We start from the raw sequence: 288358 nt of genomic DNA on the forward strand, positions 1-288358 counted from the left end.
TCCAGTGTGTGGCCATCTTTGTGAGTGGCTTCAGAAGACCATTTGGTGACGGCTGAGAGGGAAATGTCAAAATGGGGATGTTAAAGTCTGCTTTTCAGATTCTATTCTGTAAAGAAGTTTGTCACCTTCTTCCACTTTACAAAACTTTGCTTTACTAGTTCCCCTTCTGTGATCCATTTTCACCACCAGCAATATTTGATCAGTATCCAATTCTCTGTACCCCACCAATCAGCATTTTTGAGAGGGGCCATTTCCCTCTCTTCCTGACAAGACACATTTTTGTTTCGGGTTTTACCGTGCACTTTTAATGGTGTTTATTTTCTTTTTCTTATTTGGATATCCATATAATTTTTTGTGATTTCTGTATCTCCCCTTTTTTTATTTAATTTTTCTGTTTTTTTACACCTTTTTATTGTTTATATTTTTTTATGACCACAGAAGATCGCTAAAAAAACACATTTTAAATTGCATGCCCCTTTCCGTATAAATTATTTTAAAGTTTTGGACATTATTGTTTTTTTTTCAACAGGGCAGGGCTACAAACAGTATTTCGGGCTATTGGTGTTTCTATTCTTTTATTTAGTTAGTTAACAAGAACTGACATCTCAGAAACACATACAAATGTACAGTCCCCAGTCATGGGAACTGATAGAGCAACTCACTAGAAATCGTATTATCCTACAGAAAGCATAAAGGAGCAATAGCTCACAAAAAATTATTAATAAAGTAAACTGAGTCAGGTGATTAAAAATGTGCAAATAGTCTTTATTAATCAATAACTCACACAAATAGTGTGGGCATAAATTACTCGTAAGTACAAAAACAGGACAAGAATAGAAGGGGTAAAGAACCAGACAGCAGTTGTCATACTGAACCTCTCATACTCATTTCAAGTGTGTGGCAATATGCCCTGAGCACACCTATAAATATATAGGTCATCCTCCAGGAAACAGGGTACAAATAGGCTAACAACCTAAATCAGTCAATATAGTAAAAAAAAAAAAAAGAAAAAAGAAACCGGTATATATAGCTAATGATACCCATAGTTACCGGAGACAAAAGTGCCGCTCATAGTGTATAAAAACGCCATTGCTTACCCTTGTGGGAGAGAGGGAACAAACAGCAGACCGTGCGGACCGAAACCCCAAATATCACCATATAATTTTTCGTGATTTCTGTATCCCCCTTTTTTTTATTTGTGTTTTTTACATCTTTTTATATTGTTTTTATTTCTAATGACCACAGATGATCGCTAAAAAAAGCATTTTAAATTGAACGCCCCTTTCTGTATAAATTATTTTAATGTTTTGGACATACTGTTTTTTTCAATGGGGCAGGGCTACATACAGTAATTCGGGCTATTGGTGTTTCTATTTTATTTATTTGTAGCTTTGTTTTATTTTATTTATTATTCCATTTATTTCATACACTGTGCCCCCATGAGGTCTTAAAACACCTTTGAGGGGACATTAAAGCATAGTAATATATTCACTTATTGTGGATTTCCTCTGTAACTGGTGATGCTATATTAGTCCTAGTTACAGTTGAAATTCAGCCTTTCCAGAGCTGAATGGGTTTCCTAGGACACGATCACTGGGTCTTAAGGAAGAATCACTGTCACTGCTTCCCAATATGTATACACAGTTCTTCTTCAACATTGTGTGTACAGAAGGCATACATGATAATACAGTGCCTTGCGAAAGTATTCGACCCCCTGGAACATTTCAACCTTTTCCTACATATCATGCTTCAAACATAAAGATACCAAATGTAAATTTTTGGTGAAGAATCAACAAGTGGGACACAATTGTGAAGCTGAATGAAATTTATTGGTTATTTTTAATTTTTGTGGAAATTCAAAAACTGAAAAGTGGGGTGTGCAATATTATTTGGCCCCTTTATCTTAATACTTGTTGCGCTACCTTTTGTTGCGATTACAGCAGCAAGTCGGTATGTCTATCAGTTTTGTACATCGAGAGTCTGAAATTTTTGCCAATTCTTCCTTGGCAAACAGCTCGAGCTCAGTGAGGTTTGATGGAGATTGTGAACAGCAGTTTTCAGCTCTTTCCACAGATTCTCGATTGGATTCCGGTCTGGACTTTGACTTGACCATTCTAACATCTGGATATGTTTATTTGTGAACCATTCCATTGTAGATTTTGCTTTATGTTTTGGATCATTGTCTTGTTGGAAGACAAATCTCCGTCCCAGTATCAGGTCCTTTGCAGACTCCAACAGGTTTTCTTCCCATCAATTTTAACTATCTTCCCTGTCCCTGCTGAAGAAAAGCAGCCCCAAACCATGATGCTGCCACCATCATGTTTGACAGTGGGGATGGTTTGTTCAGGGTGATGAGCGGTGTTGCCTTTATGCCAAACATATCATTTTCTCATTGTTGCCAAAAATTTCGATTTTGGTTTCTTCTGACCAAAGCACCTTCTTCCACATGTTTGGTGTGTCTCCCAGGTGACTTGTTGCAAACTTTAAATGATACTTTTTATGGATATCTTTGAGAAATGGCTTTCTTCTTGCCACTCTTCCATAAAGGCCAGATTTTTGCAGTGTACGACTCATTGTTGTCCTATGGACAGACTGTCCCACCTCAGCTGTAGATCTCTGCAGTTCATCCAGAGTGATCATGGGCCTCATGGCCGCATCTCTGATCAGTCTTCTCCTTGTTTGAGATAAAAGTTTAGAGGGACGGCCGGGTCTTGGTAGATTTGCAGTGGTATGATACTCCTTCCATTTCAATATGATCGCTTGCACAGTGCTCCTTGGGATGTTTAAAGTTTTGGAAATCATTTTGTATCCAAATCCGGCTTTAAACTTCTCCACAACAGTATCACGGACCTGTCTGTTTTGTTCCTTTGTCTTCATGATGCTCTCTGTGCATCAAACAGAACCCTGAGACTATCTAAGAGCAGGTGCATTTATACGGAGACTTGATTACACACAGGTGGATTATATTTATCATCATTAGTTTTTTAGGACAACATTGGATCATTCAGAGATCCACAATGAACTTCTGGAGTGAGTTTGCTGCACTGAAAGTAAAGGGGCCGAATAATATTGCTCGCCCCACTTTTCAGTTTTTGATTTTCCACAAAAATTTAAAATAACCACTAAATTTTGTTCAACTTCACAATTGTGTCCCACTTGTTGTTGATTCTTCACCAAAAATTTACATTTGGTATCTTTATGTTTGAAGCATGATATGTGGGAAAAGATTGAAAAGTTCCAGGGGGCCGAATAATTTTGCAAGGCACTGTAAATCATCTCTGTCTTCTCTGTGGGAAGAACTGCTGTCTCTGATAGCCGGCTCCCCGCCCCAGTAGCTGTTCTGTCTTGTTCAAGCTTCTTACTCTGCATTGACGCTTAAGAATGTCAGTGCACAGAAAAATGTGGACCGCCCTGGTATAAAGTCCATGGGTAGTCCAAAACTGATTAGAGGGTATACAGCTCTCTTGCTTGTGTCATGTCTATCTTATTGTATAGGAGGAACTGTTAAGAACAGACCATCAGTTTTAAAAACCCTTTCAATATGTTGATTTTCTCTCTGCAGCTTTACATTGCTTCCCTTATGTCAAGAAACGGATTCCAGTTATGTATCAGCAACACACGGATCTCAACCCCATAGAAGTTGCCATTGATGAGATGAGCAAGAAAGTTGCTGAACTCCGCCAACTATGTTCATCTACAGAAGTGGACATGATCAAGTTACAGTTAAAACTACAGGGTAGTGTTAGTGTACAGGTGAGTTGTGGTACACCGCCTTGTACTATATTTAAGGTGGAAAAATAAAAGCCATAGTATTTATTTATTTTACTCATTTATATAGCACCATTAATTCCATAACGTTTTACAGACATTATTGATACTGTCCCCGATGGGGTTCACAATCTAAATTCCCTATCAGTATGTCTTTAGAATGTGGGAGGAAACCGGAGTACCCGGAGGAAACCCACTCCTTGCAGATGTTGTCCTTGGTTAGATTTGGTGGGATCTGAACCCAGGACCCAAGCGCTGCAAGGCTACAGTGCTAACCACTGAGCCACCATGCTGCACTATAGTACATATTATGTGTGTAATTCTATTTTCTATTTCTTTGGATAAATAACATTGACAGTTTGTTGAAAATATATATTTTCTTAAAAAAAAAAAAAACTTAACGTACATTGTTGTTAATGGATGGTACAAGACTGTTCCAATTGGTATTGTAACAAATGGCATGAGTTCACAAAATATTAAGGATGGACACATCAGTAGCACATTAGATTGTAGATGGTGTTGTCAGTAACTTCACTATCAATATGTATTGTTGATTCTGTCACTTTTCCATGTATCTCTATAGGTCAATGCTGGTCCATTAGCATATGCAAGAGTCTTTTTAGATGATACAAACACAAAAAAATATGCAGACAACAAAATTAAACAGCTAAAAGAAGTTTTCAGGTAAAATATATCAGATACCAATACTGTAATGTAATACACTGCATCATTCATGTAATATTGTTCAGGAGCAGTGGAAGATTAGATATGCTATGACTGGAGGAGAGCATGATTTTCCCTTTTTTGCACTCACAATAATGATGTCAAGATTTACTTTGTTGCCCTTTAAGTTTAAAGTTCCCCATACATAGTACAGCGGGCCATTGGTGGTCCAGCCAACCATCTAATGCATATGGGGGCGCCTCTGCTCCCTTTCCAACAGGCATTTCTTGGAAAAATAATGGATTACTTTGCTCTCCTCTCCTCATAGAGAACACATGAACTCACAGCCGAGCCAAGCCTTCATGTGTATAAGGGAATCAAAAGAGACAGCTGGATAGCGATCTAGGGTATACGAGCCCCTAAAACGGGTTTTCTGGAAATAAAAAAACTAAATAACTGAAGGACATGTCATTCTAAATAAATTTCTTATCAAATCACACTTGTTTTTTTCCAGGGAGGTAACTACCATTGTACATTTAAATGTCTGACACCTTTATACACTGATTGATACCTGTTCTAGAGTGTGTATAAGACAGGTGCACGTGAGCATGTGCAGTAGAAAGTTCCACCCTCTCTCTTCATATGTATGAAGATGTGCACCCCTTGGATATTCTAGTCTAAAACTGGAGATACCATGAGTGCAGTAGTATGAAGAGGTTGCTCACACTGCTGTCCACCACGTCTATCTGATCAAATACTGGAGATCTCATGAGTGCAGTATTAAGAAATGGTTGCTCACACTGCTGTCCACCACATCTATCTGATCAAATACTGGAGATCTCATATAGATGCTGAGGTAAGGAGAGGCTGCTCACACTGCTGTCCACCCTGTCTTTCTGGTCTAGTACTGGAGAATACGGTGATATAGGTTATGTCCAGGTCACTGCAGTGGAGCTTCCTACTGCACATGTTTAGATGTTTCTGTCAATGTAATAAGGCAGTGGCCATTTTAATTCTATGATGATTACTTCCAAAGTATTGTAACTTGATGACTAAATGTATTTTGGAATTTATTTATGATGATATTTCCTTTTAGTTATTTACTTTCTTTTCACAAAGAACCCTTTTAAGAATAGACTTTTAGGCTCTAGTCACACATGCATTTTGCAGTCCAGTTTCTCTGCTATGTTCTAGGAACAGAGAAACAGAATTCATGCAGGGAGAGATCCTTTACAAATGGCACCAAAAAGGCATTAGTCACGATATCATGGCCTGTCTGGTTTTCATTAATGATGGAGACCATAATGTTATTATAGCCAATGCAGTCGGTTATGAAACTGATCCGTCCTCTGCATTAATTCAGATTCTTTGTTTCTAGAATGGAAAAGAGAAACAGAATTGCAGAACATGTGTGAATAGAACCTTGCTTCTATCAATCTGTCATCTTTTAAACGTCTTAAAGGGAACTTGACAGATGATGCGTGCTAGCCAAACCTGTGGGCAACATGTAGCCGCCACTGGGAGTATGATCACAGCCATGTATGTCTGACTCTAAAACTCTGCGGTGTTTCAGAGATAAACATACTTTTAATAGCTGCCGGGGACTGAGCCGCGCTGTGCCCTAGTTGTAGAGGTGAGTCCCCAGCATCTTCTCCATGCCCACTGACAGTGACTAACAAGTCTCTGCTATACACGCATTTCATAGTCAAACATACATGGCTGATAAAGACTGTCCACGGTTTGGGCAGCATGCATCACCTGTCAAATTCCCTTTAAGCATGTTTGTATCACTTTATTGCATCATGGAGGTTCTGGGCTCAAATGGAGTCCAGACATCATGTTCTGTTTGGGTTTTCAGTCAGTGCTTTATATTTTTTCATAGGCAATTTGTTGAAGCATGTGGCCAGGCCTTGTGTGTGAATGAAAGACTTATAAAAGAAAATCAGTTTGAATATCAGGAAGAAATGAAAGCGAACTACAGGGAGATGGTCAAAGAACTGTCTGAAATAATGCATGAGCAGGTATGTATATATTACCCTGAGTTCTCACCATGCCCTCGTGTGCGCCTCGTGCTTTGATTTATGCCGCGGCCATATTTACAATGTAGGAAGAATTTTCTAAGTCCCATACTTTATCATGTCTGGGCAGTTGACAGGAATGTTTAGAAGAGTAAGCATGGGTGATACAACAGAGCAAACCCTGTGTTGTAGCTTGTATCACAGTTATGCCTCGTTCAGTCTTTTAGACTCTCTGTTTCAATAAACTGGGCAGAATCGGAGGAGCGCCCAAATGCAGAGCGAGTGTCAGTCAGTGCCGGGGGGCGTGAGTACAGTCACTGTGCTGTATTTTCAGAGCAGTGACTGAACCAGTGCCGCCCCCGTGACTGAAGCCGGAACACTGCCGGGGAGAATAAAGGTCATTTTCTCACTGCAGCAGTCGGGTAAGTGTGGGCGCCGGGCAAGTTAGTAATGCGATTAACCTCATATCTGCAGATTAATAGCGTTATTTTTGGTGACAGATTTCCTTTAAAGAGTAACAGTCGGTTTAATTTTTTTTTCATAAATCAATAGTACACATGAAAAAAAAATTGCAAAGTTTCTCCTATCCACTAGAATGTTAATTACAGAGAGCACAAGGATTGTACACTGACCCAAGCTTTTCCCAGCATAATCAGGTCTTAAACTGGGTTAAAATTAGCCGTAGACTTAACATGTACCTTTAATCTTCCTTTACAAGACTCCCTTATACATAACTGTGTAAATGCAAGTTTCTAATCTCAAATTAAATTGAGTGGTCTGTTCTGTTGATTAGAATCATTCTCTTGTAGACCGCACTCTCCGTTTCAATAAATTGGGCAGAATAGGAGATTTAAAAAATTACCGTTGATTTAAAAAAAAAAATTCTTAAATCAGTAGTACACGTGAAAATAATAAACTTTACAATATATCTTTTTTCCCTTCACCCATGACAGCACCACCTGAGAGAGGGATCCGCCCCGCCAGGACAGGAACCTACTGAGACATAAGGGGCGGCACCTCTCCCCCGCTTCAGTTGGGTTCCTGTCCTGGAAGGAATCCCACTGTGGCGGTGCCTGTCATGGGCGAAGAAAAAGATAAGACCCAGGCCCGTCCCGGCGCGGGAAGAACAGGTAGCTTACCTGTAGCGCCGGCCGTCGGGTCCTGGAAGCGCAGTCCCCGGGGTCCCTGGGGCTCCGGGTTCGTGCGGGCGTGGATGGGATTCCGGTGGCTCCGGGAAGCCCCCACCGCGCCGCCCTCCCCTCGCGCACGCCGCATCTCGATCCCCGTGGTAGGGGAGAGACGCTGGCGTCTTCCGGCCGCTGACGTCAGCGGCGCTTGGAATGCTGGGTGCGCCGGCTGACGTCAGCAGAAGGCGACGGTGTAATGGCGCTGGGTGCGACGCCGGCCGGCTTCTGAAGCGCTGAGCCGGCGGTCGCAGGGGGGAGGGGAGGAAGACGCTCACCAGGCGGAGGCATGCAATTTAAAAGGAGGAAGACAGCTGTAGATCGGCGGTGCAAAATGGAGTCCGAGCAGGAACGTTCAGCGTCCCTGCCTCCCTCACAGCCCTCTGGCAGGAAGCATGGAAGCCATTCAAGCAGCAGTCGCCCCAGCCGCAGGTCGGGGCACTCCTCAAGGTCCAAAGAGCGCGGGTCAGGTGCTCCGAGGCAGCCTCCAAGTCCGGTACCCTTGATTACGGGTGGTGAGTGATCTTCGTGAATGTTAACAGTATATTAATAGGGGTTTTCTATTGTATGCTTCACCCTGTAGGAAAGGCCCAGAAAAGCGGGAAGCAAGAAGAAGAATAGGGATTGTGCTATATGTAAATCTCCCCTAGCAAGAGACTGGCAAAAAGATCTCTGTGCTTCGTGCATTCAGCGGACTATGGCGGAGGAAGCGCCTAGTTTCGCAGCCAATCTAATATCTGCCCTCAGGTCAGAAATGGAAGGCTCAATTAAGTCCTTATTGAAAAAAGGGAAAAAAAGCAGGAAGGATTTCCCTAGTTCCCCCTCAGATTCCGCGTCAGTATCATCTCAGGCGGAAAAATCATCCTCCTCAGATAGTGACACAGGGGGTAAGCCATGTTTCCCTGTAGAAGATACAGATGCCCTCCTAAAGGCCATTAGAACCACAATGGGCCTACAGGAAGAAAGGGCGGCTAAAACCCTAGAGGACGTCATGTTTGGGGGGCTTCAGGAGAGGAAAAAACGAACCTTTCCAATAAACGCGAAAATCCAGGCGCTTATTGAGAAGGAGTGGAAAAAGCCTGAAAAATCGGGGGCCCTTCCATCCGCCTCTAAGAGACGATACCCCTTTGAATACAAGGATACGGAGGTATGGGACAAAGTCCCAAAAATAGATGCAGCGGTGTCCAGATCTTCCAAAAGGTCGGCCCTGCCCTTGGAAGATGCAGGGGTTCTTAGAGACCCGCTGGACAAAAAAGCGGACTCATATTTGAGGCACGCATGGGAAGCGACAGCAGGAGGTCTAAAGCCGGCGATAGCGGGCACCTGCACGGCACGCTCCCTCATGATCTGGCTGCAGCAGTTAGAAGAGAAGCTGGCGTCAAGGGTCCCAAGAGAGAAGATCTTATCAGACATGTATCTCTTGCACGGGGCAGCGGCTTTTTTGGCAGATACCTCGGCGGACTCTATGCGATTGACAGCCAGAGCAGCGTCACTATCAAATGCTGCTAGACGCGCGTTATGGCTTAAGGGCTGTCCGGGTGACCTTCAGTCCAAGGCCAAATTGTGCTCTCTCCCCTGCGATGGTCGATTCCTGTTCGGCAAGAACTTGGACGATATTCTGGAGAAAGCAGGCGATAAGAAAAAAGGCTTCCCCAGATTCCCTATGGATCAGAGGAGACAGCCCTTTCGGAGGGGGAGATTCAATAGAGGGCGTCCTCCCGCTGACAGGAGAAGATGGGAGGATAAAAGAAAGAAAGAATCAGGGTTTATGTTTGGTGGAGGCACCTCCACCTCAAAAAAGTCACCACAATGACGCCGGTATTCCAGTAAGAGGGAGATTGGCACTCTTTTTCCAGGCCTGGGAAAAGATCTCCTCCAATACCTGGATTCTGAGCATCCTAAAAGAAGGCCTGAAAATCCCCTTTATTCGTCAGCCAAAACCCGTGGTCGTCATCACACCTATCAGGAAGATGACCGAAGAACAACTGGCCTTAGAAACAGAAATCCTGAGCCTGATAGACAAGCGGGTACTGTCCGAGGTGCCACGCTTACAGGAAGGAAAGGGGTTTTATTCACCCCTTTTTCTAATAAAAAAACCGGATCAGTCGTTCAGGACAATCATAAATCTCAGACGCCTCAATCTTTGGATAAGGAACCCGACCTTCAAGATGGAATCAGTGACTACGGCAGTGAAGCTGCTACATCAAGATTGCTTCATGGCCGTAGTCGATTTAAAGGATGCGTATTATCACATCCCTATCCATCCAGATTACCAGAAATACCTGAGGGTAGCGCTTTATATTCAGGGCACACTAAGGCACTTTCAGTTCAGGGCTCTTCCGTTTGGCATATCCATAGCCCCGAGGGTCTTCACCAAGGTCATAGCGGAAGTGACAGCCTTTCTCCGGATTCACGATACGGTCATAATACCATACCTGGACGATTTTCTTATAGTGGGCAGTTCAGAGGACCACTGTACAGCACAGTTGACTCAGGTGATCAACACCTTGCAAGAATTAGGGTGGATAGTCAATTTCAAAAAATCAAAATTACAACCCCTAAAGAAACAGACCTTCCTAGGATTTATACTGGACTCAGAAAGGCAAGAGTGTCTGCTCCCAGAGTTCAAGATAGAGAAGGTACAAAATCTGGCCTTGGCGGGCCGAAACCAACCATGTATGACATTAAGAAAAGCAATGTCCCTACTAGGTACCCTAACATCCTGTATTCCGGCGGTCAGGTGGGCTCAGTTTCACACCCGGCAACTCCAGGGGGAGATACTAAGAACACAAAGATCGCTAAGAGGGCGTTTGGAAGGGAAGCTGGAGATTTCCTCAAAAACCAGAGACTCTCTCAACTGGTGGTTGAACGGGACAAATCTGACCTTAGGAATACCATGGGACAGACAGGCGACAGATATAATTTTAACAGATGCAAGCTCCTCGGGGTGGGGGGCACACCTAAGGGGCCTCATAGGTCAGGGTTCCTGGACACCTCAAGAAAGGAAGGCATCCTCCAACCTGAGAGAACTGTGGGCAGTGGGCAAGGCCCTAAGCCACTTCATTCCGCTACTCCAGGGTCGAGACGTACGCATCATGTCAGACAACAAGGTAGCAGTGGCATACATCAACCACCAAGGTGGGACAAAATCACACTCCTTAATGGAAGCAGCAACAGACATTCTGAACAGTGCAGAGGAACACCTACACTCCGTGACAGCCCTACACATAAAAGGGGCAGAAAACATAGAGGCAGATTTCCTGAGTCGCAATACCCTGAGGCAAGGAGAATGGGCGCTAAACCGGTCCATTTTTCAAAAGATAATTCAGCTTTGGGGGGAACCGGTGATAGACCTCTTTGCAAACAAGCACAACAGGCAAACAGAAAGGTTCTGCTCTCTAAACCCGAGGGAAAATCCATGGGCAGTGGACTCGTTGCACATCCAGTGGAACTTCAGACTGGCTTACGCGTTCCCCCCAGTAGCTCTGATCCCAACTGTGGTAAGAAAAATCAGAAACGATCAAGCCAGGGTGATTCTAATAGCTCCATTCTGGCCAAAAAGGCCCTGGTTTGCTCTGCTACGGAAGATGTCCCTCTCCGATCCATGGGTTCTGCCAGAAATCCCGGACCTACTAGCTCAGGGTCCAATATTGCACGCTCAGGTCAAAGGATTCCATCTGACGGCGTGGAATTTGAAAGGTCGCTTTTAATGGATAGGGGGTTCTCCCCTGGGCTGGTGGCCACTCTGCTAAAAAGCAGGAAACCGGTGACTACTAACATCTACGGCAGAACATGGGATAAGTTCCTACAGTTCTTGGGTAAGCCGTTAGGAAAAGAACCCCCGATTAGGGCCATCCTAGAGTTCTTACAATCTGGGTTGCAGATGGGGTTAGCAGTAAACACACTTAAGGTTCAGGTGTCGGCACTAGGGGCGCTCTACAATTGCAAACTGGCATCAGATAGGTGGATAGCCAGATTTATTAAATCCTGCCATAGAGCTAAGCCTATTCCAATACCCAGAATAGCCCCCTGGGATTTAAACCTGGTGTTAGAAGCCCTTACAAAAGATCCGTATGAGCCATTACATCAGCTACCCCTAAAGTTCTTGACCCTAAAAACAATCCTGTTAGTAGCCCTCACATCAGCCCGCAGGATAAGCGACTTACAGGCTCTCTCAGTAAATCCTCCTTACACGCAAGTCTTTCAGGATAGGGTAGTTTTAAGAACAGACCCCAGTTATCTGCCCAAGGTAGTATCAGATTTCCATCGGGGTCAGGAAATTATCCTTCCATCCTTTTGCGAAAATCCAAAAAATCTGGGGGAGGAAAAATTCCATAGTCTGGATGTTAAAAGGGCTCTCGTAGAATATATATCTGCCACTAGCCAGTGGAGGAGGTCACAGTCCCTATTCGTAGCTTTTCAGGGTGCCAGGAAAGGCTATGGGGTTTCAAAAGGGACTATTGCTAGATGGATTAGGGAAGCCATTAGTGTAGCCTATTCAGCTAGTGTTATCCCGATTCCTGACGGCATCAAGGCTCATTCCACCAGAGCCGTGGCGACCTCCTGGGCTGAAAAGGCAGAGGTATCAATCGAACAGATTTGTAAGGCCGCTACCTGGGCCTCACCTTCAACCTTCTTTAAGCACTATAGATTAAATCTATCCTCCTCTGCTGACTTAACCTTTGGTAGAAGGGTGCTGCAAGCGGTGGTCCCTCCCTAAGGTGTTTCGAAGTCTCCAAAAATCTCTCAGGTGGTGCTGTCATGGGTGAAGGGAAAACCACCATGGTTACTTACCGGTAGCCGGTTTTTCCAGAACCCATGACAGCACCCGTACATTCCCCCCCTTTTTTCACTGTATGGGTGTGCACAATTAGTAGGGTGTTTTGAGTGTTGTGGTGTTGGATTAAACATGTAACTAACCGGGAAGTCCTCTCAATGCTCTGTAACCCAACTGAAGCGGGGGAGAGGTGCCGCCCCTTATGTCTCAGTAGGTTCCTGTCCTGGCGGGGCGGATCCCTCTCTCAGGTGGTGCTGTCATGGGTTCCGGAAAAACCGGCTACCGGTAAGTAACCATGGTGGTTTCTCCTGTAATGATCACTCTGTCTCAAAATTCTCAATTCATGGGTAATACTTGTGAGTGAGGATAGATATTCACATTATTGTCAGGAGATGACAATGTTTTGTGGAGAACTGTACTTGTCGTTTTAGGAGAACTTGCAGCAGAATGTCTGTGTCTGCATCTGGCCCCTCCCCTCTCCATATAACTTTGAGCACCAACTTTCTCTTGTCTCAGTAGCGGAAAATTCTGTCTTCACTAAATACAGATTTTACCCATGAATTTAGAGTGAAAGATCCATCCAGGAGGAGAAAGATGCAAATTTACAAGGTTTATAATTTTCATGTGTACGATTGATTTATTAAATAAAAATTTAAATGAGTTACTTTTAAAGTTATCAAACTTATCACAGCCTTTTACTTCCTCCGTGCTGATTAACATATTATAAATAATATCTTACCCAAACAGGAAAATAAAAGCTGTGTGTCTATATAAGGAATACCAGTTGGTAATGTCCTGTTATTACAGCAGCCTTAGCAATCTATTCAAGCAGACAGTCTGTGGAAGGGCAAATGACCAAAGGACATACAGTGCCTTGCAAAAGTATTCGGCAAATTTTTGGTGAAGAATCAGCATCAAGTGGAACACAATTGTAAAGTTGAATGAAATTTCTTGGTTATTTTAAATTTTTGTGGAAATGCAAAAACTGAAAAGTGGGGTTTGCAATATTATTCGGTCCCTTTACTTTCAGTGCAGCAAACTCACTCCAGAAGTTCATTGTGGATCTCTGAATTATCCAATGTTGTCCTAAATGACCAATGATGATAAATATAATCCACCTGTGTGTAATTAAGTCTCCATATAAATGCACCTGCTCTCTGATAGTCTCAGGTTGTGTGCCCATGTAGCGATTTTTAAGCGTTTTTGCCGCGATTTTCGGCGCGAAAACGCTGCGAAAACGTTTAAAAATCGTGTACAGAACGCACCCCATGCATTCCTATGGCATTCCGCACATGCTGTGCTAATGCTGCGCTTTTTTCCGCGGCGGAATCGCATCGCGGAAAAAATCGCAGCATGCTCATTCTTTTGTGCGGAATCGCAAAGAATTGCCGCGATTCTGCACCCATAGGAATGCATGAGAATCGCTTACTTCCCGCATGTGGCTATGCCCACCATGCGGGAAGTTAAGCGTCTTTATGTGCGGTTGGTACCCACGGTGTGGAGGAGAGGACACTGTCCTCCAGGCCCTGGGTGCCATACCCCTGTAAAAAAAAGAATAAAAAATCGGGGTATATTTACCTTCCGGTGTCCCACGCTGCATTCCCGGCCTAGCGTTCCCAGTAATGCCTTGCGGCAAGGCCCTGTGATGACGTAGTCTCGCGTGACTCTAGCAATCTCGTGAGATCGCTATAGCAACGCGAGACTACGTCATCACAGGTCTCGCAAGGCATTACTGGGAACACTGAGGCCCGGGATGGCAGCGCGGGACGTCGGAAGGTAAATATACCCCGATTTTTTTTTTCATTTTTTTTAGCATTTTAACATTCTATCTTTTATTATTGAGGCCGCATAGGCGGCCTCAATAGTAAAAACCTGGTCACACTTGTCAAACACTGTTTGACGAATGTGCCCAACCTGTCAATCACTTTCCAAGCGATGCTTCAAATCGCTTGGAAAGTGCTTGAATATCGCACGCGAAAATCGCGGCAAAATCGCGATCGTAAAATCGCGGTGAAATCGCGCGGAAAAAAAACGCGATTTCTGGGAAGGAGTACGGTTTTCTGTGTGCGTTTTAACACGCAACGTGGGCACATTGCCTCAATGTTCTGTTTGAAGCACAGAGAGCATCATGAAGACCAAGGAATACAACAGGCAGTTCTGTGATACTGTTGTGGAGAAGTTTAAAGCCAGATTTCGATACAAAATAATTTCCAAAACTTTAAACATCCCAAAGAGCACTGTGCAAGCGATCATATTGAAATGGAAGGAGTATCATACCATTGCAAATCTACCAAGACCTGGCCGTCCCTCTATACTTTCATCTCAAACAAGGAGAAGACTGATCAGAGATGCGGCCATGAGGCCCATGATTACTCTGGATGAACTGCAGAGATCTACAGCTGAGGCGGGACAGTCTGTCCATAGGACAGCAATCAGTCGTACACTGCACAAATCTGGCCTTTATGGAAGAGTGGCAAGAAGAAAGCCATTTCTCAAAGATATCCATGAAAAGTGTAATTTAAAGTTTGCAACAAGCCACCTGGGAGACACACCAAACATGTGGAAGAAAGTGCTCTGATCAGATAAAATCAAAATCTAACTTTTTGGCAACAATGCCAAACGATATGTTTGGCGTAAAGGCAACACAGCTTATCACCCTGAACACACCATCCCCACTGTCAAACATGGTGGTGGCAGCATCATGGTTTGGGCCTGCTTTTCTTCAGCAGGGACAGGGAAGATGGTTAAGATTGATGGGGAGATGGATGGAGCCAAATACAGAACCATTCTTGAAGAAAACCTATTGGAGTCTGCAAAAGACCTGATACTGGGACAAAGATTTGTCTTCCAACAAGTCAATGATCCCAAACATAAAGCAAAATCTACAATGGAATGGTTCACAAATAAACGTATACAGTTGTTAAAATGGTCAAGTCAAAGTCCAGACCTGAATCCAATCGAGAATCTGTGGAAAGAGCTGAAAACTGCTGTTCACAAACAATCTCCATCAAACCTCACTAAGCTCGAGCTGTTTGCCAATTAAGAATGGGCAAGAATTTCAGTCTCTCGATGTACAAAACTGATAGAGACATATCCCAAGCGACTTGCAGCTGTAATCGCAGCAAAAAGTGGCGCAGCAAAGTATTAAGCTAAAGGGGATGAATAATATTGCACTTCCCCCTTTTCAGTGTTTGAATTTCCTCAAAAATTTAAAATAACCAATACATTTTGTTTAACTTCACAATTGTGTCCCACTTGTTGTTGATTCTTCACCAAAAATTTACATTTGGTATCTTTGTTTGAAGCATGATATGTGGGAAAAGGTTGTAAAGTTCCAGGGGGCCGAATACTTTTGCAAGGCACTGTTTGTCTGTCATAAAGAGTAATTGCTTTTTTGTATTATTATGATTGACTGTCTGATCATCATGTTTCACAACTTTTTCTGTTTTTGGGCTCCTTCAATCATCACTGAATTTTCTCATACACAGACACCTAACCTATTTTGATTAGTGTTTTGGGTCAGATTTTCAGCAGTGTTTGGGCCATGTGCCAATTTTTACCATTAGCGTTTCATCATGGATGAGTTTTCTGAAGCATCACTTATTAAACAAATATGAAAATCGCATGGCACATAGATTGCACACAGATGGCATGCAAGTGCTATTCGATTTTCTGTCGCTTTATTGGAGAACACAGAAACTATGGCTTAATATGCTGCCACCTGGAGGCTGACACTAAGATTACATCTTAGAAAAAAAGGCTGACTCCTACCACCAGACCAAACCTGGGCAGTCAACAACCAGTTTTCCAGTTTAGCTTGGCGTCATTCGGAGGCAGACATGGGTCTGAGTAGCACTCCTGTCTTAGCCTTGATTATGCAGGTTAGGACCTGAACATTTTTCTCACCTGTCTCTCTCCTTCTCCAGGACAGAGTTGTATGGCGTTGAGCTCCTTTTTGTAATTTGCATCTCATGTCCCAGAGAGGTTCTTACACAATCTAAGAAAGAGCTGTGCAGCTCTACCTCTCACTTACAGCTCCATTCGGACGCCTTGTGGGTCATCCCGTTATGGTCTAGTAGAGGTCAGACTCGCATCTAGGGCTGCTATTGTTTCTCTAGTTTCAATCTCTCAATGTGCAAGGTCAGGCTAAGCTAAACCTCATGGGTCTGGCGTATATTCCTCTATTGCATAGAGCTGCTACTTAGTCTTCTGTCCACATCGCAGTATAGCTGATATCTTTGCATCTAAGGATGCAAGTCTTAGCAGAAGGATACTACAAGTGGCAGATGCTGGTATTAGTTTCACCAGTCCAAAGGTTGCTTTAGGATGTCTCATATTTCATGTGTCCCCCAATGAAGCGACCAAGAAATAATGATTTTTGGTATTCACTGTGAAATCTTTCTCGTATCCTTCATTGGGAAGCACAGCACCCTCCCTTGTTTAGGGGTTCTTAGAATTGCTCTTCCTACTGCTATTGCACCAACGGGTTGTCTGCTGCTCAGGTGTTGTCTTATAAGATGTTTTCTTCGTGTCAACATATTAACCCATGGTTCCTGTGTCCCTCAATGAATGCTATGTGAAAGATTTTACGGTGAGTACTAAAAATCTGTGACTCAGATCAAAATTTGACATGTCTCCATATTTTGGTGCTGACTATTCAGTTTGCAAAAATAAGCAGATATGTGAACAGCCCCATAGACTATAATAACTCCAAGTTCTGCCAGTGAAAAACAAGAATACACCTCATACTTGAAAAACTGACATCTGGATAAGACCCGATATGTCCTTCAAGCTCCACTAAATAATTTTGTTGCTTCCATGGAAAAAGAGCGGTTAATGGCTACCAGGCTAATCACACAATTTATTTCTTTGTAAGCACGGGATGAGGCTAGTTTCACACTTGCTTTTTTTTGCAGCGTGTTTTTCCCGCAAAAAAACGCATTGAAAAAACGCATACATAAGCATACAACTGCTGCGTTTTTTTCAAGCATTTTTATGAGCATGCATGAAAAAAACGCAGCGTTTTTATGCGTTTTTAGTGCGTTTTTACCACGTTTGCGTTTTTTTCCAACATTTTTAGGTGGCCCCTCACACTACCCAAACCATGACTTTACTAACCCTAACCCTGACCCTAACCCTGACCCTAACCCTAACCCTGACCCTAACCCTTAACCAAATCATACTTAACCCTAACCCAAACCCTAACTAACCCTAACCCTGACCCTAACCCTAACCCTGACCCTAACCCTTAACAAAACCATACTTAACCCTAATCCTGACCCTAACCCTGACCCTAACCCTTAACAAAACCATACTTAACCCTAACCCCGACCCTAACCCTGACCCTAACCCTGACCCTAACCCTTAACAAAACCATACTTAACCCTAATCCTGACCCTAACCCTTAACCAAACCATACTTAACCCTAACCCTGACCCAAACCCCAACCCTAACCCTGACCCTGACCATAACCCTAAACCCCCTTAACTAACCCTAACTCTAACCCAAACCCCTAAATTCCATGGTTAAAAAAAAAAAACGCATATGCAAAAAAACGCATACATGAGCATGCCAGTGCGCACATATGCGCATCCATAGGCTATAATGGCCATTTTTAGCGCAAAACGTGCGCATATGTGCGCATGCGCTTTTTTGCAGGGCCAAAAAATGCAACATGCGTCTGGAAAATACCAACGCACACCCCAAAAAAACGCAGCGCATGAAAATCGCATACATGCGCTTACCAGCGCGCAGGTATGCGCACCCATGTTAAATATAGGGGAAAAAACGCATGCGCAGGTATGCGTTTTTTTCCAGCGCTAAAAAACGCAAATGTGAAACCAGCCTTAGACACTTTAAATCCAGCCTGTCAGTTCTTTATTTCCCCATCAGACAAAAGTCTTGCTGTTCTTATAGAAATTAAATTTGTTGCAAATCCTGAGTTTGTCGTGGGTGACCTAATCTTTGAAAGAAGCGAATAAATCTGATGAGATGCCATAGACCAGATACATGACAACTTATGTGAGCATCATTCAGCTTTATCCTCCTCTTTCTCACCACACAATCTATATGGGATTGGCCTTTAGATAACCTTTTCCTGTGACTGAAAATAAAGTAAAATTGCAGCATAATAGTTGTTTGGAAAGGTTATCATATTCATGTGATGATGTCAATCACTGATTCGTTATCCACTAATTAGCAGAGAATGCCTGATTACGTGGTTGATATATTGAGTAACTGGCTGTTTTCTTCTTCCTTTTGTGCGCACATGAGCAGATGGGATGGTAATATAAGCTGGTTTCATTTTAATCTATGCATGTTTGCTGCTCTCATACACAAAGTACAAGCACAAATACGTCAGACCATTGTGTGATCATGCTATCAAGGCCCAAAATTCGTTGTTTTCTTAGGAGTGTGTTCACCACACAACCTATACAGGCTAAACATGGTGGTTAAATGTTAAATGTCCCATTACAAGAAAGTTTGACAGCTGGTTCTGTGTGATCACCCTTCCCTATGTATAGGGTTATGGCCAAAAGTGGTGGAACCCTTGAAATTGTTCTATAAAATGAAGTATTTCTCCCAGAAAATTATTGCACTTACACGTTTTGTTATTCACGTTTTTTTCCTTTGTGTGTGTATTGGAACAACACAAAAAAACAAGAAAAAATGGAAAATTGGACATAATTTCACACAAAACCCCCAAAACCGGCAGGACGAAACTTTATATTTTGTTGCACACCCTTTGAAATATATAACTACACTCGCTTCCTATAACAATCAACAAGCTTCTTTCTTCTCTAAACTGGAAGTTTGGACCACTTTTCTTTTAGAAACTGCTCTAGGTCTCTCACATTTGAAGGGTGCCTTCTCCCAACAGCAATTTTAAGATCTCTCCACTGGTGTTCAATGGGATTAATATCCGGACTAATTGCTGGCAATTTCAAAACTCTCCAGCGCTTTTTTTTCCATCCATTTATGGGTGCTTCTTGAAGTATGTTTGAGGCCATTGCCCTGCTGGAAGCCCCATAACTTAGGACTCACACAGCTTTCTGACACTGGGCACCATATTGAGACCCAAAATCCTTAGGTAAACTTTAGATTTCACAATGCCTTGAACATAGTCAATGCACCCAGTGCCAGAGGTAGAAAACAACCCAAAAGCCTCTTTAAACCTCCACCATATTTGACTGTAGTTACTGTGTTCTTTTATTTGGAATCCTCATTCTGTTTTTGATAGAATGACGTGCTTTACCAAAAAGCTCTATCTTGGTCTCATCTGTCCTCAAGACGCTTTCCCAGAAGGATTTTGGCTTATGTACATTTTGACAAACTGCCGTCTAGCTTTTTTTATGTCTCTATGTCAGCAGTGGGGTTCTCCTGGGTGTCCTGCCTGTAGTTTCATTTCATTCAAATAACAACGGATAGCTCGTGCTGACACTGATGCACCCTAAGCCTGCTTGACAGCTTGAATTTATTTGAAACTTGATGAGGGCTGCTTATCCATCATCCAGACTATCCTGTGTTTCAACCTCACATCAATTTTTCTCTGCTGTCCACATCCAGGGAAAATTGCTACAGTGCCATAGGTTTTAAAGTTCTTGATTATGTGGCACACATGAACAAAGGAACATCAAGATCTCTGGAGTTGGACTTGTAACCTTGAGATTGTTGCTATGTTACAACAATTTTGGTTCTCATGTCCTCAGACAGTTCTCTCCTCTTTCTATTCTCCATGCTTAGTGTGTAGCACACAATGCAAAGATTGCGACAACTTCTCCCTTTTTATCTAGTTTCATGTTGTGTGATTTTCATATTGTCCACATTTGTTACTTCCCACAAGTTTTGACAGGCCCATTTCGGGGATTTTGTGTGAATTTATGTCCAATTTGCCTTTTTTTTTTTTTTTTCCTTTTTTTTTTCCAATACACACAAAATAAGTAAAAGTGTGTATAACAAAACATGTATAAAGTGCTCTCAGTGAGAGAAACAAAATAGTGTTTCTCTCACTGAGCACTTTATATATTTATGTATTTTTTTCTACTGGCTAACACGGTACCAAACCACTTTTTTCGTTTTAACAAAACATGTCATTGCAAGAATTATATGAGAGAAATACTTCATTTTCTTGAACAATTTCAAGGGTGCCATCACTTTCGCCAATAACTGTATATCATCTGTGGATAAACTAGTGCATGTATCAGAATAATCTCTAGTTCAGAAATTACTGAGCACAGAAAAAGCTCATATTTGCAAATATAATTGCTTTCATGATTGAGCCTCCAAGAGGAAGTGGTTGGTATAGATCTATTACCTGCCTTTAGATTTGAACCTTTAATGCAGCCATTATCTTTAAACCTCTACCTCCGGACTGAAATGTGACTATACATTTCTCATGTATAGTCAATCACTCTACCTGGTGACCTCTGTTTGCTTCCACTGCCGCCTCCTTTTCAGATTGGCGTTCCTTTCCTTCTACTTAAAAGATGGCTGCCACATGGCATTGGGAGTGCAATAATAAATATAAACCATGCCTCCTCTGCCTTTCGTATCCCACAGGACAGGAGTCAGTCACTGTGCTTGCCATGCCATTTTGACAGCCATCTTTGAAGCAGGAGGAACAGAACGTCAGTCTGAGTAGAGGAATAAAGTGGAGGAAAAAGGAAGACACCAAGTAAAGTAACAATACTGGTGAAATGTACAGTCACTTTTTAGTCACAGATTGGAAGGCCACTGTAAGAATTAATTTAAGGGCATGTATATTAGCAATTGGTGGGTGGGTTATACATGCTTTAATGTTGAGAAATTTATGTTAATAAAGCTTTTTAGGCTTTGCTGAAAAGTTCTGCAATTATCAGATATTGCCAGAATTTATCAAAACTGTCTAACAGAACAGCCTTGCTGTACTTGGCAACTGTCACAACTCTGTTGTTGGGTGTCCCGGGACCAGGGGCTCCTTCCCTGTCCCTAACGCTAGGGTCACCCTAGCACACCCTGTTCCCCAGATTACTTCTGATGGTGAAGACGCTGGGGCCACGTATCTTGCCTTAGTTCCTGAATCCGCCCTCAGTCTGTACGCTTATCCACCCAGGGAAGAGGGGAGTAATAATGAACTGTAATACACCAATCAGAATTACAAGCTAATACAAACAGGGATAAAGGAAAATAACAATCACACAAATACTGTATACTCACACAAACAGGGGTAAACAGCGGGCAGTGGAGGATGGGGTAACACCAAAGTAGGAGAAAGAGAGGAGATAGTCTCAGATAAATCCACCAAACAACCACCACAAACCACCATCTCATAACCATGCAGCCTAAGCTATCTCTCTGGCAAGGAGTGCTAGCCTGGGCCCAGATTATATAGGAGATGGGAGTGGCTAACAGTGAACAGCGGAGAGCCTTAATGCAGGGAAGCTTCCAAGAGCTCGTAACTGAGCAGATTAACTGCTAAAAGACACCTGCACTGTTAAATATGAAGGTGAAGTTCTTCTAAACAGTGCAGGAGTAGGAGAAATCAGATGCTGCCGTCTTCTGGCTCCTCTGTCGCGGTAAACCCGTGACAGCAACCATTCATTAAATGTGACAACTTTGCCAGTGTTTCTAATAGACTGTTTTGATAAATGAACTAATTTTCAACATTCATAATTTCCATCTAAAGAAAAATATATAAGTTGAATACCTGTTAATGTACTGCTCATCCAGATGCAGTTCTCGGTTTCAAGTTTTCACCCTGCAGCCACAAATCTCTTTCTATTAACTAATGGCAAACAAAGATCCTAGAAAGTTACAGAACTTTTGGGTAAATGGTGATTCTTTTTTGACTGATTTACAGTGAATACTGCAAGACCTCCAGCATGCTGCTTCCTACGTTTGAGCCATTTCTTTGTGCTGATATTTTCTTTCATTCTTTTGTTTTATTTTTTTTCTGTATTTGAAATCCATAAAAATAACATTTTCACTTTTTTTTCCCTATAGATTTGGTGTGGAGAAGAGAAGATCAGTGTTATGCCGAACTCACTTCACATTTTTAACGCCATAAGTGGAACTCCTACAAGCACAACCGTACAAGGAATGACAAACTCCTCGTCTATTGCATGAAACTTCTCCTTAATGTCACATCGATGCCTCGTGTATGGCTAACTCAGGATGCTTTCCAGAGTCCATTCATCCTCTTTTAAAGCAGATAACCATTTCCATCACCACTGCTTTACTAGAGAGGTGTAGCCCGCCAAAGCGATTGTGGTGGTAGGAGGAGCAGTCATGACTTATTTTCCTCATTTGGCAATATCGACTATTTTCAACACTAAAGAGAAATTTAAAAAAAAGTTTATTGAATATTTTTGATGCTGTATAGATGAACCTGAACAAAGCCGAGGAATAGCACAGTAGGTCTAGGAATGTACAGTAAATAATACAATTGTTACACTAAAGTTTACAAGTTAGCTTTGCGACCAAGCACACTTCAGTCTTAACATAATCGATGCTCTTTTATTTTCTGCTCTTTTTAAATTGCCTTTAAAGAAAAAAAACCAAACCCTCTTTCCGGCATTACTTTTTTGTCTGACTGGAATTTTTTATTTTTTTTTTCTTCCCCTCAATCTGCCGATTTTGTGAATTCTGATTGTTTGCTAAGGATTAGGTTCCCTTGTTTGTAATATGGATTGTCTATTTTTGTCAGTGATCTTCCAGAAACATCTGATCGAAACCACACATGAAATTGAACACCGTCACCAGTCCGTCCCGCATAGATGTCACTGGCTTAGTTGGAATGTACATATTGTTAATTGATGCAGATCATTCTTTCTGTACATAAATGTGTTACATTTCTATGCATTTTTTAATGTTCATGGCTGAAAACTTTTACCGTGACAAATATTGTGCTTATTCATTTTACCTGCTATATATTTTTGTCTTTACAATTTATTCTTGTACAGAAATGAGTGCAATACAAAGATGTATTCAGTCTTTGCTATGTTAGGTTTATACACTGTTTTAAAGAAAAAAAAAAATACAACTTTTTTTTTTTTTTTGCCAAAGCAAAGAGTATGTATTGGTGGTTATGATTACTGTGGTAAATGGTGGTGTTATTTAAAGCTTTGATCATATTGTTCTTTCAAAATATTAATTTAGTAATTTTATATTGGGGAGGGGGTGAATAAAGTTTTTAATTTTATTTAACTGGAAACACTGTTCTGCTGTAATTAACATTCTGTACTACATATGTATTAAAGGAAATGGCTAATTTTTGTGTTTGTGAGGTTTTTCTATTGTTAAAAAAATGACATGTATAAAGTTGTCCGAGATTAGAAAAAAAAATACTTGCTTTTTTTTGTAAGTACTCGTGCACACGATCGATTCTCTTATCAGAGTGCTACCCGTAGTTTTCACAGATAGCACTCTTATCCGTAACGGCAAGAAAAAATTAAGTGGATGAATGGATTTGGCACACCACTCATGTGAAATGTACAAAAACCTTTGTTCCGGCATGTCAGACCGCACTAAAAACATAAACACCTGATGCGTTTCTGGCGTGTTACAAACGCCCTTACTCATCTAATATATAAAGCTCAATGTGGGTGTGTATGTATGTCCGGGATTGGCATCCGCACCGTCGCAGCTACAGCCACAAAATTTGGCACAGTCACACGTCGACCCAGAGAGCGTCATAGGCTATGTTGTGAGGCAAAATTTTAACCCTGCACGTTCCAATTTACCAAAAAGTTTTGCCCCTATCTACATAATGGGGAAAAAAGTGAAAGGAAAAGTGTTGGAGGCAAATTGACAGCTGCCAGATGTGAACAAGGGGGACTTAAAGAATGAGAGCGATGGCGCCAAACAGTATATACCATAGAGTTGCTAAGGTGGGGCCCTGACATGGGATACTCACCACACACGGGGATATGAACACACACACACAAAATGCTCCACACACTACCACGTGCTTCAACACATATACCACCCTCAGCACACATTTCACCACACATACACCAACCTCGCCACATAAAAGTCGAAACACAAAAGTCGCCACTCAAAACTCGCCACGATGTCCCAGAGCTGTTTAAAAGATGAAAAATGAGCTGTGATTGGTTGCTATCAGCAACAGTTTTCTTTGTAGACAGTTGTGGTAACTGAGGCCTATTATTCTTATCATTTCTATGGTGTTATCGTCCTTCTGTAAAGCTGGAAATAACACAATTTATTACCGTGCCAACACAGACCACCCTTTGACACAGACTGCAGGGGGAGCCCAGTATCACACAGGATAGGATTAGATACACGGCTCAGCAGTCAGTATCACACAGGATAGGATTAGATACACAGCTCAGCAGTCAGTATCACACAGGAGAGGATTAGACACATGGCTCAGCAGGCAGTATCACACAGGATAGGATTAGATACGCAGCTCATCACACAGAATAGTATTAGATACACGGCTCAGCAGTCAGTATCACACAGGATAGGATTAGATGCACGGTTTTTATGTGCAATATAATCCTTATAATTTGTTATAACTAACCACAGTTGCTTACTATGCCCAGGCAACGCCGGGCTCTTCAGCTAGTAGGATATAAAAACAACAAAATGACACAAACATTATATAAGACAAAGCACCAATCAAAAACATACATATAATTACATTAATTATGCACCAGTGGTTACAAAGTGAAAAGAGGACTGTTGTGAATTCACTTTCTAGCCTCCCTCTGGTGGTTACTGGAGGTAATGGAGCTGACCTGATTAACAGAGGATTGCCACCTGATAATGAGGACGACGATTGGAGATCTGGGGTTTCAGATTGGGATTTATGACAGCCGACTTCCTCTATCCCCGCTGGTGATTTGCTTCTGCCTCCTGAGGTCTGATGTTTCCGGCTCAGTCCCTGCATGTTCAGCTAAGTGTTCATTTGCTATCCTGTTTGCATTGATCTGGTTTTGTCTCTCAGTTTTCTGTGGGTCAGCCAGCTCCGGTTGGGGCTGTGCTGAATCACCGTCCATATGTTACTGCTTGTGCCAGTTTGTTTTTGTCCCTTATTAGATTGGCCTCTTTTTGCTCTGCTTTCAGAATATACCAGAGTGCCGATATAGTGGGCGAAGTCATGCGACTTCAGTGTTTTTTGCATCAGACGTGTTGGACTTTTGGCAGGGTTTTTGGGTGATTGCAGACAGCGTCTTTCCTGTCCTGTCTAGTCAGTGTGGGCCCCATCATTTGCTCAGTCTATTTTCCTGCCTGCATTTGTGTTTTCACCTTGTCTCACCGACAATATATGTTTGGGGGCTATCTATTCCTTTAGGGTCTGCTCTGGGGCAGTGTAGATTTCCCCTTTCTTGCTTTAGGCTTAGTTAGTTCTCTGGCTGTGCCGAGGCGTCTAGGATCATCGTAGGTACGCTCCACGGCTACTGCTAGTTGTGTGGATAGGATCAGGGGTCTGCAATCCACTTAGTTACAAACCTCTCTGGTTTTCTGTGGCTTAGCTTGGGCTTGCTCTCCTCCTTGGTGACCCATTCATAACAGAGGATTAAATAAAATTATCAATAGATATAAAAATATCAATAAATATAAAGCAAATCATTGCTTAAGTTCATACCGTTCGGGTATTTAGTATCAAGTTTTAAAATCCAAAATGCTTTGCGCATTGTCTAGAGCCTCTGTTTATTTCCTCCCCTAATCGGGTTATATACCTTCTCGAATGCAAAAAAACGCAAAACTAGAGACATCTCCTTTGTGCACATTAGCAAAATGTTTAGCAGCACCCAAGTAAGCTGCATTCCTATTGTGAATATTTGTCAAATGCTCAGCAATTGTTTTTTTTATTTTGCGTGTGGTACAACCAATATACTTCAGCCCACATAAGCTGCCACAGATACAATAAATTACATACTGTGTATCACAGTCGATAAATGATGGGATGTCATATGTGTTACCATCCAAGGACTGGAAACGCTTCGTTCTATCTAACGCATAGGTCAAAACATTGCACCTACTGCCTGCCCATCTATAAAAACCAGAAACAGACAGCAAAGACCTGGAAGTAGGAGTCTGACTCAAAAGGCTGGGGGATAACGCATTTGCTAAACTAAGGGCCCCGTCACACATAGAGACTCACCAGCGATCCCGACAACGATATCAACGTGTCAGGATCGCTGGTGAATCGCTACATGATCGCTGGTGAGCTGTCAGACAGCTTCACCAGCGATCAGCACAGCTTCGCCGAGCGCGTGGTGCTCGTTAGCGCGCTGATGCAGGGAGCTGGTAACTAACGTACACATCGGGTGTCCAAAGGCTCCCTGCATCAGCGCGCTGGTAACTAGCGTACACATCGGGTATCTAAGGGGACGCCCGTCCCTTGGATACCCGATGTGTACATTAGTTACCAGCAGATCGCTGGTCTCCCGCCTGTCACACGCAGCGATGCGTGCTGGCCAGCGGGAGACCAGCGACCAAAGAAAAGTCCAGAGGTTTCCCAGAGCGATCAGCGATACCGGCAAGGGGGCCGGTTGCTGATCGCTGTCACACACAGCGATCTCGCTGGTGAGATCGCTGTTGTATCACAAAACTTGTGACTCAGCAAGCGAGATCGCTATGTGTGACGGGGCCTTAAAACCTCTCCTTGCTACATGTCTACAACCAGTACGAATAATATGCCGCAGTTTATCATCTTGGTTTACCACTGGCAAATATTTTTTAATTATCGATACTATCTGATTATATTGTGGACTATAAGGCGTATAAAAAGTAATGATAGAATCAGAAATGGCGGAAAATGTATTAGTTTGTGTCAAAGACCTAGGTTTACTTGAGACTTTTTTTAAACGCATGTTTAACAATATGTTTGTTTTAACCTCTATCATTTAAACGCCTGCTAATTGTTTTTCTCTCCATGCAAAACAAATCCTGGTCAGAACATTGGCGTTTTGCTCTTTTAAATTCCACATATGGAATTGATTTAATAGTATGAAGGGGATGAGACGAAGATGACAGTAAAAGGGAATTGCCAGAATTATCTTTTCTATAGATAGTAGTGTGAACACGGTGTGTGATGGAATCACCTGTTAAATAAATGTCCAAAAAAGGGATCTGTGTGCTCAGTCCACTAATATTAAAAAACAAATTCAAAACATTGGAATTTAGGTATGCATGAAAAGAAGACAAATTGGATGAAGAGCCTCGCCAAATAAACAATAAGTCATCCACATATCTGCCAAGAAAAAAATATCATTACAAAAAGGATTGTAGTCAGAAAATACTGTTCTTCCCACCAAGCCATATACAAAATAGCTAATGTTAGAGAAAATTTTGAACCCATCGGGCCACCAAGGATCTGCAAAAAAATTTCAGTATTGAACATAAAAAATTGTGTTTTAACAGATACATGAGTGATTTAGTGATGAAATGCTTTAAATGGTCAGAATAATTACTGTACTAGTCTAAATGAGAAATCGCATGAACTGTTAGATGATGGGGGATAGAGGAATACAAATTAACCACATCACATGTAAAAAACTGATAATCTTTTTACATATGAAGAAAGTATTTTCAAGACCAAAAAATCGAAACTTTCCAGGGACACTAAGGATTGCAAGAACAATCTAGTTTATAACTGGAGCAAATTCATACCTCATGGTTCCTGCAAGAAATCAATTCTAAAGAATGAAGCAAGTGTTCCGAAGTCTGGGCATAAACGCAACAGATCAGTTTATTTTTTGTCATCTGAATATAACAGCTCTCAGTATGATTTAAAAAAAAAAAAAAGGAAAAAGTATTTTAAAGGAAATCTGTCACCTCAGTTTGGTGCGGTATGTAAATGAGTTGTGTCCGGTCCGATGGGCGGTGTTGTGGCTCCTTCCCTCCACCCCTCCTTGGCCGCTGTACGCAATCTTTCTTGGAATTTCCGTAGTTGGCGTCCAGATTACGCGCATGCACATTGCAATATCCTATCGTGCGTGCGCAGTATGTTTTGCTCAATTTCGGGCAAAGCCGAAAAGCATTAGTGTGCATGCGCCGGTGAACTATGTCCCGGAAGTATATCGCTGTCATTTCTGTGTTTCGGGACATAGTTCACCGGCACATGCGCACTAATGCTTTTTTACTTTGCTTGCAGTTGGGCAAAGCATACCTCGCATGCGCGCAATCTGGACGCCAACTATGGAAATTCCAAGAAAGATTGCGTAAAGCGGCCAAGATGGGGTAGAGGGAAGGAGCCACAACCCCACCCATCAGACCGGACAAAACTCACATACCGCGCCAAATTGAGGTGACAGATTTCCTTTAAGTAGGATTGTACATGTAGAGTTACAGGGATTATATGTGGATAAGATAGAATGGTTTATAATTTCACTCTGTCTATAAAACAGTTATGGTTTTGCACATTAACACAACGTTTCTTGTAGAATTTTGCCTGGTGTTTCAGCTTTTTTTTTTTTTTCTTCCAGCAAAATAAACACTGTGGCCATAGGCTGGTTGTCAAGTCAATAAGATATTGTATGTTTTGTAGGTTTTTTCATTGTTTTTTTTGTACATATAGTGCATTTAATGTATAAGTTACTGACATTTTTAACAAAAGCATCCTTGTGTAATGTTTCTTTTTTATGTTTTATAATAGATTTCTCTAGTCACCTTCCACGACAGCATAGGAGGTTGTCTCCACACCCTGGTGGGGGACAAGAAGCACAAAGGTTAAAAGCCCCTCCCACCTCCTACACGCCAATGTCTTTCCTGTTCTCCATGGGGCATGGAGAGGTTACAACATATGCTGTGGGGCCGGTGACTACAGCGTACCTTTGATTTAGCCGGGCAGTGGTGGTTGTGGGTTCGGCCCTCCTCCATTCTGCTCCTGTCGCCAGCGTCGGCCTCGGGACCTTCCCGTCCTCACATGGGGGTAAAGCGGTCCGGTGATCCCCCGGCCGGAGGCCTCCGTGAGCTCTCTGATCTTTCCTCCCTTTTTCGCACTGTTTGGCGTCCCGGAAGTGACATCATTAAAGGCGCGTGTCACTTCCGGGCCTTGCATTCCACACTAGAACGCATGCACTTCCGGTTCCAGCCTCCTGCATCCCCGGACTGCTGAATGGCGTGCTGGGCACGCTGAAGCATGCGGAAGCCTGCTGATGGACCCGGGAAGGAGGAGGGGGAACGTTCATTCGCCCTGGGGGCAGGGTTTATGACTATATAAACCTGCCTGAAGACACCTCCATGTAAGACTGATCCCCTCAGTATGGATGGTGCTTCCTGCCCTGCGCCTGCAGAGCCCAGCGCTGCCCCTGCTCCTGTTAGTCTTTTATGGGGCTTGGGTTCTGAGCAGTATAGATGGTCCCTCCACTTACTCCCTCTCTTTTAGGGAGACAAGTCTGCCCATACACTTGCCAAAAAACCTCCCAAATGTGCTATCTGCAATAGGAATCTTCCCTTCCTATGGGAGAAGAAGCTTTGTCAAGCATCCACGTACAAGGTGGTCAGAGCAGAACAACCCTCTCTCATTGAGGAAATCCATGCCCTGTTTAAGCAGGAGATTCAATCCTCCTTGGGCACCTTTATTCCTCATCTGCCACCACCATCTTTTCCAGGACCATCTATCTCAAAAAAAGCTAAAAATTGAGGTGGTGGACTCTGACTCAGAGTCCGAACACTCTTATCCCTCATCCTCTGAAAAATGGGAAGAATCTACATCCCCCAGAGTTTCATAGGTAGAAAAAACGCCTTTCCATCCCCTCAGAGTTGAAGCATAGGTTTCCCTTGGAGGGCGATTCCCCTATTTGGGATATACCGAATGTGGACATTCAGGTGACTAGAGTAGCGAAAAAGGCCGCATTCCCCTTTGAGGTTTCTTCGCAGTTAAAAGATCCAATGGATAGAAAAATAGAGAGTCTGCTGAAGAAATCCTGGGTAACGTCCACCTCAGCATTAAAATCTAATATAGCCTCCACCTGTGTGGCCAGAGCCCTCTTTTGATGGCTGGACGAGTCGGAGCATCATATATCCCAGGGTACCTCAAGGGAGTAGTTATTGGACTCTCTACCTATTCTCCAAAGGGCCATAGGCTTTCTAGCTGATGCATTTATGGAATCTATTAGGATTGCCTCCAGATCCCTAGTTCAATCTAACAGCCAGAAGTGCTCTCTGGCTCAAGATATGGAGCGGGGACGTCGTCTCGAAGGTCAAGTTGTGCTCAATCCCCTTTAAAGGTGAATGTGTTTGGCCCTGCTCTTGATAAAATTTTAGAGCAGGCCCCTGACAGGAAAAAAGCCCTTCCTGAGCAAAAACTTACCAGGAAGTGTTTTTTTCGTGCCTTCCAGTCCCAGACTCCCCAGACAAAGGGAAAAGGTAAAACTGGAAGATGGAGTTATGCTAAGGGAAGGGGGAAGAACATCCTTGTTCCTCAGCAGGTTAAACAATGACTCTGACCCAGTGGGGGCGGGGGGCTCGCAAGATTTTTTTTATCATTGGCGGCGGGCCATCTCCAACTCCCAGTGGGTCCTCAATATTATCAGGGAAGGCCTGATAGAGTTCGAGTTCTCCCCCCCCCCCCCCCCTCGAGGTCTGAAAGTCACCTCCCTTCCATCTCAGGGAGCCCAAACAATTCTGATGACAGGCCTCCAAAGATCTCCTAAGGTCAATCGCAATCTCCCCAGTGCCTCCGGAACAATGGGGAACAGGCCACTACTCCCATCTTTTCTTAGTGAAGAAACCTTCAGGGGAGGCACGCATTATCATAAACTTAAAAATTCTCAATCAGCACATCTCATACCGAAGATTCAAGACGGAGTCAGTGAAGTTGGCTATTCCCCTGATAGGCCCACATTTCCTCATGGCGACCATAGATCTCAAGGATGCCTACTTACATGTACCAGTTCATCCTTAGCACAGGAAATACCTGAGGTTTGTGGTACAGCAGAACCAGCAAGTGAAGCACTTCCAGTTCAATGTGCTCCCCTTTGGCAACTCTCCAGCGCCAAGAGTCTTTTCCAAAATAATAGCAGAAGCCATTTCTTATAACCGGAGACAAGGAGTTTGCATAGTTCCTTATCTGGACCATTTGCTAGTTGTAGGTTCCTCTGCTCAGATTCTCAGAAACCACGTAGCAAGAACTCTCGATATCCTGCAATCTCTGGGGTGGCTTCCAAATCTAAAGAAGTCTCAGCTTCAGCCCTCCAAAACAAGGAAGTTTCTTGGGGTCCTGTTAGACTCTGGGAAGCAGGTGTCCTTTCATCCAGAAGACCATCGCCTGACTATAATGGCAAAGATTGCAAGCTTCGGAAAACGAAGATCCCCCTACCCTTCGGGAAGCCATGTCTATACAAGGCTCCATGACTGCTTGCATTCAATCTATTTCCTGGGCACAAGCCCACTCCAGAGTTCTCCAGGCCCACATCCTCAGGAGTTGCAATGGGAATCTCAGCTCTCTAAACAGGAGAGTACACACTCCAGGGCATGTAAGAGCCTCCCTAGTGTGGTGGTTGAGCCCCAAAAACCTTTGCAGAGGTGTGAGTTGGTCACAGTCCCCCCTGGTTATGATAACATCCCATGCCAGCAAATGAGGCTGGGGTGCCATAGTATCTTGTACTCCCTTTCAGGGTCTCTGGGATCAGAGAATAAGCAAACACCAGGGGAGCACAAGGTTCAACAGCTTAAGGGGCATTTCAGGCCGAATGTTCTGTTGGGCTGAAAAACACCTTCTCTCCCTGACGGCGGTCCATCTAAAGGGGTCCTACAATTCTCAGGCAGATTCCCTGAGCTACCAGGATATATAGCCAGAGGAAGGGTCTTCAAGATGTTGGTGGACAGGTGGGGCCTACCAGAAATCGACTTGTTTGCGTCAGGTCAAAACACCCAGATGGAAGCTTTTTTCTCCCTGAATCCCAGGGACAACTCCAGGGGAGTGGATGCCTTTGCTCAGAAATGGAGCTTTCGGTTGTCCTATGCCTTTCCGCCAATTCCTGTGTTGGCAAACACTCTTCGGAAGATCCCGGAGGATCAAGTCCCAACCATCCTGGTGGTGGCTTCAGTATGACAGAAAAGAAGCTGGTTCAACCTCATTGTCGAGCTCCAGGGAGGAAGGTAGCAAAAAGCACCATCTTGAGTTGGATCAAGAAGGCCATATCTGAAACATACTTGGCTCAGGATATGACGCCTCCGGTCAGGGTCAAAGCCCACTCTACAAGATCCACATCAGTCTCCTGGGCAGATAGAGCAGGCGCTTCCACCGAGCAGACCTGCAGGGCTGCAACGTGGTCTTCGCTGCATACCTTCACAAAACACTATAGATTGGACTTATTGTCCAATAGGAATCTAGTCTTCCAGGCTGTGGTCCCCCCTAATGCTGTATTAGTTAGCATTCCTCCTATGCTGTCGTGGAAGTTGACTAGAGATAATAGAATTAGACTTACCGGTAATTTGGTTTCTAGGAACCTTCCACGACAGCACTAATTCCCTCCCTATGTTCCTTGGAGTATTCCTGGGAGCTTAAAGGTAACCAGGTCTATGGTGTCCGTTATAAGTCACTGGTGAGTAGGAAGTGGGAGGGGCTTTTAACCTCTTTCCACTTCCTGTACCCCATTAGGGTGTGGAGACAACCTCCTATGCTGTCGTGGAAGGTTCCTAGAAACCAAATTACCGGTAAGTCTAATTCTATTTTTTCTATATGACACGTAAAACATGCCTCAATGAAAAATTCCAAAAAAATTTGTGATGTTTTTATTAGCACTGCAAAAACTAGAAGAATAAGATTAAGACTAAGTGCACTCTTTAGGTCAAATTCATCATTTGCATTTTTTTTAATTTGCTCTTTTTTTTTTGGCTTGCGGTTTTTGCATAAAATGTATTAAAATAGCTCTCGTGGTTCATGAAATATGCGCAAAATGCTCATTAGCCTTTTTTTTGTTGTTGCATACGGTATATTGGTAAAATGTTGCAAAAAAGTGCATCAAAAAATCCAGGTGTACATAAAATCACTCCAGGAAAGACTGGGCTTGAACTACATTTCCAGCAAAAGTCTAAAAGTCACAAATGATGAATCAAGCAAAACCTCTAAACTCTGCCAATAGTGGAGAACAAAAAAAAAAAACGAGCACATAAAAAGTGACTTTCAAAAAAAGGCTTGAATGGAAAGATGACTATGGCACAAACAAAAGAAAAAGGTGCAAATGCATTGATGAGATGGTCGCCTTGTGTCCAAAAATCTTAATTGGGAGATGTTTCTAATGTATACTTTTCCTCTCTGTGCTGGAAGGATGCCTGGGCAATTCATCCATCCAGACTGTGGCCACTGTAGGAAGTGTACCTCTTGAGCATCGAGTCTGCACAAAGTTCTTTCATAAGGTTGAGATCTAAACTCCCTATATACTGCTCCACAGTGGAAATAGTTTAGCTTTCTGTCAGAGACACCGCACTGAACTTGCTCACTGAGCCAGTGCGCGTGTCCTGAGTAAAGCGAACAGTGCTCAAAGCTACCTGTGGAGCGGGTAGCAACCGAGTAGATGTGTACTTCACCCCGCAGGACCTGAAGCACGTGACTGCCAGAGGAGTGGTCTAAACTCCACAGAGCTAGGAGCTGCAAGACAATTCCTAGCAGCGTAACTGCGAGACAAAGTTACCAAGGGGCATAGACAGTGAGAATAGTCAGGACGTAGCCAATGAGTCACACACAGATAGCTGCAAGGTACAAGAGGGGCGAGCAGAGAGTAATCAGGTCACAGGCAATGGGTCATACACAGATAATAACGCAGTACAAAATCAACAGGCAAACTCACAACGGGAAACAGAATCGGGTCAGAACCATATAAACAAGCTATAGCAACAAACAGGCACACGGGGGTCCGTACACTCGGCCAAAGGCAAAAGTATAACTGGCAGGGATTGAAGCTACCCAGGGGTTTATGAAGCTCTCCCAGAACCAGAAAGAGGCCACAATCATTAACCCCAAGTGTGCAGGTCAAAACCTGCACAGAGCTCCAGACATTAACCCCCGGTGTGCAGCTCAAAAACCTGCACTGGGATCATGAGAGTACCACCCTCTCAACGGGGGGCCTCTGGACCCCCAGGCTTCCCCGGGTACTTGGCATGGAACGCCTGAACCAGATGATCTGCATGTACCGAGCGAGCAGGGACCCATGAGCGCTCTTCTGGTCCATATCCCTTCCAGTGGACTAGGTACTGCAAAGAGCGGCGCACCCGCCGAGAGTCCACAATATGTCCGGCCTCATACTCCAATTGACCCTCCACCAGCACTGGAGGAACAACAGTCTCAGAGTTCTCTTTGACAGATCCTGCTGGTTTCAACAGAGACTTATGGAACACATTAGATATTTTTAAGGAGCCGGGGAGACGCAACCTATATGCCACAGGGTTGACTATCTCCATAATCTCGTACGGACCAATGAACTTTGGTCCCAACTTAACTGATGGTACCTTTAAGTTGATGTTACGCGTGGAGAGCCAAACCTTCTCTCCCACCTGAAACATGTCTCCCGAGGCTCTCTTTTTGTCCGCAAAATATTTGTATCTCCCCTGGGCCCGAGAGATATTACGCCGGACTTCAGCCCAGAGGTTTTTTTAACCGTTGAACGGACCCCTCTGCTCCTGGACAACCGGAATCCACCCGAGAAAACTCCCCAAAATGCAGATTAAAGCCATAGTTAATCAGGAATGGGAACATGTTGGTGGACTGACTCACCCGGTTGTTAAAAGCGAATTCAGCCAACGGTAACGCATCACACCAATCCTCCTGTCTGGCGGAGGTCAGACACCTGAGAATTTGTTCCAGGGATTGATTGGTGCGTTCTGTCTGACCATTACTCTCCGGGTGATATGCCGACGAGAAGGAGAGTGAGATGCCCAATTTCATACAGAACGCCCTCCAAAATTTGGCCACAAACTGCACACCTCTGTCAGACACAACATTCAGGGGTACCCCATGCAATCGGACCACATGCTGCACAAACAATCTTGACAACGTTTCTGCTGAAGGTAATGCTGCCAAGGGAATGAAATGGGCCTGTTTAGAAAACCTATCCACCACCACCCAGATCACGGTATTGCCCCTGGAAGGTGGAAGGCCGGTAATAGGCCATGGACTCATCTTTCCATGGATTTTATCAGGAACCGGTAAAGGTATGAGTTCCCCAGCCGGTCGGTTATGCGAGCTTTTGGAACGGGCACATATGTCACAAGCAGAAACAAATTCCTTGACATCGGACCTTAATGAAGGCCACCAAAAACCCCTGGCTACTGCCTCTCTAGTGGCCGTGATACCTGGATGAGCACTCAGCCTAGAATCATGAAACTCCTGCAGAAGTCTAGGCCGCAATGAATCTGGAACAAACAGTTTATCGCTTGGCCTGGTTGTCGGAGCTAGGGCTTGAGCCCTTAGGATTTCTTGTTCCAACTCAGTTGAGACCCCCGCCACTACCACCCCTGGGGGAAGAATGGAGGACGGCGGCTCAGGGGGAGACACTGGATCAAAACTTCTGGACAGGGCATCCGCTTTAACATTTTTGGACCCCGGTCGAAAAGTAATTGAGAACTGAAATCGTGAAAAAAAAAAAGTGACCAACGGGCCTGTCTAGGAGTAAGCCTCTTGGCAGATTCAAGGTATGCCAAATTTTTGTGATCCGTGACAACCGTGATAGGGTGAGCCGCCCCTTCCAAAAAGTGCCTCCATTCCTCAAACGCCAGCTTGACTGCAAGAAGTTCTCTATTGCCTACATCATAGTTTTTCTCAGCTGAAGAGAACTTCTTGGAGAAGAAGGCACAGGGTTTGAGATTGGTAAGGGTGGCCGGACCCTGGGACAGCACAGCCCCCACCCCCACTTCAGAAGCATCCACCTCCACAATGAATGGTTTGGACGGGTCAGGTTGCACCAACACCGGGGCAGACATAAAACATTTCTTAATCGCTGAGAAGGATTCCTTAGCGAGTACAGACCAATTTTTTACATCAGCTCCCTTCTGGGTAAGATCCGTGAGTGGTTTCACCACTTCTGAGAAACCTTTAATGAATCTCCGGTAATAGTTCGCAAATCCTAAGAAGCGCTGGAGCCCCTTGAGATCTCGAGGCTGAACCCAGTCAGCGATCGCCAGCACCTTCTTAGGATCCATACGAAACCCCTCACAGGACACAATCAACCCCAAAAAAGACAGCTCCTGTACAAAAAACGAACATTTTTCCAATTTGGCGAACAATTGGTTCTCCCTGAGTCTCTGGAGAACTGTCTTTAGATGTTGCAAGTGAAATTGACTGTCCGGGGAATACACCAAAATATCATCCAAATAAATAATAACAAAACGGCCTATCAGATCAGAAAACACAACATTGATGAAATTTTGGAAAATAGCGGGTGCATTAGTTAACCCAAATGGCATTACCAGGTTCTCAAAGAGTCCTTCTGATGTGAGGAATGCCGTTTTCCACTCGTCCCCTTCCCGAACCCTTATCAGATTGTAGGCCCCCCCCAGATCTAACTTGGAGAACCATTGGGCCCCAGCTAACTGGTTACATAAGTCTGGGATGAGGGGAAGCGGGTAAGAGTTCCTAACCGTTATCTTGTTCAGTTCCCGGAAGTCGAGGCACGGCCGCAAACCACCATCTTTTTTCTTCACAAAGAAGAACCCTGCTGCCACAGGTGACACAGAAGGCCTGATATGCCCTTTGCGGAGACTCTCAGCTATGTACTCCTTCATGGCTTGGCGCTCAGGCCCAGACAAATTGAACAATCGAGCCTTAGGTAACTTGGCTCCGGGTACTAAATCAATGGCACAATCATAGGGTGTATGTGGTGGCAGCGCCTCAGCCTCACTTTCGGAAAAAACGTCTTCGAAATCTTTCAGGTACTCCGGAATACCTTCCAGATCGACAGACGACACAGACACGGATTTAACAGCGTTAACAAGATGTCCCCGGTTACCACATTTATTATTGCATCCCCATTGAGTGATTTCCCCTGTAACCCAATCAATGGTAGGATTATGGCGTTGAAGCCAAGGCATCCCCAGTACCAGTCCTGCAGGCAAATTATCTAGCACCAGACAACTTAGTTTCACCACATGAGTGGAACCCACTTTTAGAGAAAAGTTCAGACCTGCAACAGATACCATCTTGGGTAAGAGGAGATGAGTCAATTGCCACAAGTTTAACAGGATCATGAAGCCTGACTGTCCCTATCTTATTAAGAGTCATAACCTTGGTATCAATCAGGTTCACAGCCGAACCGCAGTCAATAAAAGCAGTAGTCTGAACAGGACCATAACCAAGTTCCAGTTCCACCTGCAGCACCATCTTTGCACATGAGGAAAATTGTACCTGAAGGTCTGGGTAGCCTCCTCGATTACTACCCAGACCTAGTCGTTTCCCGCCATCTTGGAGGATGACGGACAGGAGGGGCAGTCCTTCCAATGTCCAGATTTCCCACAATAGAAGCACAACTGCTTTTCCCGGCGGCGTCTTCTTTCCTTTCCCTCACAAGTGACAGCGCTCACCTCCATAGCCATAGGAAGAGTCTGGGTCTCATCTCCACTGAAGAATAAGGGCGATTCCCGTTGCATAATGCCTCTAGCCCGCAGCCTGCGATCCATGCGAACCGCTTGGACCATGGCATCCTCCAGGGAGTCAGGCGGAGGACGGAGTGCCAAAGCATCCTTCAGACGTTCACACAGGCCTCTGTGGAACAGCCCCCGAAGGGCGGCATCACTCCAGGAAATCTCCGCTGCCCAACGTCTGAATTCAGTACAGAACCATTCGGCCGAGTGCTCCCCCTGACAGACACTCATTACTTTGTCCTCAGCCAACCGCACTCTATCAGGCTCATCATAAATAAGCCCTTTAGGCTTCAAAAAATGCATCCACAGACATTCTCTCAGGGGCAGAAGAGGAAAGTGAGAATGCCCAGGCTTGTGGGGACCCCCTAAGCAGGGACATCACCACCCCCACCCTCTGTTTCTCATCCCCAGAGGAGCGGGGTCTCAAAGAAAAAAAAAAGCTTACAGCCCTCCTTAAATGCCCTGAAATCATCCTTGTTACCAGAAAATATATCTGGCAATTTAACCGGGGATTCAGGTGGGACTAAAATGACATCTCTATTCCCCACCTGCTGGAAGCCTGCGGAAAGCACCCCCTGAACTGAGTCCTCAACCCGCCGTTGGGACTGGGCCAGAGCTTGGTGTTCCAAACTAAGCTTCTGCAGTGACTGAGTCAAGCTTTTCACCTGCTCATATAAAGCACACATTGGGTCCATGCTGCAGAAGTGAGGAGAGAAAAAAAAATTGTAGGCCAGTTATAATGTCAGAGACACCGCACTGAACTTGCTCACTGAGCCAGTGCGCGTGTCCTGAGTAAAGCGAACAGTGCTCAAAGCTACCTGTGGAGCAGGCAGCAACCGAGTAGATGTGTACTTCACACCCGCAGGACCTGAAGCACGTGACTGCTAGAGGCGTGGTCTAAACTCCACAGAGCTAGGAGCTGCAAGACAATTCCTAGCAGCGTAACTGTGAGACAAAGTTACCAAGGGGCATAGACAGTGAGAATAGTCAGGACGTAGCCAATGAGTCACACACAGATAGCTGCAAGGTACAAGAGGGGCGAGCAGAGAGTAATCAGGTCACAGGCAATGGGTCATACACAGATAATAACGCAGTACAAAATCAACAGGCAAACTCACAACGGGAAACAGAATCGGGTCAGAACCATATAAACAAGCTATAGCAACAAACAGGCACACGGGGGTCAGTACACTCGGCCAAAGGCAAAAGTATAACTGGCAGGGATTGAAGCTACCCAGGGGTTTATGAAGCTCTCCCAGAACAAGAAAGAGGCCACAATCATTAACCCCAAGTGTGCAGGTCAAAACCTGCACAGAGCTCCAGACATTAACCCCCGGTGTGCAGCTCAAAAACCTGCACTGGGATCATGACACTTTCACTCTTTTTTTGTAATCAAGTAAATTTTTATTCATTTTATAACAGTTACACATGCACAAATTAGCTTTCATTCTTATACCAAATATTTAAATGTATAATCGTCCTACTTTTCCCTGAAACACACAAACCTTTTTTCATAGATGCAGAATGAGTGTAAATTTAATGCTGAATTCTTCCTTTCTGTGCTAGGTCAATTGACCAGTAGCTTTCAGGACATTCTCTATGGACCCTGTAATTGTTAGACTATATTCACATTATATTTGAGATATTTATATACCAGATTCATTAAGAAGTACAGTTCATATGAAATGGAAGATTACAGAGCCTTATCATGACATTAGTACTTTGAAGTACTCTATTACTTAAAATCCAATATAGCCCTTTGTACATGTTTACTGTGAGTAAACACTTTTCAAGATAAACCTTTATCAAAGATTTTTCGTCTCCTTGTTTGACCTGATATTGGGAAGTCTCGCAATATTTCAAGCTTTGCACCTTTTTTGTATTTTATTTGCACATTGTACAAATGTCAAAAATACATTTTTGTAAGAGCGCAATGTAGAATCATAGAATCATAGAATCACAGAGTTGGAAGGGACCTCCTGGGCCATCTGGTCCAACCCCCTGCTCAAAGCAGGATTCGCTAAATCATCCCAGTCAGATGTCTGTCCAGCCTCTGTTTGAAGACTTCCATTGAAGGAGAATTCACCACCTCTCGTGGCAGCCTGTTCCACTCATTGATCACTCTAACTGTCAAAAAGTTTTTTCTAATATCTAATCTGTGTCTCCTCCCATTCAGTTTCATCCCATTGCTTCTAGTCTTTCCTTGTGCAAATGAGAATAAAGTTGATCCTTCTACAATGTGACAGCCCTTTAGATATTTGTAGACGGCTATTAAGTCTCCTCTCAGTCTTCTCTTTTGCAAACTAAACATTCCCAAATCCTGCAACCTTTCCTCATAAGACAGGGTTTGCAGACCGGTCACCATTCTGGTCGCTCTTTTCTGAACTTGCTCCAGTTTGTTGATGTCTTTTTTAAAATGTGGTGCCCAAAACTGGACACAATATTCCAGATGAGGTCTGACCAAAGAGGAGTAGAGGGAAATAATGACTTCACGTGATCTAGACTGTATGCTTCTGTTAATACATCCTAGAATTGCATTTGCCTTTTTTGCTGCTGCATCACACTGTTGACTCATATTCAGTCTGTGATCTATTAGTATACCCAAGTCTTTTTCACATGTGCTGTCACTTAGCCCTATTCCTCCCATTCTATATATGCTTTTTTCATTTTTATTGCCCAGATGTAGTACTTTGCATTTCTCCCTGTTAAAAACCATTCTGTTAGTTGCTGCCCACTTCTCCAGTTTATTTAAATCTTTTTGAATCCTCTCTCTCTCTTCTCTAGTATTAGCTATCTCTCCTAGCTTTGTGTCATCAGCAAATTTAATCAGTTTACCCTCAATTCCTTCATCTAAATCGTTGATAAAGATGTTGAACAATACAGGGCCCAGGACAGAGCCCTGTGGTACCCCACTTGAGACATTCTTCCAACTGGATGTGCAGCCATTTACGACCACTCTTTGGGTCCGATCACTAAGCCAGTTATGAATCCACCTAACAGTTGCCTTGTCTATTCCATACTTAGTCATTTTTTCAATAAGGATTGTATGAGAGACTTTGTCAAATGCTTTGCTGAAGTCAAGATATACTATATCTACAGCATTTCCTTGATCCACCCAATCAGTGATTCCGTCATAGAAGGAAATTAAGTTAGTCTGACATGACTTATTAGTTACAAACCCATGCTGACTCTGTTTAATCACTTCATTCTTATCCAGGTATTGACATACATGTTGTTTAATAATTTGTTCAAAGATCTTTCCTGGTATAAAGTCAGACTCACCGGCCTATAGTTGCCTGGGTCCACCTTCCCCTTTTTGAAGATAGGAACAACATATGCTCTTCTCCAGTCTTCTGGCACTTCTCCTGTTCTCCAAGAATTTTCAAAGATTATGGAGAGGGGTTCAAAAATTTCTTCTGCTATCTCCTTCAGTACTCTTGGGTGTAATTCATCTGGACCTGGAGACTTGAATTCATTTAGGTTAGCTAAGTGTTTCCTCACTATCTTTCTGTTTATAGATATCCTGGATTCTTCTATTCCCTTAATAGGACAGTGAATAACAGTTGATGTTACATTTCCTTTCTGAGAGAAAACGGATGCAAAATAGGAATTTAAAAGTTCAGCCTTCTCAACATCCTGTCTTACCATTTCATCATTTTCATCCTGTAAAAATCCTATAGCATCTTTGAGTTTTCTTTTACTTTTGACATAGCCCCAAAATCCTTTATTATTGCTTTTGACATCTCTTGCAAGCCTCAATTCATTTTCAGCTTTAGCTAATCTGATTTGTGCCCTGCAGGTTCTGCAGACAGCATTATATTCTTCTTTAGATATGCCTCCCTCTTTCCATTTTATAAACATTTTTTTCTTCCTTTTTAGCATGTGCTTAAGTTCTGTGTTCATCCATCCTGGTTTCCTTAAATGCTTCCTATTCTTCCCTCTTTTCAGAATTGTTAACAACTGTGCTTTGAGAATTTCATTTTTCAAGATTTCCCATCCTTCCTGGACATTTTTGTCTTTAAGGATATCCAGCCATTGGATCCCTCCAATTCTCTTTCTGAATCCCTTAAAATCTGCCTTTCTGAAATCTAACCTTGACGTCTGAGTCTTCACAGGTCTTCCGCCTCTAGTTATCCAAAATTCTAAAATAGCATGGTCGCTACCTCCTAGGGTCCCAGCCACTTTTACCTCCTCAACCATTTCCTCCCTGTTTATAAGGATTAGATCCAAGGTAGCAGTTCCCCTTGTTTTCTCCCTTACCTTTTGGAAGATAAAGTTGTCAGCAAGAGAGGATAAGAATTTCCTTGACCTGTTAGTTTTGCCTGAGAGAGATTCCCAACAAATGTCTGGATAGTTGAAATCTCCCATGGCAATTATGTCATATTTTTTGGAGAACTTGGCCATTTGATGTATAAAGAGTTCATCCATATCTTCAGCTTGCACAGGCGGCCTGTAGTAAATGCCTACAATGGTGTCCTTTCCATTGTTCTGTCCTTGTATTCTTACCCAAAGTTTCCACAGAACTCCCGGTCTCTGAAGCTTCAATCTCTGTGCAGATATACACGTTTCTAACATACAATGCAACACCCCCTCCTCGTTTATCAAGTCTGTTTCTTGCAAATAAGTTGTATCCTTCTAGTCTTTTATTCCAATCATGTGTATTGTCCCACCAAGTTTCAGTGATTCCAATGACATCATATTTCTTTTCCTGTGTTAGTAGTTCCAATTCTCCTTGTTTGTTGCCCATGCTTTGTGCATTAGTATAGAAACATTTTAGTTTGTGATTGGTTTCTCTTTCTCCAATATTTTTATTAATTAGATTCTTTCGTCTTTGTTCTTCCTTTCCACTTCTAATAGCAGAGTTCTCAATAGCATTTGTCAGGTGTATGGCTTTTTCTGGTCTTTTGCTTCCCTTCCCATGTTGTTCTAGTTTAAAGCTCTCCTTACAAGTGTAGCAAGGCGACTTCCAAATACATGCTTTCCAGTCTTCGTAAGGTGCACCCCATCCCTAGCAAGTAGTCCATCGTATAAGTAGTTCACTCCATGATCCAGAAATCCAAATCGTTGCTGACGGCACCATCGACGTAGCCAGTTGTTCACCTGCAGAATCTTATTCCACCTCCTTGTTCCATCGCCATCCACTGGGAGGATGGAAGAGAAGACCACCTGTGCTCCCAATTCTTTCACTTTCTTGCCTAAGTCTTCAAAGTCTCTGCAGATGGTTTCCAGGTCGTTTCTTGCAGTGTCATTTGTCCCCACATGTAGTAGCAGGAATGGGTAGTCATCTGTAGGTCTGAAGAGTCCTGATATCCTGTCAGACACATCTTTAATTTTTGCACCTGGAAGACAGCACATTTCTCTTGAAGTTATATCCGGTCTGCAGGTAGCGGCCTCTGTTCCTCTCAACAGGGAATCCCCCATGACCACCACTCTCCGTTTCTTCTTCACAACATTTTTCTTTCTCCATCCAGGAGGACTCTGAAGGCGTACAAGGTTGCTGTTTGTTGGCAAAGTCTTATCCTGATGTATTTCTTCATCGTTTTCCTGCGTGAGAGCCTGGTACTGGTTTCTGAGCAGTATGGGTGCTGACTGCCTCCTGATCCTCCTGCTTCTCTGGGTCACATGTCTCCATTCCTCTGTTTCTTCAGGTGCACTTCGAATTTCTTCTCTTTCTGTAACATGAAGAGATAATTCTGCTCTGTCCAAGAACTCTTCACCTTCCTTAATGATCTTCAACGTAGCTAACCTCTCTTCGAGATTTTGCAACTTTTCCTCCAACAGGGACACAAGCTTGCATTTGTGGCATGTGAAGTTTGGCTTTTCCACTGGTAAATCTGTGAACATGTAGCAAGAAATGCAGCTCACCAAATGGCTCCTGGCCTCTTCCATCTTGAGATTTCTTAAAAATGATTAAAGATTAACCAAAATTTGCGCGCCTATCGGCACGCGGTTTCTCCGATTTCCTCTTTTCAGCTGCAACGGCCAAAACCCAGTGATCGTTGAGCTCGCGGAGACTCTTCACTTATCCCAGAAGGCACTGGGAATATGCAAATGATCTCCTCAAGACTCTTCCCCTGGTTTTCCGATTTCCTCTTTTCAGCTGCAACGGCCAAAACCCAGTGATCGATGAGCTCGCAGAGACTCTTCACTTATCCCAGAAGGCACTGGGAATATGCAAATGATCTCCTCAAGACTCTTCCCCTGGTTTTCCGATTTCCTCTTTTCAGCTGCAACGGCCAAAACCCAGTGATCGTTGAGCTCGCGGAGACTCTTCACTTATCCCAGAAGGCACTGGGAATATGCAAATGATCTCCTCAAGACTCTTCCCCTGCATTTTACAGCACTTTGGTCCATTAAGGTCAATCCGTTCCCTTTACTCACATAGTTCTATTAATTCCGCAGCACATACATTATCAACACTGTTCCAATTGGGGCTCAAAATCTAGATTCCCTATTAATAAGCCTCTGAAGTGTGGAGGGTGGTAGACCCCGAAGGACGGAAGGTATCAGCATTCTTCTCCTTCCTTCAGTGGTGGTGCAGGTTCTGCATGATCTCTGTCAAATATGTTTTGCATGAAATCAATGAAATGTCTTTCCATCTCTGACCTTCTTTTTAAAGTGCACTTTAGAGAAGAGAACCTTGCTATTACTTGCTGCAAATTGTTTGGCAACCTTGGTCTTGGAGAACGAAACAGTAGCGGAGCCATCCAGCTGTTGGAGTCGTCTTGAGCGAATTCTTTATCCATAACCCTTATAAATTCTTCATCTTCTCTTGTCTCTTGTAGGTGCCAACTTGTCCTCTCTTGTGGAATTGACCCGAGGTCGTCGTAGCAGGTGAGGGTGATGAAGAGCGACTTCTGGCATTGGGATCTCTTCCTTGCTGGACGGTATCTGATTGCACTCGACGAGTGTGGGTAGAGGTATTTCTACGGTATTTTCAAGAGACGTTACCATGAGACCCCACTGGCCCTTCTTCCAAAGACTTCTGAGATGCCGCAGCAGGTGCCTAAGATGTAGGGGTAGGCGCTTCCCTTTAAATCAAACAGATCAAAAAGTTCTAACCTTGCTAGTGATTGGTTGCCCTGATCATCCAGGATGCTATACAGCTTCACGGCCTTCTCTGGGTGACCCTTGGGATATACCTTTTAACAGGCAAATCTTCACACAAGACTTGTCCCAAAGATCTGCTCCGCAGATTTCTGTGCATGAAGAAGATACTGCGAGATGACTTGCTGCTTGACCTGTACTCTCCACGCCATGGCTTATGGTGGGAGGTGTAGGGTTAAGCTTGGATGGATGGAGCGCTTGTCGTGGTCCTTGCTGTCATACTGCATACATTTGATTGTAACCTTACAGTCCTTAGCAAGGTGTTCGGTAGAAGCACAACATCTGAAGCATACTCGAAACTTCTTTAGAAGCTCCTTGCGTCCTTGGAGTGGTTTCTTTCTGAAGCCGATACATTTCTTCACCAGATGTGGCTTCTTGGGGATGGGACACTGACGGTTTAGATTCTTGACTCTTTCCCCATTGTCGTCCATATCAGGAACCGATGCTGGTGTGGGAAGAATGTCAGTCTTTTTTTACCGATACTGGGCCTCTACATTTTTTTATCAATTTGACGTAGGCTCTCATATTTGGAAGCGGGTGAAGCTGTGCCGGTGGGTTCTCTGCATGTGAAGCTTGGGTCGGCCTTACGCTCTGCATTGTCTTTGATGAACTTGCACAAGTAGGAGAACGGAGGAAAGGACACCTGGTGTTCCTTTTTGTAACTTGTCCCTAGCGTAGTCCACCTTTCTTGCATGTTATATGGCAACTTGGCGACTTTGGGTTTCACCCCACGTGCAGTGTCCAGGTAGCTGAGGCCAGGTAGATGTGTGTCTGTCTTGGCCAGCTGGAGTTCAAACAGCAGGTCACTGAGTCCTTGCCAAATCTTTTAGGAAAATCCTGTAATTGTTTGAGCAGTGAGTCTTCTATAGCTTCAGGACTGTCGAAACCTTTCTCTAGTCTCTCCCATGCAATCATGAGACCAGCCACTGAATCGCTGATGTAAACAGATCTGAGTCTCTTGATTTGTTCTGTGGATCAAGGTCCCAGCCACCTGATCAGCAGGTCCAGCTCTTCAGCAGCAATAATGCTGATGTCACTAGTTGTGGTTTTAAAGGCACATTTCCATCCTCTGTAGTTTTTGGGTTGGTTGTCGAACCTTGTGAGACTGGTGTTGGGGATTTCTAGGCGAATCATGTATCTCGCAAAGTCGGACATGTCTGTTCTTTCTGACTTTGAGAGCACACTTGCTGGCTGAGTAGTGCTGTTAACTTTGGTTGTAGTTACTTGGTTCAGAAACATGGAAAGGTATGGAGCGGCATAAGCGTTTAACCCAGCAACAGGTTTGGTGTATACAGTCTGTCGTATGCGAGGCTGGAGCCATGCAATTGTCAAAGGTATAGTGACTTTCCATCATGTTAGGTTGCATCTAGACGTTGGCGTATGGAGTTTGCTGAGGTGCAGTGTTCAGCTGCATTTTGGAGCGTGAATAAGATTCGGGTTTGGACATTGGTTGTGCATTGGACTGACCTTGGAAGCTGCAGGCGGATCAGCGTCTTGGTGCGTTGGAGTATTGTCGGAACTGGCAGGAACGTTAGTGGTGGTCGGTGTTTCGTTGTTTTAGCTTTGTGCATAGTCTCTTGTGCGCTTAAGGGAGTCTTCTGTATCGATCTCACACAAGCTGATACTGTCCCCTTGACTCCCACAGAGCTTGTTCAAAGACCTTTAACCTTGCCATGGCTTTTGCATTTTTGCATTCCTTCTCTAGGACTTCTCTTTCCACCTTCTTACATGCAGATTCGGCATCCATCTCTGCTTTCTTGCATGCAGATTCAGCTTCCATGTCTGCCTTGCGTGCAGATTCGGCTTTCATCTCTACTTTCTTGCGTGCAGATTCAGCTTCCATGTCTACCTTCTTTTGGGCTAAGACTACTTGTACTTTCGTAGTTTCCCCTTCTGCACGCACTCTTATGAGCTGTTCGCTGAGGGTATAAAATCTTAATGCACTTGATCTGGATGAGTGCTTTGAGTACTTAGCGAACCTGGATTTGTGAGATGACACTTCTGACATCTGTGCGATTTTTGCTTTTGTTTTGTTCACAATGTCGCTCACAGTGCAGTCCCGTTCAGAATTGAGTTGTTGAAAGCTCTGAAATTCCTTTAGAGACTCCAACGTGTTTAGTCTCACCAAGACGGAGGTATAATTCTCACAAGTGTCCTTGAAAGACTGGTATGCTGAGCACAATCGTTCCAGGGCTCCCTCTGGTGGTAACTCATGAGCGCCAGGCATAGATAGGACAGTCACTTGATTCAGCACTCTTTGTCATAGGGAAGATACACTGAAATGAATTCACATTTGGCAGTTTCTAGATTGTGTTTGACCTTCCATGTAGGTTTAGTCAAGCGTTTGGATCTTTCACTGAAGGCTGAGTGAGATCCTATGTCTTTTTCTTGCTGTTGTAAATCAGGCAGAGAATTCGAGATCCTTCCTGTCTTTTCCATTGGACACAGGAATGCAAAGGTGGGGGCTGTTCTGCTCCTAGCTGCAGAGAAGCTAACATACAACGTTGCAGTTTATAAGTACCACAGGCAGTGTCTGCAGACTCTATGAAGCTGCTGTGTCTTCACAATTGGCTTGATAGATGTTCCTTTTTCTGGATTGTAAGCTGTATACTGTTCTCAGTGGCAGGCCACTCTTTCCACTATACTGACTCTAAATGGCAGTATGAGTCTGTAAATTCTTAGCCATCAATCCCTTAAACAACTGTGTGTGTTGTATTCACATGCAATGCGTCCTCAGATACTTCCATCTCGGCCACACTGACTTGATTTTTACAGGAGAAACTGAGTTGATTTTCTCTGAAATCTTGTATTTAAGCCCAATGCAGCAGGTGGAAAGAATAATCCCAAACAGAGAAGTGCACATGTATATCCAAAGATGGCTACAGCAAACTAATAATGAGAAAAAGGGAGGAGCAAAAGATAACATCATCAACTACAGGAGAGGAGCTTCTCCTTAGCAACAGCAGAATTAAATGCATAACATAAAAAATACATAAGTTGTTCCCCACAACACTAATTCATGAAAAAAATGGTACTGCTCAGTATTCCCATTGCGAATTCGGTGAATAACTAATGGAATTCCCTTATCTTGCCCTCACTAATCTCAAGCTTGGTACTGTCTTTGAAATCAGGAGCCAATTGCAGTCTCCATCAATGGTGTTTTCTTTGTTCATTAGTGTTGATTTTTTTTTTTATCTATCTTCTGTTTAATTACACTGTTACCTAGGGCGGGGACAAGGTATTTTGGTGCCCAAGGCAGAGGATGCTGACTGCACTCCCACCCTCCCCCCCACAGACCCCGATGAACCTTCAGCACCCAGGTAAAGAAATGGGTTAGAAACCTAGGTAAGAGGGCCACCACCCCACTTTTTCACTATAAAATACAAGCATAAAAAAGTGATGTACTTAGGGGGTGTTGTCCTCTCCAAACTGCACTCCCCACACACACACACTGTTCCCCTACACGGTATCATGGTGACCACACCTGCCAATAGAGTGTGATATCCACAACATCCCCCAATATACACTGATGACCACCATAGCACCCCCAATATACAGTATGATGTCCTCCACAGCCTGCTATACACTGATACCCCTCACATATCCTATATAGTACGATGTCCCCACGGCCTAGGTATAATGTCCCCCACATTCACACGTTCAGTATTTGGTTAATTTTTATTTTACATCCGCATTTGTAAGCCAAACCAGGAGTGGAACAATCGGAGGAAAAGTATAGAAACAAGTGCAGCACAGCTGCAGTTTTCACCCACTCTTTGTTTTGGCTTACAAATACTGAGGTAAAAAAAACTCACCAAATACTCAACACATGCACGTGGCCTGAGTGTGTGAGATGTAATGATACAGCTCTGATTTCCTGGTCTAAACTCCTGCATGATTAGAGAGTTTAGCTGTGTTAGGCTGCTTTTACACTTACCGTATTTTTTGGGGCCGATTTTGCGGCCCCAATAGATTCCTATGGGGCCGCAAAATCGGCCCGCAAAAATTCAATTGTGCGCCGTGTGCCGTATTTGCTTCCATGATAAAAGATCGAGCTTGCTCAATCTTGTTCATGGCGTACAGACGTGGCCCCCATTGAAAAACAATGGGGCCGCAAAAACTAACGGAAGTTTGTTTTTGCGACGCACCATGACTTCCGGTTTTGCGTATCGCCTTTTTTTCCAATACTATTTACATAGTATTGGAAAAAAAAACTGCTATCCGCAAGCTTTTTTGCAGCCCGTTATTGCGGCGGACCGTAAAAATTGCAGCGATACGGCCCGCAAAAACAGGCCGCAATAACCGTCCGCCAAAACAGCGGCAAGTGTAAAAGTAGCCTTAGATTACAAACAAGAAGTCTGGCTGGAGAGTCACTGCAGCAGAGACGAGAGTGCTATTAGAGGAGGAGAGCTGATAAAATGGTTTGTAATGTGCAACAACTAAACTAAGTTATGCTGCAATTCCCTCACATCGACTTTATCTGAATGTTGTCATCTTTGCTCTAATCTCCCGACAGTTTCTAATCATGCAGAAACTTAGACCAGGAGATAAAGTCTGTATCATAATTTCATTTTTATTTAGTAAATCGTACATTTCAATTAAGCAGCTTTGTAATATACAGTATTTTTTAAGAGAAATCTGCCTTCTCTGCAAGGAGTGACCGATCATATTCAAAATACTCATTCCTGGGTAACATCTCTATAATCTGTATTCAGTGTTTGCAACTTGTATAGGGAGAAGTACACCCCAGCAGTGAAAACTATGTAGTAATACCCACTTGGACGTCTTATTTTTTAACTCAATAGATGCCAGATACAAACAGTCGTACATGTACAGCGTGACAATTATGCCAGCTCACACTACACACCAAGCACTCTCTATGAGGCTGACACCCTGTAGTAATACTGTGGTAGTACTGATCAGTGGCAGTTAACCCAACTGATGCCGCTTTAACCCAACTGATGCCGCTATTAATTGTGACAGTGACCTTGATCGGCATAGCAGAGGGAGCTCCCTCTCTGCTCTGATCGTCACAATGTTATTGCGGTCGTGTTGTGCTGATGGTCTCCATGGTAACCCTGGCCCTAAAGATGGCCGCAGGGTCTCCCACTTACGGACGCCAGTACGTTCCTGCTGACAGTCCTCCAATATACTGTACATACGTAAAAATATACATATATTAGGCAGCTCCTCCCTCCATACCTTGTCTGATTTTTGGTTCCTAATGCAGTTTGTCTTCTAGCATCCTGTCAAGGTTCATCATTGTCTCTCTGTTGTTACTCATCCAGGTTGTTTCCTCATTTTGCTTGACCCCACTGCTACTGACTTCGGCTTTGTATTCGGAAGCTGTGCTGCCCCCCAACCTTGGACTGTATGAACACATCTGTCTTTGCCCTTTGTGATTCGTATTGGTGCCTCTGACCCTTTGGTCAGCTGCTGCAAGTCTGGTCACTACCCTGAAGTGGCACCTGGTGGCTACTCTAACGGCTCAAGCCTATCCTCGCCATCAGAGGCTCTTGTCAAGAACAGGTAGCCAATTAGTTACACCCAGCCAGTGGCCTGTCATCACACCCACCCATATACATTCTTGGCGCCTTTTTTTTTTTTTGTTTTTAAACTACAGTGTTGCTTGAAATATTGTGAACCTTACAGAATTTTCCTTATTTATTAAAAAAATTGAACTAAAACTACATCAGATTTTCACCAAACCCCTAAAATTGGAGAAAAATAATGAAATAAAAAAGGTTAAAAAAAAATAGATTTTATCATTTTCTCAGTGAAGAAATTATCCAATATTACATATCTATGAGGAGCAAAAGTAATGTGAATCTTTTAGGATTAGGTGATAATTTGATAGTGAAATTAAAGTCTGGTGTTTTCCATCAATGGGATGACAGCTATTGTTGATGTTATGTGTAAGGGGGTTGTAACTGGAGTGGTAGAACCACTGTGCCATGATCTGAGGAGAGCCTGGAGGGTCGTGACTAGGTGATCACCTAACTTTTCACTAGAGCCCCTGATGGTAGGGTGGTTAGGCTTGGCTCCCAATGAACATCAGGCGCAACTCAAGGACAGACCACGAATGCACGGCAGTTGACCCCCAAGCAGCTGGAATGGTCAAGAGGGAAAGAACAGCTGATGCAGGCAGGTGCAGACTGTTACAGCTGGCATGGCAAGTGCTGCCTGGACCGGATGATAAACAGACTGACACAGCTGGTGCAGGTGGGTCCGGCTGATACACAGGTTGGCATAGCAACTGTAGGCTGGTCCGACTGATATACAGACTGGCACAGCAGGTGCTGGCAGATCCGGCTGATGTACATACTGGCACAGCAATTGCAGGTGGATCATGCTGATGTACAGTCTGGCATGGAAGGTGATGGCAGATCTGGCTGTAACACAGACTGACGAGGAAAGTACTGGCAAGAAGGTTAGAGATGGACAGACACTAGTGGGATCTAACAGACTGGGACCTGAGAACTAGCAAGCATGTTTAGGAACAGACTAATAACATTGCACAGGCACCTCCAAGCAGGTGGAGGTGCCTTAAATTATAAGTGTCTCCCTTGGCTGGGGACACTTTAGGGCTGTGCACACAGCCCTTTTAAAAATGAGGGAGTATGTGCCCTAAGCACAGTGACAAGGGGATTCTGCATGCCATGTGTGCATCCCAGGCTGCAACAGACAAGGAAGGAGGAGGACAAACGGGATGGGGCCACTGCACTGAGTGAGCAGGCATCCCTTATGGAGGAGAGGGGCAGCATGCAGGGACGCCGGCGCTGCAACTTCTTTATTACCAAACAAATTGATGTTCCCTAATGTGTGTGTGGCGGTTCCTTAAGTTGAGGAACCATAGACAGCAGAGGCCAGAGACCACTTTACACATGGTCTGCCATCAGGAGGATGCTGAAGAACAAAAGGGTGCATTGCAGATTTGAAAGAAGAAAGCCACTGCTCACCAAAAAGAACATTGCTGGCCCTCTGAACTTGGATCACCTGGATACGTGGGAAGGCTATTGAAGCAATGTTTTGTGGATGGATGAAACCAAAATACAATTTCTTTTTTTGAATGAGAAACGTTCTGCTTGAAGAAAGAAAAATATTGCATTACAGCATATAAACCTTAAATCGTCAGTAAAACACAATAGTGGTGGTAGTATCATGGTTTGAACCTGTGTTAGTGTTTTAATAAATAGTTTAAATATTAAAGTAAAAAAGGGGGAATAAGCTCTGCTTATTGTGACAGACAGGCAGGTAAGGCCCCTCTCCCACTGCAATTTTGAAGTCCGTTAAATGTATACATTAGAAACCACCACAGACGCATTCTAACATATATTTAAACAGACACATAGACTTTTATTGAGAAAAGGATGTTAAAATTGTCACACATTTGTCCAATATTATGTTTTTTTTACTACTATGTTTTTCTGTCCTTTTTTAAAAAAAAATGTATACTAAACGTTAAGTTTTTTTAAGATTATAGTCTATATGTAATGCATTATGACGTAATGCAATATGTTTCAACAGATGTTTAGTATATGTTACATTGTCTTTCAAAGGGCTTGGCAATAAATATAGACGTGTGACCCATCATGTGATGTACAAATATAATCGGAAGTCCTATTTTCAAACCAGTCAGCCATTTTTCAAACACCGCTATCAAGCAAGGAGAAGCTCCGTCAGTAATGTACAGTGAAGGAAATAATTATTTGATCCCTTGCTGATTTTGTAAGTTTGCCCACTGACAAAGACATGAACAGTCTATAATTTTAAGGGTAGATTAATTTTAAGAGACAGAATATCAAAAATAAAATCCAGAAAGTCACATTGTATAAATTATAAAAATTAATTTGCATTTCGCAGTGAGAAATAAGTATTTGATCCCCTACCAACCATTAAGAGTTCTGGCTCCTACAGACCAGTTAGACGCTCCTAATCAACTCATTACCTGCATTACAGATCAAAGACAGCTGTCTTACATATTCACCTTTATAAAAGACTCCTGTCCACAGACTCAATTAATCAGTCAGACGCTAATCTCTACAACATGGGAAAGACCAAAGAGCTTTCCAAGGATGTCAGGGACTGGGTGAGAAGAAGACAAAATGACTGTCAATCGACATCGATCTGGGCGACCAAGCAAAATATCACCTCGTGGGTTATCCTTGATCATGAGGAAGGTGAGAGAGCAGCCTAAAACTACACGGGGGGAACTTGTTAATGATCTCAAGGTAGCTGGGACCACAGTTAAAATTCTGCAGTGCCCGCAAGGTCTCCCTGCTCAAGTAAGCACATGTGCAGGTCCATCTGAAATTTGCCAGTGAACACCTGGTGATTTGGGAGAAGGTGCTGTGGTCACATGAGACAAAAATTGAGCACTTTGACATTAACTCAACTCACCGTGTTTGGAGGAAGTGCTGCCTATGACCCAAAGAACACCATCCCCACTGTCAAGCATGGAGGTGGAAACATTTTTTGGGGGTGTTTCTCTGCTAAGGGCACAGGACTACTTCACTGCATCAATGGGAGAATGGATGGGGCCATGGACCTTAAATTCCTGAGTGACAACTGTTGTGAGTTCATTTTCCCCTTCACTACTGAGGCCCGAGGAACTCCCTCTTCTGGTGAAGAAAGGTAGTGAGCCTGATTGTCAAACACCTGGGGCTGATGATGATGACTGGCTGAGTGGAGTTAATGACTGGATATAAGGCTGACGACGCCCTTCTGGCCTGCGGGTGATTTCTCTGTGGACTTCTAGGAAACCAGTCTGATTCCTGCTCATCTAAAGCTAAGATTTCTGCTTTGCCTTTTTGCATTAGTGTTTTGTTTTCCTTGCTTTTCTGGATTCTGCCATTCCCTGCTGGGGTGAGCTGAATCTCCTTTTGCCTGTTGCTCTGTCTTCAGAATATTCCTGAGTACTGACATAGCTTTTTTGAAGCCTAGCGTCTTCAGGGCCTTTTTTACTATCAGTTTGTTGGCTCATAGGGTTTTTCACGGATTGCAGACAGCAGCCTTCCTGTCCTTTCCTATCTAAGCTAGCGTGGGCCCCATCTTTGCTCAGTCTATCTTTCTGTGTTTTGTTCTTTCTTCTTGCTTCACCGTCATTATATGTGAGGGGCTGCCTTTTGCTTTGGGGTCTGCTCTGGGGCAGTTTAGATTTCCCTTTCTGTCTTTAGGCTATGTAGTCCTCCGGCTGTGATCGAGGGGCCTAGGGCATCGTAGGAGCCCCCCACGGCTACTGCTAGTTGTGTTGATAGGTTCAGGGGTCTGCAATCCGATAGCTGCCAACTTCTCTGGTTTTCTGGACTTAGCTAGCATTTATATTTTTGCCTCCTATGGTCACTCAATCATAACAGAATCACCCGCCATACCGCAGATTCTAGGGTACTCAATAGCAGGAAAGAATTGTATAAAAAAAAAAAAAAGTGTGCGTATATTTTTTCCTCTATATCTCTGAGGCCGTAGGGGGAATTTTTTTTTTCTCTCAATGGAGATAAAGCAATTGTCTGATCGTGTGGTGCAGCTAGCTGCGGAAGTGCGGGGAATTTCCGCCTACCTTGCTCATTCACATGCTGCTGAACCAAAGATTCCTACACCTGATGTATTTTTTGGGGATCGGTCTAAATTTTTGAATTTCAAAAATAATTGTAAATTATTTTTTGCCTTGAAGCCTAACTCATCAGGGAGCTCCGCGCAGCAGGTTAAAATTGTCATCTCTTTGCTGCGTGGCGATCCCCAGGATTGGGCGTTTTCTTTGAAACCAGATGAACCTATTCTGACTAATGTGAACGCATTTTTTCAGGCCTTGGGGTTGTTGTATGACGAACCTAATGCCGTTGATCGGGCTGAAAAGACCCTGCTGGCATTGAACCAGGGTCGTGATTCTGCAGAATTGTACTGTCAAAAATTCCGAAAGTGGGCAGTACTTACTACCTGGAATGATAATGCCTTGGCTGCTCTCTTTCGGAAGGGGTTGTCAGAAGCCATAAAAGATACTATGGTGGGATTTCCTGTTCCCTCTGGTCTTGACGATTCTATGTCTTTAGCCATTCAGGTTGATCGGCGTTTACGCGAACGCAGAGCTGCACGAGAGGTGTTGCCACCTGTTGAACAGATGTCTGAACCTATGCAATGTGATAGAGTTTTTTCCAGAGAGCAGCGTCAGGAGTTCAGAAGGCGTAATAAGTTGTGTTTTTTCTGTGGAGATGCCTCACATATTATTTCTGTCTGTCCTAAACGCGAGAAACGCTTTGCACACACGTTTTCTGTTGGTGGTGTTCAACCTAAGTTTCTTCTGGCTATTACTCTGATCTGCTCCCTGTCCACATTTTCCGCCAAGGCTTTTGTGGATTCGGGAGCAGCTCTAAACCTAATGGACTTGGATTTTGCTAAATGTTGTGGATTTCCGATGACACCTCTGCAGACGCCTATCCCTTTGAGGGGGATTGATGCTACTCCTTTGGCTAAAAATAAACCTCAGTTTTGGACCCAGGTGGTAATGCGGGTCGCCCCAGACCATCAAGAAAATTGCAGGTTTTTGGTGTTACATAATCTGCATGATACTATTGTTCTGGGGTTTCCCTGGTTACAAATTCATAATCCAGTTTTGGATGGGAAATCTGTGTCTGTGGTGAGTTGGGGTTGTCGGTGTGCCTTTAGTGAGGCTCCGGTGTTTTCCACCTCTCCTCAGTCGCATGATGTTCCTGATTATTTGGCGGACTTTTATGATGTATTTAGTGAGAATGAGTCTGCGTCTCTGCCTCCTCATAGGAGTTATGACTGTGCTATTGAACTGAGCCCGGGGTGTAAATTTCCCAAGGGTCGGCTCTTCAATTTATCTGTACCAGAGCACGAGGCTATGCGATCCTATATTAAGGAGGCGTTGGAGAAGGGTCATATTAGACCATCCTCGTCACCCTTAGGTGCCGGGTTTTTTTTTGTAGCCAAAAAGGATGGATCATTAAGACCTTGTATTGATTATCGTGCTCTCAACAAAATTACTGTTAAATATCAGTATCCGTTACCCCTGATTTCTGATCTATTCTCCAGAGTTAAAGGTGCTTGCTGGTTTACCAAGCTTGACCTCAGGGGGGCGTATAATCTTATTCGCATTAAGCATGGGGATGAATGGATGACGGCGTTTAATACTCCGGAGGGACATTTTGAGTACCTGGTGATGCCTTTTGGGCTCACTAATGCCCCTTCTGTCTTCCAGTGCTTCATGAACTATATTTTCCGAGATTTTGTCGATAAATTTTTGATTATCTATCTGGATGATATTTTGATCTTCTCCAAGGATTGGGATTCTCATGTGGAACATATTTGGACTGTGTTCCGGATCTTGAGGGAAAATTCCCTGTATGTCAAAGGATCTAAATGCCTTTTTGGAGTACAGAGGATTTCTTTTTTGGGATTTATTTTGTCCCCGTCAACTATTGAAATGGACCCGGCCAAGGTACAGGCCATTTACGATTGGGTTCAGCCCACTTCTTTGAAGGCCCTCCAGAAGTTTTTGGGTTTTGCTAATTTTTATCGGAAATTTATAGCAAAATTTTCTAGTATTGCCAAGCCATTGACTGATTTGACTAAGAAGGGTGCTGATGTGTTAAATTGGTCTCCGGAGGCTGTTTCTTCCTTTCAGGAGCTGAAGCGAAGATTCACCTCTGCCCCGGTTTTGCGGCAACCTGATGTCTCACTTCCGTTCCAGGTAGAGGTGGATGCTTCTGAGATTGGTGCAGGAGCTGTTTTGTCCCAAAAGGATCCTGTAACATCTAAAATGAATCCCTGTGCTTTCTTTTCCTGAAAGTTCTCTCCATCTGAACGTAACTATGATGTGGGGAATCGGGAACTGTTAGCCATGAAATGGGCATTTGAGGAGTGGAGACATTGGTTGGAGGGAGCTAAGCATCAAGTCGTGGTCCTCACTGACCACAAGAATTTGATTTACCTACAATCGGCGAAGCGCTTGAACCCTAGACAGGCTAGGTGGGCCTTGTTTTTTACACGTTTTGATTTTGTGGTTTCTTTTCTTCCTGGAACTAAGAATGTCAAGGCTGACGCCCTCTCTAGGAGCTTCTTTGCTGATTCTCCTGTGGTGACCAAGCCTGCTACCATCTTAGGCGAAGGGGTAGTTCTTTCTGCCATCTCGCCCGATTTGAGACGTGCTCTGGAAGAGTTCCAGGAGGACAAACCTGAGCGTTGTCCCAGTGGAAAGTTGTATGTTCCTGACCAGTGGAAGAAGAGAGTGATGTCTGAAGTTCATTGCTCTGCTTTGGCTGGTCATCCAGGTATTTTTGGTACTAGAGATCTGGTGAGTCGGTCTTTTTGGTGGCCCTCCTTGTCTCGTGATGTCAGGAATTTTGTGCAGTCCTGTGGGACGTGCTCCCGGTCTAAATCGTGTTCTCGCTCTAGTGGGTTGTTGATGCCTTTGCCTATCCCCAAGAGGCCATGGACCCATATTTCAATGGATTTCATCTCTGATATGCCTGTCTCTCAAAGGATGACTGTTATTTGGGTGATTTGTGATAGGTTCTCTAAGATGGTTCATCTTGTACCACTCCCTAAGTTGCCGTCTTCCTCTGAATTGGTGCCCCTGTTTTTACAACAGGTGGTTCGCTTGCACGGGATTCCTGAGAACATTGTATCTGACAGAGGAGTCCAGTTTGTGTCTAGATTTTGGAGAACTTTCTGTTCCAAGCTAGGAATTCAGTTGTCCTTCTCCTCTGCTTTTCACCCTCAGACCAATGGGCAGACAGAGAGAACAAACCAGACCTTGGAGTCATATTTGAGATGTTTTATTTCTGCTGATCAGGATGATTGGGTTTCATTTTTGCCCTTGGCCGAATTTGCTTTAAATAATAGAGCTAGTTCTGCCACTTTGATGTCTCCTTTTTTTTGTAACTTTGGGTTTCATCCTCGATTTTCTTCAGGGCAGGTGGAGCCCTCTGCCTGTCCAGGGGTTGACACTGTGGTGGAGAGAATGCACCAGATCTGGGACCAAGTGGTGGATAAGTTATCTCTCTCCCAGGAAAAGGCCCAGCGGTTTTCCAACCGACATAGGACCATTGGTCCCCAATTTAAGGTTGGTGATATGGTGTGGTTATCATCAAAAAATATTGCTATGAAGGTGGCTTCTCCTAAGTTTAAGCCTAGATTTATTGGACCTTACAAGATTTTGGAGATTATTAATCCGGTCTCCTTTCGTTTGGCTCTTCCTGTCACATTTAAAATCCATAATGTGTTCCATAAATCTTTGTTGAAGAGGTTGGTTGAACCTGTTGTTCCGGGGGTTACACCTCCAGACCCTGTATTGGTTGAAGGTAACATGGAATATGAGGTAGAGAAAGTACTGGATTCCCGTCTGGCTAGACGGAGACTCCAGTATTTGGTTAAGTGGAAGGGTTATGGTCAGAGGATAATTCCTGGGTCTCTGCCTCTGATATTCATGCCAAAAGATTGGTGCGTGCCTTTCATCGGGCTCACCCTGATCGCCCTGGTGGCGTGGTTGAGGGTTCGGTGACCCCTCCTCAAGGGGGAGGTACTGTTGTGAGTTCATTTTCCCCTTCACTACTGAGGCCCGAGGAACTCCCTCTTCTGGTGAAGAAAGGTAGTGAGCCTGATTGTCAAACACCGGGGGCTGATGATGATGACTGGCTGAGTGGAGTTAATGACTGGATATAAGGCTGACGATGCCCTTCTGGCCTGCGGGTGATTTCTCTGTGGACTTCTAGGAAACCAGTCTGATTCCTGCTGATCTAAAGCTAAGATTTCTGCTTTGCCTTTTTGCATTAGTGTTTTGTTTTCCTTGCTTTTCTGGATTCTGCCATTCCCTGCTGGGGTGAGCTGAATCTCCTTTTGCCTGTTGCTCTGTCTTCAGAATATTCCTGAGTACTGACATAGCTTTTTTGAAGCCTAGCGTCTTCAGGGCCTTTTTTACTGTCAGTTTGTTGGCTCTTATTTTCATAGGGTTTTTCTCGGATTGCAGACAGCAGCCTTCCTGTCCTTTCCTATCTAAGCTAGCGTGGGCCCCATCTTTGCTGAGTCTATCTTTCTGTCTGTGTTTTGTTCTTTCTTCTTCACCGTCATTATATGTGGGGGGCTGCCTTTTGCTTTGGGGTCTGCTCTGGGGCAGTTTAGATTTCCCTTTCTGTCTTTAGGCTATGTAGTCCTCCGGCTGTGATCGAGGGGCTTAGGGCATCGTAGGAGCCCCCCACGGCTACTGCTAGTTGTGTTGATAGGTTCAGGGGTATGCAATCCGATAGCTGCCAACTTCTCTGGTTTTCTGGACTTAGCTAGCATTTCTATTTTTGCCTCCTACGGTCACTCAATCATAACAGACAACCTCCTTCCCTCCGCCAGGACATTAAAAATGGGTTGTGACTGGGTCTTCCAGCAAAACAATGTCCCAAAACATGCAGTCAAGTCAACAAAGGAGTGGCTCAAAAAGTAGAACTTTAAGGTCATGGAATGGCATAGCCAGTCTCCAGACATTAATCCCATAGAAAACTTATGGAGGGAGTTGAAGCTCTGAGTTGCCAAGCGACAGCCTCAAATTCTCAATGATTTAGAGATGATCTGCAGAGAGGAGTGGACCAAATTTCCTCCTGACATGTGCGCAAACCTCATCATCAACTACAAAAAAAAGTCTGACTGCTGTGCTTGCCAACAAGGGTTTTTTCACCAAGTATTAAGTCTTGTTTGCCAGAGGGATCAAATACTTATTTCTCATTGCAAGATGTAAATAAATTTATATAATTTATACAATGTGATTTTCTGGATTTTATTTTTGATATTTTGTCTCTCAATGTTAAAATTCACCTACCCTTAAAATTATAGACTGTTTGAGTTTGTCATTATTTCCTTCACTTTATGTCTGTATGTACAAATATATATGTTAGGGCTAGCGGAACGCACCAAGTAATAAAAGATGGTATCAAGGTGCGGTCGCAGCCCGCGGTCCACCGTGCAGAGATGTTACCTGCTGTTCTGTAATGGTGGACGCTATATGGCAATATAATAACTGGATACAGGTGGGTTAGCAGCACCCGGAGTGTACAGAGGTGGATTCTGTTACTGCACAGAACCGCGGAATATAAACGCCGGAGCCTGTTAACGCTCACCGAGCTCGGCTAGTGAGCGCTAGAGTACAGTCACAGGACTCTGCCCCAAGGAGACAGGGTTAGAGTCCCTCTAGACTACTAGCGCTCGGAGCCGCAAGTGCAGAGCCAGCAAGAGAGTCAACTTAAAGATTTAGTGCTCAAGTGTGCACAGTGCCGCTCTGGCAGACACCACTAACCACCCTGACTAAGGCTAGGAAAGCGCACAACTTGCACACAGCGCCGCGCTGGCAGTTACTGTTACTTGACACGGTACAATAGTGCCTTGTACTGAATGGCATAAACTGGTGCTGAGTATGTGCTGATCACTGGGAGCATGGTGGCGCATAAGCAATGCCACTAGTAGGTGCTGACTCTAACTCCAATTTTCTATACACAAGCAACCAGAGGGAGGGGATCATAATGAGTCATTCGCCAAAACACATGCATCCGTCAGCACACACACATGCGAACCTTTTATTGCAACGTCCTTCCTGGACCTTCCCCGTGGACCATTCGGGGAAGCAACAAGACCTGAACATGTGAACCCTGACCTCCAATGAGAGGTCGACCCACGGGCTTGCTCAATAGCCCGAAAGAAGGACTTAGTCCTAGGAGCTGCTCGCTGCTGGCTAGTGCAGGGTGCCATAGCTGATCCCGGGATGGCAGCAGCAACCAAACCGACAGCACTAGCTTGGGCAAGACGCCATGATTGACGTCTTTGCTGAGCAGCCTCCTCTGCGGTCAGGACTGAATGGGAGACCACAGAAGGTAAGGCTCGGGATTCCTCCTGTGCAGAGGCAGGGACCCGACGCCTAACATATACAGTCATGGCCAAAAGTATTGACACCCCTGCAATTCTGTCAGATAATACTCAGTTTCTTCCTGAAAATGATTGCAAACACAAATTCTTTGGTATTATTATCTTCATTTAATTTGTCTTAAATGAAAAAACACAAAAAGAATTGTCCTAAAGCCAAATTGGATATAATTCCACACCAAACATAAAAAAGAGGGTGGACAAAAGTATAGGCACTGTGCGAAAAATCATGTGATTCTTCTCTAATTTGTGTAATTAACAGCACCTGTAACTTACCTGTGGCACCTAACAGGTGTTGGCAATAACTAAATCACACTTGCAGCCAGTTGACATGGATTAAAGTTGACTCAACCTTTGTCCTGTGTCCTTGTGTGTACCACATTGAGCATGGAGAAAAGAAAGAAGACCAAAGAACTGTCTGAGGACTTGAGAAACCAAATTGTGAGGAAGCATGAGCAATCTCAAGGCTACAAGTCCATCTCCAAAGACCTGAATGTTCCTGTGTCTACCGTGCGCAGTGTCATCAAGAAGTTTAAAGCCCATGGCACTGTGGCTAACCTCCCTAGATGTGGACGGAAAAGAAAAATTGACAAGAGATTTCAACGCAAGATTGTGCGGATGTTGGATAAAGAACCTCCACTAACATCCAAACAAGTTCAAGCTGCCCTGCAGTCCGAGGGTACAACGGTGTCAACCCGTACTATCCGTCGTCATCTGAATGAAAAGGGACTGTATGGTAGGAGACCCAGGAAGACTCCACTTCTTACCCCGAGACATAAAAAAGCCAGGCTGGAGTTTGCCAAAACTTACCTGAAAAAGCCTAAAACATTTTGGAAGAATGTTCTTTGGTCAGATGATACAAAAGTAGAGCTTTTAGGGCAAAAGCATCAACATAGAGTTTACAGGAGAAAAAAGAGGCATTCAAAGAAAAGTACACGGTCCCTACAGTCAAACATGGCGGAGGTTCCCTGATGTTTTGGGGTTGCTTTGCTGCCTCTGGCACTGGACTGCTTGACCGTGTGCATGGCATTATGAAGTCAGAAGACTACCAACAAATTTTGCAGCATAATTTAGGGCCCAGTGTGAGAAAGCTGGGTCTACCTCAGAGGTCATGGGTCTTCCAGCAGGACAATAACCCAAAACACACTTCAAAAAGCACTAGAAAATGGTTTGAGAGAAAGCACTGGAGACTTCTAAGGTGGCCAGCAATGAGTCCAGACCTGAATCCCATAGAACACCTGTGGAGAGATCTAAAAATGGCACTTTGGAGAAGGCACCCTTCAAATATCAGGGACCTGGAATAGTTTGCCAAAGAAGAATGGTCTAAAATTCCAGCAGAGCATTGTAAGAAACTCATTGATGGTTACCGGAAGCGGTTGGTCGCAGTTATTTTGGCTAAAGGTTGTGCAACCAAGTATTAGGCTGAGGATGCCAATACTTTTGTCCGGCCCATTTTTGGAGTTTTGTGTGAAATGATCAATGTTTTGCTTTTTGCTTCATTCTCTTTTGTGTTTTTTCATTTAAGACAAATTAAATGAAGATAATAATACCAAAGAATTTGTGTTTGCAATCATTTTCAGGAAGAAACTGAATATTATGTGACAGAATTTCAGGGGTGTCAATACTTTTGGCCATGACTGTATATGTGTGTGTGTGTGTGTGTGTGTGTGTATATATATATATATATATATATATATATATACACACACACACACACACACACACACACACACACACACACACACACACACACAATGTGCATGTGTGTTCCCTGGCCAAGGGAAGAAACAAAAGAGAATACTGACAGGACAGCATGGGATCGCAGCTGCTACTTTTTATGATGTAAAACGTGCTTAAAAACAAGTACGGTTGAAACTAGAAGTTTACATACACTATATAAAAAGACACACATGCATGTTTTTCTCAATATCTGACATGAAATCAGAATAAACATTTCCCATTTTAGGTCAATTAGGATTACAACAATTATTAATATTTGCCAAATGTCAGAACAATGAGAGAGAGAGCATGTTATAAGGCATTTTAATTGCTGAAGGAAGGCCAAAAGGAATGACAAGGTTTTCATAATGCCCTTCAGGACTGTTAAAGGCCATTTTCCATTCATCGTCCTCTCTGATTCTAATCAATTTATAGGCTCCCTTGAGATCCAACTTGGAGAATCATTTAGCCCCAACACTCTGATTAAATAAGTCAGGATTGAGTGGGAGAGGATAAGGGTCTAGGATGGTAATTCGATTCAACTTGCAAAAATCTAAACAGGAACGCAGCCCCCCATCTTTCTTAACAAAGAAGAAACCTCACCATTTCCCTTAGCAAGACTATCGGAGATTTAATCTTTCATTGTCTGCCTTTCTGGGCCTGAAAAAATATATAGTCTGGTCTTGGGTAGTTCTGCTCCAGGGAACAAATTAACAGGGCAATCATATGCACGATTGGGAGGCAGTTCTTGGCACCCCTTCCAAGAGTACATCCTCAAAATTGGACAGAAAAGAAGGAACGGTTAAAGTGGAGACGGAAGATATAATAGTACTCAGGCAATTATTCTTGCAGAAATTACTTCACCTGGACTGCCAGTCAACTACAAGATTATGTATCACCAACCAGGGAAGGCCTAGTACAATAGGAGTAGGGAGATACCTAACAAGACATATCAAGAAAGGCGCTCCTTGTGGAGAGCCCCTAAGTGAAGATTTACATTATTATTATTTGGTTATTATTATTTATTTATATAGCACCATTGATTCCATGGTGCTGTACATGAGAAGGGATTACATACAAATTACAGATATCACTTAAAGTAAACTAACAATCACATACTGATACAGAGGGGAGAGGACCCTGCCCTTGCGGGCTTACATTCTACAGGATGATGGGAAAGAAGACAGTAGGTCGGGGGAGTTGCAGTAGCTCCGGCATTGGTTGAGGTGGTTGCTACAGTAGTGGTGAAGAGGCAGCGGGGTCATTACAAGCTTTAAGCTTTCCTTAAGAGGTGGGTTTTCAGGTTCAGTCTGGTTGATAGTCAGATGTGTTGGGGCAAAAAATTCCAGAGGATGGGGGATATTCGGGAGAAGTCTTGGAGGCGGTTGGTTGAGGAGCGAATAAGTGTGGAGGAGAGAAGGAGGTCTTGGGAGGACTGGAGATTACATGAGGGAAGATATCGGGAGATTAGTTCAGAGACATATGGAGGAGACAGGTTATAGATGGCCTTGTAGGTCAGTATTAGTAATTTGAACTGGATATACGCTGAGGGAATGGGAGCCAGTGAAGAGATTTGCAGAGGGGAGAAGCGGGGGAGTAGAGAGGAGAGAGATTAATTAGTCGAGCAGCAGAGTTAAGGATGGACTGGAGAGGTGCGAGGGTGTTAGCTGGGAGGCCACAGAAAAGGATGTTGAGGAAAGGACGGATTCTGAAAATATTTTTGAGCTGGTGGAAAGAGCTTGGATGTGCGGTTTGAAGGACAGGGAAGAGTCAAAGGTTACTATGAGGCAGCGGACTTTCGGTACGGGGGAAAGCGTGATGTCGTTAATTGTGATAGGTCAGGTAAGGAAGATCTAAGAAATGGAGGAAAGATGATGAGTTCAGATTTGTCCACATTGAGTTTGAGGAAGCGAGAGGAGAAGAAGGATATGGCTGATAGACACTCTGGGATTCTGGAGAGCAGAGAGGTGACATCTGGGCCAGAGAGGTAGATCTGAGTGTCATCACCGTAAAGGTGGTACTGGAATCCATGAGACTTTGAGTTGTCTCAGGCCAAGTGTATAGATTGAGAAGAGTAGGAGTCATAGAACAGAGCCTTGGGGGGACTCCAACAGAGAGAGGGTGGGATGAGGAGGTAGTGTGGGAGTTGGAGATGCTAAATGTGCAGTTGGAAAGGTATGAGGAGATCCAGGATAGGGCGAGGTCTTTGATGCCAAAGGAGGAGAGGATCTGTAATAGGAGGCAGTGGTCAACTGTGTCGAAAGCAGAGGACAGGTCTAGAAGGAGGAGTAATAGAGTATTGTCAGTTAGCTTTGGCTATAAGTAGGTCATTAGTAATTTTGGTCAGGGCCGTCTCTGTGGCGTTTACGGGCGGAAACCAGATTGTAGATTGTCAAAGAGTAAGCTAAATGAGAAGTGGGAGGAAAGTTCAGCGTGGACGTGCTGCTCCAGGAGTTTGGAAGCGAATGGGAGCAGCGATATTGGGCGATAACTGGACATAGCGGTTGGGTCGAGGGTTGACTTTTTAAGGATAGGTGTGATTATGGCATGTTTGAAAGCTGAAGGAAAGGTACCAGAAGTTAGTGATAGGTTGAAGAGGTGGGTTAAGGATGGGATAAGAGTGGTGGTGAGGTTGGGGAGGAGGTGGGATGGGATGGGATCGAGTGCACAGGTGGTTAGGTGTGATTTGGAGAGGAAACAATTAAGCTCCCCTTCAGTGATGTTAGATAGGGAGCTTATGGGGTTTGGGCATTGGTCTGGTATACAAAGGGGTTGTGGGGGTTGAACAATGAAGACTTGCCTTGTTTGGATGATCTTATTTTTGAAGTGTGTGGCAAAGTCCTCAGCAGAGATGAGGGAGGTCGGAGGAGGGAGTTAAAAGTTTTGAATAACTGTTTGAGGTTGTAGGAGAGGGAAGATACAAGGGTTGTGAAGTAGGCCTGTTTAGCAGAGGTGAGGGCAGAATTGAAAGCAAGTATTGCCTGTTTGAATGCAGTGAAGTCGTCTTGAGAATTTGTTTTCTTCCAACGCCGCTCTGCAACTCTGGACACTTGCCGGAGCTTTTTAGTCAACAAGAGGGGCGACCGCATCAACAGCTGATGCGAGAGTGGCATTGTAGAAAGCAGTAGTACTGTCTGTGTCGTGGAGTGAGGATATGAATGCCAGTGGATGAATTGAGTCAAGGAGCGTGTGGGTGTCTAGGTGTGCGAGGTTTCTGCGGTGGTCCCCATGTTGCTGGACATGGGTGGCAAGTGAGGAGGACAGGGATGAGAAAGTGAGTAGATGGTGGTCGGATAGAGGGAGAGGGTAGGTGGTGAAGTTAAATAGAGAGCAGAGGCGGGTGAAGACCAGGTCTAGTGTATGTCCACCTGTGTAAGTGGCTGAGGAGGACCACTAAGCAAGTCTAAAGGATGAAGTAAGGGAGAGGAGTTCGGAAGCTGTTGACTGAAGGGTATCAGTTGGAATGTTGAAGTCACCCATGATGATATCATCATGGATACCCATGAGGATGTCAGTGGAAAGAAAGTGAAGAAGACAGGTAGAGAATTGGTCAATAAAGGCCAGGCCAGGAGGTCAGTATATGGCGGCCACTTGGAGGTTGGAGGGAGAGTAGATGCGAACAGAGGAGGATTAGGGAGGGAAGAGGTGGGATTGGGTTAAAGGTGCAGTGAGAAGAAAGGAGAAGATCCACTCCTCCACCGTGTCTGTTGCCGGGGCGAGGAGTGTGGGTGAAATGGAGGCCGCTGTGACACAGCGCAGCAGGGGAGGCGGTATCAGAGGGTGCCAGCCATGTTTCTGTGAGACCGAGGAAGGCAAGATTGCAAGAGAGAAAGAGGTTATGCACAACTTGAGTAAAACTTCCCTTACCCAGAGGTGCAGAGTCGATGGCAAATATGGAGATGAACTTCGCCAGCACCCTAAAGTAGAGACCATGGGTTTGGGCAAACTGAGCATTTACTATATTGGCTCCCTCCACACTATCCAAGAGTACATATATAATCTCAGTTCTCGTACCTAATTCCACCTCTGCAGGTACGATAAAGTGAGATATATATGCAGAGGAAATATCTATGCTTAGGTTATAATTTTCCACACAACCTGGGGTCAGACGTTTTCCGATGGTTTTGAGTGCATTGGTACAGAATGACAGAGCCCAATAAAATAACACTTTCAACCACACAAAAAACATCCCTCCCCCCGTCTTGCGGCGAACCCCACGAGAACCATACTCAGGAGAGACCTTCCCTATCTGCATTGGTTCCTCACAGCATATAAGAAAATTTTCAGCCTTAAGAAGTACAACATCACATGTCTATCTCTGAGGCATCTATTAATTTGCATAGCAATAGCCATAGTGGCCTCTAATGACCCAGGAGTTTCATATAGCACCAATGAGTCTTTTAACCTTTCAGACAGACTCTGACAAAAATGACTTTTCAGGGCAGGGTCGTTCCATCTGGTGTCAGTGGCACATCAGTGGAATTCTGAGTAAAACTCCTCAGCTGGATGGTCACCATGCTGGAGTTGACATACCTTAGACTCAGCATGGGAAGCATGGTATGGATAATTGTATACGAGGCCTAGAGCCAGTAAAAAAAACATCAACCAACCAGTGCGACAAAGTCGGAAGGAAGTGAAAAGGCCCAGGATTGAGGGTCTTCTAATCCCTACTCGTTGTTCCTCATTCCCAGACAGGCATGGACAAAGCTTAAAATAAAGCTTGCAAGCTTCGCAAACAAATACAAACTTATCCCGTCCCCCTGAAAACCTATCCAGGAGTGCCACTTTGGGTTCAGGTTCAGTATGGCTGACTGCCAGATTCATGGTCTGCTGTTGTTGCAAAACCCTAGACTGCAGGTCTTTCAGCTCGAGAGACAGACTCTGCATCTATTGTTAATATCCAGAAAGAAAAACGTGGGCTGGTTATAATGTCACGCCGATGGCGAGCGAGAGGTTGCTCAGCATTCGGCGCAACGAGAAGGAAACACCAGGGAAGATGTACTAGTAAAGCCCTGGCGATAAGGAGAGGGAAGAGGGGGTCACCTCCTAACATACACCTGTGTCAGATTCCTACACTCCCTATTGTCGCGATCATGTGCCTAGGCCCTCACTGACTCTCAACTCACACTGACTTAAGCGTAGGCCAGCGAGACAATAGTCTCACTACTACAATACAACACAAGGAAGGTAAGACAAACAGGTGGGAAAAGACACAACAAATAGCAATCCTCAGCTTCTTTAATGGAAAAATATGCTGCTGCTGCAACAGGAACGAATACCTCAGCTTCTCCACAGACTGGCTCTTCAAAGTGGTCAGTATAGAAGATCACCAGGATAACCGGGAAGGGATGAAGCTAGGAAAGGGTTTATATAGTAGAAGGGAATGGTCACAAGATGCTGCAGCTGAGTTCCAAAGCTACAACTTCACAGTGAAAAAGGAAAGGGTCTTTTACCCCTTCAGCACCGAATGACAGTAAATTCACTGCAATTCAAGGTAATACTAAAACGAGCTCCAAGGAGGACCTGCAATCAATTAACTTGTGATCTTCCGAACCCAGATCCCCCAGGGGTCAAATCAGGATGCAACACATTCATGACAGCTTTCCTGTCTGTATACTCCTAAACACCTAAATTCTGATTTTTATTAGGTCAAGGTTACACCCTCATACCTCCCCTTGGTGAGCTCATATGGGGCTGGTTGTGGGATGTGCTAGGTCTGCTAGAATATTATGAGATCCCTAACTTTCAGGATATCTTTGCCCTCTGGAGTTCTCAGGTGGCAGATATTGTTATCATGTTTCTTATCGCTATTTTATCTGTCTATGGAGATGAAACATTGCATAGATCGCAACATTCATTGGGTCAGTATTAAGTTGGAGGTGTTAGAATGGCCTGATGTGAGTGAAGGAGTTATATGCATTCCTTCACTACGATATTGAAAATATATCTCCCATAAAGATATGATCAATGCAAAACCCAATCTTCATCGCTGACTACTGGCTCCAGCTGGTCTGCGATCAGTGCTTTGATCAGAGTAAGTTCTTTGGTTTGGAAGCGTACTTTCCTGCCTCTGCATAAACAAACCTCAGCCTTGGAATCTTTTTCCCAGCAAATCTCACCACTGTAATTACCTGGTTACTGCAAGAGGCCCCCACTTCAATGGAGATAGAAGTGTCAGCATTCTCATTTCCTCAGTTATAATTATCTATCCTCTAGTTATGATTAATTTCTCTCTTCTCAGCTATAATTAATCACATACATACGTGGTCAAAATTGTTGGTACCCCTTGTTTAATGACAGAAAAACCCACAATGGTCACAGAAATAACTTGAATCTGACAAAAGTAATAAATAAAAAATCTATGAAAATGAACAAATGCACCTGTTGAGTGTGATACACACCATGTCACCAAAGAGCACAGTGAGTATCTGTAGCCCTATATACAGGCCCACTCACTGATTCCAAGACTGTAGACACCTGTGATGCTGATAAGTAGACACACCTTGATTTAACACGTCCCTTTTGTCACATTATTTTCAGGGTTACCATCATTTCTGTCCAGGCGTATTTCATGAGTTTTTTTGTTTTTTTTTTTTAAATTCTGTGGAAGCATGGTTGAAAAGCAATGTCTGATTTTCATTTGTTCATTTTCATAGATTTTTTTTTTTATTTATTACTTTTGTCAGATACAAGATATTTCTGTGACCATTGTGGGTTTTTCTGTCATTAAACGAGGAATACCAACAATTTGGACCATGCGTGTATGTTCAATGTGAGGGTGGCATGTCCCCTCTCCGGAGATGTCTTATAGATTTTAATTTTTCCCTATGACACATCTGGTATTTGAACATCCCTTCTAGGTGAGCATACTACTATATGCCCTTTCTATAAGTCTTCACCAACACTACTTGATTATGAAGCCATTCCAAAACTTTTAAAGAAAATAAAAAGATAGGGCATCTTTTTCTTTTCTTTAAAAGTTTTAGAATGGCCTAGTCAAAGTCCTGACCTTAATCCTATATAGAAATGTTATGGTAGGACTGGAAGAGAGCTGTTCATGGGAGAAATCCCACCAATACAACAGAGTTGAAACTATTTTGTTGTAGAGTAATGGACTAAATGTCCTCAAAGCGAATGTGTAGAACTAGTCAGTAATTATCATTTACAGTATATGCATTTCTTGCAACACAAGGGGATCACACAAGATACTGAGAACAAATGTTCACATATTTTGCCACTCACAGAATTTATATATTTTTGACTCATTTCCTTGAATTGGTTTTCTTAGGTCGGTTTCACATTATCATTCAGCGGAGCTGTGGAGGGTTGCATACTTCCTCCGTTAAGCTCTGCCTACTTCCGCACTTCATCCATTTAGTTCTGCCTACTTCTGCATGCGTCCTGCATACCTATCTTTAACATTGGTTACACAGGACATGCGGATGCGTTGTTTTGACGTGCCCGCCGAACGCAACATGTTGCGTTTCTGTGCGTTCGGCGGGCACGTCAAAACGAAGCATCCGCATACATCCGCATGTCCTGCATACCCAATGTTAAAGATAGGTACGCAGGACGCATGCAGAAGTAGGCGGAGCTAAACAAAAGGTGTGGAAGTAGGCGAAGCTTAATGGAGGAAGTACGCAGCCCTCCGCAGCTCAGCCGAATGCTAATGTGAACTTAGCCTCAATCTACAGTAGCGGTCAAATGTTTTGAGACTGACGCAAATGTTGGGTCCCACAAAGTTTAATGGTTTAGTGTTTTTAGATATTTTACTGAGTTGTTTCTTTGCTTACTTGAAGTCCAATTAGAAGCATTTTATAAGTTCTTACCCTTTTATTGACAAATGCATCAAGTTTATGCAAAGACTAATTGGCCCCCAATTTATCAAGATTAGCGCTGTTCACATCTCTTAATGGATCGGGTGCATCTTAAAAGTGATGTGCGCCTCACTAAAAATCTTACTCTGGTCAGAGAGCAATTTGGTGATGAGCAATGCTTTTGTCATGATCTGAAGTGATCTGACAGTTTTTAATCACTGGGTGAACTTTTTTACTTTGGAAAGTTCCAAGGTGTCTTGACTGTCCCCGGTGGTGGTTTTGATATTGCACTTTAGGTTTTGTGCACTTAATCATGTATCAGGTGTTACACCCTATAAAGGTGTGCTAGAGGTGTGCAATCACTGCCTGTGATATTGTGAGTTTGTGTTCACTCTGTTCTTGGAGAGCCTGGATGAAGGATGAAGCTGGTGAGGAGTCCTGCGCAGCTTAGCCAGGGGGGATGTGTTTCAGCTATGGTGTCTGGACGAAGGGCTGGCATGGCGTGGTGGAGTCGCAGTGATGGTGTCAGCAGGAAGTGTCTGCATGGGCTGGTGGAGTGGCGACTATGGAGAGTGGCACTCACCATGTGGGACTTGGCCGCTGAGCTGGACTCAAGCATGCTCGACTTCGTGTCAGCAGCTGAACTCGTCCTTGGGACTCTGGTACTAAGCAGCTGCAACTGGTGTTGGACTCTGCTCCAAGGTTGCACTAAGGTGAAGGATCCTGTTATGGTGATGGATCCGGGTGGAGGAGAAGATGCACTCAGGTGGAGGGCTCTGTTGCTAGGAGCGCACGCAACAGAGCAAAGCTAAGTGGTGTTTCCCCTGTATTGTCTCTTTCCTCATGTGTGTTATTAGTGCAGTGGTGGGATTAGTCTCCGCACCGACCCATTCCCTAGTGAGGGTTTAGGGTCAGGGTGAGCAAGGGCGTTAAGGTACGCGTGCGGCGCCCGGTGCGAAACCAGCATAGGGAATGTTAGGAGTGCAGGGACACTGGCTCAGGGGAGCTCAGGAGGTCTCCAATTCCCTTTTCCCTATAGCAGGGCCCACCATTGTTAATGTTACCCAGGTTCCCCCCTTATTATTTAAATTCGCCCCACTGGAGGCGGGGTTTCCAGAATGTTTATTAACATGTAATACCTAAATTCGCCAGGTGGAGGCGGCGTATCCACCTGCACGTATTATTATTTAAATGCGCCCCACTGGAGGCGGTGTATCCAGGGTCACGTGTGTCACATGGGTTCGCCTTGCGGAAACATCTGCGTCCTGACACACGTGACCATGACAGCTTTTTTCGGCATGATCAAGCCCCATGTCGTATGGTAGAAGTGATAACTAATTGTCTAAGTGAACAAAACATTGAGATTTTGGGTCCATAGCCAGGAAACTCCCAAGATCTCAATCACATTGAGAACCAGTAGTCAATCCTCAAAACAGAGGGTGAACAAACAAACACACAGAAATTGTGATGAACTCCAAATACTGTGTAAGGAGAGGGACATGTATGCTGCCCATGTTTCCCTATTGAAGAAACAAGTTTATTATTGTAAAATGTTATGTGATGCAATGTAAATTGTGATGCATAATGTGAAATGTGCATTAAAGTTGTTAGTAATATTGATGTGTGTAGTTTGACAATAGGAACAGTGAGAGTTAATGTTTCGGACCAGTCCAGAGTGGAAAGGGAAGAATTGAAGGGAAAGTGACAATTTTCTGTTAGAATGTCAGATAGAGCCTGAATTCCATAGGAAAAGGAACTGAGGTCCATTGTGAGCAGTGCCGCATACTGGAGTGTCCTTAGAGTGAGAGGAGACTGAAAGAAAGAGATTGCAAGATCCGGAGCAGAAGTGACAAAGAGACAGAGTGATTGTTTGGAAATGGTTCCTGAGAGAGGATGCCTAGCAGAAAAGCCTAGAGGTTACAATTCGCAAAGTAACGTATTTAGGTAGGACGGAGTATGAGAGACGAATAGATTGTCCTGGGCAGGAGTTCCAGAGTGTCAAAGAGCTTGAAGCTAAGTTTTGGCCACACTGGTGTAAGAAGATGAGTTGAGACGGAGTCAGAGGTGTGCGGTGCCCTTTAAGGCCGGAACTATCGGCTCTGTTACCACTGTTGGTGGGGGAGATTTCCTCTAAAAGGGAGAGACCTTTCTGTCAGACAGCAGGGGGTGCGGGGTACATAAGGAGACCTGGGCGCGGGAACGGGTCAGACTTGGAGGCAAGGCGACAGGAGATGGTTGACTCCCTCTCCGCTACTTATACTGACAACCCCACTTTTCCCGGACCTCCGTGTGCTGACAATGAGACTTCTCGTGAAGCTATTAAGTTACCATCTGTTCCCGCACGGTTGGATACCCCTGTATACAGGACAAACTGCTTAGAGACTACTCTGAAAGACCACGGGCTGTTACAGCTTGTACACATGCTCACGTCCCATGCCCGGTGCCATTTCTGAGGAATCCACATAAAGGACATTTTCCATGTTCCGGCGCACCCAAGTCAAGCAGGATTGAATCCATCAGCACTGTCGGGCGGCAGTGTTACTCGTTTCTCTGTAGCAGAGCCAGAGACTTTGTGCATCATTTGAGATGCTGCCGGGAGATTTTCCAGCCTTCTCCTTGCCAGAAGTGCAACCGATAAGTTGTCCTGTTTTCTTGTATATTCTTTTTCTGATTGCCTTTACCTCCCTGCATGGAGTACTACTTGTTATTGATTGTTCAGTAAATTCTTGTTAACCCCTTCTCTGTCTCCGGTTACTCACTGCATCCTACGAACTGTTTGCTCCTTACATTTTGGCGTAGTTGGCAGGATGCAGTCTGGTAGCGTGGAGCCAGCAGATCAGGCGGCTGGGCCCAGAACCAGCATCTCTCTGGTGGACATGCTGAGCAACTTGCCGAAATTTACGGGGTCTAATACTATGTTGTGGAGTTGGACGGAACGTATGAGGGGTATGATGGGAATGCACCCAATGACCCCCGCACTCGAGGCTGAGGTGGCCATTATGGCTTTGGATGAAGAGGCTCGAGACTCCGTGATGCTGTGTACCCCGCCCGGGATTGAAACACGTTTACTAAAGTACTCCAGATCTTAGAGGTGACCCATGGGGTCCCCACTGACGTAGGGGAGCTTAGGACATGCCTGTTTAGCCGTATTCAAAGAGAGGGAGAGACGGTTACGCAGTATATGAATGCCCTACAAGAATTACACACTGCCATTGTCAGAAAAGATGGGATAGGGATAGGGCCGACAGATGTTGTGCTGCGTGACTTGTTGGTGACTGGCCTGCAGGACGCCCTGACCAAACAGACCCTGAGAGAGCAGGTACGGGTAGACTCTCGTATTACTTTTGCTGACATAGGGAGAGAGGCCCGCTCACGTGAACAGGAGCAGGGGGTGACAGTCCAGGTAGGGAAGGTCCAGAGTGGTGAAGCAGCAGTGCAGTCGGCAGTTGAACCCTAATGGGTAGAAGAGATACGAAGAGAATTAGTGAATATTCAAGGGGAACTGGCCCAAATGAAAGAGAAAGTTGAGACCGGTCAGTGTACCGCCGGAAGTCAAGGAGGAGCAGATGCCCGTAACGAGGGCCGAAGGGCCCGTCGGCTGAGGTCTTTCACATGTTATAACTGTGGAGAAATGGACATTTGGCTAGGGAGTGTCCACGGCGGGTTGAGCCAAGCTTGGGGGACATTGCCTGGAGCCAGAATGGAAAGGAAGGAGTAGTGAAAGTCCCACGGATCTGGTGTCTTACATGTTTGTTGGGATGGGCTGAATTCGTTGGTTGGACCGTGCGTTGCCTGGTGGATACCGGGTCGCAAGTGACCACTATGCCAGAAGCTTATTTCCACCGACACTTTGCAGAGACCCTCAGGCCCAAGTGGGGCCCGGTAGTAAAGTTGACGGAGGCGAATCACCTGCCCATCCCAATCGCAGGGGTAGTATGGATGCAGGTCTCCCTGTGTGGGAAGGATTTTGGGCGGAGGGGTATCGTATTGACCCAGGGGGAGGCTGGCCACGGTCACACTGTGACATTAGGGATGAATATTCTGAAAGAGTTCAGAAGCTGATGAGTGATGAGCCATCACACTCGTCTTTAAATCAGTGGAGTTTGCACACACCCCAGCGTTGGGTGTTTCAACAGTTGATTCGTATAGCTCAGGTGCAGGAAGTCTCCAGTCAAGGGGAAGCGCTGGGAAAAGTGATGGTGCCGGCGTCCTTTCAACTCATCCTACCACCAGGACAGACTGTGTTAACTCTACCCGTCCGAGTACATGCCCCGCTGGAGGGGGTGGAAGTCCAATTGGAACCCCCGGTAGTACAACTGCATGCAGGACTCTTGAGAGCTCGGACTCTGGCCATGGTGTGAGAAGGAACGGTGCTGGTATGCTGCGTGAATCTCACTGATCAGGAAATTGTCATCCCACGCAGAGGTTTAAATAGCCCGGGTAGTGGGCATGCCTCAAGAAGTCATACCGCCTCAGGACATACAGCTAGCAGTGAATCCGGAAGATCCATGGTCAGTGAAGGTCACTACCTCTCTGATGGCCAAACCTCAATACATCCAAGATTGTCGGCGCGTCTTAGAACAGATGTGTGCTGAACTGTCCAAACTCACACACACGTACACACATACTCACATACACACGTACTCACATACACACACACACACACACACGTACTCATATACACACACACACTCACACTCACATACACACACACACACACTCACTCACACACACACACTCACATACACACACGTACTCACATACACACACGTACTCACATACACACTCGTACTCACATATACCCACACACGTACTCACATACACACACACGTACTGAAATACACACACTTACACACACACACGTACTCACACACACACATGTACACACTCACATACATTATTAATCACAGATAATGTCTTGTGAGGTTCCACAGATAAAATGTAATTTGCCTGGAATTCAGCCAAGAAGGTGGCAAATAATTTTCGCTTCACACCTTAGAATACCCAAGTGTTAGGTTCACTTTGTGAAGTGCAGCCAATAATCTCCAGGTGCAGGTGGGTAGAAGGACCCCTGGCGTTGGTGCAGGTGGCAGGATGGCCCGTGAGAAGCAAGGACATGGCCCACTCAGCAATCTCGAGAGCAGCAGAACAGATAAAGTAGAAGTCAGAAGAGACTGAAGCAGTTTAAGCACGGTATACACAGAAGGTGAGGTACACCAAAATGAAGTGTTTAAACTCTGTCTCAATACACAGGTGTATTGTGTATGTGTCAATGGATCTTAAGTAATTTTAGGGAGATAATGTCATTGATTCACGCCAGTCAACCTGCAAAACACGACTTGGGAGAACGGAGCAAAGCTTGTGGTACCCGGGACAAGTGCGTAACACCAAGTGATCCTTGAGATTCTGCCATTTCATCAGGAAATAAACACATTTCTGCAGTGGAAAAAAACAGAAATTTATCTTGCTTCAAATATATATCTAAATTCAAATTCATATATATTTATATATATATATATATATATATATATATATATATATATATATATATAATATATTGTGATATTGTGTTCCTTGTTCTTCCTTTTTCCCATTGGATAAAATAAATAAATACAAAATAAAATATATAATGTTTAAGAACATCAAGAACATCCCTTCCTACTCGAGTTAAAGGGTAGTCCAAAAATATTATTGACTTTTGATCCTAAATATCTATTTATTGTAATAAACATATCACTTTTCTAATATTCCATAAAGGAAAGATGACAGGTCTCCCGTGCCCTCCAACAGCCATGCTGACAAATATCTGTTCTGATGGCTGATTTTCGGCTCCTCCGTGGACATCAGCAGTCTTCTTCGCTTCCAGTCATGTGCACACCTGGCTTCAGAGGCGCAATGACTGTAGTAAATATAGCCATAAACATGTGCGAGATTTGCAGAGAGCTGGCAATGACACCGAATTTGCAAATCATGTTATCATACGCACAGGGTGTGATTGCAACCGGGGGGGGGGGGGGAGTAGTTGTGGCGAGTTATTTAAAGACACAATACATAGAGTCCACTGAGCAAACGGTCAGTGAACACCCCCCAGGCCCTTGTACATACATAGACAGGAACAACACAGCTTTTTCCCACAGGTTACCTTCTCTTCCTCTGATCACAGCAGTCCAGGCATTTAAGGGTCCAGGAATGCAGCTGTTTTCTAACAGGGAAAAATAACTTTATTTGAACAATGATGAAGGATGGATGAAAAAACAATTTCAGCACTGGCTTCCTGCTCTCTCCCTGACACTTCCTGCGGCCGCACCCATAACGGCTGTAGCAGCCGAAGTTCGCAGTAATCCAATCGCTGGCATCTGGGCGCCTGAGACCCCTTTAGCGAAGGCCCTTCCAAAGTCGTGTGGGGCCTGTGTTGTAATCCTTCAGTCCGTATGAATCTTTGATCCGGGGCAACAGATCTCTCCCATCCAGGAGTCTGGCAGTGCCCCTTCAGTTGTACACGTCTACCCTGGTCGAAGCTTTCTGACCTGGAAGCAGCAGTTTCCTGTTCCCCCTCTGATGCTGGCCCAGCCCACATTTTAACCCATTGCTATCCCTGTCTCTAACATAAGCACAGGCATAGCAGGTAACAGAGTATATCACATACATTACACACGACTACATAGGGGGTAAAACTGGAATACATTGCTACACATTAAGAAGTAATACTTTATGGTGCAGCATATGGCGGTACACACATTGCAAACACAGCATAGAAACATATACAAGTTTTATCAAAAAGGAGGCCGCATAGATTTCATGTGGGGGAGGGGCAGATGAGGGGACCCGCCAATTCCTTACATGACAACATTCTGAGTATGACAACTGGTCTTGGGAAACAAATGCCCAATTGACTAGTTAAAAGGTGATTTGCATATTAAAAACTGACAGTAAAAATACTTTTTTAAACATCTGTTTATGTGTCACCCATGGTAAAGAAGTTGCAAGGTAGCATATTTATGAAGAAATTTACAAATGCTGGTGGGTTGGAGGGCATGGGAACCTGTTGGGTTATCTTTAATTAAAAAGTCCTTACCGTTCCCACTATTTTCTTTCTAAGTGCTTTATTATTTATTTATTTTTTTTACTTGCTTACGTTTTCATATCCCTTTGTCTGAGCATCCCCAGTGCATGCTACGGTACTTAAACAAGACCCCATTAGGGAGAAGAAGTCGCACCTCTGTCCCCACCCTGAAACGAACTGTTATCATTGATGTCCATTTCAGTGGCTGGGCTAGTCCCTGCACTACTGAGGATGTGTTTGTTGTCAATTCTGACCTATGTTCAGTACAATCTACCTTGTCACTGTGCAATATTTTTTTCAATGAACAATGACAGTGCGCTCCTTCTCCAGTTCTGGTGAGAAGTGATGAGGCAGCAAGAGAGTGCACTGTCAGTGTGCATTGTAAGGAAGGAATATAATAAAGGAGAACAGAGGCCACCATCGACCCCAAAACAGACAATACTTTCAGGTTCTTTGCTCACCCATTGAAGTCTATAGGTGCACAAAAATAAACTGGAACCAATATGGAATACAGTACAGCAACATTTTTGATGGCTACATTTCAATTCCTTAACATAGCAAACTGTATATGGTCTTGAACATTTTTAATAAATGCTGATGCATAAAAATGGATGCCATATGGATTGCATATTGATGATAAATGAGAAAACAAAATTATTTGAGTTTTCTGTTTGAAACGCAGACAATTTTTTTATACTGGCTTGTGCTGGAGTAAAATTTGTGGCATGATCTTGCCGTTCATCATAAATTTAAAAATGGTATGAGAACTAGTTGCACCAAAATTATGAAACTTTTCAAAGTTTTTTTTATGCCAGAATACTGGAATTAAAGTTCTGATGAATTGGACCTTCTGAGTAGTAATATGTTCTCATGTCCTCACTGATACTAGTACAGTGGCTTGCAAAAGTATTCACCCCTTGGCATTTTTATTTTTTTGCTATCTCTCAACCTGGAATTTCAGTTTTTTTTGAGGGTTTGCATCAGTTCATGCAAAGAACATGCCTATAACTATTATTATTATTATTTATCATTATAGCGCCATTTATTCCATGGCGCTTTACATGTAAGGAGGGGTATACATAAAAACAAGTACAATAATGTTAAACAATACAAGTCATAACTGGTACAGGAGGAGAGAGGACCCTGCCCGCGAAGGCTCACAATCTACAAGGGATGGGTGAAAATACAGTAGGCGAGGGTAGAGCTGGTCATGCAGCGGTTTGGTCGAACGGTGGTTACTGCAAGTTATAGGCTTGTCGGAAGAGGTGGGTCTTCAGGCTCTTTTTGAAGGTTTCAATGGTAGGTGAGAGTCTATGTTGTGGTAGAGAGTTCCAGAGTAGGGGTGATGCGCGAGAGAAATCTTGTATGCAATTGTGGGAAGAGGAGATAAGAGGGGAGTAGAGAAGGAGATCTTGTGAGGATCGGAGGTTGCTTGCAGGAAAGTACCAGGAGACAAGGTCACAGATGTATGGAGGAGACAGGTTGTGGATGGCTTTGTATGCCATGGTTAGGGTTTTGTACTGGAGTCTCTGGGCAATGGGGAGCCAGTGAAGGGATTGACAGAGGGGAGAAGCTGGGGAATAGCGGGGGATAGGTGGATTAGTCGGGCAGCAGAGTTTAGAATAGATTGAAGGGGTGCGAGAGTGTTTGAGGGGAGGCCACAGAGCAGGAGGTTGCAGTAGTCAAGGCGAGAGATTATGAGGGCATGGACTAGGGTTTTTGCAGATTTTTCTTTGAGGAATGAACGGATTTGTGAAATATTTTTGAGTTGAAGTCGGCAGGAAGTGGAAAGGGCTTTGATATGTGGTTTGAAGGAGAGATCAGCATCAAGGATTATCCCGAGGCAGCGAGCTTGTGGGACTGGGGAGAGTGGGCAGTAGGGTGACCGGATCTCATATGGGGGGAAAAAATGTCAGAATCTTGTTCGTCTGGACCCCACAAAACGATTCCCCTTTCCAGATATTGAGATAGCCAAAATTTGAGCTCGATCAAACGACGTTAACCCGTGCCGCTCGTCGCTCAAAGTTTGAAAAAATCCAAATTGAGGTATTTTAAGATTTAGGTATTTTGCATAGTCTGTTAGACTATAAAGAATGTGACAACAACATTGCAGAAATAGCCCTAACCAAATTTTCGAACCATTTGTGGTATTTGAATGCAGAGTTGGTGGGATTATCGTTTTTTGATCCCACCATTACAGACAATGAAAAGTTGTTAATGGCTAATAAATTGCTCAGTAGCACAGATGAACCATCAGAGCACGCTAACCTACATGAGTTGATAATTTTACATAGTTATCTAATCTATTCTAGAGCTTTTGTTAAAGTAGTTTTTGAAACGTCAGAATATAATGCTCGGCATTTGCTTACAACTTGCAGGACATATTGCTTTTGTTCTTCATCTTTTGTCAGAAGGTCGTTAAAGTCGGTTACTTCCTACCTCTTTTAATTTTTCTTTCCTAACTTTTGGATTTACAACCCTAGCGTGCTCTGATGGTTCATCTGTGCTACTGAGCAATTTATTAGCCATTAACAACTTTTCATTGTCTGTAATGGTGGGATCAAAAAACGATAATCCCACCAACTCTGCATTCAAATACCACAAATGGTTCAAAAATTTGGTCAGGGCTATTTCTGCAATGTTGTTGTCACATTCTTTATAGTCTAACAGACTATGCAAAATACCTAAATCTTAAAATACCTCAATTTGGATTTTTTCAAACTTTGAGCGACGAGCGGCACGGGTTAACGTCGTTTGATCGAGCTCAAATTTTGGCTATCTCAATATCTGGAAAGGGGAATCGTTTTGTGGGGTCCAGACGGACAAAATTCCGACATCGATTTTTTGCGGTCACCCTAGTGGGTAGCCATTTACATTTGGTTTTCTTTTTATTGTGAGGCAAACAACAAATAGGAAAAAATAACTGAAAATTTCAGTTTACATAACTACTCACCCCCCTAAATTCAATACTTTGTAGAGCCTCCTTTTGTGGTAATTACACCTGCAAGTTGCTTTGGACAAGTCTCTATGAGCTTTACACATCTTGCCACAGGGATCTCCAAAACATTTATACATTTTCCCTTAAACCACTTGAGTGTTGCTTTAGCAGTATGGTTTGGGTTATTGTCTTGTTGGAAGGTGAACCCCCGTCCCAGTCTCAAATTACTGACAGACAAGGAGGTTTTGCGCAAGAATATTCCTCTATTTCGCACGATCCATCTTCCCCCTCAACTCGGACCATTTTCCCTGTCTATGCTGCCGAAAACATCCAGATAGATATATATTTTTCTTAACCCAAACTTGACTTGTATTTCTCAGCAACTTTGTCCCTGACTTGTTTGGAGATCTTCCTGGTCTTCGTGTTGTTTGGTTAGTGGTGCCTCTTTCTTAATGGTGATGCAGCCTCTGTGGCCTTTCAGAGAAGGTGTGTATATACTGACAGACCATGTAACACTTAGATTGCACACAGGTGGGCTTCCTTTCACTTAGCATGTGACTTACGAAGGGAATTGCTTGCATGAGTAATTTTAGGGGCTTCATACTAAAAGGCGTGAATACATGTGGACATGCTAATTTTTAGTAATTTGACCCCATAAATGTAATTTATGCCTATATTTTTCTCACTTCACCAACTTAGACTATTTAGTGCTGATGCATCACACAAATCAGATTACAAAAATATTTAAACACAGTTTGTAATGTAACAAAAGAGGTAAAAAGCCAAGGGGGTGAATACCTTTGCAAGCCACTGTAGGTCTACAGCAATGTCATATTTACCTTGGTGTAATATGGCAAAGTAGGTTCATACACTGCATCTTCTAGCAGTGCATTGTGAATAGAGCACCGTACATTGCAATGATGCTTACTTTCTGGCAGGTGTGCTATGACAGTATCTTAATATGAAACTCGTATCCCGAATGTTCCCCCCTCCCGGAGTAGCTGAAGTTTTCTGACTCTCTAATGCACACACCTGATGTGCTCTCTGCTGCCAACAGCCACTGTAAACAGCTGATTTTTATCAGCGTTTTGATGTCGTTCTGCTGTGGCGCACAGATTTCACTGCGCTGTCCTCCTGCTTCTTCTCTATCCCACAAAAGTTGAGCAAACTCTGGACTGTACCCTACAGCCAGTGCTTGGGCAGAGGAGGAGCTCACTATGGTGCCCTTCTATCCAAGGAAAGAAAAAACAGGAGGAGAGAAGGCATTGTGTCTATGTAATGAGTACCTACTTCTGGTCCGCAGCCAAGTGCAGGGACTTTAAAAGAAAGGACTACAACAGGACATCCCTCCCAAAGATACATCAACTCTCATCACACTATCCTGGGCACCATGGGTATGTAGCACTAACCTGTATTGTTCCTAGTAATATTATAAGTGTATAACCGATGCTTGTGCATACTTATTTGCCTAACAATAATCTAAAAATATAATGTGACATCTAGTATTTAAGTAATTCATTGCTTTTGTAGTATTTTCCTTGGTTGTTTCTTCTCTAACTCCGGGAGCCTATTGTTATTGTGTATGACAATAGATGATATTTGCTTGGATTTTTCTACTCTTTCTGCTGGATTACAAATATGCAAACAGATTAATTGTATGTAACCATTTACACTTGTGCATTTCCTATTACATTTTTAAGCCGCAAAATAATATAAGCATATAAGTATATTAGCTGGACAATAAAAGACCTGTAATACCTAAGGTTACATCATAATTCATACATGTATACCCATTCACAAACACACACACGTCTCAGGACGCTCTCTTATCAATAATATGATGCACTATATAAGATTATCCCAAAGACATGTTCTCCAAAGCGCGTTTCGCATGCTTTGATATTGCTTCCTCAGGGGGTGATACCCTGAACAAGATGCAGAATGCACCATCACATGTAATTGCATGAATAGACAGTAATCTTGGTCATGAACTTCCTGTGATGCTATGATATTCTTTGCAAATTTTAATTTTTAGCACGTTAATATGTTATTCCTAAAGATACAGTATGTGGTATGTGATTACTGGCATAAAGACCATAATATTGAATAAGCAATTCTGGGTAAAATTATTTAATGTCACTAACGCAGGCTAAATAAAAGGCTAAATGTTTATATAAAAAATGCTTAATTGAAAAGTGAAAATAAAAATATATCCATTATTTAAATGAGAGTCTGTACATAAAGGATAGAACACACATAGGAAACCCCAGATAATGTTACTGCACAGTTGTAAATAGCATTAAAAGTCATGAGGCTAGGCACTTCAGGGTATGTTCACACAGTGTCCGCTCCTGAAAATGAAAGAAAAAGTGCTTACAAAGCAATAAAAAAAATATTCATTTCTTCAGAAAAAACGACTTGTTCATATCTTCAGTCTTTTAAACGCTTCAGGCTTTCAATAACGAATTGTGGGAGAAAATGAAAGTGGTTGTCACTTCTTTGAAGCGTTTCCTGATGGAAAACACTATTAGCTAGGTACTCTCCAATCAAAAGGCTGCAAATAATGCTTCAGGAAAAACAAACTGCAAAAACACTTAAAAAAAAAAAAAAAACTCCTCAAAACCAATTTAGGAAGCAAAAAATTCCTCAAAATCTCTCCAAACAATGAACGTTTACTGAAGCGATTTCCACCAGAAGACATTTTATTTTTAACTGCTGGAAAAAAAAGCTCAGTGTGAACATACCCATTCATTTTCCCAAGCAGAAGATTCTTCAGGAATCACTCCTCTTCTTTAGGGATTTGCAAACCTGAATCATAATTTTTAGTATATTTTTTGTTTCCGAAGTGCTTTTTCAATATTTTTTTTCCACCAGCCTTTTTTACCAAATTTTCAGTGTTATTTTGGGCTATTTACTGGAGTATTCTGTATGTTTTTTTTTTGTTTTTTTTTTCAATCCATTGAAAAAACACTTTTTTAAAGCAAACGCTCATACTTTCAAAAAAATGACAAGCATTTAAAAGAAGTAACATATCCCTTTTCTTCTGGCATGTGTTGCAAAGAAGACACTTGATACTTTACAATACAAGTCAATCACAAAGCTTAAAAATCACATATAAGATCCCTGGGCTTCTTACTGAACATTTAGTATGCGTTTTTGCTTTAAAAAAACACTAGTGCCTTCGCAATTGCTTAATGGAATACAAAAAAAAAATGATCAAAGAGCGACCGTGAAAAGATGCTAAAAATACAGATAATATGCTAAAAAAGGATAAAACAAAAAACATCAAAAAAGTGTTCAGAAGGAGAAGGTGGCCAAAAAATATTACAAAAAGATGATTCAGGTTTTCAAACTCCAGAGAACATGACCAATATCTGAAGTGACTAAAGCTTTAGAAAATGGTGTTTTTTCACTGCAGGAAAAAGACGCAGTGGGAACATACCTTCAACGTTTTCTGGCAGACAAAAATGTCCAAGCTAAAGATGCTTTTGTAAACTCTCCACGTCTTGCGTCTTTTGGTCTTTTCCTGAGCGCTTTTTTTGATTAATTTTTCTGAGAGTGGTTTTCTTTGACATATTTTTGAGTGCTTTTTTGTGTAATTTTCCGGATGTCCGCGTTAGTGTTCAAAGTTCTGGGGGAAGGGGAGAGAGAACTTTTTAGAACACCAAAATATGTTATGCATTGGGTTCTGGTTAAAGTTTTTGTATAGTTCTGGTACCTGAACCGAACTTTAGACTAAAGTTCGGTTGAACCCAACAAACTTGAACTTCCAGTCTTTTTACTGTACTTTTCCAGAGACTTTTTTAAATCCATTAAATAATGAATAAAACATTAGCATTTTTTGAAGCACAGTTACTGACAAAATGCTCAAAATGACGCATCATTGAGTTGAAAGCCTGAAACATTTAAAAGATTCTGACAATCCCCAGATACGAAAAACTGCTTTAAAAATGATTGGAAACCTTCTCCAATTATTTTATATGGGAAATCTAGCTTGCTGTTCATATGAGGAGAATACAGTAGCTCAGAACAGAAATGGGGAATCGTTAGCGCTTCCAATGTTCCATCCAACCAGACTTCAGAAAGGGGGGTGTTAGCAACAGAGAGGACACAGTTTGTGTCATTTTAAAAGTCAGAACAAAACAGGATTGCTAATATACTGAAAGCGGAGAGGAAGCAAGACGCCGGACACTAGAAAAGGGGATGATGTCATGTTGTGGATGTAGTCTGGTAGACCAGCAGCACGTTACACATCAGGAATACCTCAGCAGATTGATGGATTGGCTTATGGTAAAAGTTTCCATTTAACTTTGTTTTTTTTGCTTACATTTTAAATATTGAAATCAAGGCTCATTTTAAACTTTCCAAAGGTGCGGACACGATCAGTTATTGATATCAGATAATGACTCCCAGAATACATACTGTACATGGAAAACAGAAGTCTGAAGAACCCATTATAGGTTATATAATGTGAACAGATCATTACTAGAGCAAATATATATATATATATATACAAATTATATCCATCTGCACTACACCAATTCAGTCATTTAGTGTCAGAAACCAAATAAATAAAATGATAACATAACTAACTTGCTACATGTCTGCTTGTGCGAACACCAGGGACCCAGAATAAGGAAGTCATAATCTTAAGAGAGGTAGATCATAAACCAGGAGATCGGAACACCACGTGCACTGATTCATGGAAATGGAGATACTGGCATCCAATTTTCTCTATGATCCATTAACATGTACATAAACTAATGCTGCAAAATGAAGCCTATTATATTTGCTAATTTTAGAGTCATTCAGTATTTTATTGCCATTAGTTACAGAACAAATATTACAGAAACAACCAGCCATTACACACATAAACACATTTGCAATCAAACGGAGACTCAAAGTGCATCTGATTGCTCCTTCAAGAGATTACACTTAGTCCAGAGTGCTGCAGGTGCTCAGTGCAGCGGATTGTGAAATTGACCGGAGAATATATTACGAAATTGAATTGCTTCCATCTTACAGATGAGTAACCATCTGGATGATAAGGGCCTTGTTTATGATTTCTATGAGTCAGGAAAATAGCGGTCTATTAGGAGCGTTGTGAGGGCAGCGAGGGAATCAAAAAGGGAAGCAGGATTCACCGCAGCTCCAGCCATGCACCTTCTAGAAGGAGCGAATAAAACTTGAAAATAAAAGCACGGTCACAGGAGTGCTGAAATGAAGCCAGGACAAGAATATTGGTGTAAACCACAACGCATTTCGATGGTACCCCGTCTTCATCAGGTGGAAGTTCCACCTGATAAAGATGGGGTACCGTCGAAACGCGTTGTGGTTTACACCAATATTCCTGTCCTAGTTTCATTTCAGCGCTCCTGTGACCGTGCTGTTATTTCCAAGTTTTGTTTATGATTTCTATCACTTACTATTCACTGTATGTCTCAAAACTTAAAAATAATTAAAAATAAAAAATAAATATAACATTCCTAAATATTTGTAAATGACATGACAATCCAAGAAGGGATTTAGTCGTACCATTCCCACCTAAAAATTCCTTTTCTTACCGACCCATTTAACTGAACACACAACTGCTTGTGACTTGCGTTCATTAGACATACCGTATATACTCGTGTATAAGCCAAGTTTTTCAGCACATTTTTTTGTGCTGAAAACGCCCCCCCCCCCCTCGGATTATACATGAGTCAGAAAGCCGGTGGGGAGGGGGAGCGGCAGAGCAGCGGGTGACAGAGGCAGGAGCCGGCAGCTATGGCTAAAGCCTGTGCCACTGCTAAAGAGAAATGAATATTCATTTCTCTTATAGCGCACACAGTGACAGCTGCAGCCGTCGGCTTCCAGAAGACATTCTACTCAACCTACTGAGCACCCTCGCAGCATCTCATTCCGGCTTCCAGCAGCTCTTCCTGTGCTGAGTGATCACATGGCCCCACTCATTAAGGTAATGAATATGCAAGCGTCTCCACTCCCATAGACGTGGAGGGAATATTCATTACCTTACTGAGCGGGGATGCATGATCGATCGGCATAGGTAGAGCTGCTGGAAGCCGGGACGAGATGTTGCGAGGGCGCCAGGACCAACGAGATGCATCGAGGGTGCAGAGGAGGGGTGAGTAGGATGGTTTTTTTGTAATAGGAAGCACACATACAAGGACGGGAGGGGGGAGTCTTGCATACCAGGACAGCGATGGGGGAGCCACGCATACCAGGACAGTGACAGGGGGAGTCACGAATGCCAGAACAGCAATGGGGGGAGCCACGCATACCAGGACACTACGGAGGAGTCACGCATACCAGGACAGCGATGGGGGAGCCACGCATACCAGGACAGCAATGGTGGAACCACGCTTACCAGGACAGGGATGAGGGGACAATACATAACTGGCTTATACTCGAGTCAATAAGTTGACAGAGTTTTTCGTGGCAAAATTAGGTGCATCGACTTATGCTCGAGTATATACGGTAGCAGCCTTTTATTACATATTACATACACAACCTGAGGCAACAATGGCGCCGCAGAACATTATAAACAATTATAAATGTAAACATTACATATATAATTCCAACAGGCAAGATACCCTACCCTTGCAGGACCTATGCCTGCAAGTTATCTTGACCTGTAGCAAAAGCCACTATTCCCCACTAGTGATTTCCCATCAAAATGAACATTATCAATAAACCAGCCTCTGAAACAGACCTATTCCTTTCAACCAACCTGGTCATGTGACACCTTATGTGGCCTGTACTCCCCAAACCCCAATGCTTGCTCGATACCATCCCTTAAACCCAACATCCATCAATCAATGTCAATTGAGATGAACTCCATCCAACCTTAAGTGCTCCCTTGAACGCACCTTGAACTCCTGGGATCTCACCATAACTTGCAAGAAAACAAGTTACTGTTTTGTTGACTTTAATCCTAGTCTTATTGATCCGCTCCTCCGATTTTGCGTACCTCCAGATAAGCCGTGCCACAATGTCTGACAAAACAATAATAAACCCTGGATAGGATGACCACAACATTAAAAGAACAAACTTAATGTCTCTAACTCCTGAGAGGGTCCAGAAATCAGTCAGAAGGTAAGAATAACCACTGCTTTCTAATTATATTTGCCTTTCTTTTCTTAACCCTGCTCTTTAACCATGCTCACATTTGCCCTCATTGTTTTTGCTCCACTAATCTTCACTCTCCTTCGCTATCCCCAAATCCCTGCACCCTCGAACCAAATAACTATCTCCCCTTCTCTCTTCCCCCCCCTACCTCGCTTCATCTGCAGACATACTCCTTAGGCTGTGTTCACACACAGCGTTTTTTAGTGGTTTTTACCACGGTTTTCACTATAAAACCGCTAAAAATAAGCTTCCCAGTCATTTCTATGCATTTTGCACTTTTTGTGCAAATTGATGCGTTTTTTACCGCGAAAAAAACGCATCGCGGTAAAAAACGCAGCATGCTCATTAATTTTGCGGATTTTTCTGCGGTTTTGGCTTCTTCCATGCGGTTTGAAGCCGCTCCGGAAAAAAACGCATCAAAACCGCACAAAAAAACGCGCAAAAACCGCCGCGGAAAAATAGGTGCGGTTTCTGGGAAGGGATTCAGATTTTTGAGCAGAAATTTTCTGCAACGTGTGCACTTAGCCTTAACCTCAGACCTCTCCTACTAAAATATAATACAAGTCGATCACTCTGCCTCACCCACCTGCATTTCCTTTCTCTGCTTCTTCTCACTGCTGGTGACATATCCCCCAATCCTGGCCCTCCCTGCCTTATACATCCCACTAATCCTCACCCTATCTTTCTCACACTAAGAGAAACTACCGCAATCCCTCACACTTAAAACCTGTGCCACTGACCCCCACCCTCCCGCTCCCTCTCCCTGGAGCACGTTGCAATGCCCGCTCCATCTGCAACAAGCTCCACATGATCCATGACCTCATCACCTCCCGCAACCTTTCCTTCCTGGCCCTCACTGAGACCTGGCTGACACTTCCTGACACGGCCTCCCCTGCGGCACTGAGTTACGGCGGCCTCCACACTCCTTGACCTGACACCAGACATGGTGGAGGACTGGGTTTCCTCCTTTGTAAAAACTGCTCCTTTAACCCTATCCACCCCCACCCTCCCTTATTCTCCCTTCTTTCGAGGTTCACTCTGTCCGTATCTACTCTCCCTCTAATCTCCAAATGGCTGTCATATACCAACCACTGGGCTCAGCCACTGCCTTTATCGACCAATTCTCCACCTGGCTCCTCCACTTTCTCTCTGCTAACATCCCCACCATCATCATGGGGGACTTCAACATCCCCATTGACACCCACCAGCCAGCAGTCTCCAAGCTCCTGTCACTTACCTCATCCTTTGGACTTACTCAGTGGTCCTCCACAGCCACCCACAGAGACGGACATACGTTAGACCTCATCATCACCCGCCTCTGTTCCCTACCTAATCTCACAACCTCTCCCTTCCCTCTATGTGACCACCATCTACTCACCTTCTCATCCTTGTCCTTCTCATCTGCTCCCCATGTCCAGCCACTAGCACATCCTTGCAGAAACCTAGCACACCTAGACACTCACAGACTCTCTTCGACCTCTGTCCTCCATATCTTCACTCCACAATACGGACACTGCTACCGTTTTCTACAACTCCACCCTCACATCAGCCATAAACTCAGTTGCCCCTCTCACTCATGGCAAAGTGCGACAAAACAATAGGAAACCCTGGCACAACAACCTCACCAAAAAACTTTGACAAGCATCCAGGGTCGCGGAGCGGCGTTGGAAGAAAACACACCTGCCAGATGACTTCACTGCTCTCAAACAAGCTACACTTGCCTTCAAATCAGCCCTCACCTCTGCTAAAAAGACCTATTTCACAAACCTTGTATCTTCATTATCCCACAACCCAAAACAACTGTTCAGCACATTTAACTCTCTCCTCCGCCCACCACTGCCACCTCCAACTCCCCTCATCTCTGACGAGGACTTTGCCACCTACTTCAAAAACAAGATCGACCAAACAAGGCAAACCTTTACTGTTCCACCACCCCAACTACTCCACATACCAGACCTCTGCCCTTCCCTAATGACCTCCCTCTCCAACATCACTGAAGGAGAGCTTACTCATCTACTTTCCAAATCACACCTCACCACCTGTGCGCTTGACCTCATCCCTTCCCACCTGCTCTCCAATCTCACTAACACTCTCATCCCAGCCCTAACCCATCTCTTCAACCTATCGCTATATTTTGGTATCTTCCCCTCTGCCTTCAAACATGCCACCATCACACCCATCCTCAAAAAACAAACCTTGACTCAATTGATATGCCCAGCTATCTCCCCCTATCACTGCTCCCGTTTGCTTCAAAACTGGTTGAACAGCATGTCCATGCTCTACTTTCCTCCCATCTCTCATCTAACTCCCTCCTTGACATTCTCCAATCTGGCTTCTGCCTCCACCACTCCACTGAAACTGTCCTGACCAAAATTTGTAGTGACTTACTCACAGCCAAAGCTAACACAGTTCTCCATCCTCCTCCTTCTCAACCTTTCCTCTGCCTTCGACACAGTCCACCACTGCCTACTGCTACAGATTCTTTCTTCCCTAGGCATCAAAGACCTTTCCCTGTCCTGGATTGCCTCATACCTTTCTGATCGCACATTCAGCATTTCCCACTCCCACACTACCTCCTCATCCCGCCCTCTCTCTGTTGGAGTCCCCCAAGGCTCTGTCCTGGGGCCCCTACTTTTTTCCATCTATACCCTTGGCCTAGGACAACTCACAAAGTCCCATGGCTTCCAGTACCACCTGTATGCGGACGACACTCAGATCTACCTCTCTGGCCCAGATGTCACCTCTCTGCTGTCCAGAATCCCGGAGTGTCTATCAGCCATATCCTCCTCTTTCACCTCTCGCTTCCTAAAACTCAATGTAGACAATGTAGACAAAACTGAACTCATTATCTTTTCTCCATCTCGCGTATCTTTCCTACCCGATCTATCTATCATGGTAAATGGCATCACTCTCTCTCCTGCACCTGAAATCTGCTGCCTCGGAATAACTCACAACTCTGCCCTGTCCTCCAAACTCTTGCCACCTCCTGTCACCTCCAACTCAAAGATATTTCTGGAATCAGTCCCTTCTTCAGCCCTCAATCTACTAAAACTCTTGTACATGGCCTCATCATCTCCTGCCTTGACTACTGCAACACTCTCCTTTCCTCTGTGGCCTTCCTGTTAACTCTCTTGCACCACTCCAGTTTATCCTCAACTCTGCTGCCCGACTAATCCACCTCTCTCCTCGCTACTCCCCTGTCTCTCCCCTCTGCAAATCCCTCCACTGGCTCCCAATTCCCCAACGAAGCCAGTTCAAACTACTAACACTGACCTACAAAGCCATGCACAACCTGTCCCCTCCCTGTATCTCTGAACTAATCTCCCAATATCTTCACTCACGTAACCTTCGATCCTCCCAAGATCTCCTACTCTTCTCCACACTTATTTGTTCCTCACACAACTGCCTCCAAGATTTCTCCTGAATATCCCCCATCCTCTGGAATTCCATGCCTCAACATGTCCGATTATCCACCACCCTCCTTCAAACGGAACCTAAAAACCCATCTTTTCAGGAAAGCCTACAGCCTGCAATAACCATTCTACCGCCTCACCACCACCCGAGCTGCCGCCTCGTCACCACCAGAGCTGCTGCATAACCATTCTGCTGCCTCACCACCACCCGAGCTGCCGCCTCATCACCACCAGAGTTGCTGCACCTCCGACATTCTGTCTCTTCCCCACTATCCCGTAAAACGTAAGTTCACAAGGACAGTGTCCTCTCCCCTCTGCACCAGTCTGTCATTGTAAATTTGTTTACTGTTAAAGATATCTATAACTTTGCATGTAACCCCCCATTCTCATATTCAGCACTATGGAATTAATGGTGCTATATACAGTAAATAAATAATAATCTAACTCCCAGGTCATTTCCTCCTACATGCAGCACCAGCATATTCAGTGGTTGATCCACTCGGCAGTAATAAGAGACTTCGGGTAAAACTCTCAACCAAGTCAAACCAAGCCATTTGATTAGCGCTCTGGACCTAGCTTTCCAAGCTGCCAATCATCTGGATGAACATTGGCGAGCAACGTACCCCAGAACATGTAGGAGTGGCCCAGGATCTACATTAAGCACACACCTATAGTTAAACAAAACAATCACCACATTAACACACGCATTACTACGTCCAAACCAAAACCAACTCCAAACCCATACAACAATATAAAACCACAAGGTGAGGGCAATCATAAAAATGAAACCGTGATTATTCCCAACTCCTGAGGGTATGTGCAGATGCTCAGTAATTGGCAGCGCTTTGGACGCAGCACATGTCTGCTGTGTCCAAAGTGCTGACGGCTATTGAAGGCAGGTGATTCCGCACGTGTTCATCGAACCATGCGAAATCACCGCGTCCAATAGATTGTACGGGTGAAATTTATCTTGCGGAGGCTTGCATCTCTACAAGATAAATAGACATGCTGCGATCGGGAGAGACGCTCCACATGTCTGTCTCCACAGGTGATTTGCAGGTGTCTCTGGATGCATAGTGGCCATGGAATTTCTTGAAATCTCATCCACTATGCTGTAACAACTGGACGCTGTGGGTTGGACGCTGCGCAAAGCCAACAGAGCCAGCAGCATCCATGTAAAGCTGCAAGTAACCATTGGACACCACCTTATCCATTCACAAAGTGCCACCACTGTATTCCTTTAAAAAGGAATCCCAAACCTCTAAATCAGCCCTGATCTCTTGAATAATGGAGACACAATGGTGTGGGACAGACTTCCCTGACGTAGCCGCTTACAACAGCCTGGAAAACACCAGGCTCATTGGGATAATCCAGCTAGCAAAGTGAAGCTTACCCAATAAAGACTGTACTACCTTCAACCTAACTTTCCTGGCTCGACTCAAAGCCGCTACTGTGGGAGCGCTGTGAGGATTTTTGGGTGTTAGCGCTGGGAGAGGCAAAAAACGTTACTGTAAGCATGCGATGTGCATACTCCTGGCCAAAGTCCAATTAGACTGTTTCTGGCCTCACACAATACACTTGCATTGAACGCGCCAGAAACAGTCTAGTCGGATTCTGGCTGGGATTATACATATCACATATTTGAGGTCATCTTACTGCCATTTTTGGGGCTGACACTGGAGAATCTTCCTCATTTTTGGATATGACAGGTCCTCTTGAAGCACAAATAGAAAACTTAGTTCCCCTATGTTGGCTTTATAAACAATACTTTCTAAATAAGAATACCAATATAATAAGAAATGATGAAATTGAGTAAAAAAAACAAAACAACCTATTCATTATTAAGTTTTAAGTCTTTTTGATTTTTTTTTTGTCATTTTTTTTATTTGCGCCTTATTCTTTTAAGTTGTGACTATTGCAGGCAAGGTTTAAGGTTTCCAGATATTTTTCACTGATTCATCAACTGCAACTTTTTAAAAATTTGCTAATTTTTTGTGCAAACGTACTCTAGTCCCCCAGCTGAAGTCATTTTATGTCTGAGATTTTTGCTCAAATTTTGCAACATTTTACGAAACATGCAACTTTTTGCTCTAAAAAGTTGCAAAAACTGTTAAAGACAAAAATAAAGAGCATTATCTTGCGCCAAATTCAGCACCCGTGTGCATCATTTTCAAGAACTAAAATATCAACAAATACTGCAAGGCAGAAAAGGATAGTGAGTGACTTAAAAAAACATGGAAATAAGGAATAGGGTCCTCATTTTCTCAGCATATCAAACAGTAGTATGTTATAGAATTCTTTATACCATGAAACAGACCTCTACGGCTCAGACCTGTAAAATGGCTGTGTGTCTAAGCCCCTTTGTTATAGATGCACGTAAACCAAGTTCCAGAATAGTTGGATGGTTGACACATATTTTCCTTATCTCCCAAACATACCTTTTACTTGTGAGTAATTTATTGCTGTGGATTGAGAGTTAAGGATGAAAGCTCCTGGAACTTTTAATTGCTTTTCTGCAAGTGTTTTCTCTCTTAATATCTACACTTGGCCCATAGCCTATTTCATTTATTGTGATATCTATTAATGATTAATCTTTGCCCACCACTGTAAGATAGATGCGACTAGTTACTGTGATGCCATTGTTAGCACCGCTTTCCGTTTCGTCGCTCCCGCTGCCATACTCACCGCTCCTGCTTCTGCCCCGACTCGCTCCTCTGACGCGTCCTGCACGCGCGCCTCCGCTCCCCTCGCTTTCCGGCGGCCGGCGTCCCGACGCTCTCCTCCACTTCCCTCGGCCGCGTGCACTGTGCCTCTGCGCACGCGCCGGAGGGATAAGCCGCACGCCTCTGCCGGCAGCCACCTGTCTGGCGTGACCTGACCCGGACCGGCCTCCCGACCTATCAGAGGCCACCACCAGGTATTTCAGGCCGCCCTCCCTTAGTGGAGGCGCCTGACTATTGAGTTACCTCTCGGTTGTCTAGGCCGCGCTCTCTGCTGCTAGTCCCTTGCAAGCTGCGCACTAGTTGACCCCTTGTGTCTTGTGCCTCCTGCTAACCCCTGTGTCTTCCGCCTGTGTCCCCAGTGTTCCTCTGACTCTCCGGTCCGTGCCTCCTGCTAACCCCTGTGTCTCCTTCCCTTTTCAGTTCGCCTCTTCCTGGACCCCCGCCATCCTCCTCCGTCCATCTCCTTCTACCTCAGCCTCTGGACCCTGGTCATCCTGGTTCCTCTCCGGATCTTCCTCTGTTCCTCATCATCTGTTCACCCTCCTGAGCTGACCCCTGGTCCTGGCTGCCGTGGCGCTAGAACTTCCCGAGTCTGTTCCCTAACGGTCCCTGTATAGGGGTCGGTCCACTTGGTGCGCTCGCTCGGGGAGGGCTCGGCGTCACGGCCCAGTGGGTCCACTCTCGTCACCTGCGTCCGCAGCGTAACTGTATAGTCAGGCCATGGACCCCGCCGGGGCCGCTGCCCAAAAGGAGTTGGTTTTCCTAAGGGAGAACCAGACCCGTATTATGTCTTTTATGAAGACCATGGATTCCCGCTTGTCGGCCTTGCAGGCCGCTGACCCTGGTAACGCCTCCCAACTGGCCAGCCTCCAGCAGGAGCTGGTTCAACAACGGGACACCCAATCCCATATTCTTTCGTACATGGCTTCGGTCGACGATCGGCTGCTTTCCCTTCAGTCGGCTGCCGGACGCGATTCGTCCCGCAGTTCTGATCCCGGACCCTCTCCGCCTCCCAGGCTTGGTAGACCGCCTAGGTATGGCGGCGACCCCAAGTTGTGCAGAGGCTTCCTGAATCAGTGCAGGTTGCACTTCGAACTCCTGCCCCAACAGTACCCCACCGACCGGGCCAAAGTTGCCTTCATTGTCTCCCATTTGGAGGGAGAGGCACTCTCCTGGGTAAATCCCCTGTGGGAGCGGGACGATCCCGTAGTCTCCAGTCTCCAGACCTTCACTGACACTTTCCGTAGGGTCTTTGACGAACCCGGACGGTTGGCTTCTGCCACGGAGTCTCTTTTTTGCCTCACCCAGGGCACTCTTACGGTCGGACAATACACCATCCGGTTCCGTACCTTGGCCTCTGAGGTGGGGTGGAATAACGAGGCTTTGGTTGGGGCCTTCTGGTGTGGTCTCTCTGGCAAAATTAAAGATGAGCTGGCAGGGCGAGACACCCCAACCTCCTTGGAGGATTTAATTTCGTTGGCCACACGCATCGACCTTCGGTTCCAGGAACGCGCTAGGGAGACTGCTAGGGATAGGAGACCGCTTAGACCATCTGCTTCTTTTCACAGGCCGTCCAGCCCACGTCCCCCTGGGGTATCCTCCAGTCCGGCGCCTGAGCCAATGCAGGTGGATCGGGTCAAGTTGGCAGAACAGCGCCGTAAGGAGAGACTGATGGAGGGTCTGTGCCTGTATTGCGGCAGCACGTCTCACTTCCTACGCTCCTGTCCTGAGAGACCGGGAAACTCCTCCACCTAGGGCAGGTAAGAGAGGCCGATCTAGGTGTGTCTCACTCCTCTCACCCCCTTACCCTTTCGGTTCAGTTGGTTTTGGGCCTATGTGGACACGGGCGCGGCAGGGAACTTCATTAGGTTGAAGGAGGTGAAGAAGTATCAGATTCCCGTGATCTCCCTGAAGACTCCACGTGTCATCGCCTCAGTAGATGGAAGACCCCTACGAGAATCTGTGTTCCTGGTAACGGAGGAGGTGTGTCTGCAAATTGGGGCCTTGCACCAGGAGCGGATCGCTTTCTACGTCCTTCCCAACCTTTCCCATGCTGTGCTGCTAGGTCTTCCATGGCTTAGGACACATGAACCTGTCTTGGATTGGCGTTCCGGTGAGGTCCTCCGCTGGGGGCATCCCTGCCAAGAGAAGTGCCTGGGGTCTGTCCGCCCGGCCAAACCCCCACCAGCCTCCTCGGGTCCCGAGGCTCTACCAGCCGCATACTGGGCATTCTCTGACGTATTTGATAAGAAGGAGGCAGAGGTTCTTCCCCCGCATTGCCCGTATGACTGCCCTATTGACCTGCGACCCGGGACCACTCCGCCCCGAGGGCGAATTTATCCCTTATCCCCTGCAGAGACTACGGCCATGTCCGAGTATATTCGTGAGAATTTAGCTCGAGGGTTCATACGGAAATCTTCCTCCCCGGCCGGAGCCGGGTTTTCCTTTGTAAAGAAGAAAGACGGTTCTCTCCGTCCTTGTATTGATTTCCGGGGCCTGAACGACATTACTGTGAAGAACAAGTATCCGTTGCCTCTCATTCCTGAACTCTTTGACCGGTTGCGGGGAGCCCACATCTTCTCGAAGTTGGATCTACGCGGGGCTTACAACCTCATCCGCATTCGCCCTGGTGACGAATGGAAGACCACCTTTAACACCCGGGACGGGCATTACGAATACCTGGTTATGCCCTTCGGTCTATGCAACGCTCCCGCGGTCTTTCAGGAGTTCGTCAATAATATCTTCCGAGACTTGTTATACTCCTGCGTGGTGGTGTATCTGGACGACATCCTTATTTATTCCCCGGATCTGGCGTCCCATAGGAGGAGTGTTCGTCTGGTCCTACAACGTCTGCGGGAGAATCGCCTCTACGCGAAGCTTGAGAAGTGTCTCTTTGAGCAGTCTTCCTTGCCTTTCTTGGGCTACATCGTTTCAGATTCTGGGCTGGAGATGGATCCTGAGAAACTGTCGGCTATTCTTCGATGGCCCCGCCCAGTGGGGGTCAAGGCGATTCAAAGGTTCCTCGGCTTCGCCAACTATTACCGTCAATTTGTGCCACATTTTTCGTCCATCATCAAACCCATCTCCAGTCTCACTCGCAAGAGCGTCAACTCCTTGTCCTGGCCCCCGGAGGCTGAAGAGGCCTTTTCCTGCCTGAAGCAAGCCTTCGCGACTGCACCTGTCCTACACCGACCCGAGGCTAATAAGCCATTCATCCTGGAGGTAGACGCCTCTTCCACCGGAGCAGGTGAAGTGTTCTCACAGAGGTCCCCATCCGGCCGACTGATTACCTGCGGGTTCTTTTCAAAGGCCTTCTCGCCGGCTGAGTGTAACTACGCCATCGGGGATCGCGAGCTGTTGGCCATAAAGTTGGCACTGGAGGAGTGGCGTTACCTTCTTGAAGGGTCAGTTCATCCGTTTACCATCTTTACTGACCACAAAAACCTTGCATATCTCCAGTCAGCCCAGAGACTTAACCCTCGGCAGGCCAGATGGTCCCTCTTCTTTGGTCGGTTCAATTTTGAATTGCGTTTCCGTCCCGGGCCAAAGAACATCAAGGCGGACGCATTGTCCCGATCTCTTCAGTCCCCTGATCTGATGGAGGAACCAACTCACATTATCGATCCCGCTAAGATCATCACTGTGGCCCCGGTGAGACTGATTACTCCTCCCCCCGGCAAGACCTACGTCCCTGACTCAGAAAGAAAAAAGGTACTGCATTGGGGACATTCCTCTAAAATTTCCGGACATGTCGGAGTCAAGAAGACATTTGAGCTCATCGCTCATTTTTATTGGTGGCCCTCACTCCGCCAGGATGTGACAGACTTCACGGCCTCCTGTCCCTCTTGCGCCAAGGTCAAGATTCCTAGGCGACCACCCGCCGGCCTTCTGCTTCCTCTCCCGATTCCCTCGGTTCCATGGCAACATATAGGTTTGGATTTCATCACGGATCTGCCTAAATCTTCCGGATCTACGACTATCCTGGTAGCGGTCGACCGCTTCTCCAAGATGGCCCATTTTGTTCCTCTACCTGCGCTGCCCTCCGCTCCAGAGTTGGCGAAGATTTTTATCCAGCACATCTTCCGCCTCCACGGCTTTCCACAGCATATTGTTTCCGATCGTGGTGTACAGTTCACCTCTCGATTTTGGAGGGCCTTGTGTAAACTTCTGGAGATAAGACTGGACTTTTCATCCGCGTACCATCCCCAGTCCAATGGTCAGGTTGAACGCGTTAATCAGGTACTAGCGTCCTACTTACGGCAGTTCTCTAACGCTCATCAAGATAACTGGGTCCATCTACTTCCCTGGGCAGAATTCTCCTACAATAACCATCCCAGCGAGTCATCAGCCAAGTCTCCATTTTTCGTGGTCTTTGGCATGCACCCTGGTGTCCCTCTACCTTTGTCCGGTTCCTCCGGTTTGCCTGCAGCCGATTCCCTGACCCAAGAGTTCTCTAGGATCTGGTCCGAAACTAAGGAGGCCCTCCGGAGGTCTGGGGAGCGCATGAAGAGGCACGCTGACAAAAGACGCTTGGATGCTCCAACCTACCTCCCAGGTCAACAAGTTTGGTTGTCGGCCAAGTACATTAGGCTAAAGCTCCCTTCTTACAATCTGGGACTGCGCTACATTGGGCCTTTCAAGATTCTCAAACGTCTTAACAACGTATCTTACAAACTGGAGTTGCCTGCGTCGCTTCGGGTTCCCAACTCCTTCCTTTTTTTGGTCGACTGGAAAGGTTTTGGTCCCGAGGAGAGATCTTGGGAGCCGCAGGAGAATATCAATGCCCCACGCATTCTTAAGAGGTTTTTAGCCAGACGCAGTGGAGGGGAGTGTAAGAGAGGGGGTACTGTTAGCACCGCTCCCCGTTTCGCCGCTCCCGCTGCCATACTCACCGCTCCTGCTTCTGCCCCGACTCGCTCCTCTGACGCGTCCTGTACGCGCACCTCCGCTCCCCTCGCTTTCCGGCGGCCGGCGTCCCGACGCTCTCCTCCAATTCCCATCGGCCGCGCGCACTGTGCCTCTGCGCACGCGCCGGAGGGATAAGCCGCACGCCTCTGCCGGCAGCCACCTGTCTGGCGTGACCTGACCCGGACCGGCCTCCCGACCTATCAGAGGCCACCACCAGGTATTTCAGGCCGCCCTCCCTTAGTGGAGGCGCCTGACTATTGAGTTACCTCTCGGTTGTCTAGGCCGCGCTCTCTGCTGCTAGTCCCTTGCAAGCTGCGCACTAGTTAACCCCTTGTGTCTTGTGCCTCCTGCTAACCCCTGTGTCTTCCGCCTGTGTCCCCAGTGTTCCTCTGACTCTCCGGTCCGTGCCTCCTGCTAACCCCTGTGTCTCCTTCCCTTTTCAGTTCGCCTCTTCCTGGACCCCCGCCATCCTCCTCCGTCCATCTCCTTCTACCTCAGCCTCTGGACCCTGGTCATCCTGGTTCCTCTCCGGATCTTTCTCTGTTCCTCATCATCTGTTCACCCTCCTGAGCCGACCCCTGGTCCTGGCTGCCGTGGCGCTAGAACTTCCCGAGTCTGTTCCCTAATGGTCCCTGTATAGGGGTCGGTCCACTTGGTGCGCTCGCTCGGGGAGGGCTCGGCGTCACGGCCCAGTGGGTCCACTCTCGTCACCTGCGTCCGCAGCGTAACAGCCATTAAGTACAGATGGTGGAAACTGGATGCGATTGTTGATAGTCATTTAGGGCGCAGTCAGGCGGCTGTATAACACGGAAGACAATCACATCACAATGCTCGGAATGGCCGGCGGCTCTCCTGACCCGAGCGTGACAGCATGTACACTGTGTGCAGAATTATTAGGCAAATGAATATTTTGATCACATCATCCTTTTTATACATGTTGTCCTACTCCAAGCTAGATAGGCTTGAAAGCCAACTGCCAATTATGTAAATCTGGTGATTTGCATCTCTGTTAAGAGGAGGGGTGTGGTCTAATGACATCAACACCCTATATAAGGTGTGCTTAATTATTAGACAACTTCATTTCCTTTGGCAAAATGGGTCAGAAGAGAGATTTGACGGACTCTGAAAAGTCAAAAATTGTGAGATGTCTTGCATAGGGATGCAGCAGTCTTGAAATTGCCAAACTTTTGAAGCGTGATCACTGAACAATCAAGCGTTTCATAACAAATATCCAATAGGGTCTCAAGAAGCGTGTTGATAAAAAAAAGGCGCAAAATAGCTGCCCATGAATTGAGGAAAATCAAGCGTCAAGCTGCCAAGATGCCATTTGCCACCTGTTTTGCCATATTTCAGAGCTGCAACATTACTGGAGTATCAAAAAGCACAAGGTGTGTCATACTCAGGGACGTGGCCAAGGTAAGGAAGGCTGAAAAATGACCACCTTTGAACAAGAAACATAAGATAAAACATCACGACTGGGCCAAGAAATATCTTAAGACTGATTTTTCTAAGAATTTATGGACTGATGAAATGAGAGTGACTCTTGATGAGCCAGATGGTTGGGCCCGAGGCTGGATCAGTAAAGGGTAGAGAGCTCCACTCCGACTCAGACGCCAGCAAAGTGGGGGTGGGGTACTGGTATGGGCTCGTATCATCAAAGATGAACTTAAAGGACCTTTTCGGGTTAAGGATAAAGTGAAGCTCAACTCCCAGACCTACTGCCAGTTTCTGGAAGACACCTTTTTCAAGCAGTGGTACAGGAAGAAGTCGGTATCGCTCAAGAAAAACATGATTTTCATGCAGGACAATGCTCCATCACATGCATCCAAATACTCCACAGCGTGGCTGGCAAGTAAAGGTCTAAAAGAAGAAAAAATAACAACATGGCCCCCTTGTTCACCTGATCTGAACCCCATAGAGAACCTGTGGTCCCTCATAAAATGTGAGATCTACAGGGAGGGAAAACAGTACACCTCTCGGAACAGTGTCTGGGAGGCTGTGGTGGCTGCGGCACACAATGTTGATCGTAAACAGATCAAGCAACTGACAGAATCTATGGATGGAAGGCTTTTGAGTGTCATCGTAAAGAAAGGTGGCTATATTGGTCACTGTTTTTTTTTTTGTTTGTTTTTGAATGTCAGAAATGTTTATATCTAAATTTTGTGTTATATTGGTTTACCTGGTGAAAGTAAACAAGTGAGATGGGTATATATTTGGTTTTTATTAAGTTGCCTAATAAATCTGCACAGTAAGGCCGGAGTCACACTGGCGAGGAATACGGGTGCGTGAGAGGCGCAAAAAGCACGCATTACACACGGACCAATGATTCTCTATGGGGTCACTCGCACCAGCCGTATATTTCTCCTCAGTATCCTACGCTCCGTGCCACTCGCAGCATGCTGCGATTGTCAGCGTACTACGCCCGTAATACGCCAATGCAAGTCTATGGGTGCGCAAAAAATACGGATTACACACGGAGCACACATGTGACCTGCGAGAAATACGCACCCGGTGTCTTTTAGCAAAGCCGGCAATTCAGTGCACGATACAGTAAACTCACACTGACAGGTTTAATAAAGAAATGAAAGAATAGATATAGACACATAGAATACATATATATATATATATATGTATAATATATATGCATTCTATGTGTGTATATCTATTCTTTCATCTCTTTATTAAAACTGTCATAGGGCTCCATTATAAGTCCATTTTGCAAGCCTGCGAGAAAATCTCAGCATACGGATGCCATACGGATTACATACGGATGCTAACATGCGCAAAATACGCGACCACACCTTGATTACGGATGACATACGGAGCACTGTTTAGGGGTCTGTCATCCGTATTACGCATGTAAAATACTGACCGTATTTTACGCAGGTTAGTGTGACTCCAGCCTAATAGTTACCTGCACAAACCGATATCCTCCTAAGATAGCCAAATCTAAAAAAATCCCACTCCAACTTCCAAAAATATTAAGCTTTCATATTTATGAGTCTTTTGGGTTGATTGAGAACATAGTTGTTGTTCAATAATAAAAAGAATCCTCTCAAATACAACTTGCCTAATAATTCTGCACGCAGTGTATTTCTATGCAGCAATCATGCTTGGGTCGGGAGAACCCCTGGCCCATCGGAGTATTACAATGCAATCTTCGTCCATGTTATACAGTCGTCTGACTGCGCCCTTAGGGTATGTATCGTCTTTTAGGCACATGCGTACCCACTGGATTTCTCAAGGCGTAGATGCTTCATTATATTCATTCCTTGTACAAAATTTTCAGTTCTTTTTCGGGCTCACACGAACGTATAAATCGGATGAGTGCAATCTGATAAAAAATCGGATTGCACTCGGACCAATGTTATTCAATGAGGCCGTGCAGATATTTTCTCAGCTGTATTTGGCATTAGAAAAAAAAATTCAGCATGCTGTGACAATAAGTATGGCACCCAATTTTTACGGATACATTACAGTTCTGTAACATAGGAAACGGATTGCATACGGATGACAAGAGATAAAAATCATCCCATTCTCCTGGATGGAAATCGGACCCATTTTTTATATGCTAGTGTGAGCGGTAATGACGCCGCTATAGTGCTGGCAAAAATTAAGAGACCACTTTCAAATGTTCAGTTTGTCTGATTTTTCTCTTTATAGGGATATTTTTGAGTAAAATGTAAATTGTTCTTTTAGTCTATAAACTTCTGACAACTTGTCTCCAAATTTCCAAGCAATAAATTTTGTATTTTATTTCTGACAAAGAAAATGGTCAAAATTAAAAAAACAAAACACACTGCTTTCAGACCTCAAATAATGCAAAGAAAACAAGTTCATAATCATTTAGAAACAACAATACTAATATTTTAACTCAAGAAGAGTTCAGAAATCAATATTTTGTGGAATAACCATGATTTTTAAAAACAGCTATCATACGTCTTGGCATGCTTGCCATCAGTCTTTCACACTGCTTCTGGCGCAAAAATGTAAGCAGTTCTTTGTTTGGTGGCTTGCCACCATCCTCATACTCTTGATTACATTTCAGAGGTTTTCAATCGTGTTCAGGTCTGGAGAATGGGCTGCCCATGACGAGGTTTTGATATGGTGGTCTCTTAATTTTTGCAAGAGCTGTATATCAGCAAAAACAAACATTTATATAGCGCATACTACTTATTTACTTGTATAGTGCTGATCCCAGATCAATGTACAAATACCTATCTGCGCACATCAGGATTACAAGATGGTTTTCATACCTTAGACCCCAGTTTTTTTGTAGCTCAAATTCTTAGACATAATTAGCAAATCTTTGGGCTCGATAAGTTGAATAATTTTGGGGGAACTCGAGGCTTCAGTAAAATTTAGCGACTTTTGCATGCTCACACATTTGTCGCCCAGCTCCAGCAAAGTGGCTGGAGCTGGGACATGGGGGGGACAGCTACCACTTTCCAAATCCATTACACCACAAACCTTATGCCAATAGGGACTGGAGTAGGACTTGTGGGGAATGCACACACTGATGTGTATGTCACTTGTCCAGCGCTGCTGATGACTCTTCATGAATCAGGAGCGTCTGACACTCCCTCATCAAGACCAGCATGAACAATTCCGGTCTTGATGAATCGGGTCCTAAATGTTTAGACTCTGTTTACAGCTGCACTATGACATTTATGTATAAATGGTGGCAGATCCAAATGGTGGGACCATAAACTACATTGGCTCATAATGAGTCTATCATAACTACAATGAGGACAGCAGGAATACAGCGATGTGACGTGATATTCTTGATGTTAAAATTAATAAAAACCCTGATGGGATCCCCATGGAATGTTACAGCACTTGTGTAATCTGACCCTTATCCTTTATACCATCATCTGTAGGCTATTAGGCTCTTATTGTTTTACAGTACCAGTCTAGAGTATATAAGGATTTATCTAATAGAATATAGCGATACATGGATTTTAGAGTGAATTACAAAGCGCTAATGCGTCTGCATGGAGATTTCGGGAATACACTTAAGGTGATAAATATTCATTGCCTTTTAGTCTTGAAGTGAAACTCTGCCTAAAATAAGTTTTCTAATTAATCAATAGGGATTACTTAATAGTAGGGAGTAAATAATAATAATTCCTAATGGGGATTTGTGATATTGTGATATCTAAGGGTGCTTTCACATTGCATTTAGTTACACGTTCGTAGGTCCACTCGGTGGTCATTTTTGGGCGTGTATGTCTACTGGAGGCAGACACCCAGATGTAGTAGACTGGGTGTGAGTGTCCACATCCAGTAGGCGTATGCGCCTTAATATGATGCATGGCAGAGTGCACGGTCACTCTGTTGGCGCCATTATAGTCTATGGCCCTGACGACGCATACGTATGGATGCAAGCCCTGACGAGACCTGTGAACATGTAACTAAACACAATGTGGAAGCACCCTAACACATAAGGCTTCATTGTAAATTTAACTATGTACATATAACCTATGTGGAGGATGTATGGATCCTTAATACAGAGCTGCATGCAGCTGTTACGGATTCAAAGATGTGCTGTTTGTTCGGTGATCATCAGTCCTAGAAGCAATATTTGCAGATAGTATATAAGAAGTCATGATACATTGATACAGATTACATCAGAAAAAATGCTTTGCATGCCTCTATAGGAAATTACATATAGTAGAGGCCATATCACAGGAGAATCATTACATCTCAATTTTATATTTAAAATGAATATTTGCATTAAGCATTAGAATTCGTATGCTCTTTGTCACTTTTCCCCTAATTTTAATTTTGTCTTTGTAACTAAAATAATATTTAAAAGGGTTGTCTTATGATCTATCTTCAAGAGTGCACTCCTTCCGAGCCTGCAGGCTTCACGCTTCTGATTGACAGTTCAGCCCAGTAGCATCGGTGTCTCACGGGCCTGAACTGTGTGCTCTCCGAAGCTACTTTATGAGGCATCTTCGCTTCTGCAGCATCAAAGCAGTGCAGTGTCCCCAAAGCTGGCCGGATTCAGAGAGATGGTTAGCTTCAGAGCAGCTCTGTGCTTGCAAGCACTCTGCTCTCATTGCCTAGGAGACCGGCAACACTGATAAACTACAGAGGTGAACGGTAATTTAAGAAATGAATAGCAAACAGAAGAATAGAAAATCAAGTATAGAAAGCGTACTGAAGCAGGGAGAAATGGCTAGTAAATTGCAAATTTGTTCAATATCTCACTTTCTACTGTTTTCATACCTATCTGTAAAGGTAACTTGTCAGCGGATTGTGGTCAGTAACCTACAGATAGTGTCAGGTCGGCGCCGTTCTATTGATTAAAATGTTACCTGGGTTGATGAAATCTGTCTTGTGGTTGTTGTTTATTCTGTATTTTTAGTTTTCAGATAATGATATGCCCGTGCTTCGGGACAGGGCTTTATGTTGTGATCTGCTTACATATTCATCCTCATGGGCTTGTGACCGGTCACTGAACCTTCAGTGACCTGTCTCTTATTTTAAGCATATTGTGTGGTTACAAAAAAAAGTAAATATTCATCAAAATGGCAGCGGTGCCTGTGTTATAGCATGATACAATGGCTAATATGCATATATGCATTAATGATTTAGTCATAAAGCATTGTGGAGGAAATAAAAATTAACTTCATCAAAATGGTGGTGACTACGCAGTAGCATCTATTGCGTTTTGATACAAGCTACTGCGCAAGCGACGCCCTGGCGCCATTTTGCTGGAAAAAATTTGGATCCATCAAAATGGCACCTGTGCAGTGGCATCTATTGCCAATAGATGCTACTGCGCAGCCTGCACCATTTTGATGTAGACATTTTATATTCTAGCAAAATGGCACTGTGGCGGTGCAGGCAAGATAGCATCTATTGCTTTCTGATAGATGCTACTGCGCATTGATGGAGCCAAATTTTTTCGAGCAAAACGGCGCCAGTGGTGGCGCTTACACAGTACCATCTATCGGAACGCAATAGATGCTACTGCACAAGCGCCGCCGCTGGCGCCATTTTGCTGGAAAAACAATTTGGATCCATCAAAATGGCGCCTGTACAGTGGCATCTATTGCAGTTAGATGCTACTGTGCAGCCGACGCCGTTTTGAGTGAGCCAATTTTTTTTTCTCTAGCAAAATGGTGCTGGTGGCGACGCCTGCATGATAGCATCTATTGCTTTATGATAGATGCTACTGCACATTGATGGAGCCAAATTTGTTCTCTAGCAAAACGGAGCCAGTGGTGGCACTTGCTCAGTAACATCTATTGGAGCACAATAGATGCTACTGCGCAAGCAGCACCGCCGGCGCCATATTGATGAAGATATTTTTTTTTCTCCCCGCAATACTATATGACTAAATCATACATGCATATAAGCATATTAGCCATTGTATCATGCTACAGCACTGGCGCCGCTGCCGGAGCCATTTTGATAAATGTTAATTTTTTTCTTGTAACCACACAATATAATTCAGTATGTGAAATAGGGGTCAGGTCACTGAAGGATCAGTCACCTGTCGTAAGCCTATAAGGATGCATATATGTACCAAGAACCACATGAAGACCCCCCACAGGCTGCCCCGAAGCACGGGAATCTCATTAACTGAAAACTACAAATAAAGGTTAAACAAAAACCACAAGACGGATTTCATCAAGCAAGGTACCATTTTAATCAGTATAATGGCCCCAACCTGATGCTGTAAGTTACTATGTAAAATCCTGCTGACAGGTTCCCTTTAAACATGAGATTAACACTTTAATGATCACAATAAGGAACAGAAAAGTTAAAATGAGAGCTTTTTTATTTACAAATATCATATATATATATTTATTTTTCTTTTAGAAATGTGTGGATATGTAAAAATAACACTATTTTTCTCTTTAACAGGGAGGGGAGAAAAATCAGCAGTAAGTTCCTTTAATGTAATATATTCACTTTAATCTATTATGACTATGTGTTCAGTTAGCGTTCTCACGCAGATTACAAATACATATACTCTTATTTTCGATTTTATGTGTTTTTGTAATAGAAAAATAAAAAATAGCTCATAAAAAGACAAATTCACCTTATTAATGTTTCTCTTGTTATTTCCTCTACTCTTTTCATTTACTGTTTACTCTGCATTTACGGTATCAACCTTGAACAATTTGACTTTTCCTGATATATCTCCTACTAGATTTACTATGTTTTCTAAAAGTAGTCAGACAAAAGAGCTGCAGTCCTAGGGCAAAGTTACTGAAAAAGTCCAATCAGGGAAAGGATTCAAATTTCAGGAAATATTACAGGGAACATAAGTAAATCAATCATAATGAAATAAAAATAGAAAGGAAACAATTATACAATTCGCCACAGTGCAAGATTATGCATGTGTTAGAGAGGACACTGAGAAACCTATGACAACTTGGAGCGCGTTTCAAGAGGGTTATTCCCAAGGGATATTCTATCATCTTATGACTTACAGGGATCTGGCCCCTGGGACCCTCACTAATCCTGAAAATGAAAGGATCTTTCCAAGTCACCATCACCTTACAAATCATTGCCGTGTACCCTTTCCTTTCAGGATGTGTGGAGGTCCCAAAAATTGGAACCCTTCAATCAGAAAGTGATGGCATATCCAATAAATATATAGAAATAAGTTAACATTTTGCAAAACGATTTGAGACTCTAAAATTACTGTATGGGTTTTATAATTTAGTGATCCTAAATTTAAAGGGAATCTGACAGCAGGATTTCATCAACCAAACAATTTATATGTACATGTAGCTCTTTCAAAGACAAGTCCAGCACTGTCTTTACATGGCCAGTTTGTTCCTCCATTACTGAGACATCAGCATTTGAATAGATAAGCAAATGAGGCTGAAGTTCTTTCTGCATGTTGCATTCCCGTGCGGGCAGTGGGCACGTCAAAACAACACACGCGGACGCATCCGCATACAACGTATGTCCCTGCATACCCAATGTTAAAGATAGGTACGCAGGATGCATGCACATCTATGCGAATCTGAAGGGAAGAAGTACGCAGCACCCAAATGCAAGTGTGAACCTAGCCTAACAGATTCCCTTTAAAGTTTTTGTAAATAAAAAAAAAAAGTGTAAGTCACACACTGAACACCACCACTTACAGAGTCTCCACACACCACCTCCACATTAAAACAGAGTTTTAGGATGCTTCTTTTTAGCAAGGCCTGGAAATCTTATGAAAATAGACTTTAAAATTGATTTAGGGAAATCCTGGTGGAAAATGTGCTGCAGGCTGCAGTCAGATCTCTAACGCAATCTGAAAACAAACCGCTGTTTGCATCCTGTGGAGATCGCGCTGCTCCATAGACTTCTATGGGTGATATACTGTATTACTTAGAACTTGAATGGAGCTGAAACGCAGCAACGTACACAGGGCCTTTTATTGACTGTTATTTTGACAATATTTAACTTGAAAAACTATATATACCGTATATATTACTTGTACCATAAAATTATTATTATTTTTTTTTACCTTTAACAGCCGGGATGCTTTGGCTACCCTCTAAGTATCTTCTTTATTGTCATCAATGAATTTTGTGAAAGGTTCTCCTACTATGGAATGCGAGGTAAAGTTTTACATTTCACTGGACTATTACTTGAATATAAATTCTGACAGAGGTTGAAATCAAGTCATAATGGCTGCTGACATCTTACAATAGTAAATATCAATGGACTGAAGCAATTACTTAGAAGTTAGTGATTAATTAGGATCATTCTGAGAAATCTCTGTATCTTGTATTTGTAGCGGTGTTGGTTTTGTACTTTAAATACTTTCTCCGATGGGACGACAACCTCGCCACTGTGGTTTATCACACTTTTGTTGCTGTTTGCTACCTGACACCAATCCTTGGAGCCATCATTGCGGACTCTTGGCTGGGAAAATTCAAGTAAGGCCTTTAATTGTTAAATGTCTCCTACTTGTTATAGGCTGTGCACTTCACTTGAAAAAATACAAGTCATTCACTAAATATTTTCGTACAACACATGCACATATGTAGCAGAACTGAATTTGCTAGTTGGACTGAAGCACCATCATATCATGATTTGCCGTCGGTAGTCTTCAAGATTATCTAGTCAAGCGTTTAGACCCACAAAGATATCGCAAGGAACAAAATACAGCTACTGTAAATGACACATTCAGCAGTTCTCTGTCTCTTAGGTTATATTATATTAGGTTATGTTAGTAGTTTCCAGAATGATTTATAAGGTTAGATTAAATGAAAATGCTTTTATGCCCCCCTTCCCGATTACTGTGTTAATAATCTAACCTATCAAATGTCTTCACTTCCAGGACCATCGTATATCTGTCTATTGTGTATGCAGTGGGACAGGTCATTATGTCCGTGAGTGCCATTCATGATCTTACTGATGGGAACAGGGATGGAACACCGGACAGCATTGATGTCCATGTGTAAGTAGAAATAGTTCTTAATGGAGCAATAAAACTATTCATATTGTGAATGTTTTGGAGAATTTCTTTAGGAGTATGATTTTTTTTTAAGCAAGTTCCTTTTTTAATAGTGCGTTATCAATGATTGGCCTTATTTTAATCGCTTTGGGTACGGGAGGAATCAAACCTTGCGTTGCAGCATTTGGAGGAGACCAGTTTGAAGAGAGCCAGGTATGGTCTTATGATTGTGATACGTCTTCGTACCATCATCTTATAAAACTATTGCCAATGTTATATTGACCGGAATAGTGTGTATTTCTACCATAGGAAAAACAGAGGAGCAGGTTCTTCTCCATCTTTTATCTGTCAATCAATGCTGGAAGTCTTCTGTCCACCATTATCACTCCCATCCTGAGAGGTAGGTAGGACGATATGACGCGGTCAGGATCGCTGGTGCATCACTAAGTGGTCGCTAGTGAGCTGCCACACAGGCAGATCTCACCAGCGACATAGCAGCGGTCGGGGGTCGTTACTTACCTGTCAGACGCAGCGATCCTGACTTCCTCCCGCTCGCGTCCACGCATTGCTCGTCTCTCCACAGGAAGCCCAGCAGGAAGCTGACGACGAGAAATGGTCCAGGACATTCTCGCGCGATCAGCGATAATCAGCGGGGGAGCCGGTCGTAGGTAAGTATCACACATAGCGATATCGCTAGCAATATCGCTGCTACATCACAAAAACCAGTGACGTTATAGCGATATTGCTAGCGATATCGCTTAATGTGACAGGCCCTTAACTGTCAGCACTCAAATTGGATGGAATATTCCAAACACATACTGATAGGGAATTTAGATTGTGAGCCCCATCGGGGATAGCGATGATAATGTCTGTGAAGCGCTGTGGAATTAATGGCACTATATAAGAAAAGCAGAATAAATAAAAATATTAATCTTCTGTATGACTGTAATATGGCTGCATCCTGCAATGCAAACAGAACCAGAGACGTACATACGGAAGTAGATATTGGAAATGTACCTGAAGTGGCACGCTATGCTGTAATCGTGGCAGCGTACCATATTTGTATAACGCAAAAGGCATTTAAGTTCTGTTAGAGCAGCCGGCTATGAGACATGTTATTCCCAGTGGCGCACCATCTGTAAAGATGGTGTTTGCTACATCTGTCACCACCTTCAAGGACATTCCGCAACATTATATAAAACCTGTTGACAAAGTAAAAAGTAAGCAATATTATGGCTTATCTCTGTACAGTACTACTCAATATGTTGGTATTACACACAGAACAGGAATAAAATGAATAAATATCCACAATACAATGTACAAGACTATAACCTTACATCAGGTTGTATTCCTGCTAATGCTTAAAGACAGACAGAAGCAAATTTGACTAAATTAAAAAATGATAAAATCAGAACAGACAATCGGCGCTGCGTGTGGTACATGTATCACAAAAGCAGCAAGTTTCAAGGACAAAACCACTCAATCTGTCCACTATACTGAATTAAAAGAAAAAACTAAAAACTCGCGCTGAAGTGTGCACCTTAAGGATTAAGCTCCGGAAAACTTATTAACATGTGCTGAGATTAATGTCTCTATGCGGGACTGGAATAAAGGGTGTATTACCTTTTAGGCAGGCATTAGCATAATGGCGCTGAAGTCCCAGGAACGCTGTTTAGCAGACAGGAAATCCAGAAGACTAGCTCAAGAACGTTCCAAAACGAAATAGTTACTAAATTCTTGGCTCCAAGTGAACAGGATTACTAATAGAAGACGTTGTCCTGGCCGGTGACTAACGTCTATCTGTAGCTCTGCAGCGGCCGCCTGTGTAAAATACAGACGCCGCGTTAGGGAAGCCTGCAAGGTGCAGAGACGCTGCAGGACCTTGCGTGACATTACAGTCACGTGATGAATCACGTGACAGGCTAGGGAGCGCTGTGAAGCGCTCAGGGGACTTGATTGATAATCCTATGCGTTTCAGAATCTCGTATTCCTTCCTCAGGGATAGCCCCATAGAGCACAGATTCTGCTTATATATCCTGAATCACTTTGAAGACACTTTATACATTAAAAGCAAATAATTCGATTTCACTATTCAGACCGTTCGGGATCAGAGTGTCTATACTGTATCCCCCATCCACCCTCTTAGCAAAATTTGGTCACCGCAACTGTGATCCCCATACAGCCATCCACAAAGTATAATGGGCCCCACTTAGTCCTCCATAAAGTATGATGGCCACACATACTGTAGTCCTCCATTCCTCCATACAGTACAATGGACCCTGCACTGCCTTCAGTATAATGGCCCCACCAGTAGCGTAACGGCAGTGGTCGCCAACACACCCAGGCCTGTGAGGATGAGAAGCCCGCTGAGGCCAGCTCACACTGCTGCTCAATGTGCATCCTCAAACACACATCCAACTGAACTGTAATGCAGCACACAAACTTGCCGGGTCTGTGCACCACAATACATGCTGCCGGCCAATCAGAGGCCAGCCGCTGATGTCGGTATGCACGTGACTGGGGTGCTTGGCAGTGAGGTCATGTGCCCGGTCGCTTGAACGCTGAAGTCACTTGCTGGCTACAGAAAACGATGATGCACGGCAGGGGAGCAGATGGAAAGTGAGTAGGAGCGTTTGTTTTTTTTCTATGCATTAAATAACAGCGGTGCCAGCAGAATGAAGGACATATACCAAGATGGGGGACATATACCAGGGTGGGGGACATATACCAGGATGAGGGACATATACCAGGGTGGGGGACATATACCAGGATGGGGGACATATACCAGGGTGGGTGACATATACCAGGATGGGGGACATGTGCCAGGATGAGGGACATATACCAGGATGGGGGACAGACACAAGTATAGGGGACATATACCATGGATGAGGGACATATACCAGCAACAGGGGTTGGACAAAATAATGGAAACACCTAACGTTTTGGCATCATAATCTTCGAACATGTTATAAACATGCAAATCGTGACATATGGTAATGTTTTGTAGTTGATTATTTGTGTTATGTGATATGTGTATGTAAATGAACTGTTTGTTTTGCACAATTGTAAGAACATTGATGAAAACCTGATACCAATGGCAGACCTCTCGGATTTTCAAAGAGGCCAAATTGTTGGTGCTCCTATGGCAGGCGCTAGTGTAACAGAAAGTGCCCGAATGCTTGGCGTGTCAAAAGGTACTGTCTCCAAAGTAATAACTGCGCTTGAAAGAGAAGGAAAAACGTCCGCAGCAAAGCACAGGTCCGGCCGAAAGTCGAAGTTGACTGAGAGAGACCGTTAGACTCTAAAGCGAATTGTGAGAGAGGATCGAAAGACCACGGCTCCAAAAATCACTGCTGAGCTCAATGAACACCTACAGAACCCAGTTTCCAAGAAAACTGTTCGTCGGGAGCTGCACAAATCTGGATTCCACGGAAGAGCTGCAATTCGAAAACCGCTGCTCTCGATGACAAATGTTTCCAAGCGTTTAGTGGTGTAGAAACCTCCAAAATAGGTCCCTCGAGCAGTGGAAACATGTCATATTCTCAGACAAATCATCGTTTACCCTATTTCCGACCTCCGGCCGAGTGTACGTTTGGAGACAGCCGAAAGAAGAATTCCATCCAGACTGCCTTCTCCCAACCGTAAAACATGGTGGAGGTTCTGTGATGATCTGGGGTGCTATTTCGTGGAGATCTGCCGGGCCAATGATATCCCTTCATGGAAGAATTAACAGCCATGATTATTTAGGCATTTTGGGTGACCAAGTGCATCCTATGGTTCAAGCACTGTTCCCGGAGGGGAACGCCATCTTTTAGGATGATAATGCACCAATTCATACAGCTAGAATCGTTAAAGCATGGCACGAGGAACATTCTAATGAAGTTGAGCATCTCATCTGGCCCCTACAATCCCCAGACCTCAACATTATTGAGCATTTATGGACGATTTTAGAGATTCAAGTTAGACGTCGATTTCCGCCACCATCATCGCACAAAGAGTGCACAAGGGTGTTTAAACTGAAGAATAGGCTACAATTCCTTTGGAAACAATTCACACCTTGTATGAATCCATACCTCGGAGAATTGAGGCTGTAATCGCCACAAAAGGTGGACCTACACCATATTAAACTAACTTTTGTTGATGTTTCCAGGTGTTTCCATTATTTTGTCCAACCCCTGTATATCACGATGGGGACATATACCAGGATGAGGGATATACTGTATACCAGGATGGGAGACATATGCCAGTATGAGGGACATATACCAGGATGAGGGACATACATAAGTATAGGGGACATATACCATGATGAGGAACATATATGCCAGGAAGGGGACCATGATGGGAATGGCATATATACCTGTAAGAGGCCCAGGATGGGGGACATTACTACATAATAGGGCAGAGGGGCAACTCATATGTCCTTATAGGATTTAGAACACTACAGTGCTTAAACATCTGAGCAACATGCAGGAGAGAAACACAGTCCACATTTTGCACTGGGGTCCATTGGGCTCTAGTTATGCAGCTGAGCCCCACAGTCCTTCATACAGTATAATGGTCCCTACATCGCCTTCCATACAGTATATTGGCCCCACTTAGTCCTCCTTACTGTACAATGGGCTCTGTGTTGTGGGCAAAACACACTCACCCTGTAGGCCAGATTTGGTTCGCGGGCCAGAGTTTGTAATGTATGGTCTACATGATGTCATTTTGATACAATCACTGGTTTCTTTGCTGCAGAACTAGCAGTGCTTTCAATGTTGAGCTCTTCATAACCCCGCCCACACCACTGATTTACAGATTTCTGTGTAATTTGTACATTGACAGAAAACTGCTAATCAGTGGTTATACAGAACAGTTGACTAGGAGGCACAAGACACCTAGTCCTGAAGTGATAATCTGCTGGCAATAAAACAATGATTTTATCGAAACAGCAACACACAGCCTAGTAAGTGATACATCACTGGAATCAAGATCTCAACCCCTACATGTTGCTGCTCTCAGATTACATAGCAAAAACTTGCTGACAGATTCCCTTTAAAAGTGATATCAGTTTCTATATTTTATATCATGACATCTGTAAGTTGTTCTACATTGTAATTTAGAGAGACCGTTCCCATTAAGCCTGAAAACATCTATCAATATGCTGTATGAAACACATAACATTTTATGGCAAATATATTTTAATTCAAGTAATATGAGTAAGATAACATGAAGATCATTGAAGTGTATTCTTGTCATTCTCAGGCCAGGAATGTGGTATTCACAGTCAGCAAAAGTGCTATCCTCTGGCCTTTGGTGTGCCTGCTGCACTAATGGTGGTTGCTCTGGGTAAGTTTATTGAAATCATTGATAATCCCATTGCTCCCGTAAGTATTAATTTTTTTCGTCTATTTTTTAAATCTGCCATACTGCTTCGGGGATGTGGGTCCTTTATTGAATGCTAATTTATATAGTCTTTACAAAGTGGGTATTGCTTACTTGATTCTCTGGGGGCCTGTTTTTCAGGTGCACTGCATTGTTACTCTGTGATACATGCCCCTTTGGTAAAGACAATTAAAATCTGCACTAAATAAAAGGCCCATATCACTGGAACTGTATGACGGATTTAAAAGAAATGGACACGAAAGGCAGGACAGCAGTGCGAATAAAATCAAAGCAAAAAAGGTCTCCTTTTGTCCTAGTGACATGTCTTATTTGCACTATGTGAGACTTCGGACAATAAAATGCTGGAGTTTCTTAGTGTTCATAAGAATTATTGGTCCCCACACAAAAAATAGTCATTGATGCAGATATTTTGATTGTAACTTTATCTTTCTCTCCTACATTTTTTCGCAGTTGTATTTATCATTGGGAGTGGAATGTACAAAAAAGTTTCTCCCCAGGGGAACATTATTGTTCAGGTTTTCAAATGCATCACGGTTAGTAAAATAGAGATATTATTGTGAATGACCTTTTATTAATATTTCCTCTGAATCTTGTTTTGAATAAAATATAATACAAAAAAATGTAATGCATAGTGTTACTTAATATTAATAACCAAGTTTGATAATACAACACATAGTAAGATGGGAAATCTTCTTTAGCCCTTACAGCCTGATAAATAAAACATTATTTTTCCAGTGTCGTTATTAGACGCTCTAATAGAAAATTTAATATTTCTTTGTTTTGATATCCTAATGAGCATCAATGTTCATATGTGAACGATACAGTGCCTTGCAAAAGTATTCGGCCCCCTAGAACTTTTCAACCTTTTCCCACATATCATGCTTCAAACCTAAAGATACCAAATGTAAATTTTTGGTGAAGAATCAACTAGTGGGACACAATTGTGAAGTTGAAAGAAATTTATTGGTTATTTTAAATTTTTGTGGACATTCAAAAACTGAAAAGTGGGGCATGCAATATTATTCGGCCCCTTTAACTTAATACTTTGTTGCGCCTCCTTTTGCTGCGATTACAGCTGCAAGTAGCTTGGGGTATGTCTCCATCAGTTTTGTACATCGAGAGACTGAAATTCTTGCCCATTCTTCCTTGGCAAACAGCTCGAGCTCAGTGAGGTTTGATGGAGATCGTTTGTGAACAGCAGTTTTCAGCTCTTTCCATAGATTCTCAGTTGGATTCAGGTCTGGACTTTGACTTGGCCATTCTAACACCTGGATATATTTATTTGTGATTTTGCTTTATGTTTGGGATCATTGTCTTGTTGGAAGACAAATCTCCGTCCCAGTCTCGGGTCTTTTGCAGACTCCAACAGGTTTTCTTCAAGAATGGTCCTGTATTTGGCTCCATCCATCTTTCCATCAATTTTAACCATCTTCCCTGTCCCTGCTGAAGAAAAGCAGGCCAAAACCATGATGCTGCCACCACCATCTTTGACACTGGGGATGGTGTGTTCAGGGTGATGAGCTGTGTTGCCTTTACGCCAAACATATCATTTGGCATTGTTGCCAAAAAGTTAGATTTTGGTTTCATCTGACCAGAAAACCTTCTTCCACATGTTTGGTGTGTCTCCCAGGTGAATAGGTGGCTTGTTGCAAACTTTAAACAACACATTTTATGGATATCTTTGAGAAATGGCTTTCTTCTTGCCACTCTTCCATAAAGGCCAGATTTGTGCAGTGTACGACTGATTATTGTCCTATGGACAGACTGTCCCACCTCAGCTGTAGATCTCTGCAGTTCATCCAGAGTGATCATGGGCCTCATGGCCGCATCTATGATCAGTCTTCTCCTTGTTTGAGATGAAAGTTTAGAGGGACGGCCGGGTCTTGGTAGATTTGCAGTGGTATGATACTCCTTCCATTTCAATATGATCGCTTGCACAGTGCTCCTTGGGATGTTTAAAGTTTTGGAAATCATTTTGTATTCAAATCCGGCTTTAAACTTCTCAACAACAGTATCATGGACCTGTCTGTTGTTTTCCTTGGTCTTCATGATGCTCTCTGTTCATCAAACAGAACCCTGAGACCATCACAGAGCAGGTGCATTTTTATGGAGACTTGATTACACACAGGTGGATTATATTTATCATCATTAGTCATTTAGGACAACATTGGATCATTCAGAGATCCACAATGAACTTCTGGAGTGAGTTTGCTGCACTGAAAGTAAAGGGGCCGAATAATGTTGCATGCCCCAATAAATTTCTTTCAACTTCTCAATTGTGTCCCACTTGTTGATTCTTCACCAAAAATTTACATTTGGTATCTTTATGTTTGAAGCATGATATGTGAGAAAAGGTTGAAAAGTTCCAGGGGGCTGAATACTTTTGCAAGGCATTGTATGCCTTGTACTAAATATTCGCCAAGTTAAGGTATATTTAAAATATAAGAAAGCCATAATACTATGTCAATAACATGTGACCTGCTTATTGATCGTTTCCAGTGAGAAACTGTTTTTTTACTCTTCGCCACGACAGCACCCACTGGAGGTATCGGATCCGCCCATTTGGAACAGGAAACCCTACAGGAAAGATAAAAGGGGCGGTCCGCCTTTCCTCCTCAGTTTTGGTTTCCTGTTCCAAATGGAGCAGGATCCTGCAGGATCTTACCTGGGCCATGCATCCGCCTGTGCGGTCTCCTCGGGAACGGCAGGGGCTGCGGTCCGGAAGCAGCGTCGGGGGAGATTCCGTTTGACGGCTCCCCCCTCGTCTGGTGGCATAGTGGTAATGACCGGGTCCGGGGAGGGCCGCCCGGTCTTACCAGGGAGCGGGCCGGGCCGGTCCGGCATCCGGGGGATCCCCCCCCATCGGTGGGGATATAGCGTGGAGGTGAGGCCATGAGCGCGCGAGCAGCGGTGGCGCGGGAGCCGGCCGGCGCCCGACGCTCCTATACCCCGGAAGTAATGGTTGAACTTCCGGGGTAGGATGGCGATGACGCGGGGCATGCGCCCTGTGACAGGGCGACTTCCGGGGGCACGACAAGAATAAAGATAAAACAGCGCTGCAGTGCTACATCGTTGGAACCATGTCGTCCCCCGCAGAGTCGCAGACCCCAGCAGGGGATTCAGCTGGGGGCAACTCCACCAGGGACCGCAGCGCCAGGACAGAGACTGCCTGCAGGAGCGAGGCAGCAGAAACCCGATCCAGACCGTCTCAGCCATCCGACCCGGTATTAAGCTTCACTGGGTGAGTGTGCAAAGTATATACTCTACCTATTAAGCTAACCTCCTCCCTCCCCCCCCCTCTCTTTACCTTTGACCTCTCACTTCAGTCAAAGAAAAAAGAAAAAACTAAACATAAAGAATGCGCATTATGTTCAGATCCTCTCCCTGACTCCTACCCCAAAAAACTCTGCAAACAATGCATGAAAGAGACCAGGCAGGGGTCGACGATATCTTCCAAAGATATCCGAGCCATAATTAGGGAGGAAATACAAGCCATCAACCGCGCCAGCACTCTCGCAGAGTCCAGTCATAAGAAACAGGTCATTGTTAGTTCAGAGTCAGAGGAAGAACAGGAGTTAAACTCAGGCTCCGCATCCACGTCCTCATCGTCATCCTCGGAGATGGAAGGACGCGCATGTTTTCCACTGGACAGCGTAGATAACCTTGTAAAAGCGGTTAGAAATACTATGGGGTGTGAAGAGGAAAGGGGAGCCCAAACCGCGCAGGACATTATGTTTGCGGGATTGGCAGAGAAAAAGAGGAGATCATTTCCGGTGATACCGGCAATTAAGGACCTCATCAAAAGAGAGTGGGAAAAACACGACCAGAGGGGTTTTCTCCCATCAGCTTCAAAACGGAAATACCCGTGCACTGATGAAGATCTATTAAAATGGACTAAAGTACCAAAGGTGGATGCCGTCATATCCTCCACTTCCAAACAGACCTCGATCCCGGTCGAGGACGCAGGATTGTTAGTAGACCCATTAGACCGAAAGGCTGAATCTTCGCTCAAAAGGTCCTGGGAATCCACCACCGGGGTATTCAAACCCGCAATAGCCAGCACATGTACTGCTAGATCAATGCTGGTATGGCTAGATCAATTAGACCAGCAGATTGAGTAAAGAGTGTCAAGGGAGAAACTGCGTGCAGCCATCCCGTTGATAAGAGGTGCAGCTGCCTTTATGGCAGACGCTTCAGCGGACACCCTAAGACTGGCAGCGAGGTCGGCAGCCCTGGTGAATAACGCCAGACGCGCGCTGTGGATAAAGAGCTGGAAAGGGGATGCACAATCAAAATCCAAAATTAGTGCAACCCCATGCGAGGGTGAGTTCCTCTTTGGAAAAGCCTTAGACGAAATTCTCGCCAAGGCAAAAGAAAGGAAAAAGGCCTTCAGTGATTCTCCCATTCCGTTTTATAGGAAAACCTTTAAGAGACGGCCATTCGGGAGAAGAAGACAATCGGACAGAACGAATAGATGGGCCACGAAAGACGAAAAGCAGAAGGGTACCATCTTCAGAGGGCCAACATATAGGAGAGATAAAAATTAAGAGTTTAGACCCACCAGTTGGGGGTAGATTAAAATTTTTTTTTACCAAGTGGGAACAAATTACGTTAAACCCATGGATTTTGAACATAATCAAGGAAGGAATAAAGATTGAATTCCTTCGGATCCCCTATGAGTTCTTTGTTATAACTCGCCTTAATTCCTCACTTCAGCAAAAGGCTCTCGAAGACGAGATTCGAGTCCTACTAGCTAAAAAAGTTTTAGTTGACGTCCCTGAGGAACAACAGGGTAGAGGCTTTTACTCTCCCCTGTTTTTGGTGTCTAAACCAGACGGTACGTTTAGAACCATTATTAATTTAAAGAAGCTAAATTCATTTATAAAAAATTATAATTTCAAAATGGAATCAATTAGATCCACTATAAAGCTTCTTTTCCCAAATTGCGTAATGGCAGGGATTGATTTAAAAGATGCTTATTATCATCTCCCTATACACAACAGATTCCAGAAATACCTAAGAGTCGCAGTGGAAGTCGAGGGAAGGATTCGTCATTTCCAATACGCGGCAATGCCCTTCGGGCTTTCCACGGCACCAAGAATATTTACCAAGGTGTTGGCAGAAGTGATGGCCTACCTTCGCCAAAAGGACACACTAATTGTGCCATATCTAGACGACTTCCTAATAATTGGGAATTCAGTCAAACAATGTACTGAACGCGTGACTGACGCAATCTCCTCTTTTCAGAGCCTTGGCTGGATCATCAATATCCAAAAGTCCAGACTCGATCCGCAATCTCTCCAGACATTTCTAGGATTTCAACTAGATTCCTTGACCCAGAGATGTCTACTACCTCAGGTAAAAATCACCCTCACAAAACAAAAAATACAAGCAGCTATAGATAAACCACGTGTATCCTTGAGAGGAGCAATGTCACTATTAGGATCACTAAATTCTTGCACCCCGGCAGTCCGGTGGGCCCAGTACCTTGTCCGTACGCTACAACACCAGATCCTCCAAGAGGATAAGCGACATAGTGGTCATTTGCAGAGCAAAATAACCCTGTCACAAGAAGTCTTGACTTCCCTAGAGTGGTGGTTAGACGATGACCATTTATGTTCAGGAGTACCATGGGTTATAGTTCCATCCTGTATCGTAACCACCGATGCCAGTCCCCAGGGCTGGGGAGCCCACATGGAGAATGGGTTTCATCAGGGAAGGTGGAGTAAAGAGGAATGCGATTACTCATCTAATTTAAAAGAACTGACTGCAGTGTTCTATGCTCTATACAACTTCCTTCCGCAGCTCCAACAGAAGCATGTAAGGATCCTATCGGACAACACCACCACAGTGGCATATATAAACAGACAAGGAGGAACTCGATCAGAGACTCTGATGTCTTCAGCGGCAAGAATTTTAAACTTAGCAGAAAACTATTTTTTGTCCCTCTCGGCCCTTCTTATCAGAGGCGAGAGCAATCAAAAGGCAGACTTCCTAAGCCGACACACTCTACGACAAGGAGAGTGGTGCCTCAATCGGAAGGTCTTCAGGGATATAGTAGCCTCATGGGGACAACCCGAGGTGGACCTTTTCGCCACAAAGGAGAACAGGCAGATAAAAACATTTGCCTCCCTATCTCCGTCAGATCACCCAGACATACTGGACGCCTTTCTAGCTCCATGGAATTTCAACCTGGCGTATGCGTTCCCTCCATTGATCCTCCTACCTCAAGTAATTCGGAAGATCAGAGACGACAAAGCAAGAATAATCTTAATAGCACCGTTCTGGCCAAAAAGACCGTGGTTTTCGTGGCTGCAGATTATGTCAATAACAGATCCTTGGATCCTTCCGACTGCCAATCTACTCTCCCAAGGCCCCTTTTTCCACCCTCAAGTGATCAGCTTGCACTTGACGGCGTGGAATTAGTGAGGCAGTTATTGAGGACAAGAGGATTCTCGGAGTCCTTAATTACTACACTACTACAAAGTAGAAAACAGTCCACAACCCAAATTTACACTAGAATATGGAAAAAATTTCTTCAATTCCATACAGTACCTCATACAGCAGAAGTTCCGATAATCCCAATCTTGGAATTTCTGCAGAAGGGGAAAGACTTAGGCTTAGCAGTAAATACACTGAGAGTACAAATATCGGCATTAGGAGCACTATATGGCCATAATATAGCGGGCAACAAGTGGGTAACTCGTTTCATTACAGCATGTGAACGAATAGCTCCAATCCACATACCCTCCGTCCCTACATGGGATCTAAATCTGGTCTTAGACGCCCTAACGGTAGACCCCTTTGAGCCGATCGACACAATACCCTTCAAATACTTAGCACTTAAAATGGCCCTCTTAGTATCACTGACCTCAGCTAGAAGAGTGGGTGATATCCAGGCCTTGTCAATAGATCCACCTTTTTTCCAAGAATACCAAGACAGATTGGTATTAAAACCAGACCCTGCCTACCTGCCAAAAGTGGCAACAAAATACCATAGATCTCAGGAGATACTCCTCCCAACCTTCTATAAAAATCCCTCTACTCCGGAAGAGCAGAAGTTCCATACTCTGGACGTCAAAAGAACTGTCCTAAAATGTATTGAGAGGTCCAACAGTTGGAGGCAGAGTAGGGCCCTATTTGTTTCATTTCAGGGCTGTAAGAAGGGGTATGGAGTCACGAAGAGCACCATTTCCCGGTGGATCAGAGAGGCCATTCGTTTAGCCTACTCCGCAAAAAACGAAGATCCTCCAGGGAACATCAGGGCGCATTCCACCAGGGCAATGGCAACCTCTTGGGCGGAAAAGGGAGATGTTCCGATTGAAACTATATGTAAGGCGGCAGTTTGGTCATCCCCTTCTACCTTCTATAACCACTACAGACTTGATCTTTCATCAACCTCTGACTTAAGCTTTGGCAGGACTATCCTTGGCACGGTGGTCCCACCCAGGTGATGGTCTCTGGAATCTCTCCAGTGGGTGCTGTCGTGGAGAAGAGTAAAAAGCCGGATTACTTACCGGTAATGCTCTTTTAATGAGTCCACGACAGCACCCGCTCACTTCCCCCCCTAAGGATACCAATAGTTAAAGTATATTAACCAAATAATGGATAAGAAAGATGTTAAAATAAGAGAACATTGCCTAATCCTTGGCGGTCCTTCTGGTACTCTGAAACGTAAAACTGAGGAGGAAAGGCGGACCGCCCCTTTTATCTTTCCTGTAGGGTTTCCTGTTCCAAATGGGCGGATCCGATACCTCCAGTGGGTGCTGTCGTGGACTCATTAAAAGAGCATTACCGGTAAGTAATCCGGCTTTTTTCCACAGTTCACAATGTGAATAATAACTTAAAAATTGCAGTGAAGACCTAAATAAAGCTATTTCATCCACGTCTGTTACATTTACTCACTATATCCACGTTGCATTATTGTTACCTATAATAGTCACTCAGATTTTTCGGTTTGCTTTTTACTAACATAAAGGGGTTATCCCACGGACAAAGTACATTTTAATCAATAGATCTTGGAATACTAATAAGTTTCACAATTGAATGGGGTAAAAAAAATGTTCCTGTGCTGAGATAATTTTATAAATGTCCTCCTGCTATGCCCTGTGTAACGGCTGTGTCCTACAATGCAAAGCTGCTTAAGTTCATGGTAACAAAGGGACTTGCAACTGGGATAATTCATTTCCCTGTCTGTTCTATTATGAGACTATTCCTGTCACATCACCAGTCCTGTGAGCTCATCATAAATCAAGTCAGTGACACATAAGCTCAGCAGCCGCTGGAGCTCCTACCTCAATGACTTGATTTATGAAGAGCTCATAGGGATGAAGATATAGCAGAAACACTCACTGCTGTGTTACTTCAGGCAGGAAAATATGTTACCTCAGAAGCCAACAGCTGCAAGCCCCTGCTGTTTTATCTGTATACTCAGTTATCATAATTGACTTATACTTGCCCCTTTGACAAGGATCTGCAGCATGTGCGGACCATGTACTGGACACAGCCTTTACGTAGTACATAAGCAGTGGTAGATTTATAAGATTATCACAGCACAGGAACATTTTTTCTAACATATCCAATTATGGAAATTATAATTATTCTACTGGTTTAAATGTGCTTTGTTCATAAGCTGACCCTTTGAAAAAGGGAAATAGCTAAACAAACATAGAATCATCACTTTTTTTTTTACACTTTTTGGGAGGTAAAATGAAAAAAAAAAGCAATTCTGAAACTATTTTAAAAAACGTTCATAATTCAGTATAACTGGCATGTTAACTATAGTCTGAGGGTTTATACAATAATGTCAATACTTAACTTATACTTTTTATGTTTTACTACTTTTACACAAAAAAAAACTTATTTTATAAATTCTGTTTCCAGTTTGCTATCAGTAACAGATACAAAAATCGCAGTAAATCAATTCCTAAGAGAGAACATTGGATGGACTGGGCAAAAGAAAAATATGATGTAAGAAACAAATTGGTTATTACAATTATTATAATACATGTTCTATTGCAGTTTCAATGTATGATTGTGAATGTTAAATTGTAAACATTATTTTAGTTTTTATTTCACAATTACCATTATCATAATTCTCAATTCTGGAGTAAAATCTGTGGTCAGTGAAGACAGACTGTTACACGTGAGGAGGGAGGAGCTAGAGAGAGAGCTCCTCCCCCTCCTCCTTCCATCTACATAGAATATTACCCGGCAGAAACCCATGCAAACACGGGGAAAACATACAAACTCTTTGCAGATATTATCCTTGGTGGGTGCTAACCACTGAGCAATGTGCTGCCGGAAACAGTCTGTCTTCACATTATACAGATTTTACATAATGACTGATCAACTCTGTAAGAGAAAGAAGCAGATTTCTCTGATAAGATATATTACAAAGCTACTTATTTTCATGTGTATTATTGAGTTATGAAATAAAAACTAAAGCGACAGTTACTGTTTAAGGGTAGGGTCCCAAGTAGCCTACACTCTGCAGCAATCTAGACACCGTATGGAGGCAGATCTGCCATGAAAGTCACAGCGACTTTCAAATGTACTATTGGAAAATGAGTGAAATTTTTTAACAAAACCACATAGCCATTAATACAAGTTGAATATTATGAGGGACACACATAGTAGCCCCCTATGTAGGACCCTACCCTTGATCCATTCCCAGACTTTGACATTCATTCAGTAATGTGACCCATGAACATTCAGTTGAAAAATTATTGATGTTTTGAAGAACAGGTAAAAAAGCACATGGGAAAGAATAAAAGTGGTAAACTGAACTCAAAGACAGGACTCACAGCTGTTACAATGTGATGGGCCCTGTGGTCAGAATGGGACAAGTACCGAACGGCTTACATGTCCCTACCTTAGGGACTATTGTGGACACCACTTAGGGTAGCGCACTGCGTACAGAATTATACAGCTACCATTGAAGTTCAAAGGGTTGACAGTATGCAAAAAAAAGAGAAACAAAAGAAGGCACTGGCACTGCTCAAAATGACATTTTGTACTGACCGGACAAATTAGGATATCTAATCACAAAACTCAAGATAAAAAGCGGACGGCACCGCTGTTACCGTGTGACTTCAAATGATGTGCGGCATACAGAAGCCCAGCAGCTGGGAATCTCGGGTGCCAGACCTGGAAACAGTCAATCCTGGGAATCCATGCAAAGAGAAAAGGTCGCACTCATCGAGATCGAAGTTTCACTGATTTATTGACATATCATGAACATGTCAAGTCGGGGGAGTGACATAAGGAGTGCAAGGAAGGCTGACAACGGCCGTTTCGCGCTGCTCGAGCGCTTCAACGTTGAAGCGCTCGAGCAGCGCGAAACGGCCGTTGTCAGCCTTCCTTGCACTCCTTATGTCACTCCCCCGACTTGACATGTTCATGATATGTCAATAAATCAGTGAAACTTCGATCTAAATTACGATATCTATCCACAACGAAAACAACATGATGACGGGTGCTCAACCTTAGAAATATAGTCCATAAATTGTAGTTGAAGTCCAGAAGGCAATAAGGGACACTCACCAATTTATGTAAATCAATCATTTTATTGCGTTAAGTTTAACACATCACACCAGGGAATACATAGAGTAATAGGCTAACTGCATGTGTTTCGCCTGAGAACCACGCTTCCTCTCAGTCTTGATTATTTATCTCACTAACTTCTTTATATGACACTCATCAAACTTTATTGTTATCAACAAAAAGGTCAAAAACAACTTCAAACACATTTAAATGATGGAGCTTATTTCTGTAAAACCAACTACTGACGTTATTCATTTCGGGAGAAATCAACTGAAATCATCACAGATATTTAGACCCCCATCTGATTGCAGTACAAGCTCTGCTTCTCTTTTCAATGCGTTCGATTTATACGCAGATGTGAGCGAGGCCTAAAACTCTTAAAGGGGCTGTCCACCCTTATCCTTAGGACTGGTCATCAACGACCAACCTTCAGGATAGGAAATTAATATAAAAGTAGTGACCAACCCATGTAAACATTGGTCATATGATTTTCCTTATATAGATGAGTTTAGTTATATACCACTGCATATACCACAAACTGCGTTAAACCTGTTAAGAACTGATTTATCCAAAGCATAAAGCTTCCCAAAGAAATGTGTCTGACATTGTTAACATTTTTAGAATAATTACAGTGCATACACAAAAAAAAATGTATTTTGGAGTCTTTCTAACCAGTTTGCACCATGCGTTTTTTTCTACAAAGTGCCCTTTTTTACACTATGTGTTTTATGTTTTTGCACCTCTTGTAGGAAATGATTAGTGTCCTACGACTTTGATAGCGTTGAATCCCTCTCCGGCATATGCCAGCCAATCTTATGGGTGACTCCAATGATCCCGCAGTCCAATATTTCTGTACAGAATCCAGTTACTGTGCTGTATGGTACAATATACAAATAAATTATATGATGTAACTTATTTCTTTTCTTTTCATTCTTAGGAACTTCTTATTGCCCAAGTTAAGATGGTTCTTAAGGTCCTGTTTCTTTATATTCCTCTGCCAATGTTCTGGGCTCTTTTTGACCAACAGGTAAATTGTGGCCTTGACTACAATCCGTTATTAAAATGTCTTGTTTTTATTGTTAAAGTAGTTGTTGTGTAACGGGTTAGACGTTCTTTATAACAGTTAAAGGGTTTGTGAGACAGAAAAGTCAGGCACAGTGACACATTAGTACATATGGTACATCTGGGATCAGTTAGGCCCCTTCTCGTGAATGGGATCAGCGACAGCACAAGATCCAGCAGATGTATCCCATGTGACACTGTGTCTGGGAAATAAAAGACCCTTTATCTAATCTTATACAACCCCTGTAAGCAGTGTCAGTGTGCTGGAGGGTGTAAAAAACATATACTTATTACATTTATCATCAAATTTATTAAAGGGTTCAAGATGGACTCTGCAAGCCACCACTATGGATGGAAACTTCGTAAGTAATTTAGAAATGCCTATAACCTAAGTTTGCATATAAGACCTTAAGATAATAATAAAACATTCCCATTTCCACTAAATGTAGTAACTATGGCTGGAGTTGAAGGTGTAAACCGGACTGAAACAAATCCAGACACCACATTAATGCCTTGACTCGCCTTAATGAAACCCTATCTGGTACAACTTTTAAAAGAGAACTAAATCTAGAAATTAATGATAATAATTTGTTAATCTCTTATTCCGTCGGATTTTCTGCATGTTCTGTAAATTCAGAGTTTTAAATAATACCGTAATTAGCACAAAGGTTACATTTCTGATCAGTTCCAGTTTTGTTAGAAGAATGATGGCGATTGTCTTAGTAAAAGATTGGATTTTACCACTGCGCCCTACTGCAGAGAAGGCAGAGGCGGGAGTGCTCCAGCCAGTTACCTCACAGCCAGACACAAGAGAGATTTCTTCCTACATTTATAACCAAAGGAGTGGGAGGAGAAAGAGTTGGAATAGTCTTTTTTGCTTTGTCCATTTTTTATCTTTTTTTGACCCGATTGTTTCTCCTCTCAGAGAATGTTGGAAGCAGAAAATCAAAATTTCCAGTTCGGCGTTAATAAAACGTTACTGGTTTGGGAGCAACAAATACATGAATCCGTTACAAATTGCAATTATTAACAGTACTATAATATATAACATTTTTTTTTCAGGGTGCAATTCAGATTCAACCAGATCAAATGCAGGTAAGTGAACAATATTTTTGCATCAAATAAATAGTTAATGCTTTTTTTTTCTAAAATTCCTAATTATTTTTGTATTGTAGACCGTGAATCCAATATTAATTGTTATTCTTGTGCCAGTGATGGACATCGTAGTATATCCCCTCATTAGGAAATGCAAACTAAACTTCTCGTAAGTATGACAACTGTGAACTACAAATCTACATTAAAGGGAATCTGTCAGCAGGTTTTTGCTATGCAATCTGACAGCACATGATGCAGGGACATAGAGCCTGATTCCTGCCATGTGTCACAGTTTTCACTGCTGTAGATCTAGCAGAGCTCAGTTGTTGAGCTGTGTATAAACCCGCCCACATCACAGCTTTCTGTGTACAATGTATCACGAGAGAAAGCTGCTACTCAGTGCTGGGGGAGTGGTGGTATCAGCAGGTATGAAGCCCTCTAGCGCCTAGCCCTCTAGTGATAATCTCCTGCTGATAAAACTCTGATTGTATGGAAACAGCAAAATACAGCCCGATAAGTGACACATTTCTGGAATCAGGCTCTCAGCCCCTAAATCTCAGATTACATAGCAAAAAACTGCTGGCAGATTCCCGTTAATAACATGAATACTAACATTGTTATTTTATTGCTTCAAAACATCTAAGAAAATTAAGGAACTTTAGTCTATGCTCACACTTTGCATTTTTGCAGCAATTCCCACAGGCAAAACCTGCTCTCTTGGCAGTAAAGAAGCAACGTTAAAAAAGCTGGTTTTACGAAGTATTTGTCACATTTTTTGCTTAGTTTTTGGTACTTTTTTTGCTGTGTTTTTGTCAGGTTATATTTGTCTCTTGTGCATGCTGATAAAGTTTAGTTCATAAAAAAAAAATCTGATTCTACTTCATCAGGTTTAGGCACAAACAAAGCAGCAAAACCTGATGCCTGAGTTTTTGCAGCATTTTTACCTTTTCATGTATACAGTTTTTATGCAGACCTAAACACTTCTGTGACTACAGGCTACAGAATAACCTCTGTGTGCAGCTGTTACTGCAGTCATGTGTAACTCATCTCCCTCATAACTACAACACATGGTTTGTAGCCATAGAAATACATAGGTCTTCACATGGCCTACATACATAAAATATTAAGATATCTTACTGTTCAATGTGATAAATGTGCCTTACCTAAAGGCTCCGGAGACTAAATTTAGGTCAGGATAGTCATGCAGACACTATGATGCAGTGGGGGGAAAAAATGTATTTCGTAAGCTACCCATTATGCAAGTTCTCCAGCTTGAAAAGATGAGAGAGGCCTGCAATTGACATTATATGTAGACCACAACTATGAGAGTCAAAATGAGAAAACAAATCCAGAAAATTACCTTGTCTGATTTGGCAAGATTTATTTTTCAAATTATGGTGGAAAATAAGTATTTGGTCATCTAAAAACATGCAAGATTTCTGTCTCTCACATACCTGTAACTTCTTTAAGAGGCTCCTCTGTCCTCCACACATTACCTATAGTAATGGCACCTGTTTGAACTTGTTATCAGTATAAAAGACACCTGTCCACAACCTCGAACAGTCACACTCCAAACTCCACTATGGTGAAGACCAAAGAGCTGTTGAGGGACACCAGAAACAAAATTGTAGCCCTGCACCAGGCTGGGAAGACTGAATCTGCAATAGGCAAGCAGCTTGGTGTGATGAAATCAACTATGGGAGCTATAATAAGAAAATGGCAGACATACTGATAATCTCCCTCGATCTGGGGCTCCACGCAAGATATCACCCTGTGGGGTCAAAATGATCACAAGAACGGTGAGCAAAAATCCCAGAACCACACGGGGGGACCTAGTGAATGACCTGCATAGAGTTGGGACCACCGTAACAAAGGCTACCATCAGTAACACACTATGCCGCCAGTGACTCAGGTCCTGCAGTGCCAGATGTGTCCCCCTGCTTAAGCCAGTACATGTTCGGGCCCATCTGAAGTTTGCTAGAGAGCATTTGGATTATCCAGAAGAGTATTGGGAGAATGTCATATGGTCTGATGAAACCAAAGTAGAACTGTTTGGTAGAAACAAAACTCATTTTGTTTGGAGGAGACAGAATGCTGAGTTGCCTCCAAAGAACACCATACCTACTGTGAAGCATGGGGGTGGCAATATCTTGCTTTGGGGCTGTTTCTTTGCAAAGGGACCAGGATGACTGATCTGTGTACATGAAAGAATGAATGGGGCCATGTATCCTGAGATATAGAGCGCAAACCTCCTTCCATCAGCAAGGGCATTGAAGATGAAACGTGGATGGGTCTTTCAGCATGATAATGATCCCAAGCACACCACCAGGGCAACGAAGGAGTGGCTTCGTAAGAAGCATTTGAAGGTCCTGGAGTGACCTAGCCAGTCTCCAGATCTCAACCTCATAGAAAACCTTTAGAGGGATTTGAATGTCCGTGTTGCCCATTGACAGGCCCAAAACATCACTGTTCTAGAGGAGATCTGCATGGAGGAATGGACCAACATACCAGCAACAGTGTGTGCCAACCTTGTGAAGACTTACAGAAAACTTTTGACCTCTGTCATTGGAAACAAAGGATATATAACAAAATAATGAGATGAACTTTTGCTAATGACCAAATACTTATTTTCTACCATAATTTGCAAAATAAATCTTGCCAAATCAGACAAGGTGATTTTCTGGATTTGTTTTCTCATTTTGACTCTCATAGTTGTGGTCTACTTATGATGTCATTTACAAGCCTCTCATCTTTTTAAGTGGGAGAACTTGCACAATTGGTGGCTGGCTAGATACTTTTTTTTCCCACTGTAACATTATCTAAGATTGACAGCTGAGCTCCAGCTATAAATACCAGGATAGGAGAAATTTCTGATTCTGGACGTTTATCCTACTAGATACTGAGTTCAATGTCAAAAGCTGCATATAAGGAGTTTATCAGATAAAGGGTAATTTACGGAGAGGCCATGGGTCAACATGGCTCTAAAAATGAATGAATAAAATGTCATTTATCACTTTAGTTTATTCTGTTACTCAAAAAATGACATGTTCTTTAAAAAACAATCGTTCATACTATGTCTTTAATAAACTTATCCGTGAGTTTTCCTGGAAACAGTGGCTGAAGTGACTAATCCTACCATGCCAGTGCTATCACTCAGATAGAAGCATAATGTACCATACACTCATCTCTCAATATGAAATGTTCACATTGCATCTGCAGACCTCTGAAGAGGATGACTGTGGGCATGTTCCTGGCTGCCATGGCATTTGTTGTTGCTGCTATTGTACAGAAAGAAATTGATGTAAGTACCAATCCTTATTATTAGAGATGAGCGACTTTGCCTTTTTTAGGGTCGAGTCGGGTTTCATGAAACCCGACTTTCTCAAAAGAAAGAAATCGGCCGATAATAGGGAAAAGTCGGGAAACACGAAACCCAATGCAAGTCAATGGGGAGAAAAGTTGGCAGTGAGTGGAGGACTGTAAACACACCTGGCATGAATTTTAACCCCAGAGGCGGCAAAATCTCTCTCTCTCTTCTCTCTCCCTCTCTCTCTGTCTCTCTCTCCCACTCCCACTCCAGCTACGCTCCCACTACGCTACGCTGCGCTTCTCTCATTGGCTGAAAAAAGTCACGTGCAAGCATTCGGCGAAACCCGACTTTGACGCTTGGGTCGCCGACCGCATGGCCAACTTCACACTGTGGTCGGGTTTTGTTTTATGAAACCCGACTTTGGCGAAAGTCGGCGACTTTTGAATCTGATCGACCTGTTTCGCTCAACTCTACTTATTATCATTAAATCACTGACATCTTAGAAATGACAACATGTCCATGTCAATGGGATGTCCAAGTGAGCAAAATCCAGGCAAAATGCAATAAACTACAAAGTACACATTGCTCACTTGTTATATCCCCTGCGATCCAGTGTCGATGCTTTGCTGGTCCATCACCGCCGGTCTTTTCTCACATGTCAGTGGTGATGGCATGCTGTACATTGGCACAATCATTCGCAATAACCTAAAAGTGAAAAAATGTTACATTGTTTCTTATTACAGTCTCTGCTATCAGTTTTCTTGTGATCTTGCACAGCCCCTTTTATACAGTAATCTATTTCAGCTTCTTAATTTAAAATATATGTCTAAATTGTGTCTTTTTATTATTTTAACTTTTTTTTTACTCTATCAGTTCATTTTTTATTTTCTCATGCAGAATAAATATGGTTGCTTCAGGGAAAATGTAGTACTATCGAATGAGGACATAAAGGTGTAGCGTGGCGTAGGGCGGTAGCCGCGTACAAAGCACTCATCTCCTTTTACGCCCTGGAGTGGTACATGAAAGTGTGGGTCCTGAGTGGGTGCTGTACTGAGAGGGCCTCATGCCCGTTCAGGCCACATGTAGCCGGTGGTGTGGCCTGCACCAGGACCATGTGTTTTCCAGTTCAAAGAGGAAGAATTTCTTTCCAACACAAATTTTTTACTGGGTGGTAACTTGCAGCACATTCCACCATCCTTGCAGACAAGCAGGATCTGCCAGAGGAAGAGATGCTTATTGTCAGTGGTTATAGAGAAAGTCCTTCTACGATGTGTTGTTCATATAACTCTTAAAATATAAACTAATATATAGCTGCTACTCTGTAATTCATTTTTATTGGTTTAGGCATTGCTTTTCTGAAATTTTGCACTGCTAATTGTATATTCTCGCTCTGTGGGTAATGAATAAGAAACATTCTCCAGCAATACAGTATAAGGAAATTATTGATACAAGCTTCATCCAAGGCTACAGTACATTCACACTACCATATTTTTGGTTTTCCTAGTCCATGAGTGCTCAAAAAACTTGGATCCCACATAGCAGATAGTATCTGAGTTTTATGGCTATCTTGTCATTATTAACATTCGTAACTGTTTCTGGTCTTGTCAATTTTTTTCACTGCTGATGCGTAAAATGACTGCCATATGGATAGCATACGGATGACAATACAGATGAAAAATCAAACATTTTTTTCTTGTGAAAATGGGATTATTTTTCTTTATACGCTCGTGTGAACTGAGCCTCAGTCACATATGTGGTATGGAAAAATGGAAGTTATACGACACCAGTGTGAACAGAACTTTAGTTGATAACTTGTGTCAATCTAATATTATTTATATGAATTAATGTTCTGTACAAATATTTATTTAATTGTATCTCTTATTTTCTATTTTTCCTACAGAAAACGCTGCCAAAATTCCCCACTGGCAATCAGTTACAAGTCAATGTCATAAACTTGGGTACAGACAACGTCACTGTTACTTTTACAGAGAATGTGCGCTCACCTGGTCCCATTTCAGTACCTTCTCTCCAGGTAACACAGGGTTTCTACTCATTTGGCTTTTTTAGTGATTCACTGGTTTGAGACAATTTAATATAAAATGAGTTTATGTCTAGTAAATAAAGTTTTATACACAATAATAATCTTCCTTCCGCTCTAGTTTTTGCAAAACTATTACCCATCATAATGTAATCTGTCAGAGCATTAGAGTTTTAGCTTTGTAGCGGCCTGAGCAGCACAGCTTGGAGAATACTGATCAGGAGAAATGAATGTATATTGGAACAGTTATCAAATCTACTGCAAAGTGTTTAGTCTCATCATGGACACATACTGTATGTCTTTTGATGCTATTTTGCAAAGAATTGTAAAAACCAGCAAGTGTGAATTACATCTTATAATGGATTATAATATACTGGTCTTTCAGTATACTTATGTTAGGCCATGTTCACATGCTCAGTATTTGATCAGTATTTTACATCAGTATTTGTAAGCTGTAATCAGGAGTGAGTGATAAATAAAGTCGTGACGTGTTTCTGTTATACTTTTACTCTGATTGTTCCTCTCCTGGTTTTTACTTACAAATACTGACGTAAAAAACTGACCAAGAGTGATTCATTTGCATGGCCTTACATAGAAATCTTTGTGCCCCATAGCAATAGACCCCCCAACCCTGGCAAGTTTACTGATAGGGTAGGTGCACACAGTTAGTAAACAATGCTGGTTGGACACTCCATACCTCCGCAGCGTCCAGATGTTACAGCATAGAGGATGGGATTTCAAGAAATCCCATGTCAACTATGCGTGCACCGACGCCTGCGGATCACCCAAGGAGGCGGACATGTCTGTAGCATATCAATTTTATCTTGCGGAGACGCGAGTCTCCGCAAGATAAATTTCACCCATACAATGTATTGGACGCGGTGATTCCGCACGGTTCAATGAATGCGGAATCACCTCTGTTCAAAAGCCGGCAGCGCACATGCGTGTTGTGAGCAGTCACAGAACAGAATGCCTAACAAAGATGGGGAAAGTGACATGTATTGCAGCACTTACACAGTAATTTTGCCCTTATTATGACCACAACACAAAGTATAATGTCCCTACAGTGCCCCCCACACAGCATGGTGACCCAAAATTTCCAGCATATCAATTGTAAAGCCCCACTGTGATCATAAACACAGTAGAATGTCCACACAGTTCCCCCCACAGTGATCCCCAATGCAGTATGGTGCCCTCGCAGTCCCTCCACACAGAATGATGTCAATCACAACTCCCTAAACAATATTATACTTCCACCACCTCCCCCACACAGTATAATACCCTTGCAATTTTGCCTGCTTCTAATTTTATAAGAGGAGGCCATGGGTTCAGTAGAGAAGGAACCAAAGATACTTAGAGATGTTGTGTTAATTATTATTCCACAGGTCAATGTGGTATATCTTGTCCTGCAGCCAAGAGAGAACACAACCTCTCTCTGCTGATCAGCCATTCTCAGCAGATGTTTTTGCTACAGTCTTTCTTGCCGGTCATTCAGTAAAGGTTAACTAAAAGTTTCTTGGCCTCAATCCATTCCCACCTACCAGGTGCTTTTTTGTACTATTGTTGTCTTTTTATGAGGCAGATAAACCTAATATCAATATCAAGCTTTGCATACTTGGCACTATCCTATGCACTCTTCTATGGTTGTTTCACCAATGCAAAAGGCTCCATGCTATTATTGGGTCCTCCATAAAATCAGGTGAAAAATGCAAAAGTCATATTAACCTGAAAGTGTTTTTTTTGGAGAGGTTCCACTCCAAAAAATTGCATGAAAAAATGCTTGTATTGTAGCAATCGGATATTTTTAAAATCTAACTTTTATTATTTGAGGATAAAATACAAGGTGCTCAAACAAACAACACATAAAATAGTTGACGGTCTGAGTACAATAACGGCCACTCATGACGCTTGGCTCCTGTAACCCCATGTGACTCCCCTGATGAGTGTAACGAAACGCGTAGGGAGAAGGGGTAGCGCATCTGGCAATATGGGCAGTATATGATTGAAGCCCTGAAAACTGGTGAGACCGTTCCTTTTTTATCATGGGGGTTGTCTTCTCGTGTTTAACCGCTTCCCGACCGCCCACTGTAGATAAACGTTGGCGCTTGCTGGGCTTTGTGGAGCGCCGACGTTTATCTACTGTCGGCGGTTTTGTGCCCCCCGGGACCCCCACATACCTTATAACGCGGGGATCCCGGTGCACAATGCATGCTGGGACCCCCGACGTCATCGAGACCTGATTGGTTCAGGTCCTGATGACGTCAGCGTCACAGCAGCCAATGAGAGCGCTCGCTGGGAAAGCTGCTTGTTTCCCGGCAATCTCACTCATTGTAACGCAACTTCTCCTCTGATCTAACACTGACAGATGATCAGAGGTGAAGCAGCGTTACTGTGTGACTAGATCGCTGCCTGGCATAGCTGATCGCTGCCTGGCACAGCTGTGCCAGGCAGCGATCTTGTCACACAGTAACGCTGCTTCACCTCTGATCATCTGTCATTGTGAGATCAGAGGAAAAGTCGCGTTATTATGTGCCAGGCAGCGATCTTGTCACACAGTAACGCTGTTTCACCTCTGATCATCTGTCAGTGTGAGATCAGAAGAGAAGTGGCGTTACTATGAGTCAGATCGCAGGGCAGCGATCTTGTCACAAAAAGAAAAAAAGTAAAGAAAAGAAAAGCAGGTACACAGGTTAGGGTTAGGGCTAGGGTTAGGGCTAGGGCTGGGATTAAGGTTATGGGTGTGTTGGTGTTAGGTTTGTGGTTAGGGATATGGTTAGGGCTGAGATTAGTGTTAGGGGTGTGTTGGGGTTAGGGTTGGAATTAGAATTGGGAGTTTCCACTGCTTAGGTACATCAGGGGCTCTGTAAATGCAATATGACGCCCGCAGACCATTCCATCAAAGTCTGCATTTCAGAACGTCACTACTTCCCTTCCGAGCCCCACCGTGTGCCCAAACAGTAGTTTTCTCCCACATATGGGGTACCAGCGTACTCAGGACAAATTGGACAACAACTCTTAGGGTCCAATTTCTCCTGTTACCCTTGTGAAAATAAAAATTGGAGGCTAAAAGATCATTTTATGGAAAAAAAATGATTTTTTATTTTCATGGCTCTACGTTATAAACTTCTGTGAAGCACTTGGGGGTTCAAAGTGTTCACGACACATCTAGATAAGTTCTTTAAGGGGTCTAGTTTCCAAAATGGGGTCACTTGTGGGGGGTTTCCACTGTTTAGGTACATCAGGGGCTCTCCAAATGCGACATGGCATCCGATCTCAATTCCAGCCAATTCTGCATTGAAAAAGTCAAACGCCACTCCTTCCGTTCTGAGCTCTGCCGTGTACTCAATCAGTGGTTTAGCCCCACATATGGGGTATTGGTGTATTCGGGAGAAATTGCACAAAAAATTTTGTGGTTCATTTTCTCTTTTTACACTTGTGAAAATAAAAAAAAATGGTTTTGAAGTAAAATGTTTGTGAAAAAAAGTTAAATGTTTATTTTTTCCTTCCATATTCCATTCATTCATGTGAAGCACCTGAAGGGTTAATAAACTTCTTGAATGTGGTTTTGAGTACATTGAGAGGTGCAGTTTTTAGAATGGTGTCAATTTTGGGTATTTTCTGTCATATTGATCCCCCAAACTCACTTCAAATGTGAGGTGGTCCCTAAAAAAAATGGTGTTGCAAATTTTGTTGTAAAAATGAGAAATTGCTGGTCAACTTTTAACCCTTATAACTTCCTAAAAAAAAAAATTATGTTTCCAAAATTGTGCAGATGTAAAGTAGACATGTAGAAAATGTTATTTATTAACTATTTTGTGCGATATCACTCTCTGATTTAAGGGCATAAAAATTAAAAGTTTGAAAATTGCAAAATTTTCTAAATTTTCGCCAAATTTTGATTTTTTTAACAAATAAGCACAGATCATATCTAAAATTTTTTACCACTATCATGAAGTACAATATGTCATGATAAAACAATGTCAGAATCAGTAGGATCCGTTGAAGCGTTCTAGAGTTATGACCTCATAAAGTGACACTGGTCAGAATTGAAAAAATTGGCCCGGTCACGAAGGCAAAAACAGGCTCGGGTGCGAAGGGGTTAACAATCCTTTATTATGGAATGTGGTGTAAGTAGGAGTGTGCACGATTGAAGACATATCCCATAATGTTTATAACATGGCCCGCATGTATATGTTTACCAATGAATCCCTCTGAATTATGAGGGACCAAGCTGATTGTGCTATGGTTTTTGTATATTATAAATGTGAAGTTTCAATATATGGCGGATATATTTCAGTATAGGCATTGGAGGATGATATGCAATACTGGATTACAAGTTAGATTGGTACCGCACTTTATAATTGAATTTGTATTTGTATGCAACATCCCTATATTGGTTGTGATAAGTTTAATACGAAGTGGTTAATAGACCATTACAACTAGGAGGTACCATAGGCCTACGGGTAGTTGCAATACATTTGTATATACAGGTACCGGGATAATTGAGTTTATGGTGTGATTTGACACCTAGAAGATGAAAAGGGCTGATGTTTGGGCATATATATACTACGCCTATAGGCATATTTCATTATAAGGTATCTGTTCCAACAAGAGGAGAGTATTTGTTGGGTTTGCACTATAGTACATCAACTATTTTATGTGTTGTTTGTTTGTTTGTTTGTTTGTTTGAGCACCTTGTATTTTATCCTCAAATAATAAAAGTTAGATTTTAAAAATATCTGATTGCTACAATACATATATATAGAGGTGGATATTTCCATTGCTGAGTTTATGAAAAAATGCTTCAAAGACTCTTTCTAGACATTCCTATTGAAAAAAACCTAAAGGATATGCTAGAATGAATTGGCGTGCATGCAGCTTGTAAGTGCATGATCAAACTGGCCACTAAACAGACAAAACCCAAAATAAAAGCATAACAAGCAAATACCCTGCAGTAAATAAATAAACAGCAATAGTGAATGAAAATAATATAGGGTGCATAGTTAACATGATTCTGGTAAACAAAATGCAAAAGCCATCTCACCACTTCACGGTGACCCTCTTAGGGATGGTCCTAACCTCTACTATTAAAACTTTACCGTTTGTCAAGTGACATGCATGTGGACAAGGGCTGAGAAGGACTGAATCTGGCTAGTAGACACACAGACATGGGGAGCCACATCAATATAATGTCCAGCTCAAAGAAAAGGCAGGCCAAACCTTTATATGCACAGGATTCCATCAAACTGAAAAAAACCTTAGAGAATAAACTGGTGTGCATGCAGCATGTAAGTGCATATTCACACTGGCCACTAAACAGATAAAACCCAAGATTTTCTTTTTTCACTTGGTTTGCACCTTGTGCATATAAAGTTGTGTCCTGCCTTTTCTTTGAGCTGGACATTGTATTCATGTGGCTCCCAATAGCTGTGTGTCTACTAGCCAGGTTCAGTCCTTCTCAGCCCTTATTCCACATGCATGTCACTTGACAAATGGTAAGATTTTAATAATTGAGGTTACGATCAGGGCGGACATACCGCATGTGCAGCCTGTGCGGCTGTACTGGGGCCCGGAGGTGGAGGGGGCCCTTGCAGGGCGGCTAATAATGAGGGCAATCTGGCCTGTGTTTCCGGCCCCGAGGATCTGGGGGGCCCCTGGCAGATTGCCCTCATGTGCAGCGGGCAGCTCCGCTAACTACAAGAGAAAATAGCGGAGCTGCAGCGATCCGTCCTGCCTGGCGCCCGCGCTTCCTCTCACATAGACAGCAGCGCCGCTGGATGATGTCATCATTCAGTGGCCATATGTGGCAGAGAGAGGAAGCGCGGGTTCCGGTGATGCTGCGGGAGTGCCTGCGGTGCGGACAGGTGAGAGGTGCAGTCCGTATATGTGTGTGTGTGTGTAGAGATGAGTGGTGGTGTGTGTGGGTGTGCATGCATGTGTAGCGCAGTGGGGGAATGTGCAGACAGGTGAATGTTTCTGTGTGTGTCTGTGTGTGTGTAGGTGGAGGAGAAGGCCGTGATGAGGGTGATGGGGAGAAGGCCATGATGGGCGTGATGGTGAGAATTCAATGAGGGGGGTGATGGAGAGGAAAATGATGGAGGTGATGGGGGAGAAGGCCATGATGGAGGTGATGGGGAGAAGGCAATGATGGGGGTGATGGGGAGAAGGCCATGATGGGGGTGATAGGGAGAAGGCCATGATGGGGGTGATGGAGAAGGCCATGATAGGGGTGATGGAGAAGGCCATGATAGGGGTGATAGAGAAGGTGGCCATGATGGGGGTGATGGGGAGAAGGCCATGATGGGGGTTATGGGGAGAAGGCCATGATGGAGGTGATGGGAAGAAGGCCATGATGGAGGTGATGGGGAGAAGGCCATTATGGGGATGATGGGGAGAAGGCCTTGATGGGGGTGATGGGGAGAAGGCCTTGATGGGGGTGATGGGGAGATGGGGGTGATGGGGAGAAGGTCATGATGGGATGATGGAGAGGGCAATGATGGGGTGATAGGGAGAAGGCAATGATGGGGGTAATGGAGAGAAGGCAATGATTGGGTGATGGGGAGAAGGACATGATGGGGATGATGGGGAGAAGGCCATGATGAAGGTGATGGGGAGAAGGCAATGATGGCGGTGATGGGGAGATGGCAATGATGGGGTTGAAGGGGAGAAGGCCATTATGGAGGTGATGGGGAGAAGGCCATGATGGGGTGATGGGGAGAAGGCAATGATGGGGTGATGGAGAGGGCAATGATGGGGACAGTGGGGGAGGAGGAAATGATGGAAGTGGTGGGGGAGAAGGCAATGATGGAGATGGGGAGAAGGCAATGATGGTGGTAGTGGAAAAGACAATGATGGGAGTGATGGGGAAGGAGGCAATGATGGGGGTGGTGGAGGAGAAGGCAATGATGGAAGTGGTGGAAAGAGCAATGATTGAAGTGGAGGAAAGGGCAATGATGATGGATGTGGTGGGGGAGAATGCAATGATGGTGTTGGTGGAAAGGGCAAAAATGGGGGTGGTGGGGGAAGAGGAAATGATGGAGGTGGTAGAATGGGCAATGATGGGAGTGGTGGGGGAGAAACAATGATGGGGTGGTGAAGGAGGAGGAAATGATGGCGGTGGTGGAATGGGCAATGATGGGGTGGCAGGGGAGAAAGCAATGATAGTGGTGGGGGAGAAGGCAATGATGGAGGTGGTGAAGAGGGCAATGATGGAGTGGGGGATTGGGATGGGAGGAAGGGGAACTTATAATGGACTAAGGAACAGGGGGAGGTGGAGGAAGACATTATTATCGCTTATTATGTCTAACACAGTTCCTTAGTATATTGTGTACTCATTTATTATGTATCACACAGTCCCTTAGTATATAGTGTACTCACTAATTCTGTATAACACCATCCTTAGTTACATAGTTTCCTCTTTTATTATGTCCTAGCTGAAGAGCCCAGCGTTGCCTGGGCATACTAACCAACTGTGGTTAGTTATAACAAATTATAATGATTATATTGCACATAAAAACCATGCATCTAATCCTATCCTGTGTGATACTGACTTCTGAGCCATGTATCTAATCCTATTCTGTGTGATACTGTGCTGAGCGGCGTATGTAATCCTATCCTGTGTGATACTGCCTGCTGAGCCATGTGTCAAATCCTCTCCTGTGTGATACTGACTGCTGAGCCGTGTATCTAATCCTATCCTGTGTGATACTGGGCTCTCCCTGCAGTCTGTGTCAGAGGGTGGTCTGTGTTGGAACGGTAATAAATTGTGCTATTTCCAGCTTTACAGAAGGACGATAACACCATAGAAATTATAAGAATAATAAGCCTCAGTTACCACAACTGTCTACAAAGAAAACTGTTGCTGATAGCAACCAATCACAGCTCATTTTTCATCTTTTAAACAGCTCTGGGACAGCGTGGCGAGTTTTGAGTGGCGACTTTTGTGTTTCGACTTTTATGTGGCGAGATTGGTGTATGTGTGGTGAAATGTGTGCTGAGGTGTGGTATATGTGTTGAAGCACGTGGTAGTGTGTGGCGCATTTTGTGTGTGTGTTCATATCCCCGTGTGTGGTGAGTATCCCATGTCATGGCCCCACCTTAGCAACTGTATGGTATATACTCTTTGGCGCCATCACTCTCATTCTTTAAGTCCCCCTTGTTCACATCTGGCAGCTGTCAATTTGCCTCCAACACTTTTCCTTTCACTTTTTCCCTATTATGTAGATAGTGGCAAAATTGTTTGGTGAATTGGAACGCGCGGGGTTAAAATTTCACCTCACAACATAGCCTATGACGCTCTCGGGGACCAGACGTGTGACTGCGCAAAATTTTGTGGCTGTAGCTACGACGGTGCAGATGCCAATACATAGACTTTTTCCCCATTATGTAGATAAGGGCAAAATTGTTTGGTAAATTGGAACGCGCGGGGTTAAAATTTTGCCTCACAACATAGCCTATGATGCTCTCGGGGTCCAGACGTGTGACTGTGCAAAATTTTGTGGCTGTAGCTACAACGGTGCAGATGCCAATACATACAATTTTTCCCCATTATGTAGATAGGGGCAAAATTGTTTGGTGAATTGGAATGCGCGGGGTTAAAATTTTGCCTCACAACATAGCCTATGACACTCTCGGGGTCCAAACGTGTGACTGTGCCAAATTTTGTGGCTGTAGCTGCGACGGTGCGGATGCCAATCCCGGACATACATACATACAGTGGGGAAAAAAAGTATTTAGTCAGTCAGCAATAGTGCAAGTTCCACCACTTAAAAAGATGAGAGGCGTCTGTAATTTACATCATAGGTAGACCTCAACTATGGGAGACAAACTGAGAAAAAAAAATCCAGAAAATCACATTGTCTGTTTTTTTTTTCAATTTATTTGCATATTATGGTGGAAAATAAGTATTTGGTCAGAAACAAAATTTCATCTCAATACTTTGTGATATATCCTTTGTTGGCAATGACAGAGGTCAAACGTTTTCTGTAAGTCTTCACAAGGTTGCCACACACTGTTGTTGGTATGTTGGCCCATTCCTCCATGCAGATCTCCTCTAGAGCAGTGATGTTTTTGGCTTTTCGCTTGGCAACACGGACTTTCAACTCCCTCCAAAGGTTTTCTATAGGGTTGAGATCTGGAGACTGGCTAGGCCACTCCAGGACCTTGAAATGCTTCTTACGAAGCCACTCCTTCATTGCCCTGGCGGTGTGCTTTGGATCATTGTCATGTTGAAAGACCCAGCCACGTTTCATCTTCAATGCCCTTGCTGATGGAAGGAGGTTTGCACTCAAAATCTCACGATACATGGCCCCATTCATTCTTTCATGTACCCGGATCAGTCGTCCTGGCCCCTTTGCAGAGAAACAGCCCCAAAGCATGATGTTTCCACCACCATGCTTTACAGTAGGTATGGTGTTTGATGGATGCAACTCAGTATTCTTTTTCCTCCAAACACGACAAGTTGTGTTTCTACCAAACAGTTCCAGTTTGGTTTCATCAGACCATAGGACATTCTCCCAAAACTCCTCTGGATCATCCAAATGCTCTCTAGCAAACTTCAGACGGGCCCGGACATGTACAGGCTTAAGCAGTGGGACACGTCTGGCACTGCAGGATCTGAGTCCATGGTGGCGTAGTGTGTTACTTATGGTAGGCCTTGTTACATTGGTCCCAGCTCTCTGCAGTTCATTCACTAGGTCCCCCTGCGTGGTTCTGGGATTTTTGCTCACCGTTCTTGTGATCATTCTGACCCCACGGGGTGGGATTTTGCGTGGAGCACCAGATCGAGGGAGATTATCAGTGGTCTTGTATGTCTTCCATTTTCTAATTATTGCTCCCACAGTTGATTTCTTCACTCCAAGCTGGTTGGCTATTGCAGATTCAGTCTTCCCAGCCTGGTGCAGGGCTACAATTTTGTTTCTGGTGTCCTTTGACAGCTCTTTGGTCTTCACCATAGTGGAGTTTGGAGTCAGACTGTTTGAGGGTGTGCACAGGTGTCTTTTTATACTGATAACAAGTTTAAACAGGTGCCATTACTACAGGTAATGAGTGGAGGAAAGAGGAGACTCTTAAAGAAGAAGTTACAGGTCTGTGCGAGCCAGAAATCTTGATTGCTTGTTTCTGAACAAATACTTATTTTCCACCATAATATGCAAATAAAATGAAAAAAAACAGACAATGTGATTTTCTGGATTTTTTTTTCTCAGTTTGTCTCCCATAGATGAGGTCTACCTATGATGTAAATTACAGACGCCTCTCATCTTTTTAAGTGGTGGAACTTGCACTATTGCTGACTGACTAAATACTTTTTTTCCCCACTGTACATACAAACAAACATACACACCCACATTGAGCTTTATATATTAGATAACACCGTCCCTTATTACGCATCATCCTCTCTAGTTATATATGGTGCCGTCCCTTATTATATAGCTTCCTCTGCTGTTATGTACAGTGCTGTCTCTTACTTAGTGTATTCTTGTTAATTTTGTTATTCAAAGTGCCCTCTTTTATTACATAGTCCCCTCTCTTTTTAGATATAAAATGACTGCTGATGGAGGAGCCGGTGATCAGACGTCTAGTCCATAAGCTCCTCCAGCAGATAAGAAGCTTTCCCATGCTCCATCAGACATCATTGCATTATACATCTAACAAGACAGGTCGGTATGTAATAAAAAACAGGGTTCTATATAATCCAATATGTAAGGGACGGTACTGTACATAACAAGAGAGGGCACTATATAATAGGGGACGGCAATATACATAATAAAGGAGACTATGTGATATATATATATATACAGTACATGTATGTGTGGCTATATATATATATGCTGTGTGTATATATATATATATGTATGTAGCTTTGTCACCATAAAAAGGGGCCCAGACACATTTCTTGCACAGGGGCCCCAAGCTGTCAGTGTCCCCCCTGGTTAGGACTGTCCCGAATAGGGTCACTGTGACATGTTGGGATGGCTTTTACATTTTTTAATCAAAATTATACCAAATAAGCACCCTATATTATTTTTACGCACTATTGCTGTTTGTTTATTTACTGCAAAATATTTGCTTGTTATGTTTTAATGTTGGATTTTATACATTTCTCTTGGAAAACCAATGTGCTGTTCACACGTTCAGGTTTTGAAAAACACATTGTGATAGAAAAGAGAGTGCATATTGAAGCTCTCATCAAGAATCCGCCCAGAAGAAGTCACTAGCCAATCAAAAACTCCTATAAAACCTCTTTAGGAAATCAAAAACTCCTTCAAATGCCCGAAAGGGTATGTGCACACAACGTGTTTAAATCAATGGTGGAAATGCCTGAGTTTTCTTTCATAAAGCTGGCAACGTGTGTTTTTTTTCTCACAAACTTGTTCTGAGTTTTCCCTATTGAGTTCAATAGGTGAGTTAAAAACAACAAGAAAGCCACAATCTTGTAAATCTTATTGTGGCTTACTCGCAGATCTGCAGCAAAATCTGCAAATCTAGCTAAATGTTAAAAAAAACAAAAAAAAAACAAAACTATTCTTGGAGCTTAAAATAAAAATAAAATGTCATTATACTCACCTGCTCTGGACATCCATTGTCAGTTCTTCTTTGTTCCTCCCCTTTTCTTGTTACCCCTCACCCCTTCTGGCCCTCTATTGTTAGGGTATGTGCACACATAGTTTTTTGTCTCTGCGGATTTTGTAAAGAAAACCACAGGATATCCGCAGGACAAAGTGCTGCGGTTTTTCTGCGGTTTATCTGCGGTTTATCTGTGTTTTTCTGTGGTTTTGCCCTGCGGTTTACACCTCATAATGGATGAGGTGTAAAACTGCAGCGTTTCTGCACCAAACAATTGACATGCTGCGTTTTGAAAACCGCAGCAAAACCGCGCGGAAAAAAACGCAGCATGTGCACAGCTTTTTTTTATTTCCATAGGAAATAAAGGTACTGTACAACGCAGCAAAATCTGCTGCGTTTCTGCAGAGCCAAAAACGCTGCGGAAACGCAGCAGAAACCGCAAAGTGTGCACATACCCTTAGTTCTTCTTTGTTCAGCCTCTTCTGATGACCTCTCCTTACACATGACCATTGCAATTCTGATATATCTTAGGCTAGTTTCACACTAGCGTTAGGAGGCGCAGCGCAAGTCGCCGTGCAGCTCTGCCCCCTGCCGCGCCCCCTCCGCTCAGCTCCTCCTATGGGCGCATGACGCTGCATGCGACCTGCGTACCCTATCTTTAGCGTTGGGTACACAGGCTGCGCGCTGGTATGCTTTTTGGCGGCGCATGCGCCTTTTGACGGTGCGCCGAGCACACCAAAATGCAACCTGGTGCGTTTGGCGCACGTCGGCGCACCGTCAAAAGGGCTCATGCGCCACCAAAAGCATACCAGTGCACAGCCTGTGTACCCAATGCTAAAGATAGGGAACGCAGGTCGCATGCAGTGTCATGCGCCCATAGGAGGAGCCGACAGGAAGAGGGAGCTGCATGGCGGCCGTGCGCTGCACCTCCTAACGCTAGTGTGAAACTAGCCTTAACTACCCAAAGTGTTTCTTACTAGCTGGAAATGTGGAAATCTTCAGTAAAGTCTACGAAGTCATTGAGTTGTCGCCTTACCGAATATATTGAATGATTTTTAAGTATAAATGTAACACATCATTTTGGACATAAAGTTACAGACTATAATAACATTAGGTATATAATACAATTTGTAGAGACAAATAACATTTTTATGACTTTTTATTATTTTTTAGGCAAGTGGATATGAGAATCTTCCAATTAAGAGTACAATTGATTTTACCTATATGAACGTATCACAAAAGTTTTCACTTGATGCCTTTTCTGCTGGATACCGATATACGTTCATTGTTTCAAAAGACATTGATGTACAGGCAGAGTGGGTGAGTACACTTACCAGTCATACAGATATTTGTAAGATTTATTGTACATTGAATCTCGTTCACAAACATGTCAAAGCTTGAACTGAATAAGCTCAAAAAGACTGAACTAATTCAAAGCAAGACGTTTTGGCATTGCATCTTATTTGTTCATTCTTTTCAGCATTTTTTAAGCACTTATTCAGGCGCACGTTAGGTGAAATCTGTCTGAAAGAGACAACGTATGCACGTAACCTAAATACCAGGTTCACATGAGCGTATCGAGAAATCAACAGAGTTTGACGCAGAAAACTCGGATGATTTTTTTCTCTCACTTTTCATTCACGTGCAATCCGTATGTAATATGTTTCTTACAGCAGAACCTATTTATAATTTATAAGATCATTTACAATTTCCTATGTTAAAGAATTACAATGTATCCATAAAAATTAGATGCTATACCAATGTTCTGTATGGGATCTTTTTTTCTGCACTCCCAAAGATTTCAACGGGCGAGTCAACATTTTGAAGAAACTAGTACAGGCTGCGATATTTTTTTTCACATGCAGATTTGGTCAGTGAGAAAAAACTCTCATGTGAACAGCTCAATTGAATAACATTGGTTCGTATGCTGTCAGTTTTGTCAGGAACATTACTCGGACCGAAAATGCATTAGTGTGAATCTATTCCACTGCATATGCCTTTTTATATGGGCTTGTGCACACGACCATAATAATTGAACGAGTGTTATCTATCATTTTGATGGATAACACTCGTCCCCATGTCATGTAATGTGGGAATGCACCTGTCCATTTTTTTCGTGGGATGGATTCGGTCCAGCAAAAAAGATTGCAGCATGCACGATTTGCCTCCAATCGAAAGGCACTTGGCCATTCATGTCTATAGAAAACATCGGACCGCATTTGGATCACGGAAACGCTGAATGTAGAAGAAGGGGAAAGTTATTTTTTTTTGCCCACATTCGAGAAAATCGGGTCACAATATGATCAGACTCTGATCATATCGAATTTCCCAGATGAGAAAAAATTGGTTGTGTCATTCTAGCCTCTCACTCTGTCTCTGTCCTTACGGGGATCCAAGTACCCGAGCACCACCCGATACTCTGCACTGCTCGCTACTCAGTCAAGCACCCCGATGCACGATCAAATATCGAACAGTGCCGAGCACGATTGCCCATCACTAGTTAGGAGGTCTATTTGGTTTTGTCAAAGCCAAATTGACAGGCCGGATATTGAAGACGTATGCAAAAGTGTCATAATGCATAGATCACAGATGCAACCACAAAAACAAATTGTTTAAAAAAATATATATATATATATTTTCCCTTCACCCATGACAGCACAATGAGAGAGGGATCCGCCCCGCCAGGACAGGAACCTACTGAGATATAAGGGGCGGCACCTCTCCCCCGCTTCAGTTGGGTTCCTGTCCTGGAAGGAATCCCACTGTCGGCGGTGCCTGTCATGGGCGAAGAAAAAAAAACAAGGGCCCCAGGCCCGTCCCGGTGCGGGTAGAACAGGTGCCTTACCTGTAGCGCCAGCAATCGGGTGCTGGAGGCACAGTCCTTGGGGTCCTCCGGGGCTCCGGGTTCGTGTGGGTGCAGGTGCGATCCCGGTGGCTCCTGGAAGCCCCCACTGCCCCGCCCTCCCCTCGCGCGTGCCGCATCTTGATCCCCCAGGCGTCTGGCAGGGGAGAGAGGCGGGCGCATTCCGGCCGCTGACGTCAGCGGTGCAGAGGATGGTGGATTCGCCGGCTGATGTCAGCAGAAGGCGACGGTTTCATTGACGCCGGGTGCGACGCCGGCTGGCTTTCTGAAGCGGTCGGCCAGCGGTCGCAGGGGGAGGGGAGGAGACACCCACCAGGACGGAAGCCACATTTAAATGAGGAGCTGCGGCAGGGCAGGCGGTGCAAGAGTGGAGTAAGAGCAGGAGAGGTCCTTGTCTCTGCCTCCCTCACAGCCCTCCGGCCGCAAACATGGAAGCCGCTCGAGCACCAGCCGCCCTAGCCGCAGGTCGGGAGATTCCTCAAGGTCCAGAGAGCACAGGTCACGTGCTCCGACGCAGCCTCCTAGTCCGGTACCCTTGATTACGGGTGGTGAGTGATCTTCGTGAATGCTAGCATTTATGTTAATAGGGTTACTCTGTTGTATGTTTGACCCCGTAGGAAAGGCCCAAAAAAGCAGGAAGTAAGAAGAATAATAGGGACTGTGCCATATGTAAAACGGCCCTAGCAGGAGACTGGCAGAAAGACCTCTGCGCCAGTTGCATTCAGCGGACCATGGCGGAGGAAGCGCCTAGTTTCGTGGCTAATCTGATATCGGCCCTTAGGTCGGAAATGGAGGGTTCAATTAAGACCCTATTGAAAAAAGAGAGGAAAGGTAGAAAGAATCCCCCTAGTTCTCCCTCAAATTCCTCTTTGGCCTCGTCTCCAACAGAACAAGCATCCTCCTCAGACTCCTCAGACAGTGACACAGGGGGTAAGCCATATTTCCCGGTAGAAGACACAGATGCTCTCCTAAAGGCCATTAGAACAATGATGGGGCTACAGGAAGAGAAAGTGGCTAAAACCCTAGAGGACGTTATGTTTGGGGGGCTCCAAGAGAGGAAAAATGGACCTTTCCAGTGAACGAAAAGATCCAAGCGCATATTGAGAGAGAGTGGAGGAAACCCGAAAAATCAGGGGCTCTTCCCTCCACCTCTAAGAGACGATACCCCTTTGAGCACAAGGATGCGGAAATATGGGACAAGGTCCCAAAGATAGACGCAGCGGTATCCAGGTCTTCTAAAAAATCGGCCCTGCCCCTGGAAGATTCAGGGGTTCTTAGGGACCCGCTAGACAAGAAAGCAGCTTCATATTTGAGGCATGCATGGGAAGCGACAGCGGGAGGACTAAAGCCGGCGATAGCAGGCACTGGAACGGCATGCTCCCTGATGATCTGGCTGCAGCAGTTAGAAGAGAAGCTAACATCAAAGGTCCCAAGAGAGATGATATTGGCAGATATGTATCTCTTGCATGGGGAAGCAGTTTTTTTTAGCAGATACCTCGGCAGATTCTATGAGGTTGACGGCTAGGGCGGCAGGATTATCAAATGCTGCCAGACGTGCACTATAGCTTATAGGCTGTCCAGGTGACCTGCAGTCTAAAGCTAAACTGTGCTCCCTCCCCTGTGATGGTCGGTTCTTATTCGGGAAGAACTTAGACGATATCCTGGAAAAGGCAAGCGATGGGGAAAAAAGGCTTCCCCAGGTTCCCGACAGAGCAGAGAAGACAGCCCTTTCGGAGGGGTGGAAGATTCAATAGGTGGCGTCCTCCGGCCGACAGAAGAAGATGGGAGGATAAAAAGAAAAAAGAGTCGGGATTTGTTTGGTGGGGGTACCGCCACCTCAAAAAAATCGCCACAATGACGCCAGTATTCCAGTAGTGGGGAGATTGGCACTCTTTTCCCAGGCCTGGGAAAAGATCTCATCCAATACTTGGATCCTCAGCGTCTTAAGAGAAGGTCTGAGAATCCCCTTTGTTCACCAGCCAAAAGCCATGTTTGTCATTACCCCTGTCAGAAAGGCAACCAAAGAACAGTTGGCCTTGGAAGCGGAGATCCTGAACCTGATAGACAAGCAGGTCCTTTACGAAGTCCCAGACACACAGAAGGGAAGGGGGTTCTATTCACCTCTTTTTCTGATAAATAAACCAGACCAATCATTCAGGACAATTATAAACCTCAGAGGACTCAATCTGTGGATAAGGAATCAGACCTTCAAGATGGAGTCGGTGACTACGGCCTTAAAGCTACTACATCAAGATTGTTTTATGACCGTAGTCGATCTGAAGGATGCATATTATCACATCCCTATCCATCCTGATTACCAGAAATACTAGAGGGTAGCGCTTTATATCCAAGGCGTACTGAGGCATTTCCAATTCAGAGCTCTTCCATTTGGCATATCTATAGCCCCGAGGGTTTTCACCAAGGTCATAGCGGAGGTAACAGCCTTCCTCCGGATTCACGATACGGTCATAATACCCTACCTGGACGATTTCCTCATAGTGGGCAGCTCAGAGGACCACTGTACAGCACAGTTGAGCCGGGTGACCGACACCTTACAAGAATTAGGGTGGATAATAAATTTCAAAAAGTCAAAACTATAACCCCTAAAGCAACAGACCTTCCTGGGTCTTCCTGGGACTCAGGACAGCAGGCGTGTCTGCTTCTGGATAGCAAAATAGAGAAGGTGCAGAACATGGCTTTGGCTGCCCGAAACCAACCTCAGATGACGTTGAGGAAGGCGATGTCTCTTCTAGGTACCCTGACGTCCTGTATTCCGGCGGTCAGGTGGGCTCAATTTCACACCCGTCAACTCCAGTGGGAGATACTATCAACACAAAGATCGCTAAGAGGGCGTTTAGAAGGAAGGCTGGAGCTTTCCTTAGAGACCAGAGACTCTCTCAACTGGTGGCTGGACAGTACAAACTTGGCCTCAGGAATACCTTGGGACAAACAGACGACAGACGTGATTCTAACAGACGCAAGCTCCTCGGGGAGAGGGGCACACCTAAGGGGTCACGTAGGTCAGGGTTCCTGGACGCCTCAAGAAATGGGGGCATCCTCCAACCTGAGAGAACTGTGGGCAGTGAACAAAGCCCTAAGCCACTTTATTCCCCTACTCAGGGGTCGCAATGTCCGCATCATGTCGGACAACAAAGTAACGGTGGCGTACATCAACCACCAAGGGGGTACAAGATCACGCTCCCTAATGAAAGCAGCAGACGACATCCTTGGCAGAGCGGAGCAACACTTACACTCCTTAACAGCCTTACACATAAAAGGGGCAGAAAACATAGAGGCCGATTTCCTGAGCCGCAATACTCTGAGGCAAGGAGAATGGGCTCTAAATCGGTCCGTTTTTCAAAAAATAACACAGCTTGGGGGAAAACCAGTGATAGACCTCTTTGCCAACAAGCACAACAGGCAAACAGAAAGGTTTTGCTCACTAAACTCGAGGGAAAATCCATGGGCAGTGGACTCATTGCACATTCAGTGGAACTTCAGGCTAGCCTATGCATTCCCCCCAGTGGCTCTGATCCCAACGGTTGTCAAGAAGATCAGGAGCGATCAAGCCAGAGTGATTCTAATAACCCCATTTTGGCCAAAAAGTCCCTGGTTTACTCTACTGCGGAGAATGTCCCTCTCCGATCCATGGGTTCTGCCAGAAATCCTGGACCTACTAGCTCAAGGCCCAGTATTCCACGCTCAAGTCAAAGGATTCCATCTGATGGCGTGGAATTTGAAAGGTCACTTTTAAGGGATAGAGGTTTCTCTCCTGGGTTGGTGGCCACCCTGCTTAAGAGAAGAAAACCGGTGACTACTAATATCTACGGCAGAACATGGCATAAATTCCTACAGTTCCTAGGTAAGCCGTTAGAACAAGAACCTCCGATTAGTGCCATCTTGGAGTTTTTACAATAGGGGTTGCAGCTGGGGTTTGCAGTAAATACGCTTAAAGTTCAGGTGTCTGCACTAGGGGCGCTCTATAACTGCAACTTGGCAGCAAATAGCTGGATAACCAGATTCATCAAATCTTGTCATAGGGCTAGACCGATTCCAATACCCAGAATAGCCCCCTGAGATTTAAACCTAGTACTACAGGCCCTTACAAAGGAACCATATGAGCCGTTACATCAGCTCCCCATAAAATTTCTGACCCTAAAAACCATCATTTTAGTGGCCCTTACATTGGCCCGTAGAATAAGCGACTTGCAGGCTCTCTCAGTGAATCCACCCTATACACCAATTTTTTTCAGGACAGGGTGGTACTAAGAACAGACCCCGCTTATCTGCCTAAGGTAGCATCAGATTTCCATTGGGGTCAGGAGATTATCCTCCCATCCTTCTGCGACAATCCAAAGAATTCAGGGGAGGAAAAATTCCATAGTTTGGACGTCAAGAGAGCCCTGCTAGAATACATATCTGTCACTAGCCAGTGGAGGAGGTCCTAGTCCCTATTCGTAGCTTTTCAGGGTGCCAGGAAAGGCTATGGGTTTTCAAAAGGGACTATTGCTAGATGGATTAGGGAAGCCATTAGTGTAGCCTACTCAGCTAGTGGTGTTCCGATTCCTGACGGCATTAAGGCTCATTCCACCAGAGCCGTGGCGACCTCCTGGGCTGAAAAGGCAGAGGTATCGATTGATCAAATCTGTAAGGCCGCTACCTGGGCCTCACCTTCAACCTTCTTTGAGCACTATAGATTAAATCTATCCTCCTCTGCTGACTTAACCATTGGTAGAAGGGTGCTGCAAGCGGTGGTCCCTCCTTAAGTTGTTTCGAAGTCTCCAAAAATCTCTCAGGTGTGCTGTCATGGGTGAAGGGAAAACCACCATGATTACTTACCGGTAGCCGGTTTTTCCAGAACCCATGACAGCACCCGTATATTCCCCCCCTTTTCACCGTATGGGTGTGCACGTTTAGTAGGGTGCTTTTGTGTGATGTGGTGTTGGATTAACATGTACTAACCGGGAAGTCCTCTCAATGCTCTATAACCCAACTGAAGCGGGGGAGAGGTGCCGCCCGTTATATCTCAGTAGGTTCCTGTCCTGGCGGGGTGGATCCCTCTCTCAGGTGTGCTGTCATGGGTTCCGGAAAAAACGGCTACCGGTAAGTAACCATGGTGGTTTTGTTCTGCAAGTAGCAAAACATAAAAAGCAATGCCAATTTATCATAATCTTATCTACCTACAATATAAAGTATAATTTTATGTATGTTACATAGTAGACAGCGTAAATGTGGCTTCCGCTATTACAACCTACAAAAATAGTTAGCAAAAGATTATGAATAAATTATATGTACGGGACCCTAAAAAATGCCATAAAAATTCATCTTATCCAGCAAAATAAATTCATGACTGCATTTTAGGATGCCTGCAATTTTATCAGCATGCCATTCTGTCTCTGACAGTCAACGCAAAAAGACCACAGTTGGACTACAGATCTCATTGTAAGGTTAGGGTCACACAAGGGTATGCAAAATCATCCATTTTCTGTCCATATTGTGTTTTGTATGTCCTTTTGTTATCGGCATTGCATCCATTTGTTAGGTTTTTTACATCTTGCATGCCATCCGTATGTCAAATTTTGACATCAGGGTTTTTAAAAATAACATTTTCACACTTTGACTCTAAAAAACGGTTAAAATATGTTGACAAAGTATAGATGCAATGTATGACATATGATGTGTCATCACTATATTAAATGTCTGTGATTAGAGCTAGTAATATTTTAAATGTTCTTAAAACATGCAAGGGTAAAAAATTTAAAGGCTTTGTACAAAGTTTTAAGTATTACCCTATCTTAAGATATTGAATAACTTAAAGAGGTATTCTCAAGTTGTCTCTTTAGCAGCTTATTGCTCACCAGCCTTCTTACACTCTCCTCAGTTCCTGGTTGCTTGAGGAATGGGAGTTTCACTTTGAGTGACAGTTTTAGTGAGATGCTTCAATTTGCTGCTACACATTATTAGCATGTCAATAATTGTTATGAGTTTACCCTGTTATCACTATATTTACATATAGACATAACAGAGACATTCAGCTACTGTATGAAATTTTCTCTCTGTGCCTTGCATTCTGTTTGTTGATCTTTCATTTCCTGACCTTGGACCTCATACTGACCATCCATCTGTTTAACCCCTTCTACTATAAACCCGATATCTCCTGCTATTCTGACATCGGAATGCATCCTGACTACGCCTTTGTCTTTTGCTTCTGTGTATGACATACCCTCCTGGCTTCTGACTGCGAAATGCTTGACTATCCTATCTTACTGCTTGTCCTTGACTTAGGGTCACAGATAAAAGCTCTCAGAGCAGGAAAATGACAGCAGATAAAGCAACTCAATTTCAAACTTGCTTATTTTCATGCTGACTAATTGATAAAAGAAAAAATATATATCTTTGTAACGTGTTAGCCAGTGTTATCTACTAACTGATAAAAAACAATTTAATAACATGAGGATACCCCTTTACTGATTGCTGGTAGTAGTCTGACACACAGCAAAAAATAAGTTATTTTAAATCTATCTACAGGAGATAAGTTAATAACTTTGTACAAACACTTTGCAACTATAGGTAAGGATAAGAAAATACACAATGATTTTTTTTTAAGAAAAATAATGAAGCTAAAGCATTTTGGTGCACATTTTTCTCCTTCAGCAACATTTTCCACATTGTCAAGGATAACAACCCTGAGGGTGATGCAGATCCCACCGCTGCCACAAATTTGTCAAAGATAACAGCCAGGGGTGTCAAAGTGATCCTTTCACTGTTACCACTTTGTCACAGATGACGCCAGAGAGATCACACAGATTTCACTGCTGCCACCAGTTTGTCAGGGGAATGCAACTCTGCTGCCTCCAATCGTCGGGACAATTATGCAATTGACTGACGAGTGATGGATTAGTCATCAGCTGTTTCCACTAAGTTGGTTATTGGGGAACTCCCAGTGAGCACATGTGTATGTATGCATGTGTATATGTGTATATATATATATATATATATATATATATATATATATATTACAGTTGTGATCAAGAGTTTACATACCCCAGCAGAATTTTTGCTTTCTTGGCCTTTTTTCAGAGAATATGAATGATATCACCAAAGCATTTTTTCACTCATGGTTTGTAGTTGGGAGAAGCTATTTATTTCCAAACTTCTGTGTTTTCTCTTTTTAAATCATAATGACAACCAAAAACATCCAAATGACCCTGATCAAAAGTTCACATACTTCATTTCTAAACACAGTGTATTGCCCCCTCTAACCTTAATGACAGCTTGAAGTCTTTTGTGGAAGTTGTGGATGAGGCTCTTTTTTGTTTTCAGATGGTAAAGCTGCCCACTCTTCTTGGCAAAAAACCTCCAGTTCCTGTAAATTCCTGGGCTGTCTAGCATGAACTGCGCACTTGAGATCTCTCCACAGTAGCTCAATGATATTGAGGTCAGGAGACTGAAATGGCTCCAAAACCTTCACTTTGTTCTGCTGTAGCCAATGACAGGTCGACTTGGCCTTGTGTTTTGGATTGTTGTCATGTTGGAATGTCCAAGTATTGATAATAGAATAGTGGGCGCACACCTATCAATCAATGAAGTAAAAATATGCAAATGGGGTGCAAAACCTGGTCTCCATACAAACATGTGAGAAAAGGAGAGAAAAACCGAGACCTATAATGGTATGCACAACCACAACGTAAAATAGAAAAACCTTTATTGCACCGCAAACATGAACAAACATTAAAACCAATTAAAAATATCGATACATAGCAATCAAACTACACCCCCTAGTATGACTTCCCCTGACTAAGCTGCCGAGCGCAGCGATACTCGTGGGGTCTCTCCACACCCCCCTTTTCTTCTTATTGTGGACCCGCATCTATATGGCTTTATTATAAGCCTCTTTTTGCGCTACTATTGTGACTGGGATTATCCTTATCCTTTTCATGGCTATTATGTCTTTTTCATTCGCCGGCATTAGACCGTCAGTTACCAGGTTGTATACCTATTTCCTCTTGTGAATGCAAGAGAATCTTATGATCTTTTGGTCTTTGGTGGTGTGCTTATAGATTGGTTCATTTTATATAGATAATTGTTAGCCTTTTGCTCATATTACTATAGGTTATCACCATGGAACCTACACTCATGGCACGCACATGCTGCCATATAACTTGGTATTATTGCTATAATGGCATATTTGTAATCATTGTCAGGACTTCGCATTGACACATGGTTTGCATATATGAATATCACTTTTTTTTTTGCACTATGTGCTGATTTCCACATGTGCCTTATGTATTGGGTAGCTCAATTATCATTGTTATTGATGGTGGATTTTCCACAGATTTGATTCATACTAGGGGGTGTAGTTTGATTGCTATGTATCCATATTTTTAATTGGTTTTAATGTTTGTTCATGTTTGTGGTGCAATAAAGGTTTTTCTATTTTACATTGTGGTTGTGCATACCAGTATTGGTCTCGGCTTTTCTCTCCTTTTCTGGAATGTCCAAGTATGTCCCATGTGCAGCTTCCGGGCTGATGATTGCAAATTTGCCTCCAGTATTTGATGATAATGTGCTGCATTCATCTTTCCTTCAACTTTGACCAAGTTTCCTGTGCCTTTGTAGCTCACACATCCACAAAACATCAGCGATCCACCTCCGTGCTTTACAGTAGGAATGGTGTTCCTTTCTTCATAGGCCTTGTTGACCTCTCTGTAAATGTAATGTTTATGGTCATGGCCAAAAAGTTCAATTTTGGCCTCATCACTCCAAATAACCTTGTTCCAGAAGTTTTGAGGCTTGTCTCAGTGCTGTTTTGCGTATTGTAGACGAGATACTTTTTGGCATTTACACAGTAATGGCTTTCCTCTGGCGACTTGACCATGCAGCCCATTTTTCTTCAAGTGCCTCAAAATTGTGCATATTGAAACAGCCACATCGCTAGTTTTCAGAGAGTCCAGCATTTCATCTGATGTTATTTGTGGGGTTTTTTTTGCATCCCGAACAATTTTCCTGGCAGTTGTGGACAAAATTTTTTGTTGGTCTAAGTGATCGTGGTTTTGTTTTTACAGAGCACCTGATTTTCCATTTGTTAATCACAATTTGAACGTTGCTCACTGGCATTATCAATTCCTTGGATATCTTTTTGTATCTCTTTCCTGTTTTATACAGTTCAACAACCTTTTCTCGTAGATCCATTGACAATTCTTTTGCTTTCCCCATGACTCACAATCCAGAAATGTCAGTGGCTAGATGAAAGATGCAAGAGTCTGTCTGGATTCCAGAAACTCACTCAGCTTTCATGCACACACTGATTACAAGCAAACAGGTCACAGGTGAGGATGTTATCTTTCGTAGCCATTCAAACCCATTTGTGTCAACTTCTGTGCATGTTATCAGGCCAAAATCACCAGGGTGTGTGAACTTTTGATCAGGGTAATTTGGATTTTTTTGTTGTCATTATGATTTAGAAAGAAAAAACACAGTAGTTTGACAATAAATGGCTTCATCCAACCACTAACCATGAGTGGAGGAAAAGTTTAGGTGCTATAATTCATATTTTGTGAAAAAAGACCAAGAAAGAAAAAATTCTGCTAAGGTATGTAAACTTTTGAGCACAACTGTATGTGTGTATGTGTGTGCATATATATATATATATATATATATATATATATATATATATACATATACTGTATACACACAGGGTGGGCCATTTATATGGATACACCTAAACAAAATGGGAATGGTGACAGTTTTCTTACATAGGGTGTCTTACATTGAAATCTGCTGCAATGACTCGGGTACTGCGTTCACCAGACATCAATACAATTTCTATCTGCTCCTCATGTGTTAAACTGCGACATGTCAATGGCTGTATACAAAGAGAAACTTGTAAATAACTTATGAAAGAATAAAGTTATGTCAAAACCAAGCACACCATTGTTTTTCTTGTGAAATTCTCAATAGGTTTGATGTGTCACATGACCCTCTTCCCATTGAAAAAAATAAAGTGGCCGACTTCAAAATGGCCGCCATGGTCACCACCCATCTTGAAAAGTTTTCCCCCTCCAATATACTAATGTGCCACAAACAGGAAGTTGATATCACCAACCGTTCTTATTTTAGTTAGGTGTATCCATATAAATGGCCCACTATATATATAACAAACAGGAAGTTGATATCACCAACCGTTCTTATTTTATTTAGGTATATCCATATAAATGGCCCACTATATATATATATATATATATATATATATATATATATATATATATATATATATATATATATACACACACACTACCGTTACAAATTTTGGGGCATCCAGACAATTTGTCTTTTTCACGAAGACACACTTTTTTTTAATCAAATGAGTTGCCAAATGAATTGAGAATCTAGTCCAGACATTGACAAGGTTCAAAAAAAAGATTTTTATTTAAAATAAGAATTTTCTCCTTCATACTTTGCTATCGTCAAAGAATGCTCGCTTTGCAGCAATTACAGCATTGCAGACCTTTGGCATTCTAGAAGTTAATTTGCTGAAGTAATCTGGAGAAATTTCACCCCATGCTTCCAGAAGCCCTTCCCACAAGATGGTTTGGCTTGATGGGCACTTTTTGCGTACCATACGGTCAAGCTGCTCCCACAACAGCTCAATGGGGTTGAGATCTGGTGACTGCGTTGACCACTCCATTACAGATAGAATACCAGTTGCCTGCTTCTTCCCTAAATAGTTCTTGCATAATTTGGAGGTGTGCTTTGGATCATTGTCCTGTTGTAAAATGAAATTGGCTCCAATCAAGCGCTGTCCCTAGGGTATGGCGTTGCAAAATGGAGTGATAGTGTCATGATCCAGTGTTGGATCTGGCGGTATTAAAAGCACAAAGTGAACTTTTTTTACTTTGGTTGAGTTCAAAGGTGTTTTGACTGTCCCCGGTGGTGGTTAGTGGTATCGCACCTTAGGTTTAGGTTAATGTTCTTTTAATTATGGATCAGGTGTGACACCCTATAAAGGTGTGCTCAGGGTGTTCACTGACCGCTGGTGATATTTCTTTCTGAGTTGTTGGAGAGCCTGGTGGAAGGATGGAGCGGGATAGGAGTCCTGCGCAGTCAGCCAGAGAGGATGAGTGCCAGCTAATGGTGTCTGCAGGAAGGACTGGCATGGCTTGGTGGAGTCGCAGTTTATGGTGTCGGCGGGAAGTGCGGGCATGGCTTAGAGGAGTGGCGACTAGGAAGAGAGTTGCACTCAGCATGTTCGACTTGGTTGCTGACAACTGGACTCGAGCATGCTTGGATTCTTGGCAGAGGCTGGACTCACCTTGGGACTGCTGCAAGTGGTGATGGACTCTGCTCCCAGGCTGCACGATGGTGACGGATCCAGTTATGTGATGGATCAGGGTGGAGGAGAAGATGCACACAGGTGGTGGGCTCTGTTGCTAGGAGCGCACGCAACAGAGCAAAGATAAGTGGTGTTTCCCCTGTTTTGTCTCTTTCCTCATGTGTGTTATTAGTGCAGTGGTGGGATTAGTCTCCGCACCGACCCATTCCCTAGTGAGGGTTTAGGGTCAGGGCGAGCAAGGGCGTTAAGGTACGCGTGCGGCGACAGGTGCGGAGCCTGTTTAGGGAATGTGAGGAGTGTAGGGACACTGGCTCAGGGGAGTGCAGGAGGTCTCCATTTCCTCATTCCCTATCGCAGGGCCCACCATTGTTAAAGTTTCCCAGGTTCCCCCCTTATTATTTAAATTCGCCGTACTGGAGGCGGTGTTTCCAGAAATGTATATGTTAACGTGTAATACCTAAATTCGCCAGGTGGAGGCGGCGTATCCACCTGCACGTACTATTATTTAAATTCGCCCCACTGGAGGCGGTGTATCCAGGGTCACGTGTGTTATGGGTTTGCCTTGCGGCATCATCTGCATCCTGACACACGTGACCATGACATTATCACCAGCCCATACTTTTTTTTTCTGGTGAGCTTTGGCCATGTGGAGACCTGTGGCAATTGCTGCCGGGCCTCACTGAGGTGCAGTGGGGAGCGGCATGGTGTGTTAGAGCCGCTGCAGCAGCAGTTATCAGGGTCTGGGGCCCCTGCTCAGATAACCAGAGAAACAAAAATGGCGGCTGCGGTCTGGCAAAAGCCCCTAGAGTCGCTGCTGGGGAGCGGGACTTGCTCATGCACGGGGAGGTACCCAGGCAGGTGGGAGGAATGGTGCCCCACGGAGCTGCCTGGTATTCCCCGAGGTGAAGGGGTACATCCCTGTGGTGAGCAGACTAGGTGTATAGTCGCTGCTGGGGAGCTGGACTTGCTCTTGCGGGGGACGCACCCAGGCAGGTGGGAGGAATGGTGCCCCACGGAGCTGCCTGGTATTCCCCGAGGTGAAGGGGTACGTCCCTGTAGTGAGCAGATTGGTGAATAGTCCGCGGGGCTCATGCCAAATCTTCGATGCCGCCCCTCCTGGTCGTGTGGAGGCGACCAGCGAGTGTATATATTTTCCTCCATATTCCTGCGGCTATGGTACTAAAACCCCCTAGAGTCGCTGCTGGGGAGCAGGACTGGTTCATGCAGGCGGGCGCACCCAGGCAGGTGGGAGGAATGGTGCCCCACGGAGCTGCCTGGTATTCCCCGAGGTGAAGGGGTACGCCCCTGTGGTGAGCTGACTGGTGTGATAGTCCGCGGGGTTTTACGCCAAATCTTCATACCATCGAAGAAGCCGCCCTCCTGGTCGTGTGGAGTCGACCAGCGAGAGTATTTTTCCTCCATTTCCCGGTCCCCTTCTCCTCCTGGTGTGTGCAGCAGGTGTGCTGCGGGGGAGTAGGGACAAATCTCTACCCTCGCCATTAACCAACCCTAAGAGGCGCAGTCCTCATGGTGAAAGGGTTGGAGGGTGGTGTCCCTTGGTGAATAGTGGGGGTGTGAGTGTGGTGACACAGGGGGACGCCTCTGTTGAGTCCAGAGTGAGTTCACCAAGTTATGACATATGTATGTGTGCAATAAACGTTCAGGTCCGGACCTGTGTGTGAACGAGCATGTATGGGTGCCACCAAAAAACATCTTGGAAATGTGTTGTGGAGTCTGATCAGCTCTTAGCATTCATACACATACATAAACTCGTTCCCCAGGTCGGCGCTGTGGAGATGAGTGGTGCCTCCAAAATGAACTTTATTGCCAATACCAGCGGTGCGTTTGTCATAAACCTGAAGTGTCAGGGAATGGTGGGGTGAACTCAGGGTCTGGGCGTCCCCGCTGTAGGTGTTTCCCTAATGAGGGGTGGTCTTGAGGGTCCAGAGGCCCCTCATTAAGGAGGGGATACTGTCATGATCCAGTGTTGGATCTGGCGGTATTAAAAGCACAAAGTGAACTTTTTTTACTTTGGTTGAGTTCAAAGGTGTTTTGACTGTCCCCGGTGGTGGTTAGCGGTATCGCACCTTAGGTTTAGGTAAATGTTCATTTAATTATGGATCAGGTGTGACACCCTATAAAGGTGTGCTCAGGGTGTTCACTGACCGCTGGTGATATTTCTTTCTGAGTTGTTGGAGAGCCTGGTGGAAGGATGGAGCGGGATAGGAGTCCTGCGCAGTCAGCCAGAGAGGATGAGTGCCAGCTAATGGTGTCTGCAGGAAGGACTGGCATGGCTTGGTGGAGTCGCAGTTTATGGTGTCGGCGGGAAGTGCGGGCATGGCTTAGAGGAGTGGCGACTAGGAAGAGAGTTGCACTCAGCATGTTCGACTTGGTTGCTGAGAACTGGACTCGAGCATGCTTGGATTCTTGGCAGAGGCTGGACTCATCTTGGGACTCTGTGTACTGGACTGCTGCAAGTGGTGATGGACTCTGCTCCCAGGCTGCACGATGGTGACGGATCCAGTTACTGTATGTGATGGATCAGGGTGGAGGAGAAGATGCACACAGGTGGTGGGCTCTGTTGCTAGGAGCGCACGCAACAGAGCAAAGATAAGTGGTGTTTCCCCTGTATTGTCTCTTTCCTCATGTGTGTTATTAGTGCAGTGGTGGGATTAGTCTCCGCACCGACCCATTCCCTAGTGAGGGTTTAGGGTCAGGGCGAGCAAGGGCGTTAAGGTACGCGTGCGGCGACAGGTGCGGAGCCTGTTTAGGGAATGTGAGGAGTGTAGGGATACTGGCTCAGGGGAGTGCAGGAGGTCTCCATTTCCCCATTCCCTATCGCAGGGCCCACCATTGTTAAAGTTTCCCAGGTTCCCCCCTTATTATTTAAATTCGCCGTACTGGAGGCGGTGTTTCCAGAAATGTATATGTTAACGTGTAATACCTAAATTCGCCAGATGGAGGCGGCGTATCCACCTGCACGTACTATTATTTAAATTCGCCCCACTGGAGGCGGTGTATCCATGACAGATAGCCTTCCTTATTCAAAATCCCTTTTACCTTGTACAAATCTCCCACTTTATCAGCACCAAAGCAACCCCAGACCATCATATTACCTCCACCATGCTTGACAGATGGCGTCAGGCACTCTTCCAGCATATTTTCAGTTGTTCTGCATCTCACAAATGTTCTTCTGTGTTATCGAAACACCTCAAACTTGGATTTGTCTGTCCATAACACTTTTTTCCAATCTTCCTCTGTCCAATGTCTGTGTTCTTTTGCCCATTTTAATCTTTTCCTTTTATTAGCCAGTCTCAGATACTGCTTTTTCTTTGCCACTCTGCCCTGAATGCCAGCATCCCGGAGTCGCCTCTTCACTGTAGATATTGACACTGGCGTTTTGTGTGTACTATTTAATGAAGCTGCCAGTTGAGGACCTGTGAGGCATCGATTTCTCAATCTACAGACTCCAATGTACTTGTCTTGTTGCTCAGTTGTTCAGCGGGGCCTCCCACTTCTCTTTCTACTCTGGTTAGATCCTGTTTGTGCTCTCCTTTGAAGGGAGTAGTACACACGTTTGTAGGAAATCTTCAGTTTCTTGGCAATTTCCCACATGGAATAGCCTTCATTTCTAAGAACAAGAATGGACTGTCAAGTTTCACATTAAAGTTCTTTTTTTCTGGCCATTTTGAGAGTTTAATGGAACCAACAAATGTATTGCTCCAGATTCTCAACTAGCTCAAAGGAAGGTCAGGTTTATAGCTTCTCTAATCAGCCAAACTGTTTTCAGCTGTGCTAACATACTTGCACAAGTGTTTTCAAGGGTATTCTAACCATCCATTAGCCTTCTTACACAGTTAGCAAACACAAAGTACCATAAGAACACTGTAGTGATGGTTGTTGGAAATGGGCCTCTATACACCTATGAAGATATTGCATTACAAACCAGACATTTGCAGCTAGAATAGTCATTTACCACATTAGCAATGTATAGAGTGTATTTCTGAAACATTTAATGTTAGCTTCATTGGAAAAAACCTGTGCTTTTCTTTAAAAAATAAGGAAATTTCTAAGTGACCCTAAACTTTTACACGATAGTGTATACAGGTTGGCCATTTATATGGATACACCAAAATAAAATGGGAATGGTTGGTGACCCAGATCAGCACGCTGAATTTGCAGAATGGACAAATTGGAACAGGACCCTCAGTTTACACAGAATGTTATGTCCTCACTGAATAAGGCAGATTTTATTTGCAGTTATACAGATCAGCTAAACCGCTATACCGGGGTCCAATAAGGAGACTGTAGGTTGAGTCTGTGCTTTTATTGTACTTGATATATTGGAGCCGTGAAACTACAAGCAAAACATAATATATACAATCAGTCAGTACAGGGTACATCAAGATTACATATTATACATTAATAGTTGACCATGGGCAGGACTAATTAACCAGGCTAATATAGGACAGGGATTAGCTACAGAAAGCATGAATACGTACCAGCGATGCAATCGCAAGGGGAGATGAAAAGATGAGATGCTTCCAGGATGCAGGCTGAGGGAAAATGGAGGAAAGTGAGGAAGATACGGGCTGAACTAACCATAATGCTTTGCAAAGGCTACCAGAATGCACTGCAAAGCTTACCAGAATGCACTGCAAAAAGAGGGAAAGAATGAGACTTCAAAGTGAAAGTAAAATAAAACAATAAGACTGTGGTTATGACTCTGGTCACTAGAGGGAGCCAAAAACACTGAAAACAATACAGTCTATGTACATTTAGATTTCTCCATATTCTCACCAGTAATCACTGTAAATATAAACGAACAGATAATCAAAGATTATGAATTAAATGTCGGAGACAGAACACTCCCGTCTGGCATCAACGAATTATTATTATTATTATTATTTATTGTTATAGCGCCATTTATTCCATGGCGCTTTACATGTGAGGAGGGGTATACATAAAAACAAGTACAATAATCTTAAACAATACAAGTCATAACTGGTACAGGAGGAGAGAGGACCCTGCCCGCGAGGGCTCACAATCTTCAAGGGATGGGTGATAAAACAGTAGGCGAGGGTAGAGCTGGTCGTGCAGCGGTTTGGTCGATCGGTGGTTACTGCAGGTTATAGGCTTGTCGGAAGAGGTGGGTCTTCAGGCTCTTTTTGAAGGTTTCGATGGTAGGTGAGAGTCTGATATGTTGTGGTAGAGAGTTCCAGAGTAGGGGTGATGCGCGAGAGAAATCTTGTATGCGATTGTGGGAAGAGGAGATAAGAGGGGAGTAGAGAAGGAGATCTTGTGAGGATCGGAGGTTGCGTGCAGGAAAGTACCGGGAGACGAGGTCACAGATGTATGGAGGAGACAAGTTGTGGATGGCTTTGTATGTCATGGTTAGGGTTTTGTAATGGAGTCTCTGGGCAATTGGGAGCCAGTGAAGGGATTGACAGAGGGGAGAAGCTGGGGAATAGCGGGGGGACAGGTGGATTAGTCGGGCAGCAGAGTTTAGAATAGATTGGAGGGGTGCGAGAGTGTTTGAGGGGAGGCCACAGAGCATGAGGTTGCAGTAGTCAAGGCGAGAGATGATGAGGGCATGGACTAGGGTTTTTGCAGATTCTTGGGTGAGGAATGAACAGATGCGTGAAATATTTTTGAGTTGAAGTCGGCAGGAAGTGGAAAGGGTTTGGATATGTGGTTTGAAGGAGAGATCAGCGTCAAGGATTACTCCGAGGCAGCGAGCTTGTGGGACTGGGGAGAGTGGGCAGTCATTTACTGTAATTGATAGGTTCGTAGGGGGGGTCACGTGAGATGGGGGAAAGATGATGAATTCTGTTTTGTCCATGTTGAGTTTCAGATATCTAGTGGAGAAGAAGGATGAAATAGTGGACAGACATTGAGGGATTCTGGTTAGTAGGGAGGTGATATCTGGTCCAGAGATGTAGATCTGTGTGTCATCAGCATAAAGATGATACTGAAAGCCATGAGATTCTATGAGCTGTCCCAGGCCAAAGGTGTAAATAGAGAACAGCAGGGGCCCAAGGACTGAACCTTGTGGGACTCCGACAGATAGGGGGCGAGGTGAGGAGGTGGTGTGTGAGTGGGAGATGCTGAATGTCCGGTCTGTTAGGTATGATGAGATCCAGGAGAGGGCCAAGTCTGTGATGCCGAGGGATGAGAGGGTCTGTAATAATAGGGAATGGTCCACTGTGTCAAAGGCAGCCGACAGGTCCAGGAGGAGGAGGACAGAGTAGTGTCGCTTGCTCTTGGCAGTTAAGAGGTCATTGGTGACCTTAGTAAGGGCAGTTTCAGTGGAGTGGTGTGACCGGAAGCCAGATTGTAAGCGGTCGAAGAGGGAGCAAGAAGAGAGATGGGAGGACAGTTCAAGGTAGACGTGTTGTTCCAGTAGCTTGGAGGCGTATGGGAGAAGTGATATAGGGCGATAGCTAGATACAGAGGATGGGTCAAGAGAGGGCTTTTTGAGGATAGGTGTGATGGAGGCATGTTTAAAGCTTGAGGGGAAAACACCAGTTGTTAGTGATAGGTTGAAGAGATGGGTTAGGGTTGGGATGAAGACTGTGGTGAGGTTTGGGATGAAGTGGGATGGGATCGGGTCGAGTGCACAGGTGGTGAGATGTGATCTTGAGAGTAGAGTGGAGAGTCGATCTTCTGTAATGGTGGAGAAGTTGGTTTTGAAGGTGGAGGGCTGGGAAGTCGGGAGGAAGGGCTCTGGGGGTTGTTGACCAAAACTGTCCCTGATGTTATCAATTTTCTGCTTGAAAAATGAGGCAAAGTCTTCAGCTGAGATGAGTGGGGAGGGAGGAGGTGCTGGGGGGCGGAGGAGAGAATTGAAGGTGTTGAATAACTGTTTAGGGTTGTGAGACAGGGAGGATATGAGAGATGAGAAGTAGGTTTGTTTAGCTGTGGCGAGTGTGGTCTTGAAAGTAGTGAGGGACTGTTTGAATGCGATGAAGTGCTCGTTGGAGTGGGATCTTTTCCATCTGCGCTCAGCAGCCCTGGAAGCTCGCCTCAGCTCTTTGGTCAGGCTGGTGTGCCAGGGCTGTCTGTTGATTTTGCGAGTTTTGGTATGTGTAAGTGGGGCAGCGGATTCCAAAGCTACAGCTATTGTGGTGTTATATAGAGCGGCAGCGTCATCCGCATTGTGTAAGGAACTTATATCTGTAAGAGGGAGGAGGGATTCAGAGAATGAGTGTAGGTCAAGGTGTTTAAGATTCCTGCGAGGGTGTGAAAGTTTGTGGGGTGGGGATTGTAGACATGGAGTGAAGAGGGAAGAGAATGTGAGCAGGTTGTGGTCAGAGAGAGGAAGAGGTGAGTTAGAGAGGTTAGATAGGGAGCAGAGGCGGGTGAAGATGAGGTCCAGTGTGTGGCCATCTTTGTGGGTGGCTGTAGAAGACCATTGAGTGAGGCCGAAGGAGGAAGTGAGAGATAGAAGTTTAGTGGCAGCTGAGAGGGAAGTGTCAATGGGGATGTTGAAGTCACCCATGATGATAGTAGGGATGTCCGCGGAAAGGAAATGAAGTAACCAGGTGGTGAAGTGGTCAAAGAAGGTGGTGGCTGGCCCTGGGGGCCGGTAGATGACAGCCAGTTGGAGGTTGGAGGGGGAGTAGATGCGCACAGAGTGCACCTCAAAGGAAGGGAGGGTAACAGAGGGTGGCAGTGGGATTGGGGTGAAGGAGCAGGTATCTGACAGGAGAAAACCAACTCCTCCACCATGTTTGCTGCTGGGGCGGGGGGTGTGAGAAAGGTGGAAGCCGCCATACGAAAGTGCAGCAGGAGAGGCTGTGTCAGAAGGGGTGAGCCAGGTTTCGGTGATGGCGAGGAAGGAGAGTTTGGTAGTAACAAAAAGATCATGGATGTAGGAAAGCTTGTTGCAGACAGAGCGAGCGTTCCACAGAGCTCCTGTTAGTGGGACTGGGGAAGCGGGGGCTGGGTGAATGGGTATAAGGTTGGAGAGGTTACGGAAGGTTGTGATAGAGTGTGGATGGGAGGTAGAAATGACTGTGGGAATGTGGTGAGGAGGACCAGGATTTGGAGAGATATCACCAGCAGTGAGAAGGAGCAGAGAAAGTGTTAGCAGGTGGGAGCAGGAGAGGGCATGAGGGGGCTGTCTGTGTTTGGAGACAGAGGATTGTATGTTAAGGAACAGTTTTGAGGCGGAGGTGAGGTGGATGGGGAGGATTGAAGAAGAGATGAACAGTTCCTTACTAGGAGTAGGGATTAGGGGAATTAGCAGAAAGTGAAGGATTATTGGGGTGAAAATGAAAACAAACAGAAACATTGTTTACAGTGACTGTACAGTTACCTTCAGTTCCCTTCTGGTTCAATTCTGGTTTTAATTCTTAAATTAATCTTCACACTTCTAGAACACACTTATAGAAATCACACTGCAGACTGAAGTCTTTATGCAGACTTGTGCTCTGCAATATATGTACAACTAAGTGCAGTCAGGTGTGAAGCAGAGAGGAGTGGTCTCTGCTCATCTTGGCCAGACAATTAAGAGTGGACCAGATGTATATGATCAAGCCAGAGTAAACAAGGTCATAAATAACACTGGGGTAAGCTGGGGTTAGCTGAAAGGCATACCATGTGAATGCTTGGTGCAGAGGCAAGTCTATGTGCAAAGCTGGGTGATGCACTGTGTGTCCTTCATAGACAGACAGCAGGAGAGCAGGGTGGATGGACATACCATGTGAATGCTAGGTGCAGAGGCAAGTCTATGTGCAAAGCTGGGTGATGCACTGTGTGTCCTTCATAGACAGACAGCAGGAGAGCAGGAGAGCAGGGTGGATGGACATACCATGTGAATGCTAGGTGCAGAGGCAAGTCTATGTGCAAAGCTGGGTGATGCACTGTGTGTCCTTCATAGACAGACAGCAGGAGAGCAGGAGAGCAGGGTGGATGGACATACCATGTGAATGCTAGGTGCAGAGGCAAGTCTATGTGCAAAGCTGGGTGATGCACTGTGTGTCCTTCATAGACAGACAGCAGGAGAGCAGGAGAGCAGGGTGGATGGACATACCTGTCGGAAGAATAGAGATGCTTGTTAGAGTGCGATAGTGGCAGGTAGCAGGGCACAGTCTGTATACATCCTTCTGGTTTTAATTCTTAAATTAAAAGACTTGACAGTCTTTCACAATGACAAGGTCATCAACGCCCAGATTAAGCCTAGCAGATTGCCACTTTGTCCGTGGGTTGCAAGGTAGACAAATATTGCTTCCTCCACCTGTCCCAGAAAGTTCTTGCAAGACTTTGTACCTGTCTCCATTGGCGCTTGTAGAGGTCCTTAGCGTCAAATCCTCTTGGAGGGGCACTGGACAGTCCCATTTTCTGGGTAAGGATAAGAGGGAATTTCTCCTTAAACTCCATTTAACTTCTTTGAGTCGGCCTCCTACTCTCACCAGGCTGTTGTCGATGAATGGGTCAAGTTTTCTCAATGCACTGCTCGCTGGTATTGGAGCTTTGTTAATAAGACATTGGATTTCCACAGAGTAGATTTCTCTTTGAATAGTGAAGATGATGTGGTTTCCGGAAAATTCTAAGTCCGAGGTAACATAGGTATTTTTACAGAGATGCCAACCTTTACATTTTTCTGTGTCACAAGCTCTGGTGATCTTGAATGAGCAAGCTATATGAGTCAGGCAGGTAATGGCTCGAATGAGTGGCTTCCAACTTGAAAATTTGTTGAATCTGTGAGATCCAAGCTGGATAGCAGAGGTCATTGTATGAAGTGTAGACACCTGAGGGCAGATTTCAGCATCTGAGTCCTCTCCTACTAGTTCAAAGGTGTCTGGGAAATGTTCCTCAGTGTACAATAATTTTGGTCCTGAGGGACATGTTGTGCTTCCTAGTCGACTTGCGTCAACTCTAGTTGCGTGATCTGCGGGATTTTGGTCCGTGGGAATGTAATGCCACTGTTTTGGATGAACTGATCTCCTAATTCGTAGCACAGAGGTGTATGGTCTTGGCACGTTCAGGTTGGAGAGGACTGCTAAAGAGTTCTTCCATACTTCCCACTGGATTCTCTTATCAGGTGGTAGAGGTGCATCCCAGTCAGATGTTTCCTTAGTTAAGTCTCTTAGTAAGGCTTTGCCTTGTATAGTAACAGGAGCTGCAAAACCCAAGAGATCGTACAGGCTGTTGATGGTAGACAGGACACCTCTGTGTGTTAAAGGCTTTTCTTCCTGGCTGACCTGAAAGGTGAAAGTGTCTGACTGTAGATTCCAGAGAAGCCCGAGGCTACGTTGCATTGGTGTGGGGTTTGACCCCAGGTCCAGGTCTGTGAGACCATTACACAAGTCTTGTGAAGGGAATGCTTTCATGAGTTCTTGGTATTTGAGGACATTTTGTGAAGCCTGAGGTTAGAGCAAGCAAGCATCTCTTGGGCTCTCCTGAGAAGACTGATGGCAGTCTCATTTGAAGGCATGGCTTTCAGACAGTCTTTAACATAACAGTCTTTTCTATGAATAGTCTGACATCTGGTCCATATTCTGTTTCTCCTTCTTGCGCTGACCTTTTGAGTCCATAAATGGCGGCTGCAGGTGAAGGGATGTTGCCAAAGATGTGCACTCTCATGCGATACTCTGTGACCTCTTTAGTAGGATCATTGTCTCTGTACCAGAAGAATCTTAGGAAGTTCCTGTCTCTCTCTCACTCTCTCTCTCTCTCACAAGAAAACAATGGAACATTTGCTGGATGTCAGCGATGAAGGCAATGGAATCATTACGGAAGCGCATAAGTACTCCCCGCAGTTTGTTATTGAGGTCTGGTCCTGTCAATCGAACATCATTCAGGGAGATATCATCAAACTTAGCACTGGAGTCAAACACCACTCTAATCTGGCCTGGTTTCTTAGGGTGGTATACTCCAAACATGGGTAGGAACCAGCATTCTTCAGAGTCTTTGAGAGTGGGAGCTAGTTCTGCATGACAATTCTCAAAAATCTTTGACATAAAGGAGAAAAAATGATCTTTCATCTCCAGTTTCTTTTGCAGATTATGTTTAAGAGAGGAGAAACATTTTAATGCCTGATTTCTGTTGTTCGGTAGACGTGGTCTGTGGGTTCTGAAGGGAAGAGGTGCGACCCAGCTGTTGGTCTCATCTTTTACAAGTCCCTTGTCCATAACCTCTAAGAACAACTTGTCCTCTACCGACATTGCCAGTTGGTTGCCTTGCTTAGTTCTCTGGAAGATTGTGCACCCCAACTGATCCTCATAGCTTCCTGACACCATACTGCTGTCATGAGTAAAGTCTATTAAATGATTGGGCAGTTGGATGCTGTGTGGTAGTTCTTTGACATGGAACTCGTTGTTGCAAGGTTGAAACAGAGATGGGCATCCTTTCTCCAATGTATTTGTTAGCATGCTTGTCACAGAAGATGGGGCGTGCATGAGTCTCAAGCATACTTTTCCTATTGTGACCCATCCTAGGTCTAGCTTTTGGGCATAGGGAGCATTGTGGAGTCCATTGATATGATTTCTCACTTTATGAACCTGTAGGATATCTCTTCCCAACAACAGTATTATCTGGATCTGATGGTCGAATTCCGGTATAAGGGGTGCTATGCGTTTCAAGTGAGCGTGATGGATTGCCACATCTGGCGTAGGGATTTCAGATCTGTTTTCTGGGATCTGATTACAGTCGATGATTGATTGTAGGTAGTGGTAGGCAGAATTGTCCGTCTAAGGACTCAATTTGGTAGTCAGTGACTTTCCTGCCTGCTGTTGTCACAGTGCACACATCTTTAATGAGTAAGGAGTGCTTGGTCCTTTGATGTTGAATAGGTCAAAGAATGTTGGTCTAGCCAGGGATCGATTACTTTGATCATCCAAGATAGCATACAGTCTTACAGCTTTGTCTCTATGACCCTTTGGGTACACTTTGACGAGGCATATTTTTAAACAGGACCTACTGTCTATTAGAATCATAGAATCATAGAATCATAGAAACGTAGAGTTGGAAGGGACCTCCTGGGCCATCTGGTCCAACCCCCTGCTCAAAGCAGGATTCGCTAAATCATCCCAGTCAGATGTCTGTCCAGCCTCTGTTTGAAGACTTCCATTGAAGGAGAACTCACCACTTCTCGTGGCAGCCTGTTCCACTCATTGATCACTCTAACTGTCAAAAAGTTTTTTCTAATATCTAATCTGTGTCTCCTCCCATTCAGTTTCATCCCATTGCTTCTAGTCTTTCCTTGTGCAAATGAGAATAAAGTTGATCCTTCTACAATGTGACAGCCCTTTAGATATTTGTAGACAGCTATTAAGTCTCCTCTCAGTCTTCTCTTTTGCAAACTAAACATTCCCAAATCCTGCAACCTTTCCTCATAAGACAGGGTTTGCAGACCGGTCACCATTCTGGTCGCTCTTTTCTGAACTTGCTCCAGTTTGTTGATGTCTTTTTTAAAATGTGGTGCCCAAAACTGGACACAATATTCCAGATGAGGTCTGACCAAAGAGGAGTAGAGGGAAATAATGACTTCACGTGATCTAGACTGTATGCTTCTGTTAATACATCCTAGAATTGCATTTGCCTTTTTTGCTGCTGCATCACACTGTTGACTCATATTCAGTCTGTGATCTATTAGTATACCCAAGTCTTTTTCACATGTGCTGTCACTTAGCCCTATTCCTCCCACTCTATATATGCTTTTTTCATTTTTATTGCCCAGATGTAGTACTTTGCATTTCTCCCTGTTAAAAACCATTCTGTTAGTTGCTGCCCACTTCTCCAGTTTATTTAAATCTTTTTGAATCCTCTCTCTCTCTTCTCTAGTATTAGCTATCTCTCCTAGCTTTGTGTCATCAGCAAATTTAATCAGTTTACCCTCAATTCCTTCATCTAAATCGTTGATAAAGATGTTGAACAATACAGGGCCCAGGACAGAGCCCTGTGGTACCCCACTTGAGACATTCTTCCAACTGGATGTGCAGCCATTTACGACCACTCTTTGGGTCCGATCACTAAGCCAGTTATGAATCCACCTAACAGTTGCCTTGTCCATTCCATACTTAGTCATTTTTTCAATAAGGATTGTATGAGAGACTTTGTCAAATGCTTTGCTGAAGTCAAGATATACTATATCTACAGCATTTCCTTGATCCACCCAATCAGTGATACCATCATAGAAGGAAATTAAGTTAGTCTGACATGACTTATTAGTTACAAACCCATGCTGACTCTGTTTAATCACTTCATTCTTATCCAGGTATTGACATACATGTTGTTTAATAATTTGTTCAAAGATCTTTCCTGGTATAGAAGTCAGACTCACCGGCCTATAGTTGCCTGGGTCCACCTTCTTCCCCTTTTTGAAGATAGGAACAACATTTGCTGTTCTCCAGTCTTCTGGCACTTCTCCTGTTCTCCAAGAATTTTCAAAGATTATGGAGAGGGGTTCAAAAATTTCTTCTGCTATCTCCTTCAGTACTCTGGGGTGTAATTCATCTGGACCTGGAGACTTGAATTCATTTAGGTTAGCTAAGTGTTTCCTCACTATCTTTCTGTTTATAGATATCCTGGATTCTTCTATTCCCTTAATAGGACAGTGGATAACAGTTGATGTTGCATTTCCTTTCTGAGAGAAAACAGATGCAAAATAGGAATTTAAAAGTTCAGCCTTCTCAACATCCTGTCTTACCATTTCATCATTTTCATCCTGTAAAAATCCTATAGCATCTTTGACTTTTCTTTTACTTTTGACATATCCCCAAAATCCTTTATTATTGCTTTTGACATCTCTTGCAAGCCTCAGTTCATTTTCAGCTTTAGATAATCTGATTTGTGCCCTGCAGGTTCTGCAGACAGCATTATATTCTTCTTTAGATATGCCTCCCTCTTTCCATTTTATAAACATTTTTTTCTTCCTTTTTAGCATGTGCTTAAGTTCTGTGTTCATCCATCCTGGTTTCCTTAAATGCTTCCTATTCTTCCCTCTTTTCGGAATTGTTAACAACTGTGCTTTGAGAATTTCATTTTTCAAGATTTCCCATCCTTCCTGGACATTTTTGTCTTTAAGGATATCCAGCCATTGGATCCCTCCAATTCTCTTTCTGAATCCCTTAAAATCTGCCTTTCTGAAATCTAACCTTGACGTCTGAGTCTTCACAGGTCTTCCGCCTCTAGTTATCCAAAATTCTAAAATAGCATGGTCGCTACCTCCTAGGGTCCCAGCCACTTTTACCTCCTCAACCATTTCCTCCCTGTTTATAAGGATTAGATCCAAGGTAGCAGTTCCCCTTGTTTTCTCCCTTACCTTTTGGAAGATAAAGTTGTCAGCAAGAGAGGATAAGAATTTCCTTGACCTGTTAGTTTCGCCTGAGATTCCCAACAAATGTCTGGATAGTTGAAATCTCCCATGACAACTATGTCATATTTTTTGGAGAACTTGGCCATCTGATGCATAAAGAGTTCATCCATATCTTCGGCTTGCACAGGCGGCCTGTAGTAAATGCCTACAATGGTGTCCTTTCCATTGTTCTGTCCTTGTATTCTTACCCAAACAGTTTCCACAGAACTCCCAGTCTCTGAAGCTTCAATCTCTGTGCAGATATACGCGTTTCGAACATACAATGCGACACCCCCTCCTCATTTATCAAGTCTGTTTCTTGCAAATAAGTTGTATCCTTCTAGTCTTGTATTCCAATCATGTGTATTGTCCCACCAAGTTTCAGTGATTCCAATGACATCATATTTCTTTTCCTGTGTTAGTAGTTCCAATTCTCCTTGTTTGTTGCCCATGCTTTGTGCATTAGTATAGAAACATTTTAGTTTGTGATTGGTTTCTCTTTCTCCAATATTTTTATTAATTAGATTCTTTCGTCTTTGTTCTTCCTTTCCACTTCTAATAGCAGAGTTCTCAATAGCATTTGTCAGGTGTATGTCTTTTTCTGGTCTTTTGCTTCCCTTCCCATGTTGTTCTAGTTTAAAGCTCTCCTTACAAGTGTAGCAAGGCGACTTCCAAATACATGCTTTCCAGTCTTCGTAAGGTGCACCCCATCTCTAGCAAGTAGTCCATCGTATAAGTTGTTCACTCCGTGATCCAGAAATCCAAATCGTTGCTGACGGCACCATCGACGTAGCCAGTTGTTCACCTGCAGAATCTTATTCCACCTCCTTGTTCCATGGCCATCCACGGGGAAGATGGAAGAGAAGACCACCTGCGCTCCCAGTTCTTTCACTTTCTTGCCTAAGTCTTCAAAGTCTCTGCAGATGGTTTCCAGGTCGTTTCTTGCGGTGTCATTTGTCCCCACATGTAGTAGCAGGAATGGGTAGTCATCTGTAGCTCTGAAGAGTCCTGATATCCTGTCAGACACATCTTTAATTTTTGCACCTGGAAGACAGCACATTTCTCTTGAAGTTATATCCGGTCTGCAGATAGCGGCCTCTGTTCCTCTCAGCAGGGAATCCCCCATGACCACCACTCTCCGTTTCTTCTTCACAACATTTTTCTTTCTCCATCCAGGAGGACTCTGAGGGCGTACAAGGTTGCTGTTTGTTGGCAAAGTCTTATCCTGATGTATTTCTTCATCGTTTTCCTGCGTGAGAGCCTGGTACTGGTTCCTGAGAAGTATGGGTGCTGACTGCCTCCTGATCCTCCTGCTTCTCTGGGTCACATGTCTCCATTCCTCTGCTTCTTCAGGTGCACTTCGAATTTCTTCTCTTTCTGTAACATGAAGAGATAATTCTGCTCTGTCCAAGAACTCTTCACCTTCCTTAATGATCTTCAACGTAGCTAACCTCTCTTCGAGATTTTGCAACTTTTCCTCCAACAGGGACACAAGCTTGCATTTGTGGCATGTGAAGTTTGGCTTTTCCACTGGTAAATCTGTGAACATGTAGCAAGAAATGCAGCTCACCAAATGGCTCCTGGCCTCTTCCATCTTGAGATTTCTTAAAAATGATGAAAGATGACCAAATTTTTCTGATTTCCTCTTTTCAGCTGCAACGGCCAAAACCCAGTGATCGTTGAGCTCGCGGAGACTCTTCACTTATCCCAGAAGGCACTGGAAATATGCAAATGATCTCCTCAAGACTCTTCCCCTGGTTTTCTGATTTCCTCTTTTCAGCTGCAACGGCCAAAACCCAGTGATCGTTGAGCTCGCGGAGACTCTTCACTTATCCCAGAAGGCACTGGGAATATGCAAATGATCTCCTCAAGACTCTTCCCCTGGTTTTCTGATTTCCTCTTTTCAGCTGCAACGGCCAAAACCCAGTGATCGTTGAGCTCGCGGAGACTCTTCACTTATCCCAGAAGGCACTGGGAATATGCAAATGATCTCCTCAAGACTCTTCCCCTGGTTTTCTGATTTCCTCTTTTCAGCTGCAACGGCCAAAACCCAGTGATCGTTGAGCTCGCGGAGACTCTTCACTTATCCCAGAAGGCACTGGGAATATGCAAATGATCTCCTCAAGACTCTTCCCCTGGTTTTCTGATTTCCTCTTTTCAGCTGCAACGGCCAAAACCCAGTGATCGTTGAGCTCGCGGAGACTCTTCACTTATCCCAGAAGGCACTGGGAATATGCAAATGATCTCCTCAAGACTCTTCCCCTGGTTTTCTGATTTCCTCTTTTCAGCTGCAACGGCCAAAACCCAGTGATCGTTGAGCTCGCGGAGACTCTTCACTTATCCCAGAAGGCACTGGGAATATGCAAATGATCTCCTCAAGACTCTTCCCCTGGTTTTCTGATTTCCTCTTTTCAGCTGCAACGGTCAAAACCCAGTGATCGTTGAGCTCGCGGAGACTCTTCACTTATCCCAGAAGGCACTGGGAATATGCAAATGATCTCCTCAAGACTCTTCCCCTGGTTTTTATTGTCCCTTTACAGACTTCAGTATATTGATGCAGCTTTGCCAGAGATCACTTCACAGTGTTCCTTTCCTCCCCGCCATGCTCACTGCCAGCGGGCGTGTTTTGTGCACTCCATGGAGCTGCGCCAGGGTGTAGAGCAGTATTATGATCTGTGGTACCACACTCTGAGCATTTTACACTGACCTTGCAATCCTTGGCGAGATGATTGGGGTGAGCAGCACTTGTAGCAGATACCGTTCTCTTTCAGGAAGCTTCTGCGATCTGGCTTAGATTTTCCTCTGAAAGCTCTGCATTTCAGGAGAGGATGAGGCTTCTGATGGAGTGGGCGCTGCTTGTCAGGGTCCTGCACCATTGTCTCTGATTGAGAGCAGCCAGCAGACCTGTAATTGGAACTTGGAGAAGAAACATAAGTCTTGTGCACTGCCACAGACTAACGGAGTCAGCTTCTGCTGAGTCAATTTCTAGAGTGGACCCTCTGGGTCGTGACACCCACCCACCTAGGGCGAGCTGACCTTGTGAGGAACCATCCCCTATGCAGGGAGTGTCAGGGGAAAGACCAAGGGGGTGAGCCACCACGACTGCTGGAACCAGACGGCCGGCTCAAGGAAGACACGGGTGTGAGTGTCTGGCATCAGGGAACGTGCAGGATACATGACATAAAGCATGGTCACAGGGTTTCTACAATAAAGTGTGGTCTCGGGGTTTAATCAGGAACAAGAAATAGTTACAAGGACAAAGTGAAACAAAGCAAGGTGCGTGCGTGGAAATGCCAAGGTCCAAGGCATGATACGTGCTAGGTGGCACGCCTGGGAAAAAGGCAAGGGCTAGATGGCATCGGACTCCAGATATCTGGCAACGATCGACAGGTTCCGGACATCAGGCTGCGGACATCAGCTCTGGATCTCTGGCAGCAATCGGCAGGCTCCGGGCATCTGGCAGGCAAGCCTGGGTTCAGGCAAGGAGGCACGCCAAGGTTCAAGACATGATGCGTGTTTAGGAGACACTCCAAGGTCCAAGGCAGGGTTCCAGGCAGGATGCGTGCTAGGAGACACACCAGGGTCCAGGGGAGGGTTCAAGGCAGGGTGCGTGCTAGGGGGCACACAAGGGTGCAAGGCAGGGCGCGTGCTATGAGGCACACCAGGGTTCAGGCTAGGGCCTGTGCATGCTAGAGTGCATGCTAGAGTGCATGCCAGGGCCTGTGCATACTAGGAAGCACGCCAGGGTTCAGGCAAGGGCCTATGCGTGCTTGGAGGCACGCCAGGGTTCAGGCTAGGGCCTATGCGTGCTAGAGGGAATGCCAGGGTGCAGGCTAGGGCCTGTGCATGCTAGGATTAGAACAAAACCATTGGCACAACCCTGGTAACCGGAGGTGGTGCACAAGTAGGATCCCAATCCGTGAACTTCAATTTATATAGACTTGGCAAACACCAAAAAGATTCTGATGCAGAAAGGTGGTTTTAATGAATTGCAGTACATACATACAGACGTTTCGGTCTAGGACCTTCATCAATGTACAATAAGTTGTACTGTGAGCTCTTAGTGACTGGGCTTTAAGGGAGACACCAATACTGCAAGGAGGCACCTGCGGCCGTCCCACGTGGTTCTATATAACAAGTGGACGCAGTATCCGCCGCGAATCCAAGGGTGGCAAGAGGCTCAGAAAGGCGGGCAAGACTGAGACGAGCATGGCTGAGGAACAACAGGCGGACACGGCTAAGTTACTGGCCGACAAGCACAGCTGAGGCACAAGCAGGCGGGCACGGCTAAGGCGGGCACGGCTGAGGCACAAACAGGCGGGCGAGGCAAGGCTAGGGGCGTGCAAAGGGCACGCGGAGAAACAAAGCAAGGCAAAGTACAGAACAAGGAGTGTAACGTAGGCTGAAGCACAGAGCCAGGTACAAGAAAGAGAAGCAGAGCGTATGCTAGAGCCCAGAGCCGGGTCAGAGACCTAGAGCAAAGTACAGACAGGTAGCGGAACTTGTGCTGAGGCACAGAGCCGGGTACAAAGGAAAAGCGGAGCGTATGCCAGAACACAGAGCCGAGTATATGGCAAAGCACAGAGTACAAGACAAGACTTGTGCTAAAGGCGCACGGAAGGTCAGAATACAAAGATAAGGCTTAAAGCAGAGTACATGGCCAAAGCGCGTACAGACCCCATGGCGAGGCACAGTAAGGAAACAGGTTTGCGCAAGAGAGCACGATATGACAGAGTTCACAGAAAGAACAGAGTACAGAAAGAAGCAGAGCTTGTGCTAAAGGAGCACAATAAGTCAGTACAGATAAAGCACACAAGGCTAGATACAGGACCAGGTACAGGACACCAGACGAGGACAGGACAAAAGACAAACACAGGACACCAGACCAAGTACAGGACAAGGACAAACACAGGACACCAGACGAAGTACAAGCACAGAGCGTGTGCGAAGAAGCACAACAGGGCAGAGTGCAGGGGCACAGAATACAGGGAGCAACCGAGCAGACCAAGCGGAAAGGAGGAAAGTAAAATGATACTCAGGCCCTGACCATAGGACGATCATACATAGGACCATAGGGCGGTCTGATATAGGACATTAGCACCTGGACTTCCGGGTCAGATCATGAGGGGAACTTCTGGGTCAGGTCCTCCAGAACCATAGAGCGGATCGCTGGGTCAGGTCCACCTGGACCATAGAGAGGATCACATGGTTGGGTCCTCCAGGACCATAGAGTGGATTGCTGGATCAGGTCCTCCTGGACTATAGAGAGGACCACAGCAGGCAGAGCAAAGACAGATGCTCACACAGCAACGGCATGCAGCCATGAGGTAAAGCACACATGCGCACTGCAACGGCATGCAGCCATGGTGAGGTACTGTACACGTGCACACTAGCGATGGCACACAGCCATGAGATGAAGCACATGTGCTCACAAGCAATGGTGTATAGCCATGAGGTAGAGCACGAGTGCGCACCAGCAACGGCAGGCAGCTATGAGATGAGGTGCGCATGCACACTGTTCCAGGGGTCATGCAACATAACAGACCCGACAGACCTAACAGTGAGATGCGCGTGCACACACTGCTTCAGGGGTCATGCAGCATAACAGACCCGACAGGCATAACAGTGAGGTCTGGACTTTCCTTAGCAGGTCACTTAGTTCTCTAAGTTTCTGGAGACCTTTGTTAGATATTTTAGGAAAGTCATCCATTCTTTTGAACAAGGCTCTCTCTCTTACCTCTACTGAGTCGTAACACTCATCCAACCTCTTCCAGATCTCTTTGAGGCCAATCTCAGGGCGGGTTATATTAATGTCTCTGATCCTTACTGCGTGTTTGACTGACTCTTCTCCCATGTATTTGACTAAGAAGTCTATCTCTTCCCTGTGTTGTAGCCCCAAGTCTCTAGTGACATTTTGGAAGGAAGCTTTCCAAGCTCTGTAACCTTCAGCTTGGTCAGTGAATTTCATGAGTCCCTTGGCAACAAGTTCACGTCGAGTGAAGGACTTAGCAAATTCTGTTGTAATCCAGTTGTCAGCGGAGTATACTGGTGATGGGCCGCCCTGATAGTGATGTGAGGTGCGTTCATACCTGTTAGGATCCTCAGGGTCGCGCCAGCCGGTGACATATTACTTCGGTCTGACGTGCGGTGTGTCAGCAAGGTGACTCACGTTGGTTACCTGGCGAGGGGCAAGGTAGTCATTAGCAGAGTTGTTTTGCTCCACGTTTTCCTGGAGCTGAGCCTCATGATGACTCTCACTCGCTTCACTGGGGATGTCGTGTTCTTGGTTATAGTTTGGATCGGAAAGACATGCTGAGATGTGCGTTGTGGCAAATCTTGCAGTGGAAACTCCAGACTTGACATACTTGACAGGGTTGTGCGCGGCTTCTAGCGATTCTGCTTCGGCTAGTGCTGCAGCAACTTCTCTTTTTACTGCTAGGCTCTCTAAGGTGGCATCCACGTGTTCCTTCTCTAACTGCATCTTTCTCTCTTGCTCATCTCTTTCTAAGCATAACCTTCTCTCTTGCTCATTTCTCTCTAAGCGTAATCTTCTCTCTTGGTCATCTCTTTCTGAGCGCAACCTTCTCTCTTGATCCTCTCTCTCTATGCGTGACCTTCTCTCTTGGTCTTCTAGGCGTGCTTTCTCTAATTTAAGTTCCAGCTCTTCTACCTCAAAGCTTGCTCGTATTTTGGCGGCTTCAGCATTTGCGCGGGCAATGGCAACCGCGTTGCCGATGGATATAGTCTTTGAGGAGACGGAAGTAACAGATTTTGTCCTGTGTGATTTGTGGGACATGGTGTCTTGGGGGAATGCTTGGCTGTGCAGAGATTGCTGTAGCTGTACTAAGTCTCCGTGTAGCCGGTGACTTGAATCCCACTAGGTGGATGGCTGAAGTTTAACTAGTTCCTGCGGGATGGAAGGCTGTCTTTTCCCTGAATTCCCACTAGCTGGATGGCCGCCGTTTCACTGTTCTGTCCTCACTGAATAAGGCAGACTTTATTTGCAGTTTTACAGATCAGCTAAACTGCTATACCGGGGTCCAATAAGGAGACTGTAGGTTGTGTTTGTGCTTTTATTGAACTTGATATATTGGAGCCGAGAAACTACAAGCAAAACAAAATATATACAATCAGTCAGTACAGGGTACATCAAGAATACATATTATACATTAATAGCTGACCAGGGTCAGGACTAATTAACCAGGCTAATATAGAACAGCGATTAGCTACAGAAAGCATGAATACGTACCAGTGATGCAATTGCAAGGGGAGATGAAAAGATGAGATGCTTCCAGGATGCAGGCTGAGGGAAAATGGAGGAAAGTGAGGAAGATGGGGGCTGAACTAACCATAATGCTTTGCAAAGGCTACCAGAATGAACTGCAAAGCTACCAGGATGCACTGCAAAGCTTACCAGAATGCACTGCAAAAGGATGGAAAGATTGAGACATCAAAGTGAAAGTAAAATAACACAATAAGACTGTGGTTATGACTCTGGTCACTAGAGGGAGCCAAAAATACTGCATACAATACAGTCTATGTACATTTAGATTTCTCCATATTCTCACCAGTAATCACTGTAAATATAGACGAACAGATAATCAAAGATTATGAATTAAATGTCGGAGACAGAACACAGAACATTATGTTCAGTGATGAGGCAAACTTTTTTGGGTGGGCCATTTATATGTATACACCTAAATAAAATGGTAATGGTGACAGTTTTCTTACATAGGGTGTCTTGCATTGAAATTTGCTGCAATCACCCGGGTACTGCGTTCACCAGACATCAACAGAATTTCTATTCACTTTTCACGTGTTAACCTCTGTGACATGTCAATGGCTGCAAACAAAGAGAAACTTGTAAATAACTTATGAAAGAATAAAGTTACATTAAAACCAAGCACACCATTGTTTTTCTTGTAAAATTCTCAATAAGTTCCATATGTCACATGACGCTCTTCCCATTAAAAAAAAAAAAGTTGGATCCAAAATGGCCAACTTCAAAATGGCCGCCATGGTCACCACCCATCTTGAAAAGTTTTATATATATATTGTAAGGTAGCGCCCAGTGTTCATGTTGGGGACACTCGCTTGGCAGCTGATTAACCAGGTCCGGCACGGGTTTTTCAACATAAATCAGTCCATGTGGTTTATTAGGCAGCATAAACCACAAACAGCAACAGGCTTGTATCAAACAGCATAATGTTCATGACAGAGCTCCACTCTGTTAAACCTGTGGTCACACAGGCTGTGCTATGTCCAGCATGCAGGCTCTCGCCTAAAACACAGTTAGCTCACCCTGTCCGGGTTACCTTCTTAGTTGCTTTCTCATTCAGGACGTCCATTCCTTCCTGGGAACTGTCCCACACAAACAGGCCAATATACACAGGCCTCAACAGGTCTGCGGCCTCAGCATGTGCTGTTCAGAAGAGCAGCAGACCCTCTAGCACGTCGGCCTTCCGGGACCTTCCACACGTACTCCAATCAGATCCAGGCACTCACTCATGTGACCTACTCTGGTTACCTTATATGGTCCGTAGCCATGCCCACCTGATCACATGGCTATGACCTCATCGCAGGTCCTCTCTCAAACACCAGCCAAACACACATATACATGCTTACTATGGGCGTTTAGCCACACGCCCCTAGGTGGGTTTGTAGGTAACTGGTCCCACCCATCTCACCAGCCACCTGGAAGCTTCTCCCTGATACAGTTTAACAAAACCTCAGCAGTACCTCTGCTGATTAGCACATGTTCAAGCTCCCATCCTAGGGCCACCCACTCTGGGATACATAACGGTCATTTACCATCCTGGCATTCATCCTATATCCATTACCACAATGGATATACCTGTGTACATGACCCATGCAGCGCCCCCTAGCTGTCACAGCGGTCACTGCACCACTATATATATATATATGTGTATGTGTATACATATATATATATACACATACATATATTGTGATTCAGTGACCCCTGTGACAGCTGGGGCTTCCCAGGACATGCATGCAGGCTTTTCCTTTATTGTGATGGGGAAATGGTGAGAGGCAGGATTGTAAATGTCAGATATGTATCACAAGGGTGGGTGCCTTGTGATGGAAGCTGGAACATGTATTAATCAGCAGAGATATACTGCTGAGGATTTGTTGCTGTGTATCAGGGAAAGCTTCCAGGTGACTTGGTGAGATGGGTGGAACCAGTCACCTACAAACCCACACAGGGGCGTGTGTCTAAACACCCAGGATAAAGCCTGTGTGTGTGATTGTGTGAAATAGGACCTTTAGTGAGATCATAACCATATGATCCATACCTCACCGGTGGGTGTGGTTATGGACCATATAATGTGCCTGAGGTCTGGTCACATGGAGAGAGAGTGCATACCGGAATGGTTCAGGGTGCAAGGTCCTGGAGGGAGATTCTGGATCCCTGGAGCACGTGCTGCGACCTTGTACCTGGTAAGGCGTCAGTGTTGGACGGTCCCAGGAGGGGATGGACGTCCTGAATAGCACCTGCTGAGGCCCTGGACCTGGTGTGGCCGGTGTGTTGGGAGACCCCGGGAGTAGGGTCGGATCCCTGAATAGCACCCGGTGAGGCCTGTGTGTTGGACGGTTCCAAAGTGGGGATGGACGTCCTGAATAGCACACAGACATGCCACGTGTGTTTGCAGAGTCAGTGACGGCACTGCATTGGGGGAGCTACAGTCCGTCTGTGGATCTGGACTGTCAGGTGGCCTGGTGATCCCAGTTACGCAGCTTCCCTGAGAGAGAGGACTACCAAAGAGTCAGCATCTGGAGCAGGAGCTCCTGCGAGGTAACCCCGGACATGGGGATATGACTGTTGGTGCCTGTTGTGTTCTATGGACATTGATTAACTGTTCGGCTTGTGGTCGCCCGCGGTAACTGGGCAAAGAGGTCCAGCGTGTTTAGTGACAGCGTGTTAAAGCCGTGTACTAAGAAATGTGATGGACTATGTGTAAGCCTGTGAAGTGTAACAGGGCTTACGGTGCGGTTTATGACGACATAATAAAACGGAAGGACTGTGAGTGCCCCCCAACACACTCAGTGAGCGCTACCTTACTATGTATATGTATATATATATATTGTGAGAGAGAGAGAGGTTCACTGCCAAATCCAAAATGACAAAAAGGATCCACTAGCCACCACCACTGCCGCCACCAATTTTTGATACCTGCTGATTGGAGATTTGTTACAGGTAGCATATGGCTTCAGCGGTACGGTTTACAGAGCAAGAGAAACAGAGGTATTCAATTTTATATATTTAATCCAGAAAGGTAGGCAATGTTTATAAAAAATTATACAAAGATGGCACACAATGGGAACAACTCAATACGGTATATACAATTACATGAGATAAAAAAGAATAACGAAGGAAAATTACTACACCTGATGTCACAGAAATGGCTCAAGGCTTAGCGGAGAGAGTTAGGCTGCGTTCACACGTCGCGTTTTTTTCGCGGCGGTTTTAAATGCACGATTTTGCCACGAAAAATAAGCAACCCATGCATTCCTATGGGATTCCGCAATGCTGTGCTAATGCTGCGTTTTTTTTCCGCGGCGGAATAGCTTCGCGGTAAAAAAATGCAGCATGCTCATTAATTTAGCGGAAATCGCGGTGATTTCGCCCACATAGGAATGCATTGTTCTGCTTACTTTCTGCATATGGCTGTGCCCACCAAGCGAAAAGTAAGCAGAACATTTGCGGATGGTACCCACGGTCCGGAGGAGAGGAGACTGTCCTCCGGGCTCTGGGTACCATATCCCTGTAAAAACTAGAATTAAAATAAAAAATATTATTGTTCTCACCTTCTGGCGTCCTGCGCAGCCTTCCCACCTCTCTCCACGCTCCCGGCATCTTCTGGTCCCAGTAATCCTTTGCGAAAATGACCGCGATGACGTCGCGGTCTCGCAGGAGCGCGACGTCTCGCGGTCACTCGCGATGACGTTGTGGGAGCGCGACGTCTCGCGGTCATTCGCGCAAAGGATTACTGGGACCGGAAGATGCCGGGAGCGTGGAGAGAGGCAGAAAGACTGCGCGGGACGCAGGAAGCTGAGAATAACAATATATATTTTTTTTTTATTATTTTTTACATCCTGTCTTTTACTACTGATGCTGCATAGGCAGCATCAGTAGTAAAAAGTTGGTCACACTCGTCAAACACTGTTTGACGAGTGTGACCAACCTGTCAATCAGTTCTCCAAGCGATGCTCCAGATCGCTTGGAAAACGCTAGCATTCTCCAAGTTAATTACGCTTGCAAATCGCTAGTTTTTCCGTGGGAAAATCGTGGGAATTTAAAATGCGATTTTCCCACGGAATGGAATTCCGGAATTCTCGTGGTAACTTCCCGCGAGAGTTCCGCTACGTGTGCACATAGCCTAACTCCTTAGGAAAATGGAGAGAACCCATAGCGAAGCTGTTCTTTTCAGGATGACAAATGTCCAAACCCAATTTCTGCTTTTTATTAGATCAAAATTACGCCCACATGTGGGGGCTGGTTGTGCGATGTACTGATTTTTTTCAGAATTTTATAAGATCCCAAGCTTACAGGATATCTTTGCCTCTTGAGATCCCAGGGTGTAGATATTGTCATGTTCCTTATCACGATTTTACTCTTATATAGGGATGAAGCATAGCCTGGGTAGCATCAACCATCAGATTAAAGGGAATCTTTCACCCCATTTTATCCCTATAGGCTACCGGCACCACCATCAGGGGCTTATCTACAGCATTATTTAATGCTGTAGATAAGCCCCCTACGTAACCTAAAAGATAAGAAAAACAAGTTAGATTTTACTCACCGGGGGTCGGGGGCGGTGGGTGTTGCGGTCCGGTCCGGTCCGGCACCTCAGATCTTCATTCGATGCCATCCTCCTTCTTACTTCTCCCTCGGCTCCTGCGCAGGCGTACTTTATCTGCCCTGTTGAGGACAGAGTAAAGTACTGCAGTGTGCAGGCGCTGGGAAAGGTCAGAGAGGTCCAGTTTGCAAAACACAGCAGTTTTCCAAATCAGTCAGGAAAAAAAGTGTGTGCATCAGATTTCTGAAATTTCATAGCCTTTGCTGGTACTGTAAAACGCAGTTTAAAATTTGGCTTAAAAAAAGCTGCAAAAATTCAATGTTTGAACATAGCCTGAGCCTCTAAACATTGATAGTGAGTGGTATTGCTGATAACAAAGTGCAGAAAAGTTCAGGAGCTCTCTGTAGCATAAAATATATGAATTTCCAGTTTGTAAAAATAGGATGTTACATTTAATGATCCATAAAAAATGCATGACAAACAGATGGTAATCCGTATTTGATGCTTTTTTTGAGAACCTATTGATTTATAATGGGGGAGTCTAATTCGGAACAAAGTAGGGCATACTGCAAATTGTTACATGCAGACCATCGGTCTAGGTGTAAAAATGTTCATGTGAACTAGCACGTAGACTAGCACTGGTCACTGCACTGCCTGTATGATACCGGTTTGGCCTACGGACATTTAATACGCTCATCTGAATGAGCCCTGAGAAGTTTGTTCTGTCAGGTGGCAAAGAGATCTGGGGTACAACATATCTGGTGCTGTATGGTGGTGGCTTCCATTATACACTAGGGAGTGCGAATTAGTGTATTTTATCTGTAATTTCATTCCTTTATAATCTGGCTCTTAAATTCTTCTTTGTCTTTATAACATGAAAACAGTGAATACATTTGCTTTTTTTTTTTTTTTTAGAGTGAAGATATAACCAAGAAACCAGAACAAGGAAGCAATGCCATCAGGTGGGGTTTTTTCTACCTTAATTCCTCACTGCACTTTCTTCACATCTTACACAATCCAGTTCCTTTTCCTGGAGCATGTGGTACTGATGACAATTTTGCAATTTAATTCCAAACTGAATATTGATAAATATGTTCTGAGCCTGTGTGTGTGTCTCTATGTGTGCGTCTCTATGTGTGCGTGTGTGTCTCTATGTGTGCGTTTGTGTGTGTCTGTGTGTGTGTCTATATGTATTTGTGTGTCAGTATGTGTGTGTCTCTATGTGTGCATGTGTGTCTCTGTGTGTCTCTATGTTTGCGTTTGTGTGTGTCTGTGAGTGTTTCTGTATGTATGTGTGTGTGTCTATATGTATTTGTGTGTCAGTATGTGTGTGTCTCTATGTGTGCATGTGTGTCTCTGTGTGTCTCTATGTGTGCGTTTGTGTGTGTCTGTGAGTGTTTCTGTATGTATGTGTGTGTGTCTATATGTATTTGTGTGTGTCTCTGTGTGTGTCTCTGTGTGCGTGTATGTATGTGTATGTGTCTATATGTATGCATGTGTGTGTGTGCCTGTATGTGTGCGTGTGTGTCTCTATGTGTGCGTTTGTGTGTTTCTGTGTGTGTGTCTATATGTATTTGTGTGTCAGTGTGTGTCTCTATGTGTGCATGTGTGTCTCTGTGTGTCTCTATGTGTGCGTTTGTGTGTGTCTGTGAGTGTTTCTATATGTATGTGTGTGTCTATATGTATTTGTGTGTGTCTCTGTGTGTGTCTCTATGTGTGCGTGTATGTATGTGTATGTGTCTATATGTATGCATGTGTGTGTGCGTGTGTGTCTCTAAGTGTGCATATGTGTCTCTGTGTCTGCATTTGTGTGTCTATATGTATGTGTTTGTGTCTCTATGTGTGTGTGTGTGTCTATATGTATGTGGGTGTGTGTATAAGTGTGTGTCTGTACTGTATGTGTGTGTGTCTCTATGCATGCGTGTGTGTCTTTGTGCGTGCGTGTATGTCTGTATGTATGTGTGTGTCTATATGTATGTGTGTATAAGTGTGTGTATGTCTGTGTGTGTGTGTCTGTATGACTGTGTATCTGTATGAGTGTGTGTGTCTATATATGTGTATGTATGTGTGTGTATAAGTGTGTGTATGCCTGTGTGTATCTTATGTGTGTTTGTGTGTCTGTATGTGTGTTTGTGTGTCTGTATGTGTGTGTGTATCTGTGTGTGTGTAGACAGAGGCTAATGCTTAAATATTTTTTCATAATTTTTTGTTTTAGGTTTATCAATGGCCTAAATGAAGCTATAATGGTAAAGGTGAATAAAGACATTGTTGGGGACATTCAGCCATTCAGCTTCTCAAATTATACCATGCAGTCATTGGGAGTGTAAGTGTTTTCCTTATTTTACCTTACATTGAAAGGATGCTTATAATGGTAGGATAAGTAAGGGTTATTCCTTGGGGTATAGTGACCAAGTGAAGCAATGACGTGTTGGATAAATTTCTATCCATATGGAACAGTGGTTTAGTCTTAGGCCTGTTTCACACTTGCTTTTTTTGCAGCGCGTTTTTCCCGCAAAAAAACGCATTGAAAAACGCATACAAAAGCATACAACTGCTGCGTTTTTTTCAAGCATTTTTATGAGCATGCATGAAAAAAACGCAGCGTTTTTAAGCGTTTGTATGCGTTTTTAGTGCGTTTTTACCGCGTTTGCGGTTTTTTCCAACATTAGGTGGCCCCTCACACTAACCCAAACCATGACTTTACTAACCCTAACCCTGACCCTAACCCTAACCCTGACCCAAACCCTTAACCAAACCATACTTAACCCTAACCCTAACCCTGACCCTAACCCTAACCCTAACCCTGACCCTAACCCTTAACCAAACCATACTTAACCCTAACCCTAACCCTGACCCTAACCCTAACCCTAACCCTGACCCTAACCCTTAACCAAACCATACTTAACCCTGACCCTGACCCTGACCCTAACCCTAACCCTAACCCTGACCCTAACCCTAACCCTAACCCTGACCCTAACCCTTAACCAAACCATACTTAACCCTAACCCTAACCCTGACCCTAACCCTAACCCTAACCCTAACCCTAACCCTGACCCTAACCCTTAACCAAACCATACTTAACCCTAACCCTGACCCTAACCCTAACCCTTAACCAAACCATACTTAACCCTAACCCTGACCCTAACCCTGACCCTAACCCTTAACCAAACCATACTTAACCCTAACCCTGACCCTAACCCTGACCCTAACCCTAACCCTGACCCTAACCCTTAACCAAACCATACTTAACCCTAACCCTGACCCTAACCCTAACCCTAACCCTAACCCTGACCCTAACCCTTAACCAAACCATACTTAACCCTAACCCTGACCCTAACCCTGACCCTAACCCTGACCCTAACCCTTAACCAAACCATACTTGACCCTAACCCTAACCCTGACCCTAACCCTAACCCTAAACCCCCTTAACTAACCCTAACTTTACCCAAACCCTTAAATTCCATTGTCTAAACTAATGTTAAAAAAAAAACGCATGTGCAAAAAAACGCATACATAAGCATGCCAATGCGCACATATGCTCACCATAGACTTATAATGGGTGTCTTGCTGTAAAAAAACGCATTGCGCGCACATGCGTTTTTTGAGGCAAATCGGACGCACAAAAAATGCAACAAGTTGCATTTTGTGCGCCCGAGCGCATACCGCAAAAAAACGCATGCGCGGTAAAACGCGTACAAACGCATGTGTATGCGCACATAAGCGCATCCCATGCAAAGTATAGGGAAAAAAAACGCATGCGCTATTTAGCTCTAAATTACCGCGAAAAAAAACGCAAATGTGAAACCAGCCTTAGTCTGTAATAATTATCTTCCTTATTACTAGCTTTAACTTCCATCCCAAGTGGAAGCTATATGCCTAATTTCATCCTGCCATTTTGCGCAAGTATCTGGCTCTCCCTTTGCTGTGATGGGGGAAAAAGCACTAAGGGCCCCCATTCATCAAAGGTTTTTTTCTCCAGTGTAAAAAAATTTGGAAATTCTCATAATTTTGGCGCAAGTGGCGGCTGCCCAACTAGAATAAAGTGAGCAGAGCTGGGACGATACTAAGGCATGTTGAATGCTGATTGCCAAATTCAAGATGAATTATGCATATACCTCTTCATAAATCTGGATCATCTGATTCCAACCCCACTTTTCTTCAATACAGGTGTGAACATTACCGGTCTTGATGTATCAGGCCCTAAGAATTTATAGAAATATTTCTTTCCAATGACTTAAAGGCAATCTTTCCCTAGATTTTTACAACCCTATCTGAGAGAAGTATGATGTAGGGGCAGAAACCCTGATTCCAGTGATGTATCACTTAGGTGGCTGCCTGCTGCAGTTTTAATAAAATCAGCTTTATCTGCTGCAGATCTACCAGTTCTCTGAATGTAAATCACTATAACTACACTCACACCATATCCATTAATATGCTTGGATACAGCACTCTGTGTACAGCCAGCTTCTTTAGCAATGACCTTTTGTGGCTTTTGTGTCAATGACTGCCTTCTGGACATCTGTCAAGTCAGCAGTCTTCCCCATGATTGTGGAGCCTACCGAAACAGACTAAGGGACCTTTTTAAACACTTAGGAAGCCTTTGCAGGTGCTTTTTGTTAATTTTGTAATTTACTGAGATAATGAATTTTGGGTTTTCATTGGCTGTAAGCCATAATCATCAACATAAACAGAAATAAACACTTGAAATACATTACTCTGTAATGACTCTATAATATGAGTTTCACTTTTTGTATCGAAGAACTGAAATATATTAACTTTTTGATGATATTCTAATTTAGTGAGAAGCACTTGTATATGTATATATGTTAGGCATGTGGTTCCAGGCGCTGCACAGCGGGAATCCCGAGCCTTGCCACCTTCGGTCTCCCATTCCTCTCCGGCCGCGGTGGAGCATGCTCAGCAGACTTCACGATCCCAGCGTTCAGCCCACACCAGCATTGTGGGTTCAGTTGCTATTGCCACCTCTGGTTCAGTTATGGCAATGCAGCCTGGCCAGCAGAAAAAGACTCCAGAGGCTAAGTCCTTCCTTCGGCCCACTGAGAATGCTCATGAGACGATCTCCCATTGGGGATCGGGAGTCACATGCTCAGGTCCTTCTCCTTGTCATGATCCAAGGTGGATCTGACAGCTTAAATGCATAAAGTAAATTTTTTTCCTTTGGCTGTGTGCCAAAGTGTGATGTGATTGCCCCCGGTGGCCATTAGAATTATTGCACATGGTGTCGTTCGTTCTAAGTTGCCCCGGTGGTGGTGACTGGTATCGCACCTTAGCTTTAGGGTTAATGTGCACGCAATTACAAATCAGGTGTTAGGCTCTATAAAAGGGAGCCAGGTGGGTTCAATCACTGTTGGTGATATTGTGTGTCATTTTGCAAGTAAGCCTGGGGGAGGAAGGAGCTGAACATGAGTCCTGCGCAGCCCAGCCAGAGGGGACGAGTGGCAGCTAGGTGGTCTGCAAGAAGGGCTGGCATGGCGTGGTGGAGTCACAGTTTATGGTGTTGGCAGGAAGTGCTTGCATGGCTTGGTGGAATGACGACTATGGAGAGAGTTGCATTCAGCATGCGGAACTTGGTTGCTGAGAGCTGGACTCAAGCATGCTGGACGTTTTGGCAGAAGCTGAACTCATCTTTGGGACTCTGTTACTGGACAGCTGCAATTGGTGGTGGACTCTGCTCCAAGGCTGCACTATAGTGAAGGATCCAGTTATGGTGATGGATCCGGGTGGAGGAGAAGATGCACACAGGTGGTGGGCTCTGTTGCTAGGAGCATATGAAACAGAGCAAAGCTAAGTGGTGTTTCCCCTGTTTTGTCATCTTTCCTCATGTGTGTTTTAGTGCAGTGGTGGGATTAGTTTCCGCACCGACCAATTCGATAGTGAGCGTTTAGGTCAGGGCGAGCTAGGGGTTTTAGGTTCCTGTTGCGCGCCCGGTGCGGAATCGGCATAGGGAACGTTAGGAGTGCAGAGACACTGGCTCAGGGGAGCTCAGGAGGTCTCCACTTCCCTATTCCCTATCGCAGAGCCCACCATTGTTAATGTTTCCCAGGTTTCCCTTATTATTTAAATTCGCCTTACTGGAGGCGGGGTTTCCAGATTTACGTGTAATGTCTAAATTCGCCAGTTGGAGGCGGTGTATCCAGCTGCACGTGTTTATTATTTAAATTCGCCTCACTGGAGGTGGTGTATCCAGGGTCACGTGCGTCACATGGGTTCGCCTTGCGGTACTCGCTGCGTCCAGACACACGTGACCATGACACTCCTGTTTTGATTGGTCCATCTGGAGCATCAGGAAGGTCCCGGAAGCGCACAGCTATAAAAGGTCCACATGGCCGCTCGGCCATGCACTAGTATAGACTCTAGTTGCTATATGTGTGGATGATGACGGATGCATGCACCTGGTGAATGACTCATTAAAATTCCCCTCCCTTTGATATTACGTATGTGGTTAGGGAATTAGTTGCAGAGTCAGCATCAGCCAGTGGCTAGCCATAGGCCACAAGTTCTCGTCATTTCCCAGCACTAGAGTCTGATGGTGTCACCTGCCATAGGGCACCATCGTACCACGGCAGGTACTGTCGCTTTGCGGTAGTCGGTTTCTGTTAGCGGCGTTCGCAGCTGCGACGCCACACGCTCGGTAGGTCTAGCGGGACGCCGGTCCTATGTTCTGGGGCCAGAGTCCTGTGACCATATACAGAGCAGTTTTCTCCCCGAGCGCTGTGAGTGTGAACAGGCTTGGCATTTGTGTATTAGAATTAGTACGGCTCTGTGAGGTAACAGAGTTTGCCCAGCGCACACTGGGTGACGTTTAACCCGCGTGTGTTATACCGCCATATTGAGCGTCTGCCATTACTTAGCAGCAGCATACCAATTCTGCACGGTGGACCCTGGGCGGCGAACGCGCCTACTATTATTTTATAATTTGGTGTGTTCCGCCAGCCCTAACACATATATAAATACATTATATATACAGTCATATGTTAAAGTTTGGGCACCCCTATTAATGTTAACCTTTTTTCTTTATAACAATTTTGGTTTTTGCAACAGCTATTTCAGTTTCATATATCTAATAACTGATGGACTCAGTTATATTTCTGGATTCAAATGAGGTTTATTGTACTAACAGAAAATGTGCAATCTGCATTTAAACAAAATTTGACCGGTGCAAAAGTATGGGCACCTCAACATAAAAGTGTCATTAATATTTCGTAGATCCTCCTTTTGCAAAAATAACAGCCTCTTGTCGCTTCCTGTAGCTATTAATGAGTTCCTGGATCCTGGATGAAGGTATTTGTGACCATTCCTGTTTACAAAACAATTCCAGTTCAGTTAAGTTTGATGGTCGCCGAGCATGGACAGCCCGCTTCAGATCATCCCACAGATGTTCAATGATATTCAGGTCTGGGGACTGGGATGGCCATTCCAGAACATTGTAATTGTTCCTCTGCATGAATGCCTGAGTAGATTTGGAGCGGTGTTTTGGATCATTGTCTTGCTGAAATATCCATCCCCTGTGTAACTTCAACTTCGTCACTGATTCTTGCACATTATTGTCAAGAATCTGCTGATACTGAGTTGAATCCATGCGACCCTCAACTTTAACAAGATTCCTGATGCCGGCAGTGGCCACACAGCCCCAAATCATGATGGAACCTCCACCAAATTTTACTGTGGGTAGCAAGTGTTTTTCTTGGAATGCTGTGTTTTTTAGCCTCCATGCATAACGCCTTTTTGTATGACCAAACAACTCAATCTTTGATTCATCAGTCCACAGGAAATTCTTCCAAAATGTAACTGGCTTGTCCAAATGTGCTTTTGCATACCTCAGGCGACTCTGTTTGTGGCGTGCTTGCAGAAACGGCTACTTTCGCATCACTCTCCCATACAGCTTCTCCTTGTGCAAAGTGTACTGTATTGTTGACCGATGCACAGTGACACCATCTGCAGCAAGATGATGCTGCAGGTCTTTGGAGGTGGTCTGTGGATTGTCCTTGACTGTTCTCACCATTCTTCTTCTCTGCCTTTCTGATATTTTTCTTGGCCTGCCACTTCTGGGCTTAACAAGAACTGTACCTGTGTTCTTCCATTTCCTTACTATGTTCCTCACAGTGGAAACTGACAGGTTAAATCTCTGAGACAACTTTTTGTATCCTTCCCCTGAAAAGCTATGTAGAATAATCTTTGTTTTCAGATCATTTGAGAGTTGTTTTGAGGAGCCCATGATGCCACTCTTCATAGGAGAATCAAATAGGAGAACTACTTGCAAGTGGCCACCTTAAATACCTTTTCTCATGATTTGATACATCTGGCTATGAAGTTCAAAGCTCAATGAGGTTACAAAACCAATTTAGTGCTTCAGGAAGTCAGTAAAAAGTAGTTAGGAGTGTTCAAATCAAGAAAATGATAAGGGTACCCATACTTTTGCACCGGTCAAATTTTGTTCAAATGCAGATTGCACATTTTCTGTTAGTACAATAAACCTCATTTAAATCCAGAAATATAACTGAGTCCATCAGTTATTAGATATATGAAACTGAATTAACTGTTGCAAAAACCAAAATTGTTATAAAGAAAAAAGGTTAACATTAATAGGGTGCCCAAACTTTAACATATGACTGTATATTTATATGTAAAATATATTTATAGTAGGGCCCCCTACTGTAGTATATAAGGGAGCTGTGGGGGGCCTATCATGTATATAGAGGAGCTGTTGGGGACCCATAATGTATATAGGGAGATGTGGGGGCCAACATACTGTGTAAAGATGGCTATGGTGGCCATGATAGTGTGTTTATAGAGGGGGGCGGTGGACATCAAACTTTTCTCACGTCACCCTGGGTTCATTATACTGTGCTTGTGTGAGGAAATTCACTGTGAAGATATCAATGCATGTGAAGGAGAGGCGGTATTGTTTTGGTGCATCATCAGAGGCGTAGCTAGTGTTTTGGTTCAGGGAGGGATAAAACTTCTCAGTGGCCCCTAACCAGGTAACGTTGATTACAACTTAGTGACGCCCCCTAATAGTGGAGGAGAACCTCAGCAGATGACCACACTGTTGTTGAAAATAATCTCTATATAAAGACCAATATTGATATTACCGCCATATGGTCAGTGGTAGATCTCAGTCCTACAGAACATAAGAGATCACAGCACAGTTAGAGATAATGACTTACAGCTGATGTTCTTTCTGATGGAATCGTTCAGTTTTCATTTCTTTTTCATCTGGCCCAGACCGACATGTCAACTTCTTCCAGCTAGCACTCGGTTGTAGAGATTACAACAAAGACACATTTAACTTTTCACACTTCCTGCAGCATCCTCAATAGGATTATTTCCAACCTGCACAAACTCCTGATCCTGCTGATACCCCAATGCTGAGCCGCTGCTGCCTTATGTTTCCCTATTGCTGCGCCTGCTGTCTGATACTGTGTGACCTCTAGCTGGTAAAACAAAGCTCAAGAGCATAGTAATGTCGGGTGCAAGTGACCTAAAAAACAGTGCCCACATTTTGTCCCCTAGAAAGTAATAATGCCCTCTGTGTACCCCTTTGACAGTCCCAGTAACCTGAGTTCCCCTATAACAATAAGTGCCTACTTTACATTTAATAATTTCCTGAGTCACCCCCTTTTAAAGCTTCGATCTAAACAATATGATGCTCTCTTATATAGTCTAATGCCCCCACATTGCATATATACTGACCCCTTAGTATACCCAAACTGTTTGATAGCTCTAACACTAACCTCCAAATAGTATAATGCACTCCCCATAGGCAGACACCATATAGTATAATGTACCACCCATAGGCAGACTCTATAGTATAATGCACTCCCCATAGGCAGACTCTATAGTATAATGCACTTCCCATAGGCAGCCTCTATATTATAATGCAGCCCTTAACCCCTTCCTGACATTTGATGTACTATACTGTCCATGTGCCCTGGGCTTTAATGCCCATGGACGGTATAGTACATCATATGCGATCAGCTGTGCTCACGGGGGAGGGCGGCTGATAGCGGCCGGGTGTCAGCTGATTATCACAGCTGACACCTGGCACATTAACCCCCGTCACACTGAGATCAAACATGATCGCAGTGTTCCGGTGGCATAGGGAAGCATTGCGCAGGGAGGGGGCTGCCTGCGTACTTCCCTGAGACCCTCAGAACAACGCGATGTGATCTTGTTGTTCCGAGGGCCTCCTCCCTGCAGGCCTCCGGATCCAAGATGGCCGTGGGGGCGGCAGGCGCTGAGAAACCTCCTACATTGCCTGTAAGATCACTGATCTGACACAATGCTGTGCAAAGTGTCAGATCAGCGATCTCTCCTTGCATAGTAATGTCCCACCCTGGGACAATATGGAAAAAGTAAAAAAGAAAAAAAATGTGTAAAAATAATTAAAAAATAAAAATCGTAAATAAAGAAAAAAAAATTTTCCCCAATAAATTCATTTCTTTATGTAAATAAAAAAAATAATAAAAGTACACATATTTAGTATAGCCGCCTCCGTAACGACCCACCCTATAAAACTGTTCCACTAGTTAACCCCTTTAGTGAACCCCTTAAAAAAATAAACAAGGCAGAAACAATGCTTTATCATCATACCGCCGAACAAAAAGTGCAATAACACGCGAATAAAAAGACGGATATAAATAAAAATTGTACTGCTGAAAATGTCATCTTGTCCCACAAAAACCGAGCCACCATACAGTATCATCAGCAAAAAAATTAAAAAGTTATAGCTCGCAGAATAAAGCGATGCAAAAATAATTTTTTATATAAAATTGTTTTTATTGTATAAAAGCGCCAAAACTTTAAAAAAAGATATAAATGAGGTATCACTGTAACCGTACTGACCCGAAGAATAAAACCACTTTATCAATTTTACCACACGAGGAACGGTGTAAACGCCCCTACCAAAAGAAATTCATGAAATGCTGGTTTTTGTTCATTCTGCCTCCCAAAAATCGTAATAAAAAGCGATCAAAAAATGTCTTGTGCCCAAAAATGGTACAATATAAACATCAACTCGTCCCGCAAAAAATAAGACCTCACATGACTCTGTGGGCCAAAATATGGAAAAATTATAGCGCTCAAAATGTGGTGATGCAAAAACTATTTTTGCAATAAAAAGAGTCTTTTATAGTGTGACAGCTGCCAAACATAAAAACCCACTATAAATAGTAAATCAAACCCCCCTTTATCACCCACTTAGTTAGGGAAAAATAATAAAATTTAAAAAAGTATTTATTTCCATTTTCCCATTAGGGTTAGGGCTAGGGTTAGGGTTACGAATAGGATTAGGGATGTGTTGGGGTTAGGGTTGGAGTTAGAATTGGGGGGTTTCCACTGTTCAGGCACATTAGGGGCTCTCCAAATGTGACATGACGCCTGATCTCAATTCCAGCCAATTCTGCGTTGAAAAAGTCAAACGGCGCTCCTTTTCTTCCGAGCTCTGCCATGCGCCAAAACCGTGGTTTACCCCCATATATGGGGAATCAACGTACTCAGGACAAATTGCTCAATAACTTTTGGGGTCCAATTTATCCTGCTACCCTTGGGAAAATAAAAAAATTTGGACCTGAAATAATTTTTTTGTGAAAAAAGTTAAATGTTCATTTTTTTTAAAAACATTCATTTAATCTGAAGGGTTAATAAACTTCTTGAATGTGGTTTTGAGCACCTTGAGAGGTGCAGTTTTTAGAATGGTATCACTTTTGGGTATTTTCTATCATATAGACCCCTCAAAGGACTTCAAATGTGATGTGGTCCCCCCAAAAAAATGGTGTTGTAAAAATGAGAAATCGCTGGTTAGCTTTTAACCCTTATAACTTCCTAACAAATAACATTTTGGTTCCAAAATTGTGCTGATGTAAAGTTGGCATGTGGGAAATGTTACTTATTAAGCATTTTGTGTGCGATATCTCTGTGATTTAAGGGCATGAAAATTCAAAGATGAAAAATTGTAAAATTTTGGCCAAATTTCTGTTTTTTTCACAAATAAATGCAAGTCATATCAAAGAAATTTTACCACTAACATGAAGTACAATATGTCATGAGAAAACAACATCAGAATCAACAGGATCCATGGAAGCGTTCCAGAGTTATTACCTCATAAAGGGACAGTCAGAATTGTAAAAACTGACCTGGTCATTAACATGCAAACCACCCATGGGGTAAAGGGGATAATATAATGCACCCCCATAGGCAGACTCTATAGTATACTGCAGCCCCTTATATAATTCACCTCCCATAGGCAGCCTGTATAGTATAATGCACCCCCATAGGCAGCCTGTATAGCATAATGCACCCCCATAGGCAGTCTGTATAGTATAATGCAGCCCCATTAAAAAATAAATCCAATACTCATGACTCTTTCTCCTGGTTCCACCGCTGCTCTGAGCGCCCACACTTCTCCGGACTGAGGGCACTGAGTAGTGACTTCATCGCGACCCCTTGTCAGTGTTGGCGACATGAGACGCTGAGAGGGATGATGGTAGAGGGGGCGTTACGCTCCCTCTCTCTTCACTGCGGTCAGCTGTATTGGCATCTAGCCGATACAGTTGAACCTGCGATGACGGGGGGGGCCACTGCTGGCATCGGGCCCCCCCGCCTGCTCATGGGCCCCATTGCGGCTGGGTGGCAGAGCAGGGAGATCGATTCTCCCTGCTCTGCCGCAGAATGTAACTGTATTGGCGTGCTGTGCAAGTCGATACATTTACAGTAGCATAGCTCCGGGTGGGCCCCCTCAGAGCGCAGGGACCGGGGCGACTGCCCCCTCTGCCCCTCCGGTAGCTACGCTACTGCGCATCATACTAAAAGGAGTCATGAAAAGGCTATCATTGTAGGTGAAAACACTAAGGCGCTTCTCTTAGCAAATTACATTCATGACTTATGTCTCAGATAAGCCATCAATATTGGATTGGTAGGGGTTTGACACACAGCCCTGTCGATCAGCTGTATTAGCCTTCGCAGTGGCTGGATGTTAGCATTTGTGTCATTTTGCATTATCATTATATAATTATGTTCACACTTCCATTTTCTTGTTTGATCTTCTACAGGAAAACAATAGAAGGTTTTACAAAAAGTGGTGCAACTTGCTCTCTGCCGTCAATGAAATTCGGATTTGGAAGCTCTTATACAGTAATCATTACGGAGGTTAGTAGCAGTAGAAGACAAAAGCTATCTACGCCCTAAAGGACCTAAATTACACCACCTTCACAATAACTATGAGAATGTCATATACACGTCTGGCCACAGGATGGGGGGTGCTCAGAAGCACAACCTGATTCTCCAGGATTCAGAACTTGTCACGTGAATAAACACTATCAACTTGGAGATATGGGGTAAAGCCCCCGTTATACACTGCGATATCACTAGCAGTATCGCTGTAAAGTCACCGATTTTGTGACGTTCGCAGCGATATTGCTAGCGATATCGCTGCATGTGATACTTACCTCCGACCGGCTCCCCCGCTGGTTATCGCTGATCTCGCTAGAAGATCCTGGACCGTTCCTCGTCGGTCACTTCCTGCGGAGCTTCCTGTGGCGCCGACGGGAGGACGCAGGATCGCCGCGTCTGACAGGTAAGTAGCGATCCCCTTCCCCAGCGATGTCGCTGGTGAGATCTGCCTCTGTGGCAGCTCACTAGCAACCACTTAGCGATGTACCAGTGATCCTGACCGCGTCATATCGCTGGTCGGGATCGCTGGTGCATCGCTAGATGTAACGGTACCCTTAGTCTGTAGGTTAATAGTGTTCTGAACCTGCCTGGTGCCAGCACATAGACCCCCACAGCCGGGAGGAAATTAACCTTACTCCTCATGGTAGCTTTTGGGCTTCAGTCATGGGGGTGGTGTGCCGTTGTTTCAGTAATTCCATCCCCAGGCACTAACTGACAGCCAAGTCAAATGCTGAGCCGCTGTCAGTCAGTGCCAGCATGTGGTTACAGCTTCTGCTCTCTATACACAGAGCAGTGACTGAACCCACATTGGAGCCACCCTTGTGACTAACCACCAAATACTACTGGGAGGAATACAGTTAATTTCCTTCCCACAGTGGGGATTTAAGTGCCAGTACCGGGCAAGTTAAGAACGCTTTTACCGTAACTTGCAAATTAACCCCAAATCTTCAGGTTAATAGCCACGTGACAGGTTCCCTTTAATAAAAACTTGTCTAGGACTTCTCCAGTATGTGAGTGGGTGAGGAACATCTCTCTTGAATATCTCTCCCTAAAAAAAAACAAAGACATTTTTGAACTTGAGAGGTGCCAGGAAGCTGACTAAAATAATAGTAATTGTTCATTATCTTATGATTTTTCAGTGTTCACAAACATCAATGTCTCTTGAGTACATCCAAGACATTCAAGCCAACACCGTCCACATGGCCCTACAGATTCCTCAGTTTTTCCTCCTTACTGCCGGGGAGGTCATGTACTCCGTTACAGGGTTGGAATTCTCGTATTCTCAGGTGGGTAGATAATAGCTGAGGAATGCCTGTCTGAATGAAGATACAGTATCCCCCCTTTAAGATGCATATTGTGACCGCCCCCTATGTCTCTGAAAAGGGATATATAGAGCATATACTTCATGGTGCTGTAAGCAGTTAAAGGGAATCTGTCACCAGGTTTTTGCCACCTAATCTGAAAGCAGCAAAATGTAGAGACAGAGTCCCTAATTTCAGCAATGTGTTGATAAAAATATATTATCAGTAGAGGACTAGTAAAATGCTGCCACGTAGTCCTCCATATTCATGAGCTCTGTATAACCCCACCCACATCATTGATTGGCAGATTTCTGCCTATGCACAGTGTACACTGCAAACTGTCAGTTGGTGGTGTGGGCGGGGTTATATAGAGCTCAGCATTAGATCTGCAGCAGACAATTGAAAGAATTTTCATGTAAACAGCAGCAAGCATCCCAGTAAGTGATACATTTTTGGAATTCAGGTCCTTGCCACTACATTATACTGTTCTCAGATTGCGTTGCAAAATCCGGGTGACAGATTCCCTTTAAATATGAAAATGATGTCTGAGTCTATGTAACTTCATGTAAAATCTGATTGTATTGCTGCTGAATCAATTTCTGAACTTTATGGGTCAATGACTGGTATTCTATGCATCAATCTTAATTAAAATCCTGTTGCACCCCAAGCCACCCGTGCACAGGAAAATCAAATCTATGTTAACCATGTGCTGGTGTGGATTTGCACTATGATGTGCTTAAAATTCTTGGTATGAATTTGTCAGGCTGCTGGTGTCTGTGTCCCTTCTGATCAGATCCATGCACTTTTTAAAAAACTGTTGCTCCCAATTTAAAATAAAAACTAAAACTTGCAAGGTATTGCACAATTATGACGTGTACGTGATTTCCAGCTTTTTTATTCAAGGAATCTGATGTTGGGAAAATGATGAATATCCTCCAATACCTCAACTATAAAGGTTGTAGGACAAATAAAAGTAACAATTTGGTGATAGGCCCCTTGAATATAAGGGGTGTATATAGGCTATGAATTTTCCTAGTGTGAAAACAATCCCGTCCATTCATTTCCTAACCTATACTATTTCTATTGCAACTAGAATATATTGGCTATCCTAAGCCGTATCTCAGCATTGTAGTAATGGATCTCTAATAATGTTTGATCTCTAATTCCTGACAGGCTCCATCCAACATGAAATCTGTGCTACAAGCAGGATGGCTCCTAACAGTGGCTGTTGGTAATATTATTGTCCTTATTGTGGCTGGTGTCTCTGGTCTTGGTGAACAGGTAAAAAGGCTTTGCTATTTTCATTTACATATAATTTAAATGCAAATTAATAAATTAAAACTTAATACACAAAATACATGATACCCATAAGGTTGCTGAATACACTTATTTGGTCTTTGGGAGGGATGTAAGGGGGTCCAATGCTGAGGTCTTATTTTGTATAGCTTCTAGATTGGTGCTCACTGCCTACTCATTTCTTGCTGAAAGTGGTAATTTTCAGGAAATCATATTTAGAAAATACTTTGTGAGTTATAGCTCTAGTGATTAAAGGGGGCATCCATATGACTTTCACAATCAGCCAGCAATGGTATATTAGAGTTATATGCTATCACTTAGGATAACTGGCACAACCTTTTGCTTTATTGGGTTGATTTTTCTATGTTCTCCCCAAATGGTATTGACCTGGGGTTAATCTGCAAGCTACATTGCTGTCAGGCCTCCTTACAGGAAATTGTGGCTACTGGGAGGAAATGAACTTTATTCCTCTCGGTAGCTGCCAGCTTTCAGTCATAGAGGCATGCATGGAGTGTCGTCAGGCATCGCTCATTATACTGGGTGTCCCGGCACTTTGGTCGACAGCCAGGTATGCTGATCAGAGCTAGGTCTGGTCCTAGCACACACACATCAGCCAGTTCCCACTGTGGATCGCCCGGGCACAGCTAACTGTATGTCGGACTGTGGGGAAGCACTTGCAATCTGGATGTTCAGTTACATCATTTTATGGGAAGTGGTTAAAGGGAAACTATTAGTAATATTTGACTTTGGTAAACAGAGCAATTGCAGGATGGGACAGTATGGAAAATAGACACAGTGGGGAAAAACAGTCACCAATTGTGCAATTTCTCCCACTTAAAAAGATGAGAGGCCTGTAAATGACATCATAGGTAGACCACAACTATGACAGTCAAAATGAGAAAACAAATCCAGAATATCACCTTGTCTGATTTGGCAACATTTATTTTTCAAATTATGGTGTAAAATAAGTATTTGGTCACTTAAAAACATGATTTCTGGCTCTCACAGGACTGTAACTTCTTCTTTAAGAGGCTCCTCTGTCCTCACCTCATTACTCAATTACTCATATAGTAATGGCACCTGTTTGAACTTGTTATCAGTATAAAAGACACCTGTCCACAACCTCAAACAGTCACACTCCAAACTCCACTAAGGTGAAGACCAAAGAGCTGTCGGACACAAGAAACAAAATTGTAGCCCTGCACCAGGCTCGGAGGACTGAATCTGCAATAGGCAAGCAGCTTGGGTGCAATAATAAGAAAATGGAAGATATACAAGTCCACTGATAATCTCCCTCAATCTGGGGCTCCATGCAAGATCTCACCCCATGGGCTCAAAATGATCACAAGAATGGTGAGAAAAAAATCCCAGAGCCACACAGGGGGACCTAGTGAATGACCTGCATAGAGCTGGGACCACCCTAACAAAGGCTCAAATCCTGCAGTGCCAGATGTGTCCCCCTGCTTAAGCCAGTACATGTCCGGGCCCGTCTAAAGTTTGCTAGAGAGCATTTGGATTATCCAGAAGAGTATTGGGAAAATGTCATATGGTCTGATGAAACTAAAGTAGAACTGTTTGGTAGAAACAAAACTCGTCGTGTTTGGAGGAGACAGAATGCTGAGTTGCATCCAAAGAACACCATACCTACTGTGAAGCATGGGGGAAGTAACATCATGCTTTGGGGCTGTTTCTCTGCAAAGGGACCAGGACGTACATGAAAGAATGAATAGGGCCATGTATCGTGAGAGTTAGCGTGCAAGCCTTCCATCAGCAAGGGCATTGAAGATGAAAAAAGGATGGGTCTTTCAGCATGATAATGATCCCAAGCACACTTCCAGGGCAATGAAGGAGTGGCTTCGTAAGAAGCATATGAAGGTCCTGGAGTGGCCTAGCCAATCTCCAGATGAAAACCCCATAGAAAACCTTTGGAGGGATTTGAATAGATATCAATTACAGGCCTCTCTGATTTTTTTTTAAGTGGGAGAACTTGCACAATTGGTGGCTGACTAAATACTTTTTTCCCCCACTGTATTTTGCCACTTTTCATGCTCTGAAACTTATATTTTATACATATGCAAATTATGCTCGCAACTGCACTGGCAGACGTATCAATGATTTTACAGTGCAGGGCTTCTCTTCGTTACTCCTTGCCAGTGCCATCCTCCGTTCCTTGATTGACAGTGGAGAGAAAAGGTGATGTTACGCATTAGAGACTGTGTCTCCATTGTGAATTAAGGATTGTTGGCACTGTTGGGAGGAAACTAAGAAGAGCCCAGTGGTGCACAAACATAATTTGCATATAAATAAAATCCAAATTTCAGTGTGGAAGAAGGTATCCTCTGGGAAGGTTTTTGAGTGCACTACCTCTGCTTACCTAGGGCAAATGGCAAATGTTACAGAGAGATTTCCTTTCGTAAATATTGTGTATTTTCAGACTGTCTAATGTAAATTTACATCACCTGTTGACTTTGCAACACAAATTTAGGCCAAAAATGTTGTTGTACTTTTGGCATATTTCAAGCCATGCCTTATTCTTGACACAACCCTTGTTGAGCAAGTCAGAAAATGTGTCTGAAACATTTGTGGTAGAAGGCTTGTAAGAAAGTTTATTCATGCAAATCATGGCAGAATTCTCGAGCATTCAGCTTTGTAAATCTGCCCGATGTGTATGTGTTTAACCTTTTCCTAATGTTCTCTTTCTCATTATTTCCACAGTGGGCAGAGTACATCCTCTTTGCGGCTCTGCTAGTGGCAGTATGCATCATATTTGCTATTATGGCCTATTTTTACACCTATATCGACCCGGCAGCAATTGAGGCCCAGTATGATTCTGATGGAAAGAAAAAGAAAGAGAAGGAAATCGAGGCAATGGGCTTTGAAATTTCAGATGGACCTAAGAAACAAACAAAAATGTAGCATGACTTTGTCCTTGATTTGTAAATACTGTACGTAAGCCTTCCAATATCTGGACGATGACCGGAGAAGTCTGTGCCAGCCACAGACCAGCTCAGTTGATAAAAAGGGATAACTGAATTGGTTACTACTCAGACAATACAGGAAAACGCCAAAAATGTGGAGTAGGAAAGTCCAACTGCATAAACATCATGTGTGAAATCTATCGATTGTGTTAAGATTACTCTACAAAGGAGACAAATAAAACTAAGTTCTGTCTTTTCAGTCACTACAATAATATCTGGAAATCGTTGCTCCATATTTATTAACCTTTTACAACACCAAATGTTTCAATTAGAAACCTAAATGGCTCAAAGAATTGTCAAATACCCTAAAAATATGAAGCTTATTCTGGAGCTCCACTATAAGAAAAGATTGTCACCTGGATTTCACAATACAAATTGCTTACATTATTAAATAGATCTCTGAGGTTCGATGGGGCTGATGTACTTACTTTTAAAAATAAATTCAGAATAGCTTTATAATTCTGATACTAATATGATAATTTTTCGAGTCCAGCTGGACTCCTAACATGCACAGTTTGAGAATGAATAATAAACCATTCTGACACTGATTTTCAAAGTAAGTACACAGTCCTGTCAGGTCCGAGAGATCTATTTTAATAATGTATGTCTTTTTTAATTATGAAATCTGGTGAATGATCCACTTTAATATATTCTAGCATGAGAACATATTAAATAAAATAAATATTTTTTTACATTAAAATCATTTTCATTGTTACTACCTACAATATACTAATATAGTCCTGAAATATTTTTACACTGACCAGGAAGCCTTCAATAGGCTTATAATTCTTACTTAAAGGCTGTAATCACACGTGACTGTATATGATACAGATTTTGATGTAGCTTTTGAAACAAAGGCTGGAGGGGATTTAACAGGGATAGGAAATATAAAGGGACGACTTAGTCAGTACATTTGCTTTCTGCTGCATCCATTTTAGCACAAAAATCTGCATAAAAAACTAACTACACTTCAAGTTGCATAAAAAATAGCAAGCGTATATTTCCATCATAATACAGAAATCACACATGCAGTTTTTGTGTTAAAGGGAACCTATCATGTCAAAAAACCCTATTAACCTGCAGATATGGTGTTAACTACTGTAAGGAATTGAACTGAGTGGTGACTGAAGGCGCGGCCAGCGGTGCTGCAGTCACCGCTCAGTGCATAGTGAGCAGCAGTTGTAACCACGCCCCCAACACTGACTGACAGACAGCTCTGCACTGATGCACTGCTGAGACAGCTGTCAGTGCTGTGGAGTTGTTACAGCCACTGTTCACGGTATACTGAGCAGTGACAGAAACTGCTCTGACCATGTCTCTGTGATTGTAAAGCCCGAGATCCTCCCAGTAGCTGGGCATTCAGTGCGGTGGCCTGGCAGGTTTGGAAGTCTATTAACCTGCACATGAACCCCATATCTGCAGGGAAATAGTGTTTGATGACAAAACAGGTTCCCTTTAATTTTTCTTGGTCTAAGCTGAGTGGATCTATAAAGAAGGATTAATATAAAGAATAGATTGATATGACCTCTTTGTTTTTTACTACTGTTGGGAATGGAGTAAAAAACTGTGCCAAAATTGTTATCTGTGATTATAGAGCGCACTTCTTACCTGTCATCCTTATCATCACAGGCAAGATCACAGTGAAGTAGCAGCTATATTATCAAGCTGGAGACAAATAAAACAGGATCACATCAATAGCAATAGGTGATGGGTACAGCTCACCTCCTCCTACCTCCCTGCACAGTGTCATCTGCACATGTCAAAGAGCATGCATGCAGCCATCTCCTATGGCAGTCAGTAGGGAAACCGTCACCAGGTTTTCACTATATAAACTAAATCCACCACCTTCAAATCATATTAAACAGCACTTCACCAACCTGTATCATTGGCGGAGAAAGTTTGAACTTGATGGGCCTAGGTCTTTTTTTCAAGCTATGTAACTATGTAACCTGTTTATTAAGCCCAGCTGCCCCGCAATATCAAAGTAAATCTATATATATAAAAATGAATGTATGTATGTGTGTATCACCAACCCATCATGAAGCAGCAGAGTGGGACACCAACCAATCACGAAGCATCAGAGTGGGACGCGGATGGAGAGCGGGGCTGAGGACGGATACAGCTACAGCAGGACAGTGCATGGAGAGCGGGGTTGTGGAGGAAGACAGTCTTCAGGACAGGGCCTCCCAGCCCTGTCCCAGCTCAGTCGGCGCTCCCCCTCGCCAACCGCGCTATCCCCCCTCTCCCCTGCAGTTTCCCGGCCTAAATTTAGTCCCCGGCTTCTACTGCGGCGTACTACAGCGCTAGGCCACGCCCCCTGCAGGCCACCCAATCACACTCGCTGCAGCTCTGCTCTAGCTCTGCCCACTCCGGCCGAACAATCTGTGCAGCTCTCTCTCCTGGTCCCGGCGTCACCGGGCGTGGTGCATGGAGAGCGGGGCTGATGCTGTGGAGGAAGACATCGGGGCTGTGTAGGGAGAGAGCGGGAGATCAGGGCTGTGGAGGAAGACAGCGGAGCTGTGGAGGGAGAGAGCAGGAGAGCAGGGCTGTGGAGGGAAAGAGCGGGAGAGCAGGGCTGTGGAGGAAGACAGTGGGGCTGTGGAGGGAGAGAGAGGGAGAGCGGGGCTGTGGAGGGGGAGAGTGGGGCTGTGGAGGGAGAGAGCGGGGCTGTGGAGGGAGAGAGCAGGAGAGCAGGACTGTGGAGGGGGAGAGCGGGGCTGTGAAGGGAGAGAGCAGGGCTGTGTTGGGAGAGAGCGGGAGAGCAGGGCTGTGGAGGAAGACAGCAGTGCTGTGGATGAAGAGAGCGGGAGAGCGGGGCTGTGAAGGAAGAGAGCGGGGCTGTGGAGGGAGAGAGAGGAACAGCAGGGCTGTGGAGGAAGAGAGCGTGGCTGTGGAGGGAGACAGCAGGAGATTGGGGCTGTGAAGGAAGAGAGCGGGGCTGGGGAGGGATAGAACGGGGCGGCGGGTGGAGAGCGGGGCTGTGAAAGGAGAGAGTGTGATGGCGGGTGGAGTTCGGGGCTGTGGAAGGAGAGAGCGTGATGGCGGGTGGAGTTCGGGGCTGTGGAAGGAGAGAGCATGATGGCAGGTGGAGAGCGGGGCTGCGGAAGGACAGAGTGTGATGGCGGGTGGAGAGCGGGGCTGTTAAGGAAGAGAGCGGGACCCACAGTTAGGTACTATGCCCGGGCAGTGCCGGGCTCTTCAGCTAGTACTTTTTATATTTGTCCTGATTAGCAGTCTAGTCCGGTCCGATGGATATTGCTGGTCTGTGCCCCTCTATCCTTACAATTGCTGGCCCTTATGTCTTCATTGACATTGCTGATGTCTCCTACATCATCCACAGTCTATTCAAATTTCGAGCCTGATCAGTAGGGGAACAAGAGTTTCGCAGGCGCAACAGACTGGTGGATGACATTAGCCATGTCCATTAAGGCAGGAGGAGCGATTACTGGGACAGAGGAAGCTCGGAGCACAGACCAGCTACACTCATCTGATCAGTCCGCGTATATTCTAATCACCAATTATAAAAAGGTATTTTCTTCTATTTTATACCTTGCTGTGGAATGCAGTTTGAGACAACGCAAAGGTGGTGGAATAGATGTATATAGGGAAAACTTCATGACAGGTCCCCTTAACTGCTGGATTGGGCTCAAAGCCGTTGTAAAACCAAGATGGCTTCCTCCAAAATCATCCACTGAAAATAGAATAAAAACAATTAGAATCACAAAATACAAATCAGAAAACTTAGCACTGTCTAGTGTTAATTGGTAAGAACCCAATCCCGTTCAGAGGTAGAACAAAAAGCATCGGTCACGTTTCCTAACCAGGCATTAGTGCAAGAAAATAAAAGCAAATGCATTTCCCCAACAATTTGGAGATGCCTCATGACAGAGAAGCCAATCTCACAGTTAACGAAACACTTTTATTTTAATACAATTGTAGATTTTTTTAAATTTTTTATATATATATATTCTTTTATTAGTTCAGAAGCACTGATGCTGCTGCTGCTCTTACAATATAAGGATTTAAATTCATCTTTGGTAGAATATTTATTTGGCTTTATTTATTATGTTCTTCTTATTTAGCGCCATTAAATCCACAGCGCTTTACAGACATTTTTGGCACTGTCCCCATTGGGGCTCACAATCTAAATTCCCTATCAGTATAGGGAGACCGGAGTACCCGGAGGAAACCCACACAAACACGAGGAGAACATACAAACTGCTTGTAAATGTTGTCCTTGGTGAGATTGGAGCCCAGGAACCTGAGCCACCATGCTGCCCAGAAATCAATAGAAATCGATAGAATTAGAATAAAAATCAACTCTCCATTCATGGACTGTATACTTGGGAGCTGTTTGTTTGTGCAAAAAATTTAAACTAGCAGTGAGCATGAGCACATCGTTTTCCAAAAATATTGCAAAACATTTTGGTTCTATCACCATTTTGGAAAAAAAAAGGCAAAAATGACTGTAATGTGTGAACTCAAAACAAGGAGTACAAAGCACCTTCAGATATAAAATGTATTAAATTTATTAAATATATTCATGAATGTTATTACATAATAAAATATTGTATAGACAAATTAACAATGTAAAGGACATAAGGTCTGACACAGTTACATAAATGTCTGGATCAGGGATACTGAGATCATATAATTCAATAACTCTTACAATTAGTCCAAATTACTAGACATAATTAGAAAAATTCATCATCAGATACCTTATAGGGTGCATTGAGAAAACTCACAACATGTTGCCTTTATAGCTGTTCCCCCTGAGGAAGCCCACGCGAAACGTGCGTTGGGGCTGCACGGTGTGACCAGTTACGTGGATCTATTTGGGTGAGATTTTTTCCTTAGTATTAGACTGTTAGTTCAGGTTCATTTTGGGTATGCAAAACAGACATTTATGTAACTGTGTCAGACCTTATGTCTTATATCTTTTACATTGTTAGTTTGTCTATTCGATATTTTATTATGTAATAATATTCATGAATATATTTAATAAATTTAATACACTTTATATCTGAAGGTGCTTTGTACTCCTTGTTTTTTGTTTTGTTTGCAATGTATTATTGGAGTATACCTTTTTATTGATTCTATTTTTAGTATCAATTTTAACCCCTTGTTTTCTGGAACTTTTTATTTTTAAATGTGTGAACTCAGCCTAAGGGCTCATGTTGACAGCCAAGAAATTTGGTCTGAGCATGGGTCACAATGCACAGACTGTCCGTGGGTTTCGCAATCCGAGCATGGCAGAGTTATAGGCATAGATGAGGCTGTTGAGTTTGGGTATGTAGACTAGCAGACAGACCGAGCATGTCTCAGACCAAGATCACGAACATCTGCATATGTCTTAGTTCAAGCTAAGTTAATGTCCTTTCATCAAATGTCTCTCTGTTTAAGGTTGGATTTGCATATTTGGTAGGGATTTTCTTTTTTGTTGTGTTTTTTTAATCCTCAGCAAGTCAATTTCTGTTGCCAAAATGCAGCTTTTTTTTTTTTTTTTTTTTAGTTTTTACACATTCCTTTCAATGGGAGCCCTAAATCCACTGGTTATACCTCTGACCTGGCATTGCCTTGTTTCATAGTTTTTATAGTATGTAAGGTTGGAGGTAGACATAAGTTCATCGAGATTAAACTATAAACTAACTTGTTGATTCAGAGGAAGTCAAAATCTTGTGTTTGTGGTTTTTTTGTGTGTTTCTGCAGCAATACACGCACATAAAATGCATGAATAAGTGCAAAAAAAAAACTCAGAATTTAGATGCAGAAATTTCAGTTCAGAAATAGGCACATAAAATCCACACTAAAGAAATATGTGAATTGACACAAACAAGCAAATGGCATCCCCACTGACAGGCTAAAAAAAATAATAATAAAAAAAAACAACTGAAAATAACACTACAATATTTTTTCCTTATTAAAATAAATTAAATCCTTAAAAAATGTTATTGATTAAAAAAAAAAAATTACAACAGCACATCTAATGTAATAGTTCATTTTACAGAAATTGTTTGACATTCTTTACTCTTCCCACCAGATGTCAGCAAAAATCTGTTGTAAGGATTGTTAAACTCACATCACCTTATTTATGTAGATTCGGGCATTTACAAGAAATTCCCTGGATTGTAAATTGATCAATTTTAAGCAAAGTTAATGGTGAGAGAATACAGTATAACTATACACCAATGTATTAATAAATAACTTGCCCAATACATTATTACCAGGCGTTTTTGTAAATGTAGCTAATAGATGAACTCTAAAGATGCATTTACACCACCTGATTTTGCAGCATTAAATGGCTGCAGATTGGTAAATATGTACTGATTGGCAGTGGTTCAATTGCTTGATTACACTGACAGGGGATAGCTCTTCCCAGATCGTTCACTGAGCAACAGAGCAAGCCCTATTTACACAGGATGGTGTGCTGCAGAGAACTATGATCTTTGCTGCAGTCTAAAGGCGATCCCACCAACGATCCGACATGGATGGGATCGCTGGGACATCGATAGGCTGATCGCTGGTGAGCTGTCACATAGACAGCCCCTCCAGCGATCAGGACCAGCGAGCCGCGGCTCTTGGATACCTGCTGTTTACCTTGGAAATCGGCGTACATGCTGGTTTCCAAGGTAAACATCGGGTATCTAAGAGCCGCGCGGCTCCTGGATAACCACTGTTTATCTTGGAAAGCAGCGTCACAAAATCAGCGATCTCGCTAGCATGATCGCTGTGTGTGACAGGGCCTTAAGGCTATGTGCACACAGTACATTTTTTATGTGTTTTCGCAGCATTTTTTCCACGTGTAAATAGGCAAAAAACGCTATGGAACCCTTATGCAAGCTAATTTAATGACAATCCTGAAGTGTTGTGCACATGATCAGTAAATTTCCTTACGTATTTGTAGTGCGTTTTTTTCTGCAGCATGTTAATTCTTTTTGCGCTTCTGCAGCGTTTTTCACTCATTAACGTCAATTGAGTCAGCCAAACCCGCAGCAAAAATGCAGGTATAAAAATGTTTGTGGATTTGCTGGGTTTTTGTTTTGTGATTTTACCGGTTTCCTATGATGATTCCCATGCTGTCATCTGTGTGACAGCGTGGGAAACACAGGTGCAGTAGCTCTTATTGGTGGTAAAACAATCGATCAGAGCACTGCGGGGTAATGCTGTCAGATGTCAGCATGATCCCGCAGCTGTGACTGTGACCCGCAGTGGTGAGCTGCAGTAAAAAGCTTACCGCGGGTCAGCAGGTGTGGACCAATGAAACTACTTCTCCCATCGGGCTAGGTCTGCTGTCACCGATTACAGTGACAGCAGGCGCTGCTGATGGGAGATGTAGTCTTATCTGCCAGCAACTGTGCTCACTGTTACAAAAAAAAAAAAGAAAAAGTAAAATAATTACATACACATTCACATAAAAATAAAAACCCATTATACTCACCTAACCAACCAAGTCCACCAAATAATAAACCAACATATACTTACCTGTCCTCCATAGTCTACATAATCCCGAGTGTCCCACAGCCATTTCACGTGAACAACAGTCACATCAGGAGATGTGACCACTCTACTCGGCAAGGAGCGAAACACTGACAGGAGGTAATCTCTTCCGCAGTGTATCACTGAGCTGAGCTGTATCACCAGAGTTCATCAGCTGATCAGCTTCAGTGCTTTCACTTATGGCACTGCTGCTTGAGAATTTTCTCATGGCAGTTCAGTGCAGGAGCGATTACCACCTGTCAGTGTATTGCCGGCTGTCTTTGAGACTAGTCACATCAGTGATTGCTCTCTTAGTCATCAGGATCATTGTGGAACATTATGGATTATCTTCTCTGCGGACAGGTAAGGAATATTGTGGTTTATTATTTTAATTTTGTTGCAGGAGACGTTGGCTTCGGTGGATTAGGCGTTTGGTGAGTATGGTTTAATTAAGATTCATTAAAGGAGTCTATGTCATTATTTCAAATAAAAGAGTTAATTCTGGGTGTCTGTGTTATACAATATCACTGTGGGGTTATTAATGGATAGGTGTCTCATAGACCCCTCTCCATTACTAACCTGTAGGCTTGATGTCACCCAACAATATAAAGGTGACATCAACCCCACAAATATGAACCCCACTTCGCTGCCACCGCTCCAGGGCACGTGGGAAGAGTGAGGCTAAGCGCCAGATTTGGAGCATCTTATAGATGCGCCTTTACTGGAGCGGCTGAGAGCTGATGTTGTTAGTCTGAGAGGGGCCAATATCCATGGCCCCTTCCTAGGCAATTATTATCAGCCCGCAGCTGTCTACCTAGCCTTTGCTGGTTAGATTTTATAGGGGGACCCAATGTCAATTTTTTTCTGGTGCCCTCCCTGTAAATTAGCCAGTAAAGGCTAAGCAAACAGCTGTGAGCTGATATTAATTACCTGGGAACCTTTATGGCTTTATTGCCTAATAGATCATTTAACCTGTTGAATGTGCGCTTTGTCTTCTGAAGGCTTATTCAGACATCTGTGCAAATCAATCTGAGATTGGACCACAATGCACAGATTAGCTGAAGGTTCTCAACTTGAGCATGGCAGCTTCATATATTTCTATGAGACTGTCTCATTCAGGTCAGGAGAGCCACTGCCTAGGTGCAAACACTGACAGCTTGGTGCCCCTGTGTAAGAAATATGTCTGCCCGGCATGCCGCTTATGATTAGAACAATCTGGCCATGGGACCCCTGGAGCCTCGGGCTCTGAGCAACAGGCCAGATTACCCTCATTATTGCCGTCCTGCATGCAGTGGCGTACATAGCATTCATACGGCACCGTAGCAAAACTTCTATTTGGGCCTCTCTACACCTCTAAAATATATATATTTATATTTTTTACAGAGATGGAGAAAGATATATGTACTGTTCCATCTAAGTTATGCTTATATGGTTGTCTTGCATTTGCTCTGCTGCCACCTGCTGCTCCTTTTTCTGTATGGCAGCCTGCAGCTAATTATTTCTTTTACATGCCTTTCACTTCCGGTTCAGAGGTCACGCCTTCTCTTTCTTCCAGCAGTTATTGTTAGTTTCACTTTCGCCTGGGAGAGACATGCTTGTACCGAGCTGTGAAAGGCATCAGTTTTTCGACCACCTTGCTCTACCACATTGCTGTACCACTTTGCTGTATCACTTTGATAACACTCTGCACGTCTGGAGAACCTATTGTATTACCAATCATACGCTGTATGTGCAGATTTCCAATTAAACAAGTCTGGACTTCACAATCCCTGGTGTGCATTATCTCTCCGGACGCTGAGCAACATGGTCCTGTCTGCCCTGCATTGAGGAAATGGAAGGTAGGAATCTCTCCCAGCCCCAATCAACTATACCTCCATTCACCTCATGTGGGGACAGAACAATATATACATATCCATTGGGATTAAGTTCTGCTGACCCCAACCTTGTATATATTATATTAAATTATATGTTTGGTATCTATGCCATCTGGTATCTGATAACTTGGTTTATTTGGGGAATAATCCTTTATCTCCAATCATGATGATAAAGGATATCTTATTGACTTTTGGGGGACTGACCACTGGGACCCCCAGCAATCCTGAGGGGCGCATGTTTAACTTCTGCTCTATTCATTGTCTATGGAACTGATGGAAATAGCCGAGCGCAGCTCTCAGCAGCTCTATAGATAATGGAGAGCAGGAGCCGAGCATGCGCAACTCTGCTCCCTTCAGGATGAGACTGCAGAGCTCTGTGCTCAGGGGGACTGTGGTTGAAACCTTTGGATCAGAGATTGGTGAATAACCATTTAAAGATCCAGGTTGATTTTCCTATTATTATTTCCTATACACACATACAGTTGTGGCCAAAAGTATTGACACCCCTGCAATTCTGTCAGATAATACTCAGATTCTTCCTGAAAATGATTGCAAACACAAATTCTTTGGTATTATTATCTTCATTTAATTTGTCTTAAATGAAAAAACACAAAAGAGAATGAAGCAAAAACCAAAACATTGATCATTTCACACAAAACTCCAAAAATGGGCCAGACAAAAGTATTGGCACCCTCAGCCTAATACTTGGTTGCACAACCTTTAGTCAAAATAACTGCGACCAACTGCTTCCGGTAACCATCAATGAGTTTCTTACAATGCTCTGCTGGAATTTTAGACCATTCTTCTTTGGCAAACTGCTCCAGGTCCCTGATATTAGAAGGGTGCCTTCTCCAAACTGCCATTTTTAGATCTCTCCACAGGTGTTCTATGGGATTCAGGTCTGGACTCATTGCTGGTCACCTTAGAAGTCTCCAGTACTTTCTCTCAAACCATTTTCTAGTGATTTTTGAAGTGTGTTTTGGGTCATTGTCCTGCTGGAAGACCCATGACCTCTGAGGGAGACCCAGCTTTCTCACACTGGGCCCTACATTATGCTGCAAAATTTGTTGGTAGCTTTCAGACTTCATAATGCCATGCACACGGTCAAGCAGTCCAGTGCCAGAGGCAGCGAACCAACCCCAAAACATCAGGGAACCGCCGCCATGTTTGACTGTAGGGACCGTGTTCTTTTCTTTGAATGCCTCTTTTATCTCCTGTAAACTCTATGTTGATGCCTTTGCCCAAAAAGCTCTACTTTTGTCTCATCTGACCAGAGAACATTCTTCCAAAAAGTTTTAGGCTTTTTCAGGTAAGTTTTGGCAAACTCCAGCCTGGCTTTTTTATGTCTCGGGGTAAGAAGTGGGGTCTTCCGGGATCTCCTACCATACAGTCCCTTTTCATTCAGACGCCGACGGATAGTACGGGTTGACACTGTTGTACCCACGGACTGCAGGGCAGCTTGAACTTGTTTGGATGTTAGTCGAGGTTCTTTATCCAACAACCGCACAATCTTGCATTGAAATCTCTTGTCAATTTTTCTTTTCCGTCCACATCTAGGGAGGTTAGCCACAGTGCCATGGGCTTTAAACTTCTTGATGACATTGTGCACGGTAGACACTGGCACATTCTGGTCTTTGGAGATGGACTTGTAGCCTTGAGATTGCTCATGCTTCCTCACAATTTGGTTTCTCAAGTCCTCAGACAGTTCTTTGGTCTTCTTTCTTTTCTCCATGCTCAATGTGGTACACACAAGGACACAGGACAGAGGTTGAGTCAACTTTAATCCATGTCAACTGGCTGCAAGTGTGATTTAGTTATTGCCAACACATGTTAGGTGCCACAGGTAAGATACATGGGGCAAAAGGGAGGTGATCTGAACTTTTGTATTTTTTTTATATTTTTAAAAACTTTTTTTTTACTTTTGGTATGTTTCAATAGCCTCCATGGTAGGCTAGAAGCTGCCATAGCCTTATCGACTCTGCTACATAGAGGCGATGCTCAGATCACCTCTATTTAGCAAAATGACAGCTGGAGGAGACCTCTGGTTGTTATGCCGACGCACCGATGACCCCCGATCACGTGACGGGGGTCAGCAGTGCGCATATTTCCAGCCCGATGGCCAGAAGTGCTTTTTAAATGCTGCTATCAGGATTGCGATTCCGCCTGCGGCTATTGCGGGCACATGTCAGCTGTTGAAAACAGCTGACATGTCCCGGTTCTGAGGTGGGTTCACCGCCGGAGGCCACTTCAAAGGGGGAGATGCGACATGGGCCGTACTAGTATCTCCGCAGTGTCGGATGTTGATCTCCATGAGTTCATTCATCCTCCTCTTCATAGTCTTTTTACTAGGCATTGCTCCTACCAGCCAGTTTCCTACTCCACACTGATGAGGGGCAATACCCCGAAACAGCTGTATGTGGATGGATACCATGTTTTGGCATAGGTGGTTTCCTTCATTGGAGACTGCCCTTCCCGTGGTTGTTCCTTCCCGGACAAAGACCTGGCTGGTCATTGCTTGCGTTGAGAAACACGTGATGGTGTCTCCGCGGCTTCTGTTTTGCATGTTTTGCATATTTCCCATAAGGGATGGGGGCAGTGCTCTAGAATCACTGCGTTGAGAAACACGTGATGGTGTCTCCGCAGTGTCGGATGTTGATCTCCATGAGTTCATTCATCCTCCTCTTCATAGTCTTTTTACTAGGCATTGCTCCTACCAGCCAGTTTCCTACTCCACACTGATGAGGGGCAATACCCCGAAACAGCTGTATGTGGATGGATACCATGTTTTGGCATAGGTGGTTTCCTTCATTGGAGACTGCCCTTCCCGTGGTTGTTCCTTCCCGGACAAAGACCTGGCTGGTCATTGCTTGCGTTGAGAAACACGTGATGGTGTCTCCGCGGCTTCTGTTTTGCATGTCTAGTATGGTGCATGTCGCAAAGGGGTTAAACCCTGTATAATCTCCAAAATTTTTAATGTCGACACTATGGCTGGGATTGCCCGGGCCGGATTGGCAATAATAGAATATCATCAGAAAAAGCTAGTATCAGCAAAAGCTAGCAGTTTAGTCTTCACATTCCCCGAGTGTATCCCTGATAAATTCTGAAGAGTTCTAAACAGGGGATCTAACACCAAATTAAATAGCAGGGGAGATAGCGGGCATCCCTGTCTGGTACCTCACTAAATTTCAAAAGACGATGGCAGGGTATTATTTATAAAAAGCCTGGATGTGGGGTCTCTATTTATCAACCTGACTGCAGTACAAAACCATGACCAAAATCTCCGAGTTTCCAGTAAATTATGTAAATAACTCCACAAAACCCTGTCAAAGGCCTTGTGTGCGTCAAGACCAACCACTATGTTCTTTTTACAATTATTAAGTCTACTACAAGATATTGTGCTGTTCTGATATTATAAATTATTATTCCCGTGCACAAACCCTGTCTGGTGCGATGAGATTAATTCAGGAATGACTTGCTGAACCCTGGTTACTGTATTTTTGTGAGGAGTTTAAAGTCAGAATTAAAGGGAATCTGTCACCCTATTTTTTGCTTTTCAGCTGCTGGCACCAACATCAGGGGCTTTTCTACAACATTTTGTAATTGCTGTAGATAAGCCCCCCCCCCCCGATGTAACCTGAAAGATAAGAAAAAAGAGTTAGATTATACTCACCGTGATGTTCAGTCCGGTCCGGCACCTCCCATCTTCTAACGGTGTCGTCCTCTTCTTTGCTGCCTGTCGTGGGTCCTGCGCAGGCGTACTGCTCTGCCCTGTTGAGGGCAGAGCAGAGTCCTGCAGTGCGCAGGCGCCGGGAGAGGTCCGGCGCCTGCGCACTGCAGTATTCTGCTCTGACCTCAACAGGGCAGAGCAGTGCGCCTGTGCAGGAGCCACAACAGGCAGCAAAGAAGAAGACATCACCGCTAGAAGAAGGGAGGTGCCGGACCGCAACACTCATCGGACCAAGACTGGACCTCCCTTGGGTGAGTATAATCTAAAGAGGCCTTTACACAGTGATATCGCTAGCGATATCGCTAAAGCGTCACTGATTTTGTGACGCATCAGCGATATCGCTATGTGTGATACTTACCTCCGACCGGCTCCCCCGCTGATTATCGCTGATCGCGCGAGATCGTCCAGTTCCATTTCTCGTCGGGCGCTTCCTGCTGGTGCCGACGAGCGACGTGTGGACGCAGGCGGGAGGACGTCAGGATCGCCGCGTCTGAAAGATAAGTAACGACCGCTGCTGCGTCGCTACATCGCTGTAAGATCTGCCTGTGTGACAGCTCACTAGCGACCATTTAGCGATGCACCAGCGATCCTGATCGGGTCGTATCGTTGTCGGGATCACTGGTGTGTAGGGAAGGTGACCTGACAGACGGACTAGTCTGAAGAAGAAGGAAAGGGATGCACAGTGTAGGTAGGTGTCAGTTATTACAGTGGGGAAACAGCTAGGAAAGTGTAGTGGACGTGCAGTACCTTGGGTGGACATTAGATGGCAGGGAGGAGTGTGAGCAAAGGACTTTACAGCAGCTTAGGGCTTTAGAAACCGTTGGTCATGGGGGGCGTGGTGACAGTTGGAGTGACAGTTTCAAGGAACCAGGTGAGCTATAAATTCTGAGGGAGGGTTCCAGAAAGTTCCAGTCCCCAGGGGGAGCTCAGGTTACAGGAGGACTACGCCAGTCTGTGTGCCCTGAGGAGAATCCAGACCAGGGGGACTGAGGAGAGAGAACGTCAGGGGGGTGGTCCTGACAGGAAAGGACCGCAGAAGAGACGAGGCACTGGGTGTAAGACACCGTATGTGACACGACGACTGAGCAGTAGAAGCGCTGTTGGTTTATGGGCCTAAGGCGGCCACAGTGACGGACCTGTCAGGAGCGTCGACAGTAAAGGAGGGGACGGTGTGTGCAGACACGTCCCCAGTGTACGGTGTGAGAAGCGGCTCTGGAAACGGAGGGCCGCGAGGTGTGCCGTCAGTCGGACGGCAAGCGTGAATAAACTTGGACCTGTTGCACCCAGAATCTGCCTCCATCGTGTCTCTGTTGTCATCTCTGCGCGGTAAGAAGTGGGACCACCCCCTATCACCCCCCAGCTCGGCCCGCCACCGACTCTACAGGTGCATCGCTAAATGTAAAGGGGCCTTAACTCATTTTTGTTATCTTTCAGGTTACATCGGGGGCTTATCTACAGCATTACAGAATGCTGTAGATAAGCCCCTGATGTCGTTGCCGGCAGCTGATAGGCGAAAAATAGGGTGACAGATTCCCTGTAAGCAATGAGATTGTTCAGTAACCCTCTACTTGCTTTGGATCCTTCCCAAGCTTTGGGAGCATAATAATACATGCTTCGTTGAATCTATATGGAATGCCACCCGTCTCCATTATTCCATTAAACATCTCACACAAATGTGGACCCACCGAAGGACCCAGAATTTTATAATATTCGCCACTAAAACCATCAGGACCCGGTGCTTTAGAAATCTTAAGTGTAGTAGTGGCCTTTAACACTTCCGAAGTAGTTATTGGCATATTATCCACCAGTATTGGTGAACATTCAAGGAAATGACATTGAGATAGTCGACACCTATAAGTACCTTGGTGTGATCCTCAATAATAAGCTTGACTGGGCCCATCACTTGGATGCAGTGTACAGGAAGGACCACAGTAGGCTTTATCTGCTCAGAAGGCTGAGAGCCTTCGGAGTTAGGGGGGCACTCCTAGCATCCTTCTTCAACTCTGTTGTGGCATCAGTCATCTTCTTTGGTGTGGAGTGCTGGGGTAGTGGCATATCAACCAGGGACAGGAATAGGCTGGACAAACTGATTAGAAGGGCCAGCTCTGTCCTGGGATGCCTCCTTGATCCAGTTCAGGAAGTAGGCGACAGGAGGATACTGGCCAAGGTGAGCTACATGGTGCAGAATGATTCCCATCCCATGCATGAGACCGTGACAAAGATGTGCAGTACTGTCAGTGACCGGCTACTTCATCCTAAATGTGAGAGGGAGCGCTATCGAAAGTCCTTCCTTCCTGCTGCAGTTAAGGTACTGTCACACTTGGCGATGTACCAGCGATCCCGACCAGCGATATGACGCGGTCAGGATCGCTGGTACATCGCTAAGTGGTCGCTAGTGAGCTGCCACACAGGCAGATCTCACTAGTGACATCGCTGGGGACGGGGGTCGCTACTTACCTGTCACACCAGGCGATCCTGCGTCCTCCTGCCCGGCTCCACGCGTCGCTCGTCGTCACAGCAGGAAGCGCCACAGGAAGCTGACGACGAGAAACAGTCCTGGACATTCTCGCGCGATCAGCGATAACCAGCGGGGGAGCGGGTTGTAGGTAAGTATCAGACACAGCGATATCGCTAGCAATATCGCTATAACGTCACAAGTTATAGCGATATTGCTAGCGATATCGCTTAGTGTGACAGTACCTTTAGGCTGTATAACCAGCACTGTCCAAAACAGAGAATGACCAAAACAGTGAACTGATAGATCCAAAGTTGTGATAGTCCGGTTATATCTTGTTTTTTTTTTTTTCGTATATGTACCTACCTACTGTCAATGTAATGCCTTTATGCATCTGTATCTGTACTTGTTCCTGCCTTGCTGCTGTAAAGCCCCCGTTACACACTGCGATATCGCTGGCAATATCGCTATAAAGTCACCGATTTTGTGACGTTGCAGCGATATTGCTAGCGATATCGCTGCATGTGATACTTACCTCCGACCGGCTCCCCCGCTGGTTATCGCTGATCGCGCGAGAAGCTCCGGGACCATTCCTCGTCGGCCACTTCCTGCGGCGCTTCCTGTGGTGCCGACGAGCGATGCGTGGAGCCGGGCGGGAGGACAGGTAAGTAGCGATCCCCGTCCCCTGCAATGTCGCTGGTGAGATCTGCTTGTGTGGCAGCTCACTAGTGACCACCTAGCGATGCACCAGCGATCCTGACCGCGTCATATCACTGGTCGGGATCGCTGGTGCATCGCTAGGTGTAACGGTACCCTAAAGATACCTTTACACCTAGCGACTCACCAGCGATCCCGACCAGCGATATGACGCGGTCAGGATCGCTGGTGAATCGCTAGGTGGTCGCTAGTGAGCTGCCACTCGGGCAGATCTCACCAGCGACATCGCTGGGGACGGGGATCGCTACTTACCTGTCAGACGCAGCGATCCTGCGTCCTCCCGCCCGGCTCCACGCGTCGCTCGTCGGCGCCACAGGAAGCACCGCAGGAAGTGGACGACGATGAATGGTCCAGGAGCTTCTCGCGCGACCAGCGATAACCAGCGGGGGAGCCGGTCGGAGGTAAGTATCACATGCAGCGATATCGCTAGCAATATCGCTGCAACGTCACAAAATCAGTGACTTTACAGCGATATTGCTAGCGATATCGCAGTGTGTAACGGGGGCTTAATGCTCTGAATTTCCCCATGGTGGGATGATTAAAGGATTATCTTATCTTTTCTTATCTTATTAAGCAAAATCCTATGATTCTCAGTAATAATAGGAGCCACCGCACTCTGAAGGAAACATGAGTCTCCAGCAGTCTCCTCTCCTCCGTCTCGATACAGAGAGCTAAAAAATTGTCGAAACTCATCTATTATCTCTTCATTATCTGTTATAATTTTACCATCCTGTTTATGTATTTTATTTATTCTAGTCGCATTTCTATACAGTTTAGTGAGGGAGGCAATAAACTTCCCCGGTCTGTTCCCCATTTAAAATATCTATGTTTCTGATAGTCTAGGCTATACAGTGCTCTTTCATGCTCTATGCTCTCAGCAGCCTCCTTAGCTTCCAAAATTTTTTGTCTATTTAGGGAAGAGTTAGATGGTTTGAAGTTCTTATAAGCCTGGGTTAACTTTCTCTGCATCACTAATGTAGCCTCTAGCAATTTTTTCTGTTTATTCCCCACATAAGATATAATTTGTCCCCTTAGTACAGCCTTAGAGGCCACCCCGAATAGATCTAGAATTCTGCAATGTTCTTTGTTATCCTTTTGGTAGGCATCTCAAGATGTCTGCAGAAAAGCCCTAAAATCATCAGATGAGTATAAATAAGATGGGAACCTCCACCTCCTCTCCTTACGTTTCAGATTTGTTCATCTAGACTTGAAGACCATCGGGGCATGATCAGACACATGAACATTCAAAATATCTGTCGAAAGCGGCCAGCAACACAGACACACCTAATAACCAATAGTCCAGGCTTGCATGAGATTCATGGACATGAAAATAGTGGAATAGTCCCTTTCAGTGGGGGTGCTGCCATCTCCATACATCCGTCAGCCCCAGATGATCTATCAACTTCTGTATAAGACCTCCGTGTATTGCTGCGCCAGACCTATTCGAACCTGACCTCTCGAGGGACGAGTAATGAGCCTCATCAAAGTTCCCCCCAACTATCAAGTCAGATGTGTCCCATCCTGCTAGTTTGGATAGCAACTGGGATTGAAACTGGGTGTCTGGGATGTTGGGTGCATACACATTTACTAAGCAATAAGGAACCCCTTCTATTTTGATATTGACTATCAAGAGCCTCCCCATTGGGTCTTCCCATGTCTCTAAAATGTCATAATTGATACACTTATTGATGAGAATTGCCACTTCTCTCTGTTTTTTAGAGTATGACACCTCTGAACACAGAACATATTTTTACTAAATAATGATGGATGTTTACCACTTACCCAATGGGTCTCCTGCAGAAAAATCACATGAAAGTTTGTATGCTGTAAGTAGTGCAAAACCTTTTTCCTCTTAACTGGGGAATTAAGCCTATTTACATTCCAGTAACACCAGTATAGTGAATGCATCGTGGACACAGTAAAATTTCAGGGAGTCCTACCAGTTTCAAATTGTTACGGCGAGACATATTCTCTAAGTCATCGCTTTGTCTAAAAGCTAGGTAACATTTTTGTCTCTCAGATCTAACTTCTCTGAGAGATCCGCAACCATGTCTTCCAAAGGCACTGTGTAGTGCAGGATGTATTGTACAGCACCGTTATCCTTTGTGCTATAATTCCTCTATAAGTTTACAGAGATAAGTACAGCTTGCGTGGTCCAGCCCCGCCGCTCCCAGATCTCATAGGCTGCGCCACCAATCTGCATCTGCCTGCGGCACCGTACTGACTGCTTCCCGCCTCTACTGTTACTCGGGTACGTGCTCCTTAATGCCGTTTGCCGCTGCTTCGTGCTCCTCCTGTAACAAGCACCTGCCATCTTCCTTTCCCCTTATACCTTGTGGCCCGAGGGAATGGTGTTGTGTGCGCCGAGGCGGCCTCCCACTTCCATCTCCACCTGTGAGGCTGTGCACTTTTTCAGCACTACCTACGTCTGGTTCCTCCAGGATCCCCGGAGAGCTGGATCCGCTGCTTGGGATCCTTGCCCGGGCCTTATCCCCGCCGCCTGATGAATTTGGAGGTAAGATGGTAATAGATTGTGATCACGTGATTACAGTTTTAATATAAAGGATCATAATCTCACTTAACAATAGGCTTTAGTAAATGCAATGTTTGTTAAAAATGATCTAGTGCATTTGTTTTCATCTGTCACCTTACTGAACATTACTGGTATGTTATTTTTACCAAATTCAGTCAATTACCTTTTCCAACCGTGAGTAGTAATGTTTTATAAGTTTTACTCTTATGATAGTTCTCATTGTGTTTTTCTTTTGTAAGTTAAAGGCTACATTTTCAAGAAAACTCCTCCTGATGGAAGAATGAATATTGTGAGTTCAAAGAAGCCCAAACTTATCTGATGTCCGGAATTCAGTGAAGAGGTAATAAGTCCAGCAGGATGGATTAGCCCCTGAAGTATGGGCACAGGAACATTTACGGTCTGCTAGAATCACGAAGAATTGAATTGTATGAAATCAAGATTCATTTTGTCTTCTCAGTCCCCATTTTATGCTTTAAATCTATCACATAGCATTTTTTACACAGAAATTCCCCTACACATTCCAAGTCCCTGAGAAACTGGACCGAACCAGAAGCCTAGACACATCTACCTCTAAGTCCCGCAAAACAGTTGGTTGCTCTTTGGCATAATGCCCTTTTTGCCAGGGATGTATATAAACCCACCCACATTTCATTAAAGAGGAAACTTTTGCTGGACACTGTGTGTGCGCTCTATTGATTCTCCAAGATTGTTCTTCAAAACACCTCTGCACATCAACTCTGGTGGACCTGTTGCGCCAATCCATCAGAAATGTATATATTTCAACACATTTTGAGTTATTTGGTTATTATTCTCTCTTAAATAAATGAAAACAAGCAATTGATATGGGAAAATTTGTTGTTGAAAATTTAGGTTCATGATAATGCTATACACTAATAGCTGCTCAATAATTATGGACACATAGATATTCTCCTAAAACAAAACTTCAGCTTTACTTTCCTAAATTTTCAGGTTTATTAACCTTTTGGATTGACTGACAGCAGTGTAGTTCTCAATAATAAAATGAATTATTAAAAACAAAAATTGCCTAAATATTGGGAACATAGTGTATGAGAATGCTAAATAATTAAGTCAACTAGGAACGTATTAGGAACGAACTGAGGTTAAAGGGAACCTGTCACCTCCCCCAGGCGTTTTTAAGTAAAAGAGCCACCTTGCGCTCACTAATGCTACATTCTGTCAAGGTGGCTCTTTTATTTAGTGTCCCTTCCACCGCAGAAATAATCGTTTTTAAAATTGGTCAGACATACCTGATATTTGACAGGGGAGCAGGTCTTTCCCCCCTTGACACAGACGCCTCACATGCATCAGTCATGTCCTGCTTTTGAATTTGGCACCGCCTCCTCAGCGTATTCTGACGTCACCACAGGTCTTGCTGCACTGCTGCCCTGCTCAGCTCCGCCCCTACGAGTCACATGGTGCTGACGTCATCACAGGTCCTGCTGCAGCACTGCTCTGCTGAGCTCCGCCCCTACTAGTCACATGGTGCTGACATCATCACAGGTCCTGCTGAACCACTGAAAGAATATTACAGCGCAGGCGCAAGAAAAAGAAATGAACGCTAAGGAGGCGGCGCCAAATTAAAAAGCTGGACATGACTGACGTATGTGAGGCGTCTGTGTCCAGGGGGGAAAGACCTGCCCCCCTGTCAAATATCAGGTATGTCTGATCAATTTTAAAAGCGATTATTTTGGCGGTGGAAGGGACGCTAAATAAAAGAGCAACATTGACAGAATGCAGCATTAGTGCTGCACAAGGTGGCTCTTTTACTTAAAACCGCCTGGGGGGGGTGACAGGTTCCTTTTAAAACATAGAAAGGACCAGAATCTGATTAGGTAACAGCCTATTGAAGGTTAAACCATATACCCAAGGGACAGCAATTTTTTATTACAGAAAGAAAACTATATCCAATGTCCTATTTGCCTTGTACATTGCCAGATGTTCAGTATTTAGTCACACTGTATTGGACATACACTAGCGGAAACACTTTCCTAAATTACATGGCGTGCAGTTGATACATTTCAATTCCATTACAAATACTTACATAGATTGCAGTATAGACATATAAGACAGCGTTGTTAGGAAGCATTAATGTGAATTACAATGTAGCCTGTATGTGTTGAAGGTAAACTGATGTATAATAAAAAAACACAGGCCTCTATTCATCAAGGCCGGCATGAAAAAAATAAAATGCATCAGGTAGTGGTTGATTTTTTTACCAAAAAACACAAGCCCACAACCCAAATCAATTGTCCTCATTGTCTTGCCAGTCACTACACTAAAAGTCAAAGCAGTTAACTTGAAAGGACATAAAATTAACCCTTCTACCCCCGAAGGTGGTTTGCACGTTAATGACCAGGCCAATTTTTACAATTCTGACCACTGTGACTTTATGAGGTAATAACTTTAGAACACTTCAGGGGATCCCGGTGATTCTGAGATTTTTTTTCATCACATACTGTACTTCACGATAGTGGTAACATTTCTTCGATATGACTTGTGTTTACTTGTGAAAAAAATGGAAATTTGGTAACAATTTTGAAAATTTTGCAATTTTCAAACCTTGAATTTTCATGCCCTTAAATCACAAAGATACAGCTCTGGCAAAAATTAAGAGCCCACCACATCAAAACCCTGTCATGGGCAGTCCATTCTCCAGACCTGAACCCCATTGAAAACCTCTGGTATGTAATCAAGATGATGATGGATAGTCACAAGCCATCAAGCAAAGAACTGCTTAAATTTTTGCGCCATAAGTAGTGTGAATGACTGGTGGCAAGCATGCCAAGATGCATGAAAGCTGTTATTAAAAATCATGGTTATTCCACAAAATATTGAACTCTTCCTGAGTTAAAACATTAGTATTGTTGTTTCTAAAAGATTATGAACTTGTTTTCTTTGCATTATTTGAGATCTGAAAGCACTGTTTTTTCTTAATTTTGACCATTTTTCTTTGTCAGAAAAAAAATATAAAATGTATTACTTGGAAATTCGGAGACATGTTGTCAGAAGTTTATAGACTAAAAGAACAATTTACATTTTACTTAAAAATATACCTATAAAGAGAAAAAAAACAGACAAACTGAACATTTGAAAGTGGTCTCTTAATTTTTGCCAGAGCTGTATGTCACACAAACTAGTTAATAAATAACATTTCCCACAAGTCTACTTTACATCAGCATAATTCTGGAAGCCAGTTTTTTTTTGTTAGGAAGTTAGAAGGGTTAAAAGTTGACCAGCGATTTCTCATTTTTCCAGTAAAATTTACAAAACCATTTTTTAAGGACCACATCACATTTGAAGTTACTTTAAGAGGTCTATATGACAGAAAATACCCAAAAGTGACACCATTCTACAAACTGCACCCCTCAAGGTGCTCAAAACCACATTCAAGAAGTTTATTAACCCTTCAAGTGCTTCACAGCAATAAATGGAATGTGAAAGAAAAAATGAACATTTTACTTTTTTCAGTAAAATGTTACTTTAGACCGATTTTTTTTTCACAAAGGTAACAGGAGAAATTGGACCCCAATGGTTGTTGTGCAATTTCTCCTGAGTACGCTGATACCCCATATGTGGGAGAAAACCATTGTTTGGGCGCACGGCAGGGCTCAGAAGGGAAGAAGCACCGTTTGACTTTTTCAACGCAAGACTCGGTGAAATTGAGAGCGGATGCCATGTTGCATTTGGAGAGCCCCTGATGTGCCGAAACAGTGGAAACCCTTTTTTTTTGCTTTGAGAGACCTCCCCCCGGGAAATGTTGGCAAGGTAAGATAGGAGCACCTTCAGTTCCAGTAGTACTGGGGTCCGCTCCTTCTTGACTGTCAAATATGAGGGCCTTAATCACTGTGACATAGTGGTCTGGCCTGCACATCGTCACAGCAGGAAAGTGTTGTGCATTGCCATCTGTACAATGTGCACAGCCAGCTTTTTGTACCACACCTTGGCCTTTCTCAAAGCACTGTACGGCTGGAGGACTTGATCAGAGAGATCAACGCCCCTCATATTTTTGTTGTAGCCCAGTACACAATCTTTTTTGGTGACCTGTGTAGAGGTAGCTCGTATAGTGCTGAAAGTGCTGCCACCACCATGTATGGTGGTCAAGAAAAAGACATCCCTCTTATTTTGTATTTGAGCACCAGAAGGTGGTCGCTAAATTGGGCTCTGCTGACACCACTTCTGAGCATCTGCCCAATTAGCATTTTCGGGAGGCCTCTCTGATTTTTGCGGACAGTACAGAAGGCTGCGGTACCTCGTGCAGAGAGGGACTTGAAGTGCGGGTTGCTGGTATAAAAGTTATCCACGTAGAGGTGATAACCTTGATCAAGCAGTGAGTGCACCAAATTCCACACAATTTTCCCACTCACTCCCAGGACAGGGGGGCATTAAAGTTAGCCCTCTGTCTGTTCTCTTCCCCCACCCAAAGAAGAGGGGTGCTACTGTACACTGTAGTACACAACCCGACAAACAGGGCAACACAAACAAGGGTTAACAGAAAACTCCAGGTATACAAAATATTCACTCAGATATAACAGAGGAATGCATCGGGGCGTGGATGTAGAGGTATAAATAGAAATAGAGAAGGATAGGGGATTGCAATGCTTACAAACCAAGGAACAGCCACAGATAACTCCTCTATCTTTCCTTCTCACATGAACTCATCTCCCTCTGTTAGCCATCCAGCAAATGCTTGCTCTGACAAGGATTTGTAACAGAGCCCGTATTATAAAGGGGAAGGGAGTGGTTAACCGAGCACAGGGATTTCCAACATGGCCGACTAACCCCTGTTTGCCAGAAGAAATAATCACATTTAAAATAAAGGAGAAGTGCTTCTTCTCAGTGCCGGAGTAGGAGCAACCAGATGCTGCGGTCTTCTGACTCCACACTGTCGCGGTAACCCTGTCACAACTGGAGTGTTGTATAAAACATCAATACTCCCTTATTGCCAAAGTCTTGGCTTCTTCAGGATACCCATGTGAAGGAATAGGCTCTAAAACTTCATAATTCCAACTGCGTCTACGGCAGTCCAGTTAAAAAATTATGAATCAGAGTTTTGTGCCAAAAATTGATTAGCATACAAATTAGTATGGCCCACCATGAGGTTTAAACCATCCTTAGACAAAAAGACTTTGAAAAAGTCTATTTCTGTGAGGTTGGTGGTGTCAAACTTGATTCCTGATTGTGCCACAAAATCAGGAATCAGTGGCTTATAATTTTCGTGGGGGGGGGGGCGCGAGGTCCATACGGGATCAGTAATGGGGAGGCTCTGGTTCACCTTCTGTCTTGAGGCATCTTCAGTAGCACCTGAGAAGGAAGAGGAGAATGAAGAGGAGGAGTCAAAGTCTGAAAAATAAAGAAAGGTGAGATCCTCTCCCTCACTGTCAGTGTCGGAGGCAAGGAAAGTGTATGCCTCCTCCACTGAATAGAGTTTTTGGGAAGAGCAAGAAGACATTTTTTTTTATGTATGTGGTGTTTGTGTTAGTACTTTATCCAGATGTGTGAGTGAGAGAATGATTCGTGTAAACATTTTTTTTTAAAGAAAAAAGCAGCAACCGGGGAGAGAAAAAAGTAAGTGAAAAGGAAAAAATGTTTAAACAAAGATAAAAGCTCTCACCCTATAGTCTATGACTACGTGACTGGATCAGGAATGAAGTCGTTACAGGATATTTTCCCAGACGAGGTACCATCGGCAGGCTCTTGGTTCTTTTTTGAACAGTTGAGAAGTTTTATAATAAAATTGGCTAGTCGGACTAATCTTTTTAGAGCATTAAGACCCTTTGAGATCCTCTGCCTGTCTAAGAGCCCTCTGGATCATACCGTATCTCTGTTGCATAAACTTTTTTAAGGGGGGCAAACCTCTCTCCACGATTTTCCTCCATTCTCTAAATGGGAGACTGACCGGGGAAGATCTTTATCGACCGAAAACAGATTGAAGATCCTTCTCTTTACATTTAGATCTTCACTATGTTCTACATCACAGGAGAGGAGCTACAAGATTCTTGCAAGATGGTATAGATGCCATTCAGCTGTCCATTCCATATTCCCGGTAGTCCCGGATACTTGTTGGAGATGCCTACACGAGGTGGGCACATAAATGGTGGCACTGTCCGCCCATCAAAAACTTGTGGTCAGCAATTTTTGACCTACACAATAGACTGTCTATTATCAATATTAGACCTACAATGGAAGCTGCATTATTGTCCTTGAGTGACATTTCAGTTTCCAAATTCAAAAAAGGTCTTCTCGGGCATTTCCTTACAGCTATCAGGAACTTGATCCCCAGATATTGGACACAGGTAAAGTCACCTTCTAGTTCTGAGTTTGTTGCTGAACTTAATGATATCTATAGAATGGAACAAATGATAGGCCAAATTGCTGAAGACACGGACAGAGTCTATAACACTTGGGCTCCCTCGCTTGTTTTTAGAGAGACCCTTAGGTTGGAAGCATGGGTATCGGGACAATGATGATATTCTTCAATACATGAACACCCCTTTGACTTGATTGGATGGTTTTCGGGGCACTCTGGGTTCCTGGATGGTTATTCCGGATCTTGACTCCCATCGGAGTGGTCGGGGGATCTGTGGCCTTCTGGCTCTAGGAAATGCTCGAATCCCATTTCTAATTTGTAATTTCTATGTCCTATGGTCATTTAATCCCCTCCCTTCCCCTCTCTTTTCTTCCTTTTTCTTCTTTCCCTCTTGTTTCCTTTCTCCTTTATTCTCATTTTCTTGCCAAAGTTGCATAAATAACTTCATTTCACAAGCACTTTAAACATGTCAATATCCTTTTATTGACTGCGTTATAATCCAATCATTATATTGATTGTTGTCAGTTTAGCAAGTTTTATTACAATAGAAATGATATAGCTATCATTTATATCCTACAGCTGATAATCTTATGCTGATGTGGATTATATGATTTCTTATATACTTTACAATAAGCTTGGATTCTGTATTGTTTAATAATTTCAATAAACTTGATTTACACATAAAAAGTAAGTGAAAAAAACTGTAAAACAGCGAGCACAAGTGCTGATCAGTGAACTGCATCATTAATCAATGCTCGACAGCTGATGGATATGAGCATTGAGGTGGTGCAAAGGAGGAGAAGAAATAGTAAGTGAAAAAATGTGTAAAACAGCGAGCACGAGTGCTGATCAGTGAACTGCATCACTAATCAACGCACAGCGGCTGCTGGATGTGCGCACGGAGGTGGTGCGAAGGAGGGGATGGAGAGGGTAAAAAGAGGGGGGAAGGGGGAGAGATGGATTGGAGTGGATGAGGAGAGATAAGGCAGCGATCAAGGATCAAAAAACTTACAGTTGTATTCTCTCTTTTTTCTTCTTTCTTCTCTCTTCCTTCTGTGTTCTTCAGGAGCAGCGATTGTGGGGTCACAGGCTTCTGTGGTACCACAATGCCCAGCTCAGCCCACGATTGGACAGCGTGACCACAGAAATGGGGGATAGGGAAGGGGATAAAGAGAGGGGAGAGGGTGGGGATGGGCAAGAGGGGGATTGGGGTGGATGAGGACAGATCAGGCAGTTATCTTCTTACAGATATCGTATCTAGCAGCAAGAGCAGCGAGCGATTGTGGTGTCACAGGCGGCAATACCTCATACAGGTGCTTTTGTGGCACCACAAGGCCCAGCACGCACAGATCGGACAGCGTGACCGCCCCGTACAAATCTTCAGCTACTATGAGGGCCTGCAGAGAGGTCACAGACAGGTCACAGAGTGGTCACACCATGTCTGTGTGCTGTGATTGGTACGATCGATGTCATCATCGATCACTCCAATCAGAGCAGGCTGATTATTTTGAGCAGTATATACAGTATATATATACATATACTGTATATATAGATTATATATATATATATATATATACACATTACCGTTCAAAAGTTTGGGATCACCCAGACAATTTTGTGTTTTCCATGAAAATTCATACTTTTATTAATCAAATGAATTGCCAAATGAATTTAAAATCTAGTCCAATCATTGACAAGGTTCGAAAAAAAGATTTTTATTTCAAATAATAATTTTCTCCAATAAACTTTGCTTTCGTCAAAGAATGCTCCCTTTGCAGCAATTACAGCATTGCAGACCTTTGGCATTCTAGCAGTCAATTTGCTGAAGCAATCTGGAGAAATTTCACCCCATGCTTCCAGAAGCTTCTCCCACAAGTTGGTTTGGCTTGATGGTCACTTTTTGCTTACCATACGGTCAAGCTGCTCCTGCAACAGCTCAATGGGGTTGAGATCTGGTGACTGCACGGACCACTCCATTACAGATAGAATATCAGCTGCATACTTCTTCCCTAAATAGTTCTTGCATAATTTGGAGGTGTGCTTTGGGTCATTGTCCTGTTGTAGGATGAAATTGGCTCCAATCAAGCGCTGTCTACAGGGTATGGCATGGCATTGCAAAATGGAGTGATAGCCTTCCTTATTCAAAATCCCTTTTACCTTGTACAAATCTGCCACTTTTCCAGCACCAAAGCAACCCCAGGCCATCACATTACCTCCACCATGCTTGACAGATGGCGTCAGGCACTCTTCCATCATCTTTTCAGTTGTTCTGCATCTCACAAATTTTCTTCTGTGTGATCCAAACACCTCAAACTTGGATTCGTCCGTCCAGAACACTTTTTTTCCAATCTTCCTCTGTTCAATGTCTGTGTTCTTTTACCCATATTAATCTTTTCCTTTTATTAGCCAGTCTCAGATATGACATTTTTTTGCCACTCTGCCCTGAAGGCCAGCATCCCGGAGTTGCCTCTTCACTGTAGACGTTGACACTGGCGTTTTGCATGTACTATTTAATGAAGCTGCCAGTTGAGGACCTGTGAGTCGTCGATTTCTCAAACGACAGACTCTAATCTACTTGTTTTGTTGCTCAGTTGTGCAGCGGGGCCTCCCACTTCTCTTTCTACTCAGGTTAGAGCCTGTTTGTGCTCTCCTCTGAAGGGAGTAGTACACACCGTGGTTGGAAATCTTCAGTTTCTTGGCAATTTCTCACTTGGAATAGCCTTCATTTCTAAGAACAAAAATAGACTGTCAAGTTTCACATGAAAGTTCTTTTTTTCTGGCCATTTTGAGAGTTTAATGGAACCAACAAATGTAATGCTCCAGTTTCTCAACTAGCTCAAAGGAAGGTCAGGTTTATAGCTTCTCTAATCAGCCAAACTGTTTTCAGCTGTGCTAACATACTTGCACAAGAGTTTTCAAGGGTATTCTAGCAATCTATTAGCCTTCTTACACAGTTAATAAACACAAAGTACCATAACAACACAGGAGTGATGGTTGTTGGAAATGGGCCTCTATACACCTATGAAGATATTGCATTTCAAACCAGACGTTTGCAGCTAGAATAGTCATTTACCACATTAACAATGTATAGAGTGTATTTCTGAATCATTTAATGTTAGCTTCATTGGAAAAAACTGTGCTTTTCTTTTGAAAATAAGAAAATTTCTAAGTGACCCTAAACTTTTGAACAGTAGTGTATATATTCACAGTTTATCAGAGTGATGTTATAGTGGCAAAAATTAAGAGACCACCACTAGGGATGAGCGAGTAGTGAAATACCAGGACTCGCTGTACTCGTTATGAGCAGCTCCTAATACTTGGGTACTCGTAACGAGTCCAATGTAAGTCTATGGGAAATGCGAGTAATGGGCAGAGAATGTGTGTGGGCGGAGACTATGTGTGTGGGGGTCTGTGGGGCTGTGTGTGCGGAGCTGTGCTGGGCTCTGCCGGTGCTGTGTGGGTCCTGTGCGGGCTGTGCCGGTGCTGTGGGGGCCTGTGTGGGCTGTGCTGGCGCTGTGCGGTGGCTGTGCGGGCATCGTCCGATGGGTATACTTGTCCCATCCGGCTATGCCCGCTACAATAACAGTATTACTGGATGATGGGAAAGTAGTATTCCCATCATCCGGCTAATGTGGTGAATGTAAAAAAAAAAAGAGACATACAGAACATACAACGTATAACATACAGCACATACACATAACATACAACACATAGCATAGAGTACATACTCACCGCCCACACCTATTTCCCCAAAGCCATTGATCACCTGGAAAAAATTTTAAATAATAAAGCAACCTATACTCACCATTCTGCCGTAATCCCATTAATAACGAGGGTCCCACGTCGATTTCCCGTGGAGAGCAGCCACATCAGCTGATGCAACCGCTCTCCAGTGGCCCAGCGATACAGTGATGCTGCGCAGCCAGCCAATCACAGTAATGCCACAACAAAGAAGGTGGCGACTTTACTGTGATTGGCTAACACATGCCGGCGGGAGATCCGAATATTGCGAGGCGAGTAGTGAAATTTACTCGCTAGGATTCGAGTACCATGAGTACCTCATTACTCGCCGAGTACCGAATCCTAACGAGTATACTCGCTCATCCCTAACCACCACATCAAAACCCTGTCATGGGAAGTCCATTCTCCAGACGTGAACCCCGTTGAAAACCTCTGGAATGTGGCAAACAGTAAGCTTCACATTGGGGAAAAAAATTCCTTCCCGACTCCACATACAGCAATCAGACTAGCTCCCTGGATCAACGCAATATCAATGAAACTAGTGTATATAACCTGTAATATTATACTTTTCAAGAAAGGCATCCAAGCCCCTCTTAAATTTTAGTAGGGAATCACGCTTTACAACATCATATGGCAGAGAGTTCCATAGTCTCACTGCTCTTACAGTAAAGAATCCGCGTCTGTGAGTATGCTTAAACCTTCTTTCCTCCAGACGTAGAGGATGCCCCCTTGTCCCCGTCACAGACCTAAGAGTAAAAAGATCATTAGAAAGGTCTTTGTACTGTCCCCTCATATATTTATACATTGTAATAAGATCACCCCTAAGCCTTCGTATTTCCAAACTAAATATCTACAAATGTAATAACCTGTCTTGGTATTGCAGTCCCTCCAGGTCTCTAATAACCTTGGTCGCTCTTCTCTGCACCCGCTCCAGTTCAGCTATGTCTTTCTTATACACCGGAGACCAGAACTGTAAGCAGTATTCTAAGTGTGGTCGCACTAGTGACTTATATAGAGGTAAAATTATGTTCTCCTCATGAGCATCTATGCCTCTTTAATGCATCCCATTATTTTATTTGACTTTACAGCAGCTGCCTGAATCTGGCCACTAAATGTGAGTTTGTCGTCCACCCATACACCCAGGTCTTTTTCAGTGACAGTTTTGCCCAGTGTTTTACAATTAAGCACATAATTATACATCTTGTTCGTTCTACCCAAGTGCATGACCTTACATTTCTCCCCATTAAAGCTCATTTGCCATTTATCAGCTCAAGCTTCTAGTTTACATAAATCCTCCTGTAATATAAAATTGTCCTCCTCTGTATTGATTACCCTGCAGAGTTTAGTGTCATCTGCAAATATTGAAATTCTACTCTCTATGCCCCCTACAAGGTCATTAATAAATGTGCTAAAAAGAGGCGGGCCAAATACTGGCCCCTGCGGTACCCCACTGTTTACTGTGGCCCAGTCAGAGTGTGCTCCATTAATAACCACCCTTTGTTTCTTATCCCTGAGCCAGTTCTTAACCCACCTACACATATTTTCCCCTATCCCCATTGTTCTCATTTTATGTATCAACCTTTTGTGTGGCACCGTATCAAAAGCTTTTGAAAAGTCCATGTACACCACGTCCACTGCATTCCCTTGGTCCAGTCCGGAACTTACCTCTTCATAAAAGCTTATCAGATTAGTCTGACAGGAATGGTCCCTTGTAAACCCATGTTGATATAGGGTCATAAGGTTATTCTTCTCCAGATACTCCAGTATAGTATCTCTTAGAAAACCCTCCAGGATTTTACCCACAGTTGAGGTTAAACTTACTGGCCGATAATTTCCAAGTTCACTTTTTGTCCCCTTTTTGAATATTGGCACCACATTTGCTATACGCCAGTCCTGTGGTACAGACCCTGTTATTATGGAATCTTTAAAGATTAAAAATAATGGTCTATCTATGACTGTGCTTAATTCCTGCAGTACTCAGGGGTGTATCCCATCCGGGCCCGGGGATTTGTCAATTTTAGTGATTTTTAGACGCTGCCGTACTTCCTGCTGAGTTAAGCAGGTGACATTTAACGGAGAATATTTATCCCTGATCATGTTATCCGTCATGGGATTTTCTTGTGTAAATACTGTTGAAAAAAAGTTATTTAGCATATTGGCTTTTTCCTCATCCTCATCCACCATTTCACCCAGACTATTTTTAAGGGGGCCAACACTATCATTTTTTAGTTTCTTACTATTTATGTAGTTAAAGAATATTTTGGGATTATTTTTACTTTCTCTGGCAATGAGTCTCTCTGTCTCAATCTTTGCTGTTTTGATTTGCTTTTTGCAGAATTTATTTAATTTTCTGTATTTATTTAATGCCTCATCATTACCTACTTGCTTTATTTCTCTAAATGCTTTATTTTTATCTCTTATTGCGCCCCTTCCAGCTCTATTTAGCCATAGTGGTTTCCTCCTATTTCTAGCATGTTTATTCCCATACGGTATATATTGTGCACAGGTCCTATTCAGGATGCTAATAAACGTCTCCCATTTTCTTTGTGTATTTTTATGTCTCAGGATATCGTCCCAGTTAATTGCACCAAGATCATCTCTCATCCGTTGGAAATTTGCCTTCCTGAAGTTTAGTGTCCTTGTAACCCCTCTACTACACATCTTATTAAAGGATACATGAAAACTTATTAATTTGTGATCACTATTACCCAAGTGACCCTCAACCCTTACATTTGATATGCGGTCTGGCCTGTTGGTTAATATTAGGTCTAGCAGTGCCGCCCCTCTTGTTGGGTCCTGAACCAGTTGTGAAAGGTAATTGTCTCTCATAGTTGTCAAAAACCTATTACCTTTGCTGGAACTGCAGGTTTCGGTTCCCCAATGTATTTCAGGGTAGTTGAAGTCCCCCATAATAATGACTTCTCCTTGAGTCGCTGCTTCATCTATTTGCTTTATGAGGATATTCTCTGTTGCTTCCATTATTTTTGGAGACTTATAACAAACCCCTATCAGTAATTTATTATTTTTCCCCCCTCCCCTTATCTCTACCCACAGGGACATTTTCATTAGATTCATATATATTATCATGAAGGATGGGTTTTAAGGATGATTTTAGATATAAACACACACCTCCCCCTCGCTTATTTGTTCGGTTATTTCTGAACAGACTATAGCCCTGTAAGTTAACCGCCCAGTTGTGGCTCTCGTCCAGCCATGTCTCAGATATCCCCACCATGTCATAATTATGTTCCAACAACATTAACTCCAATTCCCCCATTTTGTTGGCGAGGCTTCTAGCATTAGTATACATGCACTTTATGTATCTCTCTGTACCTCTATTCTTTCTTAAATTATTTACTGTTCAAACCCCACCCCCACCCCCAATGTCATTATTTGCGCCCAGGTCTCTATCTGCACTGTCTTCCCCTCCTATAAAAGGAATACCCTCCCCCCTGTCCCTAGTTTAAACACTCCTCCAACCTTCTAGCCATTTTCTCCCCCAGCACAGCTGCACCCTCCCCATTGAGGTGCAGCCCATCCCTAGCGTAGAACCTGTAGCCAACTGAGAAGTCGGCCCAGTTCTGCAGGAACCCAAACCCCTCCTTCCTACACCAATTCCTGAGCCACTTATTAACCTCCCTAATCTCCCGTTTCCTCTCTGGTGTGGCACGTGGTACAGGTATTATTTCCGAAAATACCACCTTGGAGGTCTTTGCTTTAAGCTTACAGCCTAATTCCCTGAAATCATCTTTAAGGACCTTCCACCTACCTCTAACTTTGTCATTTGTGCCAATGTGCACCATGACCGCTGGATCCTCACCAGCCCCTCCCAGTAATCTGTCAACCTGATCAGCGATGTGTCGGACTCGAGCGCCAGGTAGGCAGCACACCGTTCGACGATCCCTGTCTTTGTGACAGATTGCCCTATCTATTCCACTAATAATTGAGTCTCCCACTACCAGAACCTGTCTGGCCTGCCCTGCTCTTCTATTTCCCCCTTACTGAAGCAGACACTCCTCCGGCTTTCAGAGGACATGCCTTGCTGCAGCAGTGCTACTTCTGCACTAAAACTCCCCTTATCTGCCAACTTAGCAAACTTATTGGGGTGTGCAAGATCAGGACTAGCCTCCCTGGTGCTCTTCCCTCTACCCCGCCTTCTAACTGTCACCCAGCTAGCTGCTTCATTGTCCTGCAGCTCCAACCTAGCATCCCCCCCCTCATCTATCCCATTGAGCGTCTGCTCAGTGAGCAGAAGACTCCTTTCCATATTGTCTATGGATCTCAGTGTTGCCAGCTGCACATTTAGATCCAGTATCTGGGCTTCCAAATGCACAACGTGCTCACATCTCGCACAGCAGCCTAGACCGGCTGTTCAAGGATTTCATACATGCGGCAAGACGTGCACTGGATGGCATTGGCAATAGTGGAGCACATCCTAATGGGGATTGCACCAGACAGGAAAGATAAGCAAAAATAAAATAAAAAGTATTATAAAATATATCAGTAATTCAGTAATACCTCCCTTGGAAACTCCCTGAATCCAAAGTCACTGAATCTCAAGTCACACACTTACCACAGTTCGCACTTACGCTCTGGTCTCACTCAGCTCATTCACACTCGCTCAGGCAGAAGATTTAAAAGTGTTTTTTTTTCCCCTTTTACCAGCACACCACCTTGCTGCTCAATGCACTTCCAAAAGGGAATATTACTATGGCCAAAGAAAATTAAAATATTAGAAAAGCTGTTTAAATGGATATCTCCCCTGGATAGGGGATAACTGCTAGAGACCCTATTATCCTAAAAACCAGAGCTTTGTGGAGCACCATGTAAATGCAGCTGTGGTCAATTATATGCACTGTGGCGCCATTCACATGTGGCTCGTTAAATATCTCCTTTTAGGAGAGTGAGGGGCACCACAAAGTAAACCAAAATTCACTGATCGGGATGAGGAGTGTTATAGTTTGTGGGCTTGTGGGGTTTGTGTGGCAGGGCTGCTTTTTTGTCCCAGTCCGGCCCTGGTACAAGGTATGCAGGACCTAGTAAGTAAGGGCTTATGGGTCACTCTCACACCCAGGGCTGTGGGGTACTCGGTACCGGGCCCGAAGAGCTTCAACGGGAGATGTCACGGCAGCTGGGACCCGGCCCGTGGCCCTGGGCGCCCATTGTAAAAAGGGTTGTTTCAGTGTGCTGATGGTAGTGAAAGTTTATAAGTGATTCGTGACGCCACCTGTGGTATTCAGCAATAGAGATGTAAGCCGACGCTGCAGACAGATCCTCTGGGACAGATGGTGTTGTGCAGCAGTGATGTTATGACCCTCCACAGGCAGAGCTGTAGTCCCAGGGCAGTGTAGGTGAAGTGACACTTAGATGGTGTAGTGTCAGGCGCAAGGGATGTAGCGGTACTGGGCAGGTTGGCACAGGAATAAATGGAGGACACCAGGGCATGTAGTTCCAAAGCTTTACTCACAGTCTGTTGTGCAAACAGGTGCCCGCTTCCGTGCCGTGTCCTCCGGGTCAGGGACCCAGTCAACTTCCAGGCCAGATGGAATACTCCCTTCCAACACTCCGCCAACATATGTGCCTTTTCTGAATGTCTCCTCTTATGGCGCCTTTGAGTGAAGTACTCCTAGTACTCAGTTACACTGGAGTTCCTCCTGTCAGATGTTCCTATGAACTCTTCTTGTACGGCAGACAGCTGTAGCCTGCTTTGGGGACTACTTTCTATTAAGTCCTGGCTCACTAATATGTTGCTGTTGTGCCCCCAAGTCTTGTGTGGGAATAAAGTGGTCACTACTTCTATTCCTCCTGTGTCTGCTGCAGGACCATTAGTATCCGTACAACCACGGGGACCGGACCCCGGCCTTGCGCTTAGAACTTGAAAAGGGTTCTCCTCCAACCCTGGTCCTTGTTCTCTTATTCTCCTCATGTTCCGTGCTAATCCTTCTTTCTAATGGAGAATCAAGCTTCCTTCCTCTGTCTCTTTCCTGTGCCAGCAGACCCAGATCACTGTGGCCTGCTGCCGCACTTCCCTCTTCCATCCCTTTCTCAGGGATCTTCTCTGTCTCACACTCTTTCTACATCTTCACTCCCTGACTGAATGAAAGACTGACTGACTGACTCAACTCTTCCCGCTCTTTTTGGTGCGAACTAAACTCCACCCACCTCCCAGCACGTTTCGTGTTCCAAGCAGGGAGCCACCGAAGGTGCTTTGCTACAATACTTTGTGGTGTGGGGTGCACGTGTTGGAACGTGGTCAGGTGACTCCACCTTACCTGGACAGTGGGGTACCACACCTCAGGAGGAGGTGCAGAACCTCTGTGGCGACTGAGCCTCAGGGGCGCCACACTTACAGTAGGTCAAGGGTTAAGTGGGTACTCAGCCAGATCTGCTGGTCATGATGCCAGTGGAATAAGGCTATTTTCACACATTCGTCTTTTTAAATCCGGCACAATGCGGCGAAAAGTGTGAAAACCGGATCTGGAATCGGATCCGGGTTTTGTCACATTGAACGTAATGATCGCCGCATTGTGCCGGATGGACATGCGGCGCTTTGTTTTTTTCCGGATACAGCAAACTTGAGCCGTCCGGCGTCAGCAAAAACGTTCCCTGCAACGCCCGAACGACTTTTTACACAGCGCATGCCCGGACACTGTGATTGTTAACCCCACAAGTGCCCGGCGAGAGATATCTCTCTCTCGCCTGGACACTGTGAGTGTTAACCCCACAAGTGTCTCTCTCTCTCCCCCCCCCAAACCTTTCGGCGGCTGTCTCTCTCGTCCCCCGTTGTATCTTCCTTCTGCGGCTCCTTTAAATCGTGTCCGAGCCGTATCAGGCGCCACATACACATCCGGTGTCACCGCTGCAGGCCGGATCTGGCGGCCCGGCTTTTTGCCGCACGCCGCCGGACCCCACACACCGGATGTGTGAAAGTAGCCTAAGAGAACGAGCACATGTCTGTCTCAAAGATCACAGCTAAATCCTATTTACGCTAGTTGTAATACACACATAGAGGTTTTTAAATAAGCCCTTAAAAACAAATAAAAATTTTTTTAAAAAATGATATAAAAACCGATAAAGTGGCATGCATATAAATGTATTTCAAAGGATTTATTACTGGCAAAGGAATGAGAAATGTCACAAATGGAGTTCATATTTCCAAGATCTGAATAAAAAAAGAACATTAATAACAAAGTATAGCAATCCTTTCCACACTACAAAGCAAAAGGAAAATATCCAAGAAGGCTCGGGGCAAGCATCACACAGCCAGATTAATCTTATACTCAACATTTAATCCCTTTGGGTGTAACGTATCTAGCCTGTGAATCACCTGTAGCTTTTGGTTTTTTAATAATTTCACACAATCACCACCTCTCCTAAGTGGTGGTATGTGATCCATAATTCTAAATTTCAGATTTTTTTCATTGTGACCACTCTCTACAAAATGCTTGGAAACAGGCAGATTCATTTTTGTATTACGAATGGTATACCTATGGTGGCTCGGTTCAAGCTTGTTTTTAAGGTCCGAAGTGGTCTCTCCCACAGACAGGGTGGGCCATTTATATGGATACACCTAAATAAAATGGGAATGGTTGGTGACATCAACTTCCTGTTTGTGGCACATTAGTATATGGGAGGGGGGAACTTTTCAAGATGGGTGGTGACCATGGTGGCCATTTTGAAGTCGACCATTTTGGATCCAACTTTATTTTTTCAATGGGAAGAGGGTCATGTGACACATCAAAGTTATTGAGAATTTCACAAGAAAAACAATGGTGTGCTTGTTTTTAATGTAACTTTATTCTTTCATGAGTTATTTACAAGTTTATGACCACTTATAAAATGTGTTCAAAGTGCTGACCATTGTGTTGGATTGTCAATGCAATCCTCTTCTCCCACTCTTGACTCACTGATAGCAACACTGCAGAAGAAATACCAGTCTGAGGTCTGAGGGGGTCAGATTCCTTGTAGGAATGCTCGGACCTGACACCCATAATGTGGTGGTGCACCATCTTGCTGGAAAAACTCAGCGAACATGCCATCTTCAGTGCATAAAGAGGGCAACACATCATTGTGTAGCAACAGGCTGATCACCTCCATGCCATGCCGCATTTATGCAGTAATTGATGCAAAAGGAGCCCTGACCAAGTATTGAGTGCATTTACTGAGCATACATTTCAGTAGGCCAACATTTCTGATTTTAATATAATTTTTCAAGCTGGTGTTCTTAAGTATTGTAATTTACTGAGATAATGACTTTTGGGTTTTCATTGGCTGTAAGCCATAATCATCAACATTAACAGAAGTAAACATTTGAAATAGATCATTCTGTTTATAATGACTCTATCTAATATATGAGTTTCACTTTTAGTACTGAAGAACTGAAATAAATTAACTTTTTGATGATATTCTAATTTTGTGAGAATCACCTGTATGTAACAAGAAACTACTGTTTGAGCACACTGCAGGGCTCAGAAGGAAGAAGCTTTATTTAACTCTTGGAGTGCAGATTTCCCTGGAAAGTTTGCAGGCATCATTAGCAGAGCCTCTGAATGCCAGAACAAGAGAGCTCCATCTTGAACTGACCCCTTTGGAAATTCATCTATGAATGCAGTACATTCAACAGGTGATATTCAGAAATAAGCACACAGTTGGTATTGCTAAGTGAAAATTGTCAACATGCCACTTAGTGATGAGCAAGTATACTCGTTGCTCGGGTCTCCCTGAGCATGCGCGTTTTTTTCTGCGCAGTTTTTGCGCAAAAAATCTGCGGTTTTTATGCGTTTTTCCACGCGTTTTCAAGACGCATAGAAATAGCCAGAAACGCGGAAAAATCCGTGAAATTAATGAGCATGCTGCGTTTTTTACCGCAAAGTGTTTTTTTAGCGGTAAAAAACGCATCAGTATGCACAAAAAGTGCAAAATGCATAGAAATGAATGGGAAGCTTATTTTTAGCGGTTTTATTTGAAAATCCGCTAAAAACCGCTGTGTGTGAACACAGCCTAACAGTCGCAAATCATGCAGCTGAGGCGACGAAAACTAAATCTCCAAGCACGCCAAAATACTCAGAGACCACCCAGGCATGCTCAGGGAGACCCGAACAATGAGTATACTCGCTCATCACATGCCTATTCATTGTGCCCACCTTGTGTTTCTGGAGACACGCAGCCCATAAACTGTTAGGAATATTCTCCCTGCTACAGTAATGCCAAATGTGAGTGGATGCTAAATGTGGCTTATGTACACTGTGAGGCTAAGACAGGGTGGCATTTAGAATTGGGAACACTTATTTCGCTGGATTTTATTTTTGAGAGGGAGCGAGCTATAGCTATATTTTTTGTGTCATTAATCAGTACGATTACAATAATATCATATTTATATACTATATTATGGCCCCGATTTATCAAGACCGGCAATGACAACCATCAGCTCTCTGCGATCATGGTGCAGGCTGCTAGCCCTCAGAGACTGCGTCATTTGGAGGGTTAAATAGTTATCCAATGTTACTGTAGGAGCTTAGCTTCAGTTAAGCCAAGCTCTTGCACAGTTATCAGGAGATATCAGGTTTTTTTTCATTTTTGACATTTTTTTTCCACTTAACTATCCTTAATAAAAAGATAACTGTGTTATTAGCAACTCAAATTCTCCACTTGTCGCTAAGCAAACTACTATAAACTCTAACACAACGTTAGAATCTCAATTAGCCCCAGTGGTCAGTGTGGAAATTGTAAGATTTTATTTTTTTTTTAAGAAAAAAGATCTCAAAGGGAATCTATCACCTATTTTTTGGTATATAAGATGCGGCTACCGCCATCAGGGGCTTATCAACAGCATTACAGAATGCTTTAGATAAGCCCCTAATGTAACCTGAAAGAGAAGAAAAACGAGTTAGATTATACTAACCCAGGGGCGGTCCGGTCCCGAGGGTGTCGCGGTCCAGTATGGCGCCTCCCATCTTTTAGCGATGACGTCCTCTTCTTTGCTTCCCATCGTGGCTCAGGCGCACTGCCCTGCCCTGTTGAGCCACATCGGGAAGCAAAGAAGAGAACGTCACCACTAGAAGATGGGAGGCACCGGACCGGACCACGACACCCTCCAGACCGGAACCGGACCCGGACTGCCCCTGAGTGAGTATAAGCTAACTCTTTTTTCTTCTCTTTCAGGTTACATCGAGGGCTTATCTACAGCATTCTGTAATGCTGTAGATAAGCCCCTGATGGCGGTGGTCGCATCTTATATACCAAAAAATAGGTGACAGGTTCCCTTTAATATAAGCAAAAATCATTGCGAAAAGTTTTTAAGAATTACATGTAGCAAAAAAAAAACAGATTTAAACAATACAGTAGGCCAATTTCTGATGACACATTCCCAGCTTCCACGTTTTTTGTAGGAATTCTGGGAATCAAAAATGACAAATGAGATAATTCCTTGTATATTTGTAAGACTTCCTGTATTTTTATCTATGGTTTAGCAAATGTATAATTAGGGTTTTATCCTCAGGGATGACAAAGGAAGGGTTTCTTTGAATGATTTCAAATTGTAATATCCTGTTGTGGGAATTATGTGGTCACAGTTTAAGAACGAGGAAAAATTCCTTTTTAAACTTATCAGGCTGACTGTACATGATCAGGGCGAAAGGGGAAAGACAAGCCCTCACCAGATGTGCATTCCAACACACTTTTATCCATATACTCTAGTTTGTGTCATAAAGCTTATGTGCACCCTAGCGAATCGTTCCCAGGCTGTTAGTCCAGCTATTGCCTAATGTACAGCTGTTGTTTGACTGAGGGATTAACAAAATATTGCTTTGAGAAAATATGCTGGTTGGTGTTATAATAGGTGAGCCTTACAAAATCCCTGTATATTGTTGGTCTAGTAGTTATCTACTATATATATATATATATATATATATATATATATGATATATATAAATTCATATAGGATAAGTTATGGATAGTGGCATTTCTTGTTTTTATGTTCAACTCAACTCTAATACCCTAACCTAACCTCTAACCTTCAGTGACCACTCAAAGTCAGGCACAGACAGAAGGCCCATATGCAAGAACAGTATAGTATATGGACATTTGTAGTCCAATGATGTGTCTGACAGATGCAGCCTGCTTTTTTGGAGGTAGAAGTGTGTATTTTGTAGCTGACAACCAACAAAACCTGTATAGTTAACGCATTGTAAGGTAACAGGTGGAGGGTGACACTAACTTGGAAACAGGAATTTTTGATGAACTGAAGTTTACTTAAGACTTGTGAATAAAAAGTTGATGGTTGAATTGGTACAAAATAAGTACAAATAAGTACCTTTCACTTCAGGGGACTTTTGAGAATAAGCTGCAGTATGTGCACAGGAGAAATACTACCATTTCTGTTCTACTGCTCTGCATTTTTTTCAATTTTTTTCCTCTGCGGGATCTCTATTTTTCAGTTGTCTCTGTGCTAGTAGGTGGTGACTAACTACCATAATGTCTCCCATAAACAGCTCACACAGGGACATGAGCGATATCTGGTCAATTATCTCTCTGTAACACTAGCAATGGAAGCTTTAGCAGCATTGTGAAAATTAGAAAGCAGTTCTGAGTTATGTAGTTGTTAATTCAGCACTAGTGAGATGAAACATAATTAGAAAGTATCATCACCTTCATTGGTCTCTCTCACTTTTCTCACACCTCTTTTTCCCACATCTCTTGAAAATAAAATGCAGCTGGAACTTGATTTCTTAATAGTTGGCAGTCCTTCTTGTTTTGATGGATTTTTATAGTATTTTTCAGTTAATTTCTGAAGAGTTCTGGAGGCAGGGGGAGGAGAAGTGGTTCACAAGTGGAGAAAGAAGCATATTTCCCTGATATATATTGCTTCTAGTATTATTAATTGGTAGTCAGAGGCAACCACAAGAGTTAAAAACTGTATATACCACGTGCCCTTGCCTCTACTTCTGGTACATTCAAAGCAGCATACTTAGTGGCTACTTTTGGGCCTCTGAGTTAGGGGGAACTCGGTGCCAAACAACATCGACCCCCCCCTTGTCTGGCGTCTGGATTTCAATAACATCTGCATCCTAAAGATGCAGATACCATAGAACATAATGGTGGAGGAGAGAGACAGTGGAGAGATGGCTTGCCCCTCTACCATTCAGCCTGTGTGTCTGAGACTGGGTGCAAATCTGCCAAAATCCCGGACGACCCCGAGCCAAGTACAAGAGTACCTGGGCATCACCATAGACTCGCTCAGACAAGAGTGTCGCCTCCCAGGAGGGAAAATGATGCACATGAAGCAGATAGCGACAGTCGCGAAAACTCATACAGCGACAACACTAAGAAAAGCCATGTCCCTGCTCGACTCAATGACAGCCTGCATCCCGGCTGTACGGTGGGCCCAAGCCCATTCAAGGGATCTCCAGTGGGAGATACTAGCCGCAGAGGTTTCTCTTCACGGAGATTTAGAAGGGCGGTTAGACATTACACCCGAAACAGCTCATTCACTGGAGTGGTGGGCGGAACCATCCAATCTAGCCTGGGGAGTCCCTTGGGTATTGTCGATATCGCGAGTCCTTACCACAGACGCAAGCCCCAGGGGGTGGGGAGCCCACTTGGACAACCAGGTAGCACAAGGGGTTTGGAAAAGGAACGAAGAAAGGGCCTCCTCAAATATGAAGGAGCTCTTAGCAGTAAAGCTCGCCCTCCTGTATTTTCTGAACTTCCTCAAGTCCCACCACGTAAGGGTATTTTCGGACAACCGCACAGTAGTATCCTACTTGAACCATCAGGGGGGGACAAGATCCCATGCCCTAAGGGAAGTGACAAAATCAATTTTCCAGTGGGCAGAGGGAAATCTAGGCTCACTGACGGCACTACACATAAAAGGAACAGACAACGTGACGGCAGACTTCCTAAGTCGCACACAGCTAAGACAGGGGGAGTGGGAGTTAAACCAGGGAATTTTTACTCAGATCACGACACTATGGGGAAAACCCAGCATAGATCTATTTGCCACCAGTACAAACCGGAAGGTGGAAACCTTCTGCTCCATAGACCCCTCCGGGAACCCGGTAGCCCTTGACGCCCTTATGATTCCCTGGCACTTCCCCCTTGCCTATGCATTTCCGCCAATAGCCCTAATTCCATTAGTTCTGAGGAAGATTCGGGAGGACAAGGCAAGGGTAATATTAATAGCCCCCTTCTGGCCGAGAAGGACGTGGTTCGCATGGTTGAGGAGAATGTCCATCTCCGACTCTTGGGTCCTCCCGGATATTCCGAACTTGCTCTCGCAGGGCCCAGTACTACACCCCCAGGTGGAGAACCTACATATGACGGCCTGGAATTTGAAAGGGCGCTGTTGACTAACAGGGGCTTCTCCAAAAATTTAGTATCCACCCTCCTACGGTGTAGGAAACCAGTAACCACCAGACTGTACGGGAGGATCTGAAGGAAGTTCCTCTCAGTATCAAATACCAGCACAGGGGGGGTGGTACCTCTATCAAAGATCTTAGAATTCCTGCAGAAGGGCTTAGAGCAAGGCTTAGCTACCAGTACATTGAAAGTTCAGGTGGTGGCCCTAGGGGCCCTTTACAACTATAACTTGGCAGGAAACCGTTTCCCAAAAGTAACATAAGAAATTAGACCCCCAAAGTTGTGCAATTTTTCCTGAGTACGCCGATACCCCATATGTTTGGGTAAACCACTGTTTGGGCACACGTCGGGGCTCGGAAGTGAGGGAGCACTCTTTGACTTTTTGAACGCAAAATTGGCTGGAATCAATGGTGACGCCATGTCGCATTTGGAGACCCCCTGATGTTTCTAAACAGTCGAAACCCCTCAAGTCTAACTCAACCCTAACTTTAACATACCCCTAACCCTACCCACAACCCTAACCACAACCCTAAATCCAACACACCCCTAACCCTAATCCCAACTCTAACCCTAACCACAAGCCAAACCCTAATCTCAACCCCAACCCACCCCTAACCTATTCTTAACCCTAATTCCAACCCTAACCCTAATCCCAACCCCATCCCTAATTCCAACCCTAACCCTAATTCCAAACCTAACCCTAATTCTAACCCTAACCCTAAGGGTACGTGCACACGCTGCGGATTGGGGTGCGGATTTGGCCGCGCGTATTTTGTAATATCCGCAGGTAAATCTGCAGGTCAAAAGACCTGCGGTTTTACCTGCGGATTGGCCTGCGGTTCTGTCCTGCGGTTTTTCATCTCCACAATGGAGGAGATGGCAAACCGCAGCGGAATCCGCAGAAAGAATTGACATGTCAATTCTTTCTGCGGTTTCAAAACGGCAGGAAAACCGCGCGGAAAAATCCGCACTGTCTGCACAGCAGTTTTTTATTCCCATAGGGAATAATGGTACTGTACTGAACCTCAGCAGAATCCGCAGCGTGTGCACACACCCTGATTCTAACCCTAACCCTAATGGAAAAATAAAAATAAATATATTTTCTTTATTTTATTACTTCTCCCTACCCATGGGGGTGATAAAGGGGGTTTATTTACTTTTTTTTATTTTGATCACTGTGATAGAGTTTATCACAGTGATCAAAATGTACCTGGAACGAATGAATGAATCTGCCGGCCAGCAGATTCGGCGAGTGCACTGCGCATTCGCCCACCATTTTGGAAAATGGTGGTGCCCATGAAGGATCCAGGAGGGACACCGAGAGTCAGGAGGTACCGGGGGTGAGGGGGGGAGCGGAAGGCGGGGGAGCGGAGGGCAGTGAAGGGGGGCAAAAACTGATGGAGGCAGCAGATTGCCACCCTCAGTCGGTGGTGGGGGCAGATCGCCCCGTCAGTCAGTGAGGGGGCCGGTCAGATCACGGTCTCCAGCCATGGCCGTTGATATTGCAGCATCGGCCATGGCTGGATTGTATTATTTCACCAAATTTCATTGGTGAAATATTACAATTGCTCTGATTGGCTGTTTCACTTTAAACAGCCAATCAGAGTGATTGTAGCTATGGAGGGGCTAAGCAATCCCCCCTGGGGTGAAATACAAAGCCTCCTGTACCTGCGGGTCGGGTAACCTTTCAGTGACCCCGTCACTCGTCCCGCAGGAACGCAATATCCCCATGACGCCATGGCTGATTTCTTTAGACTTTCCCATGGCGTCACAGGTCGGATTGGCACCGACTTTCATGACGCCTACGTGGCGTCAAAGGTCGGGAAGGGGTTAATGCAATATTGTGGCAACTAAAAAAATGTAATTCTGGCTTCTTAAATTTTTTTCTTGTTACGCCGTTTAGCTATTTGGTTAATTAATTTTTTTATATTGATATATATTGATATATTTTTTTTAGATTGATATCGGGTGATTCTGAATGCGGCAATACCAAATATGTGTACAGTATGTTTGTTTTTTATTGTTTTATTTTGAATGGGGTGAAAGGGGGGTGATTTGAACTTTTATATTTTTTTAAAAGCACTTTTTTTTAACTTTTGGAATGCTTCAATAGTCTCCATGGGAGACTAAAAGCCGCCATAACCCGATCAGCTCTGTTACATACAGATTATCAGATCACCTGTATGCAGCAAAATTGCTGACTTGCTATGAGCGACGACCACCAGGCGGCGCTCATAGCAATCAGGAATTGACAACCATAGAGGTCTGCAGAAGACATCTGGTTGTCATGTCAACCCATCGGTGACCCGTGACGGGGGTTACCGATGGGCAGATTTCCGGAGTGATTGCCGGAATTGCATATTAAATGCTGCTGTCAGAGTTTGACAGCGGCATTTAGCGGGTTAATAGCTGCCGGTGGATCGCGATTCCACCCGCGGCTGTTTTGGGCACATGTCAGCTGTTCAAAACAGCTGACACGTGCAGGGAAAGATGTGGGCTCAGCGCCAGAGCACACATCAAAGGGATGAAGCCAGACATTGGCGTACTATTACGCCTGATGTCGGAAAGGGGTTAATTACTTTATTAATTTTTACTTGTGAGGGTACATACTGTACACTTGGGAGCTATGAGGTCCCATTACTGTATTTAGGGAGCTCTGGGCATCACATATTGTATACAGGGGAGCTTTAGGAGGCCTGTGGCCCCCTAACTGTATATAGGAGTACTCTGAAGGCCCCATACCATATAGATATGTGGGGCACGTCATACTGTATATAGGGAAATGTGAGTTCCATCTTAGTGTACAAAGCGAAGATGTGGGGTCATCATACTGTATGTAGGGAGCTGTGGAAGTCTCATACTGTATATAGGAAGATGTAGGTGACCAAAACTATTTATAGGAAGTTGTAGGGGATTTCACTCTTTGTAAAGGGACCTGTGGGGGCTCATAATGTGTATAGCGAGCTGTGGGGCCAGGATACTGTGTATATGGTTTGGGGTTGTGAGCGGGAATTCACTTTGGGGATATCATACTTTGCGTCAGCAAAGTAGGGAAATCAACCAAGATATCATGAAGAAAATTGTGGACTTGCACAAGTCTGGCTCATCCTTGGGTACTTTAAAAATACCTGATGGTGCCTCGCTCATCTGTACAAACAATTACACATAAGTACAAGCAAGATGAGAATGTCCAGCCATCATACCGCTCAGGAAATAAATAGGTTCTGTGTCTCAGAGATGAACGTGCTTTGGTCCGACATGTGCTGGTCTGACATGTGCATATCAACCCAAGGACAAAAGCCAAAGACCTTGTGAAGATGATGGCGGAAGCTCGTAAGAGAGTGTCAATATCCACAATGAAACGAGTACTGTATCAACATAGACTGAAAGGCCACTCTGCAAGGAAGAAGCCATTACTCCAAAACATAAAAAGCCAAATTAATTTTTGCAAATGCACACAGGAACATAGACTTTAATTTTTGGAGACATTTCCTGTGGTCTGGTTAAACTAAAATTGAACTTTTTGGGCTCAATCACCATCGTTACATTTGGATAAAAAAGGGAGAGGCTTGGAAGCCTAAGAACACCATCCCAACTGTGAAACACGGGTGTGGCAGCATCATGCTGTGGGGTTGATTCGCTGTAGGAGGGACTGGTGCACTTCACAAAATAGATGGTATCATGAGAAAAGAAGATTATGTAGCAATACTGAAACAACATCTAAAGACATCAGCCAGGAAGTTAAGCTTGGGCGGAAATGGCTCTTCCAAATGGACAATGACCTGAAGCATACTGCCAAAATGGTAACAAAGTGGCTTATGGATAACAAAGTCAATGTTTTGGAGTGGCCATCACAAAGCCCTGATCTCAATCCTATTGAAAATTTATAGGCAAAGCTGAAAAGACAGTTACACCAGTTTTGTCAGGAGGAATGGGCCCAAATTCCGACCAACTATTGTGAGAAGCTTGTGGAAGGATTCCCCCAAACGTTTGACCCCAAGTCATTCAGTTTAAGGGCAATGGTACCAAATACTAATGAAATGTATGTAAACTTTTGACTTTGCAGTAAATAATAAAAATACCTTAAAACATTATCTCTCTCATTATTCTGGCATTTGGCAAATATTAATAATCAGACTTTTACGAAGGAAGAGATACCAAATGTGTATTTTTTATTTTATTTTTTTTTAATTGTTTTATTTTTAATGGGGCAAAAGGGAGATAGTTTAAACTTGTATTTTTAATTGTTTTCTTACTTTTAAAAACTTTTTTTCACACAGGATTTAACCCCTTCACCCCGAAGCCTGTTTTCAGCTTCCTGACCAGGCCACTTTTTACAATTCTGACTATTGTCACTTTATGAGGTCATAACTCTAGAGCGCTTCAATGTATCCCGGTGATTCTAAGATTGTTTTCTCATGACATATTGTACATAATAGTGGTAAAACTTCTTTGATATGACTTGCGTTTATTTGTTAAAAAAATGGAAATTTGGCAAAATGTTGAAAATTTCATAATTTTTAAACTTTCCATTTTATACCCTTAAATCAGAGTCATATCACACAAAATAGTTAATAAATAACATTTCCCACATGTCTACTTTACATCAGCACAATTTTGGAAACATTTTTTTTTGTTAGGAAGTTATAAGGGTTAAAATTTGACCAGCGATTTCTCAAAATTAGCAAAACCATTTTTTTTTAGAGACCACGTCACATTTGACTTTGAGGGTCCTATATGACAGAAAATACCCCAAAATGACACCATTCTAAAAACTGCACCCCTCAAGGTACTCAAAAACACATTCAAGAAGTTTATTAACTCTTCAGGTGCTTCACAGAAATTTTTGGAATGTGGAAGAAAAAAATAAATATTTACTTTTCTTTCACAAAAATTTTCCTTTAGACGTATTTTTTTTACTTTCACAAGGGTATCAGGAGAAAATGGACCATACATTTTGTTGTGCAGTTTCTCCTGAGCATGCCGATGCCCATTATGTGGGGGAAATCTACTGTTTGGGCACACGGCAGGGCTCGGAAGGAAAGGAGCGCCATTTCACTTTTTAAATGTAAAATTTGTTGGCATAATTAGTAGTCACCCTGTCGAGTTTGTAGAGCCCCTGATGTACCTAAACAGTGGAAACCCCCAACAAATGACACCATTTTGGAAACTAGACCCCTTAATGAACTTATCTAGATCTGTATTGAGCACCTTGAACCCCCAGGTGCTTCACAGAAGTTTATAACATTAAACCGTGAAAATAAAAAAATAATAAAGCACATTTTTCCCAGATAAATCTTTTTTAGCTCCAAATTTTGCATTTTCATAAGGGTAAAAGGAGAAATTGCTCTATACAATTTGCTGTGCACTTTCTCCTGAGTGCTCAGATACCCATGTGTGGAGGAAAACAACTGTTTTGGCGCACGCCAGGGCTTGAAAGGAAAGGAAAAGAGTGCCATTTGACTTTTTGAATGTAAAATATGCTGAAATAATTAGCAGATGCCATGTCGCGTTTGGAGAGCCCCTGATGTGCCTAAACAGTGGAATCTATCACACAAGTGACACCATTTTGGAAACTAGACTCCTTTGGGACCTTTTCTAGATGTGTATTGAGCACTTTGAACCCCCAGGTGCTTCACCAAAGCTTATAACATTAAGCCGTTAAAATTAAAAAAAAAATCACATTTTTGCCACAAAAAAATTTTCAGGCTACAAATTTGTATTTTCACATTGGCAAAAGGAGAAAATGGACCCCAAAGTTGGTTGTGCAATTTCTCCTGTCCCATATGTGGTTAAAAACTACTTTTGAGACACAGTGCAAAGCTCAGAAGGGAAGTAGCGCCATATTACCGTGCAGATATTGCTGAGGGTGCCATGTTACATTGCCAGAGCCCCTGAAGAGTGGAACACCCCATAAGTGACCCCATTTTACCAATTAAACCTCTCAATGAATTCATCTAGGGGTGCAGTGATTATATTAACACCACGGGTGTGTCACAGACTTTTATATCATTGGGCAGTGAAGAAAAAATAATTCTCATTTTTACCACCAAGATTGTGTGTTAGACCCAAGTTTTACATTTTCACACTGGGAAATGGGTAAACATGGCACCAAAATTTGACCCACAATTTCTGGGAGGGACGGAGCGCTATTTGTCTCATGGAGCACAGATTTTCCTAGACTAGTTTGCAGATTCAATATAAAGAGCCCCTAAGTGCTAAAAAAGCAGAATCCCTCCTAAAGTGACCACATTTGGGAAATTATAACCCTTTGGGAATTTATCTACAGTTGTAGTGACGATTTGACTCCATGGGTGTTCTACAGAAACAAGCAGCAGTGGATGTTGCTGAGTGAAAAATGCAAACTGCCATTGTAGTGACCAGTATGCTGTAGTGACCAGTATGTTATGCCCAGCTCATGCTTCTGAAGACACGCACCTGTAAATTAGGTGGGCTCTCATCACTACAGAAATGCCAAACATGTGGGCGCTAAATGTTGTTTAGGCACACTGGGGCTCAGAAGGGAGGGGGTGCATTTGGATTTGGGAGTGGAGAATTTGCTGAATTTCTTTTGGGGAGTGAGAAGCCATTTTGCTTTTCCAGAGCCTTTGTGTTACCAGTAACGTGGAAGCCGCCTATAATTCCGTTAACAGATGACAGACCTGAGTGGGGACTTGCTTTTTTGTGGATTGAGTTGAAGCTTTTATTGGAAACATTTTCCATAACGTTTGGGGTCACATTTATCCGGTGCTCTACACTGAGCATGTAAGAGGAGGGGCCCCCGCCGCGTGTCCAGGCCGGAACCAAGGGGACCGTCACCAAGATTCCTAGGGGGACTGTTTCCGGGGGACAGAATTAGAAGGCAGACCGCAGAGGCTTCCAGACCGGCTGGGGGAGGAGCTTATATAAAAGAGGCGAGAGACGCGAGCCAGAGTGAGTCATCAGACCTGGGGAGAAGAAGCAGGGAACCGAGAGGGCACCTGAGAGCCAGAGCCCCTGACGGCAACCAGAGAGGAGGACAGCGACAGGAGGGACGGAAGAGAGACTCACTGAGAACAGACGGGAGACAGCACCGAGCCGTTCAGCAGAGGAACACCGCCCGACCACCCGTGGCCGTTGCCGATTCACTCCAGCCCGCGGCTGCAGCCTGCCCGCCGCCCTCCGCGGTCACCACCACCGCAACGCTGCCCGCGGCTGGGGCCTACCCGTTGCCATCCGCTGTTCCCCTAGCACAGCCTCAGGCTGCGCCAGCGGCCTACCTACCGCCACTCAGCATCACCGCTGGCTGTCCCTGTCCGGGGACTGCGGCCTCTATTCTCCCGCTCTCAGGCGGTATCATGCCGCCTCCGCTGGGGTGTATCCCACCAACAAACCCTCCAGGGGCCTGTTGTGCCTCCGCCTCGCCTGGGCGTAGGACCACCCGCCGAAAACTTCGTCAGGAGACTAAGTGACACAAAATAATTAAGGACCCGTAGTCTGCCATACCGCGGCCCTATAGTGACCGGCCTTCGCCGGGTTAGTCGTGTTCATATTATCGGTGTATTTCTGTGATTGGTCCCTGCGAGGACAACTGTTGTTACCTTGTTTGGTTGCTCAAGATAGTCCCTATCGGCATCTATATATAAAAGTTACACCTTAAAGTTTGAACCGTCTCACGCCTCGTCACTGCATCCCGAGTACCTGCCTTTACCACATTTGGCGTAGTCGGCAGGATGCAGTCTCCAAGCGTGGACAAAGTTGCCGTGGACCAAAGCGGGGCCACAGACTCCGCAAGTAACGGGGGCCCCCGGTCCAGTATCTCCATGGGGCTATGCTGAGCAACCTGCCCAGGTTCTCCGGCACCAACACCATGTTGTGGAGCTGGACGGAGCGGATGTGAGGGCTCTTTTAGAATGCATCCGATGACCCCTGACTTGGAAGGCGAAGTAGCTCTCATGGCATTGGATGGGGAGGCCCGGGATTCGGTAATGTTGAGGCCCTGAGGACATCGCAACACCTTTGCTAGGGTCTTGCGGATTTGGGAAGAGACCCATGGGGATCCGATGAATGTGGGGAAGTTGAGGACCCGGTTGTTCAGTCGCATGCAGGGAGAGGGGGAGACAATCACCCAGTATATGATTGTCCTTCAGGAGTTATACACGGCCATCGAGCGGAAGGACAGTGTAGGGGTAGGACCCATCGACATTACCATATGTGACCTATTAGTGACCGGTCTTCGAGACCCCCTGACAAAGCAGGCATTATGGGAGCAAGTCCGGGTGAACCCGCGTATGGCTTTCTCCGAGGTGGGGAGTCAGGCGCACCCACGAGAGCAGGAGCAGGGGCTAACGGTCCCCGTGGGGAAGGTCTGAAGCGTGCAGGCCTCCGTGAACACTGTCGGAGAGCCCCAGTGGGTAAAAGACATGAAACAAGAGTTGAAGAACATCAGGGGCGAGTTGGCTGAAGTGAAAAAGAGGGCCGAGGCCACGAGTGGCCGGCCTAGTTCCAACGTGGGGCCCTGGGGACCTCGCAACTCCTGGGGTGGCCGGCCCTCGCAACCCCGGTGTTATGAGTGCGGGGAACTGGGTCACTTCACACGAGAGTGTCCGCGGCGTGGGAGATGCCCACCCTGGTGGCCATTAAACTAGAGGGCTCTGAGCTGGGAGGACGCCGCTCGGAGCCAGAAGCCACGACATGGGGTGGTGGAAGTCCCGAAGATCTGGTCGCAAAGTGTCCAATGATATGGGCAGAGGTCGAGGGCCGGGCCATACGATATCTAATAGACACAGGGTCGCAATTAACGACCATGCCTGCAACTTATTTTCGGCAGCATTTCCCCGAGGCAGTGATAAGACTGGTAGCCGCCAACCAGCTACCGTTTCCTGTCGCCGGAGTGGTCTGGATGCAGATGACATTATGTGGCAAATCCCTCGCCCGCCGGGGAGTGATCCTGACCCAGGGAGACACGAACAACAACCACCCAGTCACCCTGGGTTTGAATATACTGCGGGAGTTCGGCAATCTACTCCTTAACTCCTTAACAACCCCACGCAAGAGACCTTGAACCAGTGGGGCTCCCGCATGCCCCAAGGACGGGTCTTCCAGCAGTTGGTGAGGGGGGCGCGAGTCCTCCAGGACTGCCAGGAGGGAGAGGCTCTGGGAAAAGTGATTGCGCCTGCGGCTCCTCCACTCGTGCTGCTGCCCGGTCAGACAGTAGTGGCCTTACCTATCCGGGCCCCGGTGCCCTTAGAGGGAGTGGAAATGCAGGTGGAGCCATGCTTCTTGGAACGCCTGCACCCTGGAGTCCTGGTGGCCCGCAGCCTAGCCTGTTATGAATGAGTCACCGTAGGAGGCAAAAACAGAAATGCTAGCTAAGTCCAGAAAACCAGAGAAGTTGGCAGTTATCGGATTGCAGACCCCTGAACCTATCAACAACTAGCAGTAGCCGTGGGGGGTTCCTACGATGCCCTAGACCCCTCGATCACAGCCGGAGAACTGCCTAGCCTAAAGACAGAAAGGGAAATCTAAACTGCCCCAGGGCAGACCCCAAAGCAATAAGCAGCCCCCAACATATAATGACGGTGAAGCAAGAAGAAAAAACACTAACACAGATAGAAAGATAGACTGAGCAAATGATGGGGCCCAAGCTAACTAGATAGGACAGGATAGGAAGGCTGCTGTCTGCAATCCGCGAAAAACCCTATCAAAATAAGAGCCAACAGACTGACAGGGAAAAAGGCCCTGAAGACGCTAGGCTTCAAAAAGACTATGTCAGTACTCAGGTATTTTCTGAAGACAGAGCAAACCGACAAAAAGGAATTCAGCTCACCCCAGCAGGGAATGGCAGAATCCAGAAAAGCAAGGCAAACTAAAACCAAAACACAAATGCAAAAAGGCAAAGAAGAAAACTTAGCTTTTGAGGAGCAGGAATCAGACTGGTCTCCTAGAATTCCACAGAGAAATCACCAGCGAGGCAGAAGGGCGTCGGCTGCCTTATATCCAGTCAGAGATCCCCATCGCCCAGTCATCCTCTCCCAGCTCAGGTGCTTGGTAATCAGCCTCACTACCTTCCTTCACCAGAAGAGGGAGTTCATCAGACCTCAATGGTGAAGGGGAAAATGAACTCATAACAGTGCCTCCCTCTTGAAGAGGGGTCACCGAACCCTCATCCACGCCACCAGGGCGATCAGGGTGAGCCCGATGAAAGGCACGCACCAATCTTTTGGCATGAATATGAGAGGCAGAGACCCAGGAATTATCCTCCTGACCATAACCCTTCCACTTAACCAAATACTGGAGTCTCTGTCTAGCCAGACGGGAATCCAGTATCTTCTCTACCTTATATTCCATGTTCCCTTCAACCAATACAGGATCCGGAGGTGCCACCCCAGGAACTACTGGTTCAACAAACCTCTTCAACAAGGACTTATGAAACACATTATGGATTTTAAATGTGACAGGAAGAGCCAACCGAAAAGAGACCGGATTAATGATCTCCAAAATCTTGTAAGGCCCAATAAATCTAGGCTTAAACTTAGGAGAAGCTACCTTCATAGCGATATTTTTTGATGATAACCAAACCATATCACCCACCTTAAACTGGGGACCAACGGTCCTATGTCGGTTGGAAAACCGCTGGGCCTTTTCCTGAGAGAGAGATAACTTATCCACCACTTGGTCCCAGATCTGGTGCATTCTCTCCACCACAGTGTCAACACCTGGGCAGGCAGAAGGCTCCACCTGCCCTGAAGAAAATCGAGGATGAAACCCAAAGTTCCAAAAAAAAGGTGACATCAAAGTGGCAGAACTAGCTCTATTATTTAAAGCAAATTCGGCCAAGGGCAAAAATGAAACCCAATCATCCTGATCAGCGGAAATAAAACATCTCAAATACGACTCCAAGGTCTGGTTTGTTCTCTCCGTCTGCCCATTGGTCTGAGGGTGAAACGCAGAGGAGAAGGACAACTGAATTCCCAGCTTGGAACAGAACGTCCTCCAAAATCTAGACACAAACTGGACTCCTCTGTCAGATACAATGTTCTCATGAATCCCGTGCAAGCGAACCACCTGTTGCAAAAACAGGGGCACCAACTCAGAAGAAGATGGCAACTTAGGGAGTGGTACAAGATGAACCATCTTAGAGAACCTATCACAAATCACCCAAATAACAGTCATTCTCTGAGAGACAGGCATATCAGAGATCAAATTCATTGAAATATGGGTCCATGGCCTCCTGGGGACCGGCAAAGGCATCAACAACCCACTAGAGCGAGAACACGATTTAGACCGGGAGCACATCCCACAGGACTGCACAAAATTCCTGACATCACGAGACAAGGAGGGCCACCAAAAAGACCGACTCGCCAGATCTCTAGTGCCAAAAATACCTGGATGACCAGCCAAAGCAGAGCAATGAACTTCAGACATCACTCTCTTCTTCCACTGGTCAGGAGCATACAACTTTCCACTGGGACAACGCTCGGGTTTGTCCTCCTGGAACTCTTCCAGAGCACGTCTCAAATCGGGTGAGATGGCAGAAAGAACTACCCCTTCGCCTAAGATGGTAGCAGGCTTGGTCGCCACAGGAGAATCAGCAAAGAAGCTCCTAGTAAGAGCGTCAGCCTTGACATTCTTAATGCCAGGAAGAAAAGAGACCACAAAATCAAAATGTGCAAAAAACAAGGCCCATCTAGCCTGTCTAGGGTTCAAGCGTTTGGCCGACTCCAGGTAAATCAAATTCTTGTGGTCAGTGAGGACCACGACTTGATGTTTAGCTCCCTCCAACCAATGTCTCCACTCCTCAAATGCCCATTTCATGGCCAACAGTTCCCGATTCCCCACATCATAGTTACGTTCAGATGGGGAGAACTTTCGGGAAAAGAAAGCACAGGGATTCATTTTAGATATTACAGGATCCTTTTGGGACAAAACAGCTCCTGCACCAATCTCAGAAGCGTCCACCTCTACCTGGAACGGGAGTGAGACATCAGGTTGCCGCAAAACCAGGGCAGAAGTGAATCTTCGCTTCAGCTCCTGAAAGGAAGAAACAGCCTCCGGAGACCAATTCAACACATCAGCACCCTTCTTAGTCAGATCAGTCAATGGCTTGGCAATACTAGAAAATTTTGCTATAAATTTCCGATAAAAATTAGCAAAACCCAAAAACTTCTGAAGGGCCTTCAAAGAAGTGGGCTGAACCCAATCATAAATGGCCTGTACCTTGGCCGGATCCATTTCAATAGTTGACGGAGACAAAATAAATCCCAAAAATGAAATCCTCTGTACCCCAAAAAGGCATTTCGATTCTTTGACATACAGGGAATTCTCCCTCAAGATCCGGAACACCGTCCGAACATGTTCCACATGAGAATCCCAATCCTTGGAGAAGATCAAAATATCATCCAGATAGATAATCAAAAATTTATCCACAAAGTCTCGGAAAATGTCGTTCATAGAGTTGAGCGAAACGGGTCGAAAAAATTCAAAAGTCACCGACTTTTGGCAAAGTCGGGTTTCATGAAACGAAACCCGACCCTAGGATGAGGTCGGCCACGAGGTCGGCGACTTAGGCCTCTTTCACACTTCAGTTTTTTGCATCAGTTATAATGAGAGAGAGAGAGAGAGAGAGAGAGAGAGAGAGAGAGAGAGAGAGAGAGAGAGAGAGAGAGAATGAGAGAGAGAGAGAGAGAGAATTTTTTTTTTTTTTTGTCCGGCACCCAGAAAGAAATTCGGGTTAAATCAGTGTTTGCAGGATCCGCCAGAGGAAAAAACGTTACAAGCTCCGTTTTGAAATTTTTGAGGATGGTGACGGACAGCAACTTTTGGCGGATCCTCACAAAAAACGGATGCAACGGACAGCAATCCGTCACAATCCGCCATTAATGCAAGTCAATGGGAAAAAAACGGATCCTCAAAAAAAATTTGAGGATCCGTTTTTTTTCAAAACCTGGCGGATTGTGACTGATTGTAAAAAATGGAAGTGTGAAAGAGGCCTAACGCGCCAAAGTCGCGTTTCAAAAGTTTGTTTTGCGCTCTTTTTCAGCCAATCAGGATCCACGGACACTGTGGGCAACGTGATGACATAGGCACGGGTCACCACCATCTTTCAGAAGGGCATGCAAGTGATTGGCTTGCTTTGGTGGGCGTCACAGGGGGTATAAAAGGGCGTGCACGCCGACCGCCATCTTACTTCTGCCGATCTTAGTATAGGGAGAGGTTGCTGCTGATTCTGTAGGGAGAGCGTTAGGCAGGGAAGAAGACAAAAAAACTGCTTCTGCTGCTAGCGATTTGGCCTGCACAACACACAAGTCACTGTGTGTGCAGTGCAAGGGGAGGCTATATTGTGGTGTATCAGTGGTGTTGGTTGTTGGGCTGCCTTTTAAGGCTTCCTGACACGCTGGCATTGCTGTTTACCCACTGCTCCGCAAACTGCTTTTTTAAAAGCAATCCAATCTCCCTTATCCTCTCGTCACTTTGGTCACAGGCAGCTGTGCCATCGAGCGTGTCACATAGCGCTCAGATATCAGTGGGCCGCACACAATCCACAAGTGTCCACTGTCCACAAGTGTATGCAGAGATTCAAAATCTCCATTATCCTCTCGTCACTTTGGTCACAGGCAGCTGTGCCATCGAGCGTGTCACATAGCGCTCAGATATCAGTGGGCCGCACACAATCCACAAGTGTCCACTGTCCACAAGTGTACGCAGAGATTCAAAATCTCCATTATCCTCTCGTCACTTTGGTCACAGGCAGCTGTGCCATCGAGCGTGTCACATAGCGCTCAGATATCAGTGGGCCGCACACAATCCACAAGTGTCCAGTGTCCACAAGTGTACGCAGAGATTCAAAATCTCCATTATTCTCTCGTCACTTTGGTCACAGGCAGCTGTGCCATCGAGCGTGTCACATAGCGCTCAGATATCAGTGGGCCGCACACAATCCACAAGTGTCCACTGTCCACAAGTGTACGCAGAGATTCAAAATCTCCATTATCCTCTCGTCACTTTGGTCACAGGCAGCTGTGCCATCGAGCGTGTCACATAGCGCTCAGATATCAGTGGGCCGCACACAATCCACAAGTGTCCAGTGTCCAAAAGTGTACGCAGAGATTCAAAATCTCCATTATCCTCTCGTCACTTTGGTCACAGGCAGCTGTGCCATCGAGCGTGTCACATAGCGCTCAGATATCAGTGGGCCGCACACAATCCACAAGTGTCCACTGTCCACAAGTGTACGCAGAGATTCAAAATCTCCATTATCCTCTCGTCACTTTGGTCACAGGCAGCTGTGCCATCGAGCGTGTCACATAGCGCTCAGATATCAGTGGGCCGCACACAATCCACAAGTGTCCACTGTCCACAAGTGTACGCAGAGATTCAAAATCTCCATTATCCTCTCGTCACTTTGGTCACAGGCAGCTGTGCCATCGAGCGTGTCACATAGCGCTCAGATATCAGTGGGCCGCACACAATCCACAAGTGTCCACTGTCCACAAGTGTGTGCAGAAATTCTAAAACTCCCCTGTCCTATAGACACCTTGTACCTTGTTTTACATTACTATATAGTTTGTTGGATTTTGTCTACATTTCTACCAAAAATGAGGAAGGCTGGTGGAAGAGGCCGTGGAATTGGGCGGGGGTTGGCAGCTGGTAATGATGGTGTTGGTGGTGGATCTGATGGTAGTGGCAAGAGCAAAATAGGACCGAATGCAAGAGGTGCTGACCCTGCGTCATCGTCTGGCTACATAAGGACTCGAACGCTTAGTTTTCTAGGAGTTGGCAAACCGCTTTTAAAGGCAGAGCATCAGGAAAAAGTTTTGTCTTACATTGCTGACTCAGCCTCCAGCTCTATCGCCTCCTCTTCTTCAGTTGTAAAAAGTAAAAGCACTGAGTCGTCATTGGAGGCTCATGTTCATGAACCACACCTTTCCTTGTGTCCTTCACCCCAACCAAGATTGAAGGATGACGCAGGCCATACTACTGATTACTCCATGGAGCTGTTTTCACATACCATGCCTGGATTATCAAGTCAAATGGTGAATTACCCAGGCCAAGATGAATCTGACATGGAGTGCACTGATGCACAGCCGCTGATGGATGATTCTGCTGGTACATTCACTCAGAGCACTACATTGTCCTCGCAGTGTACAGAGCCAGATTTTGACCCTGATGAGACTCAGGTGCCCCTTCCCGCACACTATACCACCATACACGGTGACACAGAGAAAGGTGCACATGACATAGAAGAGGAGGTGATGGATGACCCAGTTGTTGACCCAGATTGGCATCCATTGGGGGAAGAGGGTGCTGCTTCCAATAGCTCAGATGAGGAGCATCCACAGCAGACATCGACATCGCAACAGCTGTTATCTGGCAGGCCCGGAGCACTCCAAAGACAGGTTCCAAACATCAAAAGAGTTGCTGGACAGCTTGTCCAGAGGGTCAAAAGATCACAGCGTGCTAGGCCGCAAAATGTCTGCCAAAGTAGGAAGAGTGCAGTGTGGCACTTTTTTGAACAAAATCCTCATGATCAGGCCAAGGTTATCTGTAAGAAGTGCGCAAAGACCTTTAGCCGAGGGAAAAATCTGAAAAATTTGAATACCAGTTGCATGCTTAGACATTTAACCAGCATGCACTTGCAAGCGTGGACACAACACCAAACCTCAAGTGCCACATGTGCAACTGATCACAACGAAGGTAGTCAGCAACACTACATTGTTTCCCCCACTGTAAGCCCACCGGTTAGCACAGCAGCAAATGTTGAGGTGTCGTTGCAAGGCCACAGCAGTCAGGGAATCCCACTGTTATATCAACGAAAGACTGATTCTAGGCCATCAGAAAGAACACCAACTCCATCACCATCATCAACCCTCTCTCAGTCCGCCCTGTCCACCGCTACTTCCACCATATGCAGCTCTCAAGTCCAGCTCACCCTCCCAGACACTATGAGTAGGTCAAGAAAGTACTCAGTCTCTCATCCGCGTACACTGGGTTTGAACGCCCACATTGCCAAACTAATCTCGTTTGAGATGATGCCCTTTCGGTTGGTGGAAAGCACAGCTTTCCGCGAACTCATGGCCTATGCAGTACCACGCTATGACCTACCCAGTCGCCACTTCTTCTCTCGCAAAGCCATCCCAGCCCTCCACCATCATGTGAAAGACCGCATTGTCCATGCACTCAAGCAGTCAGTGAGCGGAAAGGTGCACCTCACAACTGATGCATGGTCCAGTCGGCATGGCCAGGGCCGTTACGTGTACATCACTGCGCACTGGGTTAATGTGGTGGATGCAGGGTCCACAGGGGACAGCGGTGGTGGGACAGTGCTGCCTAGCCCACGGTATAGGAAACAGTTGGCTGTAGGCGTTCGACCCTCCTCCTCCTCCTCCAGAAGCGACAGCTCGTCCACAGAGCGCAGTCGTACGAGCACTCCATCTGCAGCTGCCACTGTTGCACACGATGTGTCCCCCTATCGAGCAGCTAGTGGAAAGCGTCAGCAGGCTGTGTTGCAGATGATGTGTTTGGGCGACAGACACACTGCCGAGGTGCTGGCCGAGTACTTGAAGCGACAAACTGAGTCATGGCTGGGCAGTGTACATCTTGAGGCAGGCAAGGTAGTTAGTGATAACGGCCGTAATTTTGTGGCAGCCATAGCCCTTTCAAAACTCAGCCACATACCTTGCTTGGCTCACACCTTGAACCTGGTGGTGCAGTGCTTCCTCAAAAATTATCCGGAGTTAACAGCCCTGCTCCAGAAGGTGCGAAGACTGTGCGCGCACATCCGCCGGTCGCCTGTACACTCCGTTCGTATGCAGAAGCTGCAGCGATTGCTCCACCTTCCCAACCACCGCCTCATTATCGACATTGCAACAAGGTGGAACTCCACCCTGCACATGGTGGAGCGGCTGTGCGAGCAGAGGCAGGCCATAATGCATTTGTGGGAGGATACACGGCCAGGCACTTTGAGAGCAGACATGGAGTTGATAGGCGTGCAGTGGTCGAAGCTGAAAGACCTTTGTAAAGTCCTTCAGTGTTTTGAGGAATGCACACGGCTGGTAAGCGCAGACGACGCCATCCTAAGCATGAGCATCCCACTTATGCGTCTGCTCATGCAAACTTTGACGCACCTTAAGGAGCAGGCGTCTGCAGCCAATGTTGATGAGGAGGAAGAGGAGGAGGGAATCCTTGATGACATTCAGCCATTGTCTGCTCAGGGACCTCTCCTGGACGAGGTGGAGGAAGAAGAGGAGGAGGAGGAGGAGGATGATGGGGATGATTACTTAGGGGAGGAGGATGCATCTCGTGGGGCAAGTGAAAATGTTGGCGTGGCAAGGTCTGGTACAGGGTTTGTGCGTGACTGGAGGGATGTGGATTTGCCAGAAAGTGCTCCTCCACCCAGCACTCGCAGTGCATCATTGACACCGGGAACATTGGCCCACATGTCAGATTATGCCTTGCGGATCCTAAAAAGGGACCCCCGCATTGCCAAAATGATGAACGATGACGACTACTGGTTGGCCAGCATCCTGGATCCACGCTATAAAGGCAAATTACAAAACATCATGCCACAGGAGAACCTTGACCTAATATTGGCTAATAAACAAGCAACTCTGGTAAATCGGTTGCTTGAGGCATTCCCAGCACACAGCAGCGGTGATGGTTCTCACACGAGCCGTACGGGCCGGGGGCAGCTTGGCAGAGGTGTTCGTGGTGCACACAGCAGAAGTGGCGTTGGAGACAGGGGTTTCATGACAATGTTGTGGACTGATTTTTCAAATACCGCTCACACAACTGGTAATACTGCATCGATGGAAAGTGACAGGAGACAGCAGTTGTCAACTATGGTTACAAACTACTTTTCCTCCCATATCGATGTTCTCCCACACAGGTCATTCCCCTTTGACTATTGGGCCGCTAAACTGGACACCTGGCCTGAATTGGCCCAATATGCCTTACAGGAGCTCGCTTGCCCAGCTGCAAGTGTGCTATCGGAAAGAGTCTTCAGTGCAGCTGGATCAATCCTGACAGAAAAAAGGACCCGTCTGTCAACCCAAAATGTGGATGATCTAACCTTCATTAAAATGAACCACGCATGGGTTTCCAAGGATTTTGTCCCACCTTCCCCTGATGACACATAGGGTGACAGAAAAATGGCTTGCTTTGGTCCACCTCTTCCTGGTACTTCACCTATTTCGCCTTTTGCATCAGTTGAATGTCCAACATCAACATATGCCACTTTCTAAAACTCCCTAACTGTGCTGCCTCCCCCCCCATGGCCGGGGTCACCACCTAGCGCACGACACCGTGCGAGTGCCGTTGCCCTGGACAGGTGGGTAGGCCGACTCTTGGGCGCGGGCACTGGCACAGGGTCCCTCATAGTGCAATCAAGTGTCTCTGACGGTGGTGGTGCACACCCGCCGTCAGACACACCGCTGTACTATGAGGGGCCCAGTGCCAGTACCGACGCCCACGAGTGGGCCCCCCTTGCTTGGCCAGGGCCCCAGCATTTGCAATCTTTACCTCTCCCTGCTCCTCCGCTGTGTAATCTGGGCCGTCAAATCCATACTGTGCCTGACACCGTCTGAGCCTGCCTCCTGAGACATATATTTTGAATGTGTACGCTATCCATACATGTTATCCGGGGATACGGTACCCTTTCTAACCTTTGTGCAATGACGTGCAATCCATACTGGGCCTAACACCGTCTGAGCCTGCCTCATGCTGTATAGACATATATTTTGAATGTGTACGCTATCCATACATGTTTTCCGGGGATACGGTACCCCTTCTAACCTTTGTGCAATGACGTGCAATCCATACTGGGCCTAACACCGTCTGAGCCTGCCTCATGCTGTATAGACATATATTTTGAATGTGTACGCTATCCATACATGTTATCCGGGGATACGGTACCCCTTCTAACCTTTGTGCAATGACGTGCAATCCATACTGGGCCTAACACCGTCTGAGCCTGCCTCATGCTGTATAGACATATATTTTGAATGTGTACGCTATCCATACATGTTATCCGGGGATACGGTACCCCTTCTAACCTTTGTGCAATGACGTGCAATCCATACTGGGCCTAACACCGTCTGAGCCTGCCTCATGCTGTATAGACATATATTTTGAATGTGTACGCTATCCATACATGTTATCCGGGGATACGGTACCCCTTCTAACCTTTGTGCAATGACGTGCAATCCATACTGGGCCTAACACCGTCTGAGCCTGCCTCATGCTGTATAGACATATATTTTGAATGTGTACGCTATCCATACATGTTATCCGGGGATACGGTACCCCTTCTAACCTTTGTGCAATGACGTGCAATCCATACTGGGCCTAACACCGTCTGAGCCTGCCTCATGCTGTATAGACATATATTTTGAATGTGTACGCTATCCATACATGTTATCCGGGGATACGGTACCCCTTCTAACCTTTGTGCAATCACGTGCAATCCATACTGGGTGTGAGAACGGCTGGCGAGCTGTTAAGCAAGCTACAGCACCTGTCCAGACAAGTACAGGGATTCCCTAGCGAGGAGACTTATTTGATTGTTTTCTATGTTGGGACAGCAATTTTTGGGGAGCACTATACTCTGGAGAATGATAGATGGGGCCCACCATACACTGGAACATTCCAAAGGTGGACATCAGACACTGGAGCAGCATTTACAGGGCCCATTATACACTAGAGCAGTAGAAATGGGGCCCATTATGTTTGGAGCATTATTTGGGCCCATAAGACAGTGGAGCTTCATCCATGGGGACCAACATATACTGTAGCATTATGTGGAGCTCATCATATACTGCTTCAAACATTATATGGGACCAATGATTTTGTATGGAGAAATAGATGGGCCTCGTCATGAGATGTAAAAAGTGAGATATTTTTCATTGTACTATACCGCTATTTCTCTGCCGTATCGGAGCATGATGAGTTGTGGTATGTGTTAAAGGGGCGCTCTTTCGCCCAGGGCACATGAAAACCTGCAGCCAGCCCTCCCCCCCACAAATTTAGCCAAATAACCCCCATTTTTCAGTGCGTAACTTGTATTATGAAGTTAATTAAGGTTGACAAGCTTAAGTAAGAAGAATTGATGCTTTTGGCATTCAAATGGGCACTGTAGGTGTGTTTCCTGTCCTCCTCTCACTGCCGACTTTTATTCCCCATTGACTTACATTGGGTTTCGTGTTTCGGGACGACCCCGACTTTTCCCTATAATCGGACGATCTTGCTCGACCTGACTTTTGGAAAAGTCGGGTTTCACGAAACGAAACGCGACCCTAAAAAAGCAAAAGTCGCTCAACTCTAGTCGTTCATGAAGCACTGGAAGACAGAAGGGGCATTAGTGAGCCCAAAAGGCATCACCAGGTACTCAAAATGTCCCTCTGGAGTATTAAATGCCGTCTTCCATTCATCCCCATGCTTAATGCGGATAAGATTATACGCCCCCCTGAGGTCAAGCTTGGTAAACCAGCAAGCACCTTTAACTCTGGAGAATAGATCCGAAATCAGGGGTAGCGGATACTGATATTTAATAGTAATTTTGTTGAGGGCACGATAATCAATACAAGGCCTTAATGAACCATCCTTTTTGGCCATGAAAAAAACCCCAGCACCTAATGGTGAAGAGGATGATCTAATATGACCCTTCTCCAACGCCTCCTTAATATAGGATCGCATAGCCTCGTGCTCGGGTACAGATAAATTGAAGAGCCGACCCTTGGGAAATTTATACCCCGGGCTCAGTTCAATTGCACAGTCATAACTCCTATGAGGAGGCAAAGATGCAGACTCATTCTCACTAAATACATCATAAAAGTCCGCCAAATAGTCAGGAACATCATGCGACTGAGGAGAGGTGGAAAAAACCGGAGCCTCACCAAGGGCACACCGACAACCCCAACTCACCACAGACACAGATTTCCAGTCCAAAACTGGATTATGAATTTGCAACCAGGGAAACCCCAGAACAATGGTATCATGCAAATTATGCAACACCAAAAATCTGCAATTTTCTTGATGGTTTGGGGCGACCCGCATTACCACCTGGGTCCAAAACTGAGGTTTATTTTTCGCCAAAGGAGTAGCATCAATCCCCCTCAAAGGGATAGGCGTCCGCAGAGGTGTCATAGGAAATCCGCAACGTTTAGCAAAATCCAAGTTTATTAGGTTCAGGGCTGCTCCCGAATCCACAAAAGCCTTGGCGGAAAATGTGGACAGGGAGCAGATCAGAGTAATTGCCAGAAGAAACTTAGGTTGAACACCACCCACAGAAAACGTGTGTGCCAAACGTTTCTCTCGTTTAGGACAGACAGAAATAATATGCGAGGCATCTCCACAAAAAAAACACAGCTTATTACGCTTTCTGAACTCCTGACGTTGCTCCCTGGACAAAACTCTATCACATTGCATAGGTTCAGACACTGGTTCAACAGGTGGCCACACCTCTCGTGCAGTCCTGCGTTCACGTAAACGCCGATCAACCTGAATGGCTAATGACATAGAATCGTCCAGACCAGAGGGAACGGGAAATCCCACCATAGTATCTTTTATGGCTTCTGACAAACCCTTCCGAAAGAGAGCTGCCAAGGCATTATCATTCCAGGCAGTAAGGACCGCCCACTTTTGGAATTTTTGACAGTACAATTCTGCAGAATCTCGACCCTGGCTCAATGCCAACAGGGTCTTTTCAGCCTGATCAATAGCATTAGGTTCGTCATACAACAACCTCAAGGCTTGAAAAAATGCATTCACATTAGTCAGACTAGGATCATCAGGTTTCAAAGAAAATGCCCAATCCTGGGGATCGCCACGCAGCAAAGAGATGACAATTTTAACCTGCTGCGTGGAGCTCCCTGACGAGTTAGGCTTCAAGGCAAAAAATAATTTACAATTATTTTTGAAATTCAAAAATTTAGACCGATCCCCAAAAAACACATCAGGAGTAGGGATCTTTGGTTCAGCAGCATGTGAACGAGCTGCTCCACACGATCAGACAATTGCTTTATCTCCATTGAGAGAAAAAAAAAATTCCCCCTACGGCCTCAGAGATATAAAGGAAAAAATATACACACTTTTTTTTTTTTAATTCTTTCCTGCTATTGAGTACCCTAGGATCTGCGTAAGGCTGGTGATTCTGTTATGAATGAGTCACCGTAGGAGGCAAAAACAGAAATGCTAGCTAAGTCCAGAAAACCAGAGAAGTTGGCAGCTATCGGATTGCAGACCCCTGAACCTATCAACAACTAGCAGTAGCCATGGGGGGTTCCTACGATGCCCTAGACCCCTCGATCACAGCCGGAGAACTGCCTAGCCTAAAAACAGAAAGGGAAATCTAAACTGCCCCAGAGCAGACCCCAAAGCAATAGGCAGCCCCCAACATATAATGACGGTGAAGCAAGAAGAAAAAACACTAACACAGATAGAAAGATAGACTGAGCAAATGATGGGGCCCAAGCTAACTAGATAGGACAGGATAGGAAGGCTGCTGTCTGCAATCCGCGAAAAACCCTATCAAAATAAGAGCCAACAGAGTGACAGGGAAAAAGGCCCTGAAAACGCTAGGCTTCAAAAAGACTATGTCAGTACTCAGGTATTTTCTGAAGACAGAGCAAACCGACAAAAAGGAATTCAGCTCACCCCAGCAGGGAATGGCAGAATCCAGAAAAGCAAGGCAAACTAAAACCAAAACACAAATGCAAAAAGGCAAAGCAGAAAACTTAGTTTTTGAGGAGCAGGAATAAGACTGGTCTCCTAGAATTCCACAGAGAAATCACCAGCGAGGCAGAAGGGCGTCGGCTGCCTTATATCCAGTCAGAGATCCCCGTCGCCCAGTCATCCTCTCCCAGCTCAGGTGCTTGATAATCAGCCTCACTACCTTCCTTCACCAGAAGAGGGAGTTCATCAGACCTCAATGGTGAAGGGGAAAATGAACTCATAACACTAGCCACTGAGTGGAGGTGGGACCGTCCTGGTGCTCTGCGTCAACCTAGAGGACCAAGACATCGTCCTAAAGCCCCGGGCCGCAATGGCAAAGCTGGTGAGGCCTTTGGAGGAGATGCTTCCAGCCCCTGCGATCCAATTGAAGGTGCAGGTAGAAGACCCCTGGGCGGTGTCTATCCGATCTCTGCAGACCGCCGGGTCCCCGACCCAGGAAAAAAGCCAAACCATCCTGGAGAGAATGAGAGCCGAACTTTCTGGCCTTACCCCAGCCCAAATCCTCCATGTAGAAGCGCTATTAGGCCAGTACCAGGAGGTATTCGCCAGCCACGAAGATGATTTTGGATGTACCACAGCCATTACGCATGGCATTCCCACGGCAGGAACGGCTCCCATTAGGGAGCGATATCGACAGATCCCTCCACAACTATACCAGCAGGTGAAGACATTACTGGGACAAATGCTGCGGAAAGGGGTCATCTGGGAAAGTCAGAGTCCCTGGGCGGCTCCCATCGTGTTGGTTCACAAAAAGGATGGCTCCTTGCGGTTCTGTGTGGACTATCGGAAACTGAACGCCTGTACCATCAAGGACTTGAACCCGCTGCCCCGCATAGAGGAGTCCCTATCCACCTTGGGTAAAGTGACATACTTCTTGACTCTAGATCTGGCCAGCGGGTACTGGCAGGTGCCAATGTCGGAGGAAGACAGGGCCAAGACGGCGTTCATACTTCCCATGGGACTATTCGAATTCAACCGAATGCCGTTCGGGCTGGCCAACGCCCCAGGGACCTTCCAACGGCTGTTGGAGCAGTGTCTGGGGGATCTCGACTTTGAGGACACGCTGATAAACCTGGATGACATTATCATCTATGCCACCACGTTTGAGGACCACCTGCGGCGGTTGGGGCAGGTGCTCGGCCGGCTGCAGAAGTACGGGTTGAAGGGAAAACCCCAGAAATGCAACCTGTTCCGTACGCAGATCGAATATATGGGGCATACCGTCTCCGCCGAAGGCGTTAGACCATCCCTGGAAAAGGTTGCTGCAATCCAGGGGTGGCCTACTCCTGAGACGGTCAAGGATGTACGGGCCTTCCTGGGGTTGGCTGGATACTACCGTCGTTTCGTCAAGAATTTTGAACGTCAAGCCCGAGCCCTGCAGGACCTGCTAAAGGGGGCTCCTGTCGGAGCGAACGGGCGGAAGATCCAGTGGCAAGAACCGCAGAAAGAGGCCTTCCAAGACCTTAAGGCCACACTCTCGGGCGCCCCGGTGTTAGCTTATGCGGATTTCTCGCAGCCGTTCATACTGCACGCCGAAGGAAGTCTCCACGGGCTAGGGGCTGTGTTGTCACAAGTCCAAGACGGTCAGGAAAAAGTGATCGCTTGTGGCAGCCGATCACTTCATGACTCTGAACGCAATCCTGACAATTACAGCTCCTTTAAGCTCAAGCTTCTCGCGGTAGTGTGGGCCATGGTGTAGCGGTTCGCAGAGTACCTGATGGGCTCCGAGGTGGTGATACGGACTGACAACAACCCGCTGGCCCACCTTGAAAATTTCAAATTAGGGGCTCTGGAGCAGCGATGGGTGGCCCGGATGGCCAAGTTCAAATACAAGATCATTTATAAAAGAGGAGCAGAAAATGTACATGCTGACACTCTCTCTAGGATCCGATGGACAACTCCGGGGCAGAGTCGACACGACAAACTAGGAGAAGAGACGCCGTTCGCTCTGACCCCCGCCGAACTTACAGCCACCACCCGAGAACAATCCCTTCAAGGACCCCCAAGGGGTATACTAGAACTATCTCGTGATACATGGATCCAGCAGCAGCAAGAAGACGGGGAGTTTGGGTCCCTGTGCCAATGGGCGGCCACGGGCAAAATACCTACTGACTCCCAGAGGCAGACCTTGACTCAGGACATGTTGTTAATGCTACGCCAATGGGAGAAACTAGTCATCAAGAAGGGACTATTGTATCGTAAGGCCGTATCGCGAACGACATCAACAACAGCTTGGCAAGTAGTCGTGCCAGGAGCCCAACTCAGTAAACTAGCTCAGGAAGCCCATGAAAAAGGGGCTCATTTTGGGGCCCAAAAGACTTTTCAGTGGTTACAGCAAATGGTTTATCACCCTCGCCTACAAACAGCAGTAGAAGAGTCTTGCCGGGTGTGCCGTCTATGTGAGCTAGCTAAACCATCTGCACAACGGGCCCCGGTACAGACAATAGTAACATCAGCACCCCTTGAACTCTTGACGATTGACTATTTGACCATTGGTCCCGCACACCAGGGGTATGAACATTGTCTTGTCATGGTGGATCATTTCAACAAATTCGCCGTGGTGACCCCTACCTGAGATCAAACTGCGGAGTCAGCCACCTATACGATTTGCAAAAACTTTATCCACGTGTACGGCTGCCCCCAACGGATACATTCAGATCAGGGAGCGTGTTTCCTGGGAAAAGTCATGGAGGAATTACACCGCCTCTATGGGATCGGCAAATCCCGGACCACACCATACCACCCGCAGGGGAAAGGGGCCTGCGAACGATTTAATCGGACGCTAATCCAAATGTTGCGTACCCTGGAGAGTGACCAGAAGGCCTGCTGGCCTAAGTACATTCCTGAACTAGTGTGGATTTATAATAACCGGGTGCACCGGGTTACCGGCTTTACCCCCTACTCGCTGCTGTTGGGGCGAGAAGGCAAAGGGATCACAGAGGTAGAATTGAACCTGGAAGGACAACAACCCTGGACAGGGGTTTCATCGTGGGTCTGGAACCACCGGCATCGGCTACAAACCCTACACTGAATCGTCCACACAAAATTCCTGGATCTAGAACACCCAGGGGTGATGTTGCCTCCGCCTGTTGACCTCCAAGCCGGAGATCGGGTACTCATACTAGACCAGCGCCCTCAGAACAAGCTGGAACCTCGGTGGGAAGAAAGTCCCTATCGAGTATTGCACCGAGTAAGCCCCGACGGGCCAATGTACGAAATACAACCTGAAAAAGACGGGGCACTCCCTACTCGTACTGTGCACCGTAACATGTTGCGGCCCTGTACATCCACCGACCCCATACAACCCAAGACCACCCCTCAGGTCCCAGAACCCCTGCCTACAGTCTGGGACCTGGATGATGAAGAAGACCTCCCAGCAGTACAAATGGATACTCCAAGGAATAATATCTCAGCAGACCCAGTCATCCCGCCAGATCCGACCACTCCACCACCTTCCACAACCCCAGAAGACTCCACCGTAGTCACACCAAGACGCTTCGAGTGGTCAACAGCCGACAAACCCCCCGAACGCTACAAACAAGATCAGTTTGTAAGGCAAAGAAAACTTTCATTTCGAAAGACCAACCCAGGCCTACCCAAGCCCTCGCCCGAGGACTGGCGAGCATACAGGATGAGGGAGTGTAGGAGGAGAGCCCCCGCCGCGTGTCCGGGCCAGAACCAAGGGGACTGTCACCAAGGTTCCTAGGGGGACTGGTTCCGGGGGACAGAATTAGAAGGCGGACCGCAGAGGCTTCCAGAACAGCTGGGGAGGAGCTTATATAAAAGGGGCGGGAGATGCGAGCCAGAGTGAGTTAGCAGACCAGTGGAAAAGAAGCAGGGGACCAAGAGGGCGCCTGAGAGCCAGAGCCTCCGACAGCAATCAAAGAGGAGGACAGTGACAGGAGGGACAGAAGAGAGACTCACTGTGGACAGACAGGAGACGGCACCGAGCTGTCCAGCAGAGGAACACCACCCACGAACGTTGCCACTTCACTCCAGCCTGCAGCTGTGGCCTGCCCACTGCCGCTTCATTCCAGCCCGCGGCTGCGGCCTGCCCGCTGCCGCCCGAGGCCATTCGGGCATTGCTGCTTCACTTCAGCCCGCATTCTCCCACTCTCAGGCAGTAACACGCTGCCTCCGCTGGGGGGGTATCCCACCAACAAACTGTCCAGGGGCCTGTTGTGCCTCCGTCTTGCCTGGGCGTAGGACCGCCCAAAGACTTCATCAGATCCTCGACGGCTGGGCCCAGCGGCTGCGACGCCGAAGCACCATCGAACAGCACGCCGTCGGACGTCTGGAGGGCTAAGTGACACATAGTAATTAAGGACCCGGAGTCGGCCATACTGCGGCCCTATAGTGACCGGCCTTCGCCGGGTTAGTCGTGTTCATATTATCGGTGTATTTCTATGATTGGTCCCTGTGAGGACACCTGTTGTTACCTTGTTTGGTTGCTCAAGATAGCCCCTATCGGCATCTATATAACTAAAAGTTACACCTTAAAGTTTGAACCGTCTCACAACTCGTCACTGCATCCCGCGTACCTGCCTTTACCACAAGCATTTACTTTGGGGTTTCCATCTAAATCTCCGAGTGACAAGACAGATCAAACCCCTGAGGGATCCATTCCCTATAATGAGGCAGCAGATTTACTCTGGACTGCGTCTGGCCTCTGTTCAACTGTGTCCTTTTCAGAAGTGCAAAAATCTGTGGACGACGGCACTTTTATGCAATCCTAAAAAGACGGACACCACCGGATCACAGTAACTCCATCTGCCTGATTATTGGGAATCTTCCACCAGAGGTTATGTCTGAATCATGTATAAGTTGTAAGCGCTCAACGCAGAGCACAGGATAAATGTGCGCCAAGCCTTACTGCGTTCTTTGGGAGGCAGAATGAAAAATCAACAGCATGTGAAGAATTGGTTTTATTTATTTAGTTTTTACACCATTCCTTCGGGTCGGTGCGATTACAGCGATACCAGATTTATATCGTATTTTAATGTTTGGTTGTTGTCACATACTAAAAGACGCTTTTTATTGCGAAAACTAATTTTTGCGTCACCATATTTTGAGAGCTATAATTTTTTTATATTCCGGCCGACAGAATCATGTGAGGGCTTGTTTTTTGCGGGACAAGCTGAAGTTTCTATTGATACCATTTTCAGGCGCATGATATTTTTTGATTGCATTCTATTCCGATTTTTGGGAGACAGAATGAACAAAAACCAGCAATTCAGGAATTGCTTTTTTTTATACCGTTCCGCGTGTGGTAAAATTGGTAAGGCAGTTTTATTCTTCGGGTCAGCACAATTACAGCAATACCTCATTTATATTTTTTTATGTTTTGGCGCTTTTACACAATAAAAACTGTTTTAAGGAAAAAAATTATTATTTTTGCATCACTTTATTCTGAGAGCTATAACTTTTATTTTTCTGCTGATGAAGCTGTATGGCAGCTTGTTTTTTGCAGGACAAGATGACGTTTTTAGCGGTACAATTTTTATTTTCATCTGTCTTTTTTATCTTGTTTTATTGCACTTTATGTTTGGCGGTATGATGATAAAGCATTTTTTTTACTCTTTTTTTGTTTATTATTTTACTGTGTTCACTGAAGGGGTTGACTAATGGGTTAGTTTTTTATGGATGTGGTGATACCAAATATGTGAATTTTTATTGTTTTTTTAAATAAGCTAAATGAATGTATTTATTGGAAAAAAAAATTTTCTTTATTATATTTTTACAAATTCTAATATTTATTTTTACTTTTTACATTGTCCCAGGATGGGACATCACTATATAATGTCAGTGTCACGGTCACGTGTGTCTGGACGCAGCGAGTACCTCAAGGCAAACCCATATGACACACGTGACCCTGGATACACGGCCTCCAGTGGGGCGAATTTAAATAATAAGACGTGTAGCTGGATACGCCGCCTCCAACTGGCGAATTTAGACATTACACGTATATACAAAAGTCTGGAAACCCCGCCTCCAGTAGGACGAATTTAAATAATAAAACGGGAACCTGGGAAACATTAACAATGGTGGGCCCTGCGATAGGGAATAGGGAAGTGGAGACCTCCTGAACTCCCCTGAGCCAGAGTCCCTGCACTCCTAACGTTCCCTATGCCGGTTCCGCACCGGGAGCGCACATGAACCTAAAAACCCTAGCTCGCCCTGACCTAAACCCTCACTAGGGAATTGGTCGGTGCGGAAACTAATCCCACCATTGCACTAAACACACATGAGGAAAGAAGACAAAACAGGGGAAACACCACTTAGCTTTGCTCTGTTGCGTATGCTCCCAGCAACAGAGCCCACCACCTGCGTGCATCTTCTCCTCCACCCGGATCCATCACCATAACTGGATCCTTCACCATAGTGCAGCCTTGGAGCAGAGTCCACCACCAATTGCAGAAGTCCAGTAACAGAGTCCCAAAGATGAGTTCAGCTCCTGCCCAAAAAGTCAAGCATGCTTGAGTCCAGCTCTCAGCAACCAAGTCCCGCATGCTGAGTGCAACTCTCTCCATAGTCGCCACTACACCAAGCCATGCAAGCAGTTCCTGCCGACACCATAAACTGTGACTCCACCACGCCATGCCAGCCCTTCCTTGCAGACCACATAGCTGCCACTCGTCCCCTCCGGCTGGGCTGCGCAGGACTCATGTTCAGCTCCCTCCTTCACCCAGGCTTACTTCCCAAATGCACACATAATCAATATAACCCACAAAGAACAAACACACCTGACATTCTTTTATAGAGCCACACACCTGTCTTATAATTACGTTCACATTAAAACCAAAGAGCTAAAGTGCGATACCACTCACCACCACCGGGGCAACTTAGAATGAACGACACCATGTGTAATAATTCTAATGGCCACCGGGGGCAATCACACCACTTTGGCACCAAGCCAAAGGAAAATAAAAGTACACTTTGTGCATTTAAAACTGTCAGATCCACTTCGGATCATGACAGCACCCTCCCCTTAATGAGGGGCCTCTGGACCCTCAAGACCACTCCTCATTAGGGAAACACCTACAGCGGGGATGCCCAGATCCTGAGTTCACCCCACCACTACCTGACACTTCAGGTTAATGACAAACGCACCGCTGGTATTGGCAATATATGATCTGGAGGCACCACTCATCTCCACAGCGCCAACGTGGGGAACGAGTTTATGTATGTGTATGTTTGCTATGAGCTGATCAGACTCCACAACACACTTCCACAAGATGTTTTTTGGTGGCCACCCATACATGCTCGTTCACACACAGGTCTGGACCTGAAAGTTTGTTGCCACACATTCGTTTGTCATATTTTGGTGAACACATTCTGGACTCGTCAACAGAGGCGTCCCCCTGTGTCACCACACTCACACCCCCGCTATTCACCAAGGGACACCACCCTCCAACCCTTTCACCATGAGGTCTGCGCCTCCCAGGGTTGGTTAATGGCGAGGGGTCAGATTTGTCCCTACTCCCCCGCAGCACACCTGCCGCTCACACCTGGTGGAGAAGGGGACCAGAATACGGAGAAAATATACACTCGCTGGACGCCTTCCTCCATACGACCAGGAGGGGGCGGCTTCTTCGATGGTATTGAAGATTTGGCGTGAGCCCCGTGGACTATACACCAGTCTGCTCACTACAGGGACGTACCCCTTCACCTCGGGGAACCCCAGACAGCACCATGGGGATCACCAACTCCACCCACCTGTCTGGGTACGTCCGCCTGTAAGAACAAGTCCCGCTCCCCAGCAGCGACTCTAGGGGGCTTCTTGCCAGAGCCGCAAGAATATGGAGGAAAAATACACTCTCTGGTTGCCTCCACACGACCTGGAGGGGGCGGCTTCTTCAATGGTATGGAAGATTTGGCGTGAGCCCCGCGGACTATACACCAGTCTGCTCACCACAGGGATGTACCCCTTCACCTCGGGGAATACCAGGCAGCTCCGTGGGGCACCAACTCCTCCCACCTGCCTGGGTACCTCAGCATGCATGAGCAAGTCCCACTCCCCAGCAGCGACTCTAGGGGGCTTTTTGCCAAACGCCGCCATTTTGATTTCCTGGTTGCCTGAGCAGAGGCCCCAGACCCTAATAACTGCTGCTGCAGCAGCTCTAACACACCATGCCACTCCCCACTCACCTCAGTGAGGCCCGGCAGCAATTACTAACAGGTCTCCACATGGCCAAAGCTCACCAGAAAAAAAAAGTAGAGGTTCGTGATAATGCCACGGTCAAGTGTGTCTGGACGCAGCTAGTACCGCAAGGCGAACCCATATGACACACGTGACCCTGGATACACGGCCTCCAGTGGGGCGAATTTTAATAATAAGACGTGCAGCTGGATACGCCGCCTCCAACTGGCGAATTTAGACATTACACGTATATACAAAAGTCTGGAAACCCCGCCTCCAGTAAGGCGAATTTAAATAACAAAACGGGAACCTGGGAAACATTAACAATGGTGGGCCCTGCGATAGGGAATAGGGAAGTGGAGACCTCCTGAGCTCTCCTGAGCCAGAGTCCCTGCACTCCTAACGTTCCCTATGCCGGTTCCGCACCGGGCGCGCACAGGAACCTAAAAACCCTAGCTCGCCCTGACCTAAACCCTCACTAGGGAATTGGTCGGTGCGGAAACTAATCCCACCACTGCACTAAACACACATGAGGAAAGAAGACAAAACAGGGGAAACACCACTTAGCTTTGCTCTGTTGCGTACGCTCCCAGCAGCAGAGCCCACCACCTGCGTGCATCTTCTCCTCCACCCGGATCCATCACCATAACTGGATCCTTCACCATAGTGCAGCCTTGGAGCAGAGTCCACCACCAATTGCAGAAGTCCAGTAACAGAGTCCCAAAGATGAGTTCAGCTCCTGCCCAAAAAGTCAAGCATGCTTGAGTCCAGCTCTCAGCAACCTAGTCCCGCATTCTGAGTGCAACTCTCTCCATAGTCGCCTCTCCACCAAGCCATGCAAGCACTTCCTGCCGACACCATAAACTGTGACTCCACCACGCCATGCCAGCCCTTCTTGCCGACCACATAGCTGCCACTCGTCCCCTCTGGCTGGGCTGCGCAGGACTCATGTTCAGCTCCCTCCTTCACCCAGGCTTACTTCCCAAATGAACACACAATCAATATCACCCACAAAGAACAAACACACCTGACATTCTTTTATAGAGCCACACACCTGTCTTATAATTACGTGCACATTAAAACCAAAGAACTAAAGTGCAATACCACTCACCACCACCGGGGCAACTTAGAATGAACGACACCACGTGTAATAATTCTAATGGCCACCGGGGGCAATCACACCACTTTGGCACCAAGCCAAAGGAAAAAAGTTCACTTTGTGCATTTAAAACAGTCAGATCCACTTCAGATCATGACAGTCAGCTTGCTGATCTGACACTGTACTACAGAGTGTCAGATCAGGATCTGACAGGCAGGGAAGGAGGCATGCCGGCGCCTGTTATCAGCAAGCGCTCACAAGCCGCCTTCACTGCAATACCCAGAAGGACCCCACGGCCATCTTGGTGCCTGGGGTCTCCATTGAGACCATCAGAACAACACGATTGCATTGCGTTATTCTGAGGGAGGTGCGCAGGGAGCCCCCTTCCTGCACGATGTCTCTCTATGCCGCTGTCACTAGTGACAGCGGCATCAGAGGGGTTAAATGCCTGCAATTGATGCTAGCACCGATCGTGGGTGTTGCTGAGGGGTGTCAGCTGTTACATACAGACCGCGCTATCGGTACACCTTAGTAGTACTGCTCTTTGCGGGAACGCACCTCCCGCAGAGCAGTACTAGTGCGGCGCGTGTCGGGAAGGAGTTAATAGTCCCCTTGAAGCTGCGATCGTCTGATCCCTTGTGCTATACATATACAGATTTCAAAAATGTAGAAAGAATGGCACTCACCGGGTAAAGTAGTCAAGGCTTTATTGTAAAAGCATGTTAACGGGTGAAAGGGTGCTGAAAGGAAGTAACGACGATCGTTTCGCGCGAAGAAGGCGCTTCCACGGGTCTCATAGAAGGCGCCTCCTCCGCGCGAAACGATCGTCATTACTTCCTTTCAGCACCCGTTCTTCCGTTAACATGCTTTTAGGCTAAGTGCACACGTACCGGAACTCTCGCGGAAATTACCGCGAGAATTCCGGAATTCCAGTCCGCGGGAAAATCGCATTTTAAATTTCCGCGATTTTCCCGCGGAAAAACTAGCATTTTGCAAGCGTATTTAGCTTGCAGAATGCTAGCGTTCTCCAAGTGATCTGTAGCATCGCTTGGAGAACTGATTGACAGGTTGGTCACACTCGTCAAACACAGTGTTTGACAAGTGTGACCAACTTTTTACTACTGAGGCCGCCTATGCAGCATCAGTAGTAAAAGATAGAATGTAAAAAAAAATAAAAAATGGTGTTATTCTTACCTTCCGACGTCCCGCGCAGGCGTTCCCAGTAATCCTTTGCGAAAATGCCCGCGATGACGTCAGTTTTCGCGGGATCGCGACATCTCGCGGTAATTCGCGATGACGTCGTGCGAATGACCGCGAGACTTCGCGATCCCGCGAGAACGGACGCCATCGCGGGCATTTTCGCAAAGGATTACTGGGAACGAAAGCGTGAAGAGAAGCGGGAAGGCTGCGCGGGACGTCGGAGGGTGAGAATAACAATATTTTTTATTTTTAAATTCTATTTTTTACAGGGATATGGTACCCAAAGCCCGGAGGACAGTCTCCTCTCCTCCGAACCGTGGGTACCATCCGCAAATGTTCTGCTTACTTTCTGCATGGTGTGCACAGCCACATGCGGGAAGCAAGCGGAACAATGCATTCCTATGGGTGCGGGATCGCCGCGATTCCGCAAATTAATGAGCATGCTGCGGTTTTTACCGCGAAGCGATTCCGCCGCGGTAAAAACCGCAGCATTAGCACAGCATTGCGGAATCCCATAGGAATGCATGGGATGCTTATTTTTCACGTTTTCGCGGCAAAATCGCGCGGTTAAAACCGCCGCGGAAACGCGAAAAAAACGCCACGTGTGAACTCAGCCTTACAATAAAGCCTTGACTACTTTACCTGGTGAGTGCCATTCTTTCTACATTTTTGCAATCTGGATTTGCTTGTTTTTCATGAATGTGCACCTAAAGGTTAACAGTTAATTGCCGGCTGTGTCTCTCTCACACATACTAAGTACGGTTCAGAGATGTGGATCTATGTGACGGTGCCCGCCATCTATCCTTGGATTTTGCAATTCTATACATATACAGTGTATCAACACTGCTATGCATAGCTAAAATCAAGATCTACTATAAACACCAGCCATGATTTGGCTTTCATAGGAGAATCGTAATGACAGACTTGGAGTCTTCAGCAGATCCTCAACTGTCATGACAACCCATCAGCATCCCGCAATCACGTCACAGGCACGCTGAGTGTGGAACAATGCGTGCCCTTGTTGGGGCATGTTAAATGCTGCTGTCAGAGATTGACAGTGGCATTCAACAGGTTAACAGCTGTGGGCGGAGCTCCATTCCACCTGCAGCTGTTAGAGACACATGATGACTAATTAAACCAACCGTCATGTGCAAGGAAAGTTGAGGGCTTGGTGAACGAGCCTGAATCAGAATCAGAGAGCCATCATATGACATATCGGTATATTCTATGTCAGTAAACGGGTTAAAAGACAATGTCAAATTATAAACGTTTGGGAAGACAAAGTTGTAACAGTCTACACATGAATAACAACACATTACACTGTGTCATTATTTAACAAAACGTAGGCTAAAATGCAAAAGCAATGTGTAAAAAATTAAGTACACCTTTACTGCTGCCAAAGGAATTAAAGGGAACCTGTCAAGTTGTAAATGAAGGCCAATCTATGTCTACTTATTGAAATCCCTGGTGTTTGTATGTATGAGTCCAGTGGGTGAATTTACTCATATGGGAAGTACATATGCCAAGTACAGACCAGTCTTTGGTGCACTACCAAACAGGACTTCAAAGTGAGACAAGCCTGTCTTTCTATTTGGAGTGTGCCTGACTGAAAAGAGTGCAAGAGGCAAGCACTCTACCCAGCTCTTTCCTGTCTCTGCCATGACCTTTTGAATTTTCAGTTTAAGTGTCCCATTTAGTCTTTCCACTTTCCCACTACTTTGTGGCCTATATGGTGTATGAAATGCTTGCTGTACACCCAGGGCCTGCATGACTTCCCTCATTATTTCTCCAGTGAAGTGTGTACCCCTATCGCTTTCTATGGTTTCTGGGACAACATACCTGCAGATCAGTTCTTTCATCAGTTTGTCTGCAATCGTTTTAGCAGTTGCACATTTTACCGGATAGGCTTCCGGCCAACCAGAGAAGAGATCTACACATACTAGGACATTTGCATACACTCCTACCTTTGGTAGCTGTATGTAGTCAATCTGCAGTCTCTCGAACGGGTAGAGAGGCCTAGGTGTCGCATTCTTAGGGACTTTTACTGTTTTACCTGGGTTGTGCTGTGCACAGATGAGGCATGATTGTACAAGTTTCACGGCTGCGTAACTGAAACCAGGAGCGATCCAGAAGGCATCTACCATGGCACACATGTGACTTTTTGAGGCGTGAGTGGGGCCATGTGTTGCTTGCGCCATGATTGGGAAGAGGGACTTCAGTAGGCACAATTTATTCTTATTCTCCCATACTCCGTTTGAGTTCAGCTCAGCTCCCAGTCTCCCCCAGTGTTCCTTCTCTGTTTGGGCAGCCTGTTGCTGGAGAGATTTCAGGACATCTAGGCTCAGTGTGGCTGGAATACACTGACTCCCCGCCACCGTCCACTGCTCCCTAGGCCGCCTTGCTGCTTCTTTTGCAGCCTCGTCCGCCCTTCTGTTGCCCTCTACCTCCACGGAGTCACCTTTTGTGTGTGCTTTTACCTTGACAATGCCAACCTGGACTGGTAACATCTATGCCTCCATTAATTGTTTCACCAGCTCTGCATTTTTAATGGGCTTACTGTTATGATTGAGTCACCGTAGGAGGCAAAAATAGAAATGCTAGCTAAGTCCAGAAAACCAGAGAAGTTGGCAGCTATCGGATTGCAGACCCCTGAACCTATCAACACAACTAGCAGTAGCCGTGGGGGGCTCCTACGATGCCCTAGGCCCCTCGATCACAGCCGGAGGACTACATAGCCTAAAGACAGAAAGGGAAATCTAAACTGCCCCAGAGCAGACCCCAAAACAAAAGGCAGCCCCCCCACATATAATGACGGTGAAGCAAGAAGAAAGAACAAAACACAGACAGAAAGATAGACTGAGCAAAGGTGGGGCCCACGCTAGCTTAGATAGGAAAGGACAGGAAGGCTGCTGTCTGCAATCCGTGAAAACCCCTATGAAAATAAGAGCCAACAAACTGACAGTAAAAAAGGCCCTGAAGACGCTAGGCTTCAAAAAGCTATGTCAGTACTCAGGAGTATTCTGAAGACAGAGCAACAGGCAAAAGGAGATTCAGCTCACCCCAGCAGGGAATGGCAGAATCCAGAAAAGCAAGGAAAACAAAACACTAATGCAAAAAGGCAAAGCAGAAATCTTAGCTTTAGATGAGCAGGAATCAGACTGGTTTCCTAGAAGTCCACAGAGAAATCACCCGCAGGCCAGAAGGGCGTCGGCAGCCTTATATCCAGTCATTAACTCCACTCAGCCAGTCATCATCATCAGCCCCAGGTGTTTGACAATCAGGCTCACTACCTTTCTTCACCAGAAGAGGGAGTTCCTCGGGCCTCAGTAGTGAAGGGGAAAATGAACTCACAACAGTACCTCCCCCTTGAGACGGGGTCACCGAACCCTCAACCACGCCACCAGGGCGATCAGGGTGAGCCGGATGAAAGGCACGCACCAATCTTTTGGCATGAATATCAGAGGCAGAGACCCAGGAATTATCCTCCTGACCATAACCCTTCCACTTAACCAAATACTGGAGTCTCCGTCTAGCCAGACGGGAATCCAGTACTTTCTCTACCTCATATTCCATGTTACCTTTAACCCATACAGGGTCTGGAGGTGCAACCCCCGGAACAACAGGTTCAACAAACCTCTTCGACAAAGATTTATGGAACACATTATGGATTTTAAATGTGACAGGAAGAGCCAAACGAAAAGAGACCGGATTAATAATCTCCAAAATCTTGTAAGATCCAATAAATCTAGGCTTAAACTTAGGAGAAGCCACCTTCATAGCAATATTTTTTGATGATAACCACACCATATCACCAACCTTAAATTGGGGACCAATGGTCCTATGTCGGTTGGAAAACCGCTGGGCCTTTTCCTGGGAGAGAGTCAACTTATCCACCACTTGGTCCCAGATCTGGTGCATTCTCTCCACCACAGTGTCAACCCCTGGGCAGGCAGAGGGCTCCACCTGCCCTGAAGAAAATCGAGGATGAAACCCAAAGTTACAAAAAAAAGGAGACATCAAAGTGGCAGAACTAGCTCTATTATTTAAAGCAAATTCGGCCAAGGGCAAAAATGAAACCCAATCATCCTGATCAGCAGAAATAAAACATCTCAAATATGACTCCAAGGTCTGGTTTGTTCTCTCTGTCTGCCCATTGGTCTGAGGGTGAAAAGCAGAGGAGAAGGACAACTGAATTCCCAGCTTGGAACAGAAAGTTCTCCAAAATCTAGACACAAACTGGACTCCTCTGTCAGATACAATGTTCTCAGGAATCCCGTGCAAGCGAACCACCTGTTGTAAAAACAGGGGCACCAATTCAGAGGAAGACGGCAACTTAGGGAGTGGTACAAGATGAACCATCTTAGGGAACCTATCACAAATCACCCAAATAACAGTCATCCTTTGAGAGACAGGCATATCAGAGATGAAATCCATTGAAATATGGGTCCATGGCCTCTTGGGGACAGGCAAAAGCATCAACAACCCACTAGAGCGAGAACACGATTTAGACCGGGAACACGTCCCACAGGACTGCACAAAATTCTTGACATCACGAGACAAGGAGGGCCACCAAAAAGACAGATTCACCAGATCTCTAGTGCCAAAAATACCTGGATGACCAGCCAAAGCAGAGCAATGAACTTCAGACATCACTCTCTTCGTCCACTGGTCAGGAACATACAACTTTCCACTGGGACAACGCTCAGGTTTTTCCTCCTGGAACTTTTCCAGAGCACGTCTCAAATCGGGCGAGATGGCAGAAAGAACTACCCCTTCGCCTAAAATGGTAGCAGGCTTGGTCACCACAGGAGAATCAGCAAAGAAGCTCCTAGAGAGGGCGCCAGCCTTGACATTCTTAGTTCCAGGAAGAAAAGAAACCACAAAATCAAAACGTGTAAAAAACAAGGCCCACCTAGCCTGTCTAGGGTTCAAGCGCTTAGCTGACTCTAGGTAAATCAAATTCTTGTGGTCAGTGAGGACCACGACTTGATGCTTAGCTCCCTCCAACCAATGTCTCCACTCCTCAAATGCCCATTTCATGGCTAACAGTTCCCGATTCCCCACATCATAGTTACGTTCAGATGGAGAGAACTTTCGGGAAAAGAAAGCACAGGGATTCATTTTAGATGTTACAGGATCCTTTTGGGACAAAACAGCTCCTGCACCAATCTCAGAAGCATCCACCTCTACCTGGAACGGAAGTGAGACATCAGGTTGCCGCAAAACCGGGGCGGAGGTGAATCTTCGCTTCAGCTCCTGAAAGGAAGAAACAGCCTACGGAGACCAATTTAACACATCAGCACCCTTCTTAGTCAAATCAGTCAATGGCTTGGCAATACTAGAAAATTTTGCTATAAATTTCCGATAAAAATTAGCAAAACCCAAAAACTTCTGGAGAGCCTTCAAAGAAGTGGGCTGAACCCAATCGTAAATGGCCTGTACCTTGGCCGGGTCCATTTCAATAGTTGACGGGGACAAAATAAATCCCAAAAAAGAAATCCTCTGTACTCCAAAAAGGCATTTAGATCCTTTGACATACAGGGAATTCTCCCTCAAGATCCGGAACACAGTCCGAATATGTTCCACATGAGAATCCCAATCCTTGGAGAAGATCAAAATATCATCCAGATAGATAATCAAAAATTTATCGACAAAATCTCGGAAAATATCGTTCATGAAGCACTGGAAGACAGAAGGGGCATTAGTGAGCCCAAAAGGCATCACCAGGTACTCAAAATGTCCCTCCGGAGTATTAAACGCCGTCTTCCATTCATCCCCATGCTTAATGCGAATAAGATTATACGCCCCCCTGAGGTCAAGCTTGGTAAACCAGCAAGCACCTTTAACTCTGGAGAATAGATCAGAAATCAGGGGTAACGGATACTGATATTTAACAGTAATTTTGTCGAGAGCACGATAATCAATACAAGGTCTTAATGATCCATCCTTTTTGGCTACAAAAAAAAAACCGGCACCTAAGGGTGACGAGGATGGTCTAATATGACCCTTCTCCAATGCCTCCTTAATATAGGATCGCATAACCTCGTGCTCGGGTACAGATAAATTGAAGAGCCGACCCTTGGGAAATTTACACCCCGGGCTCAGTTCAATTGCACAGTCATAACTCCTATGAGGAGGCAGAGACGCAGACTCATTCTCACTAAATACATCATAAAAGTCCGCCAAATAATCAGGAACATCATGCGACTGAGGAGAGGTGGAAAACACCGGAGCCTCACTAAGGGCACACCGACAACCCCAACTCACCACAGTCACAGATTTCCAATCCAAAACTGGATTATGAATTTGTAACCAGGGAAACCCCAGAACAATAGTATCATGCAGATTATGTAACACCAAAAACCTGCAATTTTCTTGATGGTCTGGTGCGACCCGCATTACCACCTGGGTCCAAAACTGAGGTTTATTTTTAGCCAAAGGAGTAGCATCAATCCCCCTCAAAGGGATAGGCGTCTGCAGAGGTGTCATCGGAAAACCACAACGTTTAGCAAAATCCAAGTCCATTAGGTTTAGAGCTGCTCCCGAATCCACAAAAGCCTTGGCGGAAAATGTGGACAGGGAGCAGATCAGAGTAATAGCCAGAAGAAACTTAGGTTGAACACCACCCACAGAAAACGTGTGTGCAAAGCGTGTCTCGCGTTTAGGACAGACAGAAATAATATGCGAGGCATCTCCACAGAAAAAACACAACTTATTACGCCTTCTGAACACCTGACGCTGATCTCTGGAAAAAACTCTATCACATTGCATAGGTTCAGACATCTGTTCAACAGGTGGCAACACCTCTCGTGCAGCTCTGCGTTCGCGTAAACGCCGATCAACCTGAATGGCTAAAGACATAGAATCGTCAAGACCAGAGGGAACAGGAAATCCCACCATAGTATCTTTTATGGCTTCTGACAACCCCTTCCGAAAGAGAGCAGCCAAGGCATTATCATTCCAGGTAGTAAGTACTGCCCACTTTCTGAATTTTTGACAGTACAATTCTGCAGAATCACGACCCTGGTTCAATGCCAGCAGGGTCTTTTCAGCCTGATCAATGGCATTAGGTTCGTCATACAACAACCCCAAGGCCTGAAAAAATGCGTTCACATTAGTCAGAATAGGATCATCTGGTTTCAAAGAAAACGCCCAATCCTGGGGATCGCCACGCAGCAAAGAGATGACAATTTTAACCTGCTGCGCGGAGCTCCCTGACGAGTTAGGCTTCAAGGCAAAAAAGAATTTACAATTATTTTTGAAATTCAAAAATTTAGACCGATCCCCAAAAAATACATCAGGTGTAGGAATCTTTGGTTCAGCAGCATGTGAATGAGCAAGGTAGGCGGAAATTCCCCGCACTTCCGCAGCGAGCTGCTCCACATGATCAGACAATTGCTTTATCTCCATTGAGAGAAAAAAAAAAAATTCCCCCTACGGCCTCAGAGATATAGAGGAAAAAATATACACACTTTTATTTTTTTTTTTTTTATACAATTCTTTCCTGCTATTGAGTACCCTAGAATCTGCGGTATGGCAGGTGATTCTGTTATGATTGAGTCACCGTAGGAGGCAAAAATAGAAATGCTAGCTAAGTCCAGAAAACCAGAGAAGTTGGCAGCTATCGGATTGCAGACCCCTGAACCTATCAACACAACTAGCAGTAGCCGTGGGGGGCTCCTACGATGCCCTAGGCCCCTCGATCACAGCCGGAGGACTACATAGCCTAAAGACAGAAAGGGAAATCTAAACTGCCCCAGAGCAGACCCCAAAGCAAAAGGCAGCCCCCCCACATATAATGACGGTGAAGCAAGAAGAAAGAACAAAACACAGACAGAAAGATAGACTGAGCAAAGGTGGGGCCCACGCTAGCTTAGATAGGAAAGGACAGGAAGGCTGCTGTCTGCAATCCGTGAAAACCCCTATGAAAATAAGAGCCAACAAACTGACAGTAAAAAAGGCCCTGAAGACGCTAGGCTTCAAAAAAGCTATGTCAGTACTCAGGAATATTCTGAAGACAGAGCAACAGGCAAAAGGAGATTCAGCTCACCCCAGCAGGGAATGGCAGAATCCAGAAAAGCAAGGAAAACAAAACACTAATGCAAAAAGGCAAAGCAGAAATCTTAGCTTTAGATGAGCAGAAATCAGACTGGTTTCCTAGAAGTCCACAGAGAAATCACCCGCAGGCCAGAAGGGCGTCGGCAGCCTTATATCCAGTCATTAACTCCACTCAGCCAGTCATCATCATCAGCCCCAGGTGTTTGACAATCAGGCTCACTACCTTTCTTCACCAGAAGAGGGAGTTCCTCGGGCCTCAGTAGTGAAGGGGAAAATGAACTCACAACAGCTTACTCTGCTTCTCCAGATAGGGCCATAATCATGGGCTATTCCCCATGCATAGTTCGAATCTGTGTAAATATTAGCGACTTTACCTGCAGCGGCTCTACACGCCTCAGTGAGTGCCTTCAACTCTGCCTCCTGCGCCGACTTGTGAGGAGAGAGTGGCTCCGCTCGGATTACCTCATGTGAGGATACTACTGCAGATCCAGTGTAGAATCGTCCATCCTGGTGGTATCTGGATCCATCTACAAAAAATCTCAAAATCTGCATTAGGAACAGGTTTTTCATGAACGTGTGCAAACCCAACTGTCTCCTGACTCATCAGCTCTATGCAGTCATGTTCATGTGTCATGTCAAAGTATTCTTCCTCACTTGCTAATACGGTCACCAATTCCCCCTTTTCTGAATCCACAGGCAGGAGGGTGGCTCGATTCAGAACGTTACATCTCTTGAGGGTGACATACTCAGGAATTAGTAGAGCACACTCAAGTCGGAGCTGTCTGGCCATAGACACATGTTTTGGTTGAACTTGTACGAGTATGGAATGGATGTCATGTTGGGAATAAATTGTCAAAGGAAAAGTCAGTGTGATCTCACATGCCTTTCCTAGTAGTAGTGCAGCTGCTCCTACCACACGGACACACGTAGGTGACCCTCTGATCACTGGGTCTAATTGTACTGAGTAGTAAGCTATTGGTCTCTGTTTCTCTCCATGTTGTTGTGTCAGTACTGCGGTAGCATGTCCTCCCTGCTCTGTGCAAAACAAGAAAAATGGCTGGTCATAGTTTGGCATGCCTAAGGCTGGGGCTGACACAATGAGCAGTTTGAGGGAGTGGAAGGAATCAATTGCTTCTTGAGTGAGATCATTAGGGGTCTGATGACAAGCAGTCATAAAGTGGTTGCATCATTTTGTGAAGCAGACCTTATCCAAGGCCTGCAGTAGGTCACCAAACCTAGGAAGGTGCGTAGATGCTGATGTGACCTTGGTAGAGGGAGATTTTGAATTGCCTGTTTTCTGTCTTCAGTCAGGTGTCTCGTATGTTCGGCAATACAATGTCCCAAAAATGTCACCTTTTGTTTGCAATACTGTAATTTGTCACGTGAGACCTTGCAACCCTTTTCTGCTAAAAAAAACATAGCAAGGAAACTGTAGCTTCCCTGCAGTACCTCTGGTACAGGCAGAACAGCAAAAGGTCATCCACGTACTGTAATAGTACAATCTGCGGATGAGGTGATTGCCACTACTCAAGGATCCCTGCCATTTTGCCCCATACTGGCAAAATTTTCAGGGCCCCCTTCAGACTCTGCCCAGGCTCCACCCCAGCCCTGTCTCCACGAACTGTCCACAGCCCCACCGCTCTCTCTTGGAAAAACTCCACTTCTCATCAATCACAGATTAACAGTTCCAATCACCAGATCACACATATAGCCAGCAGCCTTTGTTTTGGCCAAAAGATTTTTTAAGCCGCCACCACGACACGGTAGA

General features: G+C 44.6%; 2 protein-coding genes across 12 annotated transcripts in view; both read left to right on the forward strand.

Moving 5' to 3' along the window:
- The window catches only part of DOCK9 (dedicator of cytokinesis 9), a 345565-nt gene extending 321907 nt beyond the window's left edge, over positions 1-23658 (forward strand). For 9 of the 11 annotated variants that reach the window (XM_073569534.1, XM_073569535.1, XM_073569539.1 and 6 more), the window contains 4 exons: positions 3563-3753; positions 4352-4452; positions 6314-6452; positions 22392-23658. In XM_073569534.1, coding sequence (XP_073425635.1) covers positions 3563-3753; positions 4352-4452; positions 6314-6452; positions 22392-22514 — 554 coding nt within the window. In that variant the 3' untranslated portion in view covers positions 22515-23658. Of the gene's footprint in view, positions 1-3562; positions 3754-4351; positions 4453-6313; positions 6457-11801; positions 11811-18686; positions 18695-22391 lie in introns of all 11 variants that reach the window. The other 2 variants (XM_073569540.1, XM_073569538.1) reach the window with 2 other exon arrangements.
- Positions 23659-81758: 58100 nt separating this feature from the next.
- SLC15A1 (solute carrier family 15 member 1) lies at positions 81759-203391 on the forward strand. Its single transcript, XM_073569541.1, has 23 exons — positions 81759-81893; positions 106553-106572; positions 108168-108252; positions 108432-108573; positions 108978-109097; positions 109208-109307; positions 109404-109494; positions 114342-114425; positions 114933-115015; positions 123366-123452; positions 125965-126054; positions 126407-126451; positions 127152-127184; positions 127265-127353; positions 130404-130485; positions 132395-132526; positions 145271-145417; positions 185329-185375; positions 186629-186736; positions 197484-197580; positions 198744-198890; positions 200079-200186; positions 202917-203391. Exons 1-23 carry the CDS (start codon positions 81890-81892, stop codon positions 203115-203117), a joined length of 2142 nt encoding a protein of 713 aa, XP_073425642.1. The 5' UTR covers positions 81759-81889; the 3' UTR covers positions 203118-203391.
- The last annotated feature ends 84967 nt before the right edge of the window (positions 203392-288358 follow it).

Source organism: Dendrobates tinctorius, unplaced genomic scaffold (genome assembly GCF_039654945.1).
Source record: "Dendrobates tinctorius isolate UK_male_01 unplaced genomic scaffold, ASM3965494v1 ptg000026l, whole genome shotgun sequence".
Taxonomy (NCBI): domain Eukaryota; kingdom Metazoa; phylum Chordata; class Amphibia; order Anura; family Dendrobatidae; genus Dendrobates; species Dendrobates tinctorius.

Excerpts from the sequence above, each read along its gene's own strand:
- SLC15A1 (XM_073569541.1), top strand. Across the intron at positions 109,495-114,341 it reads TATCACTCCCATCCTGAGAG|GCCAGGAATGTGGTATTCAC; the intron begins GTAGGTAGGACG and ends TGTCATTCTCAG. Across the intron at positions 126,055-126,406 it reads GGGCTCTTTTTGACCAACAG|GGTTCAAGATGGACTCTGCA; the intron begins GTAAATTGTGGC and ends AATTTATTAAAG.